Source organism: Oreochromis aureus, linkage group 10 (assembly GCF_013358895.1).
Source record: "Oreochromis aureus strain Israel breed Guangdong linkage group 10, ZZ_aureus, whole genome shotgun sequence".
Classification (NCBI taxonomy): Eukaryota; Metazoa; Chordata; class Actinopteri; order Cichliformes; family Cichlidae; genus Oreochromis; species Oreochromis aureus.
In genome coordinates, this window is record NC_052951.1 from 17,419,649 (window position 1) to 17,708,006 (window position 288,358).

At 40.4% G+C, this 288,358-nt stretch overlaps 8 protein-coding genes across 17 annotated transcripts; 2 read left to right on the forward strand and 6 right to left on the reverse strand.

Moving 5' to 3' along the window:
* Nucleotides 1–13,411: 13,411 nt before the first annotated feature.
* On the reverse strand, nt 13,412–70,080 carry stard13a (StAR-related lipid transfer (START) domain containing 13a). Of its 6 annotated transcripts, XM_039618568.1 has the most exons (19): nt 69,888–70,080; nt 69,604–69,787; nt 64,447–65,394; nt 60,097–60,231; nt 54,613–54,789; nt 51,444–51,474; nt 25,579–25,650; nt 24,497–24,578; nt 23,156–23,219; nt 21,561–22,876; nt 20,328–20,498; nt 19,580–19,739; nt 19,254–19,452; nt 18,692–18,905; nt 17,651–17,765; nt 16,879–17,130; nt 16,041–16,258; nt 15,393–15,569; nt 13,412–15,310 (listed from the first exon to the last, which is right to left on the reverse strand). In XM_039618568.1, the coding sequence occupies exons 3-19, from the start codon at nt 65,173–65,175 to the stop codon at nt 15,193–15,195; spliced, it is 4,230 nt and encodes a 1,409-aa protein (XP_039474502.1). In that variant the 5' UTR covers nt 65,176–65,394; nt 69,604–69,787; nt 69,888–70,080; the 3' UTR covers nt 13,412–15,192. The 6 variants fall into 6 exon arrangements, with proteins under 6 accessions (XP_039474502.1, XP_039474500.1, XP_039474501.1 ...); XM_039618566.1 differs by lacking the exons at nt 69,604–69,787; nt 69,888–70,080 and adding an exon at nt 66,753–66,897; XM_039618567.1 differs by lacking the exons at nt 69,604–69,787; nt 69,888–70,080 and adding an exon at nt 66,753–66,872 and having other exon boundaries at nt 64,447–65,469.
* Nucleotides 70,081–70,215: 135 nt separating this feature from the next.
* rfc3 (replication factor C (activator 1) 3) lies at nt 70,216–74,211 on the forward strand. The gene is made up of 9 exons (XM_031729149.2): nt 70,216–70,352; nt 71,957–72,094; nt 72,265–72,332; nt 72,490–72,587; nt 72,784–72,965; nt 73,085–73,221; nt 73,310–73,408; nt 73,493–73,562; nt 73,659–74,211. The coding sequence occupies exons 1-9, from the start codon at nt 70,266–70,268 to the stop codon at nt 73,848–73,850; spliced, it is 1,071 nt and encodes a 356-aa protein (XP_031585009.2). The 5' UTR covers nt 70,216–70,265; the 3' UTR covers nt 73,851–74,211.
* A 1,513-nt stretch (nt 74,212–75,724) lies between these two features.
* kl (klotho) lies at nt 75,725–85,390 on the reverse strand. Of its 2 annotated transcripts, none has more exons than XM_039618573.1 (13): nt 84,542–85,390; nt 82,795–83,225; nt 82,632–82,711; nt 82,327–82,489; nt 81,930–82,035; nt 81,299–81,448; nt 80,952–81,175; nt 80,222–80,417; nt 79,953–80,131; nt 79,743–79,850; nt 79,509–79,614; nt 79,241–79,367; nt 75,725–76,246 (listed from the first exon to the last, which is right to left on the reverse strand). In XM_039618573.1, the coding sequence occupies exons 1-13, from the start codon at nt 85,259–85,261 to the stop codon at nt 75,912–75,914; spliced, it is 2,925 nt and encodes a 974-aa protein (XP_039474507.1). In that variant the 5' UTR covers nt 85,262–85,390; the 3' UTR covers nt 75,725–75,911. The 2 variants fall into 2 exon arrangements, with proteins under 2 accessions (XP_039474507.1, XP_031585001.2); XM_031729141.2 differs by having other exon boundaries at nt 80,940–81,175.
* A 4,665-nt stretch (nt 85,391–90,055) lies between these two features.
* pds5b (PDS5 cohesin associated factor B) lies at nt 90,056–120,468 on the reverse strand. Its single transcript, XM_031729136.2, has 35 exons — nt 120,370–120,468; nt 112,369–112,496; nt 111,915–112,118; nt 111,449–111,535; nt 107,644–107,741; nt 106,736–106,862; nt 106,277–106,357; nt 105,617–105,757; nt 104,722–104,837; nt 103,483–103,577; nt 103,164–103,309; nt 102,706–102,857; nt 100,931–101,044; nt 100,725–100,806; nt 100,589–100,637; nt 100,322–100,461; nt 98,067–98,182; nt 97,848–97,953; nt 97,192–97,352; nt 96,876–96,999; nt 95,878–96,036; nt 95,492–95,560; nt 95,178–95,314; nt 94,836–94,959; nt 94,463–94,667; nt 94,257–94,371; nt 93,981–94,113; nt 93,753–93,872; nt 93,401–93,463; nt 93,152–93,294; nt 92,746–92,818; nt 91,479–91,897; nt 91,292–91,372; nt 91,073–91,181; nt 90,056–90,958 (listed from the first exon to the last, which is right to left on the reverse strand). Exons 2-35 carry the CDS (start codon nt 112,474–112,476, stop codon nt 90,926–90,928), a joined length of 4,230 nt encoding a protein of 1,409 aa, XP_031584996.2. The 5' UTR covers nt 112,477–112,496; nt 120,370–120,468; the 3' UTR covers nt 90,056–90,925.
* Nucleotides 120,469–121,741: 1,273 nt separating this feature from the next.
* zar1l (zygote arrest 1-like) lies at nt 121,742–124,021 on the forward strand. Its single transcript, XM_031729142.2, has 4 exons — nt 121,742–122,397; nt 123,233–123,325; nt 123,400–123,474; nt 123,694–124,021. The coding sequence occupies exons 1-4, from the start codon at nt 121,816–121,818 to the stop codon at nt 123,835–123,837; spliced, it is 894 nt and encodes a 297-aa protein (XP_031585002.2). The 5' UTR covers nt 121,742–121,815; the 3' UTR covers nt 123,838–124,021.
* A 1,367-nt stretch (nt 124,022–125,388) lies between these two features.
* fryb (furry homolog b (Drosophila)) lies at nt 125,389–162,614 on the reverse strand. The gene is given in 66 exon segments (XM_039618766.1): nt 125,389–128,160; nt 129,240–129,475; nt 129,969–130,079; nt 130,653–130,736; nt 130,867–130,965; nt 131,101–131,250; nt 131,426–131,630; nt 132,401–132,533; nt 132,536–132,614; nt 132,700–132,837; nt 132,943–133,137; nt 133,787–133,957; nt 134,127–134,201; nt 134,480–134,644; nt 134,815–135,000; nt 135,109–135,249; nt 135,526–135,696; nt 135,942–136,039; nt 136,148–136,346; nt 136,696–136,917; nt 137,001–137,199; nt 137,294–137,388; nt 137,489–137,676; nt 137,789–137,910; nt 138,087–138,306; nt 138,512–138,605; nt 138,736–138,827; nt 139,673–139,776; nt 140,234–140,384; nt 141,460–141,533; nt 141,762–141,852; nt 141,989–142,157; nt 142,290–142,436; nt 142,519–142,775; nt 142,983–143,154; nt 143,238–143,337; nt 143,505–143,659; nt 143,778–143,888; nt 143,985–144,145; nt 144,335–144,507; nt 144,675–144,766; nt 145,443–145,500; nt 146,176–146,300; nt 146,514–146,703; nt 146,830–147,089; nt 147,195–147,281; nt 147,565–147,729; nt 147,942–148,055; nt 148,352–148,478; nt 148,856–148,963; nt 149,060–149,192; nt 149,289–149,460; nt 149,950–150,036; nt 150,896–151,004; nt 151,249–151,352; nt 151,821–151,922; nt 153,253–153,351; nt 153,578–153,670; nt 153,974–154,142; nt 155,618–155,698; nt 155,828–155,907; nt 156,064–156,154; nt 156,557–156,696; nt 156,823–156,876; nt 157,682–157,875; nt 162,154–162,614. Coding segments are annotated over 66 exon segments (9,099 nt in total). The 5' UTR covers nt 162,227–162,614; the 3' UTR covers nt 125,389–127,901.
* Nucleotides 162,615–180,077: 17,463 nt separating this feature from the next.
* Nucleotides 180,078–223,742, reverse strand: rxfp2a (relaxin family peptide receptor 2a). Its single transcript, XM_031729131.2, has 21 exons — nt 223,631–223,742; nt 223,414–223,536; nt 213,558–213,701; nt 206,282–206,365; nt 205,789–205,894; nt 203,518–203,589; nt 202,997–203,068; nt 202,417–202,488; nt 201,822–201,893; nt 195,549–195,623; nt 195,120–195,191; nt 192,229–192,300; nt 191,759–191,833; nt 186,674–186,745; nt 186,316–186,387; nt 185,973–186,202; nt 183,473–183,618; nt 182,798–182,893; nt 181,497–181,665; nt 180,798–181,016; nt 180,078–180,629 (listed from the first exon to the last, which is right to left on the reverse strand). The coding sequence occupies exons 2-21, from the start codon at nt 223,466–223,468 to the stop codon at nt 180,364–180,366; spliced, it is 2,241 nt and encodes a 746-aa protein (XP_031584991.2). The 5' UTR covers nt 223,469–223,536; nt 223,631–223,742; the 3' UTR covers nt 180,078–180,363.
* Nucleotides 223,743–254,628: 30,886 nt separating this feature from the next.
* On the reverse strand, nt 254,629–280,732 carry b3glctb (beta 3-glucosyltransferase b). 4 transcript variants are annotated; one of them, XM_039618575.1, is made up of 17 exons: nt 280,577–280,695; nt 278,970–279,081; nt 278,841–278,878; nt 278,722–278,749; nt 278,316–278,425; nt 269,336–269,412; nt 269,116–269,227; nt 268,758–268,894; nt 268,080–268,143; nt 267,290–267,406; nt 266,512–266,581; nt 263,229–263,342; nt 259,511–259,610; nt 257,294–257,413; nt 256,362–256,506; nt 255,304–255,454; nt 254,629–254,986 (listed from the first exon to the last, which is right to left on the reverse strand). In XM_039618575.1, the coding sequence occupies exons 2-16, from the start codon at nt 278,989–278,991 to the stop codon at nt 255,320–255,322; spliced, it is 1,389 nt and encodes a 462-aa protein (XP_039474509.1). In that variant the 5' UTR covers nt 278,992–279,081; nt 280,577–280,695; the 3' UTR covers nt 254,629–254,986; nt 255,304–255,319. The 4 variants fall into 4 exon arrangements, with proteins under 4 accessions (XP_039474509.1, XP_039474508.1, XP_039474511.1 ...); XM_039618574.1 differs by lacking the exon at nt 278,970–279,081 and having other exon boundaries at nt 280,577–280,732; XM_039618577.1 differs by lacking the exons at nt 263,229–263,342; nt 278,970–279,081 and having other exon boundaries at nt 280,577–280,732.
* Between the last annotated feature and the right edge of the window lie 7,626 nt (nt 280,733–288,358).

Below are 288,358 nucleotides of genomic sequence, written 5' to 3' on the forward strand. Positions count from 1 at the left end.
TTATCTTAAAATAATATGACATAATGTGTGTGTGTGTGGGGGGGGGGGCATTGAATTATGCATTAAATTAACATATATGACGGGTATTGCATACAATAGTACACTAATTCAGCTGTCACATGGCCCATGTGTTGGTAATCTACTCAGGTTCAGGTGTGTTTATGAGAGAGGGACTAAAAACCTGAGCAGTAATAGAAGTGAATGTGTTTTGTGTTAAATCCAAAATGTTATATATATATATATCTTCCATGGCTTCATTATGTTTATGGCTCCTTCAGAAAGCTAGGGTCATGACTTGATCCTTTATGAATCTTACCCTATATGATCGTAGTGTATATCTGTATTTCTGTAACTCCTCCTAAACACGTCTGGATGAAACGTAATACTTAAGCTGCCTAGAGTACCGGGTAGTGCCGTGTAATACTGCATTCTTTTGTATCCATCGTATACTGAGTAAATACAGAGCCAGCATTGTGAATGCCAACACTTTTAATTTATAAAGCCAGCTTATGTGGGGAAGAGCAGTGTGGTGTGACTTATGCAAATTATGAACACATTTTAATGACCAGTAAGTTACTGTGATTTTTACGTTCCATAAAAATTGGTCAACACAACAAAGCACTCCTTTCAGCTTACATAAAAATACATGAAAAGCTGAAAGGTAAATGTGCCTGTCCCTGAAGCTCTTTGGGTTGTGGTTTAAATGTGCTATAACTAAAATAGACATGACAGTCAACACAAAAAAAAGGTTATAGATGCATACTTTTACATTTCTGGAAAACAAAATTTAACACAGTTCGGTGGGCTACATATTGTATTGACTGTATACAGTGGTATAATGAAGATAAAAAGAAAAACATGATAAATTAACATACATGTCTGTGTTTTACACAGCAGCCGCAGGCCTGGAAAAACCTCCCGCAGGGCAATTTTTTGCTAGTGTTTATGATTAACAAATGATTAATGGTACATAAAGCTAAATGCACTCAGGATTAATAGGATGGGTTGGCAATACTAAACACATACACTCACCAGCCGCTTCATTAGGTACAGCTGTTCAGCTGCTCGGTCTAATCAGCCAGTCACATGGCAGCGAATCAATGCATTTGGGCATGTAGACATGGTCAGGATAACCTGCTGCAGTTCAAATGATAGAAAGGTGATTTAAGTCACTTTGAATGTGGCATGGTTGGTGGTGCCAAAAGGACTGGTTTGAGTATTTCAGAAAGCACCCATCTACTGGGATTTTCCCCCCAACATTTACTGAGAACAGTCCGAAAAAGAGGAATTATCTAGTGAGCAGCAGCTCTCTGGGTTTAAATGCCTTGTTGATGCCAGAAGTCAGAGGAGAATGGTCAGACTGCTTTGAGCTGATAGGAAAGCAGTAACAGTAACTCAAAAAGAAAATGCTTGTTATACCAAGGCATGCAGAAGAGTACAACATGAAGAACCGTGAAGCAGAGGGCTACAACAGCACCAGGTGACATTTATGTAGCTAAGAAGAGGAAAACTGGACCAAAACTGGACAACAGAAGATTGAAAAAAAATATTGTCTGCTCTGATGAATTTTCATTTCTGATGCCGATGGTACAGCCAGAATTTGGTATAAACTACATAAAAGCATGGATCCATCCTGCCTTTGTCAGCAGTTCATGCTGCTGGTGGTTTAATAATGTGGGGGACATTTCTTGTGACACTTTGGACCCCTTTGAACAACTTGAGCATTCTTAAAACCCCACAGCCTAGCTGACTATTGTAGCACACCATGTCCATCCTTTTATGACAACGGTGTACCCATCTACTGTTGGCTGCTTTCAGCAGGATATTACACCGTGTCACAAAGGTCAAATTAACTGGTTTCCAGAACATGAAAATGGTTCAAGAAACCATCTCCACTGTCACCAGATCTCAACTGAATAGTGCATCTATGGATGTGGTGGAAGAGGAGAATTAGAGAATTAGTACTCATCCTTTGCTTTGTTGACAGTGCTAAAAAAAAAACCTTGGCCTTCTCTCAATGAGCTTCATGATGTAGTCACCTGTAATGGTTTTCACTTCACAGGTTCATTTGTGGAATTTCTTCCTTCTTAATGGGGTTGGGACCATCAGTTGTGTTGTGCAGAAACCAGGTTGGTACACAGCTGACAGCCCTATTTGACAGCTGTTAGAATTCATATTATGGTAAGAACCAATCAGCTGAGTAAAGAGAAATGGCATCAGGTTTTTACGATCAAATAGCTGCTAAGAAACCACTACTAAGGAAAAGCAACAAGCAAAAGAGATATGTTTTGGCCAACAAACACAAGGAATGGACATTAGACCAGTGGAAGTCTGTGCTTTGGTCCAATGAGTCCAAATTTGAGATTTTTGGTTCCACCCACCGTATCTTTGTGCAACGCAGAAAAGGTGACCGGATGGTCTCTACATGCATGAAGGAGGAGGTGTGATGGTGTGGGGGTGGTTTGCTGGTGATACTGTTGGGGATTGGTTCAAAATTGAAAGTACACTAAGCCGTTTCAGGTAACTACCTCATGAAGCTCATCGAGGGAATGCCAAGAGTGTGGAAAGCAGTAATCAAAGCAAAGGGTGGCTATTCAAAGAATATAAAATATAAAACATGTTTTGAGTTATTTCACATTTTTTGTTTACTATATATAATACCATATTTGTTCATTCATAGTTTTGATGCCTTCAATGAGAATCTACAATGTAAATTACAGTAAAAATCAAAATTATCATTAGAATGATTAGAAAAGACTACCTTAGCCAAAGAAAATGAAAATGCATCCACTGCTTTTACTGTTCAGTTTTTTAGAAAATCTAATGAGGCTTGATGTCAGGGCAAGCTGGAGATGCTATCAGCTCAAGTAAATTCATGACAGTTCATGACGTTTTACATGACTGGATGGCTTTTAATGCATGAATTCAAGTGTCAGTTTATGTACCCTTCTTGCAAATTGTTACCATTCCCATCAATTCAGTCAATGTCTCGGCTGCTTAACCGCATCTGGATTTTATTCCTTTCAGGTTTTTTAGGTCATGCACTCATTTGAGTCTCTTTGAGCAGTGACTCACAGGTCCAGCCACAGCGTCTCACAAACACATAACTCACACACCTACAGTATCCTCTGGTGGCTGAACAGACCGTGGCTACTGGCACCTGTGTGTGCGCACATAAGCCTGTTTTACACTCCACGTGTTCTTCCAGAAGGCCACATCTGCCGGGTTGGATTTCCATTAACAAGGCAGCTATAGAGGCTGATTCATTACTCTTCTAGAGCATGTCTGAGTGTGTTTTCACAGAGGCCGCGATGTCTCTTGGATGTCTTGCTTCATATCTTGAGATGCTGACCGTTGACAGGAGTGGGAGCTGGGGGTGACTGGGAGGGGCATTTTGTAATGGAGTGTGTGTGTGTGTGCACGCGAGTGTATTTCACACTGTGTGAAATCATTAAAGAATGTTACAGATGAACAGAGGCCATCATACACACCCCTTCCCCTCCCCCAACCCAATCTTCAGCAAAAAGGAGACAAGCGCACACACACACTCCAACAAATGCACACTGCGTACAATAGTTGTATCTGTTACTCACTTCCCCACACTCAAGAGAAGCAATTTCTCAAACTAATACATGTGATTTTGCTCTTGGATGTGAACACACTTGGGTGCCCCCCCCCACACACACACACACACACACAGATATACAACTACAATAGCAAGCTCTCTTTCTTTCTCTCTCACACACACGCGCACACACTTCCCTTTGTTTTCAGACAAAGGCTTGCTTTTTCAGCTTTGTCATGATTCCACAAAAGACTTCTTTGGGAGAAAGAGAGGTCTTAACCGGGATCTGGCTGGCGATTGGGTAAAAGCATTAACATTGTTCCCCTCTTTCGTTCTTTCTCTCAGTCTCTCTCTCCCTCATCTGTCCTCCACCTCATGCCTTTCCTTCCCTCACCTCCAGCAGAGCTGCAGTACTTGCGGGCGGGCAGTTATTATCCTCTCTGTTCCGGTGTACCTTTGTAGAGATGTGTGGAGGTAGTGCCAGCGTCCTGTGTGGGCTGATGATCAGAGAGCTCGAGCTTCAGAGGGGACTGGGACTCAGTGAGGATCAGGCAGAGAGAGTGCAGAAGAGGTGATGTCTGTCAGGGAAGGTTTGATCAGCACATACAGGAGACAATACAGTTTGATTGTTAGGTTTAATTAATTCTTAGATTGGTAATAGTTGTAGCTAGATTTGGTTTGGCAGGAAACTACTATCAGCTGTTTGTCTTTAAAATCAGTGATTATTTATACAAAGTTGCATGAAAGTAATGCCACATTTTCAGTTTTTACTGGCTGTATGAGCCACTGCTTGTTGCCAGACTCAGCGTTATCTGTTCTATATGTAAAAGCCTCTAAAGTCCACTTGGGCAAAAAATGAAAGAGAAAAATAAAATAGAGTAATTAAATAACTTTGCAAAAAAATGTAACCTAAAATTTTCAAAACAAAAAAATGTGAAAAATTAATTAAATATAAATGAAAAATAAGTTAGAAAATGAAATGAAATGAAATCTCTCAGCGTGGCGCGCAATACAATCTAATACTTTCACTTCAAACTTTGCTAAATGCACTGAGTGTCTTCCAAAATGTGATTTGTTTTTTTTTTTCAAGATTCAAGATTCAAAGTGTTTATGAAGTGTTTAGATTCTCATGTGTCACAAGAGAAAAATTTCTCTGTGCAATGAAATTCTTTCTTTGCTGTCCACCCACAGATGCCCATTAATATATACAATAGAAATAGAACATATAAACACAAATAGTACAAATAAATAAATGAAGACAGAAAGGGAGACAAAATATGGAGATTTGAAACAGAGATGTGTGCAAAAGAGCTATAGCTTAATATGCTGGCTTAATATGTAGGATGACCTGATGTGCAAAAAAATTATTATTACTGTCGAAAATAGGTCAGCTGTTCAAGAGTCTGATGGCACAAATGTCCAAATGCCACTTCCTGTTTGTCAGGAGAAGCCACTCAATCCACAGCACCACCAGTCAGAAGATACAATCCATGTCAGGTAACATTCAAATAGACCAAGTCTCATTAATTAATAAGGTTTCCCAACGTCCTTCACCACTTTGTCTTTTAACTTACTTGACACGACAACAGTCCTTCCTTCTTTTTTCATTACTTATGTTTTTAAAATGTATTTTCTGATAAAACTACTTTCAATGGTAGGGTATCAGAAGGAGTCACATAAACAGGGAACTCCACATGTTTGCTTTACACCAGATGTTCTTCCTGACACAACCTTAAAAGTAATTTGTATCTCCAGCTGAAAACAAACCAGCAACCTTCCACTTGCCAAGCAATCGTGGTAACCAGTACACCATGGAGTCACTATATCACTTTTTGATGGGTCATGTTAATTACATTTTGATTACAGATCAAATGTTAGATGATGAAGATATTTATATGCAATGCTAAATAAGAGATGCACAGGCAAACGCCCCCTTTTGCAAGTTTAGTGTATTTACAGATAAAGCCTCTGCTGCATACTTCTGGACAAACTATAAGAAATTGAGTACATGGAAACTTCAGGCAGCTTATAATGATGCTGAGATGGTTCAGTAGCTGCTGAATTCAGTACATATAAGACTCTATTAAAAACTTTTATGTACCGATTAATCAGACAGGATCAGTGCTTCTGTAAATTAAGTTCACGTGAGTATAAGATTTAGTGACATGCATTACCGATCCAGGCTGTGTAGACCCCAGTACAGCGATCTTTTTGTAGAAATTTTTTTTTGTGTTTTTATTTTGTTCTCTTTTCATGTTTTATTTTATGCGATGTTCCAGTTCTATTCAGATCATTGAGTCTATATTAAAGATTGAGTCAGTGTTCAAACAGCAGGACAGATTGAATTACTTAGATGTTACTTCTGTCTGTTCTGCTCTCTCTCTCTCTCTCTCTCTCTGCTATTAGGACAATCGAAAAGCAGACTTGCTGATGTGCACAGGAATGACCTCAGACAGCGACATAGTTACAGGTAATAACTTCCTGTTTCCATAGACATAGATATGAGTCACTGTCAAGATAGCCTTGCACATTTGCGTGTTAGTACATGTCCATAAATATGTGTGTGCGTGTGTGTAAAGGAGACCATGACAGAGGTGGGAAATGAAAAAAACTGATTGCAGAGGTGGCACAACACTGCAACTCTGAGATTTTCAATTAGATTTCTGTGAATCGGCCAACTATCTTTTTCTCCCACGTGAAGGAAAAATGTTCACAAGCATTACAAACTTTCCTCTTCTGATTTAAAAAAAAAAAAAAATCTTTTATTTTTTTAAATTTTTTTAGAAATGCTTTTTAAGAATAGGCAGTACTACAATGATAATCGTGAAAGATTTCCTTACAAAGTACAGTCTTCCTTACACTGGTCCCCTCATAGTGCAATGCAGAAATTACTGTCCATTTGTCATGCCTATTTTTCTCAAACTTATTGTGCACATGAAAGAATAGATGAACAAATCATTAAATCTAGGTGAAGGAAATTTCTCTGCAATGCGAGGACCTTGGAACTAACAAAGCAGTTAGTGTGCAGTTATTTTTGATGTTATCAATAATACCTGTGCTTTTCCTGCTATAACAAGTCAAATTATGTGCAATAAAATCAAGTCTGTAGGCTAAAACACATTCTGATATTAAATGAGATTTTCTGATCAGCTCCTTTACTTGGATACACTGCAATCTTGAGGATAAATACTTTCAGAATTGAGAAGGCGATTCACAAAGGACACCACAGGGTAGCTTATCAAAGGTTAAGCATTTTTTTTAAAATCGCTTTTATATTGGGCTGAAGGAAAAAGCACATATAGGGGCAAAAAGCCAGCCTGCTAAAATCTAATAACTGGAATACTGGTCATTGTATTGTTTTAAGGATTACATGCTCCTCTGTGGGTTAAGAAGATAAGACCATCTTTGCTCTTATGATTCCCTTCCTGCCTGGATGAACTCATACGTGTGCAGTGTGACAATGTTTTAGCTCAAGAAAATTTTAAATACAAAGAACACCTAATGGAGAGTAACACAATATTCCAATATCATATATTTTTAACTGTCAGCTATGGCATGATTTCTTATTTTCATGATCTGGTGACAGGCCGGAGTTTACAAAACCACTTATTTTCTTGTTTGCAAAAGAGAGGTAGCTCTTTGGCAAACCTACTGGGACATGGAGCTCCTCAGCTATTGCTTAAGACAAAAAAAAAAAACTCTTCAATTTTTATCGAAAAGCTTAGGTACACAGATCATCAAAAACATTAAAAAAAATGTATTCAATATTGCATAACTCTTCATCATAGTCTTAACAAGAATTCATCAAAGGATTAAATTCAATTAAATTTCTTTTTTTAATCTACTGCCAATTCACAGCCAATAGTTGTTTCAAGACCCTTTATATTATAAGATAAAGATCCTACAATATCAGAAAAATACAACAATCAAGCAACCTTAAAGAGCTAGCACTTGGTGACAGTGGGAAGAACAACCTCCCTTTTGACAGGAAGAAACAGGAAATGATGGGAAATGAAGAGAGCAAAGTGAGATGGGATGAAAGGCAAACTATGGAAGAGAGAGAGCCATAGCTTTATAGTTGCAAATTAGTAAATACAGTCATTGGTGGAAACACACGAGGAGTGGAATAAGATGAGTGAAGAAGAAAGAGTCAGTGCATCATTGGAGGCCTTCCCAGCAGTTTGATCCTATAGCATTGTAACCAAGGGTTCGGAGTCATAATATCCAGCCTTAACTATAAGCGTTGTCAAAAAGGAAAGTTTTGAGTCTAATCTTAAAAGTAAATCCAAGCTGGGAGCTGGCTCCACAGAAGAGGGACGTGAAAAATGAAGGCTCTGCCTGCTATTCTACTTTTAAATACTCTAGGAACCACAAATAACCCCTCAGTCTGAGAGTGAAGTGCTCTGTTAGGATAAAAGGACACTGTGAGGTCTTTAAGATATGATGGGACCTGATTATTCATGTGAGGAGAAGGATTTTAAATTCACTTGTGAATTTCTGGAGCCAATGAAGTGAAACCAATATGGGAGAAGTGGTCTCCCAGCCACTGTCCGTACTCTCACTGCAGCACTGTGGACCAACTGATGACTTTTCAGGAAGCTTTTTAGCAACCTGATTAATGATTTGCAGTAGTCTGGCCTATAAAAATAAATGCATAAACTACCTTTTCAGCATCACTTTGAAACAGGGTGTTTCTAATTTTTGTGATATTTTGCAAATGAATGAAGGCAATCCTACATTTTTGCTGAGTATGAAATGTACAATGTATACACTAAAGGACAGTTCCTGATTAAAAATTCCTCCAAGATTTCTTGTCACTGGAGGTCAAGGTGATGCCATCTAAATTTCTTAGGCTTTTGGGATCGAGTACAATAATCAAGAGTGCAGAGACACTTTAGTGATGGGGTCTTCATGGCTAATGCTTCCACAGGGCGTTTGCAGGCAATATGAACACCTAGGGTCCTTTTTTTGTTCCTCAGGTCCCTTCTTCAATGGTTTGTGGAATGTTACAGGGTTTAATATAAAAAATAAATAACAATAATAATAATAATAATAATAATAATAATCCCCTTCAGCAGTTCGGTGTGTGGTGGTTGAGATCTTATTGTCTTATTGTCAGAAGCATCTGCACTTGTGTCGTCAGTACACAAGACTGTGATCAAGTATGGCTTGTCTCTCTTCATCCCCATGAAGCCCAACTCAACGATGAGTTGGTTATTATGCTGCAAAGCATGGCTCACATCCTCAGAACTTTAAAAAAAAAATTATTCTCCAGATCTCAAGATTTCAGTAGAAATCACAGTGAATTAATGGTGAAGCAGAACACCAGGATTTACTGTGGGATAATTAACTCTTAACCTAAAAGAATATTGAGTTTTTACTCCACGCTGGTGTGAGCTTTAGAGGCAGTGGGATATTGGGAATTCTACTTAAGAGCTTAACTTGTTGAACAGTGGGTTCACTTTTCTTAGTGACTGTACTGGAAATTAGGCAGATGGAAATATTTAAGAAAGCCGGATGTACTCCCTCGTCGATAGAAACGAAAATCAGAGTTGCATTTATTTTGTGCAAACGGAGCCAAAATTCTTATTGATCAGTGTTAAGTGTGAGAGTTAGTTGTGTTCACAGGTTGTGCTGCACCAACAACCTTTTACTGGCAGCTTAGTGAAGGTTCAGCCTACAATTACCAATGCAATATAAAAACACTTCAAAGACATGCAGGCACGCCTTTGCATATAACAAAAACTAGGCCTGGATTGCAACTGCAAGTGTAGCAAAACCTGACTGTGTTTCACACTTGGCACCAGTTTGTTTCTCTCATGTAATCAAACAAGAGGTTTTTGGATTACACAAACCGCTGCTCTGAGAACATCTCCCACAGACTCCTGCCATGCAGAAACACACATTTAACCACATTCTGCAGAAGATGTGACTCATTTTCTAAATTCAAAGATGTTAGTTGTAAATGTCAGTGTTTTTAAGTTTAAATGTAAGTGTTTATCATTTATAACAGTGTATATATAGATGCTGGTTTTGAATGTAAACAGAGTTAATCATTTTTGGAGGGTCATATAACGGATTCTCATGCAAAGTAGTCAGCCAAAACTTTGCTTCTGGCTGTGCATAAATTTTTGTGCAGATGCAGAAGAAAGTCAAACTTGTTTTGCCTTGCCTTTTTTGCTTTTGTGTGTATGAGAATATTCATTGAGGATTCTGGACATTTTCACATAAACCATAATCCCTCAAACGACCTTTACTTTATTCACAAGTAATGGCTGCCCCTGTGAAAGATGCACAGTGGGACTAAATCTTGGTGAGGTTTGACTTTTACAGTGTAACACCCATTAGACTTATTTTAATAACATACTAAGTTGCCAGAAACAGATGTTATTAATGACTGGATTTCTATTAGCTGTTCCTGTACCTGATTTCCTGAAATTGCGCTTGCTTGGATGACTCGTATGGTTCTCTGGCATGCGTAAATGGAGTGGAGCCATCATTTGAGCTATTAGTTGCACTTTCACTCCTATAACAACTCGAAATGTCAGCCATTACTTCAATGAAAAGGAGCTGACTTCAGCTAGATCATTCTAAATGGTTCTTCTGGCATGCGTCAGGCAATGGAGTGGAGCATTGGCTCATCTGAGCTATTAGCTTGCACTTTCACACAAAAACCTATAACAACTCGAAATGTCAGCCATTACTTCAATGAAAAGGAGCTCTATCAGGTGCCATTACAGTTCAGCTAGATCATTCTAAATGTTGTAGTATGCCAATTTGAACATATAATTCATTCACTCAGATTTCACTTGTTGGGCAACTTATCGGATAAAACATGCACTGCTCAGATAGCATTGTCTGCTAAAATGTATATGGTTATCTATTTTGCTTTTCTTTTCTGTGTAAGTCACAAAAAAACACTGATATTTCATTTGTACATTAGATGTACAGGTAAGCGACACGCACAGTTAATCTGGAAATGCAGATAAACACTTTCTCATATGGCACAATGCCTCCCTTGTATGTATTACTTACAGCACACTTTATTTCATTCACTTGTTTAAATGAAGCTTTAGTAGTAGTATGGAACAATTTGAACATATAATTGAGGATACTACACAGAACTGCCAACATGGTCTCATTAATGATTCATTTGTTGGATAATTTATTCATTAATGACCTTATCGTGGATGTCTGGAAAGAGACATTGGATTAGCCGGTCTCAGAGGACATGCATATGTTTGTCTTGCATTTTTCATAATGTGAACATGGTGCAGATAAGGAGCAACAAAGTCCTAAAAGTTCATCCCTGCAAACTGAGTTCTTCAGTGTGAAAAATATTTTATGATACCAGATTTGAATTCAGTTCAATTTAGGTTTATTTATATTGCACCAAATCACAATAACAGTTGCCTCAAGGCTCAAGGCCCCATCTTATCTGATCTAAATTCAATCTAGAATCTGGAATGGAAGAAGAATATAGATCCTCCGGGATTCTGGAGAACATCCCAACAATCAGATGGCCCCATATGAGCCAGCACTTTGGAACAGTGGAAAGCAAAAACTGCCCTACAACAGGAAGAAACCTCCAATAGAACCATGGGTCAATGGAAGGGAAAAGTTCAAGGGGCCGAATACTTTTTGCAAGCCACTGTATATAGCACCAAATCTGAGGTGATATATGTACTAAGAAACCTGAGAACCAGGGTCAGGAAGGGGGGAAAGTAAACTGAGGTGATATGGTACTATGAGGTCTTTAAGATAAGATGGGGCCTGATTATTCAAGACCTTGTATGTAAGGGGAAGAGGCTTAAATTTGGTTATGGATATAACAGGGAGCCCCTAATATGGAATAATCTCCTGTCAGTACTCTCTCTGCAGCATTTTGTATCAACTGACAGCTTTTCTGGGAACTTTTAGAAGAGCATGATAATAATGAATTAAAATAATCCAACCTAGAAAAAACAAATGCATAAACAATTAGTTTTTCAGCATCCCTCTGAGACAGGATGCTTCTTTATAGATATTGTAAGAAAGCAGTCCTGCATATTTATTTAATATGCTCGTATTTTATCATATCCTGGTTAAAAATGACTCCAAGATTCCTCACAGTGCTGCTGGAGACCAAGTAATTGCCATCCAGAGAACATATCTGGTTTCTAAGATTTTTAGGCCCAAATATAGTAACCTCAATTTTATCTCATCTTTTGAAAATTATGGTACATCCAGGCCTTCTCCAGTCTTCTCATCACCTCAGTCTTGTCTATAACTGATTTATTTTTGTCACCTGACTTAAGATGTAACTTCATATATAACTTGACAGTTATATAAGAAAGATTGAGTTACAACTGGCCAACTGCAGTAACTCTTGTATTTGTGACAGAGGCCAGAACACAAAGTGAGTAAAAGCAAAGAAGAAAAGCCCCAGTTGGCTTTGAAGGGTATCTATCACAAATACGTCTGTCAACAACTCTGGAACTCTATTATATATCGTCAAGTTTTCAAAAAGTCTTGAGAAGAATTCTAGTAAGTACAATAAAAAACATAAGGACTTGTGTGCTTTTAGACATCACAAAAACAAATACTATTAAACTGAATACTCTCCATACTGAAACATGTTAGATAACTAAACTATATAAAGTCAATAAATAATGAGCTGAATTTTAAATAAATGAACAAAGACTTTTTAAGCATGCCTTTATTGATTTAGACTGATTGTTACTGTCTCATACAGACACACATAAATGACTCACAAAGTAGAAATGCAGAATGTGGAAAGATGACATGGGCAATTGCATTAAAAAGTAATTTGACATAATAAAATAAGCCTGCAGCTCACGGTGCTTGTAGTGCTGCGTGATGCTGCTCGTCTACTTCAGCCTCACGAGCTCCTCATGTTTAAAACCTCTGGAAATGAACACAAAGTAAATGTTAACATGACAAAACGGTGCCCTACATACAAGATTATTTAGAGTGATGGTGCAGCAGCTGGACTTCCTGTTCCCTCCAGAAGAGGTCCCCCCCTCTCAAATCATTTTGCAGGGTCATCCTGTGTGAGAAAAATATTGATGCTGTTTTAAATCCCTCTGTATTTTTCTGCACATATTAAAGGCCATCATGTCACATCAGTTTTCTGTTACACAGACCATGGCTTCATTTATTGCTTAGACCTCTGCGGCTCCAAGAAAAAAACAAAAGAAACATGTCTGGTTCCAAGTGGATTCATGGGAAAATTATTGATTCAGTAACATTTTTTTTTTCATAGTGTAATTTGCAACATGGTGTTTCTCATTTGTCAGCGCCCATGGAGTAGTGTAGCTGGAGCACACCCACAGTGCAGAGGATCATTGACATGCAGGGGATGTTACTGCATGCCCTACTTTCCTGATAAAACCACTGACATGTTAAATGAGGTAGAAGTTAAAGTAGTGTTTCTGTGTTGTCACAAGAATAACAGACATGGAGGCTGAGGGGAGCAGCAGTCTGTGTTCAAACACCTTCGCTGCCCTCTGCGAGGGTCCCCATCTAACACGGCTAAGTAGGTAAATGTGATGGAGTATTGATCTGAGCATCGGAGTTTTAGTTCCCATCCATTAGTTAAAAGGACTCAAGGAGAGAAGAGTGAAAAAGTCCTCAGGGATGCCCCCCCGATGCTGTGATGACTCTTCATTAACTCAGTTATCTAAAAATACTTTCCATGGCATACTTTCCAGATTCATTCAGACTCCTGAGGGGCAACAGCACCCCTCAGTGGACATGAGGATATATAACACCTGATATTCTTGAATTTACTGAATAATATACACGAGTCAGAGACATAAAACTGAAGACGACGTTTCATTTTTGTTGACATTTGATATTTTTATTCTCATGTTCAGTAACCACGGTTCTGTTTTCTGTCACTTTATCAGAAATAGTCAAGCATAAATCAACCAGGCCTCTCTACCCAGCTAGGTTTGGAGCCTCATCACACACGGCTGAGGGTTCACGTCAAAGACTCTCACTCATTGTCTGTCTTATTATCGCTCACATCCACACACACACACACACACACCCAGCGAAAGGCATCCGCGCGGGATTATGCCAGCACTGTAAAAATATTATAGCCTATCATAGTAACACCATAGCAGCGCCGCCTACAGCTGAAACAATAAGAGTCACAAAGCTTTAGTCTGCTATTGCTTTAGTAGGATAATATATGGAAGGTTCACATTTCAGCATATATCAATATGATAGGAAGACCCTGAAAAACTATGGTGTTTGATCTGCTGGCACAGAAAGCATTGCAGATATTTACAGTACAGCCTGTACATATATTCAAAATGCAGATACACAGGCATCACCGTGCACACTCGCAAACATTTCAAACATGCTTCCCAGAAGCAGAGCAATGGTCACATGTCTTAGACATTGTATAATATGAGAGCAAAAAAACAAAACAAAACAAGCAACAGTGACACAATATACAGAAAGGTAATGACAACAATAACTTTAAAATGGCATTTCATTTAGATAACACTGTAAATAGTGACAATAGAGAACAAAATAAACAGTAATCTCCACAAAATGTATGCTGAGCACGTTCATGGACCCGATGAGTGTTTTCCCTTTATGTGATTCAGATCCCTGTGAAAGTCATTTCACCTGAAACTAGTGCAGCTTTCACAACACAGTGCTGACACATAACTATGTGCTGGTCTTGGTATTTTTAGAGCACAGATGTTTTCTTTGCATTTTACAGTATGTGTAGTTTTTCATTTAACAACTACACATGTATTCATTGATAAAGGAGCAAACCTGCATGTCATGGAGGTTTGCAGTAGTGTATTATTAGTTTAGATTTGAAGATCATCACATACTATCAATGCTGTGTGATTGTTTTTTTATATAAATACTCTACAATGGACTTAGAACAGAAGTAACATTATCTATTTTTCTATTAATAGAAAAAATTTTGTGAAATGTTTTGATCAAATTTGTCATGTATATTCGTCAGGCAGGTAATGTAAAATTAGTTAAGATAATTAATATCTGTTGTATTTATATTCATATAATTTATATTATATGTTATAATATAACTTATATTTAACTTTTCTGTTAGGTACTCTGTTACAGTAACCATGAAAGTGATCGGGTGAAGGTTTGCATATTAAACACTAACCCAACCACTACAGCAGCATCGTCATGATCATACCTGCTGGTGCTGGCTTCCTTACCTCGTCATTGGAAGATTTGGAAGATTAAATCAGAGAAATATAATAATATAATAATGTACTTCCAATAATCTACATGGATACATGAGACCTGGTGTCAAATCACTAAATTACTTTACTGGAAACAAACACTGAATCTGTGTTTTTTAAAGGCTTGGAAAATAATGATTTATGATAAAAATAAGCAGTGATATGTTGTTTAAAGACACCTGATAAAATGACACAAATACTCTTTCCTTCAGTGTGTGTGTCTGTGTGTGTGACATGTACGGTATGGTACAGTAAAGCTTCCTATGGCTCAGCACCGTGAAAAGGCTAAAGTCCATTGCCTGGGTGATTATCCTCCTGGGTCACTGGTTCTCATGCTCAGCTGCTTTGGCAGTGTGACCCAAGACAAAGCTTAATTTCTGGGGTTCAGAGCTTGGCCTCGGGGCTCGTCTGGTCTAAGGGGAGAAAAGAGGAGCGGATCCTCTGGGCTTCATTAACACATAGGTGACCAAATGCCTTGTTGTACCATTCTGGAGATCTTCCCCTGTAACAAGAAACACACTCATTAACGACTGCAGACGCGGTTCAAACATAAGACTTTAAAAACCCTGGAGGTGCATCCACACCTGAGGTCCACTCTGGAGATATGGGTGAGTCTGGTCCTCCCAGTCCCACAGGGCTCTAAGAGGTACTGTGACTCCAGCACAACCCCCCTCACTGATCCTATCGGTGGGCTGTCTTCATGATCGACAGACACACTAACAAGCGCAGAGGAGCCTTTACAGAGGTCTGTACGCCATGATCTAAAGGACACAAGCAGGGAGTTCAGTCAATTTGAGATATTCTTTCTTATTAGGGCTTTGAATATCAATGGTTTATTTTCAGGAACAATTTCATATACTTTCTCGATCGATTGTCGGGCAATTACATTTTTGAAACAGGCAATCAAAATGTTCATATTATTAAATAATAAATGTCTCGTCTTGCCAAGAATAAAAGCTGCAAACTGTCACATATGAAAAACCTGCCTTCATTACATTTGTAGGAGTTGGAGAACATATCAATTTTCTTTCCAACAACTAATCAGCCGCTTGTCACAGCTCTACTTTTTACCCAGTGTGGTATTTTAAAAATTCTCCTGTATGTAAAGCCCTGTTTAAACAGACATACTGTTGCTATTTCTGCTTAATCTTTTCATTCAACACGTCAGTCTTTATGAGAGGGAGAACACCGATTGCAAAAAGAAACTGCAAATGAAATTTAGTTTCCCTGACCTTAGTACCACATATTCACAGGTGGGTTGAGGTGGCATGTTGCAGCAGGAGTACAGGTACACGTCCGTCTGTTTGTCCAGCGTCTCCAGAATCTTCTCCTGCTGTAATTCAGTCTCCCACAGCGGGCGTTCTCTCAGCAGCCGATGCAGCACCTCAGCGGGAGCTGCCGACACCTCGACACACACTCTCCACCTCCTTAGAGGGTTACCGTCTCCTACCTTAGAGAGAAACACATTGGGAGAGTGAAATTATGTAAAGGTGTATCTCAAGGGCAACACCAGAAACAGATTAGAGATTTGACTTTCCTAGACCAGACTAAGTGGTTAGATGTGGATGTAATCAGTATATGTTTCTGACATGAATAAGAACAATATTTCTTATTCATGTCCACTTTAAGCCGTTCTGATATTTTTCTAAAGAAAAATATGCATTTTCCAATTAGTTGGCAAGTGTTTGCTGGCTGTAGCTAGGTTAAAATCAGATGCAAATATAGAGATGCTAAAAAAAAAAAACCTTCAGTTACTAGCAAACTGCAGTGATCGGTATTTGCATGGAAGATGCTGATGGAGGTCTCATGGAGGTTTTGGATGTAGTATTGTGTACCTCTTTGCAACAAATTTCACTGTTGCAATTGCCAGGACCCTCTCACAGTCACAACCACTAGCCAACTGGTTGTGCAACATACTTTTATATAGCACTTTTCCCCAGCAATCGATTGTTACTGGGCGTTACTGACAGCTTCTATGCCTGTATGACTGTGGTCCTAGCTCTGCATCCAGTTTCTTCCAAACCCTCCCAATATCCTCCATTATTCCAGAGATTCAGTAACCACACACACCTTTTTAAATGACAGTTCTGTATGGTCAGTAGTTGAGCGAGACACCCAGCCTTTGCTCTTATCTTTGGCCTCTTTCAGCAGGTTCTGGATTAGTCGTTCTAGGTGTGCATGATAGGATCCTTCCTCATCTTCTTCTTCCTCGTCCACATCCACTTCCTCCTCATGAGCTTTGCAAAGCTCGTCCAGCGGGGGCACCATCAGCTCAGCTTCCATGTAGGAGTTGTGGGACTGGGTCACCATTTCCTCTGGGATCTGTGGAACAGCCAGAGAAAGTGAATCACACTGCACCACTTCAGCTAAATACAAAAACTTTTACAGAGGAAAATGAACTGAGTTAGAAGTTTAAAAGTGTATTACAGCAGCTCCTGTCAGCGCCAACACTTCAGTGACTACATTTTAGTAAAACATTTTAATATCCATTATCTTCTAAACCTATAACCTCACTGGTCATTTGCCTGTGTTGGATGAATTCTGCAGTCCTCTGTGGGTTAAGAAGAGCTAATCATTCAGTCCTGGATGAAAACTCTTCAAACCGCATCGTCTGTTTGTCTTTCTCCCTGAAAGAAGCAGTATACTGTACACGCTCACAGCCTCAAAGTAATGATGAGCTACGGTTTTAGAAATGAGCTCATTAAAGGCAATTATAACGTGGCCTTGACTACTAACCACACAGCAGGGCAAACATCAGTCAGCTTCATGTTTGTTAGTCAGTGTCTTATATAGAGTCGTGTATTATTTCTTTGTGAACAGAAATATTGTATTTGATCCTGACCTGAAACAGACGTTGGCACTCGGTGATCATGTGTGCCAGGCCCTGAGTGGCAGCCAGGTTCTCACTGAGGTCTTTCTGATCGGGTTGGCCTGTAGTGTACTTCCTCTGAATTGACCTTGAGGAATACAAATTATTACTGAATATACAGAACTGTACAGCAGGTGATATATACGGAGTGATTTAATGGACAGAATTATGTGCAGATCCCTAACATGCAAATGATCTTCATGCAAAGTATAGCAAACATTACAACAAGGAAGGGGAATGAGTCAGAGTGGTAGCACTACAAACAGTCATTATAGAGGTGGTTACACCATTTGATTAGCAGAACCTTGCTGCTACTTACCCCATTATTTTCTATGGAAGAAGAAATAAATGTGTACTTCTCTTTTCACAGTGTGTCTGCACTTTTGCTTCGATTTTATTAAATAAATAATGACACATCCGAGGCTTTAAACATCTACTTTTAACACCTGGTAAGGACCAAGTAATATTGAATTTTATCCTCAAATGTAAAACCTTATAACTGAAATGGGATGTATCTTCTTTTTTACCATGATTGTTGATTTTCTAAACGAACTGACATATAATTACAATCTTCATTTATACTGACATTTTTACACTGCTCAGAATAATCGATAAGTGTGAACAAAACTGAGAACCAACTAAATCCTTCTTTTGTTAACTGACTCTAATAGTCGAATGTTTAGTAGTACTTAGATTTGCTCAATTAATAAAATCAGTTACCAATATGAGTAAAAATCAGTTTTCCGGTATCCAAAAGTTATTTAAAAGAGAAATTTGAGAGATATGTTTACATGCAAAAAAATATTTATAAAGACTTGTGTTGTGTGGCATCAGATTTTAGCAAAAGGAGTAAATTTGTGGAATTTATAGAGAACTAAAAATAATTAAAACAGTTTAATTAAATTTAATCAAATGTTTAAGGCAAATATGAGTTTTGAGTCTTATCAAGTTCACTTTCATCAGCTTCTATGTTTTTTATGCAAGAATCAGCGTGTTCATCATCCCATCCCGCACCTTGGTGATAAGGCTTCGCTCTTCAGTATGCTGAGGTGGAAGAGCGACGGCCCCAGACAAACAGCCAGGTTCATGGGCGTCATCTGGTTCTCCTCCACCATCGATGTAACGTCACGCAGGAAGTAGAGCAGCGTCTGCAGAACCTCCCTGTTTTCATCTGGCATTAACAAGATGGCCGCTCGGACGGCCTGCAGTCTCTGCTCCTTTGGGACATCTGAAGAAAAGTATGGACGTGAGGAGCGAGGGGTCAAATAAACAATGTGGTTGTTTTAAACAATAGAAATTCTTCATTATATAGCAAATACTGTTTTTCAGATTTGACTGAAATGTTTACCACATTTTATGATTTTGAATACAATTAACAATGTTGTTTTATAAAATATTGTTGATTAAAGATTGAAGCTGTTTTTTACTGGTTCAGAAATTAAAATGTGATGATCTGATTAGAAGAACAAACAGATCACATATACTGTGTTTGCCTGTTTACTAAGAGCAACTAAACCATTAAAGCTAATCACAGTCTCATGCAAATGACTGCAGGTGTGCCTCTGAGGTGGCTTACACTGGTAAATATGCAGGAAGGTTTCTCCTAGCTTGCTTGTGAGGAGAGGTTCAGGCAGGTCTCTGAAGAACTGTTTGACCATGTCGGCAACATCGTAAGCTGATTGGTCTTCATAGTTCACACAGTCAGGAGACAACTCACACTGCTGCCTCAACGCCTGAATACGAGACTTCACGCCGGACTTCCTGAACAATCCAACCTAAGAGAAGAAGACCAGAAGGGAAGGGGAAGTCACGGGAAAGAGACAGGCAGGGCATTAACTGTTTATCGGCTTATTCACGCCTTCAGTAGCGCTTTGAGAAGGAGAAAGTTTTATTGATTCTAACCTGGTCCAGACAATGTGTTCTGAGGTGGCTGAGGGCTTGCTGTAAACACAGGGGGAGTGGAAAACCACAGCGCTGGACATGGACAATGAGGGGAACCCCGAACACACTCTTCTCTTTGTAGTCTGGCACCTTCATGCGCTTCATAAACTTTGGCACAGACCTAAAAGCAATAGAGAGAATTAGGTGTGTGGCCGAAAAAGTGGTGCATACTTTGATTATCTTCTCTTTATTTAAATGCTGGCTGACAGGAGTAAACAAAGGTCACCGTAAACAAGTCAAAGCTTGCGTTTGGAGAGCATAATCAACTGATGGAGGTGTGTGGGGGCGACAACCTAAAGCCAGTTTGTTCAAACACTGCGGCATGCACGAGCCCAACTGCATGCATGTTTTTAAAAAAATGAAGTTGATGGTTGGCCATATGGTCCTGCTGTTTCAGCTCTTCTGCAGAGTTAATGGAAGCAGTAAAAATAACCACTGCAAAAAGTGTCACACATATAGAACATACTGTACCTTGCTAAGCTGGACCACATAAGGAAAAACAAAAAAGGTTGTTTATATTTTTTATATTTGAGGAAAAAAGACGGGGAGATGAAGAAAGAGGTTTGATAAAGAAATGTATAAAATAGTTTGAGATACTTTGCATGTATGTTTGACAGGCTGTGACTTTCTAGTTTTATAATTAATGAATGACATTCTGGCAGAGAAGAAAAGAAAAACATTTTTTGCAGTGATTGTAATGCACGCCCACCACGTCCAGCCGTGTTTGTTGGACATCGAGTATTTCTCCATGATGGCGGTGAGGCGGAGCAGGGAAAACTTTTGCAGCAGGCTGAGCTGGCCCGCTGATTGGCTGCTGATCTGCAGAGAAGATGCCGGCTGGTTGAGGTGATCTGAAGTTCTGAAACTGGGCCATCGTAGACTGGGATGGGAAGAAAATACCAGCAAACAATCAGACACTGTGATTCAGTCACTGTAAATATGAGTCTAGTTTATTTTGAGTCTTGTTATTATAGTTTTGTGGAACTAGCGTTTATGGAAGAATATAATTGTACTGGTTTAAAACAAAACTTCAGGTTAGACAGATTTGATTTGCTGAAGGCAGCCAGTAGAAACATTACCCAACCTGTTCAATGTTAAAGAGGTCCTCGATTAAAAATCAACCATTCAACCATCAGGGGCTCTTATGATTCTCCAGCAGATAGTAGGAGAAGCATATATTACTTTTGTAATGAACCTAATAAGAACTGTTCACAAAAATGTCAGCATGGATAAATCTGTAGGACGTCTTACGTCTGTTTAGTATTTTATGTCTGCATACTTCTATCCCTCCACTGCAGCTGAACAACTGTTTAGGTGGAGGACAAAGTGAGAAGACTTCAGCTTTGAAAGGCACCCACTTGATTCATCAAGCACAGGCTGCTGGAGCCCGATTTTAACTTCAGAGGAACCATGCAATATATTTGGACTCCCAACATTTATAGTACATGTCCAGAGAGGCATATTTGGACAACACAAAGGGCATCGCACCAATTTTCCAGTACTGGATACTTGACAGAGGTGTTACTAGGCAGCAGTTAAGACTGATCTTTATCTATTAGCTATTTACTCTTACGCAGGCAAGAGAAGGTGAAACATACAAGCTGTAACTGACCCTTTTTTATGGTTTATCATTTAGAATCTATACCACCAATGAAAGTGAGCAACGAGCTGTAAATATAAACACAATTTAACCCAGGATCACCACCCTTTTTACTGTGCACTGCTTCATTAACACTTTGGTTGTGCTCTTTTGGTTTTTCCTCCAAATAAACTCTTGCTTACATACATCATGAGTACTTTGGCGTGCTTCAAGATCTCAGCCATGATGGTAGTGATTACACTGTTAATGTAATCAATAAAATGTAGGGCCAAAACTATAAAAACACAACTCAAGTAGTAATAAAACCATAATTATCCTTTAAAAACCTGAAGGGCTGCTCACCGTGGTCTTGTGAGGGAGGCCCCAACTCCAGAGTCTCTCCTCTCCCGGCTGGTCCCTGTTGAATCTGTGTCATTTAAGGAGACCCCGTCTCTCTCACCTTCGCTGGGAGTGGTCTGGCCCTCCCCTTCCTCCTCCCCCTCCCCCGTCTCCCCTTCGGGCAGCACGCTACGGCTCCAGTGGTTCACAATTTGCTGCAGACCGCTGACATGCTGGATAATGTCATCCAGGTGAGGGAACAGATTGTCCTCTTTCTCCAAGTCCAGCAGGTCTCCTGTGCTGGCATACAAATGGGAGCCTGGCACGTTGTCATAAACACTCACTCTGCTGCCCCGTGGAGCTCCAGGACAGGGTTTAGACAAAGGTTTACCAGACCAGGGTTCACCCAGGCCATTGTCACGGGGAGAAGTTTGGGCATGTACTTGAGGGTCATTGTTTCTGTCACCAGGGGAAGGCGCCAGGCTTTCTATGGAGAGGGCTTTTGGAAAGGTGCCTGGTTTATGGTCTTTGGGGATGTGAATGAGGAGGTTTTCATATGAGTGAAACTGGTTTCTGCCAAACTGGCTCTGACCTTCGGTCCTTTTACCCTGAGAAGGCAACACCATATCCTCCAGATACATGCTGCTTCTCTTGCTGGCAGTGCGGGGCTTTATGCACACAGGCTCCTTCACAGTGAGCTCCACAGTCTCATTGCTGGGGCTTACACTCACTGTGACCTGGTCTTTACAATCCTTGCTAAGACAGTCTTGGGAAATGTCACCATCAGTTTGGTGGTTGTGTTTAGGGCTCTGCTCTAATTGGCTGATAGGCGTACACTGGAGTATCTGCAGCGCCTGAGGTTCCTCCCCCTGTAACACCGGCCCGCTGATGACCAGCGGCGGCCTGCGGTTTGAGCCCTTGCGCCTCGTCGATGGACCCCAAGTACGCATTATTTCCATTCGCCGCAAAAACTCTTTGGCTTTATTCCGCCTCCCTTGCCCATGGCGGCTGCTTTTGATTGGCAGGGAGTTGTAGTGTGGAAGCTCCCGTGGCGGTTGATAGGAAGCAGAGAGGGAGGCCATCGATATAGAGTCGGGCATGGCAGAGGCGGAGTCCTCGCTGTGTAGCGAGGAGATTTCCGTGATCTCCTGCTCACTCAGGTCTGTCAGCACGCTCTCGCTGCTCACTGTGCTGTGCAGACCCTCCCCCTGACCTGTCGGGCTGCTTTCATTGGTGCTGTCAGACAGGAAGTCTTGTAGGCGAGACCAGCGTCGGCTGCTCCACTCGAACGTCCACCTTTTACTGATAGCCAATGGATCATCTTCATCGGAGTCATCACCCTGTGGAAGGAAAAAGGAAGTATGAGCTTTTACTGTCTTAAGTTTAGGATACTAGAAAATAAAAATAGCTTAAATTTATTGAAAGATTTGGGATCCATTGTTGAACAAGCTAACAATTTCACAGTATGAATCAAAATACATTTCATCATGGTGACTGACAGTACACCACACCATAATTTTCAGGCAAGCAAGTACTGTAGCTGTGTATAGAAACTGAGGAACAACAATCAAGCTGCAAAAACTCGTTGTTGTAATTCACTGGAAAAATTTTTGACTTACTTTCTTCTTGGGTTGACTGACGTCCAGTTTCATGGAGGCGCACTTGTTCAGAGTATTCAGACGCCTGCAACAGACAAGCGCACAGTCACATGCTGCATCTAAAGCTGCTGCACTGGATGCAATTTGTCTGTTGTGTGTCTGTTTCCATCTGCACTCTAACGCCGCTCCCTTTCAGTCTCTTTTCTCGCCTTTCACTACCACCTTCTCACATCCCTGCTGGGTCTATTAGTCACTTTCAGATATGCTTCTTCACTGCCTGCTTTAAACTTCTTCTCGGACACTATCTTCGTTGTAGTCTGTCTACACACATGTTCCACGCTGATTTTCTCCTTCTCTTCTTCTACTTTTCTCTGCTGGCATCGCTCCCCTGAAATTGATTTTCAGTCCCGAACACGGCCAGCTCCTTCCCTTCACTTTTCTCCCTTCACCCTGAGGAAAGCTTCCACTGTCTCCACCTTCGGCATTTAGGATGTGATGAGTGGCTCTTTAGCGGGGTGGTGTCTGTGTCCGTGCCTTTAAGACGGGATTGTTAAAAACACGTTTCAGGGCTCATGACCTCTGTCATTTGAAAGGATTTCAGCCCTCTAACAACACAGTAGGAAATCCTCCTTTGTTCACTGTAAACCTCTCTGTCCTCTCATACAAATGGCCAGACAAGAATTGCTCTGCACAACTTGTGTCATTGTGAAAATGACTATATAATTTAACATTTAAACAACACATTATGAGCATGTTTTATAGCTCTTGAGACACTTTCAGGGGATCTGATGTGTGTTCTCTCATGGTATAGCTGTCAGGAGTCACTAACGCTATAATTACCACACCCTCCTCTGCCATAGACACTGGGGAGATGGGGGGTAAGCAGGAGAGAGAAAAGAAGCAGATAAGGAGCAGGATAAGCTGGTGCAACCATGTAAAGCTTTAATAAAATGAAAACAGGAGATCTGAAGAAGAAAGTTCAAACATGTGGAAAGAAACACCACAAAGTTGGGAAGTGTTGGGAAGTACGAGCATCCCCTCACTCCTTCCCCACTACTCTCACCCATTCCTCACCCCCTGCTTTTCCCCCCGAGGGTCTCTCCTCTTTGAATGGGAGATCAGAGTTCGACAGAGGGGAGGGGAAGTGACCAGATCAAAGCTTCAAAGTATATGGGTGGGAGACGTGGATGGGGAGTTCATTAAGGAGAGGGGGGTCAGACATCTAATGAGTAGCAGTTAGCATGAGGCCGCAGGACAAGCCAGAGAACTGAAAAGGAAGCTAGAATTTTTCTGGTCTTAAGTGTGTACGGATGGGGGCATAAGTGTAAACACTGAAATGCGTCGACGCGCCGGCGTCCTTACCGACACAGAGGCTCCACCAGATCCCGGTCCAAGAAGTCGTGGTCCCTTTTAACAGACGAAATGTCAAGCGGAAACTGGGAATCTGGATGAAAGAGACAGAGAAAATGAGTTTTTTAGTTAATGACTAACAGATAACACGAGTCTGCATATTCCTCTTTGAGTTAACTGTTAAAGAAGTCTGCTGCCGCCACTGTTAACACTCCTCATCTGCATCTGAAGTTTTCTGAATGCACACACATACGCACACGCTTTCAAATCTCAAAATAGCTCAAATCCCACAGAGCGCTAAGGCTAAAATGACTCAAGCTTTTTTTTATTTTGGTGATTCTCAGTGTGTGGTTGCAGGCTGCAGGCTTCATGTGTGCCTGGGGAGCAGCCACAGAGTCCCAGAGCCCGGCATCCACAACCCAACATTACTGAAGCTCTCAAGATTTCTCAGAGAAGCTGTGTGTGTGCATGTGTGTGTGTGTGTGTATGTGTGTGCTGCTAAAGATGGACTGTTGTGCTTTAAGAGCTACTTCTTAGATTAGGCCATTTCCTGTTTATGTTTGAAACATATAAAAGATCCAATGATCATCACATGAATAATCGCTATTGGGAAGGGAGGAAGGGAAAAGAAAGAAAGAAAGAAAGAAAGAAAGAAAGAAAGAAAGAAAGAAAGAAAGAAAGAAAGAAAGAAAGAAAGAAAGAAAGAAAGAAAGAAAGAAAGAATTCCTTTGATGGGTAGATGACTGTAAGAAAAGTGGTGGGTGAGGCAGGGTACAAGGAGAAAGGTGGGAGAAAGAAGACAGAAGTAGAAGCTATGAGAGTCCCAGCAGTGATAACAAGGCCTTTCCCATGACCCCTCCCTCCAGACAGGAACTAAAGCCTGGAAATAGAACGCAGTGGCCCAGAAGACGAGGATACAAGGATGGAGAGATGGCAGAAAGAGAGAGAGAAGCACAGATGGTGGAAAAATAAAACAGAGAAAGGACATAGAACGCAGAGAATAAACAAAAGGAGAGATTTGAAAGAGGAGGTCCTTGTGTGAAACAAGGCAGCTGGGTAAAAGCTGGACTTTGGCTCTTCTGTGTGCGTGATACCTTCATACAGCTGGGCGTACTGTGGAAATCCCGCTGCTCGAAGCCAGTCACAAGCCTCCTTAGCCTCAATCTCTGAAAAGCAAAGAAAGCAGTAGAGGCATGTTGAGCGCAAACATCAACATATGTATGTTTTTGATTTGATTTTATCATGTAGGATCTCTACTGTTCAACTATATTTTTAGTGCGATGTATTTTTACAAATTTACAGCTTCTAGTTTGCATTATATATCACCACAACCAATTTTTATGGAGGAAAGTCCCTAAATGATTTCCCTTCTGAGAATCGCAGCCGAACAAGGTCGACATTTTGAAAGTCTTAATTAATAAATTGAAAAACATGATAAATCAAATTAAAAGACAGACTCGCAGTGACTCATTTTCCATGATCCGTCTCTGAGCGTGTTACGGAAACAGAGGAGGAACATCTCAGAAAACGAGACTTCCCTCTGGGAATTAAGAGGAATGATGAGACTGGAAAAGCTGGAAATTTGCCAGAGAAGGATGCACATTATTTTGAGTGGACAAAGGAAGCAGTTTACATTGTCTAACATTACATATGTACTACAGAGAGAAATATCCAATCAGATACACCAGTATAAATGTATAAAGAATAAAACAGGTCTCTCAGGCGCAGCACGGTGCCGCCAACACCTTGAGACATTTTACAGGCATTTGTTTTACTACTTTTTTCCACAAGCCTATGTACTGCACACACCTCTAAACTGGCAGCCCTGAAATGCACAAGTGTGTGGGTATGTGTGTGTACAGTACGCTCACTTTATGAGCAGACACTTATTAAACCGCTCTGCAGCGCCTCTTTGTGCTGACAAAGACATCTTAATAATCTGGTGACAGCAATCATGTGTTTTAAGTGCAATATGACTTAAAATACACACTGAGACATGCTAGGAAAATAAAAATCATAAATAATAAGGAAGTGAAGGAATGGGAAGGCATTTACATGACAAAATAAAAGGTTAAATGATAAGTATTAAAGGTCAAATAAGAGCGATTGTAACTTCATCATTTTACTTTCATGGCTCTTATCTGATATCTCTGTCAAAGCCACACTCATTCACTCTCACAGAGGTGCTGGCACTGCCTGAGAAAGTCACCGCAGAAACACAGAGGACAAAGTTCAGCAGGGAAATAAAAAAAATCTCAGACTTCACCCTCAGAGATGAGAATGGCCAGAGGAAATGATCCCATTACCACAATCCAGCAATTACAACCCTCTTCCAGCATTCTCAGCATAACTCCTCTCTCTAAGTCACATATGAAGCAGCGCTCGGGGTAAAAATATTTCCAGTTCTCTGAAAAAATAGACTGCAGAGACCGAGAGATCCCAGAGAAAAGCATTTCACGGGAGAGAGGCTTTCAAGAGAAACGTGAAAACTTACTGGGAGCTCTCATGGTGTAGGTGATGACATGCTTCTATGCCTTTGTCCTTTGCTCAGACTGACGTTTCCTCTCCATCCCGTTGCACGTCCATTCGCTGCTATAGAGCTTTCCGTCAAGTGGCATTGATTCTGCGCCTTCTTCCCCGCTGCCTTTCCAGCCCGTGTGTTTACAACTCTGCCTCCCTCTTCCAGCCTGCCCCATGCAGGTTTTCTCTTCCCTCTAATTTTCTCCTCAGCCTCCTCTCTCGCACTTTCATCTTAGTTAGGATCTACATACAATATCTCTCTATTTTTACAGACTTTCTGCTTTAGGCTGAATTGAACTCTGCTCTTCTTGTCATGCTTTAATTTCTTACTAATTCCTCAGATTTTTATGTGCTCATTTAAACTTATTTACTTACTTTTGCCCTCACTGCACTCTTTCTACATCCTTATTCCTATCAACCTTTCCTACCATATCCTCCTCTGAATCCTTCTCTCAACAAAAACACCTCCCTCGCATGCTTTCCATTATTCAGCCGCCCCGTTTGCTTCTTCCACTAAATCTACTCATCCTTATTCCCGTCAACTGCACATCTTCGCGTCACATCATGATTGTCATTACCAGCAGTGATGTTGCCCCATAAATTCCATGAAGAAATAATTTCAGTTGACGTTTGCATCTGCCAGACCCCGAGGTCGCAGCCTGACAAGTGGTAGATGCCAGCTTCACATGTCAGCTGGACCTACTGGCTGGTTAGCAAGGACGCTCGAACCTTCCGTCTCTGGGTTTATAGCACAACCCTACACACACTCTGAGCAACAAATGTGTACGTACACACATGCATTAGACACACTAGACATTTAGAAGAGTCCAGATGTTGCCTCCAGTGAGTCAGAGAATGCAACAAGGGTGAGACAGACAGCTGGGGTGGGGAGTGGCAGCTGAGATGGAGGGACCCTGTGGGAACACCACAAGGAGGAAGCCATACCACACCAGCTGTCTGCTTAGTGTATGTTGAGATTTTAAACACTAAAATGCATGCATGCACAGGTTTAAAAATATGCACCACAAAGAGATTGCACCATTTGAATGTGAGGATGGTGATCTGGCTTGATGATCTTCTTTAAGTATGGTTTCTTGACAGCCACCCTTTCACTGAGATCATTTCTGATGAGGCTTCAGTGAACAGTAGATGGATCAACTGAAGGGTCAGATGCATCTCACAGGTCGGTGTCAGGTCTTTGCTTTAACTAAAGAAGTGAGAACAAATTCTGTGTTTTTCTGACAGGATGCTAGTAACAAGGTGCCTAAGCATAACATTTAAAATGGGTTCTTTGCTAAGTTTTCTGTTATGTGTAGACACAACACTGGCTCGTTCCTTGAGTTAGGTGTCGTTTTATGCTTGAATTATTTACAAGTTAACACAAAATGTGCCTCTGAAAATGGTCAGGTACAAGCACTGGACCGAAAATGAGTGAAAAAGCAGCCAATGTCAAAAGAAAAAAGTTGAAAAGCCTAAAATGCAAACACACACACAATGGCATACATCATTGCTATGTTTGTGCATGTGTAATTGGCAACGACAAAGCTGCTCTCAGCACAGGAACAAAGCACTGCCATTCATCTGTGCAGAATTTAATCAAGAGATTAATTAGTACACAAACATATTATTAGCAGGCCACAAAACACCCCAGTGCACGCAGTCAGACGGAGCTAATCCGAGCTGCCCGCCATGCTTTCTTTCAGCATATCTCACTGCACTGGTGCTGAGGAGAATATACGACAACAGGCGGAAAGCCAACAACAGCCAGACAGATGGTATGTGTACGAGTGCGCTCGACTGGGTGTTGGTGTGTGAGTTATGGCGTTCATGTGTGGGACAAAGAGGCTGTAATTTAAAGTGAAGTAATTTCTTACATAACAAGGGTGCCAGCAATCTGACGTAACGCATATAATTCAAACACCCAAATCTCCTCACAGCTTTTTTTAATGAAACTTTGCCTTTCTTTTCTCTACCTTTCATTTCCTGCTTTTCATCCCACACCAGCAACCCCGACTTTTCTGGCAGCCTTTTATCTGTGTTATGTCTGCCTCGTACTGGGTCCCAAGGACCCCAAAGTCCCCTGGATTACATCATTTCCTGTTCTAAATTTCCCATGCGTTCAAAGTGGCATGTGAGCTAAGAACAGCAGCAGGAAGTTCCTGGGCTGAGCATGTCAGTGGGACTCAGATGGAATATTTGCTAAAGTGAACCCCACAAGAGAGCTTTTTTTTTTAGTTTAATTGAATAGATTTTTTTTTACAAGATCTGTCCCTTTAGTCTAAATCACACTGACAATTAGCAGAGACAAATAGCAGAAGCAGAGAACACTATGAGCAGTCACAGACTACATGCACACACACACACACACACAGGATGCCTGGAAAGCTGCCATATTCCTACATACGCTAAAGCACTTAGTCCTTTACTCTTAAAGGTTTTTTTTTTAAGGCAGTGAAGAAAATGAAGAAGGAAGTAAGGGACATTAAAGAGGAATATGTCTGTTCTATCTCATGAAGTGCATCTGTGACAAATACTAAGCTTTGGAAATATACTGTGACACAGAATCAGTGGTAGCATGCACGCATGAAGGACTGCAGAGTTTACACAGCCCTGCATGTATGCGATATGGCACAAATGCAAGGACTGCTGTAATTAAGCAGTTGACCATAATTAATAAAGGCACAGGGCAATACTGAGTGTTACCAGATTAGATTAATAGGATGAGTGAAGAAAAGTGAAGGTCAAGCTGTATGTTTGGTTATGCCATTTTTTCTCCAACAGAGGGTGCTAAAGCATTTTTTTAGAGAAATCAAAAGTAAACCATTATGGTGCTGGGCTAAGTGTCACATATTAGCCCCTTTGCTATTTAGTGATTAGGCTGTTAATTTAAACAGGAAGGATAACATCAGAGCAGAAATGCAGGAGTTGCACTGATTTTATGAATTAAAAATCATGTTAGCATTACATACATGCGCCTCACAATTACCATATTTCAAGCCTTAAACTAAAGAGATGGACTCAATCAACAGTCGGGAGCAGTGAGTCAAATAGTTAAGTGGCTGTCCATAAATCAGATTCAAATTCACAGATTTAGGTAATAATGTCATGTGACTGCTGTGTAGCCATTTGAGTCAATTCAATGAAATTCATTTTTATTTATATAGCGCCAAATCACAACAACAGGAGCTTATATTTTAAAGTATAATACAGAGAAAACCCAGTGATCAAAGGACCCCTTTTGAACAAGCACTTAGCAAAAGTGGGAAGGAAAAGCCTACTTTTAACAGGAAGAAACCACCAGCAGAACCAGGCTCAGAGAGTTGCAATCTGCCGTAAGACACTGATTAGATCCACTATGAAAGCCTTTAACACATCTGTATGTCACCCATACACATTTATAAATCAGTGCAGCAGTTTGCACATTTGCCTAATGCATGAAAAGCCAATGGTTTGGGAACAGGAGGAGACACAAATCCCTTTGTGTCAGGAAGGGCATCCAATATAAAAATAAGTAATCAAATATAGGGGGTTACCTGCTGTGGTAACAACTTGTGAGCAAGGAAGAAGCTCAAAGTAGCTTCATTGTACCTGGAGACATGAATTAAGCACTACTGCTGTTAAAAAGCCTCTGATTTCGGTGACCGGCTGTTTAGGTCACTGAGTTGTGTTGTTTTAAAGGCTGCCTCACACTCGACCAGCTGCTGAGGAGTGGAATGCAACAGAAGTGGGTGAAGGAGACAGTGTGTTTGTGTGGGGGCTGAGAAGAGCGAAGTGCATGTAAGAGTGCAAAAATAGGAATGAGTGAAAGTTATAAAGTCATACCATCACCCAGCACAGGCATAAACTTGCTTCCCCGTCTACATTCCTGTTCATCTCTCTCCTCCGGCATATCACTGTTTTTTTTAGTTACTTCATACATCATCTGGATCTTTGAGACCCATTCATCATCAAGCAGGGATAACACGTAGCACAAGACTTAACACGCTTCTGCTCCTAATTATGTGGCATGGCATTTTGGAGCAGAAAAAAAATTGACCACTAACTGCCTGATGTGTTGCAAGAGCACCAACAAAGCAGCCTTACAGAGAAAGAGCATGCCGTCTTTTTCAATGAACACAGGCGGCCTTTGCGGTGACAGTGTTGCTCTGTTATATTTACTCCTTGGGAAGCTTGAGTCACGTGATAGGAAGTGCAGGAAGTAACCAGTTGGGTAGGGGGAAGAGACAAAAACAAGAACACTACAGCCCTCAAGCATTTGTTATGGCTTCTTTCAGATTTATGAAAGACATCTTTGGAGTGGAAGTGGCTCCACATGTCTGACTAGAAGATGTTTCTTGGAATTTAGAAGTGGGAGAACCACTTTAGGTGGTTACTCTTTCATAGATTTCCCACTGAAGCATAATTAAGGCATCAGGTGGGAACCGCTGTGGAATAGGCCCAATTCCAAACAGGGAAGACGCAATCTAACATTAAAGTCCTGCAATCAGAATCTTCCTTCCCCTGTTTAACAGCTGGAACACTTATCAAAGCACTTTGTGTAAATGTGCACCCAGCACTTTCCTCTCTCTTTCAACAGACAGAACAAGTGATGAGTGATATTTACACTTGGTAGGCTTCAAAGATCTAATGAGAGGTTTTTCAGTTTACCTATCGACCTATTTTCACCCCCTTTTTTTAAGAAGGACGTACACGTGAGAAAAACTAGATACGTTGAAAACTGCATTGACTGCTTAAGTTTTACTGAGACATGAGATTGAATTTAAATCAAATGCATTAAAACATAAAAAAGTCTGACAGGCACATTTCAACTTTGGCAAAACTTTCTCCGTAGCTACCTTGTGCCAGCCTCCGCAGAAGCTGCTTGCGGGCAATGATGCGCGAGAGGCGCAGGGCAGAGCGCCGTCGAGGGGTGTCGCCCAGCCTCAGGTAGTAGTCCTGCCCATCGGGCGTCATGGCCTCCAGGCAGGTACTCTCACCGCTGCTCTCACAGTCACTCTCACTGTCATTACTGGCGCCCTTGGAACTGTGATCCCCGCAGTCTGTACTGTCACCGATTTCCATGTTCCTACTATTTGTGACATCAGCACAGTCTGCACTGTCCTCTGTGCACATGCTGTCAGCGCTCTCATCCCTCGTATTGTCCACACTGTCAGCAGCGGTTAAACTCCTCGTGTCCTCATTCGCATGTTTGGCAGTTTCTGTTACGTTTGCTGTCTCTTCATTCCTTGTAGAATCTGCTCTGTCTGCATCTTCACAGTGCACTAAGGCAGCCCCGTGGACTGTACTCACTGCAGCTTCCACGTCATCCATAAGGGCCATACTGATGTCTACAGTCTCCATAACATAACGTTTAATCTACACTCCAAGTCTCAGGGTGGTGGATTGTTGAGTGAGCACTCCTTGTAAATTCCTGCCTTTAACATGTCCTTACTGGAAGCTAAATCAGCTCCTCTCCCTCCTGCCTCCTCCTTCCGAATCATCACAGTCTAACAAACATGCAGGTTTCATCACACCACCTGACTCAGATGGCAAACACAGGCTGACTGCTCAGCTGAGTTTGAGATGGGAGGAAGACCGACTTTCACAAGGTCCTTCCTTTGGTCACATGACCAGCAACCAATGCCCTGAGCGCTCAGGGAACGCTGCACCGCTTCCTGAGGATCTGCCAAAGAAACAATTTTGGTACGCGCCCCAGGCATTAGTGGGCATATCTGTGAGGGGACACGTAATCAGGACAGGGAAGGGGATAGGCCTGGAAAAATATACAATGCCAGCAGCCATATCCCAGTGCGAAATGGGAAGGAACAAACAGAACAATAGAGCATGTGGATTTGTGAGACGGTGCAGAGGAATGTAAGTAGGAGTAAGATGTTTGCTGCTTATGCTGAGTAGGACTGCAATGCCATTGAAGAATAAACCCACACCATCACATTTAGACCACATGACAGATATACATCACCCACTTTCCCTGCTAGCCCTCCCTTCACAAACCAATACATCTAAATAAATCTGCCTAGTAGCAGATATAGTAAGCTTAAGTCTGTAATATGTGACTGAAAGTTACCACAGAGTAACAAAACTAGGGGATAAATGTGTGGAAAGAAGTGAGTGGAAGAAGAGAAGCCATAGTTTGACCCAGATTTGCAGAATAATGGTTTACCAGGACCTGAGGACACAAGCTGTCACCTGAATTTATTTTAGGGAGGTAATAATAGGCAGGTGAGGTAAGAGAGGGTGTGAAAAAAGCACCATAGCAAAGTCACTTACAGGTCAGCAGTTACAGGACAGTTTTTTTTAGCCTGCAGGCCATATACTGTGAGAAAGCTGGAAGTTACAAGTCCGAAATCCCAGAAATGCCTTTAAACAAATTACTCCCAGTCAAACAAGTGAAACTGTGAAACACAAAATCTGTGATTAGGTTTGATTACACCGCCCTCTTGAGGAAATCAAAATCATGATCTGCACAATTTCTCTGCAAAAGTGGAAGTTTGGACTATCTCTGTTTTCACTCAAGATAAACCAACAAAAGAAAATAAATCTGAAACACTAAGCAGGGCACTGAGTAAACTTCCCATGTGATCTTTGGCACAGACGGCTGGCATAATAATGTAATGGAGAGCTAAGTAATGGAGATGTGTGCAACCAAAGCGGCAAAGGGCAGGGCTGTAGTAAGCAGTGAGTAATATAATATTCATCGCTTTCAGTTACAGCAGGCCACGACAAGACAGAAGCTACATCGACTAGAGATGAGCCTGAAAAATCAGCTACAGCTAAAGTTTGATTAAATACGCAGCTGGAGGACACAAGAAGACATAAAAGGACAGTACGAGGAAATGTGAAGAACCTGCTTGTTGTGAGACCTGAAATTATTGTTGAAATTATGTCAGCATGACAGCTGATTTATGCATTATTCCAAACCTCTTCTTCTCATTAAAATATAAAGCATTATTGATATAAGAGCTCCTACTATGTCTAACCGCTGAAAATGTTGTTTTGGTCTGTTAGTTTCATTGATTTTGAGCAAGCTGTGTTTATGACATTACTTCCATTTCTTTGTTAAGTCATCTGATGTGTCATTATCCCATTTACAGTCACGCTTGGACAAATCCTGGAGGATGTATTTAGGTCTTAAAGCAAATGAGATATTGATCAAAAAGCAGTAGCAACACTTATTACAGTTAACATTATGAAGCCTTTAAGTGCAAGATATCTTTGTTACAAAATAAATGGGATCACCAGATGCTCATAAATCAGCTATTTGTGTAAGAGCATTAAGAAAGAAAAAGAGTTAATATTAGGAAAGAAAGCTGGAGTTCTTATTTTGGACCTTTGATAAGGTTTTAAAGTCATTTTTAAGGACAGTACTAAAGTAAACACTCTGACCTTCACAGCCAGGGCAGACTCACGATTCTGAACATCAAAGCTTGGTCACCTCTAACCTACAGACCAAAAACTAAGAGCTTCATGCCCAAATATCCAAGGCTCTATTAGCTCTTTGAGATGATCTAAAAAGCAGTCAGGACCATTACAGAGAAATGGACTTTAAACAGCAGGAAGCCCTGAGCCATCCAGCGGCAGATAAAATGCAGCTGGGTTTTACTTAAAGCTGGCTGAGTATTTTCAGCGCAGAAGTCAAAGGTCATCCTGAGTACGAGGCAAACTAAGCACCACGTCCAGTTTACAGAGAAATGAAAATAAATCCTAGTAGGAAAGAGATGATTCAAGATGATTTCACACAGGGCCGTGCACAAGTCTTGAGCTACCCCTCATTTTATTGTATTTCCCAAGGAAAATGGCAAATGGGTGCATACGTGTGCAAATGGACATACCGTATATATGTTTTTTTAATTAAATGTGGAAATACAAACACAGCGGCGTGAACGCCTACCATCTCATATACTCACAGCAGTGAGCGTCATTATTTAGTTCACTTAATTGTTGCCAACTTGCCAAATTTGCCGCAGGATTAAGCAACAGTATTCTCAAAAAATACTTTCTAGTGAAATACTGTATTATGCAAGTGTCTCATGCCACCCCTTATTTCATTCTATTTTCCGGGGAAAATAAGAAATAAGCACAGTGATTTATGCTCAAACATAAATGCAAATACAGTATATAAGACAAAAACAGAGTCTGTACAGCTCTGATGAGCGATTTGGCATGACTGCCTGTGTTCTTCAGCAGCATCTGAACTCTGTTAGACAAGCTTTTTGTAATATCTTTAAGTAGATTTTTTTTAAAAAAAGATGATCCCACACTGCTTCAGTTGGGATCATTTTCATGATGAAAGTGGAGCTGTTGCTGATCAGATACATTTTAGATGGTATTGCATGGTGAATCGAACTCTGATGGTGCTTTTCTGTATTTGTAATTCCATCAGTTTTGACCACATCTCCAAAACGCAGCTCCAAATCACAACAGAGCCTCAACTGTGTTTTACTTATCTCTGTAGATACTCCTCCTGACATCCTGAAACAGTTCAAACTTATGGTAAATTTAGATTCCATATGACCTGTTGCCACCGATTTTTAGTCCAGTTCTTGTGTAATTTGGCATTACTCACCCTTTATTCTGTTCTCTACCTTTAAAAATGGCTTCCTGACAACCACCCCATCCACTGAGAGCATTTCTGATGAGGCTTGAACAGTAGATGGATCAACTGACATGTCAGACCCATCTCTGAGGTCATGTGTCAGGATTTTTTTTCCATACTCCTTAAGGACGCGACTTTCAGATACTGGTCATCTCCTGTAATCTTTAGGATTACAGCAAATGAACCAAAAAGATCTTCCCAAAGGTGTTTGGGATCATTTAGAATCACACTGGTTGAAACTATAACTACTATCAAACTATGTTATCTTTGGTGTTTTTCATAGATTAACTAAAGAAACGGGAACAAATTATGTATTTTTCCAACAAGCAGCTAGTACGAAAGTGAATCAGTTATTTGCTAAATTGTTATGTATAGACACAAACACAAGTAATGTGTCTTTTTATGTTTAATAGTCAGGTACAAGGACTGGACTGAAAAGACCTTCAGAAAATCTGGAGAACTATTACTCGACCAATTTAAATTGACAACAAAGTTTGACTCCTGGAAGCAAAATATGAAAAAATGCAGGATGGTTCAAGACTTTTGCACAGTCCTGTGTGTTTGTGTAAATTCTTTCTTCTGCATCGGTGTTTTCTAACAAACTGACACGCACACGAATACATAAACTCCCACAGCAAAGAAACTCAGGCTCGCAAAAGCCACATTCAAAGGAAGACCCACACTTACTACTAACTCAAAAATCTGTGGAATTACAACTAAATCCAGGTGTTATGTACTCTCAGTTCTCTCTCACACACACAAAGATACACACACTCTCTGCTTTTTTGCATCTGCTTCTTGACTTTTGCTTAATATGCACAATCTTTGAATTACATCTGGTAATCAGTGTAGGGTTTCTTTTTTTTTTTTTAAAGATGCTCACATTATTTGCCATGACTACATGTCAGTGAATTTAATCCTGTGCCTTTTATCATCGTCAGAATAAAATCAGCCTCGTCTGGAAAATCACTTACAGTTTTTCTTTTCTGTTGTGAAACAACAACAACAACAAAAAAAAAACCCAAACAAAAATACAAAACAGGTTTAAATTCATAACATTTGACTAGCATGGATTCTCCAGATATTCCACTTTCCTGACTAATTCATAGGGTGGAAAATGCACTGCTGAATACCAGCATAACTGTAAGGCCAGATGTGCACATTTTTAAGGATTCCCCATCCCCGTATCGGATCCAGACAGATATGAACTGTGTGCCTTTGAGCTGATGTGTTCAGCAGTAGGATGAAGGAGGGGTGCTGGATGAGGGGCTGTGGGTTTGGGGCTCTGAAAGGAGGATGGAAGGGCTAGAAATAAGGAAAAAGAGGATTACTCAGCCAGCAGGTGTTCTCTGATGCTTCCTTAGGCAGATACTCTCTTACTAATTGTGCACAAAGATTCACTAAAGCAACAAACACTGTAGTAGCTGTCCTTCATGCAACACTGAAAAAAAGGGATTGGCCAACTCTTGGATTTACGTAAGCATCTTGCGTGTATTTAACATAAGTGCATCATGCTTTAAAGTTAAGTGTAACTATATAGTCTAGAAACTACATGATATGCAGAGAGGCTAGATTAAATTGTTCATATCATGTTCGAGTGAAGTAAGTCAATAACTTTCAGTCTCGTACACTTTGGATCGTGGTTTCAGGAAGGCTTCGATCTCAGTCAAATCGAGCAGCCGCTTCTACTTTTTTTTGGTATACCGAAAAAAGTAAATTGGGTGGTTGTTACATTAAAAAGTCTAACTTGTAATTTAAACACAATAATTTCATGTTTCTATGAACATAATTAAATCATGAAGGATGTGTACGAAATTCAACAACTTAATTTGTCCTTGTTGAGATGACATGATACAATCTAGTAAGAGTGGTTAGTTGCTGAACTCATGAAATTCACAAGATCGCATTTAGATGTCAAACTGCAGGAAAATCACTGGAGTTACAAGAGGCAGACAACTACACACACACACGCAATGTATGCTATTGCTATTTATTGTGGATTAACCTGTCAAGGACAAAACGCATAAAAAAAACTTCTGCATCAAGCCTTGAAATCATAGCTTTCCTGCTTTTGTTAAGTCTGGATTGGTGGCATGGTGGTTAGTGCTGTTGCTTCACAGTAAGAAGATCCTGGGTTCAAATCCACAATCTGGCTAGTTTGCACTGGTTTCTCTCTGGGTATTCTGGTTTCTTCCCACAGTTAAAAGCCATGCAGTTGTTGGAGTTAGGTTAATTGGCTCTGTCAATGTAAGTGCAAATGGTTGTTTGTGACTGACTGGTGAGCTGTCCAGGGTGTACCCTACCTTGAAACCTATCACTTCAGCGTTATTTCCCAGCCCCTGCAACCAGGATAAAGATAGGAGGATGGTAGTTGTTGTAGATCCATTGAATTCTTATGGTAACCAGGATCTAGACTTTGTTGAATATTATGTAATATGAAGACAACATGTAGTATTTAAGTGACCAAGTAGTATTGGGGTAAAAGTTATTGAATAGTGTTGTTAAATAAAATGACAAAATTGTGAAGGATTAAAATATTCCAAGAGCTCAACTTACTTCATCTAAACATGTTTCAATTGTGTTTTATGAACACAAAATGCACAGGTTTATTGAATATGAACAAGTTGTGTTGATTGAACTCAATTGTTTAAGTTTCTGCCAAAGCAAAACATTTGTGTGCAACCAATGTCCACTATTGAATCAAGTAAATCCAACATGGCCTTTTTTTCAGTGAATGCTGAAAACAATCTTTAGCAGTGCTCCAGCATCATTTTGCTGGCCGTGCATGCAATCTATCACTGCTAAGCACTGTAATACACCATGAATAGGCACACTGACTTTGACCGACATCCTGGTCTGTGGTGGTTTGTGTTGTCGTGAATGTGGGAATGTTCATCGTTTAATTTGCTTAAGAGGCGCACATCTCGGTAATTACATTAAACCGAGGGGACAGCTGCAGCTCTCTGACGCACAGTTTAGAGAGGGAGAGAGAGAGAGATGGTAAACTCTGCGCATCCAGGCCACTGTAAATACAGAGCAAACCCAGCGACCCTTCCAAAAAAAAGGGGGGTAGGGAAAAACCTGCTGCATTGTGAGAATATTTCACTCCTTCTCCGGACGAGATAATCCGAAATAATAAACAGCGAGAATAAAATAAGTGAAAGTAAACCAGAGTCCGGACTAGAACAACAGATAGTGAATGATTGGCATCTGGACCCCCCCCTTCTTTGGACTCCTGTCCACAGCACATGCCTGGGTGCTGTTTTGAGGACTAAATTTGACAATGACCTTCCCAAAATACCAGGGTGCGCGCTGCTGTGACGCTACAGGCACACAGCTCTATATGCAGCACATAGGCTGAAGATAAACTTCTGTCTTCTAACAATATTATAAGGTCTAAAGGAATAAATACGATGGTGCGTAAAATCATACAACCAAAGAGTGAGGGAAAAATAAGGCAAATGTTCAACCACTTAGAAAGAAATCGGAATAAAATCTGAATTTTCAAACCAGGATTTAAGAAAAAAAAAGTAAGTGGTGGTTTAATGTAGCCTAGCACGTCATTATTCTTACTGTGGTTACAGTGAGGCTGTTGAGTTGATCTGTGAGGACATGCTGCATCCCGCATATTTGTATTTGGCTCTCTGACCTGCTAACCGTCTCTCCCGGACATTTCTCCACAGCAGATCCCAAGCCTTGGACGTTGAGTCCCGCAGCTGCTCGCTGATCGACCGCCGCAGCTGCAGCTTGGCAGACTTTCGCTGGGTTGTCATTGCGGTGCAGCCGGACGCATATTCCCCCGACTATTAAAAAAACGAAACCCCTGCTCTTGTCAACCGCACGCTTATTCCTCAGCTCCTTTATTCCGCTATGCAAACAGCCCGGGATGAGGCAGTGCGCCCCGGCTTCTGCGTCTGGCTGCCGCAATAGTCGTCACTGCTACACCTGGTATACAGCTCCTCTAGCGCTGCGTCACCTTCCTGCACCAGCGGAGGCGGATGAGGTCCTACCGGCAGGATCCTGACCCCCTCTAAAAAATGATGTACTGATTTAACAAATTCTGCATTTCTGCCCTACTCGTCCACGTCTGTAGGGCGAAGATGCAGAAATGTTACAACATTACTTCTGCATGTGAGGCGAGAACTCTGACAAGGCGAGCCAGATGTGAGAGGCGGCCCCCCGCCACAAGGGTTGGACTCGCTCTCTCTCAAACACACACAAACACACACACAAGAACCAAACCTAGGCTACACGTTCTCCACGCCACAAACCCACCCACTCACCCAAACAAGGATCTCTTTCAATCCCAGTAGGCTACTGGTAACACAGCCAGGGCCGACGAGCCTAAAATAAAAACACACCGGCATGCTGTGCTGAATCTAAAAGTTTAAAAATGATTTAACTAGTGTAAAAGTGCAGGATGTGATTTGCATCTTAAATTGCATAAATAATTATTGAAATTGCTTGATCAATTCAGCAGGAATCTCAAACTCAGTGGAAAGACTTCTGCAAATAGCAGCAAGCAGCAACCACAGATTATCTCCAGGTAAAAAGTAGCTTTTCCTTCGTGTTAACCATTAACTTGTGAGTGGAAGTTAAAGGGGTAGAGAATATGGATAATTGAAGTCTGTTTGTGCTTAGAATTGTGGTATTGTAAAAATAGAAAAATAAAAATTGTCTTTCTGTTGCTGGCTGCGGTGTCCCCCCTGATATTTTGGGACTGAATCTGCGCTACGTCACAGGTTAGAGACAAACTGCAGCCTAAGTTTGGTTCCTGGAATGACTCTTCTTAGCATTTCTGCTCATTTAGTCACAGGTCTGACCTTAGAGAGCAGCTGAGAGGGCTTTGGTACTCAGGAACTTAATTTTTTGTCCTCCACTTTCTGTTGGAAATTATGACAAATAGCTAAGACAATCTATGGTGACGTTTCCAAGACGTTTCCAATTACCAGCGTCAGAGATAGAAAGCATCAGCAAATTCTCAAATTTAAAATGCTGAATCATGATGTGGCTGCTTTAAAAATGTCCGTCTGTGATCTTAACACCATACAAGCTGCCAGTTTTGTACAAGACAAAGAAAAACTGCAATAAAGCACTCACAGATGTGTTTTTCTGCTTCAGGGAGTTTCTAACTTTACCTGTAACTGCACTAACTGGTGATTGAGTAACTGGCTTTTTCTTGACTAACTGAGAAAAAGTTGCGTACTGCTGCTGCCAGCAGCCTAAAGTGAAAGTGCTCGAGCATGTGAGCTGCCTCTCTTTCAGAGCCACATTCACCCCTCTGACAGGTTAAGAGGTGGGAATTTCAGAGTTATTCCCATGTCATTCCAGGAATGCCAGACTGAGCGATCAGACCGACCAGGACGCTCCTCGGTTGCCGTCTGCCTGACACCATCGGATGTCCTGTTTGTGGTGTTAAATTGCAGGTCAGCAGGGATCCAATGAGTAAAGACCTGATTCAACAGTTCAGCTTGTCGAAACACGCTAGACACCCTGTGCGGTCATCAGAATCCTGAGGTTATCTGGCTGCCAAATGCTGCTTTACTGACACGGCTCACCATCTTAGTCGAAGCACTGAGCAAATATTTGGCTACATAATTCCACCCAGAATGTGACTTGTGCAGCTGAAATTGCTCCACATCAAAGACGGTGAAGGTGAAGGTGATGGAGGCTGGAGTCTGGTCTAACTTTCCCTGCTTTGCCCGACATGACACAGAGTAAGTTGACAGTTTAGCTGCAGAGTGCCCCACTGATTCATATTCTTTCACTTCTGGACTGGAGTATGAACCTGTAGCCGAACAGCTGGAAGGATAAAGGAGGGGAAAACATCTGCATGGGAGGAAAAAAAAAGAAGAGGGGCAGAACTACTTAAAGATGAGAGAATGCAGAGATAACATTAAATCATTTGCTTTATAATTCCTGTTTTCATTACTTTAATCAAACAAGCAAGTGATATCGAAAAGAGGATAAGACAAATGCCGATCTGTCTTTTACATTTAAACATACTCAAAACAGAAAAAGAAAAATGAAAGAGGAGAAGGGGGAAGAATGCCAGGTGTGTACTAATGATGCTGAGAATGCTGGGAGGCTATGTGGAGGCAGTGCACCTGTGTGTCATCCGAGGAATTGTGAATTAAATAAAATATATGATGATAATGATGACAGCATGCAAGAGGAATAAGGCAGTGCAGAAGTGAAGCATGTATGTGCTTTTAAAACAAGTAACACATGTCTTGAAGGGAGCCATGAAAAGCACAAACAAGGTTCTTATTTCCAGCTGCAGGCATCTGGTTCAGTAAACATTAACTCTTTCCATTCACAGCCAGATTCCGTGCTGTGGGTCACTATTTGGTTCAAAACTGGTTGAAAAAATATAACAAAAAAAGACATTAACTCTTTTGTCATTCACACAAAAATCAAAAAGCTGCCACGGGACCTCAGAGGTGTATCTCTGGATGTTCTGCTGATCCTACTGTCTAGTGTACATGTGTGCTGAACAAAAATAGTTGAGATTATATATGTAACTACAAAGCACGGGTAAAGGTGAGACGTATGCAAAATTACAGAAGAACTGGACTAAAAATCAGTGACAAAAATGAAAGAGACGCTGGGTGACAGTGGAGGCTCTGTCATGGCTTGGGGAACTAATAAATTAAATTTAAAACCTTTACCTCACTTTAGAGTGGCCCAGTGTTGCAGGTACATCTATTAAAACTACTAATACTAATACTAATAATAACAGGTAAGAATACTAATAATAATTAACCAAGAAACATGAAATAATTACATACTGTGTTTACAAAAAACCCACATAATAACACACTTATGAGGTTCTTCTGTGTTGTTTGTATATATCAGTACAATGAGAGTGAAAAACTGGACTCTGACTGCACTTCTCTGAAAACTGCTTCCCGGGAGTTTGATCCACAGTCAGTCAGTTTTGGGTTTCACCCCTGTGATGTCGAAGGCTGTGATATGTGGATGCTAAGCTGGTCCCTGAGGTCAACCTCTGCTTTGGGCAGAGAGAACGAGCACCACAGGATCACCGTCTCTCACAGCAGCAGCCAATCAAAACATCAAACCCAACACATTCCAGCTCTCAAACAGCCAATCAAAGCAGCACAATTGATATTTTCTGGACAGACCCTGTATCTGAATTTCTGAACAAATACACAGCAGAGCATGGGCGTCTCCACCAGGGGAGCAATCAGATCTTGCAGTGGTTACAAAAAAAAATGGACAGGGGTGGTTTGGGGAAGGCTGCTGTCTTCCAGGGGCAGAAGAGGAGGAGGAAGAAGAGGAAGAGAAATCAAGTTTCTCCTGCTTTTTTCCTATCAGGTCATTTAAGGTTGCAAAGATCGTGCAGCCAGTGCCCGTGCATGTACTGATCACAAAGACCATTACATGCACTGCCTTTTTTTCCATGCATATGCTTATGTACATAGTCATCTTCTAAGGCCTGCACATTCTTTCCCAGAAACATTTTATCCCTGTCGTAGGCTTCGCTCATTCACCGCAATAAAATTACTGTAAAAAGTCAATAGCTGCACACAGAGACTGGGTTAGCGAGTTCAGTCTAATCAATGATTTAACAGATCACGTGACCAATGGCCGTGACAAAACCATCTCACCAAACTACTCCGCTTAAATGCTCCATGTCCTCTCAGCTAACATGTACCCTCTATCCATTTCTCCTCCTGCTGCACGAGCTCATTTTTCTCTTCCTCATCCCTGCTACTCTCTCCCCGGTCCCTGTCTTCTATTTTCAGCAACACTCAGTCATTCAGGCCAAGCAGCAAAGCTCAACCCAACAGTTTGAGCTTGAAGAGCACGCATATAACCTTATTTTTTCCCCCTGTGTCACTTACAAAGGCTTACCTCATCTGTGTGTGGCAAAAAAAACTCATTTCAGTCAGTAAATTTAATTGTCATCGTGTCACCTGCAGTGAGCACCAGCAGCCCGCTTGAGTGGAAAACCTTCAGATTAAATGAAACCATTGAACAGATGGCACTGTGTGACCTCGACCTAAATTCCTACCTCATACTATGTGTTTTAGTTATCCATGAGATCACACACACACACTTACACGCCCACACACAGACACACACACGTAATCATCTTACAGTGAATCACAGTTATTCCATATGCTCACATCCTCAGAAAGTATTATGAAGGCTAACTCTCTAGGATTCAGATCACATCTGTTAATGTGTTCAATCTTGGTTGTGTACTTTACCTTTAGCACCCTAACATGAAATAAAAATACTGCCCTGTACAAGTAACCCAGCCACAGAAAAGGGCGGGTCACAAGCCAGGGTACTCTTAGTACTGGTCACAAGGCAGAAAAAATAAGAAGGGTTGCGTCAGGAAGGGCACTCAAGGCATGAAATCTTTGATCAAGATTGAGATTCATTCTCAATGGAAACTATGTGACTGCCGGAGGAAGACACAGAAAGGAGAGACAGAAAGGGAAGAGTGTCAGGGTGAGAGTAGAGACATTAAATGTAGGTACTAAATGTAGGAAGAGGGCTGGCTGATGTGATGGAGAGAATCAAGCTGGATATACCTGTGAGTGCAGGAAACAAGAGGAATGAAAGTCGGTATAAGCAAGACAGAATACATGTGTGTGAATGAGCAGGAGGTGTAGATAGGAAAGGTGGATGAGTTTAAATACGTGGGGTTAACCACCCACAACAGACACTGCAAAAGAGAGGTGAAGAAAAGAGTGCAGGCAGACAGAATGATAGCAAGAGTGAAAGGGCAGGTTTAGATGGTAGTGAGACCTGATATGATGTATGGTTTGGAGACGGTGGCACTGATGAGGTGGCAGAGTTTAAGGATGAGATTAGAAATGAGTTCTTTTTTAGATGGTTTAGACATGTGCAGGGAAGAAATAGTGGAAACAGTAGGCAAAGGATGTTGAAGATGGATCTGCCAGGCAGGAGGAAAAGAGGAAGAGTACAGGAAAAATATTTGGATGTAGTGAAGGAGGACATGCAGAGGGTTGGTGTGACAGAAGAGGAAACTAGGGATGGATGCAGATGAGCTGCTGTGGAGAGTCCTACAGGGAGCAGCCAAAAGAATAAGACAACACTATCCTGTACACATCACTGTTGCTTCTATTTAAGCATACAAGTTTCCACAGAGGTAAATAAAAAAAAACATGAAACATCCTCAAAGAAAAGTAGCCCTTTCTCTTAGTGCTAGCTTTTATGACTGGCAAAAGCTGCAGTGTTTAGTATTCAGAACTGATATTGCTGTTTTGACCTTTGACTTTGAAACATCAGAGCGATGCTGTGATTGGCAGGTGCTTCCAGCAACAGCAGACAGTGAACACTCAGCATGAGTGGAAAGAAGTGGTGGGGACAGACAGACAATGGTGGCACTCAGACGAGAACAGAGTTAAACCCAAATAAGACAAAAAAGTCAAATGAGATGTAAAATCTGTTTACCAAAAATCTTGAAGATGTTAAATTTTCGAGAGAGAAAAAAAAGCCTGAGTGAAAATGATTCTTTGATGTTTCTGCATCAGTCATTGAGGAATGCTATACTCCGGTCACCTCCCTCAGAAAAAGGGGCCGGAGGAGGGGAAAGTGGGTCAGGAGCTCATTCAGAGTGTCTATCCGCACACTCTCCAGTAACAACAACAACAACTTCACTTGTCCAGCCTGTGAAGATAAGTCTGTTGACACTGTCCACCTCCTATTCTGGGGACTGCATCACCTACAGGATATGGCTATTACTGTGGCCCACCCGAGGGGTGAGACACAAAGCGAGGGTCTTGGCATGTGGACCAAAGGGGAGAGACGATGCAGATGGGAAAAAGAGGAAAGCAGGCTCCAAGGAGACAGAGGAGGAGACAGACGAGGGGGCTTGCAAGCTAAGTGGAGAAGACCGTGGGGTGCAGACTGCGGCATGGGAGAAGAAGGACCTGGGGCATGACCGGGAGGGGGAACTATAGGGAAACTCCCCAGGTCATTGCAGTGCAGATCATATGCTGATAAGACCTCCTTATTGCCGTCTGTCTCATTTTAAAGACAATTAGTGGGTGTACACACATAGTGAGGGGTTTTTTAGGTGTTAAAATAAGCATTTTTTACCTGGAAAATCCTCAAGGACTAACTTCCTTCCTGGAGCCCTCAGCAATGGAATAGGGTTTCAAGACCACACACAGTAAACACATAAGTTTGCATAAGATGAACATAAAAATATGCATCAAAATATACACAGAAATACACAAGTAGTACAGTTGAATGTTTGAAGCGTTTGTTACAATTAACTACAAGTGTATGATTATGTGAAACATTTAGACTAATCAGACTGAAACTCGAGTCACCGTGTCTTCTTCGCGTTTGCTATATTTAGTCAGTCTGTTTGTCTAAGACTGGCTGAATGTTTACATAACAGCAGCTGTTATTAATATTTTCAGATTATTAATAAATCAAATGGTGTTGTGTGTGTTAAAGGATGTGACAAGCTCACAGAGAGTTATCGTCCATCTCAGTTCTGCTCAGCTCTGAGCACTTGTGGAGCTTTTTACGCCTTGACCTGCTCGTTGTTTTTTGGTGATTGATTATGACCTGTGGCACAGCTCTGAGGCCTGTGCTATGAAGCAAGTTCAACATACAGAGGATGTCATGTCATCGATTCACGTTATCTCGATTCACATGAAGGAGAGCCGTTGGCAGCATCTGACCAATCACAATTACCTGTAAACCCAGCTGATTTTACCATGTGTGAAACGATATGATTCAAATGAAGGAGATATAGCCGTTGGTCCCTAGGACATCTGACAAATCACACCCATTACCTGTAAGGTGTACTGGCAACAGAGTGGCTGATTTTGACACCAAGGAAGATGAAACAACGATCGAGACTGTCCGAGCATGATAGGACAATGTTAATCAATGTTATAGGTGTTAATCAATGTTAAGGTTAATCACATAGAAAGAAAAACACATCAGAGTGTGTGAGAAGAGAAACACTGTAATGTAAAAGTGTGCGCTTTATCTTCTTTGGTCATTCACACTGGGAAAGAGATGATATATTAATAAAGTTTAGCCTATTTGAAGCCAGGAAAGAAAGTTGGTAAAAATGTCTAATGCCAAAAACTGATCATATATCACAGCTCTGTCAGTGAGACACAGAATAATCTGAGAATCTGAGAGAATTACTAGGGAATTTTGGTTTTATATCTATACCCTGGGGTATATTATGCTACTGGTTCTTGTGCCTGAGTTTCAGTTTTGTACTTTCAGTAATTATTCCTGTTTGGGGTCTTGGTTTCTGTGTTTTTATTCTCAGGCCTTAGCTTGAACATAGCTATCTGGATTCTGCTCACGTTTAGAGTTTTCAGTTTATTTTACATTCTCTGTGTTTCCTGAATCCAAATGTCAAGTATGTGTGGTGGCTGTTTTATGTCTTATTTCCTGTTTTATTTTGATAGTTTCTTTTCCCGTGTGTATTCTATTTAGTTTTGTTACCCTGTCTTGATTTCCCTGATTAGTGTCCGCTGTGTCTCCCAGGCGTCTCCACTCTGCCCCAGTCAATTCTTTTTTTTTTATCTGTCTTTCCAGTTTGTATGGTTCTCACTGTTTTTTCTGTTTTCTGTTGTTGTTTTGGATACCTTTTAATTTAATAAATAAAACTAACTGTAAGACTCTAAAGTCAGTACTGATGTTCATTGGGGAAACACAAATAATTTATGTCATTAAAGGTTATTTTTGCAGCATAAGTAACCATCTTTGTAGCACTGACAACCCAGGGCTAACTGTGAACTTGCCTGGATAAGACAAAATCTTACTTTGTAGTGCAGAGGTCTGTATTATAAAGAGAGAAAATAAGAGTATGATAGTATTATAAGAAGAGCACGTCAATTTTAGCTTTATTTTATATTTTAATTTTTTGTAATATGGGAATATTTATATATTAGAGCTATTATGCAATATTTGGGAATATATTGTATTATTTAATATTAGTGCTTTAACTTGTTAGCTGCTGTTCTTACTGTATTGGGTCAACTGTGATTTCTTCTGGGATTAATAAAGTATTCTGATTGTGAAACAGCAAGAATACCTGTTCACTGAATCAAATGAATTTCACTTTAATCTGTAACAAACTGAAACAATGTCCATGTCTTCTTGATTAATCTGTAGGAAAGCTTTAATGTGGATACACTTGGATACACTATATAGACACTTTAAAATTTCAGCTGTGACCTTAGAAATAAACAGAAGAACTGAGAGCGCAATCAGTGATAAAATAATTAATTGGAATTAAAATCTTTATTTTACCAATCTCTGTGCTTAATTACCAGGTTAACGATTTGCAGCAGCATTCCTCTCTGGTTCTTTTGGCAACAGTAGGTGGCACTCATAGGGATCATTTTCTGTACAAGAAGAGTCATATGACACGTGTAATACCCTTTTTAGATTGATCAGATGCTGTCAAGACCACCCTTTCATGTGAATATGCAGGGTAAACCCTGGGTTAACTTAACAAGTTGATAACGAGCTTTGTGTGACTGCTTATCCTGATCACCAATGTTAGGAATTCAGGAATGCAACTGAATCCAGATAATGGAAAGATACCCTGGGTATGTGGAAGTCACTTCATAGCACAGGGTTCAGGCCTTTGATCATTAGTAGGCATCTTCCTGAACTCTGCTACTCTAACTGTACACTAACTGCTGTGCAGCAAAGAGCCATCAGCAACCAACTACCTGGTGAACATAGCATTGCTGCCAAGTAGCGGCTGTGGACAAAGTGGCAACACGGAAATGCCAAAAACTAAAGTGGCCACTTGAGCGTGGCTCCGAAGGGTGGATTCAATCCCCTTCAAGACAACAGGGAGTATATTTTTATATAAAGGCTGAAAGTCGTGCATTATACGGTTCAAACACAAGTGCCATTAACTGGAAGCTGTCTGCTACGCTTCACCTCAGCTAATTCAAGAACACTGAACTGGACCTCTCAATGACGGGCGTGGTAGCGGTGCCTCTGGGAGTGTTTTAATGCAATTACCTGGTAAATAATATGGCTTGCTGTGTGGTTAATTGAACTACATCCTGCCCAAGTCTCCAAGTCTGAGCTTTTAGGGTGAGGGAGAGTCTTTTATTTTATATTAAAACATTAAAACAAACTAACAAAGAAAAAAAGAAATTCACAATGGGAGTTTAGAAATTCAACAGAGACAGCAGAGGGCAGAAGGACAGCAGAAAAATGAAAAGGGAGGTGAAGGAGGAAACGGCAGGAGAGAGCTGGACTACAGCCAAATCCACTTCCAGACTTGTTAAAGCACTGCTGCATATTGCAGCAATATTTACACACACACAAACACACACTGTAGCACACATGCCAAGCAAAAGCTTTATACGGGACCTCCTACATCAGACTACAAACCTTTAATGTTTGCTGTCGGGTGGGTCTGCACATCACATTAAGTTATAAAGGTTTATTGCAACTTAATTGCTGAGCCAACTTTTACTCATCCAAAACACACAGCAGCAGAATTTTACAGTCAAACTGAAACGTGTTTTATGTTAAATGGGATGATATTTGTCACTTTAACAATAACTACAATTATGTTTTTTAAACATTTGGGCTAAATGTCAGCAGAAAATGTGAGCGGGAAGCCTGCAGGAGCTGCTGGTTATCCAGACATATTTAAAACATATCACAGACCGACAAAAGGGCAGCGGCCCATAGGCTACTCACATCCTCCCTAAGCACCTTTCAATCACAAAAAACTACTGATGGATTATTATGTATAATCCTGGGCTGCGGTGAAAATGGGGAGAATGTGTGTCAGTGTGCATTTTTTAAACCAAGGTCATCTGTAGCTTATCGGCTGCTCTAAAATAGCAGCGCTCTACTTAAATACCTTTGCCAGAGAAGTGACAGCGTGTGGCCTGTCTGAAAAAATGCAAAACCTGAAAAGGGTAATTTCATGAAGTGGACTTTCAAGACATTAGATTTACTGTTATTGATACTAGGTAGAATGAGGTCACTGCTTTGCTTAATAAAGTCCCAGGTCTGCACCTTTCTGTCTGTTTTAAGGAGATTAGCTGCTGCAACATGACTTTGTTTGGAATCTAACATCCATTCTCTTCCATTTATCCAATGGAATCCAATTTATTACGGTTGTGGGGGAGCCTATCCCAGCTGTCATAGTGCGAGAGGCAGGGTGTACCCTGGAGAGGTCACTACTCTGTCGCAGGACTAACACAGAGAAAAACCATTCACACCTACAATTTAGAATCACCAGTTAACCTAACCTAACCTAATTAGGACATTTTAATCAGGATAACGCGGTTGATTGACAGATCACCCCGGGAAAAGACACTTCAGTTAAACAAAATTATCACAGTTGTCCTCATTTTAAGTTTCTAAGTGGGTTAAGGTGCAGAAAAGTGAGCATTGTGCAACATTCAGCGAGGCTGATGTAAGACGCCACAGGCACTACGAAGGGAATCTTCAAATGCAAATTAATTTAAGATCAAAAGTGCTTAAACGCCTGTTACTGCATATTCATGTTGAAAGCTTAACCTTTGCAGGGATTAAGTTTTTTTTTCTTCCACAGGCTTGAAAAATGCATGAGCTGAAAATGCATACCATTCCCTGTGATACGCGGCCAGAGATATTCAATAAACCTGTCACAGTGAATAAATACACACTGAGGAAAATTACAATAATCTGCAAACAGATAAGGAGAGATCCCTCACAGAACGCAGTGTGGGTGCCATTAGTTGTGTTTAAAACAAATGCAAAAAATTCTCTGTTTATCTCTCAAACAGAGCACAGGGTGAATGTCAGCAATGGGAGCAGAGATATGACTGTAACACATGTATGCTGCCGCTTCGCAGCTCTGACGCGGACCACACCGGCAGACAAATGCTGATTGATTCGACAGGATGTCTTCTGTCAAAAAGCCAAAGCGTTTCCTGATATCACAGGAGAAAATAAACACTCTCGAGTGAGAGAGCGAATGAAGGATGGAAAGCGAAAGAACGAATCTAATCTGGACTCCTCCCTCGGCGCGCCGCGTCTGTATAAAATTTTTCTTACTTATAAATACACAAACATCCCCATCACACGCCGCTGACAGCATCACCTCTGACAGCGCCACCTCTGACCTCCCTGCGGCCTCCAAGGATTCATGGCGCACACCAGACGTCTGACTGGATGTAACGCCACATCTGAGACACACATATATACAGGTACACACACACGCAGACAAAACACACAAAAGCAAACAATTCCACAGTGCAGCGAATGTGATCCTGTCACCGAGACATCTCCCTAGGTTGCACTTAACTATAGTAGCTGTGACGCCTGTGCATGTCAATCAAAGGACACACACTGTGAGGATAAGAGATACAGACGGGGGCAGAGCTGTGCTCATTAATCATCTACCCAGACCTTTGTATCACAGTTTGTGGGAATGCGATGACCAGAGAGAAACAAAAGAAAAGATATTTTTGATTAAAGACCTTTTTGTTGTGTGTTTTGGTGACTGAGATGTTAAACCTCTGTTTGTTATCACATGAAAAATTCCACTAAACCACAGCTTCAAAGCAGAGATGGCTTGTGCATTTTACTATCTATGGCTTTGCACCTAAATATACATGTGTATGTGTGTGTGCGTGTGCATTTTCAGCAGAAACAGTATATCATTACGTCTGAGTGGCTGACCTACTGGCTGGAAATCCTGAGGGAGATATTCCCAGAAGCCAGCTTTATCCCAAAGTGGGAATGCAAACAATCCAAGAGAAAGGACAGTGAAAGTATACAGCCGCCAACTCACACACACAAGAACACACACTCTTGTTGTAAAAGGCATCGTACCTGCCGATTCGCTGGTCATCTTTGCAGTAGCCTGGCGTGGAAAAAGAGAAGAGGAAAAAATAGAAGTTAAGTACAAAAGCAGTGTAATGCAGAAACACGTAAGCAGTGCAGAGTAATCTCATTGTTTCCCTGATACACGCTTTTCGTACAGCAGCAGTAGCTACACTGGGAATATGACTCAAATTCCAAATCTGGCTCAAATAAGAGAAACATATTTCATGACTGTTTATGCCATACGATCTCATGAAAACCCACAAAGCCCCGACAGCTTATTTACTAGTATTACCAAAGATTTATTGGGAATTAAAAGAAAAAGTGTCACATGTGAAGGATATGTGGTACACTCGCTGACATGCTTTTGGTGATTGAGGCAGAGAGCTGTCCGAGAAAAAGCTACTTAAATCATCGTAAATCATTCCATTAAACTTGAGTACAGTGGACAGATTTTACAGCTGGAAGTCCCTGTGTGATTTTCTGACAGCACAAGTCAGAACAAAAGGTTAGACTCGGACGAGGAGATGAACATTACACATGCAGTTAGCATCCTTGTTCACAAAAATTGATAAACTGAAAGATTTGGGATCCCAAGAGGCCAATTTCCTAGTGTGGGAAACGTCATCCTGACACAGACAGTGTGCAACGAACGGAAAACCCCACATCCATGCAAAAAGCTGAGATTCACTGAACTTCAGTGTGATCATCCTGGGTTTTCCTGAGGTCATACTATACTGTGTATAACTCAAATCGTTATCTCTACTGTCAGTTCACGATTAAAAAAGACAGATGCAAAGTAAAAGTGAAGTTTCACATGAAAGCAGTTATTTATATTGTCAGTTATGCTTTCAAAGTAAAAGCGGTTCATTGCTCATTTTAACAAAACAGTCTTGTTTGATGACAATCATATTATAGATGACTGTCAGCAATGTCTGCTATATATGTAATAATGTAAAAAAAAAAATCAAATTGATCCACAAAGCCAGAAGGTGAGAGTAGCAGTAGATTTTTGTTTAATGTTTCATGCTCGGTGCTGAAACAGTAGTGTATAGCATCCCCTCAATCAGCTCCTACAAGCTTTTTATTTGAATGCTGCTGTTTTTTAGTTCACAGCTGAAAAGTGAACAAAGGAAGGGTGGATCAGCTTATTTTCAGAAAAGCTTTTACAAATAGCTTTGATGCAAATGTGCCTTTGATCTGATCTTGATCTCTCTCGTGCTCGAGTGTGTGTGTGTGTGTGTGTGTGTGTGTGTGTGTGTGTGTGTGTGTGTGTGTGTGTGTGTGAGAAAGAGAGAGAGAAAGTTTAGACAGCTGTGCTTTATCAGTCATGGTTAGAAGAAAATAAATCCACGCCTTTGCATCAGTCTGATCCCATGGTTCCTGCAGCTCCCTCTACCTCCATCCAAACACACACACACACACACACACCTTAACCCTAACCATCAAAAATGAATGCCTAAACGTAACCATAACCTAACTGTAACCCTGACACTAAAACCGCATTTTGAGCCTCAAAAATGGCTTCAAACTTGTTGGGATGGGCATTTTGTCCCCATAAGGGACTGTTGGTCCCCACAAGTATAGTAACATTCCAATTTTTGGTCCCCACAAACACATGTGCAGACAAACATATACACAACTAAAAATTGACCTGTATACAGACCAAAGAGTTGTATCAGGGCTAGATGCATCTCTTAAGTCCTGCATCAGGTATTTGCTGGATGGTTTTCTGTTTCTTCTTCTCCTTTTGTCCAGTTTCTCAGTTTTTTAAGATCACACTGCACTCCATTGCTGAGATACGTTAAGTTTTCAACTAATGTCTATTTGGGATTCACCTCGTTAATAACAAAATACTATTTTATGTCTGTCAGACTGTGCAATCCTTGGTATTTTTTTGTACAGTCAACTAAAGAAACTGGAACAAAAACATGTTTTTGCAACAGGCTGCTAGTAACAAAGCGCCTAAACATATAATTTCCAATAGATTCTTTGCTGAGTTGTAAGGAGACACTGACGACACTGGCTCATCTCTTGAGTTAGAAGCCTTATTTATGCTTGAACGGTTCGTATCATTTCTCTGAACATGCTCAGGCAGAAGGACTGGACTGAAAATGAGTGAAAAACATCCAAAGAAAACCTTTGAAAGACCTTCAGTAAGACTGGAAAACAATTTATCAAGTCCTCTTTAAAAAACTACAGGAAAGTGTGTCTCCTTGGAAGCAAAATATAAAGAAACATGGAGAGCCTCAAGACTTTTTCATAGTACTGCAGACATCATTCTTTAAAAAAAACTATATTTCAATAACAGAAATGTATGGAGAGCTTGTGGACTCTATAACTCCCCCTTTCCTTATTTCTGGCCTCCACTCATTGGTGGATGAGCAGTGGTGTATTTGTGATAGTTTGTGTTGCTGCTGCAGTGCTGACAGAGAAAACAGTGACCTTGCATACTGCCGGATGGAGCGGAGCTGTCTCCTCATTTGACTTTCACCTTATTTACACAACAGCAGGGGTAATGCAGACTAGACAGAGGCCCAGAAAAAGGCAGGGGATAAATCCTGACTAGTAGTCAAAACACTAAACAAGCAGAGGCATTCCTTAAAAGCTCTGGCTAGAAATTCCCAATATTAGAGATAAAATACAACAGGAAGTGCAAAGATTGTTCACAATTACACATCGCAGCCTCAAGGTTTTACTCAGTTGGTGTTACAAATTGAAAGCATTTCCCTAAATAACTGACCTCAGCTGAATCAGACAGAGTATATCTGCAGAGCCGGTCTCCAGGATCATCTTTTGTGTGTTTATCAAAAAAAGTAACTCAGGTGTAACTGCTGGAAAGATTCTAGGTTTGCATTAATTTAATCAAAGTGAGACATCATATCACCTTGTGTCTGAGGATGTAATGTATTAATCTGTAATCAAACTGGGCAAAATGGGCTTTTTCATGTTGAAGACTGCAGCTTTGACAACATTATGAAAAATGAAAGCTCACCGATTTTCCTCGTATCCTTCCAAACACCTTCCTGTTACCTTGTCTACAGTATTAATGATTATCAGGAACACTGCACTCATTTTAATCCACTGACTTCACAGCAAAGACGCATTCAGTTAGATAAGTCAGATGTGTCACTCTCACCTCACAAACTCACACACATAGAAACACAGCCTAACTCACCCTAGCCCGGCGGGCCTGGAGGTGTATAGGGGATGAGAGGGATGAGCGCGTCAGTGGTCTGCTGCGGGTCAAAGGCCGTGAGCGGCGCCTGGACAGTGGCTCAGATTTGTCTGGAAACCTGGAGGTTCCCTGATCCTGATTTACTCGGCTTACCATCCTGTCTACAGCCACAGAACCCTGGGAGGACCAAAGGGAAGAAAAACAGTGAGATGGAGCAGCATGAGATGTAAAGCCAGATGAAGGTTCAGTGTCACTTTTAAAAGCTGCTGAAGAAAAATCTAACCACAAATTTAGTTTACTCATCACCAGAATACAGGCATCAAAATGTTTTCAAAGCTTTTAAAGGACATACATGATTCTCTTTAGCATTATATTTATATATTATTTTGACAATAAGAGCTCATAAAAATAAATAAATGTTAACAATCAAGAATTAAAATTATAAGGAAGAACAGAAATAATTAACTCAAAAGGTGTAGGCTGTACAGTTTTAAGAATAAACACTGAACTAGGACAAAGACAGATGTTTCATAACCAATGGTAATCATCCCTGATATTTGAACATTTTTTATTACATAGCGAACAACGAAATCTTAATTCCTCATCAAAAATGCCAGTGTAACTCTAATTTTCTTTATAGAAAGTTTAGTTTAGTTGTGTCCCCTTCAGTTTCTTACCCCAGTCCCTGTCCTCATGTCACCTGTCTCTTCAGCAGCTCTCTGGTTTCTGTGGAGTATTTCGTGGAGCTGGTGTTGGTGGTGTGTGATGAAAGACATAAGACACTGGTAATGATATATCTGCCCTTCTCTTATTCTGAAAAATCCCCATTTATACCGTAAGTATCTCTGCTCAGTGACAACACTGGAAAGTCCAGCTTGACCTGATTGCTCAACTACTGTACCCAGCAGCGGGAAGACCCGCCGTCATGCTTCCCGCTCTTCCCTCCTGTCCGTCGCTGAGCTGATAACAGGGATGTGTGTGCAAATGTGAGCGTGTGTAACTGAAGCAGGGATGGCATTCATGTCTGTAAACGGCATGCTGTTTTCCCCACCAAGATTTCCATCTACAAGTGCATGGATAGAGAGCCACATTTTCTCTTTATTACAGCACACAAGGCCTGTCTGTGCAGAAAATTCCCCCTCTGACCTTGCACAGCATTGCCATCATAGAGATGGCATGATGCTGTTGCTAATTTTATATAACTGTGTGGTCAAAGTTACATAAAAACATCAGGGACACCGTGTCCCCAAAACTAATCTTTAATTTTAATTGTGTTACTCTTACGTAAAAAGGTTTGTTTGATTTGCATTTTTCGGTTCTTTCTATGAACTAGCCGGGCACCTAGGCTATTACCACAGTGCACACCTCTTCATTACACAAAAGCAGCTCTAGCAGCTCTGTACAGTGCAGCATGAAGCATGAAAATTAGTTCACTGGAAGATTTCTGTCACATTTCCTCCTGAGATGCACTTAAATGTGCCCCGAGATTCACTGTAATTCATTCATTTCACTAAAAGGCAGAAATATGAACCTCATGGCTGCATTAGATGAAAGTCACTCAGTCATGTTAACCATGTGGGAACCCAACAACATCCCTAACCGCCCTATCAAAATGTCACAGTGATCAATTTAATAGTTGAGATATTGCAGTCGGGATCCAAATGCTTGACTGGGACCATCACCCGTATGAGCTGTGATTCTATGACTATCATGACAAAAGGAAGTACACAAATAACAACTTTTTACAGCGACATAACTAACGCAATTCTGGAAAGTGTAATGAGCATGTAGGGTACTTCATGATTGCAGGATAGTGTCTGAGGAAAGAATGAAAGAGAATATTGTTTGGAGCACTGAACTCACTAGTTTTTCTATATTAAGCACATGACCTTAAACTTTGGGCCAACTCAAAGGCAAGACTGATGAAGAGTATTGTTTAGAGGAATAACGTGGCAGTATATAAGAGGAACCTCTGATATTTAGCTGGATATTGCATATTTTTAACTCATATAAATACCTCTGCTGTGCTCCAAAACAAGGATGACCTTTTTGCTATAAAAAAGAGAAGAAGAAAGAAATAGATTGCAAGCGATTGGGTTTAGTGACTCTATAAATGAGATTCTGGGAATAAATGGGCAACATCTGTGTTTCTCCCACCATAAGACGGGTGGCTAAATTCACCACTTGTACTGAAAATGCTGCTGTCACTGAAAATAAAAGTGTGTTTAAGTGTTACACACAAGTGCTCCACAGAGAATGTGGCACATAAAGCTAAAAACAGAGAGATACTGTAAATGTACTTTATTGCTGTTTCCAGACAGTTTGGATGAGATTAGCGCGATTAAATACCACCATTTTATTACATTCCTGCAGTTCTGTGCTGCTGGTTAAAGAGCTTTTGAGGTTACCAGATTTACACTTGGTAAGCGTAATGAGGCAGCTGGAATGCTGTGTGAGAGCAGAGCAGCAGAGCACAGCACAGGAGCCATCCGCAGACCGTGTTCCTCTTCCAAAAACTATGTTAAATACACCTGTAAAATAACAGCAAGCCGAAATGACGAGCTCAGCTCCTGTAATCCGCTTTCTGGAGACATGGCGCTTTATCCAGGTGGATGCCAAATGAGTCAAGATCTGTTTGATTTGTGAAATGCCTTAATGATGGAAAAACAACAGGCTTGGAGAACGTCCAAACTAATATTCTTAGCTATGCTGCCTTGTTAAATGAAAGGTGGGTAGCTTAACAGGGGGGAGGAGATAGAAAACTGAGGCCTGTCTAACATGTGTGGTGTGATGCTTAATGAGTTAATGGTACATTCTGTGTGTGTAGCCACGGATGATGAATATGTACAGTGGGTAAAATGCCACTAAAGCTTTGTTTAAAAAAAACAATCATAGCTATAACCGAAGCAGCGGCCGACACAGTACTCCAATTTAATATTTCACTTAGAATTCAAACTTCACATCACATCAACCAGTGAAAAAAATCAGCTTATCTGATACAACAAATTCATCTTGAATGGTCATCACTGAGTTTTATCATTGATTTACCCGCTGACTTTGAGTGAGAGGCAGTTTCCAACCTGGATGATGTTGGCAGCTCAACAAAGGGCTGACAGAGATATCCGTTCATAGCCTTCACACTCACATCCATTTATAATTAAAAATCACTGGTAAACACTAGAGATGGACCGATCCGATATTACGTATTGGTATCGGTCCGATACTGACGTAAATTACTGGATCATATCGGTGAGAAATTAAAACATCCGATACATTAAATATAAAAAAAAACACCTCACAAAACTTGCGACACGGCGTAACTCGGCTCATAACCGTAGCACGTTGGAGCAGTGTGCATCACGTGATAGAGCGATGTGTGTATTTGTAGCCTCGCTACCAAACCAGATCTCCGAGAAGTTATCCCAGAGAGAAGTAAAGCAAGTGTGTAAGTTCATCTCTGAATGTTTGTAAAGCGTTCCCATGTTAAGCTTAACAACCGATATATGGAGCGACTGCCTCTCTCTCCTCACCTTCCTGCGGCTACTTCAATCGTGAAACTGCTTAATGATCAGCTGATCGGCTTTTCTGTCGCGAGTCCTCTCTTCTTTGTTTTGGCCCACTTTGCACCAGAAAGAGGAAACCAGCGGCTGAACAACAGCAGCACTTTAACCTTGATAAGCTGTTGTTAGAATTTATTTAATATTACTTTCACACCAGGATCCTTTTCTAGTAGCTGACGGCTGGTAACTGTGCAGGGGCGGATCTAGCAAAGTGCAGCCAGGGGCCGATAGGGCATTAACAGGGAAAAGGGGCACAAAGACATACTTTTCTTTCTTATTCTCATTTAAAATGTCTAGCTTTTAATAAATAATTATCTGAATCTTACACCCAAAGTTTAAATCTGATGTAAAATGTATAGAAGTCCATTACTGTATATAGTCTAATATACCCTAGTAAGCTATAGTACTTTTTCCTTTGGGAAGATACCATCTGTGCAGTCTGCAATTCTGTTGAAGAAAGATGTTGAATCTATTTAATTATTCTTGAAAAATAATTTAATTCTGTGCATTTTTTTCACACTGCATCAAATTAAAGTTGATTACATCGATTAAGCATCATGACGTGAGGGTGGGGGGGTTCCCTCCTTTTTTTTTTTTGTTGGGAGTTTGCAACCCTATTAGTTAGGTTGCTTAATATTTCTGCTAAGTACTCTTTAAAATACCAGAATAGGGAGGATGGAGTAGGTTTAAGTTTATTAGATTGATCAGTGTTGCTGAACTATAAAATATTTTGGGTGCTATTTTTTACACAGGTATAACAGAATAGCTTTAGTGTTGTTGTTTATTTAAACTTGAGTATGAACTTATACAAAATGCAGCAAGATATTAAAAACAGTTTTATTGATTAAAAACGCACTATATTGGATCATATCGGTATCGGCAGATATCCAAATTTATGATATCGGTATCGACATAAAAAGTGGTATCGTGCCATCTCTAGTAAACACATACATGTGCTCAGACTGTGAGGAGGAAACCAAAACGAGAGAAGATGTGAATGCCACACAGAATGCCTCCGTCACCACGCTGCACAAACTGTGCTACAAAAACTAACTCATGCCTGTGATGTTAAACCTCGTCTTGGTGACTGCACCACAGTATTGTGCAAAAGCACCTAACTCAGTTTAAATTTTATCCTTTGGCACTCTGTTACTAGCAGCCTGTTGCAAAAACACAATATTATGCCTAAGAGACTACAGATGTCTGTAGACACAGCAAGTGTCTACAGACATCTGTAAAACACGGTGGAGGCTCTGTCATGCATTTCAGTTTGTGGCTGCATTTCAGTTGATGAATCAGGAATAGTTCTCCAGGAAGACCATTTAAATAAATTACAGGAAAGCTGCCTGAGAGACTTCAGGCTATATTGAGGAATAAGGGTTCATACAAATCCTGACTCTCAAACTTGTTAGAATTGTACAGTTACCTTATATACTGTATTTCTGTGTTTCTATGCACATGTTTCAGTAAATCACCTGTTTCCCATTTTCATAGCAAAACATAGAAATGAAGGGTGACTCATGACTTTTGCATATACTGTAGTTTTAATATTGATAAATTCTCTCATTTAATACCTCCTGAACAGAGAATCTCTCCAGGTTTAATGTCTTCTCTTCATCAGCAGAATGCATTCAGTTGCAAACTCAACTTGAATGCGTGCATAAAAAACCTCCTGCGTAAATCAGTGAAATTCTACATTTTACAAGCCTCACTGTTTAAGTTTCTCTAAGTGATGCACAGCATACTAGCTACATGTGAATGTGTATTAAGAAATGTCTCACTTCACCTTTTTATTCCTTTAGCTTTAAGTCTGTGAGTTTATTTTTAATCACCACGTATAATTTTCATTCATTCAAAGCACTCTGAGATGTTACTTTTTCAAGCCTCGTGTGAATAAACATAACATTACTAGTACTTGACTCACTGTGGTGCTCTGCTGCTCCTCATCAGCACTGGCCTCATTTGAGTAGGAGGAAATTGCGCCTTGGACTTCTTGGATGCCCTCATTGAGGTGGTCCAACTTTATCATCAGCAGGGTCATGGAGTCACACGCAGCAGCCTGAACATACAGGTAAAAAAAACAAATACAGGAAAATATTTCTCAAGGGCAAGCTCTGGGGATAATCTTACACTAAGGCCTTTCGTGTATGCTGAACCTAACACCACACACTCCTCTTCCTCATTCTTCTACTCCACCTTTCACTGCCTATAGGGCTCCTTAGAGATGAACATGGGGCTTTTTCAGCCTAACTAAGACTTTGCAGTCTAATCATGTCTCAGTGTGATTTTTGTAGAGCAAATACATTTTTGTCATGTCAATGTCAAAGATTGTCGCCTGTAAGGAGTACGCTTTGCTTCATATCACAACAGCACTGCATGTTATGTAAATGTGTAGTATCTCTCCAGGCCAATAGTCATGCACTACACCCTCATGTTCCCTCGCTTTCCTTCTACACCCATTGGTCACGGGCTCTGACTGAGACACTTGTTCACTCGACTTCCAGGAAATGAACAAACTGCTTTGTTTCGGGGCTCTGCTGCCAACCCCAGAGTCCCAGGGGCTGATAGTAGCACATAGGGCCCCTTTGAGGAGCTCGAAATCCAAAAACAGCCCCCTCACTCACACACACACATGCATAGCTATACACAAGCATGCACTCACCCACCCACCCACTTACCCACTCACGGACACAAACACACCCTTCTGTCCACTCCCTTTCCCAAAGCCATCATGTTGACCAGTTTGAAAAATATCAGCAATAAGGGCTTTGGCAGCAAAGTCATTTCCTGCACGTTACGGCCCCCACATCTCCAGATTCCTACACACGGGAACACAGAAGGGTTTCTATCACCGGGGTGCTATTTTTACCCTCACTGTGGGTGACAGAGCCGGAGTGACGGGAGAACACATCTAGTGGAGGCTTTTCAATGGCACGAGTGACTGCAGACACGAGCATGTGAATGTAAATGTGCCAACACGAACACAAATGCAGACCATAGCAGACACAGGCACAGACACAGAGTGCTCTCAGAGCTCATGAAATGTTAATATACTTCTCTCTGAGGGATCAGAGAAGATAGAGCTTTTAATGCATCCTGACATATTTGCTAAAAGACCTTTTCATTATATGGAGAGGCTAAGATGCCTGTTATTTTGATATAGTTTTTTCCTGCAGCTTTATCATTGATAAATATTTTCATATACAGTCTGTTTGCCTGTTGTACTGACATATTTTAGATCATCAAACAAATTTTTATATCAGATAAAGTAACCCAAGGAAATACAAAATGATTATTTAATTTATTAAGGGAAAAGGTTATCACAGCCTTGCGCCCTCTTGTTAAATCATCATTTAACTGTGATTAACCACATTTTTTTTGGCAAGCTGAGTTCGATTTCAGTAGACGCACCCAAGCCCGATTACTGCCAGACCTGCTGAATCAAGGAATCACTTAAATAGACTCCATCTGACAATGTGAGGTAGACTAACAGATAAAGAAAAATCAACACATCATGCCACAATCTAAAGAAACAGCTGAGAAACAAAGTCGACATCTGTCAGTTTGATAAGGGTTACAGAGACACTTCAAAGGCTTTGGGTATCCACTCAACCACAGTGAGCCATTATCCACAAATGGAGGAAACCTGGAACAGTGGTGAACCTCCCCAGGAGTGGCCGACCTGCCAAAATTACTTCAACAGGGCACTGACGACTCATCCAGGAAGTTGCGAGAGAACCCAGAACAAGATCTAAAGAACTGCAGGCATCACTTGCCTCAGTTAAAGTCAGAGTTCACGATTCAACAATAATGTTGAATGTCAACGTAGACACAAGTCAAAAGACTGGGACTGGGTAGAAGACTGATTTCACATTTGCCAAAAAAAACCTCTCAATGATCCTCAAAACTTTTGAGAAAATATTCTGTGGACTGATGAGACAAACCTCAAACTTTTGGAGGGTTTGTGTCCTGTGACATCTGCATAAAACTAACACAGGAGTCAAACATGGTGACGGTAGTCTGATGGTCTGGGCCTGCTTTGCTGGACCTGGAAGACTTCCTGTAATTGTTGGATCCATGAATTCTGCTCTCTAACATTAGTAGAGAGCATAAGTTTGTGCCTTCAAGCTGAAGCACACTCCAGTTCTGAAGCAGGACAATAATCCAAAACACACCAGCAAGTCCACCTCTGAATGGCTCACAAAAAAATCTAAAATGAATGTTTACGGGGTGACCTCATAAAGGTCCGGACTCATATTAGTTGAGGTGCTTTGCTATGAGCTTAAACTGGTCATTCACGCTGGAAAACCCTCTAATGTGGCTGAAATAAAAGAATTCTGCAAAGAAGAGTGGGCCAAAATTCCCCCGCAGTGATGGGAAAGACTCATTTCCACTTATGACAAACAGTTTTAACATTTCAGTTCTTGATGCCAAGGGTGGCACAAACAGTAACTGCTTTTTCACAAAATGGCCAGATAGCGTTGGGTAGCTTTTTTCCCCTTAATAAATGAAATCAAATAGCAAATACATTTTTTCTCTTTTTACTTCACGCAGCTGAATATTATCTTCTAAGTGAAGCTAATAAAAACATGGCTTAAGTCTTGTCCAATACTCTTTAAAGGTTATCTAGACTTGGTCCAAATGTCAGCCCAGATAAAGGGTAAAGTACTAGCTGGCCTAACTGTAATTCCCTTATAGTACTTTATCTTCTTTCATTATCCGAAACACAAGAATTAACCAGATTGTAACTTGAATTAGAGATAGGAAGTCTCCAATAATGCTTTTGATTACTTAAGTATTAGGTGTACATTGAAATTTGTAAGCATTGGTAGTAGAGGTGCAAACTAATTCTACAATATTCATCCAAATTCAGAAAACTACAGATATTAACGGTTATCTCAGGCTAAATAATACTCACACAGACACAAATCTTCAAGAAAGTGAAGTCATACCTTTATCTGTAAAAATACAGATTCATTTTTCTCAGATGTCGAGGCATGACAGCAGGCTGCAAGAGACTAGCGACAAATCTGTGGCAACGATTAATACACCTTCACATCTGAGCTATTAATAAGGCAGAAGACACATGTTGTTCCAAGCGAAGTTTAATTACTTGCTTTTAGACATTTAATTTGGCAAAAATGTCGTCCATATTTGGGGGATGTGTCCAAACTGCTCACACCAAAATATTCCAGGAATGTGTGAAACAGCAATGGGGGCCCCTTCAATTAAACAGGTATTCAAATGAGCCCCGGCCACAGCCTGTCAATAAGTAACTCGAAAAGCTACTCGGTCAAAATCCTTTTATTTCAGGCCAAGGCGGGAAAGCTGCGTACAGCAAGCCAGAGGACTGTGGTGGAAACGTGCCAGCAGCTGAGGGCTGCTCTGACAGGTGTGAGAACACAGTCAGGGGCACTGTCACACTATGGGAAGCCTGCTGGTGTGTTGCATGCTGGGAGGATAGGAGATGCTGGGCCAGACCAGGCCAGGCCAGGCCAGGCCAAGAGAAATATGGGAGGAATTTCTAACAGGGGGCAAACTGCTGAATGATTCCTATTTACTTAGACTCTCTTTTTTTAATTGAGTTGAAAAAATAATCCAAAGATTTAGTAGCACACAAAAATGGCAGCTTTTTAAAAAAGTTTTATGCATTTAATAAAAACAAAGAACAAAACAGGCTACTTTAAAAAAAAAAAAAAAAATCAAATACATTGTGGAGACCCCCTGCTGTCCCTGCACCTATAGCCTAAATACAGCACTGGATCAGCACATGACAACTTGCTGTGCACTATAAATTGACGCAGGACACGAATGCAATAAATATTTTCCTCAAAGATAAAAGTATCTAGGAAATTCACTCTTGGCCCACAAATGAAATCGAGTTCAAAATGTTGTGACGTTGCTGCCCTCTGGTGGCGCCTGTAGGGATCGCAGTTGCAAAAAAAAAATTAAGCTGAAGGCATTCTGGCAGGTCTCTTTAGGAAACTAGAGGGGGGACATAATAAGATTAATTGTGGCTAAAATCGGCGTTACAGTTCAGTCTGCCTTGGCTCACTTGAATACTTGAATGGAGCAGTTGTTAATTTCATGAGTAAAACTTGTGCTTTTCCTGCTATGACCGGACCCCTCTGCTGTGGAAAAAGGATCAGGCTTTCCGCAGTGCAATTTAACACAGGATAAAGGCTTTTCAAGTACTTTCTCTGGCTGTTCTACTGAGTGAACAAGACTTCTTTGTTTTTTATTATTGCCCAAGCCCCCCTCTTATTTTCCTTACCTGTTTTCCATTCTTCTCCCATGTGTCCTCCTCCTCTTGGCTACCTGTAAACCCAGGTTTGCCCTTGTTGGTGGGTTTTTGCCAGTCAGATGGTGTGCTGTTAGGCTGGGCATCCTGTCTCCTCCTTAAGCACTTCCTGTTCCTGCTCAAGTTTCTACGACGACGGCTGACCAGGAATTCCTTATATTGTAACGTCTCAGGAAAGTCATCATCATCACCGTCCTCGCCCTCCGCCTCTTTAGAAGTGGATGACGAGGACTCTCCGCCATCAGAGCTCTCGTTGATGACCTGATTGCCAGTCCCACAGTCGTAATCACAGAACACAATGGCGCTCGGCTGGTGTTTTACTACTCTTAGCACGTCCTCTGGTGTATTCATAGATGCAGGCAGATGTTTATGACAACATTTGTCCAGGACTGTTGGGGTCTCTGCAGGGCTCTCGTCTTTCTGCTGAGGTATTTTAGCTCCACAGTCTTTTATATTCTCTGCCTCCATCTGAGAATCACTGTGAACAGCTGCTCTGCGATCCAGGGATGACACCTCCATGTCCTGACCTGCTCCAGGAGACATGTCTGAACTCTGTCTGCATTCACAATGTCCATTCTGCCTGAAATCAGACACTGGAGAGTCATGCAGGGAGCTCTTGTCCATTTTCAGCTCCTTCCATTTTGTGGTACGACTGGTCACAGGATCCAGAGCACAAAGCAGCAAAGGAACAGACTCAGACATGCTTCTTAGCTGACCGATGGAGGCTTGAGGCAGGAAAGTAGCTCGACCTTGAAGGTCACCCAACAGAAGATCGACACCCTGGTGGTAAGTATGCCTGTTTTGCTACTCCTGCAGAGGCAATGCAGCTGATGGACCTTCATACATCTCTACTGAACCATCAGTAAGTTCTTCTGTGATGACCTCGCTCATTTGAACAGAGCTGAACTGGACCAGGTGCAGCTGATAAACAGAAAGTACGCATGGATGATATTTACAGTTTGAACCAAATTTAAATGGCGCAAAGTTCTTTGATGCCTGAGTTACAGAGAAGAGGAAAGAAAAACAGAAATCGGTTAATCAAGAATACATTTAAAAATCCATCCATTCAATAACCCCTTAATATATAAATCGCAAAAAATGCTGGATGTAGCACATAATATACAAATTAAAACTCACATATGCAAATTAATCAATTTTTTTTTTATCTGTCAGAAGGTTCAATAAGCACTCAGTTGTCAAAAACTTTGAATTTTCTGCCAATTACTTCATGAGCCAGCAGGGTCAAACCAGGAGCCCCTTTGTTTTTAAGCAAAAGTACAAACCACCGCATCGCCATGTGCTCTTTTAAAATAAAACAGAAACCACACAATGTCAACTGAGTATAAATCATTCTCCTACGAAGATAAAGCTCCTCCAGTGTTCCTCAGGTGAAACAGAGCGTGCATATTTGGGTAAACTGATTGATGTTCACATGTACGCGGGATGAAAAATATATATGAATGTGTAATAGAGTGCTATTTGTTTTGTAAATGGATGTAGAGGAACTTACGTGAAGCGCTCATGAAACTGCTGCTTGGACAGTTTTCAGAGGCCCATTCAGTGAATTCGTTAGTTTTGTTTTAATGAATAACTCTCGGGGTAACGAGCAGCGGCGAGTGCTCCATTATAATCTGCTGTCGATTCAACACTACATACAGGACACTTAAAAGGAATAAAAATAGCTCAGCAGCAGTATGCTTTTACAAGATTACTTTAATATGTAGAAAAATATTTTTCCATTTTTAGTGAAATTATGTGACTCATATCAGCCACATCACGAATGTGATTGTTGGCTGATTCCACCTCTCTGTAACTCTCTGACATTTCATTATTTTTCTTTTCTTTTCTTGCATTTTTCCTAAACGCATTGTTTTTTCCTGCAACATAGCTATTTTTGTCTGGAGCCAACACACCCTTTCCTACCCTGGTCCTCAATGTTGTCGTTGCCTTTCAGACACACACACAGACACACACATGTTTAGCCCTCAAATTACATAGAAATACTTAACACTCTTTCACTGTAGAGCACAGAGAGTGTTTACATGCAAAAATGCTTTCCAACATAGATGATTAATACAGCAATCTTGCAAATGTGATTATTTCCCACATGAGATGTGAAAATTAAAACTGTAGAGAAAGTTCATAACATCATTTCAATCCTCTCTAACTGCCAAAATATGGAGGAATATGGGATTCTGACCTACTTCTTAAAAAACACACACACATAAATGAAAGCACGCTGCATTGTAAACAAACACGGATTCGTATTTACAACATACCAGACATTTTAGCCCAAAGGTTGTGTCACTCAGGAAGTCTTCCCTCAGAGCAGGCTGAAGATCAGGGGGTAGCAGATCTAACAAAGTGACCGGTGCGTTTATGCAGCATGAAACCGACGGAGTTTATGTGGGGAAAGACGTGAAATGCTGAGAGGGGAGGAGAGTGAAAGAAAGGGCTGAGGAATGCTTTTCCCTCCTACATTACCTCACCGAGAACACATAGGGAGCTCCACGGGCAGGTGTTTAGATTATTTGTGTAAGCGTGCCTGTCTGAAGCGCGGCTGTTATTTATTATTTTTCATGTGAATGCAAGTTTGTGCAAGGCAAAAAAAAAAAAAAGAAAAAGGGTAAATGATTCACTCCAGGCAAAGTAAATCAAATCTTTTTGTTGGTCGATCGAACAGATTAAATATCTGCACGAAGACAAACCAGACTCCCTCCCTCCCCTGTTCACTCATTGCTATACAAAAGATTTTTCACCTCAGAAGCACATTCCTCAACAACACATGAGGTAATGCTTCGAACTCTTCTTATCTTCTGTAAATATCTCGCCTTCCAGACTATTTCTAACAGCCTGTGCGCTTTCATCAACAACCAAAAGACCCGTGATATTTACAGAGAAGTGGATGGACTAAAAGGTTTTCAAGATTGATTGAAAACACTGATTTTCCCATTTTGGAGGGAACCTCTGTGGTCTGGGTGAAGCTCTGCTATCTGTAGGTTAACCTTGAAAATGATCCCGCCTGTTGAGGCCTGTTCTTTGGGAGAAGAGGTCTGGACAAGGGGGGAGACTGTAGAAGTCTCTTTGCTTACTATGACATCTACTTCTCAGGGTATTATCTAATTACTTAGAAAGCCGTTACATTAGGCATCAGCAATGTAATAAAATCCTAATCAGAATAACTTCAAAGTTTCACATCCATATCTTTGGTTCATCAGGAACATCGTGACATATTTAAATGTAGAGATTAACATTGACTTTAAATCGTGATGATCGCGATGAATGTTTTACTGTTTTGAAGAACTTCACATTCATGAGAGCGATCCCGTTTGAAGGATCTTGATAAACCTGCCCCAGATGTTTCACGGCTCCACTTTGCTGTGATGATTTATCTCCAGTCTATTAATAAAACATGCATGCATTTCAATACAAGCTACGCTAACCTGCTGAGACACGCTTCGTGTAGCATTCCTGTGAAAAAGAGGTATAGTCGCCTGGATCAGGTTGAAGGAAAGCAGAGTAAAAAGAAAAGAATAAAAACAAAATGGAGAAAAACAGACATCAAGGTCATGTTTAATGGGTAAAGTTTGAATGGTTAGAGGAATAAAAAAAACATGTTTCTGGTATTTTAAGGGTACAAATCAATTCCACGGAGGGGCCACACCAAACATTTATGAGGAGTAGCTGCAGAAATAAAAACGACAACCACGTTCGTAAATAACTGTGTTATCTTGACAGTGTTGAATGTATATACTGTTTGAAATGCAAAAGAGAATAAGTCCTCATTTTGACAGCAAACATTCAGTCAGATCAGAGAAGAAAAACGACCTTCTGAACTCTACTGTTGCAGAAAACAAGGTATTAAAATTCTGAACCTGCTCTTCTGATAAAGGAGGGAAATATAATGACTTCTAGAGAAACACGCTTCTGTTCTGTGGATGTGAGCCAGAGTGTACACTCACAGCCACATCATTAATAAAACATGCATGCATTTTTTGTTCATTTAAATCAGCCAGTCACATGGTAGCAGCTCACTGAGTAGACATGGTCCAGACGAAATGCTGGAGTTCAAACTGAGCATCAGAACGGGGAAGAGAGGTGATTTTGAACGTGGCGTGGTTGTCGATGCCAGACAGGCTGCTCTGAGTATTTCAGAAAATCCTGATCAACTGGGATTTTCCCAAACAACCATCTCTAGAGTTCATGAAAACAAATGCCCTGAAAAAGAAAACACATCCGGTGAGCAGCAGTTCTCAGGGTGAAAATGTCTTATAAGTATCGAGAGATCAGAAAAGAGTGGTTAGACTGCAGTACTCAATAAAATCATTAGAATCAGGGTGTGTGGACGAGCATTTCTGATTAAATAACAAGACAAACTCTGAAGCAGATGAGCAGCAGCAGCTAAGAACATGAAACTGGGGTAACATTTCACACAGGTTCATCAAAATTGGACAAAAGTTTGGAAAACTGTCACCTGTCTGATAAGTATTGATTTTTGCTAGTAGGGTCAGATTTTGGTGTAAACAACATGAAACCATGGATCCACCCTGCCTTGTATAAGCAGCTCAGGCTGCTGGTGGTGGAGTAATGGTGTCAAGGGTATTTTCTTGGCACACTTTAGGTCCCTTAGTACCAGCTGAGCATGGTTTAAATGCTACAGACTACTGATCATGTCCATCCCTTTATGATCATAGTGTATGTATCTTCTGATAGCTGCTTCCAGCTGGATAACACACCATGTCACAAAGCTCATATCATCTCAAACTGGTTTCTTGAGCATGAGAAAAAGTTGACTGTACTCAAATGACCTCCAGAGGCATCTCTGATATGTTACCAATGTAAACATATGGACCCATACCACAAAGAACAAAGGCAGTTCTGAAAGCAAAAGGGATCCAAACCCAGTACTTGCAATGCTTTCCTAATAAAGTATATATAGTGTATATTTTCTTCTGCTTTTCTTTTCTTTTTTACTTTTTCACTTTTATGAATGAGTCAAAAGCAGACTCGTGGGTTTAAAAAAAGGTGTCCTTGACCAGATAATGATCACAGAGATAGAAAACGCAAATAATTGTACAGTCAGCTCCTCCAGAAAAAAACCCTCAAAAACTAAAAACTACGCACTCATACCTTTTCATTGTGAAATGACAGCTTTGTTTTTGCAGCATGGGATTAACTGTCGCACATTCCTCTGTGATATTAGTCTGTTTTCCTTGAACAAATCCTTCATATCGCTTCCTCCCTTTGGCTTTCACCCAGTACAGCATGTCTCCTCAGCTTCTGTATAGACGATGACATGGATGTCTGTTTCCACCTGGACACAGAGATGTCACGCATGAGTGGCACAAGCAAAGGTCATCTTGTATAGCCTGTTTAGAGGAATTATACAAAGTTTTAAAGACAAATGTGCTGACTGCGAATGTGTGGCTCCACAGAACTCTCAGTAGTAGTAGCTAAAAAGCTAAATAAATCACAGATAAAGTGTATTTTAGAATGTGGAGGAATAAAAAAGACAGTTTAGCGCATTCACAGATTGAATGCGTAATTTTACTGAGTCCTATATATATAAAAAAATTGTCTGTTCTGTTTTGGTCTGGTTTGTTTTTTGCACAATGAAAATTCCGGTTTACCTACGCGCCTGTAGCAAATTTGTCCTCTCCGTCTCTCCGTAGCCGAGCAGGAAACAGTCGCGCGGGTTGCTGTGTGAATAACATTTCGCGGGAGATTAGCAAGCGGCAGTGTGTCTGCTGTCAACACGGACGACTGTAACGTTTTACTGAATCCAAAACAGAATGAGTTTGTGGGTGGACAAATATCGTCCGTCGTCCCTCGGGAAACTGGACTTTCATAAAGAGCAGGCGGCTCAGCTCAAAAACCTGGTAAGAGAAATAAGCTCCTCCATGCTAACTGTTTATTCAGATTGGCGGTAGCGTCGTAAATAATGCTGCATATGAGCTGGCATGGTCGTCAAGTTTAGCTTTGCAAGACAAGAGTGGAGAGATTTACTGAGCTGGTTGAGATGTTTTTGTGTCCAGCTTGCAAAACAACCCCATTCATGCTAACGTGTGCGTTACTAGCTGTGTGTAACTTGTTCCACTTTGACACTATAATGGAGCCAGCACCTGAAAGTATTGACCAAGAAGGAAAAGAGATCCCTGTATCTGATGGAGCAAATTACATTTTAATAAGGCTCCACATCCACTTAAAGATGATCTCATCCTCTCACACTTTCTGTATACACATCACATCACACACACCATCCTTTCCTAGACAGAGTATTGTGCACACACAACTTGTGTTTTTGAAGTGCTTGTTCACATATGTTCATCGTTTAGGAGGTAATATTCATACTTTTTGTGTTTCTTATTCTATTCATGTGAATACTTGAAAATGGTGTGTGCAAACATACAGTTTTCGTGAGAAAATTTAATCCACTGACGTCTTGGTCATGAGTGTAATGGTAATATTGAGCTTTTAATCATTCCATCCATCCATCCATCTATCCATCCAAACTATTGTTCTTCCAAGTTGGAGTGATTGCATGGTGCATATCTTTTATGACTTTAAAAATAATTAGGTGCACAAGTTTGAATTTATTTTAGATTTTCTCTCATCTCTGAAGAGTTCATTTAAATTGGTTGATTCTTAGCATGAACCCGGCTTTTGAGCATAGTCCACAAAAGGGTTGAGTTTAGCCAGAAGCTTTTAGCAGTTTAGCCTGTTTAGTAGTTTTAGCAGTTTAGCCTGCTTTCCCAAACCAGCTTTGGTTTATTTTTGGGATGATTGTCCTGTTACAGCACCCAGTTTTGTCCAAGTTTCAACCATCTAGATTTTGGATGTAGTCCCCCTTCTTCATTATTCCATCCACTTGTGCAGTGTACCGCTACCACTGGCAGATCTTTAATTACTGACTTCTTTGGCGTTTTCCATTGTTCTAAGTATTGGTCAGTCCAATGAGTGTTGTCAAACAAATCCTTTCTATGCTGGCAAAGAGGAACTACCAGTTGTAGTCGATCGTGATAACTAATGAGAAGTTAATAGGCCTGAAGTTAACATTCAGCACCATAAATAAAATACATTTAAACTTGTTCACCCAATTCTTGTTTTTTGCGTTGTTGTTTTGTGTTTTGGTAATTTAAGACGTATACTGCACAACTTTTTTACGCTGGAGAAACAAAATCCCAAAATAACCATGACACTCCTGACCTTGATAATTCATGAGTTGATGTAAACTCCTGAACAAGAACAGCTAAGAAAAAGTAATATAAAAAGGTATATAATATACTGTAGATCATGTAAAGTTTTAATAACATTTGTGACGTTTTCTTTGCATGCAGAGCAGTGTTGCTCTCATTAGCAACATAACGCAATGTTGGTAATATTTAAAAGCAAAGATATAATGACAGATGGCTGATTCTTAAAAAAAACTTCACACACAAGGAAAAAAGAAAGAAAAACTACAAATTTTGTGTTAATGTTTCAGGTTCAGTGTGGTGACTTCCCACACTTGTTGGTGTACGGTCCATCGGGTGCAGGCAAGAAGACTCGCATCATGTGTCTGCTGAGGGAGCTCTACGGTCCTGGGGTGGAAAAGCTTCGCATTGAGCACCAGACCATTGTGGTATGAGAGAAAATAATTAAACAATCGCTTTCCCCAAGTGAATAACTTCCGTAAAATACACCTTTCACATGCTGTATTTAGAGTCACATCTCTGATCAATCTTCAACTTAAATTTAGACTTACAACTTAAAGATTTAGTTGCATTCTCAGTTTGTGGTTTTTGTCTGCAGGCTCCCTCAAAGAAGAAAATTGAGATTAACACCATAGCCAGCAACTATCACTTGGAAGTAAATCCAAGGTGAGGAGATTTTCTTACTTGATAGTTACACTCCTATATCTCAGGGAACTGCTTTACTTTTTCCCTCCAGTACATGTGACAACTATAGTTGCTATAAAAGGCCTTTTTGCTTCAGCTATAATGTTTCTTTATTGTATTTCTGTTCTGTGCTGTACAGTGATGCAGGGAACCAGGACCGTGTGGTGATTCAAGAGCTGATCAAAACTGTGGCACAGTCTCAGCAAATCCAGTCGAGCACACAGAGAGACTTTAAAGGTAGAAGTGTGCTAATTTAGCCTGTAGTGAAATATATGAAGACTTAACTGTTAAGACTAAAAATGTAGACTTGTGGGATTATGTTTTATCTGTTATCTGTGAACTTATTTCACCTATTTACCATTTCGCTCTGTGAAGTCAAAGCATCTACCTGTCACATATTTAGCAATTGGCACCCTTATTTTCTTTTTCTCAGTGGTGTTGCTAACAGAGGTGGACAGACTGACGAAGGATGCCCAGCACGCTTTGCGTCGGACGATGGAAAAGTACATGGCCACCTGCAGACTCATTCTCTGCTCCACCTCTACTTCCAAAGTCATCGGGCCAATTAGGAGCCGTTGTCTGGCGATTAGAGTTCCTCTGCCGAGCACAGAAGAGGTGAGACGGACATGGCGTATTGTGGCGTGCTCTTACTAATGAACATTATTTGGAACTTGTGTTTTTCTTCATTGAGGTAACTTTTTCCCTTTTTCTCTGCCGTCTTCTTGTTTTTTAAGGTTTGTAGTGTTCTTACATCCGTCTGTAAAAAGGAGGGTCTCGTCCTCCCACCTGAGCTGGCCAAACAAATCAGCGAAAAATCTGGTCGCAACCTCCGTAAAGCGCTTTTGATGTGCGAGGCCTGCCGAGTGCAGCAGTAAGTTGTGGCAAAACTTACCATTTTCTTTCTTACGTTGCAATTAAAGCTAAACACCTACTTATTTAGCATATCTTATTATTCACAGGTATCCATTCTCAGTGGACCAAGACGTCCCGGAGACAGACTGGGAGGTTTATCTTAGAGAAACGGCTAATGCCATCGTCAGCCAGCAGACTCCTCAAAGGTACATGTGACAGAGATTTGGTTCTGTTAGAGATCAAACTTGTGGAGATACTTTGATGAAAATTCCCACCCGTGTTTGTTCCAGGTTGTTGGAGGTCCGAGCCAGACTGTATGAGCTCCTGACCCACTGCATCCCTCCTGAGATTATCATGAAGGTATCGTTTACTTCACCTTATCTCCTGTAAAAGTGCAGTTTGTGGTTGTCTTTAATGTAAAGGCTGTAAAAATTTCCTTGTCCATTCCTCTAACAGTGTCTCGTGAAAGAGTTGCTTAATAACTGTGATGGGCAGCTGAAGACGGAGGTGGCTCACATTGCAGCCTACTATGAGCACAGACTACAGCTGGGGAACAAAGCCATCTACCACCTGGAGGCATTCACTGCCAAGTTCATGGCCATCTACAAGAAGTTCATGGAAGATGGTCTGGATGCGATGATGTTTTGACTTTAAATGGACTTTAAATAGATCGATATTTTTCTGGTCAGGAGTTTAACAGCTGCGTTTTTGTTTGTTTGTTTTTTTCACAATACTTTTCTTTGTTGCCTCCACAACTTTCACTGGACTTGAGACAGGCTTCTTTTTAGGCATTGTGGTGACGCTGACACAGTTTACCCCACAATAAGTCTTACAGTTTCTGGCTTTATGGACAGTTGCCCAAAACCCTCAGCACTAAAAGCTGTTAGTAAACTTTGATCTCTCGGTGTAGTCGTGTAAACCACTGATAGGGTGGTGTGACGACCCCCCCGGAAAAAAAAAGTTTTCACATTGTACTGAACAAAACAATAAATTGCTTTGATTACAGAAATTCTGATCTGTATGCTGTATGGATGTGACCAAATCTATAATTATTATCGTAAACACTGAGCCTTTTTTTAACATGAAATCGAGATATTGATGCATGGTACGTATGGGCAAAGGGGGATGTAACGCATCATATTTCAGGATGAGTCAGCCTGTAGTAAATGGATAACAAGATTGCCCAAACTAGGGTGAATAAAATTACAGATGGATGATAAATTCATTCATGTATGCACAGCTTGCTGAAGGTCCCTCCACACCATTTCCATCGGGCCTCAGTCTGGACTTTGGGTCATTGGAGCACTTTCTTTTCTTTTTTCAGCCTCTCTGATGTAAATTTGTTGCTGTGTTTGGGATCGTTGTCCTATTGCATGTCCTAATTTCACCAGAATACTTTGGCATACAGAGGAGTTTGTGGCCACTTCACGGTCCCGTGATCATCAGCCCTCCACTAGTTGGTATGAGGTGTTTGTGCTGATATGCTATTTGGCTTTTGTTAAAAGTAATGCTGTGCATTATGGCCAACATCTGCATTTTGGTTTTTCCTGTCGAAAGAAAATTGTTCCAGAAGTCTTGTGGTTTGTTCAGATGCATCTTTGAAAACATGAGCTGTGCTGCCATGTTCTTTTTAGAGAGAAGAGGCTTTCTCCTGGCAGTCCTTCCAAAGATGCTGCATGTGTTCAGCCTTTTTCTAATTGTACTGTCATGAACTCTAACATTTAACATGCTAACTGAGGCCTATAGAGTCTGAGCTGAAAACTGTATACGTGTAAACGCACAGCTGAGTGCTCCAGAGCAGCAAACTGTCAACATTTCTGCTTTTACAGAGGAGTTACTCTTGCAACCTACTTTATTCCTGTGGAAGTAGTAAGAGTGTACTTAGTTTTTCACAGGACTGCATAGATTCCTGTGAAAACTTTCTTTTTCACAGCTGTACGTACTGTATGTAAAGGCAGCTGGAACATGGGCAAACAAAGACGTAATGCAACATGTTTCCAGGGTGAGCCAAACCACGTGTGCTGCAGGTATGTAATTATATAACTGTGGGATGTAACCACATGAGTTCAGGACACACAAACAGAGATTCACTTGCACTAACAAAAATGGCCAAACTAATGCAAATAATCCAAAAAAGCTGAATTATAGAGCTTAATTTACACTTTTTGTTAAGTGTCCAAATAAATAATTACATGTCTTTTAAAAGCTGACTGTCCTGTAATCTTTCTTGTTAAACTCAAAGTAACTTAGAGGTGGAATGAATTTGGTTTGTGTCCTGCGTATCAAAATTAATTTTGTGACTGTCAGACCTTTTGATCCCAAATCTGACATGTCTGTGCAGCTTCATTTGTGATTCTCTTTCAGCAACTTCTTAGTTCTTGTAGCATTTACTTAATTTTGTTTATTTACTACTTGTCTTGGAGAAAGAATGTGTCACCCTGGACAGACCATTATTTATGGACTTGTTAATCCTCTGCACTCTCTCCACATTATGAAAACAAATAGACGTATTGGAGACGTGAGATTATCTAAAATATAGATGTTTATTAACACCAGCATTACTTAGTGACATATAAAGCCTAAAATGTGAGGCTGATTGCAGCATGTCTTTAATCAGACCTCCTTTAGCATCAAATCCAAACTATTACAGTCTGAACAGACTGCACTGCTGAACAGCAAGCACACTTTGGGTCAAAGCAGCTCCTGACATCAGTAACGTTCCTTGTGTCTCTTGGCTGTATAGTAAATGATGAGGCCCAGGGTGATCAGCACCCCTGAACCTACCAGAGTCAAGAAGCCCACCACAGGACTCTTGCCCAGGACGTGGCAGCTACGGCAGGGCGGTGCCAAACTGGGACACAGCTGTGGCTCTGCTCCTTGAATTGGGAAGCCGTTATGCTTGATGATGTTCCGATAGTTGGAAAGAGAGGCTTTGACAATGACTTCCTCGTGGACTTGGCCATACAAGCCGAACCCCGGGTCTCTCTGATCGTTCAGGGCATAGGCAAAGTAACCCTTCAGGTTTACACCATCCAGAGTGTATGCTGTGGAGGACAGAGGAGAAAAGGCAGCATGTTAGATACTGAGTCTTCGTTTGGCTGCTTCCTTTAACGGTCACCACAACAGATCATCTGATTCTATCTCAAACTCTTACAAGTAGAGATGGCACGATACCACTTTTTTATGTCCGATACCGATATCATAAATTTGGATATCTGCCGATACCGATATGAATCCGATATAGTGTGTTTTTAATCAATAAAACTGTTTTTTAATATCTTGCTGCATTTTGTATAAGTTCATACTCAAGTTTAAATAAACAACAACACTAAAGCTATTCTGTTATACCTGTATGTAAAAAATACACTGCGCCCAAAATATTTCATAGTTCAGCAATACTGATCAATCTAATAAACTTAAACCTACTCCATCCTCCCTATTCTGGTATTTTAAAGAGTACTTAGCAGAAATATTAACCAACCTAACTAATAGGGTTGCAAACTCCCAGCAAAAAAAAAAAAAATATGGAACCACCCCCACCCTCCACCTCATGATGCTTAATCGATGTAATCAACTTTAATTTGATGCAGTGTGAAAAAAATGAACAGAAATAAATTATTTTTCAAGAATAATTAAATAGATTCAACATCTTTCTTCAACAGAATTGCAGACTGCACAGATGGTACCTCCCAAAGGAAAAAGTACTATAGCTTACTAGGGTATATTAGACTTAACAGTTACTATATACAGTAATGGACTTCTATACATTTTACATCAGATTAAAACTTTGGGTGTAAGATTCAGATAATTATTTATTAAAAGCGAGACATTTTAAATGAGAATAAGAAAGAAAAGTATGTCTTTGTGCCCCTTTTCCTGTTCATGCCCTATCGGCCCCTGGCTGCACTTTGCTAGATCCGCCTCTGCACAGTTACCAGCCGTCAGCTACGTAGAAAAGGATCCTGGTGTAGAAAGTAATATTAAATAAATTCTAACAACAGCTTATCAAGCTTAAACGTGCTGCTGTTGTTCAGCCGCTGGTTTCCTCTTTCTGGTGCAAAGTGGGCCAAAAACAAAGAAGAGAGAGGGACTCGTGACAGAAAAGCCGATCAGCTGATCATTGATCAGTTTCAGGATTGAAGTACTGGCAGGAGAGGGAGAGAGAGAGAGAGAGAGAGAGAGGCAGTCGCTCCATATATCGGTTGTTAAGCTTAATGCGGGAACGCTTTACAAACATTCAGAGATGAACTTACACACTTGCTTTACTTCTCTCTGGGATAACTTCCTCGGAGATGAAATGCTGGTTTGGTAGCGAGGCTACAAATACACACAGCCTCTATCACATGACGCGCACTGCTCCGACGTGCTACGGTTATGAGCCGAGTTACACCGTGTCGCAAGTTTTGTGAGGTGCTTTTTTGATATTTAATGGATCGGATTACATTTTTTATTTCTTGCCGATATCCGATCCAGTAATTTACGTCAGTATCGGACCGATACCGATACCTAATATCGGATCGGTCCATCTCTACTTACAAGCCTCCATAAATCTTCTCCAAGGTCTTTGTCTTTTCCTCTTGAGTGACAGGAGAAAAGAAAAAACGTAGTCAGTCTCTGACCTAATCCCACCCCCACCTTAAACCCATCTGTCTCGCTGTCCTCGTACATGTCCTGCACCTCGCTCACATACTTCTCTGCTGCTCCTGACTTTCTTGTTGAGTACCACAGTTCCTCTCTTGGCACCCTATCCAAGAGAGGAACCTCAGCACCTTAGCTGTACTTTCCTGGTCATCTTCCTCTACCTCCCAGTCTTCTGCAACCTTAGATATTCACTATACGAATAAATGTAAATAAAACATTAATGCCTTAACAGCCAACAACACATAAATATATTGGTTATTCTATAATTCATTAACTCAAACATATACAGCTAGATATTGCACTACATTTGAGCTTCATGAGCTTAATAAAAACTGCTATAATCTGTGTATATAAACTGCTGCTTTTTTATGAAAAAGACCAAATAAGCATAGATGCTGTCGCCGTATTAAGAATAAGTTACCCACAGACGCTCTCCTTACAGCCTGTGATAACAGCTGTCCTACCAAGTGAAGTAAAAAAAAAAATTTCTAGCTATAACCTCCAGCCTAGGTTGGCTAAGCAATTGACCTTGACCTTCACTATTGACGCCCAAGGTCAAATGAACTTGAAAAATAATTTCGACAAACCCTCTTGAGCAATATATCATATGAAACGGCATAGTGAGAGCAGCACAGCACACTGTTTTTATGTCACAAGGACTCCATAAGGTTTTGCAAAATCACACCCTGCATGAATATATCTTATAAAAGTTTTTACATCTTATAGAAGCCAAAGATTTTAGCCAGTTCTGCTCCAGTCATAAGGGTAAAGATAATTAAATACACCATTTTAGTATATAATTCTTCAAGGTCATAGGTCAAATCAGGGTCACAAAAATTAGGAAAAACCCTTAGTTTCCACTGGTCATCTCCAAACTTTAAACCAGTATATTAGTGATTGGAGGACATATTTTCAGTACAACATTATATGACACAAATAACTTAATATACTATATTTTCATATTACCAATGCTTACATCAGCATAAAACAAAGTTTAAGTATAGCTCTTTCTCTTCGGGGGGGCTGCGCTGTCTGAGTGCTCTTGTTATTTCCTGTACTTTGCCAAAAGTCAAAGTGCATGTGAAAATATCTCTCCAGTCACTTTTCTTAAAAAAAAAAAGTGGCTCCAGCAACACCACAAGATATCATCCTTTGGTGTAACAGTAAGCTTTACAAGGGCAGGGACCTGACTCAAAAGTTCAGCGTGGACTGTGCGTCCATCTCTGTTGATATTTGTGTTTGCAGTTACGTGGGTCCAAGTCAGCTGACTGACCTGGGATCAGTGACCTAAATAGCTGTCTAATAATTAAACTGTATTGAGGCCACAGAGGGGAGAAGACTTCATCTCTACAGGATTGTAAACAAGTTGCATGACATTAATCACAAAATAGTCTCACCTTTAAGTGCCTCGTTGATATAGTTGTACAGGTAGTAAACTCTCAGGCTGTCCTTGAAGCGGGCTGGATCTTCCTGGACCCCGTTAGCCATCACATAGACGGGTACGTCGCTGTAGTGCTCTTTCACCTTACAGAGCAAAAAAAAAAAACAGAGCCTCTTATGCTGCTATTACACTGAAACAACATCTGACCTGAAAGTTTTAATCCACTCAGTATAAAAACACATAACTGCAAGAGTTGCACACCACAACCATCACAACAGTCTTACCCAGTTAAGGGCTTTCCTCAGTCCCCAGGGCACCACAGGTCTTGGGGACATGATCCACGTGGTGTCTATCATGTGTTGGACTTCAAGCATTGCTGTGTAGGTGTATCTGCAGATGTAGAAAATAAAAAGTGACTAAACAACTTCCTATTAGTTAATAAATAAGTTCTGATGAGCCTGGATAGTGTTGAAGTCATATTAAAACAGAGTGGAGTGTCCACAGGAGTGAGGTCGTACGAGTCTTCCTTGGCGTGAGTCACAAGCTTGGTACTGAAGTGGCTGATGGCAAAGAAGTCGTAAGTCCCTTTAACCAGCTGTCTGACCTCCTTATTGAAAACCGGCAGTCTGTGGGAGCACATAAAATATAACTAAAACTTAACTGCGTACACTTAAGTATTTCTCACGAGGCTTTAAAACTGTACCACACTGTGAATGAAGGATTTGTACTCGAGTGAGTTCAGCTGCCGCAGCCAGCTCCTCATCCCCACAGGATAGTCCCCACTGCCAAAGATTGGCTCTGCGAACCAGCCGATGCAGAAGTCTAAAACCCTTTTAGCCGGCTCCACGTCTTTTCGGCTGAATGAAAATGCCGGCTCCACCCAGTCCATATGCAAAGCCAGAGACACCTGATATTACACAAAGCATGCCAAGTCCAGGTGAGCATTTGAGACTATTTCTTTCTCCTGGTGTCCACACAGAACCAGCACTTCACTGACCTTTCCTCCCTGTGCATATCTGAACTCGCTGTCATAAGCACGCCAGGCCAGCGCGTGAGCCCGCAGCATCTCGTGGCCCTCCTGGTAGCTCACCATCTCATCGTTTGGTTCGTTCAGGGTGATCCATATCTTCACATAGGCCCCTAGCTCTCTGTAGCAAAGCCTGGCATAGTCTGCAAAGGCCTCTGGCGTCTTACTGTTACAAGGGAAAACAATATCTACATTAAGAAACTGAAATGGAAGTAATCTTGCTGCTCTGATATATCTAATAACAATAAGTATATACACAGTATAAGTATATACTGTGGCTCAAGACTTTTGCACAGTGCCGTATTTGAAAACATTCAGGCACTTACATGTGATTTCAAAAAATAATAATAAATAATGGTGGATATCAATCCACTGTAAAAACAACGTCAGATGTCACTAATGGAGTTAAAAATGCCAGCACATCAGACTTTCAAATATTGGGATTGCTGGTTTTAGTATCTCTTTATTACAGGAAGAGAAAACACGGAGCAGTCAGCGATCACGCAGGTGAAAACATGGACAAACTGTTCCTGGAAACATCGCCGCATGTTTGCTTTTATATCACACCACTCTGCCGATTACTGTAAGCTGTAATAAACCATGACTCATAGAAATTAACGTGTATTTGTTCTTTATTCGGAACAAATTTTCAAGCTCAAACAGTGTTTATACAAGCGCTCTGTCTGACCTGTTCAGCCACCTGTTTGCAGTATCCAGCGGGGCCGGCAGGCTGCTGCGCTGGCGGGTGTGGTGCCAAAGAGTGACCACAGGTGTGACATTAGCCTGGAGCAGCTGACGTGCGAAACAGCGATAGTACCCCAGCAGGGTGGTGTTAGGATGAGCCACATCCCCTGTAGGCACCAGAGCTGACCAGTTGAGGGAGAAGTGGAAGTGGTTTACTCCAATCTGCCTGATTTCTTCCACCTAGGAGAGAGAAGGAGGAGGGATACACACTGAAACCAAGAAACCTCCCTCGAACCTTTACACCTTTACAAGCTGTAACCAAAAAAGAGCCCAAACAGGTGGCAGGTGGGTAAAACGGCCAACCTGCTGGCGGATGGTGGCATAATCGGCACAGTGTGGGGTTCGATGAAGAGGCGGCGCGCTGAAGCCCTCCAGCTTCAGCAGCTCTCCGTTGTTGGAGATGTTCCAGAGGTAAACGTTTGGGTCTGCAAACTGGGTGGGCGTGGTCTCCACCTGTGCGAATAACGATGTAAACGATCACAGCAGGATGACTCCGTGGGTTTATGTGGTTTATGATTAAGAGAGGATTCATTGCTGTCCCTGTTTCTAAGCTGGACTTTTTCTCCATAAAAAACACAGGCTCGAAGTAATGTAACCCACATGATGCAAGTTCGACCTCGGCAAGAGAAATACTTTTAAAAAAGATATTATAATCACTGCATAAATCTTTAAAATGTCCAACAGAGCCGTGATATGTTAGACATGAGCCCCACAGATGGTAAAATGATAAACAGGTCCATTATCAGGTCTATTCTGAATCCCTGAATCAAAGCTGAGACAGTTAAGCTTTGATTTTCTTGAGTTGACATCTCCAAAGAAGCGTTCTAATCGGCTTTCATTCATTATCCAACCTCTGTCCTTTGGCCCGCCACGACTTCCGCATCCACCTGCAAAACCACCTGCAGTGCCTGCATGCACAAACACCCACACACACCTGGATTGAGTTGGCCGACACACCCCAGGCAAAATCACAGGGGAAGGCTCCTTGTACTGGTCTGTTCTCGGGAAGTTCTGGGAAACCATTGCTCTGGATGACGTTTCTGTAGGAATGATGACAGCAGCACAAACTCTCTTCCTTTATTGTGTCTCTTTACTGTGCTTGTAAGACATAACTGTGATTTTATCAAAAGAAAAGGAACTTTTCCACTACATGAAGGAAGTGGAAAAGAGTTGTTGGTGTGGCTCATCAGGTTTATCTCTCTGTAGTGACCTGCTGTGCTGCTGTACGGCATTTTATTATCATAATAACTTGTTCTGCAGTTGGAGGAATTCAGCAGATACCTGCACAAACCGTGCTCCCTTGTCTAAAACGATAAGAACTGAACACGTGCCTGTAAAAGGTGGCAGATGTCTTTGGCTCCCTCTTCATGTCAGGAGTGTTGAAGTCCACATAGTAAAGCCCCCGTCGTATCCCGTATTCTCTGTGCCACTCAAAGCCGTCTATCAGAGACCAGGCAGTGTATCCAATCACGTTCACTCCATCTATGATGATTGCTGGATTACAAACACAACAGCGCAGATGGCCCATATTTAGCTTCAGTGTGAAGATATCAGATCGCCATTGTTTTTTTGACCACTTATGCTGATATGAGAAATGTTATGATATGAGAATGTCAATGCACGACACTGGACTTACACTTTAGCGCCTCGGCGATGAACCTCTTGAGGTAGTACATGTGTTTTGGGTCTTTTGTCTTGGTGTTGCCGAGGACGTACCTGCGTGGAAACCAAGACGTTCAACAGAGACATGAAGTGGCATCAAAGAGGTGCAGTGCAATCAGCAGAGCGTCTACACCTACCAACCACTCTGCACCACAAAGATGGGGGGGTTGTCATACTCCGCGTTGACCCAGTAGAGCAGCATCCTCAGGTCCAGATCCTCCTGCTGCCCAAACTTGAGGCTGTCGTTGATCAGATGGAAGCTCAGCGCCGCTCCGTGAGAGAGGGCAAAAAAGTCAGCTGTTCCTTTCACCTGTTCACTTTCTTCCGGTGTGAAGGAGGGCAGACGTGAGCCCAGCCTTGACTTCATGCAGGGGGGGTAGTCCCCATCTGTGAACAGCGGCCGGGCGAACCAACCCAGAACGTGGTCTAGGGAGCACTGACATTCCCTTAGGCTTTCCAGGCGAGTGCGGCTGGGCTTGATCCAGTGAGAGGCCAGCGCCATGGACAGTTTGCCATGCTGTCGTGGACGGTAGTGGCGGTTGTAGAGATGCCAAGCAGCTGCGTGAGCCTGGAGGAGGGAGAAGGACAGAAAAAGAGGGGAGATGGGTGGATGGGATGTAGGCATAAATGCTGGGAAGGATGACACAAAACAAATATAACATTAATAATATTAAATATTATAAGGACTTGAGATTTATTATTTTCACAGCAGCCCAGAAACAAAACATTGTTACTCATGAGAGCAGCTCGATCAAATATTCGTTCCCACACAATCAGGTTATCCACGATGATGGATTTTATAGATTAACAGTTTAAAACAAAAAAAACTTGTTATTGCTCCACCAGCTTCGTCTTCATGTAGGTCGTACATTTCAAGCATCTACACTCCAGTAAACAAGACCATAAAAACAAGATATACATAATTTTTAAGAGAGTCCAAATCCAAATAAGCACGGCAAGCCAAAGCCACGAGTTTCACTGTCAGCAGGTCGGTAAAGATCCTCAGGCAGAAAATGATGAGGAGTTACTCATGGAGCTGACAAAAATTAAGAAAACAATCAACATAGTAAGATGTTTGTTTCTGTGAGGTTTCTGTCTGCGATAGTTTTGCTTATTTGTCAACTAACGTGTAGTCAGCAGGATTTACAAAGACGTTATATATCAAATAATTACATGTTTTGCAAGTATATTTATGACTCTGTGTGATTGTACCTGCAATAATCAATCCAGTCCTTTTTGGCAATTTAAATTTCTTTATAGTACTGTGATGTTATATTGTTGTTGCAATTTCTTGGCTAGATCTTGCTTGAAAAAGAGTTTTGTAACCCTTTAAAGACTAAACTGTGAAATAATGGCATACATGAGTTTTAATCTGTATCAAATTTGCTACATCTAGCTTTTTGTTTTGTTTTTTGTTTTGTTTTGTTCAAATTTTTCCATTAACAGAAATACTCTTTATGTCCCAAAACAGATTGGATGGATCTCCCAGGCAATCTTAGTTTAAGTGTTAATGTTATCAAAATATCTCCCCTGAATGATATCAAGTGATTTTGAGAAAGAACATTCCCATCACAAGGCATAAGCTCAAGTCAGTTTTTGGTAAAGTGACTGTTATATCACTTTATATCTTCCTAAAATGTCTCATTGACATTAAAAATGTCCTTTTTATGGGAGAGCTGTAACAAATATAACATCAAACTTCCATAAAGATACTTTAAGTATTGGATTGGTTACAGAGTCATAAGGATACTTACAAAACAGGTAATTTCTTTTTTTTTTTTTCCTTTTTTAAAGTTGTTTTCAAATCCTATTTTAGAAATAAACACACACACACACACACATTTTACATATTAACACACACACAGAGGAACAACATAGAATCACCTTGAGCAGGTTGTGTCCAACCCGGAATGGAAGATCAGGGTCGTTCTTTATCCCGGGAGCCACCACTCCGGTGCCATATCCGTGTCTCGCCACCACAAACGGGTTATCGATGGTGATCCAGTACTTTACGTCATCCCCGAAAGCCTGGAAACAGAAATCGGCGTAGTCTTTGAAAATTCCCACGACCTCTGGGTTGCTCCATCCGCCGAGGGTCTGCTGCAGGTGGTCTGGCAGGTCCCAGTGGTAGAGAGTGACCACCGGCTCCACGCGGATCTCCTTCAGCTTCTTAATGAGCGTCCGGTAGTAGTTGGTGCCGATTTCGTTGTAACTGCCACGGGTACCGTTTGGAAAAATCCTGGACCAGGAGAGGGAGAATCTGTAGTGGCTGACCCCGAGCTGTTTAATGGCTCGGATGTCAGCGTTGATGTTGTGGTAGCTGTCGCTGCCCACGTCTCCGGTGATCATTCGGGTGCCGCCGCGCGTAAAAGTGTCCCAAATGGAGAGCCCCTTCCCGTCCTTTTCGAACGCGCCCTCCACCTGGTACGCGGCCGTGCCCACCGCCCATATGAAGTCCTTGGGGAAGGTGTCATAGAGGAAAGCCTTGTCTCCCGGATAGGGCAGCCTATTGAAGCGACCCCAGGTTTTCAAGCCAGCGTTAGGCTTTGCGGTCACGGGGGTGAAGAAGCCAAGAAATGTCACGAAGGTGAGCAAAGCCTTCATGGTGGCCGTCAATACTGGCTTTGGATGTCCAGTTTTGTCCCTTAAAGGGGTTCTTATTTAATCATGCTTGGAGCTTTTCAGTGACTAAACACGGGACTGTGGAGCGCAGTCAGCCAGCTGTGAACCCACCACACGCCGCCTCTCCAAATCTATCAATTATTAGCCAAAGCACCTGACGCAACGAGCTCTCCAGGCACAACATGATGTTAAGAGCCCTAAATGGCCAATCCTTTGCTTAGCCGCATTATTTTTAGCAACAACTGATGGGACATGGATACATTAAATATGCTTGTTTTGTCTGTTCAAGCAAGGCCGCAGTTTGGCTTTTTTTTTAAAGTCTAGATGTGATAAAGTATTCACAGCACAGGAAAGGAGAGTGACCCAGGTGTAACACCCCTAATACAATCCCTATTATTATGCATCCTCAGCTGGCACATAACCTCATAACTGTATCCCAGTGTCACACATCAAGCGCAATAAAAGCCCATCTACATTTCTCACCGGATCCGGTTCACTCAGGACCCCACACAGAAAGAGGACGATGGAGAGGGGGTGAAGAGGAGATATATGCAAACAGCAGAGTGAGTGTACCCTGCAGCACATCACTTCCTTATCTTCCCGCTCTCAGCTGGGTTGCTTGGAAACTCAGGCCTCTCTTGCTGTCGGCTATTTTGGTCCATATAGCTGCTGCATAAATATGTGAAGAGACACGAGTCTGTTGGTGCTGCTGGCAGCTTCCAGCCTGACACTCCAAATCTAACCTGACCTCGTTAACCTACACCAGTCTCTGTATACAGTATTAATGCCACAATCACATTTCAATGCAGATAGTTTAAAGAATATAAAGACAGCAAACAAATATGTCAAAAATAATTTAAAAAAGCATTTCTAATCATACTTGTTTTCTTTAGAAAGCATGCATTATTTATTATTCCTATTTGCACACAATAAGAACGTTTTATTGAGCCATTGCACAAACCACCACTGTGCAGTGATGTGCTTTATCTTATGTAATCCTCACAGCTTGTAAAATCAAGATAAAATTGAGGGTTGTCTTTGGACCTTGGTCTGCAGTGCTAATAATTCTGTCCTCATCTGTACAAATGTAAACAAATATGAAAATGAGTCATAAACCATATCTCGTAAGGAAATGTATAACTCGATCAAAGAAAGGCTCTATAAAGATGGTATGAGAAGAGTTTGTATAGAGACAGTTTGTCTCATGTTGACTCTCCTGACACGCGAGTGTTCAAACGACCGTCTGGACCAGTTAATCAAAATTTTAACAAGTGACAGATTTAGTGTCTGATACAGTTTGTTAAGCTCAGAGTTCACATGCTGAAATCCAGATTAGTGACATCAAATGAAGCCGGATCCATACTGTGAGAATGATTTTCAGTTTCAGCTTTTTCCTTCTTTGCTTCCTTCCAACCCTCAATTGTTCATCCAGCTAAGGTCATGTGGAGGCTGGTGCATACTCGATCTAAGACTGGGCCAGTGAGGTCTTTATGGAGTAAAGCAACCATTATCCTCATTACTGGTTAATCTAATGGGAGGTAAGAAATGTGTGCACACCTTTAACAAACTGTTTTCCTCATTCAGCTCTGTGCATTTGGTCAGGGACGTTGGAGATGACAGTGTAAACGCTGCTCGTCGGTGCTGCTCAGCTCAGCGGGGGACAGAAGTGCATGCTCTTGTCATTTATTGAATTTGCCTTGAAAGGCAGGTGGTTTATCTAATGCAGGGAAACAGACTCAGCCGGCAGTCGAACAGTATGTGATTAAGGCCTGGCACGGACCATAACCCGAAGGCAGATTGTGGTGTGTGGGTGTTTTTCCACTGAGCTGGACTACGCTGCAAAAGTTCAAAACTCAAGTACATGTGCATAAGCAACGAGGAGCACAGCTTGCCTCATAAACAACACGGGAAAAGGAGCAACACTGGACGCTTAGCAGCCTGAGAGTGCACAAACACTGGACTGGACAGTGTGAGTGTGCTTTGACTCTCTGCAAATAAATCATTTAAATACACAGACAATCCACATCTGATGCTGCTTGATGTCCACTCCGACAGCAGTTTAAAGTGCAATCTTCATGATGGGTTAAAATTTAGTTAAGAAGGACACTGACTTATCTGTTTGCATCACCTTAAAAACCTGAAATCTGCTGACGTCAGTCCATGGATCCTGAAACTAGCCGTGTTACAAATCCTTAGCAGACACCACCTGCACATGTCTGAGTGTGCAAGGCGTTAATACATAAACTACACAGTTTTTTTTTTAAAGCATCACCTCACAGGGTGTTTACTGTAAGATGCATTAGATTACTTTGCTCAAAGAAATGAAGAGAAGATTTTATACAAACATCAGATCTAAACAAAATCATCAGCCCTTTGAGGGCTGGATTCATAATCTACAAAAATCAGAATTACTAGCTGAAATTACAGGCTCATCCAGCTTGCATTATACTGTGGCTCAGTTGTGTATGTGGCTGCATTGCAAACCCAATAAGGATTCTGATGAGACAGCAGATGGTGTCCCGGGGGACCCTCCCCCCCAGACCTGGATCAGAGTACCAGTGAGCTCTATTTGGTGACGTCAGTCACTGATTCATAACATCCCAGAGGTTCTTAATTGGATTCAAGTCTGGGAAACGTGTGTCAGTCAGTGGCTTCAGTGTCTACATCATCCAGGAATTGAGTAAACTCTGGCAACATGGGCTGGACAGTCTCTTTCACCAGCAGAAGGTCTGACGCTGGGTCTTAGGATATCATCCCAGCGCCTATGAACAGTCACAGCAGTCTGTGTGACCCTCCCAGGAAATCCCTCCTCCTCCCCAGTGCAGACATCCTGGATAATGTTTCATGGGGTGAAACATTTCATGTGCTCAGTGTGAACCTGCTGTCCTCTGTGAAGGGGATGGGTCCAGTTCTGGTGTCTTCGAGCAAATGCCAGCTGAGCTTTGAGGACAGGTCCAGATAAAAAAATTTGAGGCCCTCTAACTGAGCGTGTTTGTGACAGTGTGCTCAGATATATGCACGAGTAACCTGCTGGAGGTCATGATATAGAGTTTACGCCTTTCTCCGGCTCTGTGCAGTTCTCCTTGTGTAAGCGCTCATCTCCTAGCATCTTCTCCACACTGTGCTGGGAGGCAGAACATATGGATGTGTGATCCTGAAGGATCTGGACTACCTGTGCACCCTGAATATGCAGCAGGTACTCATAACAAGGACACTAACAAAAAAGCAAGACTGGAGAAAAATCAGTCAGGAAGGATACAGCAGTGATCTGTGGAACCACCTGTAAAAACCATTTTCTTTTGAGGGTTTTCACCTGCTGTCACTTTGTATCGAAACAGATGAAGTAGATTTCTGCTCTCTGACTGGACTGATTAAAATCCCTGACGTTTAACTGACTACTTGTTATACTATACTGTGATAATCGAATGTTCCCTTTTGAGACTCATCCGTGACCCATATTTAGTGTTCTGGCTGAGGTAGGAGGTTCTCGTCCAAGATTTTACACTACATGCCCCCATGGATGAGTCGTTCTGTACCTTTAGCAAAAAAACAGTCCCAAAGAGTAACGGTTCCACCTCTGTGCTTGACGGAGGAGATGGCGATCTTCGGGTCACACTCCACATTTCTCCCCCACAGCACTTTCTCCCAATCCTTCTTTAAATTGTTTAGATGTTCACTGACAAACTTGAGTTGGACCTGTACATACGCCCTCTTAAACAGGGGGACTTTGCAACATTTCAATCCATTACAGCTTAACATGTTACCAGTGGTGTTCTTGGTGGTTGTGGTCTCAACTGCCTTCAGATCATTAAGCTTGTAGTTTGGGCTGACCCACCACATTTTCTATAATCATCCTCACCCCATGAGGCAAGGCCTTGCATTGGATCCCCAGACTGAGGGCGGCTGATAGCCATTTCATACTTCTTTCATTTCCAAAGAATAACACCAACAGTCACCAAGCTTCGTGATGATGGTCTTCTAGTCTATCCCAGTCTTGTCCCTGAAGTCCTTTGACAGCTATTTGTCCTTCCCCATGATGGGGGAGAGGTTGGAAGATATTGATGCTGTGAACAGGTGTGATTTACACACATATGCTGAGATCAGGAGTATCTGTAGTGGACTGATTGGGACACAGACATCTGTGGGAGCCAGAATTCGGGCTCGGTTGCAGAGGATCAAATAGTTATTTCACTCCATTTAGAATTTTTGTGTTTTTTCTGGATTTATGGTTGATATGCTGCTGCTCGAACAACTAGAGACTGTTCATTTCTTTGAGGAAACTGACAAATATATCATTTCCCTCACTGTATGCACAACTGGCATTTAGAACATGACGTCCATGAGCACAGGGAACAGCTGGTAAATTTGTCAGTACTTCCTAAATTTTAGGATTTTAAAACCCTTCTACAACCACCTGCCTAACAATGAGGCCCCCCTCACTTTGCCATAAAAGCTCCGACCCGGTACCTTTGGGGCGGTCTTATGGTGTCATGCATAATCTGATGGATTTGATGTCAGGTGTCTGAGCAGAGACACACCTTAGTTATTTTTCCACCAGCAGTTTTAAAGTTATGGTTAAACAGTGCAGTTGTTTGTTACTGACATTAAATGTGTTTACATAACTGTTTTGATTACAACTGGATATTATACAATCCCTGGCTCGACCTTTTCAAACATCCTTAATAGCTAAAATATCTCTATTCACGATCCCATCTGGCATCAGAGCTAATCATACCGATAAAGCACAAACCACGTCAAAGTAAAAGAAAGAGAAAATGAACATGTCAGGTTTTTATAGAGAATTATATTGATACAATGGAGGGTCTGACTGGGTGGATGTGAAGCCAAGTTAATCAGCAGTGACAAAAAACCCCCCCAAAAAACAAAAAACTACAACACAGCTGCTCATGACTTCCTTCTATCAGCAAGTACAAACCTAAAAATGAGACGCACACTACAATCGTTTCCAGAAGCAACTCTACAGTCGGACATCGTTCTGACATTTTCTTTTTCAATATATGGTTTAAAAAAAAGTTTTTAATATACAGAGCTGTAAACAAAAGAGCATGTTTTATTTCTTTTTTTAAAAGTAAATTCACACAATTAACGTTACATTTAAAAAAAAAAAAAAAAAAAAAAAAAAAAAAAAAAAAAAAAAGGTAATGGTTAATCTCTTTCAGTTTTTCAAAGTGGGACACGGAGGGAGGTTTGATAAGCAACACTGCTTTTTGGGAGCACTTTTAATAATATGAGCGGGTAAAGGCTTTACAGCATCCTCCCAGTCAGCGTCAAACACAACAACAGAACATGAAACAGACATAAGAGACTATTTACAAGAGCGATCTATTTTTTTTTCCTTTGTTTTTCCTCGTTAAAATCATTTCTACTTAATGTGGCTTAACGTCATCACAATGCAGCACAAAGCAACAACCCACAGCTGACGATGCGGATGTATTGATGTAGTGTGCACGTGGAATATGCAAGTGTGTAAAGTCGGTGTAACAGTAGGAGCGTCGGCTTATGAAAAGTTTTAAAAAGTTCAATGTCCATTTATTTTGTTTCGTTCTTGCGTCATTCCTCCGTGACTATAGAGGAGACGTGCCGTCTTCTTTTGTCCTCTGTTTTTGTTTTAAAGTTTTTTTTAGCTCATCTTCTTCGCCCAGCTGCCTTCTTGCGACCCTGAAATGAAAAAGGATGAAAACTGAACAAATAACCAAGCATATAAACTCCTTTAAAATACTTGAATTGTTTTAAAAGACACTAAAATGGATGTGACAACACTTGACCCAGTACCTTCGGTGTTGGCTCGTCCTCCTCTTCCTCCTCTTCTTCCTCCTCCTCCTCTTCATCTTCTTCCTCAGACTCATCCTTAGTGGCAGCTGCCTTCCATCGGCCACCGCGCCTGTATCCGCGGACAGAACAGGAACAGCTTAGCGTGCAAATATTACATTTTGTGCCCTTGGAGGAGCAGTCGCAGTCGCTGATGTGCAGTTTTGCAAAAGCGAATCTTACGTTGGCTTCTTGGCCGCCGGCTGAGCCGATTTAGGCGGACGTCCTCTCCTTTTCTGCGGCGTGGACTCTGCTGAGTCAGATCTGTCGAATGAAGACAAAAACAAAACGACTTCCATCAAAAACGAAGCTTGCTGACAGAACTGTGAAGCACATCTCGCCTTTCTGCGTGCGCCGGCTGTTTTCGTACCCCTGTGATCGTCGTGGCGCCCTAGCTTGCCTTCCTCCCCTGGTCTTCACCTCCATGTTTTCACTGCTCCTGTCGTCGTCCTCGTCTTCATCCTCTACTTCCTCCTCACCCCTCTCCTCGTCCTCCTCCTCTTCCTCCTCATCCTCCTCGGGTGGAGGAGCTGCCTTCTTTCGCCCCCTCCTCCCTTTGGCAGGCGTGTCCTGACTGGGCGTAGCAGACTTTGGAGGCCGGCCCCTGCGGCCTTTCTTGGGCGGACTGTTCTGTTCGTCCTCCGGCCGGTTGTCTTCGTCCCACGGGTCCTCAGAGTCAGCCGCCGCGGTGGTGTTGGCGGTTGCCTTCTTACGTCCACGCTTCGGCTTGCTCTCCTGGTCATCGCCGGAGGTTACGCCCCGTTTACGACCCCGGGGCTTTTCGATATCCTGCACACAAACACGTTGTTCACCATTTCTTTGTTTCACAGTAAAAGACAAACTGAAATTCAGTTTTTACAGCAGCACAAAGGAAAGGAAGAAGAAAAATGGTGTACAAAGTAGAGAGATTTGAGATCTTTGGAGTGGTTTCTCACACGTGATTGGTGAATAGATCTGTAAGCAATAACACACAGAGCCCTTCTGTGACCTTACCGAAGGCTGAAAAATTACGCAAGTCGTCTCAATTCCTGAAGTTAACCCTTCTAAAACTCAAACTCAGTGAGAAACTCATGCGAAATGCTGATTTTTGCATAAAAAGATACCATTACTTTTTTCTGTTGTTTGTTTTGAAAGGAAGAATTTCTGAGTCAGATGAAATCATGCGTGCAAGTCAATAATGATGGTTTACACAATTTGTACACGTTAATCTAGTCTCGACTTCAATCCAGCTGGTGTTTGCACAGTCGAATCATAAAGCAGAGACACAGGGATTTACGACAGGCAGCACTCTGCCGAATCACGGCAACGCTCCCTTCACTACTTTCCATCAGCTTCAGTATAATCTTTTATCACGCTTTTGCTTATTTGCTTTTGTTTTACTTAAAACAAAACAAAACAAAACAAAAAAAAAAAAAACCTCACACTATAAAGAATAACTTATAATCTTTGCATTTAGATTACAGTCGTTTCAATTTCAATCAAGGTTGTAACAATAACTACTCCAATAGACTTTTCCAACACATATTTTTAAACAATACATCCTGTTAAGATCTCATCAGAAATGAAGACGTGATCGCCACATCAACGTTTATCTTCTAAACAATCAGTCTCGCACCGCCTAAAGGAGATTTGAATACCTTGTCGACACTGTCTGCTCTCTTTAGGCTGATGTCCTCGTTTTCACTGTGATCCATCTCTGTGCTGTCATGCCTGAAAAATAACATCAATCATTACTTGTTACTATTTTAGTTACAAGCAACAAAGGGTGCAACAAGTGACAGTCTCCTGAATTTTCAACATTTCAAAATGATCCATAGACACTACAATATTAGAATGAAACACCAACAGTTATATGACCCCCTATGAGCAAGTGCTTGGCAACAGTGGGAAGGAAAAACTCACTTTTAACAGGAAAAAGCCTACGGCAGAACGGTTAAATATGGAAACACTTACATCCTACATGCAAATGAGTCTTTCATCAGACTAAAATATTACTGATATTAAGTTTTCTGAGTGTGGGAGTCTTGCTTTTATATCTCCTACCTGCTTTTGCTGCGCTGTGGAGAGCCCGGGTTGGACGAGGAGTCGTTACTGGTGGTCTCCATACGAGAAGCTTTACTCTGGAGCTGTTTGCCCGCTGATGACAAGGGCTTGTTTACCGCCCCCAAAACGTTAGCTGACTTGGGCTTAAAGAGGAAGGAGAGGTGGTCAGAGTGGAGCAGTGAGCTGGATGTGTGATCCAATCAACAAAACTAGTGAGCCCACATTATCATTTAAAAAGCTCGAGCTTACCTTTCCTGGTGTGAAGAATGCCTTCATCTCTGCTGGGAGATAATTTTTTGTGTTGCTGAAGTTCTGAAAGAGAGACGCAGAGAGAACAGCAGCAATTAAAACAAAGCAGAAACACAAGCTGAAGGCTCATAGCAGACGATCTCATTAGACAAAACATACCTGCTTTTTTTGTTTTTTCCCCTTTTTGATAATTTCTCTTCAAACAAGGACATGTTTATACAAAACTTAAGGCAGCTACTTTCTCATAACTCTTCAGAAGTATCTGCTAAGACTAGCAATGCTGTCGTTTACTCATTTTAACAAAGTGAAAAATGTTTTGGATGTCTAAACTCTTTAGAGTGCAGACACCGACCTTGTCTGGTTTGGTAAAGAAGCGTGATGGCAGCACGGGGTCTTTTGGAGACTCCAGGCTGTAGGTGGTGCTCTTCGACATGATAATGTGCATGGCAACGTCACACACTGTGTAGAGTTTCTGCACAAGGATGAAACAACAAACACACGTCAGGGCAGCACTGACGACGGCAGCTGAAACACTGGCTGGATATCTACTGTCCATATTAGCAGCACGTTAAATGAGCACCTCATTAGTTTTGGGATCGGTGGCGGCCTGGGCGTCTTTCGTCTGCTTGATGTTTTCCACCATTTTTCTTATGAAGGCGTGGCTGTTGTTCTCATTCTTGGCCATGATAATCTCAAGGACAAACCACAGAGCCCTAACCAGGACGGCAAGTTTGACATTAAAAGGTACAAGTCATGAATAACCATCATAAAAACAGACTAAACCAGGTTGGAATGTTAAAAACCGATTTAAGAGATCATTTAATTTTTTTCAATGACTTTATGATACACCGCTTACTCTTTAATTTCCTTTAGCTGCTCGATGTCTTGTACTTTGACATAGTCTGGGTCGTGTGCCAGAAGGTGGATGGTGTAGGGCACCACATACTCTGGCAGCAGAGAGAACAGCTTGTCTGCGGGTACACACACAGTGAATATAACACCGATAACACCACCACCCTCAAATGTCATCCGAAATCATCAGTTATCGTTCGGTTTCTTTACCGCTGAGGGCAGCGTGCTGTTTGAGGTACTCGCGGCGTATGTTGACGTTTTTCACCAGGCACTGGCGAGCGTGAGCCCGCCTCTCCTTAACGGGGTCCTTGGCGCACAGAGCAAACACTGCCATGTATTCTAGCGGTAGCCGCAGACGGCACAGGCCCCGGTGAAGCTTCTGGGCAAAACACTGTCGCACCTGGTAGCACTCATCCTATAGCACAAAGAAGAGGACACGGAGAACAGGACACGCGATGATGAGGAGGATGAAATGGGACAAAATGTCAGGGAGAAGAGGCAGAGGTGGAGTAAAGATGAGCTGAACAGAAAAGGACTTAAACTGAAAATGCAGAGCCGGCAAATTAAATATGGCAGTTCTTACGTTAATGACGAGCGCGCACAGCTGATATTGCTCCAATGTGATGATTTCGTGATAGCAGGGCTCCTGTGCCAGCTTCAGCAGGGCGCACGCCGCCGCCAGCCGCAGCCTCGACATGTCTGGTTTGCTAGAGAGAAACAAGAGGAAACAGATTTCTTTATTTATCTACAAACGTTCTTATCATCAAAGCCCCCAAAGGTCCAGAGCACCCATTAAAAGTGAGCGCTTCACTGAAAATTACACGATCTTAATCTGAGGACAAAGCTTTCTTTGAGCTGCTCAAGGGGCTGACACACACAGGACCTTAGGTTTGTCTGAGAAGCACCGTTTATTTATTTTATTTACCCCATCTTGCCCTGTTCTGTTAGGTCTCCATCGCTGTGTAAGATAGCAGTCAGCATCCTCAGGGTGGAGTTGCCCGATTTGCTCTGGTTGTTCTTCACGCCTAGTAACCACCTCACCATCAGCTTGATGCCCTGGATCTGAATGAGGAAGATGAAAGAGTGAAAGATTAAGTGTTTTGCATTAATACATCAAGAGTGTGACAAAATAATTAGGAGAATTCTGGCACAGAGTAATCTTCAGATTAAACTACTTAAAAAACAAAAACAGCAGCCAGATGGAGCTTTTGAAGAGACAAACAAACGTTCACTGCTGACCTTGGCCATGGTCTCTGGGGACACTTCATCATCGGGAACCCAAAGTTTGGTTGTTTTCTTTCCTGGGATCTACAAATAACACAAACAATTGTAATAATTCACATAAACGGAGACTTTAGGTCAACACAGCTGGGAATATTTATACAGCACATTTAAGCCAAAGTGTAATCAGAAGAAAAAACCCACTAATAATAATTAAATGAGTAAAATAAGACTAATTACATCAAAATGAAAAGTAATTAAAAAAAAGTTACAAATAATAATAGTGAAGGAGATGCACCAATCTGAAGCTGAAAAGGCTAAAGAGAAGAGGCATGCTTAAACACTGCAGAACAGCAAGAGGTATATGTGGATGCGTGGGTGTGTATACTCATGCGAGCGTATACCCTGTCGTTCATGAGCAGATCCTTCACAATGAAGTTGGCGACTAGAGATTTGAGAGGTGCGGCAAACTGTTCTGGGGCCAGCTGGGCCAGGTGACCCAGGGTGGTCAAAGGAGTGATGAGCTGCTCCAGGTTAGCAGTGTCCAGACTTTTATGAAGAGGCTGAAGAAACACACAACATGTCACTGACACAGTTTTAGGAGCACATAAAAATAAATAAATCGTGGTTTAAATCTCAGGATCAATTTGATGTAAAGTTCAGTTCATTATTATTTCAAACATATACATTGACCAACATTTCATAATATCATTCCATGCAGTTGTTTGAAAAGGAGTAGGCAGAAGTATATACTTATTTAGCCCTACCCCATTAGGTTTACATCTTAATCATTTCCTCATCATCTAAATTTGAACAACAAAAACTTATACAATGGTTTCAACTTAGAACAAAACGTCAAAAAAAAATTTTTTCTCATATTCAACTAAAACTATGTTTAGATTTACTAATTTGCAAAAGAAAATAAACATCACTTTGACTCTTGTCTTGAGTTAATTGCATTTTCTTCATTCTTATACTTATTAAAATTTCTTTTTTGAGTCTTATTTTAAACTGGTTTATATCACTACTGACCTTTATTTCTTCTTTTAACTCATTCCAGAATTTAACTCCCGCTATTGAAATAGACATCCTTTTCAAAGTTGTTCTTACTCTTTGTATTTTTAAATTCCACTTCCCTCTAAAATTATACCTCCCTTCTCTCTCTAAGAACCATTTACTTATTTCGATTGGCAGCATCCCTTTCCTTGCCTTATATATTATTTGCACTGTTTTAAACTTCACCAGATCCTGGAATTTCATGGCTTGCGTCTTAATAATAAGAGTGCATTTGTGTGAGCCCTATACCCCTCCTGATTTATTAATCTAATAGCCCTTTTTAGCCCTCTCTCATTGACCACATAGATAAAAACCTGGCACCAACGTGACTGACTGGCTGACTGACCTCAAAGATTTGGGCAAAGTGTGTGTCTCTGTTGCTGAACATGGCATTGATGCAGTGGATGGCATATTTAGCCTGGCGGGGAGGGCCTCTCTTGGCTTTGGCCTGTAGTACCGGCAGTAGAACACTTGGGGGAGCAGACGGGAGAACACCATTAACAACAAAAATACAGCAGAAAGTTGTGTCACAGGTCATGCACAGAGCAGCGTATCCTTAGTCAGTGTATAAATAATGCATCCCTGCATTCCAGGAGTGTCACTGCACATTACACAGCACTGCAAGGCAAACAAATCAGCCAAATTTGGTTCATGAAACTCACGATTTGATGTGAGGAAAACTCTCCTCCATCTTGCTGCCTGTATTCTTGAAGATCTGCAGCGCTGCCTCTGCCACCTTCTCGTCATCCATTTTCAAACAGCCCAGCAGAGACTCAAACGTCTCTGCAGAGTGGAATGACACTGGATGTGTGAATGACAGCACCTGCGAGTGATGAAAGATGAGTCAAACAGCTGCACCGAGTACAATCAACGCCTTTTCCACCTTACTGACATTTAAAACAAGAAGAAAGAAAAGAAAGAAGGATGAGTGATATTTTAAGCAAACCGTAAAGGGTGGAAAAGATGTGCAATGTGTTTCAGTCATCATTAATTATCTGTTGTGTTTGTGTCACTATAAAAAGGCAGGAGAGATATCATCCATCACCGAGTGCTTCTTTTTTTTCTCGTCACTCCACAATTTCAACCAACAACAATTTATTTATCACTGATTACTAGACTGCAGGTAGCAATTGACACGACAGCAGCAGAAGTTACTGAGTGACTGCAGAGCCTATAATTTAGATTCATTCCTGCAGGTATTCTATTTTTGTTAAATGGTGCACTCACACACGATAATGAGAAGGCTTACAACAGAGTATCCATCGTGTGAATCTGCAGATAAACACCACAGGCGTTTGTGTTTATTACTGATTTTTACCTTCAGCAGTTCCAGCCCTGCTCTGATGGCCTCTTCAGTAGGAACACCTTCCTCTTCATCATCAGCTGTTCCATCTATGGATTTGTTTACCTGTTTTATCAGAGCACTGATAGATGATGGTAGAGATTAATTTTCTGCACGCTGGACTCAGATATGGCTGTTATTTGCATTCTTTTTATTTATTGGATGAGCTAAAATTTGCATCCTGACACACAGTACCTGATGGACTCTGTGTCGATGTGCACAGGAGCAATCCTCTCCAATAGGAACTTCACCATTTCCAGGAATGGATTGCTGGGTTGTTTGGGGCTTCCAAGTTTTTTAGTGATGTCTCTCTGAAAGGATGACAATGAAAGACGTCAATTTATTTATGTAGCACCAAATCACAACAATGCGAAGACCCTAACAGAGAGAAAACTCCACCAATCAGACGACTCCCTATGAGCAGGCACTTTGTGGCAACACTTACAGCACCAGCTCAGGATTTTATGACCGTAAGTCTACAAAATAAAAATGTCTAAAACACACAACTGTAATATTCTCTGGGTCTTTTCAGTATTGCCAAACCAAAGCCACCTGGAGTGATATTTCACAGCTGGACTAAAATCTAATGCTGCTTTTTCCTCATTTTTTTTAAAATGTGGAAATACAAACACAGCAGCATGAACGCCTAACATCTCATATACTCACAGCAGTGAGCATCATCATTTAATTCACTTAATTGTTGCCAACTTAGCAAATCTGCTGCAGGATTAAGCAACAAGAAAAAAAATACCAAAAATACTTTCTAGTGAAATACAGTATTGTGCAAGTGTCTCATGCCTCCCCTCATTTCTTTCCATTTTCCTAGGAAAATGGGAAATAAGCACAGTGCATATAAAGCAAAAACAGAGTCTGTGCAGTTCTAACAGGCTTGAAAGTCAATATTTGGTATGACCACCTTTATTCATCATTACAGACTGAACTCTCTTAGTTGATTTTTCCTGTAATTTCTTTAAGTAATCTTCAGGAGTACTTCTCCAGACGTCTTGAAGGACATGGCTGCCTTTCGTTCTGTTCTCTGTCAACATGAAAGCACACTGCTTCAATGATATTGAGGTCCGGGCTCTTGGAAAGCCAATCCTTGACAGATAGTGTTTCACTGTGTGCTTTTCTATCCAGGTATGCTTTTACTGCACTGGCAGTGTATTTGTGATCATTGTCATCCTGAAGCTGCTGCCAATCAGATGCTCTCCAGAAGGTACTGCATGTTGGATCAAAATCTGATGGTACTTTTCTGCATTTGTGCTATTCATTTTCAGTCCAGGTCCTGTATAACTTGGCATACCTGAGCCTTTTCTGTTTCCTTTCTTTAAGAATGGCTTCTTCACAGCCACTCTTCCACTGAGATCATTTCTGATGAGGCTTCAGTGAGTAGCAGATGGATCAACTGAAGGTCTCTAGGCATTTCTGAGGTCCTCTGTCAGGGCTTTGATATATTTTCCTCCCCTAATTCTTAAGATGGATCTTTAGGTCTGACACTTTTTTTTGTCCTTGACTTGTCTAGTTTCCTCAAATTTTAAAGGACACACTGCACCTCATGCTGAGATATGACAAGTTTTTGGCCAGTAGCTCTTTTCGAATCACCGTCATGTTGCAAAAACAGACTGTTATCCTTGGCAATGTTCACAGATTCAACTAACGAAACAGGAAAACGTTTGTTTATGCATCAGGCTGCTACTAACAAAGTGTCTGAGGACACAATGTAAAATTGTATCTTTGCTAAGTTGTTTGTGCAGACAACGCTAGCGCACAGGTGCCTTTTTTGTGCTTGAATGATTCATAGGTCAATGTTTTACAAACAAAAAGAAATCCTCTGTATATGATTAGGTACCATAAATAGATTAAAAATGAGTGAAAAAGCAGCCGATGTCCAAAGAAAAACTTTGAAGGATCTTCAGAAAGCCGGGAGAATTACTGCTCAAGACAGCTACAGTCACACGTCTCAGTCTGTCTTCTGTGTTCAGCGAGTGACAGAGAGAGAAAAATTATGGCGGGCAGCCCTAATAAAATCCTCCTTACAGCGGAGCGGGGGTGGATTGTTTCAATACATTTTCCCACTGTGACAACGATCGGTCACTGAAACTGTCATGAAACCAAGCTGCCATCATGCTTCATGAAAACTAAAACTATAAAACATTTTAAACACACCTTTGAAATGTACTAAAGTCAAGTAACTGCTTATTTAAAGGTTATTACAGATTATATATAATACAGAAAAGGATACTTTGGACTCAAAATACTGACATATGTGTATAAAAGTGTCGTCTTATGCACAAAAATTGGAAGATGTGAACTCTATGAACAAATAAGTACATTTACGACTACAGTACCTATATGAAGAATCGGGTCAAATAACACAAAGCTAGTGGAGGGATGAAAGCATTTCGCTTAAAGGAAACCACATCGTTATCTCTAAGAAACTCAACACTCACCACACAGACTTCAGCTTGCTTGCAAGAGCACGCGGGGCTGACCAAGGTTTCTAACTGATCTCTGATTCGCTCATCATCATCCAGGACCTGAGCCAGCTTCTTCACAAAGTCCTGAGCCTTGCCAGGGTCTGGCAGGTTCCCTGTTCACACAGAAATTTCAGCATGTCACAGTGAAATGGATGTGAAATAAGAGAAGGTCACCCTGAGATCGCTTTTGTTCATTTTTCCTGTTTGAAAGGACGTGCTGAATTCAGAGAGATGCCTTACTTGTGATCACCATGACTTTGGCAAACACAGCCTTGTTGGATGCTTCAGACTGAAAACAAACAAACATACAGTTACAAAAAACCTTTTAGAGACAAGTATAGTGCAGTTATTAAAGTGTGTGGTGTGCGTTAGTTACCTTGGGTTTTTTGATCAGGTCCAGCAGGTCTTTGACATGGTGTCTCAACAGATTCTGGCACTTCCACATCTCATTCAAAGCTCTGCAGGTAAAAAAAAGCGAGGGAGTGGTGGTAAAAAAAACAAACAAAAAAAAAACACAATGATGCGTTTGTCAGGCCTCCTTTAATACACATGTTGTTGCATAACAATTAAAAACAGACTTACTTAACAGCATTTGTGTCCAGGGTGGCATACAGGTAGTACAGACACTTCATTCTTTCAGTGGTTTCCAGGTTGTGAGGAACCATGTACTGGGCAAAAACCCGCTCCACCAGCAACCTGTATGCACCGAGGGCAGATTTTAAGGAGAAAATTAAATAATTAATGATAAAATAATAAAAATGTTTGGGTGCGAGTGGTTAGTAATAGTTAATAGATCATAGCTGGCATAGAAAGCAGCAGCTGAACCTTTAACTAAAACCAGAAGAGAGATATGACATCACTCTTGAGCATCTCTACACTGGTTGCTGATTCGATTTAGTACTCTTACTAATGGCTCCTGGGAGCTTTACTTTACTGCAGACATTACTTCATTACTTATTTAAATTAGCCCATTAGCCTGTGGGCAGCCAGAAACCCTCGACAAAACCGTGCTGGCAGCTCCTGGGTCTAAATTCAAGTCTAGACGGGACTGCGCCTTTAACGTCAGGGCACCTCGGCTCTCGAAGGGCCTGCATTCAGAGCTCAGACTCAAACTGCCATCAGCGCACCGACTGATCCCGTAAATATTCTCTTTCACTCTTGCTGCTGTCCTTCTGTAACAAATCACCTCTGAATCTCCACCCACTCCACCCTGCCTGGACTGTCTTCTTCACCTCTCTCGTGCACCACCTGCTGCTTTGGATGGCTGACCGCACATATTTAAACTCATCTACCTTCACTGTCTCTACTCCTTGCATCTTCCTGCCTCCCTCTCATTCAAACGCACACACACACACACACACACACACACACACACACACTTCCTTCTATTGACTTTCATTCCTCTTTACTCCACATCATACTTCCATTGACTTCTTCATTCCTCTTTACTCCAGTCATCTGTCACCTCCACCTCTCCAGGGTGTCTTCCACCTGATATGTAAATTAATTAATTCAAACATAAGCTCAAATGTCAACACTCGTCACAACAACAAAAAACCCTTTTCAGCCTTTATGCGCTGAAGTTTTAGTTTTTCAAGGGGAAACTGCTGAACCAACACAAGTAAGGCTACCCTGTGTGACGTTCACACAACACACATTCATACACTCCGACAACATTGCGCACTTTTCCTGTCGGCAGCTGAGTGGCTCCACTGCAGCAGAGGACACCTACACCCACAGAAAGTCCACTGAGATTTGAGCCCGACGCCTCGTTCTCTTCCTCTCTCTTTTCTTTTACTCAATTTAGGCTTTAAAAAAACCAATCTCAGTTTGCCTCGTATCAGCTAATCTACTTCTAATTCAGCTGGTGACATTTTGCAGAATGATGCTGTCCATGTTGAGTAAGTGTAGGTGGAGAGATGGAGAAACAATCACACACCATCAAAGTGATGCTGCTCAAAGAATAATAAAAAGTCCCACGCACACAACTCGCTTACAAAAATATTTGGGACTGCTTTACATTATGAGCCTCAGCAGGGTGACAGAACCAGTCTCTCTTCCTCCATACAGCTATGACACCGCACTGATAAATACAGTGCAGAGAAAGGTGGATATTAAAGGCTGATTTTAATGTTTCTTCTGGGAATAAACTTGTTAGAGGTCATTTTCTACATTCAGTTAGTTACCCACAGAGCAGGAATTGTTCATCACAGTAAATTAAGACTCTGAAATGCACCACTACAAACACTTTTTCCACTGCAATCACACAAAAAGTTAAAAACTCCCAGGTACAAAATGAATATGTTTTGAACTTGTCATGAATTTACTGTAGCCGACAGAAAAACATGCACACAAACCTGTCATCAATGCTGTTCTGGTAGTAGATGTGCAGCAGCTTGTCTTTGATCCAGGAAATCTGTTTTGAGGCCTCCCTCCCGCCTTCTCCCTGCAGCGAGTACTTCCTGTAGATCGATGCAAGGCCCATCATGGCCTCCTTACGCACGCGCCACTGACGGCAGATTAAAAAGAAAACGTTTCAATGCAACAACTAGTTAGAAAATAAAATTTTCAACGGGCAGGTGCAGTGGCTGATGTGATTGTTTACTGCCATTTAAGCCAAACATGTACCAAAAAAACATCAATAATCAAATTATAAATATCACCATTAGATCAATAAACCCAGAACAAACAACAACAACAGTGTAACTATATCTGAAACAATCTGATACACCATCATCATCAATAATAAAATAATACTAATAATAACAACATCATCATCATTATCGACCAGGATTAAAAAACAACCATGACTTACTCTCTTGTCCAAAGTCCTCTCCTTTACATAATTGAGCAGTGCATCGTTGACTAGAGATAAATCCTTCTTGGCAGCCGTTACTATAGAGACAATGACATCATGGCGAATAGCCTCCTCTGGGTCATGTGATCTGACCCTCAAGTATTCTGGGAAAGGAAACAGGAACAAATGAGTGGGACGTGAGAGGACTGCCTACCTCGAACGCAAAGAAAGCACCAGGCAGCCGCTTCTCATTTCATGTCGAGCACACACTCGAGCGGCCTTCACGCTGATGCAGTTCTCAGCACACAAAAGCATGAACGTGTCTGTGTGTTTTTACCTGTGAGGTCTTTGGCCAGGTCTGGGTGGTTCATGAGACAGTGACTGGCGAATTTGACACACTCCAATCTGATAGGCACGTGGATGTCATTAAACCTTTTTTGAGAAAAGAAACTGACGTTAATGTCGGCGACTTTAAAAGGTGGCTCGTACATGAACACAGATCTAAGAAGACGGCGTCTCATGTGGGTAACACAACATACATCAACAAGCTCACGTTATATTACACTCTCAGTCACATGACTCCCACCAAACCCTCCCACATATTTTGGACACACAGTAAAATTCAGGTATATTGGGGCCGAATATGTCTAACTAAGTCAGATAAGCTAGCTAAGCTGCATTGTATTGACAGGGTCGAACACTGTAAAACTAATGAGATACAAATTACAGCCCAGACTCTCTTTGTGGATTAACAGCAGCATGTAATCTGTTTAACTGTCTACAGACAGGCTTCACCAGACTCTCCCAATGGGTTTAAGAGATATATTAAGGTGAAAAAACTCACACTTCTGGTGTGTGACGTGCTCAGTGTCACACACATCCTGATATAAGAGAACCCAGTAGATTCAATTTTATTTCTCATGGTAAGAGCAGGAAACTGTAGATATGCTGCATGTAAGCAGTCTACTGCTAACGTTGGCATCTGTTTGTTTCTGTTCTACTCTGTGCTCTCACCTACTCTACTTTAATACATAGTATTATCTATGAGCCACTAAAGGGTCAGTCCACCCACACTTCCACACCTGAAAACTGCTTGATCAGCTGCAGGAAGTACTCTCAACTCTTCCCTTTGTTCTCTGCAAGACTTGATTTTATAATACAACTGTACGACTGTTCAATGCAACACCATGACACGTGTACATTAACGACAAGCACAGTTCTATTTTTCTCATTTATTTAAATGAGTGTTCACACTCGATTCTCCATCTGTCTTTGTTTTGATCATCTCTCCAGCCTATGGCCCACAGATCGCTGTGTTTTATCACACAGGATTTGTGTGGAATTCATGTAGTAATGATCAGAAAGTGAAGAATCCAGTGTAACCACAAAAAAAGAAAATATATTTAGTTTTAATATGGTTTAAAATATAGTATTAATCCAAAAGTGAACCAACAAGCTAAAAAACAAAAGATGATTTTTTTGTCTCTTTGAAAGCACCTAAAGGGCAAAGTTATCAATCAAAATGATCCATCGCGATTATAGAGACATTTGTCAGATCCACAACACTGAATCCCACCTGCCCAGGTAACACTGCCAGAGTGGTTTGTTCTGCGCAGCCAACTCAGAGTCCTTGGCTCCAAACATCTTAGCCAGCAGCTTCACCACCTGCAGCCTCTCATCATTATCATTACTCTGCAGAGACGAGTGGGGAAAGAGAAAGAGACGGGGAGAGAAATGATGCACCAAAATTGGCTGCGTCGATTGGAACGAGGTGCCAAGTCATTTACATTAACTACACAGGAAACATTACCATTTTCATAACAGACAATGGCAGTACTTTCTTTGGTATCAATCTTGTTTGCGAATCAGCAGCAAGACAAAGGCAGACGAGGAAGGAAGAGGGAAGGGGTGAGCGTGAAAGAAAGACAAAAGCGCAATAGGGGGAGGAAAGAGGAAAGAAAGAGTGAGAGATAAAAAGATGAAAAGAGCGCGAGTGAGAGAAAGGCAAAGGGGGAGCGAGCATCAGAAAGAGAGAGAGAGCGAGAGCGAGAGGTTCTAGTCTAAAGCAGAGAGATTTTATCACAGCTATTATTTTGAGGAGACAGCAGTGATCCTCACTCCCTATGAACAGTTAATGAGCGTTATCCATCAGCGGGATGCCTTTATGAGACACTGCAGAGGCAACATTATGCTGACTGGCTGACTGCTTTATCTTTCTAATATGAATCAACAAACCTGCAGAGAAAGTGAAAATGTGCAGTTCTGTGTGTAATGGCTCCAAGAATTAAGGCTTTTGCAGTTTGACTGTACTTATAATATCAATACTTATTGAAGCATTTCTGCTTAATCTTAAACTACTACTAATATCACAATGCAACTGCTTTAAAAATATTCAATTCTGATAAATGTCATAATATTACACACAAAGATTTTAAAAAAAATTGATAAATGTGTGTGTTTTTTCCCAATACCTTGAGCTTGAACTCCAGCTGCGGCAGCACTGAGAGCAGCAGGTGGCTGTCTATGTTGTAAAGCTCCAAGATGAGGTCAAAAACGTGCTCAGACAGATCGCTGACTGAGGTCTTTCCCAGCATCAGCACCTGGTTGAAAAACTGATGCAGACGACAGAGCAGGAGGAGTAAAGATTACTGATGAAACTCTTACATGATCGCACGACTCAAACTGGGACTGCGTTAGTGGAGAGAGGGGTAAGTACACATGTGCAAGACCACAAATCATCGTACGTATCTGAGATCCATCACAGAACAGCTATTGAATGTGGGAGGGATTCAGTATTTTAACCAAGGACGTGTAAACCAGGTGGATTAGGAGGCATTAGAAGTTTGGCGTAATGTTAACCATATCTCTTAGCTTCATTAGCACAAATATGAAACTCCTACAGCACAGAAACATTTCAAGCATGGCAGGCTGTGCTTTAAGTAGAGTTAATATCACATTCCTCATATCACACTACACGCCACCAACTTCAGAGCCACAGTTACACCTCTGAAAGTATCACTTTTGAGTGTTATGACTGTTAACAGGTTTAAATATGACTATGTCTCCTGTGTTAAATGAAGTAAAGGATTAAAACAGCTCTATAAATAAGAGTGTCAAAGATTTTATCTTACATTGGTGATGTAGGGTTCAATAGCCTGGGCAGTCCTCTTCAGCAAAGCTTTGGCCAGGTCATAGGCTTGTTTATTCAAATTCTGGATAACAACAACAACAACAAAAACAAATTGGTGAATAAAACAGCAAATCACAGCAATATTCAGAGATGTGACTGTGAAAAATGAGGGTGTAGTCCATCATCTCTTGTCTGAATGCCATTTGGATAGTTCGGGAGCAGATGTCCACACATTCTTGTGGACCAGTGCTTAAGCTGCTTTACCTCTTCCCACCTGCAGGGGTCTCACTGAATTAGAGAGTATGGAAAATCATATTGGCCTCAGTCTAGTGAACATTTCAATTCATTTAAGGCTTTCCTTTACCGAGCTGGTTCTACCTGGATCATCTTTTGTGGCGGTACTACGAGCGCGTTACTGAGACAGTTAAACGGATGCGCGTTTGCACTTCACCCGACGTACCTTGTGCGCTGGCACTAGATTGACCAACACGGTGTCCAGCAGCTCCTGCGACACGGTGTCTCCCTCACAGATGATGGAGCTCATCAGATCCACCATATGCATGTGCACTTTCTGGTTGTGCCCGTTGCTAGGGAAACAATGCACAAAAGGTCAAAGATTAAGGAAGGACTCTTTGTATAACTGATGTGACTTGTTGTTTTTCTGACAGGACCTCTCATTTCAAAAAGTAACCTTCCTCACAAACAAAACACTTTGTGTCTTTAAAGATGCACAGCTCACACAAAGGGTGGGTAAACCTGCTCATAATGATCTGCACTACAGTAGGGCAGCAAAGCTTATTAGCTAAATTTAAATCTGATTGACTGTCTTCCTTAACAGTACCAAGCATTACCAGTTTCATTATGTCGCACTCTCTGGAAACCACTTCCACACATATTGACACCATCTCACCAACACCTGCTGGATCACTGAGAATATTTTAAATGGAAAGCAGGCTTCTTTAGATTCTTTCAATGCAGTAAAAAAAGCACTGTGTTGGCACAACCTTGACACAGACAACCACAATTTCTTTCCAGTGGCAAAGAGCCAGATTCTGTACTGCAGAATTTAGCCCTGGAGGTTGTTTTCAGCACAGTAAAATTGAGAGGTGGTGGGGGGGTTAGAAGAAAAAAGAAGAGAGGCGAGAGGGCAATCACTTAGAAACAACTGTACCGCTACTGTGCATTTTTACGATGCAGCAGCAAAGACAATTTTCAGGTGTTTGAATCACAGCAGCTTAGCGCTGTCAGGACTGCAGCAAGGCAAAAAAAATAAAGGAAGGAATAAAAATACAAATCTGGGCACAGACACACATGCAATACACCATGAAAAACAAGGTGGTTGGTTGTGACTTATAAATAGGGACTCACTTGATGACCTGGAAGAGAGTTCTGTAGAGCTGGGTGAAAATCTCATTGCTGTCTTCAAGCTCAAAGCAAATATTGTAGGATTTCACCCATGCGATGTTCTGGGATTAAAAAAAAAAAAAAAGAAAAAGAGGTGACAAGATATATATGAAAACATTCATGCAGTACAGCTGTGTTTTCTTGTCAAGTGGTTAAAACACTTATAGCTTTCAAAGTTGATATGGTGACAAAATTCAGCTCTTATGAATGAGCATCAGCTCAGTGAAGTGTGCATGCGTCCATCTGCTGAATGCTCCTTCCCCCTTTAATTTAATTTTCAATTCAATTTTATTTATCTAGCACCAAATCACAGCAGCGGTCTTCTCAAGATGCTTTAAATTGTATCACAGAGATAAAGCCCAACAATCAAAGAGCACCCTTTGAGCAAGCACTTGGCAACAGTGGGAAGGAAAAAAAAAATCCTTTTAACAGGAAGAAACCTCTGAGAGAACCAGGCTCAAGGAGGAGCAGCAATCCGCCGTGACTGGTTTACCTTCGTTTCTGGTCTCTACCAACCTCTGAAACCCTTTAACAGTTAAACACTCCAATAAGTGTCTCCCATTAAGTTCACTGCCCATTTTCAAACTGGTTTGAGCTGGAGTCCGGTGCTAAATGGGTGCTAGGGTTGGGTACTAAAATACTATGCACGATCCAAAACCTAATAGGCTGTACAAACAAACAAAATATTGACAAGTGGTCCGACAAAATTTCTTACTATCACTATTTACGTACTATTAATCCATAAATATACACTATATGGACAAAAGTACTGGGTCACCTGTATATAACATCTACAGGAGCTTCATAGATTAATATCATGTAGCTGGTAGAATCTTCCTCTATGGAAGGCTACTGCTACTGTCAATCCAACACATTTGCAGTTGTTGTTTGGTTACAGTCTGTGCTCTCCATCACTGCAGACTTTTCAAAACTCAGATTGCTTTACAACATTTAATGGAAATGCATCTTGATGCAATACATGCAAAATGGTAGCTTAACATAAGCAGGCTAACACCAACAAGTGCGAGAGACTTACAAGTAAAGCACTCTTGAAACAATAAGTGCAGCAAGTCTGACTGCTCTAGAAGTGCCTACTGTACCAGGTACAGTACTATGTGCAATCTTATACTAATGGGACTTGCTAAACAAGAGGGAAAAAACAAACAAACAAAAAACCAGCAGCTATAAATGTAATCATTTCCACCTCAAGCTGAGGTAACATTCACTCTTGTTTTTAAAATAAGCCTGAGGGTATTCAGCTGTGACACCGCGCACAGGCAGCAGCCACCTCTTCAGAGGACTGAAATCGGACACTAAAATAAAACTCGCACTCAGTCCCAACAGATAAGGAGAAATGACACCAGAGGAAACAGTATTTCAGGGCAGTGACCAAGTTTAATGATAAAGCATATCAATACTGGCCAGTGCAAGGGCTTCAGTGTATTAGGGCTGCATGGCTCTGCATCTGGCTTGCTCTGATACACACAGCAGAAAGCACTGAGATAGCACGACAGTGGAGAAAGCAAACGTTGAGAAAGAGTGAGAAATTGTTCTTCCAAAGCCAACAACTACTCCATGTGCTGTTAGCACAATTAAAACCTTTGCAGTTCAAAAGCAATTCAAGTACTTCATTTAGCCACCCACTTAACATGCTTAAACATGTAGAAGAGCGACCTTTTCCACTACTCCCACTCTCCACTGATATGTTTTACATATCCACAGCATGTTCTGTAAGGATAACATATATTCTTTAAAGCTAGTTAATATGAACTTGGCCTGCTTTGAAGTTAGTGTGAGCTGAGCTGACTGCAGTAGAGGAAGATTACTAGTCTTCATCAGAACTGCTTAATATGAGGCTGAGACGAGCTCACAGTGATCTTGACCATCAAATTTTAATCAGTTTATACATTAGGGCTGTGCCATATCATACCATCTGCTATAGTAAGGTACAGATATTTGAAGTGATATAAAAATGTCAAATCATTGCCGTGTGTTTATGTTTCCTAGCGCATTTTACAACACAATAAGCCCAGGCATGTCTGAAAGTGAGAGTTGTGGGTCAGCCTCTGATCCAGTACCTAAAAAAAAGCTCAACAATGCACAATACTTTGTAAAATATGCAAGAATACTGTTCCCTCTGAAGGTGGAACATTGAACTTGTTTCACTGCTTGAGGCTAAAACACACCACGGAGTACCACCAGGCTACGGAGGAGGAGATACTAACAGCTGGTGACGTGTGACCCAAAGGTAAACAGACAACTCCACCGAGCTTCACTGGAGCACCGTATGACAGGAAGAGCAAACAGTGGATGGAAATTGCTGATGCAGCTACATGGTGGCAAAGCAGGGCTTTAAGTATTTGGTTAAAAAGACTGAGCCAAGTCTCAACATCTCAGGAAGATAATATTTTCCGGTTTTATCACATGACAGTATTGTGCAGGTTGTTGAAGTGCTTCAAGGCTAAATTACTTTAATTATTGTTAAACTGAAGTGTTAAGGGTACTTTCAAAATTTCCGGTGAAAACATTACCTAGGTAAACTATCTCTCTCACGACCATCATGAACACTTGTGCTTAGTTTAAGCATGTACAACCCTTTCTGCCCCCCCCCTCCAAAATACAATAGGTGTAGTTCCAGCTATTAAAACTTTGTATTATATGCTTCCAAAACAGATCATTTGGATTTCGCTGTTGCTGTGTTAACAGTAATCATTAAAAAAAGAGAAAAAACAACTCATTAAACTGGCAAGATTTCCCCCATCTTCAAACGGCCCATTTATGCCCCAGTTATAACTGCAGCTTTAATTACAATCCTAATAATCATTAAGTTGCAGACAAAAGACAATGACTTGCAATTAAAAGCAGTTTGTCTCTTTCATTTTGTGGGGAAATTGCTTCTTGGCACAAACTCATAATTTAATGAAAACACACACACACACAGCAAATTGAACCACACAAGCAGGAAGAACGAAAAACAAAACAAACCATTAATGAGGGAAAAATCAAATCAAATCAAATCAAATCAGAATGAGATTCTTCAAAGAGCTTCCAAAAATGCTAAAGGCTAATTTAGTTTAAATAAATAATTTTCTGAAGGCACAGTACATTTTTTAATCCTTTAAATGGAGTTCAGATACAGTTAGCTGCAGTCATTTATTATGCAACCAGGAGTGCACACATGCATTAGGCCTCAGTCACACAAAGTTGGAAGGAAAAGATGTATTCTCCGACCAAACAGAGTGGTTGCTAGGAGTTGTTGAGTGAAATCTATTGCAAAGAGGAAGCCATCCTTTCTCAGTGCACGGCTGACCTTTTACCTGCACAATGCAACGCATGCTGAATGCAAGACTTTACGGTGGCACTTTACCATGCCTTTCAGAGACATCACAAATGCTACAGCCTACTTTATTGTAAAAAAGCATCCCTGCTGCTATTTAGAGATGGTGTCCACACACAGAGCAAAGCCTGCAGCAAAACAAGTAACCAGTATCCATGTGGCTATTCCTGACAGTTCTGTGATGCACAAGCCTCCATTGTAGCAACCAGGTGTACACCTCTTGGTATTTAATGTCACAACAAACAACTCCACACACTCTACTGTTGCAATTAAAAAGCCAGGACAGCACAACCACACCGCAAATTTTGTAAAAGCTAAAATGAAACTTTGATCAAAATACAGCGAGGAGTTCCAAACTACTTGGGATCAAATTCAAATTACTGTGACCAAACCCCAGTGCTACATGTTAGCCATAAAAGCTCAGTCACGCACCTCCAGCAGGTAGAAGTATCTGTTGAACTGTGCGCTTTTAGTGTCCTCCAGGCCTTTCAGTTGTCTGGTGATGAACATGAAAATGTCCTATACAAAACAAAAACACACATACAGTGAATCCTTCATGTGAGCAGCTGTAGTAAGCAGCAAAATTCAGCCATGATCAAAAAATTACACTAAAGTAAATATAAATACATTGAAAATGTTCAAACTGTTAACAAAGGACACCCACTGAGATTTCCATATAACACACACTGAAATTAAGAGAAGTCACATCTCCACCTGAATGAATTTCAAAGTACACCTGTTGACTGAATATATCAATTTGTCCAATTAGCATTAAATGAACCCTCTAGAGAAGCAGTAGCAGGGTTGTCTAATTAGAAACAGTAACTCTAACAAGACAGAGTGAAGTAATTTCGATAGGTTTAGTTTAAGCTACCGAAGAAAATATGAATCACCCTACCTTAAGTTTGTCTGGGGAAGTGTAAGGGGCCTCTGGGGCATAAATCCTGAATATGTCTGCCAGACAGCAGGCCACCAACAGACGCACATCTTTATCTGGGTGTTTGAGAAAGAAGTCTGAGGCCAGGTGGAGGGCCAGGTTCAGGTAGAGCTCCTTCTCTTCCTCAGAGTCCTGGTCCATGTCCATGAAGGTCTTGACAACCATCTAGAAAAGAGATGGGGTATTTTAAATGTGGGAAGGCAAGTCCCTGTGGTTAATGGCCGAGCAAGGGGTAAAACAATCATCACTCCAAGACAATGAGGTTTAAAATGGGTTTATTCAGTTACACCAAGAAAAGTGAAACTTTTTTTTTTTAAAAATGATTATTCTTTCACTGATATATCAGCAATATTCCTCAATATAAGACCACTCCAAAAACTACTACTGAAGCAGTAATGACCAATCTGACACTGACCTTGAGCCTTCGGACCATTTCCTCCTTGGAGATTTTGTCAGAGATCTCCTTGACCCCCGGGGGGTAGGTCACCTTCCCGTCTGTGGCTCGAGCTTTAGAGTGAGCCATCCTCTTTAGCTCTTCACTGCCTGCAGAGAGACACAAGAGCATTAATTACAAACACAAGAGCAGCAATACTAGTTTGACAGAGAGCAAAGGAAGAGAGTCAAACCCCAGAACCTTGAAAACTTGCTGAATCTTGATTTGAGGGGAAAAAAAAAAAAAAAAAGCATGAAAAGGCACAATGTTAACTTCTTGAGACCCTCAGGAAATCTTTTTAATACTTTAAAGCTTCTAAAGCAGCCTGAAAGAGAGCAACCTCTGAAATATTCAGCGAGATAGTCACAGCACTGCAATAGCTTCCTACAAGCTGTGTCCAGGATGAAATTGCTGTATTCAGAGAGCATGGCTGATTTTTTTTTTTCCTTCCTTGCGAGCTTCTGCTACCATTGTGCTCCACATTTCATTACCGCAGCCACAAGCATTTCAAGGATTTACACCCAGTTTGTGTTTTAGGGCATTCACATGATACAAAATGTGCTTTGACGTCCAATTTAGCTGCTCTTAACCAGATAATACATGCTGCACCTTACAAACAACTAAATAAACCATTCCCACTATGGCTTTTTCCCCATTAATGACATTAAAAGCAACAGAAATGTGTGCACCCAGTAAGAAGAATTTACTCTTCACCTAAAGCCTGAATTGTCAGACAAACTAAAGCCTGGCGTACAGTTTATGACTATACCAAGAGCTTGAATGAGCTGAGGGGTGCACTATGAAATCATTTTGACATAGCTAGGCTTTCTTTGTGTTAGCTGGCTTAACAAAATCCCAGTCAGAGATAACAGGTATCACAGCAGCAGTTATCGGCTTTCTTTGTTAACCCGGGATTTCTGCTTCAGGCTCCGTGTGCGCTCAGTCAAAAAGAGGCATAATTTAACTCTTCTTCTGCACAAAATGGATTAACTGAGTGCAGCCTACTTCAGTCAGAGACATTATCAGAGGAACATGTGATAGAGATCTACGAAAAAAATGTTACTGCAGAAGTCAACAGTGGCATATATAGAAAGAGAGCAAAGCTGCAGAAAATAGTTAATCTTTTAAGCAGAGATCTGTATTTTTCCCCCCCCACTCGGTGCACTCTGAGTGCTCTCAGGCTTTAAAATGAATGCATTTAAACATCAGTGCATTCAGTTCTGACACGGTACCACAGTCTAATAACAGAGAAGATTGAAATCAAATTAGTTTTTAGTCAGATCAAAGTAAAATTAATTTTACAGACTGAATATTCTTGGTGATTCAAATGAACTGATTAATTTTCTCATTTGTGGGCATTACAGCAGTTTAGAAACAGACTTGACAGCTCTTTAGGATCACGAACAACCAACTGAATGCATGTACACCGCTGTGAATAAGAGGTGCATTTTGATCACTTGTGACATAACCTCTGCAGCATTAGTGCGACATGGCCCAACAGTTTGCATATCTAAAATGTTGTTTAACAGTGAATGGCATTTAAGATTTTAGCTCACAGGTTGAGCAGGTGACCACATAGTGCAAGGCTATACAGCATACAGCAGCCTGGGCTTAACACCGACCTGATGGCCCTCGCTGCCCCTTTTCTGCCTCATCTTCACTGCCCTGTCTAATAAAGTCAGAAGCCTGTGACACAATTACTTAAAAATGGTACTCCAGATTATTTCAACTCTTAACGTAACCTGCTTTGGGCCAGGTTTTTCTAGCTAGGCAAAAAGCGAGTCATCTGTAATGCTGAGAACTCAAACTTTAAGCTCGACATACCTCGCTGACTCATTAATTTAGCTTTGCAGTGCTCCCCTCTGGGCACTTCATGACACTCAGTTCTTGTTGTTCTACCCTCCACTACAACACTAATAGCTATAGAGAAAAAAGTGTAGATATGAGAGTACATTGGCATGATTTAGCCAACCCTAATTAGTGGTAATAAGGGTAATAAGTCATAACATCTGCCTTGTTCTTTATAATCTTTGCAGGCTGTTGTTTTAAAAACATGTTTTGGCTTAAAGGGAACAGCAGGCTGACATTAACTAACAAAATGTCTGCAGCTCTTGTAGCTTTTGCACAATGTTTAGGCCCAGTGAGCTGCTTGGTTTAAATATATCAAAACCCTGATATTAGAAACTAGAATCCAAGACATGGCAGCGTTCCTCGGTTACAGCTCAGAAATGCTGCTATTAACCAAAACAGTAATTTTCTCCAGACTCACGTCTTGGTCTATTTTCATGTCAGTTTTCTAGCCGTTAACATAACCTCACAAAAACAGCTAACAACGCAGACATGTAAAAATATTTAATAGATGAAGCAGATTAATGTGAATGTAGGTACTTAGCCGAAGATCGTGAGTGCACAGACTCATTTTGCAGTCGTTTACTTTTCCCAATTCAATTCAATTTCCAGAGAACCATCAGAACATAAAGTCCCCTCAGGATAGCAAGATGGTAAATTGTTGCATCACATGTAATAGGAAGCAATTTATAATTTGCTATGCTGTCCAAAGAAACATTGACTAAAGGAGCCAGTATTCAAAGAGTCATATTGGGTTTCTCAACAACAAACAAGCAATCTGAAGACGCTTCCTTTGACTCTATGTAACTCTGGTGGGCCATCTTTTATATACAATTATAATTTATATACATCTCGTTATTTCCTCATAATTTTAGTTATTTAAAATAAAATGAATAAAAATCAAACTTGCACATAGTCAGTCATACATCAGTAATGAAATCAGATCAGATGGCTGTTTAAATAATGCAATCAAGTTTCAGAGCGAGTGATAATGATTACCTTTGTGAGTCATATACAAAAACCACACCGCAAAAGCATCAGTGTTAACACACACAGGTTAGATGTTCTAGCTTGATATTTCTCTGCGACTTTAGTGGCGGCTATGATAACCAGCAGAGGTGTTAGCTGTTCGCTGTTGTGTACTGAGTCTCTGTGGAGGAGTTTGTTTGTTAATTTTCTCAGACTTTCCCACATCTCATAATGAAATTTAGCTCCCTACTTGGGGATGTGATTACTTTGTGTCATGCCCAAATATCCGCCCCTTTCCGACTTGCCTGCTGGCATGCACTCACACTGTGCTTAATGATCTGGGTACGCTTCAGTTTGTCTTGGCACCTAAACTCCTCACACAAAGTCACTGTCGCTTTCAGTCCTAGACAATGACATTCATGATTTTCTGCATTTTCAGGTATAATGGGGCACTTTTGAATGTGATGACAGACCGTCCTCTCACATGGTTTATAGATTTGTCAAACTGGCAAGGCAGCTGTCCCTGAGGAAGCTTTGGAGTTCCATACTTTGGAGCAGTTAGGGCATCACACCGCACTACTATGCAGATGTACAACCTCTTCAGGCAGGCCAAAGCATGCTGGTCAAAAATATCTGAGAGCATCACCGAAACGTCACATGCCATGGAGCAAGCAGCCCTCATGCATGTCATGGGGCTTTCAGTTTTTTGCAACCTTGCATCTGTGGCATCACCAGACTGAAGGAATGAGTGTATGATTGTCAGTTTTTAAGAACCATGTTAATGATTCATCAGAGCAAAAGATTTCCAGATTATACCAAGGGAGATGTTGGAAAGAAAAAAAAACCCAAAAGACTTTTGTACTCCAGTAGTAACACTGATGTGGAGGTTTTCTCTGAGTGGTGACACCTCTACCATTTAGGAGAATACTGCAGCCAGCCCAGTGTGCCCTCACTGGCGGTATAAATGATGATGTCACTTCTTGTGTGCACAATGACCACTGCAGCGACCATAATGAGCCCTTAAGCAGTCACACAAAAGTAGTCATTAACTTAATAAGTCAAACAACAGGTAAGCAGGTTAGATCTCCAGCATAACTTACCATTGCAATGCACCCCACTAACAATAAGACTCTTAATCACCTAATCACACTAAAAACACAGGGTCAAACCCTGACGGTGCTTGGATAAGTCCAAATCTTGCTTCATAGCAAAGGCCTCTGGTGTAGTCAGGATACGTTAACATAGCAAAAAACCCATGTGCACTTAGTAGTCGTTAAAATGTTACCTGATTTAATGAGTACTCAGACCACACCAATAATTTTGGCCTTCACTTTGCTCACTGTCACTTCAGTCTGCAATCCACCTGGCATACCACTGATCATGGACACCAGGAACATGAAAAAACCCACTGTGAGTTCATTCCGCAAATCACTGGTGAAAGGATATGCAGTCACATGCTGCTTTGGTTCCTAGCTGATTGCTGCTCACGTCAGACCAGTCTGCAACCACCTGGCAACCACTGATCATGAAGGAAAGAAAAATTGAGTATTCCACAACTGGTGAAAACCACCTTGCTGCTTTGGTTCAGTAGCAGTGATAATGTGCAAAACACGCCAGCTTGCCAAAACATTCACCAGCTACTCCTCCAGTAGCAGACAGTTTGCAGTTTGCTTCAAAGTAAAAACCAGGCCTTTTAAAACTTGCTGACTGCCGTGCTGAAACAAGTTTTACTCTGAAGGCAAATGCCGTTTTCGTCACACTAGCACATTTGCAGAGATTTTTGGTGCAGCAAAAATCTCTTCTTTGTAACCAACTTCACCCAATGACCGCCAGCAACATCCAGGAATTACTCACCAAGCGCCAATATGACAGACGGCTCTCAAGCAATGTGCATGACATCATGTGACAAACTGCTATATGACTGCAGAAACTCAGGCTACGGTTGGGTATTCTGGAAAAAGGAATCATATCCCAATCTTAGTTTCTGCAATCCTGTGGTTATGTGTGCATACCCTCTATTCAATTCAATTTATAGCACCAAATTACAACAACAGGTACTTTAAATTGTAAGGTAAAGACCCTACAATAATATCTATTAATATCTCTACAATATCTCTCTGTAAAAAGGCATCACATCTGCTCAAAAATAAAAACTCAACTCACAAACCCCAGTATCCTACTTGGAGCTTTCAAAATATAACATTTCAATATAATTGGAAGTTTGGTGATTTGATCCCTGGCTGCTCCAGCCTGCGTGCCAAAGTATCCTTGGGCAAGCTACTGAACCCCAAGTTGCTCTCTCATGCGTTCATTGGAGTGTAAATGTGTGAAAGTGTTAGACAGAAAGCACTTAAGCTCAGTTAAAAAAAAAAAAAAAAAGTGCTCATATAAATGAGTGTGAATGGGTGAATGAGGAAAGTTGTATAAAGTACTTTAAGTGCTCAAGTAGAAAAGAAAAGCGCTATAGAAGAACCAGTCCATTTACCATAACAGATAAGTACCTTTTAGTGGGGAAATCTGTACGATTCCTTAGGAAAGTGCACAAAATGCCAAACTGAGATCATCCTCATCCATCTGCTCACTTCAACTTCCCTGATAGTCATATGTTAGGCTGCCTGATCCACAGTTCAGACCAGGCAGCATGAAATTTAGTCAAATGTTTTTTGTTTTACTTGGCTGTAATATTATCTCCTTTTGAGCGTTAAGAAAAAAAAATGATGTAATTGTTTTATTTAATACAACTACATAACAAATACAATTAAAAAACAACAACACTGCACATATGCAGCTATAAGAAGCACTGAAAAATGAACAGATGATTTTCTTCTCTCACGACTGAGCCGCTTGTTCCTTCAATTTCAGCTACTTTTAACCCCGAAAGAAAAACTGATTTATGAAGCGGTCCCGGTCAGTGGGTCTGCCGTCTGACAAAAGCGCTTGATTTAGAGACCAGACTCCAAAACCTAGTTATGAATCACAACCAAACAATTTTCTGTAGCTGAGCTTTTACAAAAACACACACAGACACACACACGGGACATTGGCAAGCTGCCAAATTGTTTGATTCTGACCTTCTTTTCCACCCACAGCTGCTGCCAAATTTGAGTCCATCCCTCTCTCATTCTGCCACACTGATACACAGTTGAGCTCTGGCAGCCAATCACAGCAGATTATTTCTCAACCTAGGGAGGCTGCGTGGGTACCATCCACCAGGGAACCAGCACTAAATAATCACAAAGGGGCAAGCTGTCCCATACACAACCTCCTGAACATGAACTACTTTCAGCTTATTACTGGTTTATCACAGTCAAAACACATTTATCCCCCCACCGAGAGCCTTTCCTACCCCCCATTAGTTGCTTATGCTCTTCCCACTTTTGCCTTTTAAAGGCAGCTGCCAGCAGAAATGTGAGAACTTTCCTTTCTTCGAACCTAATTCGAACTCTGACAGAGACATCCTTGATTTTAACCCCCCTCTCATATGGGTGATCACAGGGATGAGGGTGAATGTCAGCAAACAGAGAGGGAACCGGACACCGGCCAGCTTTAAGGGCGAACTTGTCGACCTCCGCGCGGGCGCTCTCACAAAAACAAAGCGATGGAAACTGGCTGAAGAAGGGAAACGCTGTCAAAGAGTTGAGCTTTTCCTCAGATGAAATGAAATGGACAAGTGAAGGCTGAATCACATCTCTATGGGCATTAGGCAGCACACACATCATTACTCCTCTGTATCCATTCACCACAAGGCAACCATCAAAGAGAAACAAACTGAAAATCTTGGTTTTGAAGAGGAAGAGCTTGACTAAACATAATTCAGCTCAGTTTACAATTCAGTGAATGCTTAAAAGGAGCACAGCCTGCATTTGATTTTTTAAATAGGGCCAAATTATCTCTTGAAGAAGTGCAAAGTGGCTCCTGATAAATTAGTTTTGCCTGAAGCATTATTTTATTTGCAATTCGCACCAAGAATGAATACATTAAAATCCAATTTGGGATTTTAAATTGTGTTATTTTTAAGAGGATTTTTTTATTTATTTATTTTGTGTCTGTGTGTGTGTGTGTGTGTGTGTACATGGAGAGAAATCCAAATGAAACAAATATCTAACCCAGCGTTACATGGCATATTTAGACTTCTTACAATCTTTAATCCGCTCACCAAAACGCAATGCTGATGATGAAGCGATTTAAAAACAATAGCAATAATAAAATTCAAAACATATACAAAGATTATATTTTTCATATACATATATAGACTGATAGCTGTCACATCAAATGCCCTATAGCTCTCTGCAAGCGACTTGGCTGCAAAATTAATGTCCTATCTGATCACACGCTACTTTTTCACCTCCAAAGCTTCTATTTGTGTTCATGTTTTCATTGTTGCGCAAACTCGTTAAGTAAAAGTCTTTAAAATCTCGAGAAGCCTTAAATACACAATTACCGCTACAGGATCAGGTCTCTGCAATTAAAGAAAAAAAAAAAAAAAGGAATGCGCCTTGCACTAAAAGCCCGCAATCGTCACAACGAAAATACTACGACCAGAGTTGGGCTAATAATTTATTCTCGAGGCCGATTTCACGTGGGTGAGTTATTACACAGTCAGGAAACTGTTCGTGAATAGAGGGTATTGTTATTGGTACAGCAGCGTGTTCAGGCCAGGCTGCCTTATTGCTGTTATGATGACTGTGGCTAATCCATCTAGCTGCTGTTAGCTCGCTAGTATCCACGCTAGCGACTAGCGTGCCGAGCTAGCGTTAGCAGCAGAGCAATCTCAGTGACAGAGGGCGGACTGAGAGTAACGCTGCACCGAACAAAACACACCGGCTAACTACCGTTATATTCATATCAATATCCCGAGCCCGCTCACACAACCAAGCCGACCCCCACTGTCTGTTCGTGCTGCGGGGAGCCCAGTCAGCAGACTACTATTTTACTAGCTAACCATTTTTTTGTTCCGCCGCAGGACCAGGTCAACCAGCGCTGTGAATCGGACAAGGCTGCCGAGAACACAGGCGAGCGAGGCGGGCTCTGCTCCGCCTTTTTTAGCGCTGGAAACCCGGGAGCTCCGCGGATACATCCCGGATCACACCGACTCTGTGGCAACGACGTCCGAAAATATCGCTGCTTTTCAATCAAAACGATTCGCTTCTTTGTGCATTTTCTTACCTGTTACGGTGAATTGTGATAAATCGTGTCCTCCTCTGCAGCTCTCTTCCCCCTCCTAGCTCCAAAATGGCGCCAATATGTATAGATTCAGTGCCCGTGGGTAAAAACCATCGATGGGTGCGTAGCGCCACCTATAGGACAAGTTCGGGTACTTCTGCTGAGCCCTTCACTTGACGCGCGGAGCGTCTTTTTCAGTTTTTGTTTGTAAAAATTTTCCAAAAGATTTCGAGTATTCAAACGCATATAACAGAAAGTTCCTGCAATATATTTAACAGTCCTCGTGAAGCGCTCTGTAAAGATAAAAGCAGGTAATTTGCATTAAAAAAAACACAATGAATTAATTTAGAGCGGATTTTATTTAGCACAGGCCTATAAAATACACGAACCCTGCCAAATAAGACATTAGTCTTCTTATACGGAGTTTACATTTAATCCCACCGTTTAAAAAATACCGTTTTAAATATCCAAACGATAATGTTTTGACATTATTCTTTAAGGCATTGTTGTCTATTTTGCACATCAAACGGAATACCCAAGATTCCGACAGAGCCTGAACTCACCACCAAACCATGATTCAACTAAAGGGGTTTGTGCGTGAAAATGATCGCATAAATATGACAGTAACGGTGCATTAACGTTAATCCTGTGTAAACTGGAATTAAAAATATAAATAGTTGCTGCTGAATGGCGCTTCTGGCGTTTTAAGTGCGCCCCTACTGTTAGAATATACCATATAAAGTCATTTATTCATACAGACATTTTAAAAATAAAAATCACATTTATGGGACAATGCCCATGGGTATTTATTTCTCAGTTTCCTTTGTCTGCTAACCTACTCATTCACATTTTTAATACTTCTAACACATGTTTGGCTTTTAAATTATATATTTTCTGACTTCAGTGGCTTTACTAAAAAAGCAATATTACTGAAGTTATACAACCTTCTTGCCAAGCTGGTTCACATAACGTCCAACTAAAAATAAATAAATAAAGGTGTAACTGCATGCCTCATTAATCTCCTGCTTGCTTTGTCTTTCTCCGATGGGTCTCTGGCCAACATGAACCAGCCCATAGGGGGAGCTCCAATATAACATTTCGGATTTGGATCGTTCAAATAAAGCAGTGCACTTGCTGCAAAGGTGGATTTTGCACAGTCTTGTTTCAGCAGAGATTTTCTGCAGTTTTTTGATAAAAACAATTTTAATTTAACTTAATTTTTAAAGATCGCCCCCAAAAATGTATCACTACACATTCAAAGGCATAGCCAGCCATTCTTGCTGTAGTCAACAGAGTCTTATTATTAATAAATAATAGAGGGCACAGTATCTCTACCGATATTCGAGCCTGCACACCGCTGTTCTCAATTAACCAATCAATGCCGAGAGAAGGTAAGCGTAGGCTAAAAATCTCACGAGGACGGAGTTGGACTGGTTTCATGGCTCCAGGATGGAGGGGTTCCTGTCCACGTTTCCACCATACAGTGTATATGGTAACGCTGTCTGCGCGCCCCCGGCTCAGGTCGGCAACTGGGGCAAAAGAGATGGTCGCTTCATGAACCCCCAGGGCCTCAACTACCTGGAGCTCTACAAGACCCTCCTGTCCCAGGTCAACCCGAGTTTACCCCCTCCGCTCAAGAAGGCGAACACCAAAGAGTGCGGCGTGCAAGTGAACGCCAAGGTGGATAAAATTGTCCAGTGCTCTCTGGGCCCCAAAACGCTGTCCTGCGACGAACTCCCCACTCCCTGCAAGCCCCCCAGGAGCCCCGATGCGTCCACACCGGAGGGGAAGGCGCAGTTCCACACGCCGCCAATGAGCAACCTGCGCTTCCTGAGGCCCGTGTCCATCTATTCGCCGGTGTTTGACCGCAGGCTCTTCCTAAAGAAACTCGAAGATTGCGCTGGTGAAGGAGAAGGTGAACCCGCCGCCGAGCAGGCCACGTCCGAGGCCGACGGGGATCAAAGTGGCGAGGAAGCCCCAGAAGCCTCCAAGACAGCTTTCCACCGGTCTCCAAAGGGAGCCAACTTTCAGGTGGATGCGTGTGGAAATGGCAATGAGCAGTCTTTAGTTTTCCCATCCACGATGTAACTCAGAAAACCCCTCAGTCATCTGTGGTTTAAGCCCTCAACCTATAGCCTAATTAGTATGACTGTCATTTAAAACCTATTATCCATCCGGAAATATAGATTCTTTTATTTAGCAAATGTCACCGTAGGCTCATTTAAATGTCTTCTGATTTCAACTCGGTACTTTTTCTACACTGAAAAACACCTAACGAAACTTGATTTATTTAAGATTTAAGAAGTGTAAAAGATCATAACTGGTTCAAAAACACAAAGAAATAAAGGGCAGTATAAGAAACTAATTGTCTTAAAATTAGTTTTATTAAACAAAAAGCACTTAAAGCAGGGATGTCAAACTCCTTGTGGGCCACATAAAGCCCACTTTGATCTTAATGGGTTGGACCAATGAAACACTCCCTTCTGTCAGTGTAAAGAAGTTTAAACTTAAAAGCAGTTTAAATGCAGTTTTTCACACTACGTCTCACTTTCTCTACATGACAGATGTATAAAATGAGAGACATTTCTGATAACTCACTGCCCAGACTGTTCTGGATTTATAAAAGATAAACATAAATGTTTTTAAATTGAAAAACTATCTTGTTTATTAACTACTTTGTAGTATGAATGGTAATGGGGGTAGAGCCATTATTATTGGGAAATTCTAAACTTATGATAGTTAAGTTTAAAATCTATGCACTTCCTCACATTCTCCATAAAAGTATCACCAGAATGTTTTCAGTCAGTGGAGCCCACAGGGAAAAAAAGATTTTGTATACATTTTATTTATTTTTGTTTTTTTCCAGTTCCTGGAGCAGAGGTATGGGTTTTTCCACTGCAAAAAGTGCAACATCCGGTGGGAGAGTGCTTATGTATGGTGCATCTCTGGAACCAGTAAGGTTAGTGGCAACCTGCTTGCACAAACAAATACCTGCATTCTTGCTGAGCTAATACAGAGCGACTGCTTTGGCAGGTATACTACAAGCAGCTCTGCCGGAAGTGTCAAGTGGGGTTTAACCCCTACAGAGTGGAATCTATCCTGTGCAAGGTACGTGAACTTGTTTTTGAGGAACTCTCGCAAGATGATTTGATCACTTGGACTTTAAGTGGAATCGCAGGGTCAGTCAGATTCTGTGTGAGGCATTTAAATAAACTGGATCACATTTCTAAGGTACTTTCAGTCTCAGTAAGGCATTCCTTCTGTAGGGATGAGAAAAGCCTGTGCTCTTTCTTACGCTGATGTTGTTCTTATGCCCCCCTCTGTCAGGGTTGCTCTCAGACTTGCTGTAACTGTGAGAAGAAGCAGAGACACATTAACATGAAGAAGCCTCACCGTCAGGACCTGTGCTGTCGCTGCAAGGGAATGAAGCTGTCCTGTGACGCCACCTACAGCTTCAAATACATCGTCTGAGTTGCCCGCCGCGAAGGCCTGAGGTTACACCAATAAGACTGACGTGTAAAGTCGTGCCACAAAGAGAAGCTGCCACCGCCTCCAGTAGCAAACTTGAAGTCACTCCAACCAGCAAAAGAGCTGAATCGCTGCCTTGGTTTGAGCCAACTTTAAAAATTCTTTCCCCCTCACTGATCCTGGTACCTAACATGAAAACTATTTTTGTATGAAGAAATAAACACTGCACCTTAAAAGTTGAGATTCCTGAATGTATACATACACTATGAAGTCATAATGAAAATGGAAATGATGGGGTGCTTGCCTATTATACCCAGTAGACGGAGTATAATGTTACTCTACTGCAGTAATACAAACAATAATGTTCTCCCAGACAAACTGATGGCACAATTTCTGAATTACTCCAAGCTTCTATTTTTAACAAGCCAGCACAATCTTGTGGTTCAGAAACTGATGTACAGATTAAGTGAAAAGTGAAACCATGGTGATTTTCTTTCTTTAAAAAATTGGCTGATAAAAATATTTAAAATTCCATTTTGTCAGTTGTAGCACAAATCCTTGGGAAAAAGTTGATGATCAAAAGCAGTAGTTGGGCTTTATGCTGAGAGCATGAGAAATGTGATGTTTGCTTTGAGAGTGTTGATACTCAGAAGCAGTTGCACTTTGTAGATCTAGTTGTCCACGAGGGCGGTGTCCCTGCAGGTTTTAGATCTCACCCTGGGTCAACACATGATTAGTTCATGGCTCTGGAGAACTTCAAGACATGTTGAAACCATTTAAATCAGCTGCTGGATCAAGGAGGCATCTAAAACCTGTGGGGACATCATGGACTGAGATTGGGGACCCCTGATCTAGAGGCATGTGATGGCTCACCAAGAGAAACCGTGCTGCTGCATGAGAAGTAAGTATCAGAAGTATGTGAGGGACATGCAGGGTAAGTGTGGAGTGACAGAGGGGTTCATCAGGGATCAGAGTCCCTTCTCGTTTGCAGTGGTGATGGAAAAGTTGAGAGGTCGGGCACGAGTATCTGTGGACTGATGTTTGCAGATGACATTGCGATCTGTAGTGGAGAGGTGGAGGTATCCTCTGGAGAGAAAAGGAATGAAAATCAGAAGCAAGAATGACTACATGTGAGTGAATGAGAGGGAGACAGGTTTAAATACTTGGGGTCAGGCAAGATGAGTGTCGGGTTATTAGTGACACAAAGATGGCAAGAGAGTAAAATGAAATGTTTAGGGACAGTAGTGAGACTTGCTCTGATGCATGGTTTAAAGGCTGGCAGAGCTAAAGATGTTCAGACTTCAAGCTGTTAAGATCAGGAGAGAGGGGGTTAGAAATGAATACATGCGAAGGACTGTTCAGGTTGAGCATTTTGGAGACACGGTTAGAGAAGCAAGGCTGAGAGGGTTTGGACATGTGCAGAGGAGGGATGTTAGAGATGGAGCTGCCAGGAAGGAGGAAGACTGTAGAGAACATTGACAGATGTAGGGATAGGGCAGAGCACCTTGAATACAATTAGTTTTTCAGTCATTTATAAAGCACCAAAAGACAACACAAGTTATAGGTCTTTACTTTGACAACTTTTACAGAGCTTCAACTCAAAACAACTTCACAAAGGCTGTGAAAATATTTACAAGGTGAAAAAACAACTACTGTCTTCATCTAAAAAGCTTTAAAAATGTGCAACTTCTTGTTTGGCATGCAAACACATTCTCCCACACACAGGAAAAAGAAAACAAACATACCCGCGTGAGCTTGTGGCTCCCTTTTGTACCTCATACAAACGTATCTTTCAGATAAAATTATCTTGTTAATAAATATTTCAAACACTCCATACAGTAAACAGAAAATGCATGCATGGCAGTTTGATTTGAGAGAACAAACATCATTATAAAACCTAAGTCAAATAAGTGTTGTTTCATATCTGATCAGATATAAATAGGAAAAGAAGACATTTGTACAGCAACAGCAAAACGACTGCTAGATCCGAACCAAGGGAGAGTCACACACACACACACACAAAAAAAAAAGGCTGACGACGACGAGTTCAGATTCAGTAGTGTGTAGCGTGGGTTTCATTTCGCACATCTACAATGAGTGCAGAATGTCAGCATTTCCCTTACGTGTAAGGTAACTACAAACCACACAAACATATCCTACTATGGTTGTGTGACAGTAACGATTAGCAGTATACAGACGGGCAAATACTTGACTGTGTACATGCGCCATCTTCTCTGCATGTGAACACCAAGTCGACAGAAATATAGTGTTTACGCTCACTAAAGATGCTACAGCTAGCCACGGAGGGGTGCACGCCACGCACGGATAATGGCATGATTACTCTACCAATGTTTACAACAGTAATCAGAGGACAATTTGATTCACTGATACAGAATATAAACAGGCCAAAGAGCAGTGTAAAGAAATGCACTTGAATATTCTGCATCTGCTCTGTCAGCAAGTCTTTCAATCAGTCTGAGGTCAGACGTCTGGGCTAGGCGAAAAGGACGGGAGCTTACAGTAGAAAGCATTCAACTGGGTCATGCATTGCACAGTTTCCTCCAGAGGAGGCCTCAGAACAGTAGAGACAAAATCACTCCAGCATTTGGCTTTTCCTTCTTAATAAAAGTGACAGCCTTTTTCTCTCACAGTAACAAAACATACATGATCTCCTTTCTACAACATTTAGAAAAAAAAAAAAAAGGAAAACAAAACTCCACAGAGGAAACTTCTTCCAGTGATGCTACGTAGTGTCATGGCTCATTTCCTCACTGTCTCTTTCATCTTTCCTGAAAGAGGCAGCAAGTGTCAAGCATGTCTCAAAGTTCCTCCGGGAAGCCAGTTTAAGTCCAAGCTAAAAGCCTTCACAGGTCCTCGGAGTGCAGCACAGATTAGATGCTGAATTATGACCGTCAAGCGGGACTTAAACAAGGAGGTACATTATTTTTCACGACATCTAGCTTTTGAAGCAAAGCCTGCGCTTGTATATAATCACATCAGGTCATTCTTATCAGCAGGCAGCAATCTGTAGTATCCAGAGATAAATCCCATTATACATGGGATATGATTCCCTGTCCTTAAACATTTAAAGTGTCCAGGTATTTCTGGCATGTCATTGTCTACTTTTCAGATGCAAAGATCTGATGTTCGGTTCGTTAGGTCCTCTGGCGTGGTAACTTTAAAGTCTCAGGTTTGGACGTCTGACGGTTCAGTATTCAGGAGCCCCCCTACTGTCAGTAGGGGCAGGGCAGCTTGTCCCACCTTCCCCAGGTAGCGAGTCAAAGGCGTAGCAGCACCGCCGAAGGAGCAACAACAACCCCATGCTGCAGCCTCTCCTGGGCCGGTGGGACAGGGAGGGGGTGGTGGGGGAGGGGGAAGAGATGAACTTGGTGCAGGGCCGTGAGTTAAGACCGTGTCACGGCCCGGGTGCAGAATCGAGGACGGGCTCGAGTGTTTGTACGGAGAGCGTGGGAAATGGGGAAGATGAGAGCCCCGGGAAGAAATGGGCGATGGGTTCGTGTAAGAGTGTGTGAGCAAGGTGGGCGCTGAGGCCACAGTTGGGAGAGAGCTGGATGTGAGAGATGATATCAGGTGTTTGCTGCAGTGGAAATGTGATTGCGGTGAATTGCATGATGGATGTACTCTGATAGGATAATAAAGGCTCGTGTTCTCATCTAGATAACGTCTCTTTGGCTCTTGTGTGAGCGGCAGTGTAAAATGCGATTGGCCTGGCGTGTTGGAGCTATCTGCAGAGAACAGGTCGGGGGGTTTGGGAAAATCAAGCAAAAAGGTCTCAGAGTTTGCAGTGGATGAGGATGAAGAGTGGAGTGAAAGGTTTACTTCAGGTTCTAGTGCTGGGCAGGGTGGTAAGTGGGCATCTGCCTGGAGCTGTGAATCTGGGGCAGCAGACACATAGGAGGCGGCAGGGGCCAGGTATGTGGGTGCTGGGCCCCCTCTGTAAGAGCAGGCTGAGAGGGATGCGAAGGTTGTCTTGGAAGGGTCAATGGCTGCAGTGATGGAGGGGGTAAAGGTGGAGAAGGAGGGGGTGGGGGGCTCCTGAAGTCCTGTCAGAGACTGGTCGCGGAGGCACTTGAATCGGGGAGGTAAGTTGTGACGACCCGGTAACCCTGGGCGTGGCGGATCATGTCGCGGATCTCCCCGTTGAGCTCCAGCAGCTTGGAGCAGATCAGACTGAGGTCCTGCCGGGAACCGACCAGGGCGATTGTGCCCGTCTGGCCCAACGTTTGGTGACGGAAGTAGACGTTGAGCAGCGTCTGGACCTCACTCTCTGAGCTGCCGCCAAACACTCCGTTGGGCCACTGCCTCCTGAAAAGGACAAAAAAATTATTCAGTCTCATTAGAACAAGGTACAAAGTATGTATAAGCAATTATTATAGTCAACTCCATAAAATTTGTCCATAAGTACACGAATGCCACTAGACCCACATCTCTACTTTGCCAAATAACACCAAATAGAATAAACTATACAAGTAATTTTTCAGTTTGAACTCTTGCCTAAATATACTGTAATTTATTCAGATGCTATTGTTAAACATCAGTTCTATCAATTTTCCCTCAGGATTGGATAATCTCATTTTAACAGCTAGTAATCTAAACCTAAAACCAATCATCCTACATTTAACTTCATCTTCATCGACTTAAATCTACCCTCTTCTTGATCTCAATAAGTCAAATGACAGGGTGAGGCAAGGTCTAACAATGGTTTCACCCGAAGCCTCTGCTGAGAACAAACCAGACCCTTTTTTTCACACCTTGGATCATGTGATGAGCCACATGAGCAATAGTGGGTCAACGACCCTCTTGCGGGGCAATCCCCTCTAGGGCTTAAAATCTGGGAGTCTCCATCATTTGGTCTTAGAACTGAAGAAGCTTCTTGGATGAGAGGTGAAACATCTTCAAAGACACTTAAAGATGTTCAGTCGCTTTTCATTCCAAGCTCCTTAGATCCTCCTCTACTTGTATTACAGGATATCCAAATTTAACTGTCCTACTTTACCTCATGCAAAAATTACAATTTCACTTTCATTAGGATTTACACTTTCCTGTCTACACAACATCTTTCTACTCCATCTAAAGCCATCTGTAGTTCTGATTCTGTTAATACTACAATATCATCTGCGTACAGAAGCACAAAGAGTCTTCAGATAGACCTCAACATCACCCACACTTAAGTTTCTCAGCCAGGAATGACAGCCCTTTATAATGTCTACTTATTATATACTTTAAAATCATTTGTAAAGATTGGAGAAAGTGATGGGGATATGATGATCCAAAAAAGTGACCATTTTTTTTGGGATCATTTGTTCATTTACGTTGAGACAAAATAATAAAATCATTAAATCCCAGGATACACTCATGTATGCTGATGACCTCATGCTGCTCACCTGCATTCCTGGATGTAGCGCACGGCTTTGGTGAACTCATGGTTCCTAAGGCACTCCAGTATAGCCTGCACCGCTGCCTCTGAGGTGGGGAAGCTGGGCACAACCATGGCTGCCACCTGGGTGGCGTGTGAGTGAGTGTGGGCCAAGTGTTTGTGTTCCAAGTCGCTGGCTACGGCTGCCTCTGCTGCCTGCAGGCTGCTCTTCAGATCAGTAAGCTCTCGAGACATGTTCAGCAGCTAAGAGGTGGAGGGACAACAGATGGTGGTGGGTGAGTGTGTATGTGAAGTTTATGTCATCACAGAGGAAATGTCTATATTAAAAGATCGAATGCTCAAGATTAAGTTTGCAGTGTAGCAGGGTTTTCTAAGGGTCAACAACATTTTAATTTAACTAGTAAACCATACATATACTTATAAAAGCATATGTCTATTTAAATAAAATAATGTGGCTCTATATATCGTAGACATTTTTATTAGAATGTTCCTTATCATACAGCTGGATGATACAAGGAAAGACCAAGTCACAAGGGGAAATTGGCCTGGTTGATATCAATCACACTGACCTAGAAAACCTCAAATTTGATGGACAACAACAGTCATGCAGATCTTGGTATTTAATGTGTTTAATTGTGAGATTACTTAATTGAATCCTCTCATGTAGACATAAGGGAACCAGCATGCTCCTCCGTTAGGCTGCAAGTCACACTTAATGAAGTATGATTTGACTCACCTCAGGCACGGAGCTTATTGCATGAACTTGACCAATGAGCGAGCAGTAGGACTGGAACAGAAGGAGGAGCTGGAAGTGAAGCTTGTAAAGCCTCTGACAAAGCTCCAGTTGCTAGAAGACACAAATGACAAAAAAAAGCTTAGATTTATCAGAAGCGGAGATCACAAACAATCACAATCACAAATTGTTGTAAACACATGCAAAGGAATACAAACATGTGACAACAAAACTGACTGATTGAGTTGTGCAAAGTTAATTAAGCAGTTCAAGGGGAATCTAGAGTGAAGTGAAGAGAACTTACTGCAAGAGACTCCATTTGCTAGACAGCGAGAGAGCATGTTAGGGCATCAAGAGTGAAGTGAGAGGAAGACAAAGCATCAATCAAACACATGCACAGCAAGTTAAACATCCTGACTATTTACGGTCAGGCTGCCAAGAATTAATCAACACTGTAGAGAAAAAACAGCAACTTTAAATTCAACGACTCCGGCTGGGAGAAGAAATTTCAGGGGGATATAACGTTATAGAGACAGAGCCAGCGTGCAAAGAGGGCAAACATTTCAATCCACAGAGAAAGAAAGCCATTAATACAACACAAAGATTAAGCCACATAGACTGAATCAATTTGCCAGTAAAAATTGCACTTTTATTGGTACAGTAAATAATAAATATAGTTGTTTGTACCTTCTCCTCTGAATCTCCAGGTTGGCAGGTAACCACACTGTCACCAGGACATCTGGGAAATGTGTCCTTACAGTTCCTGAGCCACTGAAAGGCAAAAAAATGGAAAAGTTGGAGAGGAAAGAGCTCATTGGAAAGAGAAGTGGACAGAAGAAAAGGTGGTAAATATTTTATCTGGCACACATTTGAAGGAGGAGATAAGTAAACGTGCACTTACCGATACAGCAGCCTCCTCTTTGGTGTTGTAAGTATCCAGGTACTCTTGCAGCTCCAGTGCACTGAACTTCATCTTTTCAAGGAGGCCATAGGACATGATCTATACAGACCAACAAGAAGAAAGGAGCAGTAAAAAGGAGCTCAGTATTAGACTTGTCTTTGGGTTTTTTAGACTCCCATAGACTGAAGCAGCTACAATACTGTGATCAGCAAGAAGCCTGCCAGCTGTACTCACCGTGTCAGCATCAATGTAAATGGTAGGACAATCTGAGCATGTGGTGAGCATCTGTGAGGACCTGAGAAACTTTGATCCAATGCCTCTTAATCCCTCGCCAAGATAAGTGGCAACATCTTTTGTTAAGGTGCAGAATTTTCCCTGGATGTTCTGGAAAAGGAATGTCTGTACTGTAACTCATGCTAATTGGAGAGATATAATATATAACTATATATAATATGAGCGATAGCTTGAAAAAAATGGGGGTACAAACAAAACAAGAAACGCAAACATCAAAAATAAACAAACAAAAAAACCCCTAAAGGTAATCCTTCATGTGATGTACCTTAAAGAGTGATGAGAAGACTTGAAATGTGTAGACAGCACAAGACCCATCTGAGTCTGTTACAAGCTGGTTGATGTGGCAGCGCCATGCCTCCTCGGCATCGTCACACACCGTGGGTTGGAACGCTGCCAAGATAGCGGAAAAAAATGGAGAGGGGGGAGGAGGAAACCCAAGGTCCTCCAAATCATCAACATCATCACGCAAGCTGTAACAACAGAGATGAGAAAGAACTGAGTCTGTGCTGTTTGCACCTGGTACGATAAGTATTTGAAAAATGTATCTAACAGGATCAAATAATATCTCAAAAATGCTAAAAATAGGACAATATAGGCAAAACATCCATGAAAAATGTCCCGTTAGGTTTTTCCTGGCTTAGTATTTACGCTTTGGGGGTCATTTTCTGTTGCACTATTAAACAAAATCTACATTTTCTGTCATTTTTGGTCATTATCACAGTTACTATTGTTGATCAAACACAACAAAACTGGTGATTTTCCTTTGGCTTGAGTTAAAACTTCTTTCAGTGTGCCACCAAAACTTTTTACGGTAGGAAAAACCCTGACAGAGACTCAGGCAACAATCCAGCAGTGTATTTTGTTGTTGGGGCGATCGTGGCTGAAGAGTTGGGAGTTCGCCTGGTAATCGGAAGGTTGCCGGTTCGAGCCCCGGCTTGGGACAGTCTCGGTCGTTGTGTCCTTGGGCAAGACACTTCACCCGTTGCCTACTGGTGGTGGTCAGAGGGCCCGGTTACGCCAGTGTTCGGCAGCCTCGCCTCTGTCAGTGCGCCCCAGGGTGGCTGTGGCTACAATGTAGCTTGCCATCACCAGTGTGTGAATGTGTGTGTGGATGACTGGATGTAAAGCGCTTTGGGGTCCTTAGGGACTAGAAAAGCGCTATACAAATACAGGCCATTTACCATTTACCATTTATTCAGCATGCAGGGATTAATATTTAAATCCTGTCTTTCAAACTTACCTGGGCAGACAGCTTGGGTCTAGAAAGTCCAGTGGAGGCTGGCAGTAGTCTGGGTTAAGACCACGGTCCAGATTTGGCAGCTGATTTTGAGGTTGCCCCGGCAAATCCAGAGTGAAGCTCTCTCCACAGTCGGAGCTGGGGGGAGCTCGTTGACACTCAGCGACAGTTCATCATCCTGGGCCTGAGTGTCCTCGTCCTCACCACACACCCTCACCTGAGAAAACAAAAACATTATATTTGTGATGATCCAAAATGTATCTAAGCAAACAACACATATGTCCAAGTCTATTATTTCTCACATGTAGACCAATGTGATCGTCATGGAGAACTCCCTGGCTTGGGGTGGTGGCGTTGAGGGACTGGGGGTCAGCAGATGTGTCGTACGATGTAGACAGAGAATCGGTGTGATTGGTTTCCTCTGATGGAGACGGGTTAGTCTGGAACAGGGAGGCAAATCATGAATGTTGACTCAGGAAAAATAATAAGCCTTTTAAGGCTTCAGAGATTTTTAATGTGTTGATTCAGCAGCTAAGGCTACGCACAAGCTGAGAATGGGAGAGGCTCTGGCTAGTTGAAGACTCCTCTTCCTCTGATGACTCGTCTGAATCGTGAGGGTCTTCGTGACCCAGACTGGGGGTACTGCCTGAGTGCTGGCTCTCCTCCAGCAGGTCGCCCAGCTCTGTGCTGTCCAGAGATCGGCGCCGCACACCCCAGTTAAAGTTATCGACAGTCTCACCCTAGATTTAAAAAACAAAACAACAACAAACACACACATACATGTTGGAGAACATGGACACAATGAATGGTAGAAGTAAAATCCCTGATATGAAGGGAACATTTTTACTTTAATCTCTCAAAACACAAAATAATAGCTTTAGTTACAAGCACAAGATGCAAGATGGACTGTTATTCGTGGCATGAATATATGCTGGAAAGGCTGTTTTCAGCCTGTAAAATTATCTTTGCACCATTAAGACTTTATAATAACTATAATATATTTATCTCTATTTAAAAAATACCAGTGCTGTCATAAATGTAGTTCTGCAATCAAGCCGTGAGAGCAAAATGAAGCACAAAGATGATTTTGTTTTTACGTTCCAGAGCAAAACAAAAGAGGCAGGAACACCAAAGAGCTGATAAAGGCTAATGTTAAGTACTCTGTGTGAGGGACCTTACCTGGAGCTCCTAGGCAGCGAGGGGAAGAAAGAGAGACACAGAGTTAGAGAGAAAGAGATGAGGCGGGAGGACAGAGAAATACTTTTCAAATATGTTGAAGACAGGTGGATAAGTTGAAAGACACAGTAAAGGTAAAATGAAAGAAAGGACCATTGTGTCAGCATAAATCAAATGACCACAGGTGAAATACAGTATTATTGTGACTCTCACCTCTCCATCCTCCAGCTCCACATCCAGGAAGTCAAAGTCTCTGAAAACCCTGAACTGCTGCTCACTGGCGGTGTCATCTAATGTGTCCTCTCTGGTACCACCGTCCTCAGATGACACGCCGCTCTCCCGCACCTCCATCATGTCCAAGTCACCACAGGATGAGAAGATCACCTGACAAGAAGACACAGAAACAGGTTTTTAGACTTGTCAGAGACAATTAGTGAAGCTATCTTCATTTGAGGTTTCACTCCCTCTACAAAATAGAAAAAAAAAGAAATACAAGCTTGAATTTTGTTGACTGTGTACATGAAGAACAAGTACAACAAGGATGTCAGCTTACAGATGGGTTCTTGGTAAGTCCAACTTCTTGTCCACATAGAGACAAAACGCTCACCAGCTTCTCTCTGGTTCTTTTCTGCATGTAGGAGAAAAACGTCAAGAAGTGAAACACTCATCAGTAAAGTGATGGATTTTCTTCTCCACTTCACATGCCTCATGCTTTGATGATCACAGCTTAATGATCAAGGCATAATTTTTAAGCACTTTATAGACAAAAAACTTTAAATCAGTTTTTCTTGGTCTATTTGAGGTCAATATGACTTGATCAAGAAATTTTAATATAATATTCTTTTACAAGTCTTACAAAACCAAGCAGCACTGATGTGAAACATGCATTTTGGGTATTGATGCTACCTGAGATAACTGTGGTCGCCTCCAGCTGACAGGCACCAGAATGGTGTTGGAATTGGATCCAGAAGAAGTGGAGGAAGTACTGCGGGTCACAGCCATGGCTCTGGCTTTCCCCTCTCTACCCCCTGATCCTTGGAGCTCATCAAAACGACGCCCGATCACCGGTGTCTAGGAAGATAACAAACAGACAGACATGCAAATTTTTTGATGCTTTGCATATTGCATGTGTTGAGGAAATCCTTTTTTATTTATGACCTAGCAAAACATGGGGGTGTACTGTAACTGTAAGTCAATGATGGGCATTTACAAAAAAAGCTCAGTAGCAGCAGCTTTCTTACCTCAGAGATGTCAAATGTGAAATCTAGAGTTTTCCCAGGGAGGGCTTTAGCGGAGCCGTCCCACACTCTGCTGACCTCTAGGTTGGAAAGATCACCCTGTGTGTGGCCGTACACTGGATGAACAAGGCTGGCAGAGCGTGATACCACCAGCTTCAAGATGTTTAAGGCATCCTTCCAATGTACTGTCTATAAGGTCACATGTCAAACAGTATAACAGAAAGACAGAGTAAGAGAAACAGCAGTGCATGCAGTGCATTTCTCTAATATGAAGACCAAGTACTGTGCGACACTCACCTGGACAAACTTCTCAATGGTCTTCAGGACATCAGCGTTGAACTGTTTGACCTGCACAGCAGTCAGGTCCATGTGGCTAAGCAGACAGTAGATGATTTGGAGGAGAGACTGTTGCATACTGGGAAGTCCCTTATCCAGCAGCTGTGAGAGGGAGAGTAACATTCAGTACGCACGCAATCACAAACCCAATCTTGCTTAAGGGCAATGTCAATATGTGTATAACCAACTTGACTGTAAATTATTGGATTGTCCTTTAACAACTGGCTGAACAGTGAACAGGACAGGCTTCCAACAAATAATCAGCACAAACCACTTACTGAACATTCTTGCACCAGCTTCCATAGAAACATCCAATAAATGTGCAATCCTAAAAAATAGAGAAAGATAAGACACATTTTCATATATAGAAGCACTGACCTCAGCCATATAGGTGACCATGTTGAGCGTTATGTCAGAGAAAGCCTCGTGAAGGTAGCGGCAAACCACGCTGACCCAGGAGAAAGGGTCCCTCGTGTAGGAACGTGTCTTATAGAGCGTCATCACATGTGCCAGATGGGACAGCTTTGTGTTCTTTTCCACCAAACATACCTGAGAAAGTAAACAAAAAAGCAGACAGACACTTTATGTGAGAAATATTGTCTTTTTTGATATTTTAGTTGTTCTTCTGTGTTTTGAAATGTCAGGTTTTTCCAACCCACTCTAGCGTTTCATCTTTCTCCAAATGTACATCTTTACTGTTTGTCTAACAAACCTAAAAAAGTAAAAGGGAGTAAAGCAAAAGCAAACTAAAGTCTAGACTCCGCCCACTTGAAGAATTCATAGTATTGCAGTACCTGTGCAATCCTCTCAGCACTTTCCTTACAAAACTGAGTTGGGTGGCTAAAGTGCTGGACCAGGTGAGGAAGCAGACACAGCACATTCAGAGGAAAGCCTACACAGGGAGAAGAGTTTGAACTTCAGATACACCCAGTATAAATAAAAATAAACACTTTGTCGTACGACTACTGAAATGATTTAATATAAAATCCTCAGTACCTACCTATAGACTGTGAGCTGTCAACAACAGGCACGCGGGAGACTGGAGTGAGCTGGCAGAAGAGCTGTAAGGTCAGGTCAGATGTAGCCTGGGAGGTAAATCCCTTCAACAAAAGCTGTTGAATCCCAGAGAACCCGCTCCACCTCAGCTGAGCCTGCAGCTTCTCCAGGCGCTCACGGTTCTCTGCTCTGTCTAAGGGCACCTGGGAAATGAGAGATTTTGGCTTAAGTGAGGCTGAAAGTTGCTTGTGGTACTTATTGTCTTCCACCTGCAAACTGAATATCTGAGACGCTAAAACAATGAATGAATCAATAGCCAGTTGCTAGGTTTGTGTTGGCCTTGAGTTAATAGGTTCAACAGTTTGCTTTCATTTTAAAATAGCAGCAGTGTGAGCTTCTTAGGATGACGTAGTCTTCCTGGTTTTAAGCGAAAACACAGGTTACAGGGAATGTTTGCTTTCTTCTGCTTAATCTTATCTTTAAGTTAACTGTTGTTTTTACAGATACATAAATTTTCCTCTGTAATCAGCTATTTTTTTTTATCTCATCTACCTTTGACAGCAGCTTGTGAACAAGGCGAAGTGACATCTGGTATTCAAACTCGAAGTCTGACTCCATGAGCGACACCGCCACCCAGAAGACTGTGGCCAGTATTGACGAAGGATGGGACACATGCGCGGGATCCGACAGAACGCTGGGATCAATGCGGTTGGTCGATGATGTGCAGGAGCCTGAACTTCTTCCTGTTCGTGCAAGGCCGTGACTGTTGCAAGCCTGCAGATCGAAAGAGAGTACAAAATTAGCATTAAGGATTCAGCATTAAGGTGTCAGATTACACAGCAATCTTCTTTTCTTGCCTGTATGCGATCCAGAGTTGCACTGCGAGGGGGATCACTCGACTGGTTGCTACACTCGCCGAACTTCTTGGGGACAGAATAGGAGCGCTGGTGGCGCTGCGATGACAGACCGACAAATCCTGGGCCAGGGAAGTTCAGCTGACCCGTGCTCTTTCTATTCATCAGTTTGTCACTTGTCACAAAGTCTGGTGAGGATGTCCTACAAATCAAACAATCAAACAATCCTTACATATGTTGTAATCTTCAAATTATCTGCATTACTTCCAAAGATTCAACATTTAGAGCAGACTGACCTGGTAAGAGCTGCCATAAGGTCACTGTTTTTCAGACACTCTGCTAGATTCACCACTACTGACTCCAGAGTTAACAGCACCTCCATCACATAGCCCTGAAACAGGTACAGTTATGAACATCAGCAATAATGTGAATCTTTACCAAATACAACAGTTTGAAAGCACTACATCTCTATTATATGTTTCTTCTCTCACCTGCACCTCGTCTCCATGTTCTCCCACCACCTCAACGAGGCGTGAGACCAGATCAGAGACAGCATGGTTGTTGATTGGCTGTTTGAGAGCTCTAAATATCTGGAAAGACCTGCCGGCATAGTGACGCGAGGAGCTGCACAGAGCCGTCTGTAAGGCCACGTCACTAAGCTGCTGCTCCAGGTGGAAGTCTGTGAAGACAGACATATTTCACCCCTTGTGCAGGTCTAAAATGAATCAACTATTGCTCCATTTGTGAAGATGAGTGAGGTCTGCTGTAGCTGTTATTCAGTGGTTTCTCACCTGACTTGGACTCCTTGAAGACAGAGACAACATGGCGCAGGAAGTTGCTGAGCTGCTCTGTGCTTTTGGAGTTGGGATTCTTTGGTGTGATGTCCTCATGCACCCACAGTGGCCCAAGTGATCTGTGCAATAACAACACAGTACTCCAAGCACTGTATACCCACCACCAGTACCACCACATAAAAGTTACACGAGCAGCTCACACAGTGTGCACTACAGTGAAATTTAAGCGCACGTCACAACCACACGCAGTGCCCACCTCGAGAACAGCACAAAAGATGACCAGAGTTGTGTTTACCTGGTGGAGAGAAACTCAATGAGTTTGTTCGTCTTCTCATCCGTCTCATTGGGCGCATCTTCAAGATCCTCCAGGTCATCAGGAGTTACAAGGGGCAGATTTCCAACACTGCCGGCTGTGCTGCCACCACCCAGGCTAGCAGAGGATGAGTTGGAGGTGGAGCTGAGACCAGAGTCCACCACAGGAGATGCCTGCCACTCCCGCAAAAAGTCTGGTGCGTCTATGGGAATATTATGACATATGCTATAGAGAAGTGCACTACTACACAGTAATATAATTACTTGAGTCTTTTATCAGATTTTTGTGTACTACACTGTTTAGTTTCTTAGTTTTCCAATGAAAAGTGGTCCATCAGGTCATATCTTACTAGTAAATGTCAGAGGACTGATAAATGCTTGTATACACACTCAATATTTTCTACTTACGTGACTGCTGGTACTCTGTGTGGTAGCTGGACTTGATTGTGAGGGTCTTGTTGTCACTGATCTCTCTCGTCAGCATCAGTACTGAGGCTATTACCTGGACGCCCAAAAAGAGGTGTTGCTCAGTGAATATGTAAAGCTTTGCAGAACTTGGTAAAGTAAGTTTCAGTCCCACTTCATGTAATAAACTGGCCTAATAATAACAAATATTAAAATGGAGATCTGACCTGAAAGTTGTTGTTGCAGGAGAGTGCAATGAGGAGGTGAAGAAGGAGACGTTTGCTGTGTTCATAGACCTCTGACCTGTAGTGGTCCAGACCTAGAAAATGAAGTACACACCGAGTAAGACAACAACAGGTTTTTGGTGGTTGACAAAATATTGCAGAATTTCTTGTACTGATGCAGAGAAATTTGTAAAAATTTATGAAGGGCAAAACACATTTCAATCAAAATCCATTCATTTCCCGGCTGCAGTAATAAATATGTTTGTAGTACTTCTGAACTAATCCCCACATGTACAAAGGCTTGTTGTGCCTCAGTTTGTGCAACAGTGAATGAAAAAAAACTAAAAAAAAAAACCCTAAACAATCAAAATGGTTTCCTGGATAACTTCATGCAAAAAGACCAGATGATGCTGAATCTCCTGAACTTGCAAGTTAGTATGTAGAATATGCTGAGTGCACAATTAATACAGCTGGCATCTGGGTGGGGGTAGGTATGTGTCTACATGTTAGTTTGAAAATGAGTCACTGTGATGCTTGAGAACAGCCTGTCCACGTCCACGTCTCTGTTTGATGACGATGAAACACATCGTCACGCTATGAGCTCAGTGGACGTCACAGAAAATACCTTCAACATCTCAAGGCTATTTTTGTGTGTTTGTTGTGGTGGGAAACACACTGACTGAAAGGAGAATGAATTGCACTTTTTGATCTTATCTTTTTTTGGTTCAAGTTCTTTTCGATCTACCTCATGTTTCATTCGCTTTATCAGTGTGAGACTGAGGAATTTCTTATATAAGTATCAAGTATTTCCACATTCTCCAAAATGCATGTAGTACATTCTATTATTTTGGCTTATTTTTCTTCTTACCCCATTTTCCCCAAAATTAATCCATAAAGGGTTTAACCGATTCAAGGGTGACATGAGTTGAGTTATGCTTACCTAAGAAGAGGGCATGTAGTAGCAGGGGCAGGTGTAAAGCCCAGTCTTCTCTCACACTGTGGTCCACTACCATCTCAGTCATAAAGATCACTGCAATGTTACACCTTAGGAACACACAAATATTAGGTAAGTACAATAAAATCTTGGAATGTTTGATGGAAACATTTGATGTTTTCATGAGTTATAAGTTGGTGCACTGAGCAGCACAAGTATTTTCCTGTAATCTGTGCTGGTGCATGAACTCTACATGGACCATAGATTTCAAAGCTCTCTACAACAGAGTCTTCATTTTATTTATTTAAAGTATTGATCTCTGAAGTGTCAGGAGAGGCAGAGAAGATCAAGTGGAAAAGCTCTTTTAATATGAACTATTTTCCTAGTAGACCCTGAGCAAGCTGGCTTGGCTTCATTCTGTGCTTGAGTTTATCAGGCAATCTGAAAGTAGGCGTAACATGTCTGTGAAACGCTGTCTGGCCCTGCTGATCGTAACATCACTGTTCTAACTAAGATCCTGTTTTTTCAGAAGTTTACTAAAGGTCATCTGTGTTTGTTTGTGTGCACCTGTGCAGTGGTCCTCTAGGTGTGATAGTTTCTGGAAGGTAGTCAACCAGTGGTGCCCAACAGCCTCCATTAACAGGCATGGGTAACGGCTGAGGACGGTTGGTCTCGAGAATACTCAGCAGCCATCCAGCGTAAGGTGGAAGTGGGTCATCTATGAGCACAGAAAGATTTGGTTAGTAAAATCTGAAACATATGTAATATGTACATATTACAAAGCGCTTTACAATTCCACTATTCATTCACTCTCACATTCACACACTGGTGGAGGCAAACCACAGCTGTAGCCACAGCTGCCCTGGGGCAGACTGACAGAAGCGAGGCTGTTATATCGTGCCATCAGCCCCTCTGGCCATCACCAGTAGGTGGTAGGGTAGAGTGTCTTGCCCAAGGACACAACGACCAGGACAGAGAGCCCGGGGATCGAACCAGCGATCTTCCGGTTACAGATGCGCTTCCCAACCCCCTGAGCCACGGTCGCCCAAATATCCCACCAAAGCCATCATTCTGAATTAAAAGTAGTGCACAATTAACCAATTCACTTTGAGAATCCTCAAAGCACAGGCCGAGGAGGGGGAGTGGCAGCAATCTTCCACTAGAGTTTTAATTCAATTGAAAGCTTAACTTTTTGCCTTGTCCACCATAACTGGAAAACTGTTGTTATCTGTATTATTGTAGGGACCTTTACCTTTCCTTAATACTGTAGTTGTGACTTCATTTTATTGTGTTTGAAAAATACTACCAACTGTAGCGGAAATGAGGTTGTCATTTTTACACTTTGTTTTTTTGCATGAATGAAACAAAGAGTAAGCTTGAAAGATGGCGTTTGGAGTCAATGTCCGGTCTGTAGCTGTATAGTAGATGGTTGATGAATTGGCCTGTGTGACTGGGGCCTTAGCTAGCTGTTTAAATTATAGGAATCATCTAACCTACTTTGACAAGAATGTCAATGGCCGCTATTACAAGGTGCATGACAACACATTTAAAACATTTGCTTTGGGTCTCTATATATAAAAAAGAAAATATGTGGGATGAGAAGTTATAGCACAAGCACTGTCAGTAACAATTACCATTAAAGTCTAAAGTTAAAATGGTGAAGATTTATCACTGAGAAGTCCACATCCTCAGAGTCTCTCCAAATAACAGCTGTCAGCTGTGAAAACCCCTGGGCTCTGTGTGTGAGTCAAAGATTGTGGTTTATTCCTCATGAGAACCAAGTCAGGGCTTACTTTTTTCATCCTCATAGGAGCCTCCGGAGCTGTTGCTGTAACGAGACTCCAGTCTGTTGTGAGCCCTCGCCCGGCTGTGAAAAATCCACCACATTTAAAGTCAAACTCAGCATTTCCAGATTTGATTGACAATATCCTCACGGTATTATCATTGCTACATACAGTAGCTGATATGATGCTGACATTTTTTAGCTATCTTTATGACAGCCTCTTGAGAGACTGTCTCACCCAATAAAACACTGTATCACCATGACAACCCATGCTGCAGCTATAAGTATGTAAGGTATAAAAAAATTACTTACCGTTCTTCACTCTCTCTGACCATCTTGGTCTCATCTGTCTCTGGCAGGTTTTCCTGACCAGCTACTACGGTGTTACTACTGGAGGTGGTGCCTACACATTAAACAGAAACACAGCAGAGTCATCCATCTGTCACATGAAAAAAGCTGTCAAGTTCAAACCAAAGGTAAGTGTTGAGATGAAAATCTAATTTGACTCCACAGACTGTGACAGGAACACATCCCCTCACCTGTCTGGGATGTGGGGGCTTTGTTGCTGGCAGCAAAGCGATAAAATGGAGGATTATCACAGTGCAAAACCACAGGGTTGACAGGGTCGGTCTGCTGCAGCTCAAACAGGAGCTCCTCCATGGTCTGGATGGTGTTATTGCGACACATGTAAATCACCACCTTCTTAATCTACAACAGATGAGCAAGCATTAGTTAGAACTTCTGGGTTATTTGCATTACTTCTGCATATTTGTTATGATATCTTTGTGAGAATTGCTGTATTTAACTTTTTGGATTTTTTTAACTAACAAATGCTCTTACATAAGGCAGTAATGTGGTATCACTGCTAACTCCGCACAGGCTGATGAGGAACTGCAGGGTGACTCGCAAGTTGTTGCTCCACCTCTCATTCGACACTAGAGCGTTCCAGGCATTCTCAATCTCCGGTCCGGGAACCTCATCTCCATACTGTAAAGGAAAAAAAATCCAATTAGAAAGCTCGAGGTGTGTGTGGGAGTTTTCACAAGTAAGAACTAACTCGGCTTCCCACCTTAGCAGTCATGAACATGAGGTTGTTGAGCACCAATGATGTCGCCTGCAAGGAACCCCAGCCGTTGCCTCTCAGGCTGGGGGATGCACCCAGGCCCCGAGCCTGACCTCGAGGTTCTTCCTCTGGTGTGCAGGGACTTGAAGCAGGAGGTAAGAGACCTGTGTCCACTAGCTCAATGTTACTAAGCCAGGGTAGCAGGTAGGATAGCATGATCTGTCTGCCATTAGGATGGGTGGTTGGGAAACGTTGGCTCACCTCTGCAAATACCAGGCGAATTCACTTATTCATTTTTTTTAATTTATGCTGCTTCCTTATTAACTTCTCTTCCACATTAAAGTGTAAGGAGATACCATTTTCTAAAAATGCATATAGATATATTAGTTAGTTTATATTTAACTGTTCTTTTTTGTTGCATTTGTACCATTTGGAAGAATTCCACAGAAGAACAGATGAGAAGAATTTACCTGAGAAAAGAGGCAGCGTGAGCTCTGGGTACATGCTGGCAAGCTGGATGGAGAGCTGCGCAAGGCTGACACTGTACAGAGGAGGGAGGGGGCCGTGCGTCCCATACAAAATATTACCAGGCTTCTGCTCCACCATCCGCTTGGAGTATGCACACAGCTTAGATTCCAGCACCTGCAGGAAACATTTATTTTTAAATCTTTGCCAGGTTTTGGCTTTATGACTTTGTTTAATATGTGCCATGAAAGTGAGCATACCTGCATCAGCTGCATGGAGATTTCATATATTTCTCTGCTGGTGTCTGAGGCTTTGAACAGCACGAGGTTGAGCAAAGTCACAAGGTCACATGGATAATTCCTGGCATAATAAATAGAAACAGCTATTGGTTACTGTAAGAACTCAACCAATGAGTATTAACAAGCAAGTGGGCATCGTGGTAAACAAAGTAAGCTTTATATCTGCATCTGTTCCCTGATAGTAAAAACATCAGGAGTTCAGATTAGAACCAGGGTGTGACTCCCGACCTGTTGCCGCACACTGTGGCGATGGCCTTGAAGCAGCCAGATGCAAGCTGGTAAGACCCGGTGAAGCAGCGGTCCACGGCCCAGTTGAACAGGTTGATCTGATCTGGATTCAGTTCTAAAAGCAGAATGACCACCTCACACCCCAGACGGTGCACCTAAAGGAAGACTGATTTGTAACTTCTTAGATTAAACTAAAATGCTGAAATTCAAATACATGTCATAGAGAGCTAACCGTACAACAAGTTAAACCATCAAATCCCTGAGTCCACCTACCCGTAAGTCATGACAGGCCAAGATGTTGTCAAGCCATTTGTAGAGATAACCATCAGTAGAGAGACCCACGTTGTCAAAAACTGGACCACAGCACAGAACTGCTGACATGGCCTGGGAGACGAAAGCAAAGCTGACTACAATGCTTATATTTCTGTAAAATATCCTGAATCACTGCAAAAAGGAGTTTGGTGATTTTGTACTGCTTACCTTGAGAGCACTATACTGGTAACGAGTGATCTGGTGGTTGCGGTCACTGTACCGGTCAAGAGGCGTAAACATAACACTGAAGGGCCCAGCCCACTGGCTGAAGAGAATGAAGAGATGGTGCCTCAGGGACTGCTGAGGGAAGAGGAAGCGCCTGTGGTGGACTGCACAGACATGAGAGAAAGAAAGAGAGACACTGAGGGTGAGAACAAGAGACAGAATGACTCCGAAAACCAAGGCCAGTACGTTGCCTGCTACTGAAAAATGAACGTGTAGTATTAAGTCAAACTATAAAATTACTATAAAATTAAGCTATAAAATTAAAAAGGTAAGAACTCAAATAATAATCTTACCAGGCACACACTGGATGAGATTGGCTACCATCCCACTGAAATGAGCTCGTATGTCTTTGAGCACGTCCAGTTCTTTCTCATTCTCAGCCTCTAGAAGCATCCGGGTTAAGTCCACGTACTCGAGGAATAAAGCACCCAAGGCCAGGGAATCACGCTCCAGAGCTCCATTAGTGCTACAGGAAAACCAGGAGGAAAATATGACCTTAGTAAACTAAACGAGACTAGAGTTACAGACAGGAGAAGATGAGAGATGAGTGTATTCTAACTTTTAGTGTGCATAAGGATCAAAGCCCAGTAAACAACACGAGATGACTCAGTGCATGATACACGTATGTGCTACCTGTCACTGATGACTCCTGCGTTAGCCAGTAGTTCAAATATCCTCAGCAGCTGCAGCCTGAGAAGATCCCTCCTCTCTCTACGCTTCTTGTTCTGGAAGCACAGACAGGTTGTTAGTTTCCTGCCACAAAGCAGATCCAGGATGTCAAAGTCATTTTACTTCCTGGGCCACATTCAACCCACTCTGACCTTAAGTAGGTCAGACAAGTGAATCTCCCCTTTTTGTCAGTGTAAAAAACCTGAACTACACGCTGAATCCCTCAGATATCTTCATCTAAGAAAAAAGAAGTGCAGTATATCTGTTTTTCTACAGGATAATGGAATACTGCTGTAGTAAATGGAAGGAATGAGCAATTAATTCTTTCTTTCTTGGAGTCGTTATAAAAAAAATAAAATTTCTATTGTAGATTTTGGAAAAAATTGAACTTTTCTGTCATTTAAATGTTCATCTATTACTTCTTTACTTTGCTGTAGTATATATGGCCATGGGGAAAGCCTCTGTCAGTAGGAAAAGCTGTAAAATGTTAAGGAAAAAAAAATTACAGTGAAAGTCCAAAATCGTGATTAACACACAGTTGCCCCAGGTACCAGTATAGCATGCAGTACTTCTGATTGTAGTGGACTGTGGACAAAACTTATAATCCATTTTCATAAACAAAACATTATTAATCTATGGAAGACATCAGCTACAACCCTGATTTTATACTTAATCTAGAAAATATTCTCAATTTTGCACAGTCAGTTTTCACAGCCTCTGTGTGTGTTTTACCTCAGGCCTACGTTCCAGTGCTTCTTTCATCAATGGATGGAGTTCTTCGACGAGCTCCCTGTTTGATCAAAGACAGAAAAAAAAAATCAATCAATCAATGACCTGATAGCCAAAATGCTAAATGAGACGTCCTTCCTTGTATAGAAATAGGTTTTATTCATGGGAACAATGAAGATGTGTGACATAAATCTATGCAGTGCAACCCAAATGTCATGTTCCCTAAAACCACTAATCCTCAGACGCCGTAATGACGGAACAAATTTGTCTGGGCAGACCTTAATCTTTTTAATAACAATGAGAGCCTTTTCAGAAAATACTCTAGGTTAAAAATAGATGATCTCCTTTAGAATGAAAATGCCACCGTGTCACAATGGAACCTCTGTCCTTTGAAAAAATGTGATATGTCTCTGCCCCTCCAAGAATTTCTCTTCTACATCACTGACTCATTTTCTTCTCTCAGTGTCAGGTATGCAGCTCATAAACAGACAGGTGGGAGTAGGTAAAACATGAATGGAAGATAAAAACCACTGAAGAATCGTGTCTTTCTCATGGCAGAGATTCAGATCAAATCTGGCATATCATCCACTTAGAACTGTATTTGTTCTGTCTATTTAGTCTTTTTGAGTTCATTCTCTGCCAAAGGCAAGAATAACATTAGCACTGAAACCAAGGCTAACATCATCAAAGCAGGATGTGTATTTTATTACTGTTGTGTACGTTATTGTTCCAGTACCTGAAGACCAGAGCGTTTGTGCATCCGAATCCCAACACTAGGGACTCTGTGATTTCCAGACTTTCAGCTCTCATCAGCGGGACGAGCTGCTTTAAAAGCCAGGCCACAGAGGGCGTGCCTATAACCTATGAAACATAAATAAATAAGTAAAACACACGGACACAGAGATCAATCTTTACATTTTAAAATATCACACTTTAAGTCCATTTTCCTCTTTGTTTCCAGATCCAATCATTTAAGGAGACCCAAAAAGCTTTTCATTAGGTGGAAATCAACAAATAATAGTGCACATTTCTAAACTCTACGTCTCTGCTATCAACTGAAGCACAAATATGCACCTTGTTGTCGTAGGTGACGCTGCCATCAGGTGTGGTGGCAGTGATCTCAGGTGTAGACGCTCTGAGATGGCCAGGTGACATGATGCTTGGCTTAGCCACTCCGAGACAGAGGATTAAGTAATTGCGCCACAGTGAGATGTAGCTGTCGCTGGCGCCTGCCGTGCTCGTCTTCTTAGCGTTCACTGGGCTGCTGCATGAAGACAGGTGGAAATGCATTAGTTTAATCTTTCATACAAAAGTTGCTATCATTGCATGTCATTTTATTTAGAGTGAAAATGCTTAAAGTGAACAATATAATAAATGTGAGTTCATGTACTTGGGATCAACCAGAGGCAGCAGCAGCTGTAGCCGTGTGAAAACATAGGGCCAGGCGTATCCTAGAGCAATGGGGCAGTGCTTAGGCAGATGCTCTTGCCGCAAAAAGATGTGCAAACAGAGCACCCATGGGTCCTTCACACACTGGGCAAAAATCCAGACATGGCTGGGGCTCTTCACGTCGTACGAACTGCTCACCAGTCGAGCCGTCCACTCCACTAGCCACTGGAGGTCAACGTGGTGGCTGAGAGGCAAGGTGGACTGAGAGAGGCAACAGGAGCAAATAAGTAATTTGTGAAATCAGTAATCACGTCGATACACTTTTGTTAGTGATTACTCTCACATTCTAAGCACAAATATACATACTGAGTCAGAAACAGCCACGTGAACAAAGCTGTCCATTACAGCAGGGCTCAGCTGGTCCATGACCTCTATCATGGGTTTGTCATCGTCCTTTAGGGAAAGACATTTATAGAATCAGCTATTTTTATAACAGCGTCACACAATGCATGTCTAATCACAGCAAGTCAGATGGCTCTCCTTCCATCCTATTTCCATGCCCTTTCTCCCTCTTTAATCACAGTTTGCCACAAGATTGCTGTTGTATTTGTTACCGAACTGTTTTTGTATTTTTCTTCACTGCTTTGTCATCATCTATAAAGTGAGACAAGCTGGTGAGCTGTTATATCCCCCCTACATGATTGGATGGAGAAGATGTGAGCTTTCTGTACTTTACCTCAGCATGTCCCAGTGCCGTGAAGAGACAGCGTATTTCTCTTAACACGCCGACTGCCAGCTTCCTTGTGCTGATCTGACACGAGCAGAGGAGCAGCAGAGCCAGGCCCTCCACCGCATGGAGTACTGAACAATGAGGGCTTCGCTCTGGTAGTCTAGGGCTGGCCTGATGGAAAGTTAGGAGGGTTAGTAAAAAAGTAATTAAGCATGTATTTACAGACTGACCAACCCAGAAGACCTCAACAACCTTTCAAGCTCAATGGTTTCTCTAAATGTTTTTAATATGATTTTAAATCCACTGAACATCATGTCTCCTAAAGGAGAGGAAATAGTTGGCTTAAGTGTGACTGTCATAATGATAAAGTACTCTATACAAACCTCAACTCCCCCTCGCATCTTCCCCTGGAGCTGCAGAGCTAACCTCCACTGTGTGAGCAGCTGGAGAAGAAGCTTGACGGATGCATCCTGCAGACACTGATGGGTGTCTTGGACCTGGAAGTATTTAGCATACGACACTCCTGTTGTGAAGTGAACCCCCTTCGGTCATAACTGGCAACAATGTTTTATGGCTAACACTTTGAAATTATGAATAAGCATATAATAAAGAGGTCCTATTGTAAGAAGCTACTATGTTGGTTCTAAATTGTCACCTTCAGTTTAAGGACCACATCACTCTGTGAGAATCTAAATTAGTTCTGGGGAAATGTTTCTAATATGTCACTATGTAGGTAGTATGATTTTAACACTTTAGAAGAGCAGCATGAAAACATCTGAAGGTTGTGCTATACCTCACGTAAAAGGAAATGTGTGTAACCAAAAAGGACGTCTTCCCTCCAGTCTGAGAAATCAAGTAACAGGCTCTGCAGGGAATTCTGGGAAATAAGACGAAGCTCATCGTCCATGTGCACTGTGAGTCTGAGGGACAGACAGACAATAAATAAGCAAGATTTGGGTTACAAAGCTTATATTTAACTATAATTAAACTAAAATTGCAACCGAGTGAAAATAAATTTGAATCAAAAGGAAAAAAAACATAATGAAAAGGAAGGAAATCTGCTTAGTTTTTGTGTATTGTTTGCACTGAATGCCTGTTCTGAACTTCCTACATGTTTCCCCTGAAAATATGCAACCACATTAAAACAAAAAAGGCTTAAAGTAACACAGAAACTAATAAAAACTAAACTGAAACCAAAAACTTGTATTGATAAGGTTTAACTTATTTACTTATAATGTATTCTAATCTCAATTTTTTTATTGTATTTTGAGGAACTTGAACTAGACCTGAAACTTACCTTGATAGCAAGTCTATGAGTTCAGGCTTGGACATGCCATCAGGAAGGATACGAGGAATGGCAGCCACACATGTCCTGAACAGGTCGATTTTAGGCTTCCTTTCACCGCTAAAGATGGAAGATGGAGGGGTACATTGGACACTTATTTTAGATCATGTTTGCAAAATTTCAAACGGAATGAAACTCCACTTTGCAGTTACATACGTAATCATATCCTCTGGCTCTTTGTTGAGCATCTGGACGCTTGTGAGCATCATGCAACGACCCACCTCCTTGTCCAAGTGCCTCAGGATGTTGTCCAGAGCTTTTCGCACCTGGGAGTAGTACAAGGACATGCCTGTGGGGGACCAGCCAGAAACAGAGACGATGAAGGGGGAGACATTCAAATTACAGCAGCCTCCAGACACCCACACACACAAACACACACACAGACCTATTAGCTTGGCTTCCTCTTCAGTGAGTGTCTTGCTGAGATATGTTTTCTTCTTCTTCAGAGAGTTTCCAGAGGGCAGAGTGGCTCCTGTGTTGGGCATAGGAGGCTCTCCATCCTTCTGTTGGAGAGCATCTGCTATGACCAGGAACGCCCGCAGACCAATGTTCATACGCTGGAAGACAGATACAGCGCCAGTTTTTATGCCAGTTTTTCAAGAGCAATGGAAGATTTAAAGCAGAATTCGAATAAATGTAGATCAACATCACTACATTGTTTCCCAGTAAGACACAGATCCTGCAGTGAGTGTAGCTGAGCGGGATCTATTTATATAACTGCTGATATAATGTCAAAAAGCCTCACTGTGACTGTAAAAACTGTGCAAAGCATACTGCACTGTCAGATTACACCAATCGATAGTTTAGCACATAATGTCCAACACAGGATACGCTCACTGCCAAGTCCATCTCGTCTAACTATTATTAGGTAGAGTGAATATCCACCGTTTCAGGCTAATTACGTTGAAGCTTCCAGCAGACCACATACTGTTCTTTACATTCCTTTGATAGAAATCAAAAGTGGAATGCTTAGATCTATAAAATGTCCCGTGGAGATCCACTGTTGATCTTTGTGCAACTGAATGCCTGCGTCCGCTCCTTTTTACCTCTGGGTTGAGACTGAAGGCTTTGGCGGGCTTCCCAACACTCAGCAGGTCAAATATGATCTCCTTCATAGCGAAATCGAGTCTCTCCTGAAGAAAGGACAAACATGCTGGAGTTACCGGATTTTAGAGGTAACGTGGTGTGAGGCAGCAGGTGTATCTGCTGTCAGCAGTGGGACATTTTTAATAAAAACTATTTATAAAAAATCAAAGAAGAAACCAAACAAAACAGAACACTGAAGGTCTTATTTATACTTCTTATTTTGTCGGAGTCACAAAAACTCATGTCATGTAGCAACTGGGGTTTCACACAGTTGCTACATGACAGCAGCAAATGCAAGAGCAAAGAGTGCGCTGCACTTAAACAGCATTAGAGCAGGTTTCAAAACCCTCTGCCGCTAATTCAGACATCAAATATAATGTAATCAATTTTGATAATGGATTCTAGTGAAATGTAAAAAAAACATCTCATGTCCTACATTGTTGGTCAGCCTCTACTTTTCATTACTGTTTAGCTTTTGAGTAGTTACTGGAACCGTGCCATCTCAGAATTTTGGATTAACCATTGTATTAGTCTGTTTTTCAGTAGCAGTACAGAAAAAAACACTATGCTATGCACACAAATGTGACTTTATTTCTCTGACCAAGAACAACACTTTATGTGGTTTGGTCACTCATACCATTTATCAAGGTATTCATTTTTTACTGATAATGAAGGTTATAATCTTGGTTGTTTCTGTGTTTTATTTTTTTTACTCTTTGACTGTATTTAACTGGTGTATGGATTTTTATGTGTGTGGTATTAATTTATGCAACTTATGAGCGTACCACTTTTCTTCTTGGCCCTGGACACTCTTGAAAAAGAGATTTTTAATCTTAAGAGTTTATTTTTTTCATGGTTAAATAATAATAATAATAATACTACTACTACTAATAATAATGATAATACCTGGGCAATAAACTGGATAATCTTGACAAAAATATTCAGGGGCATGTCTCTGGGAACGACGCTACGACTCCCTTTGGGGAAGAGAGTGGTGGTGATGGACGTCAGTCGACTGAGGGACAAAGAGATATTAGTATTGTAATTCCTGATGCATTTGACTATATTTACAACTGTACCATGTTTAAAGGAAATTCCACTAAATAACTTAATCATACAAGTAACAGCACAATTAAAAAAAAGAAGAAGAAGAAGATTATTTCTGGAAAGATAACTGATGATTGTTTAACATGCTGTTACCGAGCTTCCAATTACATCTTACATGCTATTTTATAGAAAAGTAATAGATGTAGCATTACCTTTGTGTAGCAGTGTTGCTTTCACACTTTATCCGGATCATGTACACCCACAGCAGGCGGTAGAGTGATTCCAGAGCCACTCGTGCCATCTTGGGGTCTTTATTCTGCATTCACACGCATGCAGACAAAAAACAATTAGACTTAAAATAGGTAGAGTTTGTTACACATTGGTAACAGAAATGTTTCCTCTCATCAAAACAAGTTTCTGAAATTAAAAAAAAAAACCCTAAGGGGCATTTCTTTCTGTTATTGTACAGGCACAGTATAAATTGCTGTGTGCCCAACATACACTGGATTCTAAAGATTTAAAGTGTAATCATAAACTTTATGAGGCTTTATGAGCCCCGGTCAGTCAGTTTCTAAGCTGCAGTGCTTCACTTGAAGCAATAAACACTGACGGGTGATTTTAAAGCTGAAGGGCTAGGGGGTAGAGCAAATATTTTGTAGTGTTTTTTGCATGTACAGTTCACTTTTCACACATAATTTATATTTATGAGTATACTGTTTTGGGAAACAAACAGTCCTTCCTACAGTAATTTGTGTATTTGCATCATACAGACGAAGCAGCTGACCTTGAGGTTCGAGAGGCAGTTGTTGAGAAAAATGTGCCAGCGGCTGAGGAAGAACTGCTTCTGACTGACACACAGCAGGCAGGTCACCAGAGGATACAGGGCCTGGTGCAGAGAGGAAAGACAGATGGGAGAAAATTAAATGAGGCGCATGACAAATTTGGGGGGATGAACCGACCTGTCAGCCAAACACTGATGTTGAGAAACAGCACTTCTCCGATTTGTTACAATTTAACACTGGATGAAAGTTCAAAGGTAGTGCGACGATGGCACATCCCTGCAATTTTCATTACTTATTCTTTCTCCCCAACTAGTGAAACAGAGACAGTCTGACTAGCTGCAAACTTTAACCCAGGTACTGACATCCATCTTTGTCCTTTAAAAACAAAAATGTATATACATGAAATCCCATGAAGAAAATCAAACCATCAACAGTGTGAGTTTTTAGAAGTGACTCATATTTACAGATTTTTAACAGAAATTTCATGTCCAGCAGGCTCAGACCTGACGTCTCCTCTGTACACTCATTCTTAAAGGTTATGTAAGTCAGCATGCAGATCATTCTTTAAAACAAATTCTTTGCTAATGATCAGCGTGGGTCGAGGGAGGCGTCGCGACTGGGTTTTGGAAACTCTAACCTTGAGAAGCGCACCTGTCACTCCTTATCAAAGTGAGCACTCTTTATCTGATTCTCGTGATTTCCTTCTTTCACTCAGACACCCAGAATGCAAATGAATAGCAATTATGGAAAAGCGCCACATTGCTATCATTCCTGTCATATTTGTCAATTATGATCTCCCTGACATGGCAGATGACTGCTTGTTAGTGTGCGTGCCTCTGTGCTATTCACTTGGAAAAAGTGAAAAAAAAAAAAACAAGAACTTTTGTTTGGAGAGAGGTGTGTCAGGTCTAGGCTGCATGGGTGGCTTGGAGTATGCGGAGAATCTGCAAAAATAATGCAGCACAGCGGACTGATGGCATGTCTTGTTATCAAATGTGCCCATCAAATAACTCCAGGACACATCCCAAAGGTGGGGCTACATCTTAGAGAATGTACCACCTCAGCGAGCGTTGTCGTGCATCTGAGAAATTTCTAAGAAGTTGTGTCTATATTTTAAGGAGGTTATAGCACTGAAAATCACGTACAGTTCAGTAGCCTTGTAATCAAAGCCTAGCCTTAGTGCACTGTTTTAATGAGTCAGATGAACTGCTGATTTCCCTGCCTACCTCCATGCTGTAGGCAAACAATGCCCATCTGGCGCAGCTTCAAAAAATAGCCAGTGCGCTGCACACTACACTCTTATCTCGTTCCCACGAAGAGATAAAAGCCCACATGTTGGGAGAGTTACAGTAAGTGCTTTCACCAACTGCTAGTAATGGAGAGGAAATGAAGAGAGATTACCAGTGGTGAAACCGAATACGGGGAAAAAGTTACCAGAGAGTGTTTCTTCCTAGAGGACAGGTCCAGTGTGGTGTCGTACAAACTTTCGACAAAATTTCGTAGACATGGCACGTTCACCTCATTCTTCACGGTCTGGAGGAGAAGAGATAATGCAGAAGTTATGTCGATATACATTGGATTTCCTTTCCCCCCCCCACCAGAACAATGTCTGTTAACCTGATCGAGACAAACAGGGCATTATATACTGATGATCCTAAGACATCAGACTTATCATATAAATGGAGAGCAGTAATTTCAATCTGGGCCTGTCCTAATGTCTACTCTTTTTGCTCTGAGGAGTAAGATTAAATGCACTTACAGCAGCTACAGGTACGAGTATTTCCACAAAGAGTCCAGCTAATGAGTGCTTAATGTCTTTATCTTTCACTTCCAGGAAATACTGTGCACACTCCTGCAGACAGAGAGAAGGAAAGAAAGAAAGAGAGTCAGAGAAAGTGATAAAAAAACCCCATCTCTGTATATGTCCATAGCTTTGTTTTGCAATGGATCATGGGAATTCTTGCAACTACGACTCACATCAATGGCGCGATAAACAAGGCAATTAGATTAATTTGTAGAACTTGGGTAGAAAGCTCTATGATGACAGGTACAAATATTCCAACAAAAAACCTAAAAAATCTACATCATTCCTTTAAGCTTCCTAAACACAGCCCCTCTTTGGCAAGGTAGCTATTACAGTAGTAGCTCAGTCTACCTGCATGAACTGGAAGGAAGCTTCGAAGTCTTCCACCGGGTACATTTTGATGCGGAAAAACTTGAGTCCCATGATGAGGCTGATGGTGGACTGGATGACGTACGGGCTCTGCTCTTTCTGCCTCAGCTCCTTGAGCTCAGAGATGAACTTCTTCCTCACTGCTGGGAACCTGCCGAGGAAATGGTGACCAGATGTGAGCAATTCTTGTGAGTTTTAGTAAATACCATTATATCTATGTCTAAGTGGGGGGGATTACATTTGAAGAATAACTAAAACAAATCATCAAGAGTCTTCTAATCTCTGTTTATTTGCTTAGATTGAGCACATTTAGTCTGCCCCCCCCTCCTTTTAAAACACATGCACATGGGTATATGCTTTTTTCCGTATGTACCAACCAGCCAGATAGATTCTACCAACAGTACAACAGTGCTCTGCAAGCCTATATTTAGAAAGGCATCTGGAGGGGCAATGTGCAGGGAATATGTATGTGTGTGTGATTTTTGCACATGGTCTAGCATGTTACTGCAGCAGTTTAGTAAGTGAAATAGTTATTAGTCTTGTTCTACGTGCAGAGAGTTTAAATAAAGCACATATAAACACTATTATCATTAACTAAACTGAAAATATGCAGATAATGGCAAGAATAATAAAGCATAGCCTCAGGTTGTTTATGAGTGTGTACTCAAATTTGTAGTAGTCCTGTGTGTGCAGAATGCAGTGCAAATAAATAACACAGAAAGGTGATTTAGAATGCTACTTGATTAGTGTAAAAAACACAAGACAGTTTTTCTCCCTTTGCTCAATTAGATCTCATACTTGGTCGATAGCTGTGTTCCATTAAGTATGTGGATTTTGGGGTTATTATCTTTGTGTGTGTGTCTGTGTGTTTGTGTGTGACAGTTTTTGAGCTACCATGTGTAACTGCATAGTAATAACCCAGTAAAATTAGATTTTTTTATTTCTTTTTTTATCCTTCATTGCACATGACATTACGTGACACAGTTGGAGGACCCTTATCATTACCCTTATGCACACAAACACACATTCAGACTAGAGGAACACAGCTATTACTACACTAGGTTCTTCACTTGTGCTGAAGTTGGAGAGACGACATTTGTAATCTCTGATTTCACTGAAAATTGGGTCAAAAAGAGGGCAGATAGCAACTGTTGCCACATATTAAATTTTTAACCCAGACAAACAGGCCCACAGCTGTAACACGACCTGGATTCTACTTCAAATTAAAGACAAAATTTTTTCTTTCTGTTATATTTCTACTCTATGACCACACATCCTTAGTCAGCAGTTTTTAAAGACTGACGAGACAAGCTGGACTTTCTTTTTATTGTGATTTCCACAAACCCACTCACTGTAGACATCTGGGAAAACAATAACACTGTGAAATATTAAGACTTCTCGTACCCACTTCAGCTATTACATTTCGAAAACACTGGCCTCAGTATCAAGTACTCGCTTTCAGTTTTTATTGAGCTTTGGCTCTGTACGTGTTGGGTCTTCAGGGAGATTTATTTTTGAAAAAAAAAGTACTGAGAACATGTACAATTACATGAGAGACACAAACATTTATTGCGTGCAGCTACACAAATATGCATACAGTGTAAGCAGTAATTAATTCAACAGTACCTCGACTGAGCTACGACTCCCACTACTTCAGCATAGAGGTCAGCTACTATGTGCATGTTGCCTGTGTTGGGCCCCAGATACCTAAAAATTAAACATTAACATGAATATTATCAATCAAGTGCACTGGTTAGTTTTTACAAATTTGAAAACTAAAATGCATTTAATTCATTCTATTGCATTAATATAATTTTTATAGGTCATCTGTCTTACCCTTCCTTGTATTTGAAGTGCTTGAAGGCCAGGTTAACGACCTCTTGGATGAGTCCATCCAAAAGAGGATGAAGGGGGATCTGCAGTAAAATGTAATTTTATTACAATTACTTTGTCACTTAAACACATACGAGCTATTCTGGAAGGACGTTTAATATGCATTATTATCAGTGCTTCTCCTTTAAACATTTAAAAGACATTATGACAAACAGATCAGACTGCAAAATGTGCCCCACCTGCTTTAAAACTTCAATAAGCACCAGTGAAAAGATGAAATCTATCGCCAGATCCCTCCGCTCCAATAAGTAGTCCTTCTGTTGCTCATCACTGAGAAAGACAGACATAAGACGATATTAGCACACTTACAATAACAGTGTCTGTTCTGTTAGGCCCGGGTGCACAGAGCTGTGAAGGTCATTTTTGACTGTTTTAGCACATTTCCTTATCTACGGCGCTATGTAATGGATTAATGTTGCCGGGTCTTCAAAGTTGTCATTTTTTGGTTTGTACCTCAAATTCTATGTCTATGGTATATTAATGAGTAAGCGCGACATTCACACCTATGTTTGGACCGACCATCACCCTAATCATCCTCATCTGATTTCAGGCTGGTTTGGGAATATTTGAGCCCACATTGATTGGAATAAATCGTTTTAAAGGAATGTATTTCATGATCCAGTTCATGTGTTAATGTGCACAAACAGCTCCAATATTTTAATCTTCTCTCACTTTTTTGACTTGGTGTTGGCCCTGGGTCGATATTCATGGGACTCGTCCTCCAGGCCATTTTGCCTCTTGTACCAGTCGAACAGAGTCTTCAGGATGGATGGCAGGCAGTACTCAGCAAGAGAACTCATAGAGCTGATCAGCTGGACAGATGACAGGAAGAAGAGAGGGAGCCAAGAGACAAAGAGAAAGGATGACAAAAAAGGTTAGTCTTGTTCAAAATATGTGACAGTGTATAGTAAGTATGTGTCCACATGAGGCACACACACCTGGTCAAACTGTGGGTCTTCTCCTCTCTGCAGAGATTTGTTTAGTGGCTTCTCCTGCCGGATAAGAACAGACAGAGGTGGAAAACACTCATGTTAGTCTACTAGCATTAGTAAATATTTTGTTTTGAAATTCAGGGAAAAGAAATTCAGTTCAGACTCCTGACAGAACAAAATGGTCATTGTGTCCAAAAAGAGAGCGAGTGAGACTCATAAATCACTGAGTCAGAAGGTCAAAGCTAATAGTCGCATTTATTAAATGTAACAAAAAGTGAAGAAGTTTACTTTGTCAAACAGACAAAAAATGAGATGAGAGGGTCAATATTCTGGCTCAGATATATTAGGGTTATTTGTTGTTCAAAAAACTGCAAACACAGTGTGTCTCATTGTGAACCATAAACTGAAAATTGTCATATAGAGACAAGCAAAGGTGTAAACATGCACAGTTCAAGTACACTAACAGGTACATCTGAGCCTGTATTATTTACGACTGCCTGCTTTTTCAAATGATAACAATACAGAGGAAAAACACCTTGGGTTAAATGTGTATTTGATCGCTGAGTGTAGAGTGTGCGTGGGTTTCCAAGGTAAAATACAATCCACTAAACACAGCGATAAAGAGAAGGCATTCCCTGATTTACTGCTTTTTCCATTTATTGCTCGGCTGGATAGTTAAAAAAGGTTGGAAACTGTGGATTGCATAAAAAAGTCGAGCGAATATACACTGTCATCAAAAGTTACTATGACTAACAAAATGAAATTAGATGGCCAAAATGCGTGTTTATGATGCTGTAACACAGACAGAAGTGGACTAAGCGTCATGGAGAGAAAAAAAAGACAGAATCAAAGCTCGGTCACTCACCAGTGGTTCAGCCATGATGATACGGATCTTGCGTTCAGAGAGCAAGGTGAAGTTGGCAAATAAGCTTTTTAGGACAAACTCGCCCGGCTTGCTCTCTGGGTCCACGTTGACAGGCGCCATGACGACGGGGCCCTTCCTCTCACCCAAGGGACCGCTGGCTGGTGGGATGGATGGCTTCAGTCCCACTGGAGAAGCTGATGACATATAAGACAGGCCAGTTAGTCTGAAGTACTCTGACTCTGTGGGTCACTCCTGAGTTACAGTAAATACTTTTGTGCCCCAAACGATTATTTTGATAGTCATGTCACATTATTTTTTTATCACTAATCGATCATACTTGCTAACTGGAGCATATTTTAACGCTAAAATAATAAGGTTTTTAAACTACAGATCTCATCATTTTTGGGCCTTCAGCCTGGTTTTGCTTTCTGAACCATGACAAATACAGCCGAATATGCATTAGAAGTTCATATTTGCAATGCTCTCATGGTTGATGATTCTCACTTGTAGAGTCATGAGGAATGGGGAATTGTTAAAGATCATCTTCTTGAGCATAAACTGCATTCAAACTAATAAAAACCACATCTGTGTGTTCAAATTTTGACTGAGTTATGGCTCGGCGAAGGACACCGACTCTGGCAATCCTTACACGATCCTCCCTGCTTTGCATTCAGGCAGCTGAGGTGCAGACTCGTGCTATCTCCTGTGGTAATAAATCTCATACTCGGATAAATAAACAGAATGAAACATTTGCAGGTTTGATTCCCAGAAAATGCCGGAGGAAAAAACATGTGTTAAGTACTTCCCACACCCCCCAAATAAAACAAAGCAACAATTACCACAACATTTCCCAGATGTGTCTAGTGTGTTTGCATTAAGAACGATGCCAGATCAAACTGACCTTTCATGACCATGTGACCTGACCTCACTGGAGAGGTGAGATGTAAATACTAACTCATGGACATGACAGGCCCCTTGGCCTGCAAAGCAGTCTATCTGAGTTAAACCTGAGCACTCAGGCTTTGCAAACAGGTGTCCATATGAATGCGCAAGCCTTTACGCTTACCAAGGCCCTTGATGAAGCTGATCACACTAGCCCTGCTCCATTTCGTTGGCACCTCCATGGTGCAGACAGCCTTACAAGGACACAGTGGGTGAAATGGGAAAAAAACGGTGGGATTTTACAGGCTGTGAAGTACAGCGTCCATGATTTATAACAAAAGCAATTCCTTTCAAAAAGGTTAAAGTCACAGAGGACGTTTGTCTACTCCACCATTGTGAAAAATACTACAGAAGTCCCTTTGATGTCCAGCTTTGGCACCAGGTCGGTTTAACCAAAGCTAAAAGTGTAAATCTCCATCCTTAAGAAAATGAACGACAGAAAAAGCGAAACACACGAGCCTGAGGTCAAAAAGAAAACTGTCATGACAGCAGCATTACAGCTCTATCCCACATTCAGTCCAAATCAAACAGGGTGATGAGCTGCATCCACACACTGGAGGAGCCATAGCCAGAGCAAACCCGCCCAAGTGAAGATGCCTCGATGCTTCAGAGCCAAGAGAGCTCCAGCTGAAAGTTGAAGAGCAGGTGCAGAAGTGTCTTCTTAAAATAAAAGTAGAGACAACCAACAACCATTTATTCTGTCATAAGGGCAATCTACCAACAGGGATCAAAAAACCTTTCCAGTGTCCTGCTCCAGGAGAGGTTTGAGTAGATTAGAGGCTGCGTAGGGCCTCGTGCTCGAGAGCTATATGAGCCTACAGGCCAGCTATCAGTTTCTACTTTTGCTTCTGCTCCGCCTCCGACCTGCCAACACTCTGCACAACAATTCCTGTGACCTTGAATTCCTTGAAGCCCTTTGGAAAGAAGTATTGAAATTAAGTGCTTCTTTGAAAATGGTTAAGGGCTGTCCTTAAGTAGCCAATAGCAGTTAAGTAAAGTCTGCTCTTTGTGGAGATCTGACCAGAAGAGTTAGGCTGGAATTTCAACACTGCTCCGAGAGCGAGCCGAGGGGCGGAGGGAGGTGCTATATATAGACTGCTGGCGGTCACTCTCTTACATACCCACCACTCCCACTGACCCCTACTCATACACAATTGCAGACACATGAGCACAAAGACATAATCAAATACACAGAAACACACACACTCATACACAACACAATAGAAGGTGGTCTCAAACTGAGATAATCTATTACAACTGCTCAGTGAAACACAGTGGTGTACAAGCTTGTGCTTGATCAGATGAGAGTCGAAAGTCGTGGCGGCCCAGGAAAGCTGCGGTGGAGCACTTCCTGTGACCGTTTGTAGACCATTTGCATGACTCAGCAATAAAGGGGGTAATTCAGCAGAATTCTACCATGTCCAGTCAATACAAGTCTGCCTTGGTTTAATTACACTATACAATAAATTCCAAATTTTAATTGAGAAAAATGTATTTAAAAATGTGCGAGCAAGAACGAGACAAAGGAAGAAAGGGACTGAAATGGCAAAGAGATGAAGAGGAGAGGAATAAAAAGCAGAATTGACAATAACAACATTGTTTTTCCTTGAGCCAAAATTCCATTGAAGGAAATTTCACTGCCGTTTTGATGCTGGATGGAGACAGCAACACATTTTAAAACCCTGACTTGGACTGTGGGAATCAAGTCTTAAAATAATCAGCAGATTATCTGATAAAAATAGACCAAGTGGAGAGAATTTACATCTGGTGTTTACCTCCAACCATCATGTCATACTAGCAGACAAGCACCCTGGCGGGATGAGTCATGAATAACACGCATTATGAGACAGGGTGACTGCATACACATCTTAATGCATCAACAATGCAGCTGTCACACAGAAATCCTAATAGGGACGTTTAAATTAAGGTTAGTATTTAATACCTTTAAGTTTTTCTGGGGTTGTGAACAGACATATCAGTTCTGCACATGCTTGCACAGTCTGAGGCCAGTTTAATATGGGCTGTGATGAGTCACTTGTAAAAGCACAGACATTAACACAAACACACACTGACTGGCCTCACCAAGACCAAGAAGAGCTAAACCTGTATGCTGGTAGAGACGGACCTGTGAGATAAAGGTATTCTGGAGTTTTTATTGTGTTATTCTTGGTCATTTTTTAACTAACCCTTAGTTGTGTAGTTATGAGAGGTTTAAGTTTGAATGAATGTCAACAGCAGTGCAATTCTTAGCCACTGTAATTCAAAATACTGCCGTGTTGTGAACATTACAGGTGAAAGGATGTAATTAAAAAAAACAAAAAAAAGGATTAAAACTAAAGTCTTAAAAATCTAAGTAGTTGACATTACGCGCATGAATATTTCAAAGCGATGGCAGGAGATGATGAGGTCAGCTATTTGTCTAGTGATTTCACTCCACAGCAACTTAAAAGTTAAAACACCAATCTAAGTTGGAGTTAAAAGCCTGATTCTTGGCTTTTAAGTCTTCTGACTGCTATCGATATCATGACCTTGAGCCAAACAAAACCAACATGTCTGCGTCTGGTCTACAGCTGTGACAAGTGAGGAAACACGTCTGTTTCTGCAGTGATTTCATTTTTTATTACATCACCAATAGCCCAAGGGGAACCATCAACACGGCCCATGAAATTCCTCCTTAACCACTGCACCGACGTAACCCCTGCTGTCAGTAACCTTCAAAGCACACCTGACACATGAGCTGTGCGAAAGGCAAGAAATTCACATGGAATCTAGTGACTTCTCAAAGAGGCACACATAAACAAACTGAAGACTACCACAAGAGGTGATCAGCCAGTACAGGAAAATCACTGCAGCACAACAACGACAACAACAACAAAGCCTTCTCGCTTATCTTTGCATCCTCTACAAGGTAAACTACAGGTTGCACACCGATGAGTCCAAATGGGGCGATAATACAGCGATGTGTTCTGATTACTGTAATGTCTCAGATTCGTAAAGTACAGTATGTCCCAGTGAAAACAGTCGAGAGAGATGCTGCTGGTGACGGACTGCCTCACAGCGACCTACAGTGGCTTTACCTTCTGTTTTGTAAACAGATATTTTGAGTCTTCTGGACCGCACATATTAATATCACATGTAAACAGACAGCTTTGTTTTGTTTTTATTTATTGACAAATTCTGATTGACTTTATAATTTCTGTACCAGGCTCAAAGTCAAATAGTGACACTTTTTTTCTGTTAAGTAATGTTATATATAGAAAACTGCTGAGAAGCCAGATTTACCCTCATTCTCTGGAGCTCTTGCTCAACTACTTGTCTTCCATTATTACGTTACGCAATATTGCCAAATGTTGACAGTGTCGATCACACTGTGTGCCGTCCGTTTGTCCCTGAACTTCAAACGTAAACACAAATAAGCATAGTCTGCACACTGCAGGATCCATTAATGATGAGTTGTGGGCAGACTGTATCACACATTTGCTGGGCACAGCAGCAAGCAACAACAACAGTGATCTGTTAGCTGTACTCACTGCCTCCAAAGGACTTCAGCAGAGACTTGAGGCTGATGTCAAAGAAGCCCGAATCCTGCTGGCTGGTCGCCATGGCTGCAGAGGCTATGTCGCCACGGTGACAGACAGCAGAGGGGGGACAGGACGGCAGGATGAGGCGTTGCAGACGGAGCAAGTAAGAGAAAGAGGAGAGCGCTCCGACAGGAAAAAGGCTCGGAGAAAGGGGGAGTAGGATGCGGGTGGGCAGCGAGCGATGCGGATGTTGCGGCTGTCTACTGCTGAGTGTGTGTGTTTGTTTGCGTGTGTGCACGAGGAAGAGTGTGTGTATGCCAGAGAGAAAGAGAAATAGTGTCTCTCAGGCTTGCCTGAGCTCTATGTTGCTATCTTGCTGGCTAACACCCCCCCCCATCCCCTCTCTGTTTTGCTCTCTCAGGACAGTGATACACAGATGTTGGTAGACGCAAGCAGCCAATCCTCTTAGACGCAAGCAGCCAATCCTCTTAGAGGAAAGACAGAGAACAGAGTGCACACACACACACACACACACACACACACACACACACACACACCAGCTAGTGCTACATAGGGGGTATGCTGAAAATAGAGGATGATAAACTGGGAAGGTGAAAACTAGTGAGTGAGTGACAATGAAAAGGCAGTTTTCATACCGCTGTAGCTATAAGGAGCAGACTAACAGCACTAATGTTTCTATTGTTGTCCTCTTCTGTTTCATATTGTGCTGAGTGAGCATGCCGTCAGCCTGCACTGACCAATAAGAGCCAAGAGTAGCAGTGATAGGCAGGCTGAACCAGCAAATAGCCAGGAACAACTGGTTAGTGCAGCACTGCCTCAGGTACCACATATAGACTTTAACTGGCTTCTGACTTTGTGTGGTGTGGAGTATGCTAGATTTTATATAAATATGGATGGAGATCAGCTAGGGATGAACAAAATCTCCTTCAGCAACTATTCTTCATTTAAGAATAATTCATCTTAAGTATAAAAACAAGAAATGGGTAAAAGTGTGTTTTTCTGTAAAATATGCATACTTTACTTGTTGTATCCAAATCCCAGAAGGAAGAAGAAGACAAATAAAAAAATAAACAAAAATAAAACATAAATCTATTTCTCTTTCTTTAATGGATAGTTTTAACACCATTCAATACATGTGCAAGTTACATCGGGTGCAGACATTCATGTTCCCTCCATGATTTATCATCATCTTTGTCACTAGTTTGCTTGCAGTGATTTTTATTCATTAAATCAAGCAAAAAAAGTTGTTTTTTAACCTTTTTGTTACACCCTTTAGATGAATAGAGATTTTTTAAATTAAATGTGTTGTTGTTGTCACCCAGCCTAGGCACTGACACTGATAATGAAGTCTGACTTATTCCTGACTTATCAGCTGGTACAACTGCTTCACACCTCTGGCAGAATTGAAATGATTCATGTGGCACATGGGAAATTAACCTGTCAATAATTTAGATGCAATGTTCATGCTTTACAAATTTGATCATGTAATTAACAGCGAGACATTTCAGTGAATGTTTTGTGATCATTTCAGGTGCCTTGGTGCTGCTGGATATCATTTCCAGACGATAAATATTTAATGTGGCGAATGTGAGCTTGATTCTTTGCTTTTTTTTCTGCAAACGAGGTATCTCTGCTGTTTTGAGTGTGTAATGAGAAGATACAGAGTCATGGTGTGAAAAGTCAAATCGAAGCAAAGCAGTCAGCTCCCTTTGCTTATCCCAGCTTAAGAGATTTTAGTCTGCTTTGCTTGATGAAGCATCCCTTACCTAAACTTTAGCAGTGCAGCTGGTATTTAATTTTGTCTTCCTTTAAGTAGATACACAGGCCAATACCAACATACTGTATGTCATGACTCTGCTAGCATCTGATAATAACCTCCCACATCTCATAGCTTTAGTTCAACTCCTGAGTCTTTAGTGTACCTAAGTACAAACTAAATTATCTCTACCTTAAAAAGCCTTTGAAAATGTCTGCTTAAGCATAAAGTTATGGCAGCGATGTTACGGTTGGCTGAAAAAGCTTGGAAGTACAAGTGGATAATTAGGGTCATTGTGCAATTCCCTGGATGAACAGCGGAAGTGCCACAGGACATGTGAGCGGCCGAGGGAGGGAGAGCAAAAAAATGAGAGTGAGAGGAAGAGTAAAGAGTGCATAGGATACAGTATTATGCAAAGCTTGGCAGCTCAGAGGAGAGCTGCCAAGCATGGATGGCCTGGTTCATATTAACAGACAATTACAGTTTAATCTCAAAGGAGGAGAAATATATCAAAGAAGCGCTGAAAGCCTATTCCTGTCTGCAACTTCTGCTTGTCCCATCACAGTGCTGGGCCTTACAGAATAAGCAGGCCCAACAATTTTGGCTGTTAACCTGCTTGCAAGCCAATCAAGCTCAGCTGACAATCATTAGATATTAAACAACTTTCAAAATGTTCTCCTGAAACTGTCAAAACATCCTGTGTATAACAACCACTTGACTGCTGGTGCACCAAGTGCTGAACTGATGAGATGACAGCTAAATCATATTTAAAAGTCTGCACTCTGATCTTACTGATCCACTCTTACTTGTGAGACTGCATAAAAATGTTTGCATTTTTGCTTGTTGACCCACATTAGGTTAAACAGTTAGTTACATGTGCCAGCTGGTGGTGGTGGGGAGGGCTATCTATGGGAAATTTGAATTGTTATGTACTGGCAAACTAAACACGACACGCTTGTGACAGAGTGTGGACGAAGCTCAACATTGAAAACAGACCTTTCTAATTAAGATGCCGTTTGACTCTTTCTGCTCTGACTGATGCAAATGAAGCCTGCAGAGTGTTCGCTGGAGCACAGCGCAGATCCACAATAAGAAAAATCAATCAAATTTCAGGACTTACAATGGGGAAAGGGGGCATATTTCCCATTGGGTTACAATGACACACATTTATGGAGCCTATAAGAAAGAGAGAGAAAAAAATCATGGACATGGAGATGAACACACCCCTATGGAGGGGCTGAGATTCCTCACATTCTGAGCAGGGGCCTGGGCATGCCAGCTGTTGGAATGTGACTCCTTTACACACACAGACAAACACACATGAACACACACATATATACAGGGTACTTATACATGTAAAGCGTATATTAAGATTTCATTTATGCTTGGTCTACAAGTATAATGTGGTCACCAATTCATTTTTATTGTAATTCCACTATTTTTAGTGACAGTGAGTAACTAAGTAAAAAACCCAATTAAAGTTAACTCAAATTAAAACAGTTTAAACTGGGTTAGCACTCACTGTTTTACACTCTCTCTCTCTCTCTCACACACACACACATATATATATACAAAAAGGATTCCTTCTATTTCCTGTTTATACGTCTAATGAATGAGTGATACAATCAATAAGCATTAGGCTGCTCAGCATCAGATAATGCAAACCTGTTGTCCTGAAAATGTGGCAGTTATAAGATGGTTATAAAACAATACATTAGCGAGGAGGTGTGAGGATCAAACATCGAGCCACTGCGCACTTCTACAAAGCTTAGCCCAAAAGACTCCACTGCTAACAATGGCGGCTAACTAATGGGCCACTCCATCTAAACAATCAAAGCTGGAGCTTAAATCATGTGCAGTGTGTAAACCAGCAACACTAAACAGACTATCTGCAAGGTCAGTAGCTGAGTCATCTCCATTAATGGTACTCACTGTAAATCAAAACCGTTTACAGGCTTCAGATTGAACTAATGCTATCAACAGAATGTGAAGAAACAACACCACCCTTTCAGCTTTTGAAAGTACGAAGGGGCCTTTTGTGTAAAACCAATCTGTATCATGAGATGGTGGAGCATGTCAATGTATCCCCAACCCTGCCCTGAGTAGAAGAGAAGAAGAAAACCATATGTGGAATTACATATATTCTAGTCAGACAGCAAACAGTGGCTAATGAGAGACAGAAGCCAAGCTCAGATGTGATAAGAGAAGGGAAGCAAACAAGAGTAAACTCCAGCTTTCACTGCTGGGGCTTTTATTTTTTTATATTTTTATTGTTTTGCTTTTAAAGTAAAGGAATAAATGCTGATGCTGATGATGAGCTGACATCATCTCTTCTAGACTGGAAAGATCAGAGTTGTTCATGCCAATATTTGCCATGTGCTAATTTTCTAAAATACTGACAGTGAAAATGTTTCAACCAGAAAAGTTGTTAACTCAGTGGCTGTCACAGGGAGGGTGGAGACAGTCTTACACTACATGAATATAACACTTTCCACTTGCTGTGTGATACGAAATGGGTACAGAGGTGTAAACAGCTGCTCTCCACATCAGCACAAACACAGAGAGTGACACAGAAAGAGAGGCAATTTCTCACTTCCAGCATGAGGAGAAAGTTTATAACAGAGTCACAGTTATAGTTAACCATGTGATTGTCAAGGTACCTGGCCTCAACCACAAAAACCGAATTACTTTTTTAAAAACTTTTTTAGTATCACACTAATTTGTCAACTTTTGAGATATATCAAGTATTTATTTTTTCTCTTAAATTAAAATTAACCGTTGTAACTTTAACAATTTACAATAACAATAGAAGGAGCGAATGGTATGTCCTTTAAAGAACATCTTTGAATCAAAGACACAGAGATTACACAATTTCATCAGTCAAACAGAGACTGTTTGATACATTGTGTCTAGCACAGACAGACATTGTTTGACTGGAGCATTATCATTCATTGCCTAATGATGGAGACGTTGGAGCTGTGCATGTTTAATATTACATTTCAATCAAGGAATGAACTTCTAGCATAAATGTCTATTCATCTGTCATTGTATTAATCATTTCAGCTTCATAAATCAAATTGACTCAATCACAAAAACCATAGTAAACAAGTCAACATGTGTCAGACATCTGTTAATGTGATGTGTTTTTGTCATGCTAACCGAACCATCATAACACAGCACATGAGCACACTCTCACGCATAAACACAGAGTGCAAACAGATTGCTTCAAACGACCACAGAGGGGCTGTTTGAGGCTTGGGGCTCACACAGTAGTGCGTCCTTGACACAGCTGGGTCAGATAACTCTAGTGAGAACGCGTTTGTGTACCATCAAAGACTAACACATGTACATTATCTCAGCAGCAGAGGCTTCTATAATCTTACATTTCACGGCATTTCTTTGACATTTGCACTCTACAAGCTCATTTATTGAGAAGTCTCAATAAAGGCATGTTTGTGCAGGTGCTGCTTTGTTGCACAGACACTACCTCACACCAAAATTCCCCCTTTTCACTCTTCACCATGCACCTATGTCTCCATCTTTTTTCAAGTTCAATCAGAGACACAAAATAAGCATTCTGCTTTTCTTATCCTAAAGCACCTTCAATTGCATCTTCCTTCAAATGCCATTCAGTATTACTTGACTTAATAAATCTAAAAACTGATACATTATTACTAAATTTAAACAATACTCTGATCCCAAGTATACCTGTAAAGACTCCCTAAAATGTTGGAAGTGTTTAGACATAAAATTCACAGAGGTTAAGGTAAGGTGAGAGAGAACAAGTGGTTTGGGGAAAACAACAATCCTGAGGCCAGAAATGCAAAAGCATGTCTTTTTCTGGATTCATGATCAGTGGAGTAACCTTGTGGTATTTTCTAAAGACACAGAGGGTATCAGTTTTCACAGGGTCTTCAAAACCCACAACAAATACACCTGTCGAGTCTAGTTTCCAAGTGACAACAAAGACAAACTTTGCAGTGGTGTACATAAAGAGGCAGACGGGGTCTAAACAGGTAGCAGAAGGTCTGAGCCATTTCAAATCTCAAAGCGGTTAAAAACCGCACACACCCACATTCCAGCTGGCGAGCGGAGGATCATTTTTTCAGCTGGATGTTCGACCTGTCTTTCTGCCATTTCCACCCTTAAACTTAACTCCTCAGGTCATGACAAATAAGCAATCACATTCAAACTTCCTGGGAATATTACAAAACATGTATCTCATTGCCTCTTGTGTTCATTCGCATTTGTGCTCTTCAGAAGAAAACAAAAACACACAAAATTTTTAGAGCCAGTCTCCACATACCTCTATTAATGATCCCTCTCCTCTTTTTGGACCTCAACTGGATCTTTGAAAACCTCCCAGTGAAGTCACTGGGATCAAACTTATCCACTGACAGAGAGGCAATACGGTCCAGAACGATCCCATCCTGGCCATCACTCTGGTTCACCCCCTGGTCCTGATTTTGGTTCAGACAGTGGCCATTGCAATGATCTGAAGCACTGCTTTCAGCCCCAAGGCTGGTGGTGCTTTTGACATCTTCTAGAGACATGTCTCCACTATTTGCTCATTAGCCAGTCTCCACAGGAGCTCACCGACACCTCGTAGAATATTGTCAAAATGTGGCCCTCCTCAGAGGAAGAAAGACAACCTTACATTGTTCCACAGAAGACTCAAAAGAAAAAAATCCTTGTTCCAGACAGGTAAAACTTGAAAAAGAGGAAGGAAACATACTTAAAAAGGCCATTTTGTCCATTTTCATTTTCTTCATCACCTTTTTTCCCACATTTTGGTATCCAGTTTCCTTTCAGGGTTTACTCTCTTTATGTTGTGTTCATTCAATCCCGAGACAGTGAGCTCATCGCTTTGTTGTTACACAGTTCTCCTGAGAGTTCAGGTCTTCCTCACGAGCCTTTCTCACAGTTGTTTAAGATTTTTAAAACATTTTTTAAAAAGTTTCTTATTTTATTTGAAAGCAGACTTCAGTTTTCTGTAAAACCCTTCTTCTCTTTGCGTGCCCCGCTTCAACTCTCACCTGCTCTCAGATCGTTTCTCCTTCTGTCTTTTTCAGCCCTCTGAGGCACAGCTGTGTTTCTTCACTCTCAGGTGGTGAAAAAAGGGGAGGGAGCCAATTCCAAGAACGCAGCTTGATTGGGTGGTTTGTTAAATCTGGGTGGTTCTTCTACCCCCTCCACTCCCTCGCATTTTCTTCCTCTCTTTTCCCTCTCTCCTACTCACCTTACCTCACAGAGGCATTTTTGGCAATGAGAAAAATGATTTCTTTCTTGCGTCCTCTCTCACACACCTGTTTCCTGACTCTTGTTTCAGCCTTTTTCCCTCTCACGTAGCAGTAGAGCATTAAAGAATGTCATCTGTTTACTGCTTTGGATAGCCGGAACACTGCGTGATGGTGTAAGTGTCAGATACCCTGCGCTCACTGGTCGAAGCTGTTTAGCCAGTTACAGTAACCTCAATTGTTAATGGTGTAGGATTCCTGAGGACAGACACACCCATTAACAAAGCTTGGAGGGGTGGGGGGGTAGGGTGTTTGGGTGGGTGAAAACACAAACAGGAAGCCCAGTAGCCTAAAATTATTTTTGTAACAATCAGCTGCTGATTAGTACATACATTTCAGAGACAACTGTGGGGTGCGATTGTCATGTGGTTTTAAATCTGTCAAATAAAGCCTGGCAAATGCATATTTATGTACACACAAGAAAAAAAAAGAAAACAATGGCAGCTATACACGGAAATGTTACAACATTATGATATAAGTAGGCTACTGTTACTGTTGAAGGTAAAACTTCCTTGATCTAATCCTGGAAAGGGACCAGGAATTAAGCCAAATGTCAAAATGCAAATGCCATCCCAGCCCCTTATCCAAAAACAAATCTTACAGGGAATACACTGCACTGTTTTAGTTTAACCCTAATTATGTGGTTCTTTAATGCTGCAATCCAGCAATCCTAAATCACATTACTAAAAGTCTTCCTCAACATGTAAATGGAAATTTTTAAAGTCAAAGCCTCGCAACTAATGTGCAGGGTTTTTTCTAAACCCTTACACTACATGAATTATTCAAGTAAATGTTCTTTATTAAAAAAGTGTAATCTTTCTTTACTCCTCACTCAATTTTCTCTCTGCAGCTAAGGTGGTAAACATCTCTTGGGAGCTCCATATCCTCCGGTGACTTCCTGCTGTGTACGCCATCGTCATGACATCAGCTTCACTTGGTGAATCATCCCGAGATTTCGTGCATGTAGGTGTGAAAACAAAACTTCACGTCCTCCATGTAAAGACTGCAACACAGGTTTAATTAGGATGATTAAAACTCTCTCTTATGGGAAAAGACTAAACCCACTTTACACATTAAACACTGTTTGCAGGTTCGGTGGAGTATGAAAACGCATTGTGAAAAATGCTGGATAAAGCGAGATGGTGCTGTGCAGAGGGTGATGCTTTTTATACACAGGAAGTGATGTCTTTGTTGAAAATGAAAAATTATATACGTAAGGCATATGGCTTTAGAAAGAAGTGACGTTACCACAACTCTGTAGCCCTCTTCTCATCCCTGCTTCAGGCCGTCTGCTTGAAGCTACACCGGCCACAGGCTGCTAACAGGAAATGAGAATTTTCCTTCCTTGAATTTTGTAATCTGTCTTTCTTGAATCTCCACAATCACCACAAACAAAGGAGACTTCAATTGCCATCAAGGTCAAAGGTCAAATAAATACATCACACAAGCTAGTGTCTGGAGACAAAACAAAGAGCAAGGAAATAGTTAACGGCTGGCAAACAGGCACAGTGAGGCTCAGTGCCAAAGTCAGTTAGAGAGGCGTGCTGTCCCCTAGGGCAGTACAACAGCCAACTATTAAAAACAGACTCATTCACTCTTCCTCACATGAACACACACATGCACAAACAGGAGACTTTTCTTCTTTATTTAATCTTTAATTTTGACCAACCAATCAAAGAAAACCCACAGATAAAACTATCTGTCCTTTCTGCATTTTCATTTTACCTGCATTAAGATATGTATTAGAAACAACCTGACTGGCTCTGGTTTCACTTTAGTTATAATGGATTTTACTGGTAGGCTACTCAGCTTTGTCACTCTCTATTGTTTGCTTTACCTGATTACCTGTGCATATATTCAGTAGGTCCAATACTGCCAATCTCATTATTCACATTTGTGCAAAGAACAACCTCATCTGTTTCTGCTTCCTCTCACACCCCTAATCTAAAATAGTCTCTTAACTCTTTATAATACTAATTCAAAGTTTGTGCTGAACACCAGATTGATTTTTCCAGCACTCAAAATCATGTTTTCACTTGCATATACAAATACAAGAAGTCTAATACTATTAGTATAATATTAGTTTTCAAAGTCACAATTTCTGAGTTACTTAACAAGCTTGCATATAAATCAGCCTGAATATGAATTATGAGATAAGCACCAGCTTCTACCCGCAGTACAGACATGCTTTGGTGTTATGGGACAACCAAATAGACCCAAAGAGACACACACACAAACCACAGGGTCATAGGCTAAAATAAACAGCTGCCATTCCTTAACTGTGATTCCTCCCCTGAGCGTCCCTCTGTTTTTGTCCAGTTTTATGTAGACTATACAGCTTTACAACTTTAGTTATCAGCCACAACACTGCCAACAAAGAAAGAAATGTGTCCCTGCAAGTCAGAGGTGAAAGTTGAGCTGAGAAGACAAAGCGGTGCCATCCAGTCTCACATTCAACATTCAGTCTGAAATGTAGAAACTACTTCCTCCCACACAGTCTAAGTCAAAGGAGACTGTGCCACGATCATGTTTTTTGTGGGATCTTTTATTTTAAAAATCAAAAATTGCATGTTTGCTGCTTTTTCCATCTGTTCACATCCCAGATTAACAATTAATCTGAGAATGACGGACATTTTAAACCCTATTTTTTTCACCCATTTCTGCTGTGTACCTCTTACTTTAACCTCAGCAGCCGAAGCAACCCCTTGTATTTCTTCTCTGATCATCCCTCCACTTACTATTTAAATTGCACCATCTGGGACCTCTGTGACAGGGGACTTTTATCTCTCTTGTCAGTCAAATACGTTGTCTTGTTAACAGTTTCCCAGACTCCCCCGTACACTCAGCAAGCCGGTCAAACAAGAGAAGATAAACAAGTTTACTTTTGGCCTTAAGCAACAAATCAAGGCTCTAGTTTAGTTCACAGTTAATGACACCCACGCCTCACCACAAGCATCAGTCCAGATCACAGGGGACATTTGCTCCCGCAAGAATAAAGGAGAGTGATTTTACTTTGTAGTTAAATCAAGCATCAAATACCTTTCAGTCTTACTAAATCATTATCATCATTGATGCTTATGACATTAAAATAATTTCCATCCAACTGAAGGTTAGTTGGTTGTTTTTGTTTAAGTAAAAGTTACATGTAAGAATCCTACATTCAAATTTTCCTTATGAACAGTACAAAGGAATTAGCATTAAATTAAAAGTAAGGGAATCCTTCATGCAGTCACTAAATGTTAGAATTGGCTGGTTGTTGTGTGCTGAACAAAGCTGATTAAGTACAATACCTACTTTATACATGCATGCCTTCATAAAACTGGTTTAAACAGGCAAAGTAACTGACATGTCTGTTTATATTTACTGCATGTTTGGGCAGGGTTTAAACTGAAAGTGACTTCTCAGAGTGAAAATGAAACTTTCACTTTTAGCGGCTTCATTTTCCGCATGCTTTCAAAACTACTTAGATTTTTGTTTTGTAATGTAAAAGTATGAACACCACATTGTACACCACATACAAGGTTGTACGCAAAAGAATTGCATTCCATAAAGGTGTGCAATTATTTTTAGCCAGTGCTGGGGAAGAATAGAAGGCTTGATTATCAGACTAATAATTTATTTTTGTTAACTTAAAGTAAAACATCAAACAGATTCAATTGATTAAAACAGCCTATACAAGTGAAAAGATGTGTAGTGAGTTTAAAATTGATCACGTTTAAAAGTTTGCAATGCACCACCGCAATTACCGTATTGTCTGCCAAACCCTCACAACCGCCACCACCCTATTGTGATATTTTACCTCAGGCTTTCTGAGGGTCTTTTGAAATACCTTTTTCACTCATTTTCAGTCCAGTCCTTGTCTCTGACCATTTTCAGAGGATTGTCTTTTAATTGTTAAGCCACTTAACACTAAACTAAGAACCATTCAAGCATAACATAAGTCACCTAACTCAAGGGATGAACTGGTGTTATGTCAACTTGCTAAAAAGAACTTTTGTTGTTAGCAGCCTAACAAAACATAATTTGACCCCATTTCTTTAGTTGAATCAATGAAAATTACCGACATGAAGGCAGATGTGAAGGAACTATTATCTGAAAATGTGTCATATCTTACAAAAAGAAGTGGCAGTATATAAAGATGTATTTATAGCAGATGAACAGTATCTGAAAGTCATGTCTTTAAGCAACAGAAAACAAGCCAGATCTGAGGTCCAGATCCAGACAGGACCTGAGAGATGCATCTGGCCTGTCCCTGATGAGACTACAGCAAACAGTAGATGGGTACATCTACTGTTTGCTGTAGTCTCATCAGAAATGATCTCAGTGGAAGTAATTGTCTACAGGTATCAGTAAAAAATAGTGGAGTCTTCTTTTTTTACCATGACAATGATTTCAAACACACTTCTAATGCAGTAAAGGCATACCTGGACAGAAAAACACACAAAGCAACACTATCAGTCATGGATTCGCCTCTACAGAGTCCGGACCTCAACATTACTGAAGCAGTGTGGGATCTTGGCAGAGAGCAGAATAAAAGGCAGCAACATCCAAAGAAGAGCTTTGAATGTCCTTCAAGAAGCCCCGAGAACTATTCCTGAAGACTGCTTAGAGATATAACAAGAAAGCTTGTCAAAGAGATTTCAGGCTGTGTTGAATAATAAAGGTGGTCACACCAAATATTGACTTTCAAGCTTGTTAGAAGTGTAAAAACTCTGTTTTTGCATTATATAATGTATTTGCATTATTTTTGCATGCTTCAACAAATCACTGAACCTATTTTTTCATTTTCCTGATAAAATATAAAGAAATGAGGGGTGACTCAGGACTTTTTCACAGTATTGTAGCTGTATTGTCCACAGCGGTAGTTTAACAGCTGATTATCTTCCATCTGCCATTATCAAGCCCAAACACCGGCTCTACAATGGTGCCCTCTTGAGCCCATTACAGAAACAAAAGCTCTGCTTACAAATAGCGTTTCTTTCTCTGAGGAGGTCAGGTTTGTTAGTTTGTACGTTGACAAGATTGTTTTAGACACAATTAGCTTTGCCTGCAGCTCAGAAACAATAAAAACAAGGACTGAGGGCGTGATTTTAAAAACAAAATGAGACATTAAAACATCGATTACAAAAAAATGCATCACAGCATTCCATCACACTAGCCACTGAAGTGTACATGTAAACACACCTACACACTCACACACATACACACACCAATATGTCTTTCCATATAGAGCTGTGTTATATAGCAGTATCTCTGGGGTCTCCAATGTGCGGACTAATACATAATCAAACAGCCTCAGAGCTCCATTAAATCTAACAGGCGTGAAACAACGCTCCCTCAACAATTTTCTAAAATCTTAAAACAAACACACACACACACACACACACACACACACACACACACACACACAAAAAACCCACAAAAAGCAAATTCAATTAATTCTCTGTTAAATCAATACATCAACACGCCGCTCAAACAGGCTTAACAGGCCATGTAAGACAAAAACTATTTAGCTGCTCTCTGAACAACATTCGGAGAACAGCACACCCATAAAATGAGCACCTGGGGCAAAACAAACAGGGAGCGTGATGGTAAGGACTGTTTGATGATGTCTTCTGTATATGAGTCAACTGGTGTGTCTCTGGAGAAGAACCACGTTATGTAAGGCAGTGGGAGTGAGGTGTCTAGCGGTATCTATGGGAACAAAGAGGGTGAGGAAAGACAGAAAGCTCACCAGCTGACTGAGGTTCACCAGTCCAGAGTGTGAGGTCACACTTTCTGCTGTTCACACATACGCGCGCGTGTGTGTGTGGAGATGACCGAGCAGTTACTGGCAGATTTACTTAAACAAAGGAAGGGTGGCCATGCTCATCCACACCATACAACCTTAATTAAGCTTCCAAAAATATATTTTGGAAACTTACAGCAACATTATACCGGATTAGTCTCTGCCACTCATGTTAAAAGTTGTCTGATCCACTTATCATGAGCTCCTTAGATCTGATCTCTGTGACCTGTGAGTGGGATTGAAGGGCCTGTTGACAAATAGACAGTAAAGCTTAAAAGAGCTCAGCCATTTACACTAACATGGCAAAAAACAGAGTCTCAAGTATCATAAAAGGGGTGAAAGAAGGCTTCTCTACAAAACTCGGGAAACTCTTGATCATAGAGGGCCAAAAATTTTTAAATGATGCCCTCACATGGATAGTGGCTGATAGCAAACTCTTTGTCTGAATAGTCAATGTTCTTTACAACTAAATGCACAGAAACAAATAACAATTCTAATTTTAAATAATACATTTCTCTCAAAATGAATTTTTAATGTGGTTTGACGATGCTAAAAGGTAATAAATGCAGGGTTTTTGTATGTATATCCTGAAATCCAGACTGGGAACAAATTTAAAGTGTACTCTGACACACATGTCAAACTGTCTGTGTGTGTGTGTGTGTGTGTGTGTTACTTGTAGCGTAAGTCCATACCCAGAACAATAGAGTTAACTGGGTCGCTCCTACTGCTGCTGCTGACTGGCTGTTCCAAAAAAGCTGGAGTGATGAAGAGGAGTATGATTCATGAGAAAGAAAGGGAGGGAGGGTAAAGGGTGGAATAAAGCGGAGTAAGCCTGAGACACAAGTGTGAACAGCACACTTCACCACAGCACAGTACAACACAACAGAAGAGCACAAACCCCTATTAAATATCAATCAGATTTCAAAACATTTAAAACAGTCAGCAGAGTACTGCTGCCTGCTGTGATATATCCTCAAACACTGGCTTCCTCTCACAAAACATCCAAGCTGACTGCTTCTAGACATCTCAGCAATGGGATAATAACAACGGGAGACCACCGGACCTAGACTACACATTGATCCACAGCCCACAACTCTACACGTCCTCTCAATGAGGCAAAACACCTCATCAGTGAGGGGTCCAAAAGGCCCAGACAGGGTATCAGACGGGCACCGGAACTGAGAGACGTGCGTGTTTTCTCTTCCAGACGTGACACACTTTTTTTTAATATTCCCAGAATGTAATCACTGGCAAGTAGCACTGCTGCTATTTACATTAGCTCCCTCGCTGATAGCTAAAGTGTAGCGTAGCCATCATAAAGTGTGATTTACTATGATAGCCGCTGTTTTAGATAAAGACTGTTGCTTTAGCTAACCTGCCTCACAAAGCCGCTCGGCATTGTTCGCTGGGTTGGTGGCACCGAGGCAACTAAAGAAGCGAGTTTAGGTTAAGTCACATTCTCTTTTTCTTTCTTTTAATGGCCGACCACTGTAACCGGCTAAGCCTATGGCTAACTCAGCTGCTAAAGAGCTAGTAGAAGCCCCCCGTGGTAGTTAGAGCTATCGATGTTGTATTAAGAAATTGCTCGGCTGCCTTTGTGGTTGACACAGAGCCGTTAAACAGCACCGGGCATAGCACTGGAGAATCATTTAGCTTAACTGTACCTTTTCTGCGTCGACCTCAGCCACTACAGGATCATTTCCTAGCACCAGTTCTTTGTTTATGTGATTCGGTGGCTTGTTTTCATCAATCCTCCTCGTCTCTCTCCTCCAGGAGTCGTGCCGCCTCAGCTGACAGCGCTACTGCTCGGGATGTGAGTGCCCCGCCCTTAGCAACCAATCGAACGCCAAGAAGCCGGTAACTGAGGCAAGACAAGCTTCCTATTGGTTATCAGCTGTGTCCATAAACGTGTCGCTAGGGGCGCACCTTGGACCAAGGGCAGGACACCTGCTATGAAAGGATGCTGAGAACCGCAGGTGAGGCTTAATCAAGAGAAGAAAAAGCCGTGGAAAACAAGTCCAAAGACACGTTGTAGCGGGATAACAGGAACCTTTATGATACGTAGCTGCACAAACTAATATAGAGGTGAAACAGCTTCTTTTTGTATTATGATTATTATTACCTTTTTTTCACCAAGAACTCCCATTGAGAACAGTCTCTTTTACAAAAGAAACCTGGCTAAACTAGCAACCATACAACCTAAAACATCTAAAACAAAAAAGAAGCTAGAAATACAAAATAATATGCAAAATCCTACATAAAATAATATGAATATAAAAAGTGAGTGCTATTGTTATGGCTAAAAATAGTCATAACATAGAAGATTAAAACATTAAATGACTTCTCAAAAGAAACACCCACAAATGTCCTTCACTACATTACTTATTATGCTTTTAAATTGAATATATAAATATTACTAATCTTTACTTAAATTGATTTGAATTTTTTTCAAATATCTTTATTATTTTTGTATTAAAACTGTATAATCTTTTATTAATATTTTTTAATACAAAAAATCAGCAAGGAGGACAATTTGTATTACCCATAGCAAGTACCAATTCAGTTATAAGAACTCTTTTATATGGTGCTATTAAGGAATAGAATTTGGTGCCACTACAGATACAGAGAAACACTTTTGACCACATTTAAAAACTGTTAACATGAGCCTGGATCTGTAAAAGTTATATGAGGATTAATTTGTGCTGTGAGGAGCTGTTTTTTGTTGTCTGTGTGTGTGTGTGTGTATGTTTTATAGCAAACCATCAAAATGTAAGGATTTGTGACCCCAGGAATAAAGGTGCTGCACTGCTTCAGCTAATAGGGATCTTGATAAAATAAACTGAAGATAGAAGGATGTTTAAATGTAGGTCTTTTTTGTAAATTATCCCAAGGCAACTAAAAATAAAGTTAAAAGTAACCATTTAGCGAAGTGTAGCTGGTAGCTATTAGTATGTGGACAGAGAGGGATACAGAGCTAAACTGGAAGTTTACCTAGAATGGCTTTATAGAGGAAAACATGGCAGTGCTGTTTTTTGGTAATCATGGTTTTCAGTCATGTTTATTTTATAGTAGGGAAATATTTGTCTCTGTGTGCATGTAAATAAACATACATAAAATACACCACTGCTTATTTTTGCTTGCGCTGACTTCCTTTCAGGTTACAGAAAGCCTTAAAGAATGACCTACTACTGCTCATACAAAAAAGCCAAAAATATTTGAATGTGCTTCATGTTCGTTCGTGTCTTTTTATTGTTGCTATTTCAGTTAAAAAGAAAAAACTTTCGGGAAACCAATATAGAGCCTGACACCAACAAACACAATCAAAAAGCACACAACTCACACCAAGAGGATCCGTACCGAATTTTATACACTAAACATAAACATATGCACATCAATACAGCATAACAGGAAATAAGGGCCTTGTTGGGATCCCATTGCTTGGCATATTAATGAGAAATGTATGCAAGCATTAGACAACCATTTTTATTCATCTGTCCAGCTTTCCTTTTCATGTCCTCAGTGTCTAAACTCCTCCACGTTTAATGATTGTCACTAAGTTAAAGCAGCTATTTAAAGGTACATTGGTGCACTGGTATAGAAAAAAATCTGAGTCATCAAAACATGAAAGAAAGCTGGAAAAGTCCAGCTCCAACATCTCATGTGCAGATGTTCAGAGTGTCACAATTCAGTCTCCTCATTTGTCAGTTCGTTAATTACATGTAATATGACATGCATGTACAAAATGCTTTCATCCAGTTGTAGTCAGTCAAATGAGGAGCTCAGAGCAGTCTTCTTAAACAGCATGACTATGGCACAAAGAGCCTGCAGCATATTGGTTCAGTTTAAACATTAGTAAAGTCAAAGCAGATACAGTACATGTAAATGGAAGAATATGACATGAAAGCAAGAATTATGAGGAAAGTTAAACAAGCTGATAAACACCCTGATGGGGATGGAGGGATGGAGGAATTAAAGGGCAAACTGCTTGGGCAAGGGCAAGAAGAAAACGAAACCAGTAGGTAAGGAGAGATTAACTGAATAGCTCTGTATATAAAAATATGTTATTCATTAATATTGTGCCACTGGTATTTGTCAGTCTCTCTGTGTTTGTCCCACAGCTTCTAAACTTCATAAAAAGTTCACCACAGTGATGGATTAGGATCTATGTGTGTATTTTACAGGACTCAAAGAACACTTTTCTTGATAGACTTAAGGCAGAGATGTCAAACTCATTTTACATCATGGGCTACATATAACTCACTTTCATCTTAACTGAAACTCGCTTTTCTATTGGTTTAAAGAAGTTAACTGCACATTTAATCCCTCCTATATCTTAACAGATTAATAAGAAGTGCCATTTAAATTGGACATCTCTTTCTACGTGATAAAGAAATGCTGCTCTAAATAAATAAAAGAAATATGTCAGAATGACTTTTTGGGCTTCGATAGTCAGAAATAAATGTGTAAAATTACATAAAAAGTTTTGGTAGCTTATTGCCCAGACTGTCCTATCATTAAAAAAAGATTAATGTTAATTTCCAGGAAATTTCCAGGAAAAGTTCTGTTTTCACTGGGAGGAGGTGGGGAGTGGGGTCTTTATCAGTAGAAAAAAGCTGTAAAACTTACAAAAGTACAGTAAGAAGTCCAAGATTTATGATCTCCTTCAATTTTCCCAAAGCAGTCCAATGGGATTGGAGTTTTTGCCTGGCCAATTCTAGCCCCTGGGCCCTATGTTTGACACCCGTTTTAAGGCCTGTGTCATCCTCAGGATGGCTTGACAAACAGCAAATTATGATCACAATGGGACACTGGTGATGGCAAGCTACGCTGTAGCCACAGCCACCCTGGGGCGCACTGACAGAGGCGAGGCTGGCTGGTAAAGTGCTACAGTGGTTAGGTCTTTTGCCTCAAAGCAAAAAGGTCTGGCCTGCATGGGCTCTCTTTGGGTTCTATTTGTATTTATGTCCAAATATATTCATGTTAGGATATTTGGTGATTCTACCCTGGATGTGGGTGTGAAGGTCTGCCTCTACATGACTGTGTACATCCACCTCAGGATGAAGGAAGGAAGTGAGTGAATAAATGGAAATGGTTTCATTTCAAATTTCATTGCACATATAAAGTCAACAAGTAGCTTGAATGGGATGATGAGAAAGTCATCTGTTGAGGGGGGTTGGCGTGTGTTTCTGGGGTTGTCATCACAGTTTATAAATGTCACAGCATGATGAGACAGCACAGTGACTGCTAATTATTTCCAAGCAAATGTCTGTTGAAGCACGCTTTGTTCTTAAAGATGGAGTAAAACAATAAAAAAGGACTAGTAGCTTACAAAATGCGGTATCTCTACAAATACACCATCAGGCATAGCGAGGATCTGCGCTTATAAGTGACACCTTCTTGAGGTAAACGGGTGGCTGGTAGCACAGACCCCGTGACGTCTCCATAAAGATTGTGGACGAGGTAAGGCTTTTGCGGTCTTTCTTCAATGTATGTCTCCTCTGCCAGTGACAGAGTAAAACTTCCACCTGCTCTCGGAAGAAGCTGGTGGTCAAGGTGTACAGGATGGGGTTCAAGGCACTGTTGATGGGAAGGATGAAGATGACAACCCAGCTGGAGATAGTGCCTAAAGAAGGAAACATTTCACAAGTGATTGAAATTTAGAGAAATATAACTGTGTTGATGCTTTTTAGCAAACAATTCTATAAAGTAACACCGTGACCTATATTAAAAAATTACATGTAAAACCTCTAAGATACTATAAGTACTATAAGGCAGCTGTTTCATTTCTTACCTGGTATCTCCACCTCCAGCAGCGAGAGGACTTTCACCAAAAATATAGGAATCCAGCAGAGGGCATCAGAGAACACTATGAAGAAAAACCTGTTGGCCACAGCCACATCTCTGTGCAGCCTGCTCCTCAGGTCGGTGGCATTGATGCCGGTTTTATAGATGGAGCAGAACATACTGGAGTAGGAGAATACAATCACCAGGAAAGCCACCAGGTTTAGACCTAAAGAGATGCAAATGCTTTTCATTCTGGCTGGGACTATATCAAACAGCGTTATGCAGTTCATACAGTATTAAATGCAGTATTTAAGTGGTTTTGAACTCAGGAAAAGTGTGCAACCTGACAGTTCTGCTTCACAGATTTGTACTGCCTAGTTTTTGTACTTTACACTTTGTATATTTTGTGATAATGAACAATTTTGCATTTCTCTGGGTGTTTAAAGTTTAAATGGAAGATTGTCTTTTTTTTCTGGAAAAGCTAATTTAAAAAAAAAAAAAAAAGATTTTACTGAACTCCAATTCAATTCAGTTTCATTTTTACATCACCAAATCACAGCAACAGCTGCCTCAAGGCGTTTTATGTTGTAAGGTAAAGACCCTACAATAATACAAAGAATTATTCCTACTTCTGAATGTTGTCTCTTACTTATGTAAGTATAAAATATGGAATGAAAATTCATTAAAAAAATAATCTTCTATTTACCCAGAAAAATCCCTGTGGAATATCCTTTGGCAGTAGGTTTTTCTTGCCTGTCAGAGTGCAGGGGAAAGCAGACCCCATTACGTCCGTAGTAGTTCCCAAAGACGTCCTCATTCATTAGGGGCACGGCTGCAATAATAAACCCCAGCAACCAGATCGAAGCCAGGACCACCTTAAAGCAGGACAACATACATGCTGTCAGGACTTCACACAAAGTACTCTTCAAATTCCCCAAATAAGAAAAGTTGTGACTGCCTGGGTTTCCAAACTCTAGTTGACATTTATTTAATCAGACTCCAAACATTTGGTTCAATCAAGTTGCCTCCTGCTGACTGACGAGTCACTTCATGTTCTGCCCCTGTGTGGAGAACAAGCAGTAGGTCTTTTAATTCTTTACTGGTGGATGTGAGGTGGGTGGAGGCGTATTTATAGTAAATGGCTGACTCTTAGACTTGGTTCAAAGCAGTAAAATGAATATTAGACTGTAGTAAATCTGTAAATGTTTAATATTTTTGGGACTTCTGGTGATATTCAGGGGTTACTTTATACTTCATACCATACCAATAGAACAAAGGATATCCCTCTTTTGTTCTCCACACAAACTGTTTCCCCTTACAGCTCAGATTACTAGTGGACTAAAATGAGCTACCTGTACTTTACACCTACTGAAGGCATGAAGCTCCCAGCAAACAGTTTTTGTGCTGATGAGTCAGTGAGCGTTGAGGACTTTTGTGCAGTGTGTTCTTCAGCATTCATCAACCCTGCTCGCTCTGCAACTCTGGATAAGTTGATGTGGTTCCATTTTACAATAATATTACTTACAGTTGATTGTGAAATACGTAGAAGGGAAGAAATTTTACAAACTGACAGTGTATACTAATATAGTATCAGCTCAAATTCAGTGTCTACTTCTTGCACAGATGTTTGTAAAGACAGACTACATGGCTAGGTGCTTTGTGGCCCGGTGCTTTCAGCCATATAGTGCACATTTTTAATTCATACAGATGACATAGATAAGCTATATAAACAATAAAAAAACAGTGGCACATCAACCCAAAAGTTGGGTTGATGACACTTGAATATGTGTTGTTGTTTGTGCTTTAAAAACAAATTCTCTGACTGAAGGCTTAAAGGTTGTTTCACACTTTCTGATCCACTTAAACACCAACCTAAAGATGATATTACAGCAGCACAAACCCAGTTTTTCTTCAAAATAAGAGGGACAATTACTTTGTAGATAAAGACAACAGTTGGATGACGATTCATCAGGCACATTGTTCCCCATTATGAAAAGTGCAACTTACCCCTGTCTGAAATTTGCCTGGGCGCAAATTGCTAAAAGGGAAAACAATGACAAGGAACTTCTCCAGAGTCAGGTAGGTCAGGAGGAGAACAGACACCTGAGGAGAAACATGCACCGCAAATAAAAACAACATGTTTTTAACTTATAAATTGTAACACTGCTTTGAATATTGGCTGCACTGTTATTAGTAGAACCTCTATTATGACAGAGGAATCAACATTTGGGTTCACATCATTTATAAAGTCAATTTTCTGAATTGCTGCGAATGCAGTCTAATGATGATTTATCCTGGAAAGTGCATAAAGTTCTGAGACGGGTTGTTAAACTCCAGCTGAGGCTTGTTATGTCTCCATCTACAACAACTAAATGCAACGAGTGAGAGTGAATTATAAACACGTTTTTAAAGTAAAAGAGGGCATAATTTGAGTACTTTAAAACATGATATTTATATAATGCAGAGCCGAAACAAGCTGATACGGCCAGTGAGCGGAACAAAGGATGATTTTAATCTTGAAGCTACTTTAGCTGAAAACAGCAGGGCAAAAGTACAAGCAAAAAGCGAAGGATGTGTAAGTGCAACTCTTTGTGCTGTGTCCATTTTACGGTACAGATCAGTTTGTCTCAATCTGCATGCATATTTGCGTGTGTTGAAGTGCGATATATACGTGCGCAGTACCTCTGAGGAGAGCATGGCCAGGAATCCGATGGTCCGACACTCCGCACTTTCCATCCACAGCAGGGCGTAACGGTTGTACTGACCACGGAATTTTACATCAGATACGCCAACGAAAAACAGGTACACGCCCATGAGGCAGTCAGCACCTGGATGATACGGATGACATCTATGAGTCTATTTACTGGCAGATGTGCCCTGTGTGATTATAAGCCCATCTGTCAGCTACAGCCTTCCCCAAAACAGCATCATAATATTTTTTAAGTCACCACAACAGGCAAGAGTAAGCAAGCATGGATGGATCTTGCTATATGCAGATGGGTGGGTTAAACTAAAACTAAAAACATGATCCCTGTAACCAAAGACACCCCTGGATTAAAAATGCAATTTTAGTGAGATGGTAAATGCATTATAGCTGCTAAAGTTTCACAACTAGCTACAAATTTGGATATATTTATTGTTAAACCGCTCAACCCGAAGTTTGGGGGGTGGGGGTCTGCTCAAACAATCTCTGAGTGACTGTGAATTTCTTTAATGATCTGACAGGACCTCGACTGCATTTTAAGAGGCATTTCTCACAGACTCAAAATTTACCTCCGTTTATTAATTAAGGATCTGAACTCAAGCCCACTTGCTTCTCACCGTCTAATGTATTATATCAAATTTTCAATGTTCCTAGAAAGCCCGTCCTTGAGTTGGATGATTATGTTTCTTTACTTATTCATTAATGACAGAGTAAACAAACAAAAAAATACAAAAGAACAATCTGCTCGTCACATTAAAGACGCAGCTATCTGCAATCTCCAAAGAAGTGAGAAGTGAGTTAGTCTCTTGTTTTTGTTTTCTCTAACACAATGCTGTTAGCTTTCTGACATTACATTTAAAGAAAAAAAATTAAACATGTTTTTACTTCTGGAAACAAACCAAGTGGACACAGCTTTGCTTCCAGACAGTTTTGTTCATATTGTGACAGTCTAATATAGCCACAATCCCATGGTTTGATTGGACAATCCCATATGAGCGAGCAATAGACAACAGAGTGGTGAAAGAACTCCCTCTAAAGAGGAAGCAACCTCAAGTAGAAACAGACTCAGGGAGGGAAGCTTTTTACCATGAGGGGAGACACAAACTACAATCCCAAATCCAGAAAATGTTGGGATCCTGTGTAAACACAAATACCAATCTCATAAACCCATAGTCACGTGTTATTCACAACAGAACACAGAAAACAAAAGTAACTGATACTAAAAAGAAACAGCTGCAGAGACTTTTTGCAACTGATTGGCTTCACTGGCAACAAATCAGAAACACGAGTGGGTATAAAAAGAACATCTCTGAGAGGCAGAGTTTCTAAGAAGTAAAGATGAGCAGAGCTTCACAAATCTGTAAAAAAAAAAAAAAAAGTACAAATACACAAATTGAAGAATTTTAGAACAGTTTTCCTCACTGCAAATTTATGAAGACTTTGAATACCTCACCAGTTACAGTACATAATATCATCAAAAGATGCATCACATCTGGAGAAAAATATCAGTACTGGATGCCCATGATCTGAAGGGCCTTAGACTTCACTGCATTAAAAACAGACTTGATTTTGTCATGGAAATTCCCTCATGGACTCAGTAACACTTCCAGATATCACTGTCTATGAACACAGTTCATTGTGCCATCCAAGAAGGTGTAAAGCTCTATGCAAAGAACAAGCTATATGTGAACATGATCCAGAAATGCTACCATCTTCTCTGGGCCAAAGGTCATTTAAAATGGACTGAGGCAAAGTGGAAAACTATTGTGTGGTCAGACAAATTGAAATTTAAAATTCCTTTTGGAAAACATGGATGCCTGGCTCTCTGATGGTATGAGGGTACATTAGAGAGCCAGGACTGCTGAGCAGCTAGAGTCCTCTGTCAGACAAGAATGGGAAAAGGCTACACCTCCAGAGGTCCAGCTGCTGATTTCCTCAGGTCCCAGACTTTTATGGACTGATGTTAAATGAAGGCAGGATGCTACACACTGGTAAATGTGACCCTGTCACAACTTCGTTGTGAAATTTTGCTATCATCAATTTCAAAATGAGCTGATTGTTTATCTGGAACATTTTCTTAGCTGTAAAACTTTATGAGATTTCTAAATTACTGCATTCTGTTTTTATTTCCACTTTACAGTAGTATTTACTAGTGTCCCAGTTTTTGCATTTTTGGAGTAGGCTTTGCAACAGTGGCATAGAAAGGCACAGGGAGTGTGAAAGAGGAGAATGAAGGAGAAGTGTGTAGATTGGGAAGTCTCCAAGCAGTTCGATCCCATCCCAGCATAACAAACTTTTATTAGTCTGCCAGCATGATCAGACATAACATTTTCTTCATCCCATTTCATTGGATAGAAGCAAGGCTAAGCTGACTTATTCACTTTCCAAAAGAACAGCTTGACATTTAGATTTATCGCCGCTTTTACAAGTACTTTTATTTTGCGAGACTGGCTCACGCGGTGCTACGTTGTTACTCACAGCAGAGAACTTTGATGCAGGCAGCATGCAGGTTGTTCTCAGCACGAATCAGCGACCTCATGCCGATGACAAACAGGTTACCGAAGCAGGTGATGAAGGCCATGACCCAGACAGACACCCGCAGCACCATGTTAGCCAGGAGGTCCTCAAAAGAAGAGATGCCATCTGTGTTGGGTTTACAGGACCTCACATGAGGTGCATAGGAACAGTACTGAAACTTCTTGAAATAGCTTGTAGAGAAAAGAGAAAAATAGTAAAAAAAAAAAAAAAAAAAACAACCCACAAAGAAGAGATGACGAAACATGCTGGTTATTCTGAAGTGACGGCTGTGTGTTGCACATACATGTGGGAGAGGTTCTTCATGGGAAGAAACACCTTAGTCTGAATATCTGAGATCTCAATTCCCTCCAGCGCTCTGTAGGAAATAACAGATTTCACCACCGCACTAGACTACAGCAAACTCCGAAGACCAATTTCGGCATTAAGACATCAAAGTGAAGAAGCCATTAATGCATTAGAAAAATATTCTGGAGAGTCCCAGATGACTTCAAAGAAGTGTTTGAAGATTTAAACTAGTATTCACGATTGAGGTTAGAATAACGTTTAGAGGAAAGTTATTAAAATTAAGCATGTAGTTGTGATGTAATGAAGGTCCTCACATGTATAAAAAAAGGCAAACGTGTGTACGTCAGAGTACTTACAGAGACTGAAGATGTGTCAGGTGGTGGAAATGGCTTGGATGAATGCGGAGGAGAGGATTATGGGAGATATTTCTGAAACAAGAAACAGATGATAAACACAACAAAGCCTGTCAACATGAAATATAACAAATGGCCAAATGACAGTACATTCCTGACGTCTGTGTCTGTGTCCAATTACACCTGACATTAGATACAGAATGCTTTGTGCACTTTTCCCCCTGCTCAGATTACATGGTTTAGAGTAAGTTTAAAGTCTTCTTTAGAGGGCCTGAATAACTACAAGCCACAAATGTTGCAATGAACAATGGCAGGATAGATCTGTGCAAAAGCATATTTTGATACTTTGATATTTTTAATTAATTTCTTCCTGTTTTGTAAGTCACTTCATGATGGACAGCTTTTGAGTGATCTGTGAGATCAGCCTGCACTTCCCTCCACGATTACGTGCAGCTCAATAGATGACTCTGAGGGTGTTTTACAGGCTTTATCTCAGTGTTTGGCTCAACTATATATAGTGCTGTTTTTCAGACTGGTAACACGTGAAGGACAAAATAGTAAAAAATCAAAAATGTTTACAAGGGAACTTGAATGCACTGTTGTTTCAAATTAGGCTTCAGGGAAATTCAAACCAAAGGTCTGAAATGCTGGTGGTGCAAAAACGGCAACAACAGATTAAACAGATGTAGCGTTCATCTCACAATATGTAACTTTTAATACATACATCTCAGGTGACGTGAATAACACTGATTATCTCTTCAACATGGCACCTGTTAACAGTGTTGGTCAAGTTACTTGAAAAAAAAAAATCAGTTACTAATTACTGATTACTTCCCCAAAAAAATAATCCGTTACTTTACTGATTACTTATTTTCAAAAGTAATTAATTACTTAGTTACTTAGTTACTTTTTAAAAACACGATTTACAACCTGAATAGGTAATAAACTCGATAGATCTTTCAGCCCAATTCTACTTTTTCTGCATAATTCATCATACAAAATGTAATCAAATGGAAAAGTCTCTTTTTAAAACTTGTTTTATTAGTTTTAATCTTTTAACTTTATGCATCAAGCAAAAATTAAATTATATGCAACATTCTCTGACTGGAAGAAATTTGTTTAACATTTAAACCTATTTTCTGCACATTCCAGCACATAAAATAAAATATTTTTTTTGTGTTTACACTCACTCTTTCAAATAGATGCAAGTAAAACACAGCAGAAAATAAATAAAATCAAAGACTAGCGGTCCTGTTGCTCTATTTTCACCTGTAAAGCAGGACTGGGGTAAGCGGAGGTTTACCCTGGTGCAGGTGTGCAATTACAGCTGTCAGTGGAAGAATCCGCTGAGTGTTTCTCTGTGAATTTCACATTACATCGTAGCGCACTTTCGGTGCTTGCTTGAAGTTTAGGGTTTTTTGCTGTAAAAATGAAGTTTTCTTCCACGCACAACGGACACTAATGTTTTTGTTACTTTTATGGAATCAAACTCAAAATAAGGTCAGTACTTCCACGCTTTAAATCGCTGCATGCTACACTCTGTCCCGCACTCGATATATTATGATCTGCAGACAGCTGTTGTCACGAACGTCGCACTCGCTACGTCACTGTCATGAGACGTTCTCGCAAAAAAATCACGGTTTTAGTAACGCAGTAACGCAGCGTTCCTACGTGAAAGTAACGGTAATCTAATTACCGTTTTGCAATAGTAATCAGATTACATTACTCGTTACTTGAAAAAATAATCAGATTACAGTAACACGTTACTGCCCATCTCTGCCTGTTAGTGGGTGCAAAATCTTAAGAAAAATAAAAATGGGCAAGCGTAGGGATTTCAGCGAGTTTGACGAGGGCCAAACTGATGACTGGGTCAGAACAGCTTTTTTGAGGTGTGCCCAGTCTGTAGTAGTCACTATCTATCACAAGTGGCCCAAGGAAGGAACAGTGGTGAACCAGCGGCAGGGTCACTGATGCACGTGGGAATCGAAGGCTGGCTTGTGTGGTCCGATCCAACATATGAGCTGTTGTACTGCAAACTGATGAAAACATGTCAGAATATACAGTGCATCACAGTTTGTTGTGTATTGTGCTGCATATTCACAGATCATTCATGGTACCCATGTTGACCATGCTGCTTTTTGGACCCAGTGTGTCCATAGCAGGGGTCCAAAAAGGAAAAAGGAGCACAACAATGAGTTTGAGGTGTTCACATGGTCTCCAAATTCCTAAGATCTCAATCCAATCGAGCATCTGTAGGATGTGCTGGAGAAACAAGTCTGATCCATGGAAGCGCCACCTCACAGTTTACAGGATGGAAGGATCTGTTGCTAACAGTGCCAGATACCACAGCACACCTTCCGGGGTCTAGTCGAGTCCATGCCTTGATGGGCCAGGCCTGTTTTGTCACTAAAAGGGGAACACTCTTCATTGGATGTGTTACTGTATGTGCATTATGTGACATTGAATAAGGGCAGCAGATTGTCCCAATGGTCTCAATAAACAGCGATTCTTCTGTGATGCGAGTGATTCAAGAAGCAGACCCCTAATCAGCCTTTTCCGCCTGTCTCTTTCCTGTGAGGTGTGGGATCCACAAGACTCAAAAACATTTCCATGGATAGCTCGTGCTGTGGAAAATAGCCGAATCTCATTGTTCCAGTTAAGTCTTAGTCATGGAAATAATTTGTCCAAAAGAATCTCGTGACAGAAACGGGAGTGCTCCTCTCCTAGTCAGTAAAAGGTCAGTGTTTTTTATATCTTCCTGCATGTCTGTGCACACCTGTGTTTTAATGTGAGGGAAGAGGGATCACCATCATTTCTGCTGGAACACTCCATTCTCACGTAAACTATATGGCCTCTCTTTGGAGAAGAGTTATTATGGACACAGTATGTTAATGTTGGAGTCGTTACAAAGTATTGATAAAACAGCTTAATTCATGATGTGGCCAAGAAAAATAGCTGACCAATCTAAGACTCCGTCCTCAGAACACTGCAGTTTAAGTCAGTTTAAGTCTGCACTGAACCCGTGAGTTCAGTGCAGATTTTTGAGGTTGATGAGGCTACGTTAATATCAGATTTTATTGGCGGGAAATAGACTAGGCTGAGACAGAGAGCGGCAAAGTTGTGAATAATGGGCAGCATCCAAACAGAACTGCAGCCTCAGTTCGTGACTCACTCTTCGGCCTAACAAACCACACAAACATGACGGCTGCATGAGAAACCTTCAGTCAAGCTAGTTCAGACTTCAAGCCAAACTTATGCCAAATTTGATTTAAGTTCTGGGGACTGTCCCGTTTTAATGACAAACTAGTTTAACGCCATGTCCCTATTGATCTTTAGAGAGTTATTTTTTTCCACTTCTCACACACACACACACACACACACACACACACACACACACACACACACACACACACACGCCAGCGAACCAACTGGAGCGCAACAGTTTTATGAAAGCAATTATTCATGCGCTGTTACTCTGACTGACAGCATCTCCAGTCTTGGCCCCTCCTTTCCCAAAAAAAGGTCTTCAGCAGCTGCTCATAAACAGGTTTGTCTTAAGGTTCATTCATTTTGGTAATTTTTTCCCCTTCAGCACTAAGAGGCAAAAGTACAGAAATGTTGTTTTTACCTAATAAGTGGAAGATTTGAGTATGCATAGAAAAGGCTGAGACATTTTATACATGCGGTTAACACTACAAAATCCAAACAGTCCATATGCCTTGATGCACGACACAATGCATACGAGCAACATTTATGCCATATATATATATGTTTGTGAGATTTGAATGAAACTTGAATATATGGAATGAAACTTGAACATATGTAGAATGAAACTTGCATATATATAGAATGATCTTCTGAATATACTTAATGAAAAGTGACGTCAAATTTATGTCCATGTTTATCACTTATCTTGGCCTCCCTCTTTGAGATGTAAAATGGTATAATGACCCCATATCATGTGCTTCATCTTCTGCTTGAAGTGTTATCTCAGTTGACATCTCCATCAGTGATTGATAAATTCCCTCAAGAATTGTGCATAATCTTCTCCCAGAAACATTTTGTTGAACATTATTCATAAGCATTAGAAATGTTGCTAAATGAAAATATGATCTTCAAGTTGCCACAATATAGACGATTTGTAGTTTGAACAGCTGTCGTCAAAAAGTTGTCAAACTCAAAGTACTGAAATAGTTCAGCTTATGCCATTTTGAGGTTCATTCATTCTGTATATTCAGACCTTTATTGTAATATATATATATGTACATATATATATAATATTTTCCTAAATGGCATTCCTCTATCTATCTATCTATCTATCTATCTATCTATCTATCTATAGATATATGGTATTGGGTATCAGGAATTTGTAAAAGTGCTTAATAATAATTTATTTATCCTTCATTTGGAAAATAATTTTGTTACAGCACTTGAATTAATAATAAAAGTTTAGAAGAAAAGTGCTAGAAGAATTTAATGAGAGCCTTTATGAAAGAAAAAGCTAAAGTACTGTAAAAATTTGTATTTGAATAAAGTAATACTTCAATATTAATATCAAATATCAAAAAAACCTCTTTACATGAAACAAGTGTGGCACCATTACTGCAGTATGACACGGGATTTTACTGCTTGTCTTCACTTTGTAAATATTTCTTATACATTACATTATTATATATCATTTTCCTCTCACATAATGGAATAGAAGCTCAAAATACCACTAAATGATAATGAAGCAAGAGGATTAATGGAGGATTATATAGAATTGCCACATAAATAAACCCAGTTTACAAAACCCTAAATCTAAAAATGTGATGCTTGCACTTATTATTTTAACTCAATGTAACAGTTTCATGATTGATTTTTCTTTTACATTAATTATATAAATTCCTTCTTTCAAAGCTTCCAACAAAAATTGTTGTATTCTGCATCTGATTACAGTCGCCATGTATCCCACTAAGAATAAGTCACACTCTCAGAAACCTTCACAAGGTTATTTTTTCTTAATCCTACTTTAGACCTTGTCCTAGTTCACTCCTGTTACAAAACCCACATAATGAAGAATGATTTTCCACACTATCATTTACTCACAGTTTAAGGAGGGATTTGGAGAGACTCTTGAAGGTGTTTTTTGGCAGCTCCCTAATCCTGTTCCTAGACAGATCCCTAAAGAGGATGAAAGAGAAACAAGGGAACAATTAAACCTCCTGACTCATTTTAGAGCACATTTACATTTTTTCTCATTCAATTCCAAACATGGACAGTGTAAACATGCATAGACAACAGCAAAGGCTTTAAATAAATGCAGAGATACATAATGTTTGCATGAAATTCTACACAGGTTTCTTTTCTTACTCACTTTTTTCTGTGAGTGATTGCATAAAACCTAGTTCAAGCATTTCACTATTCATCCCTGACACTTCATATCTCATCAGAATAAAACTTCTCTGACTAACACCAGCCTCACCAGAATCTCTTTGAGTGAACTTGAAGACAGTGGTGTATATTTATTTATTTTGTACATGGTTTCACTGACTTTCTGTGAATATGCTCTTACTCACAGTTCAGCCACCTTCCACAGAGACTGGAAGGTGTTTTCGGGAATTGTCCTAATCCTGTTGTCCATCAGTAACCTGAAGAAGGCAGAGCTGCTGTCAGAAACCATGCAGAGAGCTGCAAAAGTGCTGCTCAGCTCCCTGTTGTTGGAAAACTGGTGTAAATGGATACAATCTCATTTACTTTACTCAGTCTTAACCATGTCCTCAAAGTTTGCATGACCCTGCTTAGGACTCCGTTCTCACTGAACATCATGTGAATCCTTTCCTCTAGTTCAGCTCATTTCACTGCCAAACCTCATGGCTCATCTCCTCCCAGTCCTATGTTGTCTTTTTATTTGAGGAGTTTAAAAATGCCGCACGTGCATTCATTTGAAACAAACCTTGATTACACTCCTGTCTAGATGTCAGTTTAACCTCCTCTGAGGCACATGAGCTGCTCTGGTAGGTCCTAAAAAGCAAAGGCTTTACTGTTGGGCTTTGTGAAACAGCGAGTCGGCAGCCTTGGTAAGGTCAGGGATGCAGCATCCACCGAGGAGATTGAGACTTGGCTCACCGAAGTGGAAGAGCATAAATTTAAGTGCATGGCATTTTTCTTGCCTCTGTTGGTGTATGGGGTGATCCTGTCGACAGTGGGAAGCGAAAGGTCCATACACACAATCCACTGACCCCATAGTTGAATCAACAGACATGGTGTTCTGGCAGATATGGTGACAAGTGAATGAATAGGTGCCATCCCACAAGCTCATTATCACATGGTAGGGATGGAGCTGGAGTAATAACCTGGCAGACTAAAACCCAGAGCATTAATTTCTGTTTATGTCCTATTTAACCCAATGAACCTCCACATCTGGGATAAAAGTAAATGAAGAGCACAATGTGCCCAGGAAAAGCTTTACTTAAGCATATCCTCAGGAGCTGCTGGCTCTAGTGACATGATTGCATGCCGAGGCCAACTCCAAAGCTGTGGCTAATTACAAGCATGTCTGCAGAAAAAGAGCTGGTGAGAAGCCTAATTAAGCCAAGATCAGCAGGCCTGCTTACCACAGTGTAATTGTTGACCTGAGCCAAGTTTCCAAGCAAGTTTAGGCCAGATCTGAACTTACATTTAGTTGCGACAATTTCCATTTCTATGCTTGTTTGACCAATTCCTTAGAAATCTGATTGCACAGCAGCATTTGTTCTTGTTAATTAATAAAACAAATAAAAAGAGAACAAGTGTGTCTGAGGGTGTGCGTCCAAAGCGGAGAGAATAAGAGATAAACTAGAAGAAAACATAATTAAAGGATTAAAATGCAAACTTTTCTAAACACTTAAGTTCAAGTGCCTTAAAGATGATTAACTAACTGCAGTGATATGTAAGAAAAGTCCATAATTTCTTATGTATTTCCTGTAAACACAACATTAATTGCATTTAGGCACAATTGAGACCCCAAAGATATGCTGAGCATGCACAAACACACCATCATTAGTACACTTAATTTAACTAAGCGTACTATAGACTAACAACGCAACAGCTGTAATATTGTATCTACATCACATTCTGTTATAGTTTAGACACGAGCAACATTTCAACAAGTGATTCTTTTTACTGTGGACACTTTGTAAAAAACAAAAACATATTTCTAAAGTAGAAAGACGAAAGACACAAACTTTTATGTCTTATGCATAGTCTCGTCTTTGCTGGGGCTTTGTGTTTGAAACATCTGCTCTACTGCTCTAAGAAACCAGTTCAAAGTGATCTGAGCCAAGAGAAAATGGGTGCACTGTGGTCATGGTCAGCAACAATACTCAGGTAGGCTGTGGTTTTTAAACAATGCTCAACTGGTCTGAAGGGATACAAAGTGTGCCAAGAAAATATCCTCCACACTATTCCACCACTAAAACCGAGCTTTGACACAAGGCAGGATGGATCCATGCTTTCATGTTGTTAACGCCAAATGCTACCATCCAGATGCTGCAAAAGCAATCGTGACTCATGAGACCAGACAACATCTTTACAGTCTTCTTTGGGCATCCCAAAAAATTTATTCTGTTCATCTGGACGTAGAGTTTTCAGTTGGAGGAACGTTTTGTCGCTCATTCAAGCAACTTCTTCAGTCTCGTCAGTCTTTGAATGAATGACAAAATGTTTCTCCCACTGAAAACGTTACGTCCAGATGAACAGAATCAACTTTATGGGATTTCCTTACCTGGATGATTGAGCATGCATCAAGACCTTCTATTGGACAGTTTTAGTGAGCCTGTGTAAATTGTAGCCTCAGTTTCTTGTAACTGACAGGAGTGACACCTGCTGTAGCCCATCTGCTTCAAATTTGACATGTCATGTGTCCAGAAATGCTCTTCTGTGTACCTTGGTTGTAAGTGATTAAGTGATTATTTGGGTTACAGTTACTTTCATATCAGCTTGAAGCAGTCTGATCATTCTCCTCTTATCTCTGACATCACCCAGAGAACCGCTGGTCATTGGGTATTTCTTCTTTTTTGGACCATTCTCTGTAAAAACGAGAGATGGTTGTGTTGGAAAATCCCAGTAGATCAGCAGTTTCTGAAATACTCACACCAACTCATGTGGCACCAGCAACCATACCACATTCAGAGTCACTTAAATCACTCTTCTTTCCCATTTAGATGCCTAGTTTGAATTTCAGCAGGTCGTCTCGACCATATCTTCATGCCTAAATGCACAGAGTTACTGCCGATTAGATATTCGTGTTAATGAGCAGTTAATAAGTGTACCTAACAAAGTAGCTGCTGAGTATATATGCAGCATCTGAAGATCAAAAAACACCTTCTTTACCTTATCTTTTGGAAAACCTTCTGTGTGGTGTGCAGATTTCTTTAAACACTGAGCTTTCAGCATTCTTAATGCATTTTTAATAAAGCAGGATACTCACAAAACTTCAAGCTTGCTGCATGTCTTTAAGATAGAGTAGTTAAGAGTTTGAATCTGGTTTCCCTCAAGATCCCTAAGAGTAGTGAAAACAGGAGGAGAGGGAAAAAAATACATTTACTAAACATACAAATATAAAGGTGTAATTTTCATAGGTTTTTTGGTAAAAGTTATGAAAGAAAAATTAAATGGGATATTTGTCTTTCACTTAATCTGCTAAAAAATAATAATAAAGCAAATCTGAGCAGCCCCAGAGATATCGGCTGACTCAAACTGTCATGCAACTCAGTATCACCTCTATAATACCAGTCTAATTTGTTATTTATATATGCAAACAAGGACAAACACTCATCAGCATAACTGCTACACTTTTTAGTGCACGAACATCACATGCACTACACACCTGCATGCACACAAGTACACTCTCACTCACAGCCAGTCCAAGGCAGGCATGTGTTGACAGAAGCTTGGATGAGGAAGCTGCTGCAGTGAAGTGTTCACCATGGACCTGAAGGGGGGAGGAAGACATTTAATCGCAAAACTAAATAGGACTGAACAGAGTTGTAGAGTGACTACTAAACAGATGTAGGGCTTAATCTGTGACTTTTAAGAGCCAAAATACTCCTGGACTTCTTGTCATGAACATATAAATGTGCTGATCCTCAGAGAGTAGGATCGGGGTTAGGTCAAGCAAAAGTGAGTCAAAAGTCAGACAACAGGAAGCAGCGACATGTTTTTAGTGGTATATATTTTATTTTCAATACCGAACTGTCATAAAACACATAAGTACATATAGAAATAATAATCTTTTCCTATTTCTTTTTATAGCATACACAAAACATAAATGAGACAGAATACCTAAATACATGAATACCCCCACTCCCTCCCAATAATGAAAAAATAAATATTTTGCAGAGAAAATGAGTTGACCCATCAAAAAAAAACAAAAAAACAAACAAAACCCATACAAAAAAATAAAAAAATAAAATAAAAATAATAATAATAAAAAAAATCAACAATAAAATATTAATGCATTTCCTTATAGTTTAATATTAACATTAACATCTGCTAGCCTCCTAAAATAAGGTCTTAACATTAATCAATATTGATATAAATCTTATCCAACAATAGTAACAATATTTGTGTTAATGATTACTTGCTCCTCGTCGAAACCAATTAATAATGCTGGAATATCTTTAAATAGAGTATTTTTATAAGGTAGATCAGCCACTGCCAGGAATAGCAGAAAAATTTGTACCATCATCATATGGTGGATTACAGAGAGATTTCTCGTGCTGGTACCTTTTCTAAGTATTTAAGTAATGGTTTCCAGTACGTAAAAAATCTATCCGATGAGCCTCTGATGGAGAATTTTATCTCCTCCAATTTTAAGAGTCCTAAGATATCCTGTACCCAGACTTTAATTAATGGTGGCTGAGATGATTTCCACAACAACAAAATTCTTTTTCTAGCAATGAGAGAAGCAAAAGGCAATAAGGTTATTTTGAATAGCTGTAGTTTGAAGGTTATTTGGTGGTTTGCCAAATATAGCGATATGTGGAGTCGGAGTCAATTTTATATTCAATATATCCGAGATTATTTTGAAGAATTGATGCCAAAATTCAGATAGCCTAGGACACGCCCAGAACATATGGGTAAGATTGCAAGGTATCTGTGAGCATCTGTTACACTTATCATCAAATTTATCTGGGTATAATTTTGACAATTTTTCTTTACTGTAATGTAATCTGTGGAAAACTTTAAATTGTATTAATGAAAGTCTGGCACAACTAGAAGATGAGTTAATGGCCCTTACCGCTCCCTCCCAGAACAACTCAGAAAAACTCGTATGAAGTTCTGACTCCCATTTCATCTTGGTCCTGTATAAAAGAGATTCACTAGGTGAAGAAGTTAGTTTATAAAGGTAAGAAATATGACCCTTTACCAAAGTTTTGGCTCTGAGAACCAAATCTATTCCACTGGAAGTTGGGATTTGTGGGAATAAAGTTGAACATTTCTTTGCAGTTTCGCAACTGGAAGTACCGAAACAAATCAGATTTATTAAAATTAAAGCGAGTAACTAGTTCATTAAAACTTGCAAAAACATCATTTACGTATAAGTCACCTAGAGTACCAAGTCCTTTATGTTCTAAAACAGAGAATCTTAAGTCCATCTTTGCTGGCACAAATAAGTGATTGTTGCAGATCGGGGTTGCAAGAGGGAGGGTAAGCCAACCAAAGTGGCGTCTTATTTGTGACCAAATTTTTAATGTTTCAGTGACAACTGGGTTGGAAGCCCGGCTTAGTAGGGATGATTGTGAGGTATCACATGCTAAAGCACGTAACGACGAGGAACAGGAGGCCGCTTCACTCTGGCACCAATTAGTATGGGGAGACGTACACCACAATAATATATTATACATATTAGATGCCCAATAATACCCAATTAAATTAGGCAGTCCTAATCCTCCAGCTGATCTATCCCTATAAAGAAGCGAGCGACTAGCCCTTGGACGTTTACCGGCCCAAATAAATGATGATATAGCGTCATTTATAGTTCTGAAAAATGATTTAGGCAGATAAATAGGCAAACTTTGAAATACATATAGATATCTAGGTAATACATTCATTTTAATAATTTGGATCCTGCCAGCTAAAGACAGCGGTAGGTAGTTCCATCTTTGAAGATCAGACTTAACTTTCATTGTAAGTAAAGTAATATTCTGTTCCCGCATTAATCTCAGAGATCGTGAAATTGCAATTCCGAGATATTTAAACCCCAAATTAGCCATTTTAAAGGGTATAGTTGATGTAGGTATGTCCGCAGCCATTTGATTAACTGGAAAGTATTCGCTTTTGGAGATGTTGAGCTTATATCCCGATAAATGTCCGAAAGAATCTAATACTGATAAAATGTGTGGGATATTTAGTAGAGGATCATTCACATAAAGAAGCAAATCATCTGCATAGAGCAACACTTTATGTTTTATACCCCATCTATCAATCCCTCCTAATCCTTTCACCATTTTTAAAGCTACTGAGAGTGGTTCAATCACTAATGCAAATAATAACGGGGAGAGTGGGCACCCCTGTCTTGTCCCCCGAAAAAGTGGAAATGGAGTGGAACATTGATTATTTGTACAGACAGAGGCGCAAGGAGAGGAGTAGAGTAATTTGACCCATGAAACAAAATTATTAGCGACATTGTTTGCATGGGAAACTGTTCACATGTCATATACTTGACACATATGACTTTATTATCTTTGTTTATGTAGAGGCTGTTATTTCGCCAGCAAGGCAGGCTGTAAATTCTGAAAAAAAGTTAGTGTATACACAACATTATCACACATTTTATATGACTTGAAGATTTTATGCGATGTTATTAAATTTTGTCCCAGGAACTTTTAAATACATTTTGAAAGGTAAGTATAATTGCATGTACAAAAGAATGTCCGCCCATGAACCTTTCAAAATAAAGTTACAGGTACATCTTTGCTGAGAAACTCAGAAATTCTGAGTATTTTTTTTCTCTCCATGAAATTGAAGCTTGATTTTTTTGCACTGACCTGTTTTATCCAAAAGCTCACAGTCTCTTGAGTTGTATCTTTTGTTCATATCACACAGGTGGATGTATTAGACTTATTAGAGGCTAATTAACTAAATGACCTTGCAGCCATTGTTCACCTGCTATAAAAACAAGGGGTTGAAAGTAGAGCATTTTCATCCATAGCATGGTCGGAGAGACCAAAATGCTACGACCTCAAAGAAGATACACATCAAGCTTCTGATTAGTGACAGAAAAGGTCTCTAGCAGATGAGCAGTGCTTCTAAATCACTTCTCGGAAAGGAAAACATGGCCAGATGCTTTGGATGGGCTTAGACATATCCGCATTTCACAGCGGATGACTGGAAAACTATTTTCTGATGAAACCAAGTTTGTGGTTTCTGCCAGTAATAGAAGTCTGAGATGTACAAGACAGAAAATGACATGGCAGCGCATAAAGCCCACACTGAAATGAGGTGGTAGGAATATTCAAGTGTAGGGAGATTTTGCCAGTTCTGGACTTGGACAGCTGTATCAAACTCACTTCCCTCTGACCAATGAGAAGCAGCGCTTCATTCCTCAAGAAATATGCTAGATCCATAAGTCCTTCCAAGGCAGGAATGACATATGCTTATAACTGCACTACCAAACAATAACAGAAGGGATGTACCAAACTGTTCACTGTAATTTTCTTTTTTCAAATCTCTGCTGATGCTGAGATGAACAAAAGAAAAAAAATCAGACATTGAGCCAACTACATAAATGGTAGCTGATGGGGCTTTTAACTATGTGGAGTAAAAAATATCACTATTTGCTTAAGAATTATGGCACAGGCAGACCTCAACTCTGAAACAGTTTCCATATCAAAACAATGTTTAATATTTTGAGTGGCAACACTTCAGCGGGCAGTAAGGACAAGGGACTCTGATTCCAAAGCTGAATGGGGAATCAAATGAGAGACATATGGTCATTCCCGTCTAACAATCCCACCGTGGAAGTGCAAACACTCTTTGAGGAGGCAGGCGGAGTGAGAACACTTATGTCTGAAACGTTAACATTAAAAGGGTTATTTCGTGAGACGGATACCTGTTGTGGATGGATTTAAGAAAACGTGTAGAGAATGAGTCAAGCAGAGACAGCTCAGGCTGACAGGTCTGAAGATGATTACATTTCCAAGAAATTGTATTGTGAGAACAAAATCACGTTTTCATGTCGTGGAAAGAGCAGCAGCTAGGGTTGATCTAGGCCAGGTCTATGAGTCAGAGTGGACAGAGGAGAAGAAACTAATCTCAAGGGAACAATGGGCGGAAAATAGGTAAACAGAGATGGAGCATTACCTAATGTAAATTAATCCAGTGCTTTAAGACCTGACCTCCTGAGACCCTGCGTCCTATGGTTACATTACATTTTGGCTTTTCTGCACCTTATACGTCATCCTGCTTAATAAAGTGTTTAATACTTTGTTGATATTAAGCCACTGTCCCCATAAGATGACTTAATATCTGTTAAAATATGATGATTTTTTTTTTTACATTATCTGATCTAACTAATCCCAAACAGCTGGGAGAAATTAAAAATCCTTCCCAAACGAGAGCTCAGGTTTCAGGTCTGGGTTAAATGGCTGGTTTCACAGCCTAAGCTCAAATTAAACCAGGCCTCAATGTGGATTAGTTAACCTACTATCAGCTGTCCTAAATTCAGCTGAGTTAATCAGAAGTGTGTCATGGCCCTGGATATTGGACTCAGTTCTTAGTTTGGTTATAGCGTATATTTTGTTTTGTTCTTAAGTCTCGTTTTGGTTTGTATTAGAGGTTGTTTTTTTAATCTTTAAGTGTTTCATGTCAGGTTTATTTATTTGTCTGCATTTCTCTGTTTAGTTATTGTTTCTAACTTTCCATTTTGGTTGTGCAGTTATTTGTCCCGTGTCTTGTGTTTAGTTTTACTTCCTTCCTCTTGTCTTGCTGACTTGATTGTCTTCAAGCTGTGTCTTGTTTACCTTCTGCTTTCACTTACCCTGATGACCTTAGAGTATGCGTATGTGTATAAATAGACTCGTCTTTCCTTGAAGTCTTTCTCACGGTGTCTGTTGAATCATCGCTGTGTGTCTCTGCTCATTTGAAGAATTTGGATTGCATTTTTTTCCCAATGTGCCCTGCCACCACCTTCAATAAAAAGTTTGCTTTTTGTTCGATGATTTTATCTCCCGAGTCTGCATTTAGATCCTTGAACCAGCATTATGTGACAAAATCAATGCCTGCTGTAAGACATTCATAAAAACCCAAAATAAAAGATGAAACATCATCGTCGGTACAAGTCTTGAGAGAAACCAGTGGCAGAGGCAAACATTCAAAAATATTTCAGTGAGTATGAAAAAATAAAAGGATAACAAAACAAATTCTGTTAATCCATGAAATTGTTGTCGATAATCATAAACATGTAACTGCTACCGAGTAAAATAAAAAGAGAGGCTGAATCCACTTTGCTGTGATTTCAGTGGAAATGTAACTACAAGAACAATAGTTATCTCATATTTCTTATATTCATATATTCATAACATCAGTTATTTTGAAAGTTCTCTACTCTTAGAGACAAACCTTGTTCTGTATCAGTTAAAACCAGGCCGATTTTTGACTAATGAATAAAATGAGTGGGTGTAGAAACCAACCATATGGAATATATTACACCAATATCAAAATGAAAGATTCCAGATGACGAAAACCTCAAAGTGATCTGAGGTGCACTGGAATTAGCGGCTTCATTTTGGTCCTTACAGGCCTCCGTACTGGATACTAACTCCCTCATAAGCAACAGTAATATGAAGTTGAACATGCATTAAACTTAATTCTTAAAATGAATCCTAGATTTACTCTCACCTTTCCTCTTGCAATTAGCCTGCATTGTAGCATATTTAAAGATAAGTCAAGTTCAGTGCAATGCACGATATTACTTTTGTAAGATGATAAACACTTTAAAGTATAAAAACACTTTTTTTTTTTTTTTTACATGTGCTACAAAATAAGGTTTATTTTCCTACTGAGTGCTTTAGGTTTGCAAGAGTTTAAGACTTTTGATTTTGCAAGTGAAGACCTCAGAGTAGACCTAGCCTAGAAACAAATCCAAGTCAAAATTATTACATAATATTAAAAGAAAAATGCAACTCACAAATACATGAGAGACTGGAGCCCAGTGAAGGTGTCCTGGGACAAGCTGCTTAGCGGGTTATGGTCCAACATCCTGACACACAAAACAAGATTACCCAGTTTGACTGCTTAATCGCATTAAATAAATCACTGGTGATTACGATTTCTTTAGATAAGTGTTACAAATTGGACCCAATATGATTTTTAAACAAATGTGTTTTGCAGTATTTCACAATAGCAGCATACAACATTAGCTCTTGTGTTTTACAGAAGAATTTAGAAAAAGGAAAAGAACTACTTGAGTCAAGTAAGATTTCAAGGAGAGAAAAAAGCTCAATCCACACATCTGTGCACCGTTTAAACTTGTTATTTTTGCCCCGCTTCCACTTCTCCACTCTGCTGCTTAAATAAATAATTTTATATCCATCTAGTGGATTTGTTTCCAACCTATGGATGAAATGGACAACTTTTGCATCTCAACCTTTAAAATTAAAAGCAAAATTAACAGAACGTTACAATCTTTGGATAACGTTTTTTAACACAGTCTCCTTGCTACCATGTAGTCATATATTTGTGACTATTGAAAGTGCACATCCGTATGCTTTTGAGTTACTTACAGCCACTCCAATTGATTTAGATCCCTGAACACACCAGGACTGAGGAAGGAGATTAAGTTCTCACTGAGAAACCTGAGAGAAAGCATGAAAAGCACAAGAAGTTTGGTCATAAAAAACACAACTATTATGACTACATTTGAAAGTAACAAAATACAGCAAAGGTATAATCATAGGACATACCCATAGCTTTGGGTATGATTTTTGGTCAGACAAAAATTGAAGTAATCTTTAGACAGTTTAAATAAATGATGGCATTTTTTCCACAGTTTTATTTGTTGACATTTCATACACTAAACACAGAAACAGAAATTCTGGCTTGCAAAAAGAAAAAAAAGCCACCTGGATTCTCTCTCTCTTTTTCTTTTTTCTTTTTTTTAATGCAACTGTGCAAACACAGTTTTGCTCATTCCCACAGACTCCACAGAAAAGCCTGGAGTCAAAACACAAATTACAACTGCTTTTCTCTATGTAAGAAATGAGTACCACTCAGGTTAAAAAAACGACTTGTAACACAAAAGAGAACTGAAGGAAAAACAAAATTAATACTCTTGCTTCAGGGGAAACGAGGCAGGATACTTACAACCTCTTTAGACTGTGCAGACCGCTGAATGCATGCTTAGATATGAAGTGGAGGCTGTTGTTCTGCAGAAACCTGAAAGCAGAACAGAATAAAAATAATAAATGCTCTTTTATTTCAAACTATGTTTGAGACAATAGGAAAACCAGAAAACTTTCATATGCTCTTATGTAAAATACTATTTTCAGCTGCTAGAGAAATATTATTGTTACACTTTATTACATGATTATTAAGAAATAACACAGAAAATGTCTCTTCTTGTCAATACACGAGTAGATGGAGCAGTCATCTACTGGAAAAACTGGATGCTCAGGTCCAGTATGTCACACTATAAGGCTGCTCTAACAAAAATCAATACACTCCTTGAGCCGTTGTCATTTCTGAGCTACTATTACAATAGATTCTACAGGAAGGATAAAATCAAATAAAAATGATTTGACATTTGCCGTTACTAAAAACTAAATTGCCCAGAAACAGACAGCGAAAAAACAAAAACACAAGGATGGCGGCATAAAAATACTCACAGTCTCTCCAGGGCAGAGTATTGTGAGAAAACAAAATCGGACAACACGCGGATCTCATTGCTCCTCAGGGACCTGTAACACAACCCATCAAATGCGGCTGTAAGAAAAACACAAACATACGTTTTGCACTAAGAGGAAAAAATGGAGAGAAAGCGACGAAAGGTCTGACACATTATGTGCAATAAACCATCACACAAACTACAACCAAGCTCTCTGAGTATTTTTGCACTTTAATAGCTACAGTAATAATACTACAAATTAAAAACATCTGTTTAAATGCATCTGAAAAGGTTACAATAAGGACAACATAAGGTTACAAAGGACCTAATTCTGTCAGTGCTAAAACCTATGAGATTTAAACACACACGTGCACGCCTGCCACCACGCTCTCAAGAGGGAGTAAAGTCTGCGCAGCTGAGCCCAAAACTGTAATTTAAAACTCAGACAAATTATTAAAGCTTTGATAAAATTTTGTTGGGTTTTGTACTTTAAAGTGGACATGAGGCTAAATCACACCGCCACAGCAGGTTCAATCGCTAGTAGAGCAAAAGGGGAAAAAATAGCACACACTCATTCAGCTAAAATGCTGAATAAAGGACATGAAAGACAGCAGTGATATTCTTTAGACATTACAATGATACTTAATATTTAGAAACAAAATATTAAGAGAAAACATCAGCTGCCGCTCTTTAATATGGTCATAACAGGCTCAGATTCATGTGGGAATTCCTCAAGTAACACTTACAAAGCCTAAATAAACATAGAAAAGGAGCCCATTAAAAAGAATTCCAAGAAACACAACCGGCCTATAAAATGCCATGTGAGTGCTTAATAACAGCTGGAGTTCGATAACTGTACTCTCGACTGTGTTTGCTCAATAAATCAAAGATTAGGCTGAAGGTTTTATTTTGTCAGCTTCATGAAGAGACTGAAAGTAGAGTCCTGTCAAAAGCTGAGTTTCAAAGCTCGAGTTCCTGAGGAGGTATTCACAGGAAGTCAAAGCTCAGACACAGTTCTGACAATTATTCAGTTTGTCTGAATATTACAAAAATGAATTGCTTGTCACTTTTCTGTGTGTACATATTCAAAATTTAACATCTGACAAAGATAACCTGAATAAATAACAAAAATTTAGTTGTTTAAATAATTTCATTTGATGAGGGGGAAAGTTATCCAAACCTGCCTGACCCTGTGTAAAAAAGTAATTACCCTCTTGTTAAATCATGACTTAACTGTGATTAGCACATTTTATGGAACCCTGTGTTCAGCTTTACTAGGCACATCCAGGCCTGATTACTGCCAGACCTGTTGACTCAAGAAATCACTTGAATAAAACCTGTCTGACAAAGTGGAGTAGGATAAAACACCTCAACACATTATGTCACGATTTGATTATGCCTGTGACTGTAAAGAGCAGAAAAACTAGGAACCCTGGTACAGAAGCAGGAACCAAAACAACGACTCATCCAGGAGGTCACAAAAGAACAAAACATGAATGCAGGCCTACAAGGGATGTGAAAGAAGGAAGAAATTACTCACATCTAATTTCAAAAGAGACATCTCAATTAAATTTAATTGCCGAAGGTAACCCTGACAGCACCTGAATTTCATATTTCTCTTTCAAGACTAAGACTACCAATATAAGGTAGAATCAGTGACTGCGATTTTTAAAAAAAGGTAGCTGCAATTCACACAAGGCTCAGTATACCTTTTGTAATTAGTCTGCTGAAAATCATACCCTGTTTTTTCCCCCAGGATATTAAACTGTGCTTCAATATTTTAATATAGATCTAAAATATAAAGAAAAATCTTTTCAACTTTTCAGTCTCAACTTTTTAAACTTTTATCTTCAGTATTCAAATCAATGAATTATTGCATAAAAAGCATTTCAGCTGATGGAATGAGAAAAGCAAGACTAAAGAAATTATTTATATATATTTTTCTTTAGAGACACGCAGAGAAGAGCATGTTTGTCTCCATTTAGTCAGTATCCATGGGCTCTCCAAACCTGTAAACCTTTGTGGCTGTACCATGTGTGGTTGTGGGACTGTGACAGACAGAGAAACACCTTTGAGTGCTCAAAACCACCTCTTTTGTTGTTCTTGGCATATAGCTGTCTTCAAGGCCATATTTTGCCATGGTGACACACACACACAGACATGGGCTGTTGTTACCTGCCAGACCGTTAGAGCTTCTAATAACCTAACCTACAAAATAACAAACCACTTGAAGAGGACTCTGACAGAGTGCTTGGAGTCAAAAGACACTTACAGCCAGGTAACATTTGGCGAGAGCGACGGAACATCCTGCAGGCTGACCTCCACGCACTCAACATCCGTCTGTATGCAGTCACAGCTCTCTGGAAACTCCTGCAATACTACACACACACACACACACACACACATTGTTTTTTATTTAGAGGCTCATTGAAAATTATTAGTCGAATGAAAACATGGCATTTGTTTTTCTCCAGAGCCCAACACAGTTCTCCCTCAGCATCAACATAACAGTCAATTCTGTGAGTCGTGTGCTGTCGTATCCAGCTGTCAGAATTTGCTAATTGCTGTGCATTAATCTTTGGTGGGGCACCTTCTTCTTTTCTAGATCACACCATCTGCATTATTTGCTAGCTGATGTCAAAAACTGATCATATTTTCCTTCTTTGATCATTTGTATCATATCTCTCTGTGGTCTAGCTGGTGCTAGCTGGCACACACACACAAGGTACGTTTTAACGTGTATTAATGTACACACACACACTTACAACACTCATTGAGGAAGTACTGGTCCACAGGGTTAGTCTTCTGTAGTGTGCGGGCAAATAAATCTGCCCATCCGATGTTGTCCCCTGCCAAAGCAAAGAAAAAAGAGTTAAATGTACTTGACTGGATGGTAATGATAGTTTACCAAGGTTTTTCTGCACTGGCATCACCAGCACATGAGCATTATGGGTACTTTCAGCTGCTCCTTTCTTTTCAAATGAATCACCACGGTACATGGATCCACATGTTAGATTTGGCACAGATTATAATCGGATGCCATTCCCGATGCAACTCTCCCATTTTCCCTGGCTTGGGAACAGCGCTAGGAGTGCATTAGCTCGTGAACCCCTGACGCTGGGTTTGTCTACTCCCGGTCCCAAACCAGGAATCTGTTGCATGTTAGGCGTATGTGTTGACCCACCTCACCGTGAAGTCACCACCAGAGTATACGCATTATACTGTGTCAAACGACCTGACAGATCCTTGGGCCATTAAAAGCATTTTAAACGCATCCCTGATGCTATACTGGGAGCTGTAAGTGCACACAAATCAGAAACAGCTTTGACAAGTCAGTGCTGATGAGGAGCAGAAGTGATGGAGCAATATTTTCTGTTTTATGGGACTGAGCTACTTTTTGGAACTATTTTATCCCAGTTTTTTCACAAGATGAACTCTAAAGCCTCATGTACCATAGCTACATCTGTATAAAGCTACTAACAAAACAACTTATCTGTTATCAAGCTTCTCTTTAAGATACAAAATATGCCAATCATTATCTAAGTGCTGGGTAAAAATGTTCCAAGGAGACAGATTTCTTGTAATGTTTTTATTTTCTAATGGTCTTTCAAAGGACATTGTCTGCTTTTTCAATTGTTTTCAGTCCAGTCCTTGTACACGATGTCCTGATTCGAGATATTGAGAACCAAACCAAAATACCAGAGGCCCAGAAGGATGCAATTAAACAGATGAGTTTATTGAACACACGCGTGGGAAGAAGCACACAGCATCACATCTGTGGGGTTCTTCTCCCAAAATACACAGAGAAAGGTTTTTATAACGTCGGGGTTTGACGCCCCCTCTTGCGTTCTATAACATATTTTTGTATTTCTAAGAACATCATTTGCATCTTGTACAGTCAATAATCAATTCTTAGAACTAAAGTCAGACACAGAAGTTCCTCTTTCTAGCATCTTCTTTCCAAATATGGTGATGATCTCAGACCCTGGAGATCCCCGTAGACTTGTCCTCCTGTTGACCCATCTCCTATCATCTGTTGCTAAGCAAACTCAAATGCAACAGATTGCATAAGAAGCTGAATACGTTCAGGCCTTTACTCAAGCCTATTTCTAGATTATATGTACTATATGTGTTCTGTAAGCGTGTATGCAGTTTTAACTTTAATGCAACGTGTGTATACAATTATTATGGCTGCTCCTGTAATAAAAGGTTAATGTGAGGCCAACAGATTTTAATGAACATCTTAATGCAGTATCAATGCTGTAGATTATATCGTTAATGATGCAGGATATATTATAGCAGTAAAATAATTTCTTCAATTCCACAACGACCATTTTAAGAGAAATGTTAAATCATTCAATCATAAAAAAAGCACCTAACTCAAGGGATGAACCACTGCTGTGTCTACAGGTAACATAGAACCTAGCACAAAAAGCTTGAATTGGATCTTCAGGTAATTTCTAACTAGAAGCCAGTCACAATGTGCATGAAACTCATTTGAGCCTAGTGTAAATAACGGGGAACAAAAACACAGAAATCTTGGTGCAATCATTACCAAGGATTATCTCATGAAAAGGAGATGAAAAAGAGATTCGTAGTACTCTGGTCATGGGGCAGAATGATCTGGAACTGGTGCAGATGTCCTTATGTTGTAGTTGCAGTCCTTTTTCAGTAATTACAGAAGAGGAACGAACAAAAAAAAGGGATAAACATTTTTTAACTGGCAGGTAATTCTTGAAGGTATTCTGAAACTATCTGTAAAACAAACTGAGTGCAGGATAAACTGGTTAGCTTTATGATGTCCTTCAACAAAGTACTTACTTTCTTTCTTTGAGTACATTTCAGAGCTGATTGAACTTGTATAAAGTAAAGAAGTAAAAGCACTTCAGTTCACTTCAGTACTTTTTCACTTCTACTTAAATAAATATACTTTTGTGCAAATTACACAAGAGCTGGACTGAAAATTAGGGATGCAACGATACCAATTTTTTCAAACCGATCCGATACCGATACTTAGATCTGAGTACTTGCCGATACCGAGTACAAAATCCGATACTTCTACCACACACAAGTTAAACTTAACCAGTAGTAAAGAAACGACCCCAGACAACTCTTTAACACAAACCGAAACGTTTACTGAACATAAGGGCAGAGACAAATACTGTACAACACATCCCTTTTTAAACTCAAATGATATTCCAATTCCTTAACCAAATGAAATACACTGTATAAATGAAATAATTCCCTTTCAAATTATATTAAACAACCCAACTTATGTTATCACCTTTTGGTAAGTGACTCACTAATATACACTCCAAAACACGTTATATAACTCCACTAAACATACAATATTCACACATGGGCCCCACACACACATTTCACACTTGTTGCAGGCCTGTTTGCTGCTCACGCCGACGATGGAGAAAAATCCTCTTCTCCCCAGTAAGAGCACAAAAGTCTGACTTACAGTTCCGTTGCTCGGTAGGTCGCCGTTCACCAGTCCCACACTAAATCCACTCCCTGCGGACCCGATGCTGTCTCTGCTACAGCGCGTTAGCCCGTCACTGTCCAGCTCTCCGACAGTCCATAGCGGCTGCTGCCGTGGCGCAGCCAAGCAGTCCGGCTAGCCTTTAGCCTCGACGGTCTTAGCTGGAAACACAGATTTCACGGTGGTGCTACCGTTGAAACAAAAAAGTCACTTCACCCACACTCTGTTGCGAAGCTCCCACACGTTAGCTTTCTAGTCACACACTCTTTTGTGCTAGTTAACCTCAGTAAAACTAGCGGAGTCTCTCACTTTGGCTCAGCTAACCTCGTGCATCTCTCCATGCCGTTCTCTTCTCCTCCTCCATTGCAACAGATACACAGGTCCCGTTATATGCTACCTTCACGGGCCTCCAGAAAATTAGAACTCTGAACAATATTTTAACTCCTTCAGAGTTACATACCATACAATAATACTTTTATGATTAACATAACAGTTTGATTGCTCTAATTAATTACCTGTATTTACCTTGTGACATATTACAGGGCAAATTAAATTCAGGGTACAGTTACATCACATAACTGTGAACACCTTATGTTACCGTGGCGTTCAAGTCCATGGGAATTATGAGTATCTACTCCCAAATTCCCATCCGGCTACATTAGTATCGGTTCATGGTATCGGTTAACTTTTACGAGTGCGAGTACGCCGCGCATTTTACAGTATCGGCCCCGATACCCGATACCAGTATCGGTATCGGTGCATCCCTACTGAAAATCAGTGGGAACAGGTCTTATGGAGTGATGAATAAGAATTTGATATCTTTAATTGGTCTTGTGTATGGAGGAGGTCAGGAGAGACATACAACTCCTGTCAAAATTGATGGAATTCACAGAGTATCATCAGTACCATCAGATTCTGATCCAGCCTGAATACCAACTAGTCTGTGTCAAGTGTCTGATTGGCAGTAGCTTCACTTTTGAGCATGATAATGGTAAAAACGCACCATGGAGCACGATTCCTGAAAAAATTACAACAGAGCTTGTCTAAGAGAGTTCAGGCTGTGTTGAAGAACAAAGGTGTTCATACCAAATATTCACTTCCAAGCTTGTTAACATTGTACAGACTCTATTTTTGGCTTATATACTGTACTTTTGCTCTTCCAATTTTCCTAGGAAAATTAAACAAAAGAAGATTGATAAAAAAAAGAAGTGCACAGAGTGAACCTCTTTACTGCAGTGCTTGTCATCATTATGGCAGTGTTGCATAGCGTGGTGGTGAGGCAGATGACGAGAATGGAGAAGTAATATAACACAGAGTGGGTTTCTGATAACTAGCATGCCCTCGCAGACAGACTGAAACTAATTTGCACTCCTTCTTGACCTGGGTGATGAGAAAAGTATGCTCAAATAGGGCTTAAATGATTAACGCTTAAAAAACCCAAATACTAACGCATGTTTACCGTGGGACTAATGCTATAATGAGCATCCCAGGGAGTGTTTACGAAATAGTTACAAACACATTGGCATTTTAATTGACAATGACTGATGAATATTTGCATGGCGTAACGACTCTCGACTGTTAATTAAAAGAAACAGATTATTCTCGGATGTTATGGTAACATTTATAGTATTCTTTTACACAATAGATGTAATATCCAACAGATGATGAGCCTGGTCTTGAATGGTAATTTGAAACAGATTGGTTCTCTAAAACTGGCAAAACAGGATGTTTCTTTTGGAAAATTACACTTGGCTCTTGTGTACTTCAGTCTTTTTCTGATGCTTTGGAGATTATCAGGGTTACCGTCTTCGTGCCCATGCTCAGCCGGTTGATTCGCAGTTGCAGAAAGACTGTCACGAGAAGGTTGATCCAGTGGCTAATACTCCCAGGCCCAAGAGAGGTTGTAGGAAAGCGAGGCTCGATTGGGTCTGGAGTCCCACCGAAGAAAAGAAGGGTTCTTTTGTTTAAGGCGCATGTCACTCTTAATTATCGATGTATAACGAACAGAAGTTCCTTTACTGCTTCATTTATGACACTCAATGGCAGGGGGTAAGTGAAGGTCTGGGGAGGAATAGCTCTAGTGAATGAGAACTGAAATGCATGATGCTGGGCTGCGGCCACAGGCCCGAATAAAGGAGGTCAGGACCTGTTGCCATCCTCATGGACTCTGTTTCTGACAGTTTAGTCAGAAATATGCATATGAGTATCCCATCTGAGGTCATTTTGTGTGACTCTGGCATTGGTAGTCCTTGTCCTCCTCCCACAAAGGAGTACACAACAGACCTGTTGCTTGGTCGATGCCCTTCTAAGCTCTTCTTGTGTAACAGCTTTTCTCCGGATAAGTCATCCACACTCTCAAGACTTTGCTGCAAGACTACTTGAAAATGTTTCAGTGACAAGGACACATACAAAAAGCAAAGTTAGAGAAAAATCAGTCAGGAAGATGAAAAGAGAGAGCAATGGTTGATGGCCACCAAAAAATATGTCATTTTAATTTGTGCCAAAGCAGGTGAAATGGATTCACATTGGTTTCTTCTTCCTGGCAGGACAGATTGAATTGACTTTGCGTTATACCGTGATGATCAAGTGTTCCCTTTGTGTTTTTAAACAGTGAACATGTTATATTTTTATTTGGTAGTGTTTGCGTGCATGCCATGCTGTCTGTACCTCAAAATTTTGAAAGAATTCTGATAAACCTTTGCAGGGGTGTAGAGGGGAGTCATGTTAACAATTCATTAAGTTTTGGCTTACATCAACCAAGGTATTCAAGGTCAGCTTTATTGATTAAAAATTCACCAAAAGCTTATAACCTAGAAACTATTCTCAACAATAATATAGTATGAAGTTTTAAAATATTTCATATTTGATCACTGATTCTCCTTTTAGGGGCAATAGATTGATCTGAACCATATAAGGGTTTGCACTCTTGTAGTGCTTCTTCTTAGTGTTAAGAAGAAGCACTACAAGGTTCTCAGTGCAAACCCCAACCATATAAGGGTTTGCACTCTTGTGAGAGGTGCTTCTTCTTAACAAGTCCAGACGCTTTTTTGCCAACTCCTTTGAAGCAGTATTTACCTTAAAGGGAATCTGCCTGTTAAATATGACATCATTAGCCATTTCCAGGTCCAAAAGCCCCTTCAGTTCTCAAACAAACGCTACGGCATGACTGAGAGTTAAAAGCTGTCAAACTTCTTTCATCTTTAATAAAATGATCAGCATGTCTACCTAACCAGGTGTAACTATCAAGTTTAACATCCAGGCATCCATGAAAAACAGGATTGTGAAGTTTAACGGAGTTAGAAGTTAGTGGGGAGTTAGCTTGCTAGTTTTTATTTAAGATGATATACCATGTTCTGACTGAGAAAAATTAAAACATAGACTCTGCTTTCACTTCTGACATAAATGAAGAAGGAAAACTAAACAGCAGTGACATTTTTAGGTTCACTGAAGTTGGGCTAGCTAGCATATGATGCGCTAGCTACACAGCTATGGTTAGGATAATATAAACACATTAGCACAATGAAGCTGGAGTATAAATGCTAACTGTTTCCCATAGATTTTATTTCCAATAAAAGTTAGAGTCCCTGATAGGTGGAGACAAATGCAATCGCACGCCAGGAAGAAGATGTTGAAAACAGACCAAACTTCAGTCAGGTGAACATCTGAGCTACATCGACAGCACAGGGTTAGTCATTAATATACTGCTGCAGGTTTTAGATTACTCACTATGAAAAAGTCCTGATCCTCACATTCATATACTCATTCAAATCTTTGTTAGCCTCAAAGTGATTCTTTTCTGAACCATTCAAATATTTGGTGTCAGGCAAACTGTGAGCAGCTGTAGTTACATTGTTAGGTTTTAAAAACTAAGCTTTAAAATGCGCTGCAGATGAATAGGGGTAATAAAAACCCAGAGAGGACCATGGTGATCACTGACTATTTTAGACAGTTGTTTATGTTAAATAGAACAAGATCCAACGCATTAAAACACAAAACAGAAGACAATATCCTTAATGAACGCAGTGTAGTTTCGACCAGGAAGCGCGGATTGTACATGATCACTAAACAACCTGCTAGTCGTTAATGCTAGTATTGAATGCGGTATATATTATTTTTGTCCTTTGTTTTTAAACATACAAAAAATTAAGTAGGAGTAGTTAATGGACAACAGGTACTGATTTATAAATAACTAAACATGAATACCTTAAGCTTATTGTATAATATTATACTACAGGATATTTCTGACTAAGCAGGTCGTTCTCTTTCTCTTGCTAAAACTTTTAGTGTCACCTTGAAAGAAAGACAGATATGAAGTGAAATCACAGGTCAAAACCTGAATTGTCGACTCATTTAAGGTCAAATAAGGCCAAACTTTCATTTCATTAGGTCAATGTTTCATAAAATGCGAACTACAAACATCTAAAGTTTATTCAAAAATTCTAAAGTATATTTAAAAATAAGAAAATATAATAAAATAAACAACATACTATTCCCTTAAAAGTAAATACCGCCTTTGGTCATTTATAACCACTGTTACACTGGCTCACACTTACCACACTGTCTCTCATCAGCTCCATTGGGACAGTCTTTGTGTCCATTACACTGCAAAACTTGAGGGAGGCACTCACTCATGTTTCCACATGGGAATTGGCCAAGAGGGCATCTAACCCCTCCTTCCACCCCGCTGGTCTCCAGAGCTGAGAAAGAGAGAGGAAGAAGGTGCAAATCCATCCAGATAAGAATTAAAATACACAACAAAAAGGAAAATAATGCAAAAACACATTTAAAAGACATGAAAATTGGTTGATATTATTACACTGATCCCTGTGAGTTTGGAGAGATCAACTCGTGTAGCTCTAGGCAATAAAACCGTCAGGTGCAGACCAAAGTTACTCATAAAATCCATAAAGAATTCATCAATCTGAGGGTTTTCTGTGTATTTTTAAAAACAATTTCAAAAACACCCCTAATGAATCCATCAAAGGTATCATTAAATCTGTGACTAGACTGCTTTTTTTCTTTTGCATCTGTGTCCCACGCATAACGACTTATAAACCATCGTGTCTGATCAGAGAATTCATTTATTTTAAGGTCTTCCACAGTGAGTCAGACACATGACTCTTTAGTTAGCATGACGTACTTTAAAACAAACCAGAAAGAAATTCCTCATTATTTTTATTTATTTTTTGCCAGTTGTAAAGAAACATGAATTACTGAATGCAGACCTTTTCCTCACATAAAAACATCACAAAATGTTCCGTCTTTTACGTGTTTTTTTTTTTTTTTGTCCATTAGTTTTACCAGTAATCAAACCTAAATATACATTGGCTTTTTAGTGGTTTTTTCCATCTTCTGTCTTGAAGTATTTTTTTGTCAGAGGGGGTTATTAGCTGCAGATTTTTTGGCTGCACATTCTTGATGCTCTGTTGAGCTGAGATCTGGGGGCTGTGGAGGTCATTTGAGTAGAGTGAACTCATCGCCATGTTCAAGAAACCCGTCTGAGATGATTTGACATGGTGGGTTATCCTGCTGCCATCAGCCGATGGATACACATGAAGGGACAGCAACAACACTCAGGAGCTGTTGAGTTTAAACAATGCTCAGTTGGCACTGATGGGCCCAAAGTGTGCCAAGAAAATAACCATCAAACCATTATACCATCAGCAGCAGCCTGGAGCATGGATACACGCTTTCCTGTTGTTAATGCCAATTTCTGACCGTACATCTGAATGTTTCAGCAGAAATTGAGACTTATCATACTAGGAAACAGTTTTTGAGTCTCCTGTCCAATTTTGGTGAGCCCGTGCAAATTAGAGCCTAATTTCCTGTTCTTAGCCATGTAGTCCCTTTTTTCTTTTCAAAAATTCTTGGTTGTAACCAATTTGTATTACATTTGCTTTCCTATCAGCTCGCAGCAGTCTAGCCATTCTCCTCTGACCTCTGACATTTACAAAACCCCAGAGCACTGCCGCTCACTGGATTTTTTTTAACCCTCTTTTTTGGAACATCCTCTGTAAACCCTAGAGATGGTTGTGTGGGAAAATTCCAGCAGATCGGCCGTTTCTGAAATTCTCAGACCAACACGAACAACTGTGCCACATTCAAAGTCCCTTAAATCACCTTTACTCCAACATTCTGCTGCTCAGTTTGAGCTTCAGCAGTTTGTATTTATTTATTTTTTTCATACCAAAGAGGTATACTACAAACCAAGAGTGACAAATCCACAGGCTTTCTTAGCGTGAGCTGGTTCAGCAAACACAGAAATCTCTCTGGGCTATCCCAGCAACAGATATCAGCTTTTTCTGCATTTGTCACTTTGTCTCTTCTTCTACACAAAATAGATCAAGTGTTACCTGCTTTCATTAAGAGGAACAGAGATGGGGAAAATAAAGCAAGACAGCACTGCTGGGGCTTAACTTACCATTTATCATTACTTATTATCTGTTATTACCATTATTTAATCATGGCAGCTGCTCACTAGAGCCTCACAAGCTGTTTGCTTGATCATGATACCGAAGAAAAATATTAAGGTCGGAAACTCACTCTGTTAAAATGCTTAACCAATATTAACAGCAGGGCAGAAATGAATCAATCTGCAGAAACATGTAAAATAGATTTTATCTAATGAACAATGAGCCTGATGGTCTGTGGGCTTGTGAAACAATTACTGGGATTATTCAAACAGGCCAAAGTCTCATCTTGTTCATGCTGATGATAAACAGGAGTCAGAGTGCGGAGATAAAGCGTTAAAGCCCTAAAACCCAGAGTGTTCTTGTCTCCTAATGTAATTTCCAAACATAGCATTATTACCTCATAAAACATGTGCAGCATTTCAACCTTAAGATACATGATTTTATTGGCTGTTTTGGATGTAAAACACAGTCCTGAGAAACACATTTGGCTCCTTAAGCTGTTCAGTGCTCCAGTATGTACACACATTATACTAAAACGCTAAAGGAATATCAGTGAGAGCTGCTTTAGCATGAACTCTGTGTAAAAACAGACTCGTGAACATTTCAAAATATTATTTTTTGTTAATCAAAGCAGTTCTCTCAAAGTTTCAGCAATAAAACAGGCACATTTGTGACTCATCTTTCTCTCCTCAGAAACTCCCCATCAATTATCTACAATTTTGTATTGTTCTTGTCATATTCACTTCTCTATAGATGAACACAGTGGGAGTAAATAATAACCATCTACACTGTCATGGCACAGTGATCACAGATGTGAAGCGATCCGTGCCATGCATGAAAATGAACACGCTGAGTCATCGAGAGAGGGAAGCAGCGAGTTAGTCGGCCAAAGTGTTTCCGTCATCTGAAACATGAAAGGTAACCAAATAAAAGAAAACAAAAAGCAAACAACTGTATCATTTGCTGCTATTTGAAGTGGACAGGTGATTATGTCTAAGATAAGGTGGTAATAGAGCTCACAAACAGTTGGGATCTGCACGAATCCATTTGTAATCTTACGAGTTACGAAATTATTCTTGAAAACTGACAAGGTATTTTTATTTTTTATTTTTTGCTGATCCCTTATTTCTCAACGGGTCACCACAGCAGATGTATCTGCATGTTTGAATTGGCACTGAGTTTACACTCCTGAAGCAACTCTCCCATTTTTCTAGGCTTGAGCCCAGCACTAGGAGTTCTCTAAGTCATGACCCCTGAGGTTGGGTTTGTCTCTGTAAGTTTGTGTGCCTCAGTTTCAGTTTCTGTCTGTTGTCCTGTGCGCATCATGTTCTGTTTTGTGACATTAAGTGTATTGAGTTTAGCTGTGTGCCCATGTGTCTCCTCTTCCCCTAATCACCCGCCTCTGTATTTATTGTCTGAGTCTCCCTTTGTCCCTTGACAGAGCATTAGTTACCATCCCCTCCTAGTGTTTCTAGTTTCCCAGAGTTTGTTGCCTTTTATTAGAGATGGCACGATACCACTTTTTTTATGTACGATACCGATATCATAAATTTGGATATCTGCTGATACAGATATGAATCCGATATAGTGTATTTTATAATCAATACAACTGTTTATTTTAAAAAAAATCTTGCTGCATTTTGTATAACTTCATACTCAAGTTTAAATAAACAACAACACTAAAGCTATTCTGTTATTCCTGTATGCAAAAAATACACTGCACCCAAAATATTTCATAGTTCAGCAACACTGATCAATCTATTAAACTTAAACCTACACCATCCTCCCTATTCTGGTATTTTAAAGAGTACTTAGGGGAAATATTAAACAACCTAACTAATAGGGTTGCCAACTTCCAGCAAAAAAACATAGGGAACCACCCCCCACCCTCCACCTCACGATGCTTAATCGACGTAATCGACTTTGATTTCTGTGCATTTGTTTTACACATGCATTAAATTAATTATATTTCTACAATAATTAAATAGATTCAACATCTTTCTTCAACAGAATTGCAGACTGCACAAATGGTACCTTCCCAAAGGAAAAAAGTACTATAGCCTACTAACTATTAGACGTAATAGTTCCTATATACAATAATGGACTTCTATGCATTTTACATCACATGAAAACTTTGGTTGTAAGATTCAGATAATAATTTATTAAAAGCTACATATTTTAAATGAGAATAAGAAAGAAAAGTATTTATTTGTGCCCCCTTTCCCTGTTAATGCCCTATCGGCCCCCCTGGCTAAACTTTGCTAGACCCGCCCCTGCACAGTTACCAGCTGTCAGCTACGTAGAAAAGGATCCTGGTGTAGAAAGTAATATTAAAAAAATTCTAACAACAGTTTATCAAGCTTAAACATGCTGCTGTTGTTCAGCCGCTGGTTTCCTCTTTCTGGCGTAAAGTGGGCCAAAAACAAAGAAGAGAGGGACTCACGACAGAAAAGCCGATCAGCTGATCATTGATCAATGTCATGATTTCAAGTAGCAACAGGAGAGGGAGGGAGGGAGAAGAGGCAGTCGCTCTATATATCGGTTGTTAAGCTTAACGTGGGAATGCTTTACAAACATTGAGAGATGAACTTACACACTTGCTTTACTTCTCTGGGACACTTTTCTCGGAGATGAAATGCCGGTTTGGAAGCACATAGCCAGGCTCCGAATGCTCAACCAGACCCCCGACAGGTCTCGCACACCACAGCCCCTCTATCACGTGACGCATACCGCTCCGACGTGCTCATGAGTTGGGTTACACCATGTCGCAAGTTTTGTGAGATGCTTTTGTGATATTTAATGGATCGAATTACATTTTTTATTTCTCTCCGATCCAGTAATTTAGGTCAGTATCGGACCGATACGTAATATCGGATCGGTCCATCCCTACCTTTTATATTTTGTTGTATTTTTGTATTTACTTGTGAGTCTGCATTTTGGGTCCAAACTCATCTCTTCGCATCATGACACAGTGAGGTAAAATGCTGACATTCACTTTGAATGTCCTCGCTCTCATCAGAATACAGATGTAAACAACGAGTCAGGGTTTTACTTCAAACCCACTGTGCCAGAGAACAGGGCCAGTGCACACATGGTTTATTAATCATTTATTATTAATGTGTAATGATAAGCTAGATCCACCAGCTTTTATTGTTGTTTTTTGCACATAAAGCATAAAAAAAGAAAACACACTCAATGGAAGGCATAAATCCTAAGTGAATGTGACTGACCAGGGAATAAAGAAAAGACTTCACAGTTTTTAAAGCCCTCTGCCGATCAAATCCACAATATGTTACGGATATTTTAATTCCCTAATTTTCTTTCAGTTCATTGAGGTCATCCTCCCAAAAATTTCTCTCAGTGGTCTCTAATTTATTTTTTATTTAAGCCCTTTTATAAATTTAACCCAGGGCGTTTATACAATTTTATTTTGTTATTTCATTTGAATGGTTACTGTCATTTTAAAAAAAATCTTTGTTTATGTGAGCTTGTTGCTATGTACACCTACAGTGTAAGTAAATTTACCTGACTTGATGAATGAGCTCTCCAAATAGGAGTTTTTCCTTAGGGCTCATATTTTAAACCGAATCCCCGTTTTCTTTGTGTCATGTCAGAAAATGTGGGCCCTGATCCACAGAGTTTTAATAACAGTGCTTAACAGTACTGTAAGAATTTGCGATAGAAAACATGCAATTTAAACAATGCAACAATTGATTTTCAACATAAATATTAAGAAGAACAATGCACTCAAAGCTCTTTGCATGCCTTATGTAATATGTAGAACAGGGATGCTGAACTCATCTTAAATCGAGTGCCACATACAGCTCACATTGATCCCATTTTCTAAATGGGCCAGATTTGAGTCTCTGAGGGTCAATTCTGGCCCCTGAACCTTATGATTGACACCACTCATGTACAAACAACAAAAAGAAACAAATTACAAGAAAACTTCATGTTTGACATCCCCACTCATCTGATTTTGGCTAAAATGCACAACATGTAAGGCTCCAGTCATCGTGGTTACTAGGAAAAAATTGGCTTTCCTGTATACCCTGACCACTTGTATGTGGTTTTTCGGGTTCCTGGCAGTCGCTGTGAAATCAGTTTCTAAAGACCCGGTCAGTCAGTAACTTCCTAGTAACCACTGGTTGCTAAAGAAAAGAGATAATTCTCCATTCAGTTGACAAGAATAAAAAATAATAGAAAAAAAATAGTCCAATCTACAATAAATAAACAATATAGTTAAAATAAAAGTGTGACAGGCACATAGTGAGGGCTTATGGAAAGTTTCAGGCTTTTTTAGATTTACTACTGCTCGCTGGTGTTTAGTCAGTGGGTGTTTGGAGGCAAATTGCCATCTTCAATGCAAACTACAGGCAGCCCTAGCAATCTGACACCAACCAAAGCAGTCTCAGGGAAGTTTGTAGCGTAGAACCCTCTTTGACGCCAGTCGAGGAATACTCACTTTTCCCTAGTGGCCGGAGGTCCTGTAGGCTGCCAGGACTGTGACACTGAGGCTAAAAGCAGCAACTAATAAAAGAGAAAGTGAAATGTAGCTGTGACATCTTCTTTTTGTGAATGCCTGTTTCAGTACTTCGATACCAGAGGTGTCAGTCATTTTATATCACGGGCCACATACAGCCTGCTTTGATCTTAAGTGGCCGAACCAGTGAAACTCTCCTTCCTGTGTAAAGAAGTCACATATTTAACTGTTTTTCTAAACATTAAAGAAAAAGCTGCTGTTACAAAAAAGAAATCTGTCAGCATGACTCTTTGGACTTAAACTGTAAGAAATAAATGTGCAAAATTACAGAATAAGTTCTGGCAGCTAATTTCTCAGACTGTCCAGTTTTCTATTTTTATTTTTGTTTTGTTTTTTAACAGTAGTCATAAAACAGGCTTGGAGAAGTTTGAAACCTTTTGTCCTCCACAATGGAAAATAGCTGAAAATAAAAACAGGTATCACTGTAGCCAGCTCCTAATTCTATAAATTCTGCACTCAGCTTTGCATTGAAATGCAGCCAGACACTGCTCAGTTTGCATTTTGCTTCACTTTTTCCCGACACGCTTACATTTGAATCCAGTGTTGTGCCAAAAATTGATTGTCCGCAAAAAATCGATTGTCCATATTTAAAAAGCTGTAAATCACTCGTTGGACCATAATATGTGAAATTATGGTCCCAATCCCGTGAACTGTCTCAGTCTCGCCTGAAGTCCTTAAAGGGGAAAACATACAACCTGAAAACAAAATTCTATTTCACTTCATTTCAGCACATTTTAAAAAATAAACTACAACACCTCTTTGCATTTTTCCCCTTTCTTTCTTATATTTTGCATATTTCTCCCAATTACGTGTTTCACATTATCAAAAATTTTAATATTAGACAAACTAACCCATGTAGGTATAAAGTGCAGGTTTTATTAAATTATTATTTCATTTAATAAGGGAAAATAATTGATTCAAACTTAACTGACCCTGTGTGAAAAAGAAATTTCTCCCTAAGCCAGAGAACTGGTTGTGTCATCCTTGGCAGCAAGAACTGCAACTGGATAACTGGCAATGAGTCTTTCACATCACTGTAGAGGAATTTTGGGCCACTCTTTTTGGAGGATTGTTTTAATTTGGACACATTAGTTGGTTTTTGAACATGAACGACCTGTTTAAGGTCATGCCAAAGGATCTGAATTTGATTTAAGTGCAGACTTTGATTGTTTGTTTCTTTTGGGGGCATTCAGAAGTGAATTTGCTGTTTAGGCTAGTTCACCGGCTGTATAACCCAAGTGCTCTCGAGCTTCTGGACACTCTTCTTCAGGGTTTTCTGGTAGAGAGATGAATTCATGGTTCCATCAATTACGGCAAGACGTCCAGCAGCAAAGCAACCCCAGACCATCACACTACCACCACCATGTTTGACTGTTGGTATCACATGCCATGTAATGACTTTTTCACACACGGTCAGATTAACTTTTTTCCCTTAATAAATAAAATCAGCATTTGAACACTGCATTTTGTATTTGTGCTGCACGTTTTTGTCCAATATTAAAATTTGTTTGATAATCTGAAAAACCTAAGTGTAATAAATATTTTAAAAAAGATGAAATCAGGATCATGGAAAATTTATTTTCACAGCATGATTCTTTTAAGTTTGTGATCTCATTCTTTGATTTTAAAACCAGAACTTACTCGCTCAAAATTCATGTAGTTTAGTATAATCCCGACTGAGTTGTTTGGTGGATGAATTACAGGCCACTTCCATCAATGGATCCACACTCTGTTCTGTTTTTGTGTATGATGAACATAGAATGACAGATACAGCCTGCTTTACGTGAAATATGACTACAGTTGAGAGAACCGTCTGTCAAATTTTCCACCTCCACTCAGGCAGTCATGGAAAAGAACAGTGTATGCCGATGTCTCGAGAGTCTTCCAGTAACCATAAAGAAAGACTTAATTTCACACCTCTGTCTGAGGCGGAGGGAACATTCACAGATAAAGAGAGCAGTGGAGAAAGAACACAAAGTGACATCATGTCTGCCTCTGTGCTGTCTGTTCACCTCGAGTGTTTCTATTCAGTCACCAACGGGTCAAATATCAGGTGATCAACACCGATACGCACTCAAATGATAATTTTATTCAGATCTGTAAATATATTAAAGATATTAATAAAATCAAAACTGCTTTAATTTGCAGCTTTTCTCTCCAAATCTTAAAAATAAGCATGATTTTGAGATAAGCTGAGGAGCCTCTGATTCACATCACTGTAAATTCTGTCAGCGTACACTGACAAAACATAAATTAACCCAAAATACTGAATTGTAAAAACTGTAAAGGGTTTCACGACTGGCTGAATTATTGCTTCTGCTTCACTGTATTTTCTGCAGTTGAACCTCCCCGATCGCACAACTGGAAACATCTGTAGTGCAGGTGAGCCGTCTAACACAAAAATATGCTTGACCAGACAGAGGGAAGGACTCGTGCAACCTGTGCTGTCAGCTGCTTGTTGATCCATGACTCATACTGATTCAGTCAGTAAACTCAAGAGCGTCATGGACATTGAATTAAAATGTAAAAAATGTGGTCCGTTCTGTAAATATGTATTAAATAAACTCTTGTAAGTGAAATATTGAGATGCAGCTGATACTTTCCTGCAGTGTGGATGTTGTGTGGTCTCTTGTTTGCCGCCTACTGACTCACACATGCCTCCGTCATGATGTTATCGCTGCTCATTATTAATTTCCCCCTTTTATTTAAAAAACACAAAACCTACAGTATAAAATACATATAATTTCTTGATCTTCATATTAGTAAGTGGTGATTATTCTAACAGTTAATTAGGCGCTTAGGCTTGCACTTATAAGTATATAACATCATACAGTCAAACTTTTCTATAGGAGACGCGAAGATGAGTCTCAGGGTGGGAAGTTGTGGAGTAAATGTAATGGGACGTGCGTGAGTGCAATTTTATATTTCATTTCCAGCACTAACATCAGATTAAAGCATAGCACGAACTGTTATAATTTGTCAGAGAATAAAAATAATATAATTCATACTTTAATATTTCCCACTGGTTCATACAGTTTCGTCCCATTGAGCAATTTAGCGCTTACACAGATTATTACTATCAGTAATGCAAATTCAAGCCTATCACTGCCTCCGAAGCGCATCCTGAATTTTAGGGTCTATGTTTGTTTCTCTCAGATCATTCTGCTCACACTGAAATGAACACTCGCAGTCTGTTTTAGGTTTTTTCACCCTCTGCGGCAGTAATAACACCTCAGTCCGTCTCAGTTCACAGCAGGACAGACGAGACTCTTTGAAACGGAAGCGCGTGGATTCAGTCCTGCAGTTAACAGTGTAAATAATGCTGTGCAGATTTTTTCCTCCCTCCTGTTCGTCACACATGCTGGCACATGAACAAAAAATAAAAAGTTTGAATCTGTTTAGAGCACGAAGAATAATTGAAATAACCTATTGAATGCATTAAAGGGTCTTTACCTTTCAAATGACTGTGGGTCAAGTGGATGAGCAACATGACAGCAGGTACATTCATCCTGAGGCTGTGAGGCTGTCCTGCTCCCGCTGCGCTCCGGCGGCGATGCTCAGACCAAATAAAATAACCTGCAGGTCGCCAAATACAACACAGGAGTAAAGTCCGAGTCCGACCAGTGTCTCAGAGCATGTCCGACATGTGGAATTTAGAAAAAATACAAACCCCTCAAAATGTTGGATTACTATCGGGTTAAGCATGTACCGCGCAAAGTTAAACCGAGATGGTGCTTAAATACATCCCGACACCACTGTGGACTTCCCGGAGCTCAGTGGAGATCTCTCTCTCCCTCTCTCTCTCTCGCTCTCAGTGGGTTGGCTTTATTGGGATGAAGGTTAAGAGCCTCCCCTGAAATTAACATATTCATTGACCTCTTGCCACCTTTGCCTTATTTTTTATGCACGGCTGCAAATGAACCCCACCACATCATGAAGCTTTCCCCCACCTAGTCTTACCTGGACCATGCTCATGATCCATGTGCATGATCTTCTAATGTTAAATACACACACACACACACACACACACACACACACACATCACATATATATATAGCATATACTATATATATATATATATATATATATATATATATATATATATATATATATGCACTAATCATGGCACCATCATGGCAGCACAAGAACAAGCTCTGAGTACAAGATCCATAGAGGCTGGGGTCTATCACACCAGGCAAGACCCCAGGTGCAGGCTGTATCAGATGCCCTGAGACAATCCAGCACATAACAGGGGTGCAAGATGCTTTCAGGCAAGGCATACATGGAACGCCATGAACACAAGTGGTCCGGCATAGGTGTTTCACCCATCTGCGCCGAGTATAACCTGGAAGTCCGTCTCAGGTCAAAATGGGAGATGCCCCAAGGGTGATGGAGAATGACCGAGCTAAGATCCTGTGGGACTTCCAGATACAGACGGACAAAATGGTGGTGGCTAACCAACCGGACATAGTGGTGGTAGACAAACAGGAAAAAGACGGCCGTTTGATCGATGTAGAGGACGAAGAATGACAGCAATATCCTATTGAAGGAACACGAGTCTTTAGCTGGAGAAATACCAAGGGGTCAGAGAAGAGCTCGAGAGGATGTGGAGGGTGAAGGTGATCGGTGCTGTCCCTGTGGTAATCGGAGCACTAGGTGCGGTGACTCTCAAGCCAAATAGTGGCTCCAGCAGATCCACAGGAACAACATCGGAGATCTCTGTCTCAGAAGAGCGCAGTCCTGGGAACAGCTAAGATACTGCCCAGGACCCTGTTGGATTACAGGCCTCTGGTAGAGGACCCGCAGCTTGAAGAGATGGTGCCCGTCCCGACACGTGCTGGGTGTTATATATATATATATATATATATATATATATATATATATATATATATATCAGTGTGTGTGTGTGTATTGGGATATGTTAAGTGTACATATATATATATATATATATATATATATATATATATATATATGCACACACACACACACACACACACACATCATATATATATATATATATATATATATATATATATATATATATATATATATATATATATATATCTTGTATATATATATATGTGTGTATATATATATATATATATATATAAAATGTATTACAGAACTCAATTTGATAAATGAATGCTCCCCACTACTAAATTCACAGAGTAGGTGTATTTCTGCCATAGCCTCACCTGCTGACCAGGTTATAACATAAGATAAGATTTTTATTCTCATTGTGCAGATACTGTATGATGAGCAGAGTGTTACATCTGATGGTGCATTAATATGGGACAAAAAACACGATGAAACACAGACATATGAAACGGAAAAGTCATAAAAACAGACATCAAAAAGTAATAAACATCAATAAACAGACATGTTGCTTAAATCACACACAACCAAATTATTGGATCTGAGAGTTATACCATGTGTTATCAGTGTTAGGAGTGTGCATTTAGTGTCTTTACTGCCCATGTGAAGAAGCTATTTCTTAATTGTTCTACTTTTGATGCTTCTGCACTTTCTTCTTGAGGGCGGTATGGCTGAACGAGTGGTGGCCAGGATGAGGCAGTCTCAGATTCTTATTGCTCTGGTGAGACATCGAGAGCTAGCAGTCTCATCCAGAGAGGGTAAAGGACATCCTATAGTTCTTTTTTTTTTTACACTGACCTTAACACCATTTGCAGTCTTTTCTTGTCAGCCACACTACAGCTGACGTACCACACAGTAATCTCAAATGACTGCACACTCCCAACCATAGGGCGGCAGAAGCTCACCAGTAGCCTCACCTTCAGTTAACTCATCCGTTGAACCCTTAAGAGCTTTCTCCATCACAGATGTTCTGTTAGCTGACCATGAAAGATCCTCAGAGATATGAGTTCCCAGGAATTTAAAGGTGGGGACGGGGACATCTGCACATTTTAGTACTGCATTGGTGGGGTGGGTGGGAGTACAGTCGCGTGTGTATATGGCAAAAGGGAGAAGCAACCCACCTTATTCACTAAAATGTCAGGGATGATGGTATTAAAAGTCGAGGTATAGTTGACAAAGAGCATTCTTACAGCAGATCCAAGGCATTCCAGGTGACTAAGAGCAATATGGAGAGCAGTGAAGATGGCATCACTGGTGGATCTGCTTGCTTTACAGCAGACTGATGGGGGTTATTCTTTGATCTGTTGAAGCACCAGCCTTTAAAGCATTTTGTTCCCACAGGTGTAAGAGTGATGGGTCTGAAGTCACTGAGGCTGCTAATGGTCGAATTCTTGGGGTCAGGGGTTATGGTAGCAGATTTAAGACAGGGCGGGACAGCAGCGAGGGTGACGGGGAGAGATCGATCTTTTCATGTCTGCCCTTTTCACGTTGTTCACAGTGAGTCTCTCCTTGATTAAGTTTTTTTTTATTCTGGCTCAAAATAGAGAGATATTATGCTTATTTATCTCTTTTCAGGTCCAAATAACCAGTTTTTTAGTTTAGTCTTTTCAGTGGCTGTGCTTTGTTTTTCCTTTCGTGTGACGAGACTGTGTCCTGGTACAGAAAGCAGGTGGTTGGTCTCATCACCCAGTGGCATACGTTGTACTTTTCTGGCCTCAACTCTGGTGTTTGGAGGGCATCACTGGCATCACAGCTGCTGTGGTCCCATCAAGATGTTTAAATGTTGATTGATAGTTCGATGATGTCAAGATCAAAGAGCTTATTGCAATTAAGAGACAACAGTCTGTGACACAAAGATGGTTTCTTGCTGAATAATAGCAAATAAATATTCCTGGAAGCAAGTCTCGGAGGTGGTGAAATCTGTTTTGTGTATGTCCGTGTGCTGTGCATCTATAGTCACGAGGAGCCATTGGAGTTTCAGACTTCGAGGAAAAATTTTGGAAGTGAAGATATTTTATGTGCTGTGCTGAGTGTTCCCTGTATGACGCTGAGGGACGGGAATACTCAATACAGCTGAAATGAGTTGGCACAGTGCAACTTTTCTCTGGATGTTCCTCGTGAGATGACAGGGTTGAATAACAGCTGTTCTTATTCTCATGCTTTTCTCTCGGTCTCACTGAAGAGCCTGGGGACGCACTTGGTAACATCTTTGTTTTCCCACTGATTTCTCAGAAAACACAATTTGATATAGTTCAGACAGTACGTGTTCATTTATCATCAAATTCAAAAGATGGAGCTGTTATTTCACACTTGCAGAAGTAACGTGAGCTTTGGGAACAACAGTCACGTTGTTTTCGTTTTTCCATTTCTGTTTTCGTTTTTCCTATTTCCGTTGTGTTTTGTGTGCTTTTACAGCGTTTTTGTTATTGCTGGTGTTGCAGTCCGTTTGGCCTCTCAGGGCCACGGTATGAAACGGCAGATCAACAATTTGAATCACTTGGGAGTAAACACATTAAAATTATAAGCAGTGTATCATTTCACATGACAGTGGTTGTTCTAACTGGGCACCACCACATACATAAATATGTGATATTCTGACAATGACCCATAACAAACCTCTTGTAAACAACAATTCCTTCAATTGCAACTATTTCTGCAGTGTTGGCCAAACCTGTTTGACAATGCACTGTAACCGCCATAATAATAATGTTAATAATAATAATAATAGTAATAATAATAACATTACAGCACAAGTAAATCAGTAAAGCACACACATGAACCCAGTTCATTCATTTCTACCTGCGTTTAAAAACTCTGGCAAAAACAAAATATTTTTATGTTTTAATATTTTTCTTCCCTCAGAAATTTAATTAATTTGATTTAATTACTTCTTGCTCATTTTTGGATAATTTATAGTCGTCATCTTGTCGCCTGGTAGTCTGTTCGTGTCTGTCTGCACTGAAAATTAAATTTTTAATGGAAAAATTAAGTTAGTCTTTATGAGATAAATATTTCTGATGAATACAAGTAATGAATACAGTATTTGTGTTTTATAGGAGATGATGTTTTTTCTGTACTTTTACTAGAGAGAAATTTATTTGTGCCACATTTACACACTCAGTCAGTTGTAGACAGTCACATATCATAACTGGACTACATATACATCACATTTTGCATTTTTTTCTCTCCATATTTTCACTTTAGAAATATCACCTCCCTTCTTAACCACTAATTTGGTGCCATCTTTCATCTGAGATCATTTAATAAGATTATAACCAAGAGCTTGATGTTCTCGCATGATCAAATCAATGACAGTGTCACGTTTTAGTTAATGGACTCAGGCGCAGACCGGGAATCCTTAGCAGAGTTGACAGTTTATTAGTACAAACGACACCAGGTGATACTATTTACAATGTGCTGGAGGGAGGGGAGGGGGGTCCAGGGGTCCAGGGCATGTGAAGGGAAGGACGGGAATCAGACACACTCCAATGGCTCTCTCTTCTCTCTCCACAACGGGGCAACACAAATCCACTCACTCGTCCACACGATAACAGGCAGGCAGGGAAAGGTCCGGGGTAGATCTGCACACAGAAACTGGAGTTAACGGCAAACAGACGGAAGTAACTTTACAGAGTTTAACTCACAAACAGTAGAGTGACTGACGCTGATAGCTCAACAATCCAGCGACGAGTGGCACAGCGCTACTGTCTTAAATAAGCCTTGCAATCACCCCGATAGGCAGCAGGTGCGTGGGCCAGGGGCGGGAGCCCATAATGAGCACCGCCCCGGCAGGTGAGAGAGAGAGAGAGAGAGAGAAAAAAACAACAAAACACATGTTGCCTAAAACAGGATCAGCTGGTGAGGCACAGGGACCATGACAGACAGTTGCGTTGTTTTTTTTGTGTTTTTCTCTCTCTCTCTATGCTGGCATCTGTCTGTGCTGTTCTACTGTCTATACATCACAGAAATACATCACATGACTCACACAAGCTAAAACATGGGCTTGGATAATAACTAATTCTCTGTGTTTTTTTTTGTTTGTTTAGAGAGGAGGCTCCTCCTGGCATTGCCACCATTCAACTTGTGACCGGATCTGCTGATTAACTCACTGGTTATGCCTCACTCTCCTGGTAATGTCTTACTTCTTATCTGCGCCAGTCTCTGTTTTGGATTTTAGCCTGTTTCTGTGCGGACGTCCCAGGGTTTGCAGAAGTCCTCATGCTTTCTTGGTGATGGTGTGTGTGTTTGTGCGCCCACATACCGCCAGCAATATCTCTGCCATCTTCTCTATAATTCACAGACAGCAACTTCCTCTGTCTCTAATAATTTGTGAATAAGCTTTTTGAAGTTTTGACAGTGTTCTGTGTGGGTCTATCATTCTGTTGGTCTTATGACAGAACGATCTGACCACCATGGAGCCATCGCCTCAGGACACAATCACGTCCCTAGGAGAAAAGCTGAATGAACACGAACATGTCTTTTATCGCGTTACTTTGAATCGAGAGATCCTGCTCCAAAACGTAGGAGAATTTGGTGGAATGATGCAATTCACATGTGCACAAACCCAACCCTTACATCTGCAGCCCTTCACACCTCTGCTCCGTCTCCTCCATCTGCTCTACTGGAGCCTTCTAAGAAAGCACTGCACTCACCTGAACCCTTCGCCCATGAATTGTAAAAAGCCACTGATTTCACTAAATAGGGATGGGTGGTCATTAATCCAAATGACGTGGCGTCATATGCTGAATTTGTTAACAATTTTAAAAGTGTGTTTATTAAAGGAACTAGTTTGGATGCGATACTGGCTAAAAGACCAAATGGGAGGAAAAAGCATTTCACGGTGCTTTCTTTCATGACCTGATAAACCTGACGAAATGTGAGTTGGTTGCAAAAGACTTGCCAGTCACCTTTGACCAACTTGTGTCTATAACCTGAGTCACCATCCTCTCAAAGTTAGATCTCCAGAACGTACGTGATGTGTTAAATTCACCTGTCACCCTGGAGTTCAAAGAACAGTAAGCTTTCTTCAAAGACTGTGCATCAGGTATTGTTTTGAATTTTAACCTGTGTTTCTGTGCAAACCCAGTGACAATTCCCTGTGTGTGTGCTCAATGACCGCCAGAATGATCTACACCACCTTCTACAGAGCACCTTCCTCTGTTTCGAACAATCTGTAAATAAACCTCCTGAACTTTTCAGTGTTCTGCACGCGGGTTTATCATTCTCTTGGTCTCATGACAAGGACACTAACTGTGCACTCTTCTGTGATTAATTTCAAAACCATTTAATTTACCAAAGGGGTTTTCTACGGTGGCCCTGGGAGGCCAAACGGACTGCAACTTAAGAAAACACCAGCAATAACAAAAACATGGCAAAAGCACACAAAACACAACAGAAATAGGAAAAAACAGATTTCCAAAAGCACAAGGGAAGTGTTTCCGGGGAGACAATAACCCAACGGACCAGTTGCAAGTAACCAAAATATGCTAAAAAATTGTGCTGGGAGACACTTAAAAGAAGTGGAGGATCTATCGGTTTTGTGAGGAAAGAAAAGATGAGAGGTAAGCGTGTTAGCGTAACTATTAGCCTAAAAATCCGTCATCAGTATTATACAAATCATGATAAAACACGCCTACCATGTTTTGGGTTCCTGCAACTGGTCCGTCAGGTTATTGTCACAGGACAGAGCACAGTGTGCTTTGAGGTAGGAGCCAAACAGGGTGTAGTTTGTGTGTGTTATCACCCGTGTGTACACCTGTGAGCATGGACGCGCTTGTTTTTAAAAGGTTCCTTCATGTAATGATCTGCTAGAGGGTGTGGGGGGCCACAGCCCCGTCCTCCAGGGCATGAAGCAGGTATGGAGGAGATCAAAACTCCAGACATCCAGAGGCCCCAGAACACAAGAGACCAAGGAAGACCAACAGAGGGGCAGCCAGCGTCACTATCCCAGAAAGAGCTGAGGAGAGTCCCAGATGAGGGGTCACTCAGCAGCCGCGGAGCAGAAGCCAGGGGGGGTTGCAGTGACGTGTCCGTGAGCGCCGCCGGCAGCCAGCTGTGCCTGAGTGACCGAGCCCCAGGCCGAGAGGCCGAGGGCACCCCACCCCCGAAGTGGCCCGAGCGAGCCCCAGGCTCCAGGCCCCGGCAAGCAGCTACCAAGGAGTGAGCCGGTGTGTACCTGGACGCCCATCCCCGGACACAAAGAACCACCAACGCACCGATGTCTGAGGGCATCTGCCACCGGCAGGGGAAGTGGTGGGGGGAGATAGGCCTCCACACCTTGGAGGGCCTGAGATGTCCCCAGAGAGGTGGCGTCTGATACCCAACCTGACATATAGACACAGACATACAGGCACACACAGATACAAACATCCATTCCCACCCTCATGCTCTCATAAGCAATTACTCCACACTCAACCAACGTGGAGACAGACATAAAGAGACACTGTACACACAATCACACTCCTCAAGCGTACTCTAAGAACCGGGTCTAGGTACCCTTGCCCCTGGAGGGGGAAACTGCAACCAGACCCAGGTGGTGTTACCCTTTTCCCTGCGGTGGGGAGAAGCAGACCGCCCCGACTCCGCAGCAGCAGGGAGGCCCCACATTCCAGACCCCAGTCGGACGGCCAACTCCTCCTCCTAGCCCCCCCGCTCCAGCAGGCCGCAGAGAACGGGGGTGTGAGAAGACTCCAAACCTGGTGCTGGACCATCTAATGGCACGGAATGGCCTGGCTATGTGGACAACAGGCGTATTTCATATGCCCCCAGGCTGGACAGGAACATGTGCTCCCATATTCCTGTCAGACCACACTTTCAGGATGACCGCAGTAAACACCACTTCTACAGCACGCCGGAAAAGAAGATCAACGCTCCCCGAAATTCAACCACATGACCCAATATGGGGAAGCGACGTACCCGAGGAACTCAAATTATGGACTACTGGACAGAAAGTACTTCATGCATTGTTCCCCTGGGTGGGAACCGGAAAAAACATGCTGAGGATTGAAACTCTGGACTACCGTTTTGGACTTTTCCTGAACGCTTCGTGCAAGATCAACGAACAGCAGAAACAGGAAATCAATGCATTACGGATCGCAGTGATGCAACATCGAGTACTCTGGACATGATATTAGCAGAGAAAGGGGGACTTTGCATCCTCTTCAACAACACCTGCTGCACTTACATACCAGACAATGTACACTCATCAAACATGTGTTGGGATTTAGAGATTCTTTTATTGCTACCATATAATCTGCCTTATGATAAATGCATTAAGAACATGTTTTACAGCATTATTTTATCAGTAATATTTCTTACAGGGTTCATATTGCATTGAATATGTTTGTCATCACATTCATTCTATTCACAGGTAGAGTTCATTTTATACACATTGCATAACTGTGCTTGTTTAGAGTTGATGTTCCATCCAAGAGGGTTTTAAGCTTCACTGGTGAGAGTGTCCAGGTGATACATGTTGAGGGAAGATGAGAACATAGCAGGTTAATTGCATGCATGCTTACAATACACATATTAATCTAGTAGCAGGCCTGACCGAAGGCCCAAGTGTCTTCTGCTTTTCTTTGAGACCTGCGCCAATTCTGTCTACTTAGTGATTGGTGACGAGGGTCAATTATTAGCCCTTAGAGACCCTGAAGCTTGAAGTTTATTACCTTAAAAGGCAGGTGTTATAGAAAAGAGAAGTTACATGTCTGTTTATAGTTATTAGAGATGTACAAGATGTACCCTTGTCTGTAAACAATGACTGCACACAATGTATTTTTGACCTGTATTGACGTGTATGTGGAGGCGTGATCCTCACTGCTATAAAACCCTCATCCATTGTATTTTTGTCAGAGGAAGCCATATGCTGATGTTTCCTCTCCGGTGTTAATAAACTCATCGTTTGATTGCACTTGTCTGGTGCCTCCGTCGTTTGTTGTCTGGTCTGCAGTTGATCGATCTCGCTTCACATGACTGACGCCCTGAACGCCTTGAGACAGATCCAGCAGGCCCAAAATCAGGACTATGTGAGAAACACAAGTGACTGGTTTTCTTGGCTTTACACTGGCTCCTGGCTACAGGTGCTAAAAAGACTACTCATTGGAGTTGGAATATTTTTACTTTTATTTTGTGTTTTTGTAACATGTATACTGCCATGTCTAAAACTCATGATTAACCGCATAATTGTTTCCACTTGTTAGGGTTCAAATATTAAGGAGGGATACAGGAGGAATTCCAAATAACAACACTGGTCCGGCCGGATTAAGTCAAACGATGATTTTAATGAACACGCGTGGGGAGATGTACACTGCAAAACATCAGCTGTAGATCTCCGCCCAAAAATACACAAGACAATCGTTTTATAGCATCAGGGTATGTTTACTGACGCCCCCTCTTGCGTCATCCGATACAATACATGCAAGTTAAAACCACAAATGTTCTGTTGACAACTTTTAACACAGTTAGAAAAGAACATTTTCTCCGTCTCCACGCCAGATGCTTCCTGTCGAACTTCCCACTTTCGCTTATGTCTGGAACAGCAGACGCACATTCTGCAACAAACTGTAACCTATGCAAGCACAAAATGCAGTTTGCAAGCAAAATATGTCTAACCTCTTACCTACAAATGAGTCTATCTGCTAAGTGTGTGTGTGTGTGTATGTCACGGCCTCAGCTGCACTTTGTCTCACCTCGCACCTCTGCTCATAACCTTTTACCAGACAGAAGGCCAGCACGTACACAGCTGAAATTATATGTGTAATATATTGTATAAATGTTTTAATCAAGAACCACTACTAAAAGCTTAATCAAAAGATATAAATGAATAAAAGATAATAATGAATAACCTGGTTATTCAAATAGCATCATCCAAACAGCTCCTCAAAATAACAACCAAAAAATGCACCCTTTACAGAGGAACCAAGACATTTTAAAAGTCTACTTCCTGACGTATTCTGAGCCATCTGTTACCAAGCAAACTGAATAGATTCAGGCCCTTTGCTCAGGTCCCAAGTCACTTCCCCTCTGCTTAGTTTCATTTTTGCAAGCACGCTTGCAAAAAGCCTCATGCTTCCTGTCAGGACTTTAGCATAGGCTATACTCAGAGGTGAGCCTTTCATATAATGCAATGTAATCTGCATATAAACATTTAAGATTATAAAAAGCATTCAAAAGCATTTAAGATTATAGATTCAACTCAACAGTTTAAAGTGGTTATCACTGCACCTGTAATAAAGGTTAATATGATGCCAGTATGTTTAAACATCTGAATACAATATCAATATTAATTATTAATGCAATGGTAATGATGATGATTTTAAACAATAGCAGCAAAATATTTCCCTGATCTCCACACACTGTTGCTGCATACATAGCCGTGATGAATGATGATGAAGACTCCGACCTGTTGGAACATGAAGACTTTGTGTGATTAATGATGATGTGACAGAAAATGTACAACAAGATGTTACATACTGATATCTCACTTAAAGGTTATACGTATACAACAGGAGGGAATGTCAATAGAAAATTGTACTTAGTAGTCAGTATAATCTTTTAATAATATAAGTTTGCATATGATAGAATACTGCATGATGACCTCTTTATAACTCAGACTGTTTTGATTCACTGTGACCCGTTATCATGCAGGGAAGGAGCAGTACCTGCTAGATAAGAGCTTAATAAGCAGTTTCACTTTGTACCAGGTAGAGGAGCCTCTCCTCTACCTCTACACGCGCGCGCACACACACACACATCCGCACATGCTCACGCATCAACATTCCACTGAACAAACGTATTCACTGTTGTATTACTCTTCTTGTGTATAAATAAAGACCAGGGCAGTGGCAGAGTGCGAGTCCCGGAGCCCTCACTCCAGGTGCAGGTGCTCTGTGGCTGCCCTTGAATGCAAGTAAAACTGTGTGTTTCTCCTCTCTGATCTCTCAGCTGAAGAAGTGTCTTAGAATACATCTCTTGACACAGGGCCACCGTAGTTTTCAGCTAACGGACATTTCTACAGAATGAAGACCATGGTTCTTGTTGGCTGCTCCTCTGCACATTCAAGCGAGGTCGAAATTACAGTGAGAATTATTATTACTGCAAACACGCATGAGGAGCAACAGTTGAAGCCATACATCGCAACCACAACCATTAATTCATATTATTTTAATTTGTTAAGGCACTGCATAAGCACCAAAAAACATTTTTTCATAGATGCATTAAAAGCAGCTTTTTTAGGATTTAGGAAATGGTCCATGACCAGAACTACAACCGGCTTACTCGATGAAGTCCATTTCTCATGACATACAGCTGCATGTTTAATCTTTAAACTCCCTCTGGAACCCCAGAAGCAAGATGTCCTCCCTCCTCCTCCTCCTCCTACGTACCTCGTAGCTCTGTTTACTAATTCAAAACAGCAAATAAGCCTCGAGACAAATGTTAAAAACATGTCACAGTGATCTTCATTCTAACATTTGTACTTCCTGTCATTCACTCTCGCATTGCTTAACATCACTCTTCCCTAGTGAAAATATTTAATGGTTTCTGTGGTTATGTTGAAGCATGCGGTCGCTGTTTTCAATCAAAGGTGGCAGCAGTGGCTTTTTTCTTTTAGGGTTTTGGCATTTTAATAATGTCAGAATTGATGAAGATGCAATCCAGAGACAATGTACATTTCCTCTGAACCATATCTGGCAAACCAAAATGCCAGACTACTTAACATTACAGTTATGCAACAAGGCAGCCTCTGTTAACAGCAAATGGGACACAAATGGTGATTAAAGGCAAGCAAAATTAAACCTATTAACTGTTTTTTTGTAAACTTCAGTTGTACATCTTTTGTTTAATTTACAGCTTCTGTTTCTTTTTAATGTGTTATAGTTGAAACCTTCAAAACTGGAGCTTATTTTCTGGAGCATGGAGGTCTGCGTGTCATTTTCTCTTTTGACAGTGAGGGATGAGAGAAGCAAATTTAAAAGTATCAATATGTAATATGACTGGAGGAAGGTTTTGAAGAGTTAAGAAAGTAAGGCACATCTTATAAATATTGAATTCATGCAGTTATCAGTTAAGAGTAACCAGGTAATTGTTAATCCAGACTTTTAATGTTTGTCTGAATATTCATAAAGCACTAAGCAGGGGTTTGGAGTGGTGAATAAATAGTAGGTTTCAAAACATCTACTAATATTCAGCCTGCTGAAGAGCCTTCAGGCATTTTTAGAAACCATTCATTTCATGTGGTCCTCTGCACTAAATTAGCCTTTGTTCCAGGTAGAGATGGACCGATCTGATATTACGTATCGGTATCGGTCCGATACTGACGTAAATTACTGGATCGGATATCGGAGAGAAATAAAAAATGTAATCCGATCCATTAAATATCAAAAAGCACCTCACAAAACTTGCGACACGGCGTAACTCGGCGTAGCACATTGGAGCAGTATGCTCACGTGATAGAGCGGCTGTGTGTATTTGTAGCCTCGCTAGCAATCCAGCATTTCATCTCTGAGGAAGTTATCCCAGAGAGAAGTAAAGCAAGTGTGTAAGTTCATCTCTGAATGTTCAGAGAAAGTTCATCTCTTTCTGGTCCACTTTGCACCAGAAAGAGGAAACCAGCGGCTGAACAACAGCAGCACGTTTAACCTTGATAAGCTGTCATTAGAATTTTTTAAATATTACTTTCTACACCAGGATCCTTTTCTACGTAGCTGACGGCTGGTAACTGTGCAGGGGCGGATCTAGCAAAGTTTAGCCAGGGGGCGATAGGGCATTAACAGGAAAAAGGGCACAAAGACATACTTTTCTTTCTTATTCTCATTTAAAATATCTAGCTTTTAATAAATAATTATCTGAATCTTACACCCAAAGTTTTAATCTGATGTAAAATGTATAGAAGTCCATTACTGTATATAGTAACTGTTAAGTCTAATATATAGTAAGCTATAGTACTTTTTCCTTTGGGAAGGTACCATCTGTGCAGTCTGCAATTCTGTAGAAGAAAGATGTTGAATCTATTTAATTATTCTTGAAAAATAATTGATTTCTGTGCATTTTTTTTCACACTGCAACAAATTAAAGTTGATTACATCGATTAAGCATCATCAGGTGGAGGGTGGGGGGTGGTTCCCTATTTTTTTTTGCTGGCAGTTTGCAACCCTATTAATTAGGTTGCTTAATATTTCTGCTAAGTACTCTTTAAAATACCAGAATAGGGAGGATGGAGCAGGTTTAAGTTTATTAGATTGATCAGTGTTGCTGAACTATGAAATATTTTGGGTGCAGTGTATTTTTTACATACAAGTATAACAGAATAGCTTTAGTGTTGTTGTTTATTTAAACTTGAGTATGAACTTATACAAAATGCAGCAAGATATTAAAAAAACAGTTTTATTGATTAAAAAACACACTATATCGGATTCATATCGGTATCGGCAGATATCCAAATTTATGATATCGGTATCGGACATAAAAAAGTGGTATTGTGCCATCTCTAGTTCCAGGGTGTGAACAACTCAATTAAACAGAAACAGAAGCAGGGCCAGCTCATCCTAGCTGAAACCATAAAAAAAAAAAAAAAAAATAAATAAAAATCACTAAAAACAAACAAACAGATGAAACCGTCATGGTCTTGCAGGCCTGATCGCTCTGCCTCCTCTCTCCCTTCTCTTACTTTTTCTCCTGCTATCTCTTTGCTCTCAGGTGAAGCAGGGGCATCCTTTGGTTCCTGCCTTGTTCCCTGGGCTTCAGTCCAGCCAGCAAGCCCATCTATCATTAGTTCAGTTTGCAGCCCTGTGGCTAAAAAGGACTGCTGAAGACGTTTTTCTTTGTGGTGTTCTCCTCTGGTGCGTGTCTTGGCTGGACTTGAGTGACCTGCAAAGGAAGGATTTATTGCAAACCTAAGCTGCTCTTCTCTGATTCACACTCTCCTGCCCGCCCACTCACCACTGACAGTGCTTTATGGAACGAAAAACAGTATAAATCGCCTATAGATCATGAAGGAAACTCGAGTAAGGATTCAGTTTAAGTTTGATAACAATTCTGGCAAAATACTCAGCTGCAGCAGTGCTTACCTGTCTTCTTCTTTCTAGTGGTTCCCTGCTGATTTCCCCCCTTTGTCCCTGTGCTGAAAGACAACTTAGCTGAGTTAAATTTACCTGTTTCTTTGGAATGAAACGAGATCCTGTCAAGACAAAAGCTTTGGTCTTTGGGGTTCTCATCTCGTGGGCATTGATTCCTGTAATAATGGCAGAGATACATGTACAGAGACCCACCTGAGCAGCACCAATTAGATCATGATGAGGCAGAAATGAGCGTGAACCACATATTAATACTATCATGGTATCGCCCACCCAAGGTTTTGGCTGCTAGGATATGAAGGGTGTGGGTCTATGTTTCACAAAATGAAGCATATCATCTCTCACTGTAATTTGCTGTTAGATTTTTTTTGTGGTGTACATAATCTCATACAATAACACTTCTGATTTCTGCAGTACTAGTAAAACTTGTACAATTTTACTACTGAAAAAATGAAAGCAGCTTTCATGCTTATTCCTCGTGCCACTGACTGTGGTTCATGTGGACCCCAGAGGTGTGTTTTTGTTACATCGCACAGCATTTTTTTTTTTTCATCATTACAATTTTTTATGACCTAATGATGTCACTACATTAGTGCTTTTTAAAAATACAAATGTTTTGGGGTCGCAGTCAAAATCTGCAAATTCACCTTTACGTTTTCAAACATTTAAACTTTTTGTTCACTTAATATTTCCCAATCAGCCTAATTCAAAGTCTCATAGAGTTTCAAAAGGGGGTAAGGGCATGCAAGACATTGCTATATGTACCTGAGACTGATACATGCTGTGGTCATGCAACACATGAAAAGGAAAAATGATGACGCTACACAGCACTAATCCGAACAGCAATTAGTGACGGAAAATTTCATCTGCTGATGTGGCAGTTTAAGGCTCGGCTGGAAAATGAATTTGAAAAAGGTCCCGGAAGGCAGACGGGAAGGAAACGGCAGCTACTTGTTTCTCCGGTAAGATGCCAGCATGTCCTGAGCAAAGCATGAGGGAAACTGTGTGCTTAAACTGCATGGTGTGTGTGTGTGTGTGTGTGTGTGTGTGTGTGTGTGTGTGTGGGTTGTTTCCAGTCCCTGTGCAGCCATAGTAAGAGCCTGTTTCCCATTGCCAGGATTAAGTTACCCAGCATCCTGGGCTCCACCAGCGCTGCCTTTTGTCACTGGTTTTGTTCACAATACTTTTTGACAGAATTTGGCAGCACAGCCTAAGGCTGAAGGGAAGAGGGTGTTGGGTTTGGTGAACTCAGAATCTCATCTCTGCTTTTTGAAGATGATGTGATTCTTTTAGCTTCATCAGTCAGTGATGTCCCAATTGCACTGTGGAAGTTTGCAGCTGAATGTGAAGTGATTGACACTCCAAGTCTGCAGCAATTGTTCTCAGCCAGAAAGGAATGCAGTGCCCACTCTGGGATGGGAAGGATTGCTGCCCAAAAAAGAGGTGTATATATATCTCTGGGTTCACAAGGGACGGGAGAGTGCAGCAGGAGACTTACAGATGGATTGGTCCAGTGATGTGGACACTGTACCAGTTAGTTGTGGTGAAGAGAGAGCTGAGCATGTAAGAGAGGCCCCAGGGCAGACCCAGGACACGCTGGGTGGCTGGTTGTGTGTTAATTTCAGCTCTTTTATACTGGGGTTAAAATGATCCCAATTGTTTTTTATCATGTAACTATAACACAAATAATGTTTACTTGAAGCTAAGTGATAACTGAATCAAAAGTTAGTAAATAGGTTTTTGAGTAATAATCTGAATTATACTTTGGATAAAAGTTGAATGCTAAATTGTAATGTGGTGGTGATGGAGGCGATAGACAGAAAAATAGGTAGGTGACACGACAATACATAGATGATTACCACATGCAGAGCATGTAACAAATATTATAGATGAACATCTGTTATACTTGAATTTCGTTCTTCTTGACTGACAGTACAAACCACCATCATCCCCCCTGCTCAGGAGTTGTAGCGTGGAATTCATTTGGGCCTGGTATTCATAATAGATAGTTATTATCATTCGTTATCCCTATGAGAAGCCAGAGCACTAAGCCATGGAATAAATAAATGGCCACAGAGAAGTGATTGTAGTCTATAATCAAAATCAGAATCATCATTATTTGGCCAAGTTTGTGCACACGAACAAGGGCAGCCCCGCGGCACTCTTAACATTAAAGCAGAAAAACACTGAGTAAAACTACAAACATACAGTATACAAAGCTTCTTACAAACATGTACAGGAACCACTCATAACAGCTCACTGTGAAATTGCAGTGATTAGTCTGCAAAAAGCAGAGTTTTGAACATTTATTGACTCCAAATATCATCATAAATGCAAAAGAATTTGATGCTTTGTATCTTTGGACGTAAATGACACCTAAGTTTGCAGAAGCCAAGTAAGCAGACACCATCTGAGGGATAAAAGCTCTCCAGTGTGTCCTGGGTCTTCCTTGTCAGATGTCCCAACCACCTCAACTGGCTCCTTTCGATATAGAGGAGTAGCGGCGCTACTCTGAGCTCCTTCCAGATGGCCTAACTCCTCACCCTATCTCTGAGGGAGAGGCCAGCCACCCTTCAGTGAATGCTCATTTCCACCGCTTGTATTAGCAATTTTTTTTCCCCCGTCACTACCCACCGCTTGTGACCGTAGGTGAGGGTAGGGAAGTAAATCAACTGGCAAATTTACAGGTTTGCTTTTAGGCTCAGCTCTCCTTTCATTACGACAGACTGGTACAGCAATCCGCATCACTGCAGTGCAGCACAATCCATTTGATGACCCCACGCCCAACTCTCCCCTTACACGTGAACAAGACCTTGAGATACTTAGACTCTTCCACTTGGAGCAGCAACCAGATTGTGGACAGCAGTGGAAAAAACCCCACAGGTTTAGTTTAGAAACAGATACATCCATGCAGCAGATTGACATTTTATCAGGAACTCTTGGGTCTCTCTTCAGCTCACAGCATCATGGATGATTAACTCTGCTAATGTATCCTATTTAAAATGTCACGGGTCAAAAGCTTGGGAGAATCTGTGGGACACATTGGCACAGACATTTTCACCTTGAAACCTCTCATTAATTTCCAGCTTTAATGCCTTTGTGAATGCTACATCTTGACACGATATTTGTTTCATGATTGGAGTTATTCTGGTTTTATTCGATTCTCTGGTGCACACTCGTTCAGTACTGCAGCAGGATAAGGGACTCTTCACCTCGAATCTGCTCACCACTGAAGAAAAGCTTTCCTTTCAAACTTCTTTCATACTTTGAAGAAGATTTTTTTAGAATTAATTAGATTTCATTTATTTATTTTTAAAAAGTTATCTTGGAGATAGTGGGATGACTGAAGAACATTAAAGCAGAAAAACTACAAACATACTGTATACCAAGCTTCTTACAACATGCACAGGAACCAACATTTTAAAAAGAAACAATACACAAATTGGACCAGCACTATGAAACTGCAGTGATTAACCTGTTAATGCTCCGATATTAATTTTATTAACTATTAAGTAATAATCCCGAATGCAAAAGGATTTGATGCTTTGTATGTTAGAATTTCGGACGGTGGAAAATTGTAACAGGCATATCTCAGAGTTTTTAATATTTAATATTTCTGTTATTTTATTGACATAGTGATTTATCAAGGGTCTCATAGACAGATAGGTAATGAAAATTATTAATGCTTGTGCTTTAATAAAGGTCTGTTATTAGTTTGGTTTAGTAGTTTCTCCCTGGTACGTGCTCTATGCTCTTCCATTTCATTTCATAATTATCTACTCTACTTAGCAACATGTACTAAAGACATTAATTACATATACAATATTCTAACAATGATGGATGTGTTGAGATTTTCTAGATTTTTCTGGTATTTCCCAGTGATGCTTCTGAATGTCTTGAGAGTATTGGTGAAACTGTAGCCCTCCTACTATCCATGCCCAGAGATCTTCCAGGAATGGTGACTCTATTTTTTGGTGAATTGAATAGTCAGTAGATAGTGATTTCATACCTGCTGAACCATACCAACATGGAAGGACAACATAATAAAGACTCAAAGACACAAAACAGGATATGACAAAGATGAAGAGGTGAAAAAGACAAATAAAAAAACTCAGATGGGAAGAGCAGATATCACCTCCGATATCCCCAGCACTCAACACACAGTGACCAGCTGTATTTGCGCACACATATCTTAAAAAACAGGGGAAACAAACCCACTCATCACTCTGCAGCTACAAAAATACAAGACAGAGGGAGAAACAGAGCAATGCTAAAACAACTAAAGCTGCTACTTGACACATAAATCACAAGACATGATTACAAAAGTGAAACTCAGCACTAGAATAACAATAAAGCAGAAAAGGGAATCAAATACTCTGTGCTCAAATCACCAGAAATAAAACTGACACGCTACTAAAATAATAAAACCCAAACCCCAAAATATTCACTGAGAATCCTGGTGTCTTTATTCTCACCTCTTCATGCAGTATCTATCAGAAATAACTAACTTGTATTTGTACAAACCTTGAATAACTTTGACAAAGTCAGTGTGAAATGCTATGAAATCAGTTTTGCAGCATTATCGTGCTCCAAAAACGGAGCTGCTGTGACATCATGGTGGCTTTATATTTTAGCAATTTTCAGCCAGAGGTGCAAGCTTTAAAATCAAATTCCCCCTGAAGGGGAATTAATCAAATAAACATTGCAGAACATCGCATTAACATCGCATTAACATTAACATTGCATCATGACATTGCTCTGACCACAGACATCCCATCATGCTTGCATCATGCCTGCGACTCCAAAATAGACTGTTTAGATAGTGGCCATGTGTTTTCGGTAAACTAAACCATTACAGGGACATTTTGCCAGAATTTCCAGGAATGTGATAAATTATTTTGTTAATCATTAACTCAACTTTAAATAGTGCACACACGGTGGAAAATGACGAGAAGAGTGGGAGGGTGAGGATCACAAATAAGGAATGTGGGACATGCTGCTCTGATGCTGTGATAATGAGTCTCTGTGGTAGGCTCCATAAGAGCAGATCCAAGCCAGCTTCTTGATGAAGAATAACACCCCGTCCCATGATGGCAATTCATGCAACACTGCACTTGGGAACAGTCGGTATGACAGATGCTAAGACACAGCATACTATGTACCTCCTTATCTTAAAATGCCATACAATCTTCTCTCCCTCTTCTGAAAATCTTAATCCTTAACAGACCTATAATTTACTCTGTGAAGCGTTTTTACTTCTTATGCTAATTTTCCCTTCAGTTTTCATATCTGTGTAAAGTCATATTGACTACAGCGACTGATGTATGTGTGGAAACAGTCTGAGCTTTATTCCTCTGGATCGATGTTTCACTTGGCAGCAGCTAAATGACATCTCAATGCTGCGCTTTCAATATCTGCAGCGTGAAACTCACTGGAGCGTGTCAGCCTACATGTTCAGCCTCTGAATGTTAATAAAAGACTACCCGCCCCCTTTTCAGCCCACTCGTCTTATTTGTACAGCATAGCATTCGAAAAGACATGCGTTGCACAGTTTGTGTTTCACACTGATGAAATGATGTGCATATTCAGAGAGATCTGCTAGATCAGTTCAAGCCAGAATGAACGATTTGGAGTTTCATGTCTCTACTGATAAGTCACAGTTCATATCCATGTCTTCCATAAAAGATTGGTGTCATCCAATTAGTATCTGGAAAATTACAAAAATAAAAATTGTTTGTTGTGACTTCACCACTTCTTCATCTTATTCTGTTAGACTGACTCATGAGTAAAAACGATGGAGAGGAGGAAATGAACAACTTCCCTGTGTAGAGATTTGACACTGCTGTGAATGACCCAGAGCTCAGTATTCACCATCTGTGCTTATTAGAAACAGTAGCTCAAAGCATCCATGGCTGCTATCAGGATAACCCAATCCTATATGCAAACTATGCAAATTGATCACGCCATTATGACAGGACGTATTATCGGTTAAAGAAAATCTGTACTGAATTGAATTTAAAATATCAATCGAATTCACTGCAGCGAATGTGTTTTTTTGTTTTTTTTACTTTAAATCCTTCATAAACACAAACATGTTTTCTCACCTTTGTCCTTTTACGCTTTTATGCTCCTCTCCCCCTCGGTCTCACACTTTTTTCTGTTCTTTCTACACTTTGAATTTATGTAATATCCTTCTTTTGTTCTCATCTTTTCTTCTCTTACTGCTTTCATGGAGTAAAGGCACCAGGCCCCAAATCTTACTTAGTAAATTGTTTGCTAGTAAATATAATCAAAACAAATATGGTAAATTATACATGTTTTTTCATTTAATTATTACATATTTGAAGATATGGAATTGGGTAAATGTTGCTGAAATTAAAATGTTTCGTTTAAGAAAAGTATTATGCAATATACCAGATTCATAAACACAAACATGTTTTCTCACCTTTTATCTGTTCTATTAAATTCATAGCTCCATTCGCTTTTTGCTGATGTTCCTATCCCAGGAGGGCTCGGTCTATTCAACATCCTTTTCCAGCCATACTTCTGTTCTTTCTACACTTTGAATTTTATGTAAAATATCCTTCTTTCTGTTCTCCCATCTTTGTCTTCTCTTACTCTAATGATAATAGGCAGCAGATGGAGTATTAAGGTTCACCAGGCCCCAAATCTTACTGAGTAATTGTTATAAAAAAGTTGTAATAAAAAAACTCCAACAACCCCCCACCCCCACCCCAAATACAGACATGGAAACACTGAAATCACACATTGTACACAAAGTTAATTTATTGCAAAAGGCAAAACCCCTTATAGCAGTAAACCCCTTATTCAAACTATCTATCAATAATTCCATTTGTCAGAATAATTGTACAAATCAAATATGTTTGGCCTACCTTCCTTGTCTGTCTAATCCCTTCCTGTTTTGCATTGGTAACATAAGACTAACACTACTATGTCCACTCATCCCGATTTCACAGCAGCAGGGTGGGGACACAGATGTTGAGAGAAGGTAAAGCGCCAAGCTGATGTCAGCAATAAACGTGCTGATCTATTCTGACAGTAAGCATCAAGCAACAAAAGTACATGATGAGTTTGGGATTTTACACAAATGCAGGTTAATGAAAAAATAGCCTAGCGTTGAAGAGCTTGAGTGGCCCACTCGAAGCCCAATCACAACCCACAGCTGGGAACATCTGGAACATCACTTCACTTCACTGTCTGACCTCAGTAATCTCTTTTGACTTAATGGGAGCAAATCCTAATAGACAGGTTTCGAAACCTTGTAGAAAATCTTGTAGAAAAAGTTTATTACACGCCAATTTTTGGGGGGTCAGTGACAAAAAATGAAAAAATGAAATCCGCTCCAACAAAAAAAGGCTGATAAAGTTGCAGCAACGCTATACGCTCGAAGTCTTTCTGTGAAGATTTAACATCGAGGGTCGAAAAAAATGTCAGCATGATCTTATGTGACAAAAACAATGTCTCTAATAAAGTCTTTAGTATGGTTCAGCCACAAAAGAGTAAACACAGGATAGCAACCTAATTGTGATTAGGAAAAATTTGTGAGTTTTGCATTGCAGTGATTGCACTGAATTTGTTCGCAATCTGTGATCGGACTGCAAGTAGTTGCAGCAACCAACTGGTCGGTCAACAAATCCACTTTAACTGCAAGGTAGCCTGGTGGGAGGTGATTATAATCCACACTAGTGCCTTTACTATTTTGTAGTATCAATGTCACTACTGGCACGAGAAGTTTAGAATTACTTGTTCAGATCTGTGAGGTTGTGGCTAGATTACTGTGAAAGTAGATGTGTAGGTAGATGGCAACAGATGTGCTATTTTGAAGATTTATCACATTTAATCACTGTATTATCAGAAAAAGATTTCACGCAATTTCCAGCTTGACCCGATTCAATCATAAACCAGCTGCAGACTGATAGGAGACTGGCTCAGTTTTATTGCATTAAATCGCCGTCTTGGAGCACCAAAGTTGCGCTGAAGACAGCAATTAACTGCAAGTTGTTGCACACCCGTTCCCCGTCTTCAAAGCGACCCTTTCAAAGTCAACAAGACAGCAAGATGATTGTAATTATCTCGCTGTAAATCGTTTTGGTCATGCTGTGTTTCCCAGCCACTCTTGTGTGACTGTAGCATTAGTGTAACCATGTGAAAAGAGGCAATGCGCAGGGATGCCCTGTTCTGAAGCACATCAATAGGAAATTCCAAAACAGTGACAACAACTTGCAAGAAAATAACCAAAAAGTTGGTACGCTTTGTAGAATGAAAATAAAAACAGAATGCAATGATTTTCAAAACTCAATAAACTCATATCTTAAACTCAAATCCCATTAAAATGTTTAAACTGAGAAAATGTAGCACTGTGAGAAAAAGATGGTAGCAAAGCGCCTCCAAAAAGTTTACGTCTCTGCAGCATCCTCTCCTCTTTTAACTACAGTCTGTAGTCCCCATGCCATCAGAGATGTTTTAGAACTGAGCGCTGACAACAAGCTGGATGGTCCCTCTCCTCTCCTTTGTCCATCTTTTCTAATTCCAATTTCAAATGTTCGAACCAGAGAACAGCTTTTTCCATATTGCCTAAGCCCATTTTAAATGAACTCTGGCCCAGAGAAGAGGGGACGTTTGTGGATCATGTTCACATGTGGCATGATAGAGAGGGTGATTTCTGGGAGCCTTCCTGAGCCCACGCAGTGATTTCCATCACAGAATCATGTTTTTAATGCAGTACTAACTGAGGGCCTGAACATCATAGGCATCCAATACTGAGTTTTGGCCTTGTTCCTTGCAGGCAGAGATTTCTGCAGATTCTCTGAAACTTTTGATGATATTATGTTTTGCAGATAATGAGATATTCAAAATCTTTGCAATGTTGAAACTGTTCCACAATTTGCAGACGTGTTTTCTGCAGATTGGCGAACCTCTTCCCATCGTCACTTCTGGGAAACTCTGCCTCTCCAAATTGCTCTTGTTATACCCAATCATGTTACCGACCCTTTGCAAATAAATGTAATTACATACAAAACGTTTCTGCAGCTGTCTCTTTTTTGTGCAACTTACTTTTCTGGCTTTTTTCCCAGCATCCCAACTTTTTTGAGACAAGTTGCAGTTATCAAATTTAAAATAACTTAAAATGTTTCATTTTCTCAGTTTAAACATTTGATGTTTTCTATCATCTACATTTTACACAGCACTCCAGCTTTATGAAACTGGGGTTTATATTTAATTAGTTTGTAATTCACTGGCACAAAACACTCAAAATACACAAGCCAAATGACAGACAAAGCTAATTGTCAATAGCAAGGCAAATATTCCTCAGAGAGATGACACCACCCCAAAAGAACACATGTAACACAACAACGTAAAATAGCTCGCAGTGTCTGCAGATCTTAAAGCAAACACAGAATGGCAAAATCCACATGCAGTAAAAGCAAAGTTTGTCATCAAGACTTGATTAGTTTTTGAATAGTATGAGAGATGACTGTCTGGCAGGCAAGCGCGGAGAAAAAATGAGTCTTTTAAGCTTTCTGAAAGCAGTTGTTGGCAGAAGAAGCACAACATGAGCATGATAACAGTGTTACAGCTTCTAAATAAATCAGAAACCGCACGGAAACATTTTGCAACCCTGAATAGGACGATGTGCAGAAACTGTTTTGTAAAAACTATGATGACAAACTTGTGCACCATTAGCTCCTGATATTCCTGGGAATCGGCTATTTGGGGGGAAAAAATGCCTTATAAGAGTTTAAATGTTCTGGTTTTTGGGTGCAATTTGTTTAAGTGTAGACATTTTAGGCAGAAAGATTCCAGATGTGTAGTTGAAGAAAATCATAGCATAGAGAATCATATCTGGTGTTTTAAGATTTCATGGTGATACAGCTCGACGTCCCCATTTATGATGACTTCCTCGTGAAAGAAAAGAAGGGGAGCCAAATATTGAATCTTGGATGTGTGTGCATTGCATTATGCTACACTACATTAAAGGCCTATACTGGTTAATAAAAAGCAGGATGCAGAAAATGACGTGCTTTGAAATTCAGATGGCCCCCTTAATACGTCCTAACAAATGCTCACATTAAACTGACATCCATGAGTGCTGAGGTTCTCTCAGTGCAAACACCCACCTCTGTCCCACCATCAGGACAATTACCTGCATAATTTTGATGATTCTATTTGGTGTTATTTGGCAAAGTTTAGATGTGGGGCAGGCAGATTTTCTTTTCTTTTATGCATACTCTGAACCTTGAAGAGAAGTATTGTTATTTATCTGGATGGAGTTAGCTTACATTGCAAAGACAGAAATATCTGTCTGTATATTTCAGGTTGAGTCCAAAAATGCATGTAAGATGGAGACGTTGTTTAACTTGAAAGATGTTATTATGAAGTGTAAACTTGCAAAGGTTTACACTTTAATTTCATCTACATTTGGACTTTGGGTAACTTTTTGATACATGGATTTACTTCTTTTCCTTTCTTTTTGTTCTTTTGAAAAAAAAAAGTTGTTTATTAACTGACCCTGCGCTTTATTTTACCTCAGGAGGGTCTAATGAGAATAAATAAAGTAGAAGCTACTGGCACAAGCATGAGCAGTGTTCATAGGGCTTTCTTTTTTCCCCTCTCTGCTACTTTCTCTCTACGATGCCAGGTAAGACTGATACCTACTCTTTTTGTTGGGGTCTGTTGGGATCCTCAGCTCATATTGGCATGTGTTTTACTTGGCACACTAAGTGCAAAAAACACTAAGTGCAAAAAATTGTTCAAAAACAGTGAAAAGTCATAGATGGCTGGGCTGCAGGCATTGCTTTAGGGGAGCTTCTGGTGATATCTGTAAGTAACTGAATTCAAACTTTATGGATAAAGCTAAACTTTATTATTATTCAGTTTGGTTCAACACATTGTAGCCAGTGCTATCAATTACGCCCCAGATTATACAACTCTACATCAGGAAAGACTGAAACACTGCATTTAAACTATTATATGGAAAGAAGAAAAATACTGCCAGTTCCCATATTTTTGTTCATATTAGATCACAGAAAACATATCAAATGTTTATACAGAAAGATTTTACTATTTCATGAAAATATGAGCTCATTTTGAATTTGATGAAAGCAAATCATCTCAGAGAAGTTGAGACAGGCAACAAAAGGCTGGAAAAGTAAGTGGTGCTAAAAAGAAACAGCTGCTGGGACATTTTGTAACTAATTAGGTTACCTGGCAACAACTCAGCAAGATAGTTGGGTATAAGTTTCACCAAGCTGGAAAAATAATGTCTACAAATTGTAGATTTGTCTTGAAATAGTAAAATGAGTTCAAAGATGTTAGGAAGCCTTCTGTTTTTACATTTTTCACAGCATCCTAACTATATTGATATGGGGATGTAAAATACCATAAATACAAGAGGGAGAGGGAAAGAGCTATACTAAAGCTTTTTATATGATGTTTTTAATACAACATGCTGACATCTGACCTTTGACTTATGACACTGAAACATTGCACATTAACATTGTCTGTTTTATTATCTTTAACCATATGATTGGACTAGAATTGGCTTACATTATTTTTGGCTTGCAAAACCTTAAGATTTTAAGATATATTTATGCAGCGTGTGATTTGTGTCTTTATGGTGTCACTGTGACGTCGTAGGGCATCGCATTAAAAAAATAAAAGTGCGTTGTACAACTCTCTCCATGCCAGTGGCAGATCTAGAACATTTTAATAGGGGAGGGGGGCATATACCTCTTCAGTGAAATAGTTGAAAATCCCCTTTATGTAATTGGAGTCAAAAAAATATCCAGAAAAAACACTTTAAAACTATTTATTGTACCATTAAAGCCAATTTTTAGGTATAATTTATACCTAAATGTGTCTGTTGTCGGTAGACGACGTTTGATATAGGGGGAACCTAAGATTATTATAAATTTTATATGGTAAGTTAATATTTAATTTGAAGGCTATAAAAGGCTTTTGGACGTGTTTTAAGGACATAAAAGTTGGGGGGCAGCTACGGGGGCAAGCCTCTACAGCAAGAACCCTTCATATGCTATATTACTCAATATGGTTTCTTGACCTTTGTCCAAGGGTCAACTTGGACAAAGGTCAAGGTCAGCGCTAAAAGCTGTTCTCTGGGGTCATAAAATTGACTTGGGGAGTAACTGCCTCACTGCTTCAGCTACCTTGTAAATAATCTGTTTGCGCTTGCAGTGTGGTAGAACATACTCAGTAATTGTGGACAAACCTGATTTATCAACCACTTAAAACAATGATAATCAGTGCTTGCTTAATGAAAGTAATTTACTGTTTATTGGTGGAAATTCAAAAATAAAATAAAATAATGAACCACTGGACTTAGACTACGTCCCCACATGCTTTTCTTTTTGAGCTGCCGAGCAGGCCTTGTCTCATCTGCACCACTGAACGTACCCAAGGGTTTATGAAATCTGCATCAGTGTCTGCATGTGTGAAAGTGGAACAGGAACACAGTGATCCATTTGTGAAGTTTGCCACGTGACACCTAGAAGTCAAAGACAAACATAATGACAGGAAATGAGCTGTGTGACATCGTCGCAGCCGAATCCGGATATTAACGCTGGAAATGGAACTTCTGGGAGTCAAGGAGAGCAAAGGACTCTGAAAAAGTGTCTAAATCAACCAATTTTCCCCGGATGAATAAAGTCACTGTGATGAATTCATTATTTCTGCAAGAATTCATGCTGAATGTAAGTGCTTACCATGATACACAGCCCCCACTGTGGCCGTTCAATACCCCTGTTCCAAAAAATTACTGTCACAGTGACATGACGCCAGGCTGCCTCTCAGGGGATTTTGGCCTCAAGGATGTGATGAGCCAGGAAAAACATAAACGGCACACAGCCCCAGGCAGAGAAAATGATGAGTTTGCTGTAATACCATCCAAGAGCGGTGCCCCCAGCATGATACTCAAATACTTATATATGGCGAGACAGACAAAAGAAACAAGAATTTCAGATGAGCTACGAATTTGACACCGAACAAAAGTCACAAAAAGCCGGCGTCTCACTTGGATATTTTATTAGTGCCTAACCAACAAGCTTTGAAGGAATTTTCTCCTCAGGCTGTGCGTCTACTGAATCCGCCTCCACACTATGAATAATAGCTTTGTTTGCACGACTGCATTATTTATTCATTCATTCATGTATTATTTACACCTTTAGTTTCATTATATGACCTTGTGAGGAATAATTACTTCGAATCCTAAAACCAAATCTAGTTTTCCAGCAAATCTTACCAGCAGAAAAAAGAACTGTTCAATTCTGCACTTATCATAATGCCAGGTTTGGACTCTGTGGTTTGAGTTCAACATTTTATTTCTGCTTATTGTTATATGTTGTTTTTCCTTCTTGTTGGTTAGTTTCATATTCTGGTTTATATTTTGTTTTCCATGATTTTCCTCTCTGGTTTGGTTATTTTATTGATAATTTGTCATGACAGCTGATGCCAATTCCCTGAGTTTCAGATTTCCTGCCCTTCTGTGTTCCCAGTGTCTGTTTCTCTGTTAGATGTTAGTTACTGTTTTATTTTGATAGTCCCTCCTTTTTTCGTTTCTCCTGTTTTTTCTCATCTCCAATTAGTCTTGTGTTTTTAAATCCTCCATCTGTTGTGTTCTTTGTCGTGTTGTATTGTTGGTACTCAGTTCTTCTTCTCTCGTGTGTCTTCATGTTTGGATTTTTTTTAATAGCTTTCAAAGATAAAGATCTGTTTATTTCACGAGTCTACGTCTGGATCCGCCGCCACACATAATACAACAATTCTTAATGTACGTCAGTAACTCAGCAAAAAATAAAAAGGTTTTGTTAAATGTTCCCGAATATTTATTTCAACATTACCAAAAAACCTCAAAAGTTCATTTAAATACATGGCAGATTTTCAGTTAACACACCAACATTTCCACAAAATGGATGAAAGATTACATTTGAATTCCTCTCGTCACCTCTGACGGCAATTCTTTAACTGACCCACATTCGCACAGTGCTGCCGTTCACACATCAAAAATAAATAGTCTTCACAGTGTGCATTTCAGAGTCTGTCTGTATAGCGATTAATGAGATATTTATCAGACTGGTCTCAAAATGTCTTTTTTCAGGTTTCAGACCGAAGAAAAAACAAAAGAGTAAAAATAAATAAATAATCTCATTTTACAACACAAAGTTACCAATTTTTCACAATCCAGGCAACAGCTAATCTTTAGCCAAGAAACAGGAAAAAGTTATCATGTCCTCCAACTTCTGTCTATACTGACCAGAAAATACATCAAAACTGGACAAATTCACACAAATCACTGTCCAATTTTGTGTTACAGTCTGTGGGATTTGTGGCTTTAATTTTGCCCTTTTGGAAAGGTTTTCAGCTGTTCTGTGTTTGATTCCAGTTTTTCTTTGCTTTATTATTCCAAGTATATTAGTTTGACTTCTTGGTCCTTAAGCAGAAAAAGCTGATGACTGCTGTCGTCAGGCATTCTTTGGCTCTGTTGAACTTCCTCTGTTGACATCCTTTTGTTTGTTACCTGGAGTTCTTAGATGCCGAGTGTGTTTTGGACTTTTGCTTGTGACCAGAGATTGGGCAGTAACATATTTTGCAAGTAACGAGTAAAGTAAGGGATTAATATTGCAAAATACTTTCCCCACCCCCCGTTATGCCCCACTCCTGCTAAACAGGTGACAATAGAGTTGAGAGCGACAGGACTTAGTGCTGCTGAATCTTTCATTTTTTGCTGTGTTTTACTTGCATCTATTTGAAAAAGCAAGTGTGAACACAAAACATTATTTTTATTTTATATGCTGGAATATGCAGAAAATAGGTTTAAATGTGCAACATTATTAGGCAAGTTGTATTTTGAGGAATAATTTTATTATTGAACATGCAATGTTCTCAATGAACCCAAAAATTAATATCAAAACTAATGAATGTTTTTAAAAGTAGTTTTTTTCTTTGTTTTAGTTTTAGCTATTTTAGGGGATATCTGGGTGTCCAGGTGACTATTACTGTGCATTTTTAATTGGCCCTCAAGTAACATAAATAAATATAATATGGCCCATTTCAATTATTTATTTTGCTGGAGTGAAACCAATATAACATTTCCACATTCACAAATATACATTTCTGACATTCAAAACAAAACCAAAACAAATCAGCGACCAATATAGCCACCTTTCTTTGGAAGGACACTCAAAACCTGCCATCCATGGATTCTGTCAGTGTTGATCTGTTCACCATCAACAGTGGGCAGCAGTGACCATTTCCTCCCAGACACTGTTCAGGGAGGTGTGTCTGTTTTCCTGCACTGAAACTCTCACATTTGATGATGGACCAAACATCAGGTTCATCAATGGTGCTGTTCGAGATCAGAAATGAACAAGGAGCTCCATGTCATTCAGTTTTTCTTTTTTTTATACTCAAATTGTCCAGGAAAAGGCTAGTACTTGGAGCAGCTGTGATGGAGTCATTGTCCTCATGAAACATCATGTTTTTTCAGATGGATGCAGACTTCTTCCTGTACCACTGCTTGAAGAAGGTGTCTTCCAGAAACTAATGTGGACTGGGAGTTGAGCTTGACTCCATCCTCAACCAGAAATACAGCCCCACAAGCTCATCTTTGATGACTGTCAGCCAACACCAAACTCCAACTGTCTTGCTAAAGCGTGCTGAGTGGGACTGGAGCTCTCTGCCCTTTACCATCGCATGCATCCAGCACTGATCCATCTGACCCATCAAGACTGCTAATTTTTTCATCAGTCCATAAAACCTTAGAAAAATCAGTCTTGAGATATTCCTTGGCCCAGTCTTGACATTTCAGCTTGTGTGTGCAGGTACAGTGGTGGTCGTCTATCAGCCTTTCTTACCTTGGCCATGTCTCTGAGTATTGCACACCTTGTGCTTTTATGCACTTTTTCTGATGTTGCAGCTCTGAGAGTATGGCAAACTGGTGGCACAGTGGCATCTTGGCAGCTGCAGTTGATCTCATCTGATGGGCAGATTATTTTGCGCCTTGATTTTCCACACGACATTTGTCCCTGTTGACTATTTTGAATGAAACGTGATTGTTCGATGATCACGCTTCAGCTGGATGGCAATTTACAAGACTGCTGCATCCTCTGCAAGATATTCACTATTTTATGACTTGTTATGAGTCCAGTTCAGTCCTTCTGTTGACCCATTTCAAACAAACGTTAAAGGAAGTTGCCTAAGAACTTATGCACACCTGATATGTAGGGTGTTTTTGTTTTATTGTTTTTTTCTCATTACAGAGATGCACATCACCTGTCCAATATGCTTAATTGGTAGTAGGCTTTGAGAATGAGCTACAAAGCTTTTTCTGAATAGACAACATGCATCCAAAGGATGATGTGATGAAATAGTCATTTGTCTTTAATTATTCTGCAACAATATAACAAATGTTAAACTAAATTTCTTCAAGTCAAAGATTTTTGCATATAATTTTAATTTTTGTCTGATGCAATGTATACATAATTCAAAGATTAAAAGCCCTAAAAAGATTTTTAAACAGACTTTTTCATTTGATTACATTTGATATGATGGATTATGCAGAATAAATAGAATTGGGCTGAAAGATCTATTACTTTATTACGGGGTTTTTTAAAGTAACTAAGTAGCAAAGTAACTAATTACTTTTGAAAATAAGTAATCAGTAAAGTAACAGGATTACATTCTTGGAGAAGTTTTTTTTTTATAACTAATTACTATTTTCAAGTAACTTGACCAACACTGCTTGTGACCTATTAATATTTTGTTTGTTTACTTTGTCTTACTCTGAGTCCTAATTCTGCAAAATATCACATTTTGGGCAAATTCCTCCTATAAAAAAAACGTACAGTGAAAAACAGAAGTCAACATCAAGCAATGATGAGCCGGCCCTTTTCTAAAGAAGAAAAGGAAGAGACTCAGAATTTGGTTCAATCCACGTCTTACAAGAAGGCAGCAGCAGGGAGAATTTCATGGTTTGATCCAGGAGTTGAAGCTGTATCATCACCACTTTCGTACATTTCGAGCTCTTTTTGGCAGAGTTGAGACTGCGGAGGCAGAGAAATCATTTCAATGAGCTGAATGACCCAGAGCAGTGACGAGCTTTGTGTCTGAGGTAAAATAGTATTATTTTACTCCTTGTGTATTCAGGACCAGTGTGTGTAATGAGCTACGGAGCGTTTGTCGCCAAATGCAGCGGTGTAATTTTTCAGATCTGTTTATTCAGATCTGACAAATCTACACACTAATGTCAAAACAAATGTGGCAAATTCCCCACATTATCTGGATGTTACAGCAACCTTAACAGTGGTTACTGTTTTTTTTTCTTTGAAAAGTTGAATTCTTGTCCGCGATATATACTTACTGCATAAACACAATTTCTACAGTTCATCTCGTGGTCGTGTGTCCTGCAGCCAGTATCTGTAGACAGCCACGGGATCTACATTCCAGTGCTTGTGGAAGGAGATGGCGTGCTGCGTGGAGATCATTTCCTCGGAGTAGTCATCTGGTCGGGCCTGGAATATCAAGGACAAGCGGTTTGTCTGTCTGTGCGTGTGCCCCGCCCGCCTATCCACAGAACAAGGATATCTGTATTATCTCAAAGAGCCAGCAGTAAACACATATTCATAAGATAAACTAGAATTAACAGGCAGAAAACACAAGAATAAAATTGAAAAAGCCCCACCAGGTTAATTACAAAGCTGCAAGCTTCTGGGACAAAATGATTAATGTCTCAATTATTTTTCTATGTGGCAAACAGATTGTTTCTCTCGAGTTGCGAGGTTCAGCACTCTGTTAGGAAAGCAGAAACACATGGCATTCTCTGTGTCTCTCTAACTGACCTTCATTTAAACAAGGCAAACAGGAAGCGAGCATCACGCAGAGCATCATCTGGTCCTAAGTTTAATGTCTCCGTTAACACTTGGGGCAATTTGGTCTCATTTAAGTGGCGTCTCTGTGCATTTAATCAAGGTGTGAGTGGCTTCGCAAAAGCAAGAAAACAAAGACAGAAATGGTTTGAAAGGCTTTTCTTCTATTCCCCTACCCACACGTCTTAAACTATAGCACTTTGGATTTATTTTTACTAAACAGCCTAATTTTAAATCCCTTGGTGCTACAGTAAATGAAAACATTACAAGAAATTTTAAGTTCATAAGCAGCTGATAGTTTCTATGAGAAAGCTCTTAAAAGAACGATTCCTATTTAATTCAAGCAAATATTTAGTGTTTAATTAAAACTTCATGCTTTACATCTGTCACACGTTTTCTGTGTTCAGCTGACCTGCTTAAACAGACCAAATTAATTTATGCATTGTTTGTTTCCCAGGAAGTTTTACAACTCTCATAAATACAATAAAAACAACGTCATCTAGAGAGCTGTTCACCGTGACAAGAACACGTGCATGTGTGCGTTGCTCTCTACCTGGTGGAATAGTGGACTGTGTGTAATGGGAACACCGAGGGTAGTGAAGCACCTGCCCAGCACCATGTCATCAGGAGCATCATCGCTGTAGCAACCACAACTACTGGAAAGCAGCCTGGACACCGCCGTCCTGCTGAGCACCATCCTTCACACACACACACACACACACACACACACACACACACACACACACACACACACACACACACACACACACACACACACACACACACACACACACACACACACACACACACACACACACACACACACACACGGTGTTCAGTGTGTAAAAACAAGGAAACTAAATGCACGAGTTACTGTTAGATTCCTGTAGCGCTCCCTCTGTTGTATGTATACATTAACCCCTCCAAAAACTATTTTTATTTTAGACATCAGTTAAAGATTTTCAACAAGAACACATGTGCGAAAAACCTTTGACTGGATTACATGATGCACTGAAGAACGTGGTTGTATTATTATCAGTTTTTAATTCAAAGCTGGCATGAAATCTGCAAGGAAAGCTGAAGGTTTTGGGACAAACCCCGTGTAAGAAGCATAGAGTTTGTATTGCAACATTTATTTTTGCTTTATTGCAACACTGCTAAATCCTCACACAGCCTAACAGCTTTAACTCCCCTTTACTATGGTCTGGCTCTTTTAATGCAAACTGAGCCGAAAGTTAATGGAGACCTACAATGTAACAGAAAGAAATTACTGGTTCCAGCTAATATGGGCCTTGATGTCTGTATTGCCATGCCTTGCTTGTATCTGATGCTAGCTATGTAATAGCTAAGGTACAACTATTGCCTCTAAGGTTAAATAAAGATAAATCATTAATGTTCAAATTTTCACACAAGGTTTTGCATGTTTTGGCTCAACAATCATTAGCACCGACAACCCAAAAATATCATCTGACCCAACAGCCTCACCCTCCTCCTCCGGTGGTGTAGCTGTATCCCTTCTGGATCAAGCCATAGCCATATCTTTCCCCCAGGCTCACTGCTTCCTTTGGGTTATAGCAACGCAGCAACTGTCTCAACCGGGGTAAACTGTTGGTGGACCAAGAGACAGAAAGTTTGCATAGCATGCATAGTACCTACAGGCCTACAATAGACCAGTAAGTAAAGTAAAAACATCGGGATGAGTGAGTATAGAGTTATTCAGTTCAAGTCACTTCAGGGCACTTTATTGCTGTAAAATAAAGATCCTAAAATAATACAAAAGTATTGTATTATACAATATTAATTTTTAAATAAATAATATTATTTAAAAAATGTAACATTACACAAAAACCCAACTGTCTAATTGTTGAGGCAGTCATGGTTAGGTCAAAGTGTGACTTTTAAAACCTGGTGCTCCACATAAGACACCAGAATCTGCAGTATTTCAAAACACAGATTTAAATATATTGTTAAAAAAAAGTTTCATTTTGTCCAATTAAAATATTGCATTGTTGCATATAAGCCAAATAATGTAACCCAGTGCAGTCAGTGAGTATAACTATGAAAGTAATTTATAGGAGTTACAAATAATCTAGTTTATTTTAATTTACTGGTAACAGTGTGTCACGGTCCTGGGTCGTTTGACCCTGTGTTTTGAGTTTATATATATTTTGATGGTTTCTGGTTTATGTTTGAGTTCATTTAGTTATCTTAAGCTCCTAGGTTGCCCAGTTATAGTTCGTTGTTTATTAGATTCCCCTTGTCTTCCCCCCTCGCCCTTCATGTGTTTCAGTAATGTTGTTGTCTCTCGTCTCCTCCTCTTGTTTACATGTTTCCCCCTTGTGACCCGTTCCATCTGTCACATGTTTCCCCCCAGCCATTACGTTCTGTTTGTGCTTAGTTATGTCCATGTCTCATCTCCAGTCCCTTTTTCCCTCTGTATGTTTTTACGGTGTCCGTGTTCCTCGTCAGTCCGTCACGTTAAGTCCATATCTTAGTCTGTCATGTGTTTCATGTCTGCGTGTTCTATGTCGTCAGGCTCGCATTGCCATTTCTGCGTCCTGTTATGTTTCCTGTTTTATTTTGAAGAGGTCAGCTGTGTTCCACGTGTGTTTCCTTTCTCCTCATCTGCCTCGTATGTGTTTATGTAGTCTCCTGTCATGCATTCATTGTCAGGTTGTTTCAAGCCATGTTTCCAGGTTTCATGTATTCATGTCCTGGTTTGTTCATGTCAGAGTTTTTCATGTCCTATTTTAGTTTACCCAGTTTAGGTTAATGTTTAGTTTTGCATCGGTTTGCCTTGCCCTTTGTCTGTACCTTTTCATCAGCCTTATTAAACAGCTCGCCTTCTGTTAAATCAAATTACATTCCACGCTCCATTGTGTCTGCGTTTGGGTCCACTATTCAAACTCCACACAGTCTGTTTCAGCCAGATTGTGACATCGTGGAAGTTTAATCTTTGCAAAGTAACAACATTATGATATAAGGATAGATTGAAAAGCAGCAACCCAAACAGAAACGTTTTCTACGATACAGTCTACATATACACTATAAACAGAAAAAAGTACTGGGCCAGTTTTTTGCTCATGCCAGAGGATGTTTGGAGCTCTGCAGTTATTGAGTCAGCAGAGTGCTGGAGACCGCAGCGTTCGATGAGTCTGCGCTGTAACTTTACGTGGTTTCTGCTACTTCACGGCTGAGCTGCTGTGGTTCCTGATTACTCCCATTTAGCAATAATAGTATTTACAGTTCATTGTGGATTACCTAAGAGGCAAGAAATGTTCCACATTGACTTCTTTCAACGCTGGCATCCTATTTTAAGGCGTGATGCTCAAATCCAGTGGGCATGGCTACGTGCTTCAGTTTATACACCAGTGTAAATGATACTAAAAACAGTTGAATTGAAACATTAAAAAGTGTGGCCATTTGTTCAGGATAGAAGGATAGACAGGAGTAGCATTGGGGACTTTTTTGCAAAACTTCACTACAATACTTCCTTTTTTTTGCATTTCATATTTAATGTGCAGATTAGAATGAAAAAGTACATTATAAACCTTTTTATAAACAACTTTCATGATTACAGTTACTGGATGACTGGCTGTAGCTTTATTTTATTTATAACATTGTATTGTGTTACATCAATGTGTGGTTAAACTATTCATTTTTGTGTGTGTTAAATAAAGAGAAAAACATTTTCCAGCTTACCTGATGAGAGTATCATCATCAACGATGAGCAGCCAGTCGGCTTTCGGCACAGCTTTGCTTAAAAACCGCCTCAAGATGGCAAACGTCTTCCCACAGTGTCCTTTAGGGGAATAAAATATACAGAAGAAAATGTGAAAAAGATTAAAAATCACATTCAATAACAGCTCGAGCTGATTTAATTTTGTTGATAATCACGTCAAGGTCACGACATTTTGGGGAGCTGTCCTCTCTTAGTGCACTTGTTAATGTTGTGTTTCAGTAAAATGGAAGAAAATGTTTACAAAATGATAAACAATGGGGAGAACAACACTTTACTAGAAGAGAAAAAGGAAGAATGAGCAAAAGCAACTGCATGTGTGAAATGACAAAGTAGAGCCAAGAAAAGGTTGTGGACAAAGTGTAAGAGGAGAAAGCATAAATATGAGGAATAGATGGATGTGCAACTCCCTTCCATGTGAATGGACTTCAAGTAAAGCACAAAGGGGCATCTCAGACAAGAGTGATATCATTAGAGAGATAAAACTGGCGTCTGTGCCTTTTTCACAGAAGCTCTGTTTAGTATTTTTTGCTCGAGCGCCTATTATGACAAAGATTAGGTGACATACACACTTCTTTTCACCGCTAACAGGCAGTTAACTGATTAAATCAGACTGTCTTTTGATTTGTCTGTTCATACACTGACTGTGGTGCACTTCAAACGTGTGAGGACAGGAAATATGGAGCTCGACACTTCAGTCCTCAGGAAAGGAGCTATTATATCCTGTGATTAGCCAGCTGTACAGAGGTGAGTCAAGGACCAAGAGCTTTAAATTCTCCTTCTAGTTCTTCTTCATTAACTTTAACACTTGCAGCTTTTATGCCAGCAGCTCAGGGCAACATTGTGCTCCATTATTCCCAAATGTGTTCCGTTTTTCAGTGAGCATGATCAAACGACACTTGCATAAATGCTGATATAAAGGAGGCACAATGTTAGCCAGATTTCTCAGCATAAATAATCCTAAACATAAAGTGCATTTTGGGCTTATCGCCAACTCAGCCTTTCTTATAGTCATGTAGCTAGTTTGGTGATGACTTTAATAATGCATATTTTGGAGTGTCTCCACAATCTGACAACTCTTCCCTCCAATTTTAAGCTACAAATGATCTTCATCTGACCTCTGACAGTGGACACATCTCTGTGCTTTTGCTGTTAGACCTCAGTGCAGCATTCAATACCAATGACCACAATATGTGACTACAGAGATTAGAACACAACACAGATTCATAGCTATCTGATAGATTCCAATGTGTCCATGTAAACAGGGAGTTTACCTAAAACCCAAAAGCCAGATCCGTACACTATATTGCTATTATATTTGCTTGTCTGCTGTCACATGCATATGAACTTGACATCCCATTCTTAATCCATAGGGTTTACTATGATGCCGGCTCACCCTTTGCAGATATAACCGCTTTAACTCTACTGGGAAGGCTTTTTGCAAAGTTTAAGAGTTTGTTTATTGGACTTTTAGTGATCTACAGTTGTGTTCAGCAGTCCAACATGACTAACCAGATTAATCAGTGTTTTTGGTATAAATCATATTATTACATGTCAAATAATTTACCAGTAGATGTAGTAGAGTCAGAGAGACCAACAGACCCAACATTCATGACATGAATGCACCTGAGTCTGTGTAATTGAATAATTAAGTGAAAGGGGCGTGTTCAAAATAATAGCAGTGTGGAGTCCAATCAGTGAGGTCATTCATTATGTGAAGAAACAGGTGTCATTCACGTGGAACTTATTTAAGGATGAAGCCAGCACGTGTTGTACATGCAATTCTCTCTGAAAACCTGAGAAAGATGGGTTGTGCCAAAATGATAGGCTGCTCAGCTAAAATGATCTCCAATGCTTTAAATGGAAAGCCAAACCAGAGAGACGTGGAAGAAAACGGAAGACTACAATTCGAATGGATCGAACAATAGCCAGAATGGTAAAGACTCAGCCAGTGATCAGCTCTAGGAAGATCAGAGACGGTCTGAAGTTACCTGTGAATACTGTGGCAATTAGAAGATGCTTGTGTGAGGCTAATCTATCGGCAAGAAGCCCCCGCAAAGTCCCACTGATAAAAAAAAAGATGTGCTGAAGAGGAAACATTTTGCCAAAGAACATATCGACTGGCCTAAAGAGAAATGGGGAAACATTTTGTGGACTGATGAAAGTAAGATTTTTGATATAAAGGAGGCACAGACAGTTTGTCAGCATAAATAGTCCTAAACACTGAATTTTGGGCAAGCCACAGTACTTTCTTATAGACTGTTTGGTGATGACATTAATGGTGCATAGCATCATAATCTGGGTTGTTTCTCTTTTACTATGGCGTCATCTGGCCTCTGACAGTGGATCTCTGTGCATACCAGGGATCATGGATCAATTTGCTTATATCAAAATAGTTGAAGAGGTAGATGCTGCCTTCATGCTGAAGATTCCATGTCCATGAAATGGGTGTTTCAACAAGACAACAACCCCAAACACGCCAGTAAGCGGGAGTGCAGCATCTTAGTTCAAAAATTTTGTCCACAGGTTCTTCATGGAGTGTCCAGCCCAATCCCGGACCTTAATCCAATACTAGAAAACTTAATGGTGATGTGACATCAAAAATGCTGTGTGGTCTGAGGCAAAACACCAAGAAATGCAGAGGAACTGTGGCAGGTTCTCAAATCATCCTGGGTCTGGCTTACCTCTTTAAAGGTGCCAGAAGATGAATATCTTGCAGAGGGATGCAGCAGTCTGTGAAATTGCAGTTCTTCATCGAAAATCAGTGATTATACAACTAAATCAACAATGATTCACAGGAAACCAAGCTAAATCTTAATGTTTTTTCAGTTTATTGAGCTGCCAATTTGCCACTTGTACCAGTAAAAATATTTCAGACACTGCTATTTTTTAAACAGCCCAATATCATGTTTTCCTTTATTTTGTGTAAAGTAATTGAAATATTGATACTTTTTTCTTCATGTTTTGATGTAAAATATAATGTGCTCCCAATGAATGGAAATAAAAAATATTTTACGGATTTTGAGCTTCAGTCATATTTTAAAACATACTGCTATTACTTTGAACACAACTGTAAGGCTTGGATGCAGCTGCCATGGAAACCCATGCTATAAAGCTCTCTATGCACTGTTCTTGAGTTAATCTGAAGTTTGGAGGTCTGGGGTGATTGACTCTGCAGAAAGTTGGTGACCTCAGCTCACTATGCGCCTCAGCATCCACTGACCCCGCTCTGTGGCTTTACACAGTCTAACACTTCATGGCTGAGTTGTTGTTCCCAGTCACTTCCACTTTGTTATTATACCACTAACAGTAGACTGTGGCCATGGAAGAGACTGGATCACCTGAATTCAGTCATTTGGATGGGTGAATGAAAAGATGGCATAAGCTTGGCCTTCATTAACACTTTGAAGTTCTTGGGAGTAACTTTTGACCAGGAAATGCCCTTCAGTGAGCACACTGTATAAATGTGTTTTTCCTTCCTGCCCTTACCAAGTGCTTGCTCTCATAGGGCATCACCTGATTGTTGGGGTTTCGTTCTAATATTATAAGCTCTTTACCTTACAATATAAACCTCCTTGAGGTGACTGTTTTGAATTGATGCTGTATGAATAAAATGTAATTGAATATTCTGGTCTGTATCCAGCAGTTATCAGTAAAAATTGCTGCTGCTGATGAACTTACCCCTCTCAGTATTGGGCACTCCCAAACTGATGGTTGGTATGGAAGCATCAGTAACATCGCTATAATACTCTAAAAACCCAGCATCTTTCTCCCAGGTTGCCTTCACCACTGGTACTGTGGAAATGAATGGGGAAAGATAACTGAACCTGCAGCAACATTAAGCCTTCACCACTGAGCTGTAGACACATACATACATATATATACAGTAGCTATGACTAGTGAAGCACTGATTGATGGCAGGCAAAGCTTCTATTTAATTAATAATCTATAAATTAAAGTCTTTAGTCTTTAGTCATGACACATAAAAGGTACAAAGTGATAACTACAAATTAAAGCATAAACTTAAAAGTGATCCATGGTAAGTGGGACTCATCTTACCTTAATTTATTCTGAAACACATCCACTAATTATTTACTTGTACAGAGCACACTCAACCTTAAAAACACACATCAGTGTTTTGGATAATTGCACAAATTATTACAAATCCAAAAATTGCATATTTTTAAATTGCATTAAACAGGATTCAGTGACAATCACATCAGACCTGTAAAGTGAAAAACCTCCATTTTAACTTCCATAAACCTTTCTCTTACTCTTGATCTAAAAAACATCTATATACTTAAAGGATCAATAAAACTTTAACACTAAAATACAAGTGCAAGTTACCTGACTTCAAACTTGCTTAAAGTTTAGAAATATATTGTTATATCTGAGTTGCATTGTTATTATTCCTGTATGTCGAAATCACTTGTTTTTAAAATGATCACAGTGGACAAAATGTTGTAAAAGTATAATTATTAAAGGCAATGAAGTACAGTCATTAATAAAAAAAAGTATTCCTTCTTTTAATTTTAATGTTTTACACCTCAGAACACGATGAAAAAAATAATCCGATCTCTGCCTGGTCTCAAAATTAATGAAAGAGAACCTCGGATGAATAAGACATAAACACAAAAACTAAACTAAAATGAAAACTATGCACAAATCGTGATTCTATGGCTTGTAGAACCACTTTTAGTAACTATCATTTAAATTTTGCTGTATGACTTTGCAAGATTCTTAGATCGTTGTGGGTGATTTTTGCTCCACTCTGTTCCCACTTATTTAATTTTCAGGCAGTTAAACTTTATTTGTTGGACAGAACATCTGACTCTAGAGTGTTTGGGTATACAGAGAAGTTCACTGTCAGCTGAATGGGCCTAATTTATAACCAGTGCATACACACAAACCTGTGCGTAAACCATGTGTGTAAACATTTCACACAAAAAAGATCAGTGATTCATCAATTTACTGGTTACCTGAAACTGTTCGTACTTTGACGAGCCACATATTACCACAGCGATATTCAGCCAGAGCAGGGGTTTTTTTTCCTCCTTTATTTACTTGTTTGTTTAAATTGGTCATAACTCCTGTGGAAATGCACCTATTCTGTGGATTCCTGCGCTTCATTCTCAGACACTATTATTTAAGTTTCCTCAGGAAACTTTCTCATGTTTTTTTTTACCTTAGTTTGGCAAGCCAGTCTCTTTACTTACACCTCAATCTCTATTGTCTTGATGCATGCTCAATCATCCAGGTGAGTAAATTCTAAAAGGTTGATTTGTAGTTGATGACGTAGCGTTTGAAGTGGGAGAAACGTTTCGTCACTCATCCAAGTGACTTCTTTTTTCATTCAGTGGGCTGGTTTCAGTTATTGTGCAAATGTACTGTTTATAAGATTGGGGAAACCTGCAGTCAGCTGAGACTGAAGAAGTCACTTGAACGAGTGACTAAACGTTTCTCCCACTGAAATCGCTACGTCCAGATGAACAGAATCAACCTTTTGGGACTCAATCTCTATTACATGGTGTTAAGCATACGATATGCAGATTGCGGGCGACAAACAGAAGCCTGTGGATTTAAAATAATCTGATTTGGTAACACGTGCAGTGCGGTAAGAACAAAATTAGCCATTGCATACATGTAATTAATCTGTTAGTGAATCTTCATGCAAACACATTTCTTGTGAACAACGTAAGAGTACGAACAACTCCATGCATATTAATGAATGAAGCCTACTGTTCTATAAGTCTTGTGGTCTGTTCACCTCCACGGGACAAGACCCAGCAGTTCATCTGCATCTAAAGGACAAAGGTCACTCTTTCGAGGATGCCAACGTTCACATTTTGGACAGAGAGGACAGATGGTTTGAAAGAGGAGTGAAAGAGGCCATCTATGTCCACTGTGAGCGACCATCTTTGAACAGAGGCGGTGGTTTACGACACCAACTGTCTGTCATCTATAATCCAGTTTTGAGATCCCTTCCCAGACGCCTTAACGCCCACTCACACCCTGGGCCATCTGACCTCAGGAAATCACATGATAGGGTGGGGCCAGGTTTCACAATGAGCTCACCCGAAACCCTGGCTGATTAGGACCCCCACCCGCTTTCACACCTTGGCTCATGTGATTAGGTAGAGGATCATCAGGGGGTCCTTTGTCCCTCTTTGGGGGAGGAACTCCCACTGGGTTAAAATCTGGGACTCCCCACCAATTGACCCTTAGAACTAAGGAAGCTTCTCGGATGAGAGGTGAAACGTCTTCAAGCAACTCAAAGAAGTCCAGACGCTTTTCTTTCCAAGCTCCTTAGTCTGTTCAGATGCCACTTTGCAACCCTAAGTCATAGCACCTTCATAGCACCATGTTCTTTTTAGAGAAAAAACAGCCTCCTCCTGGCAATTCCTCACAAGCCATACTTGTTAAATGATAAAGTTAAGAGCAGTACAATTATAAAAAGACTGAACATGTTAACTGAAGCCTGCCTCTGTTCTGCTTTTATAGAGTCGCTCATACTTCAGTTAATCAAGCGCATTTGATTATCAGCACTTTACCCTTTAAATTTGATGGAAGCATTAAATAAATAAAGGATAAATACATAAAGACACAGAGAGCGACATGTAAAACCAACAAAAGACCAGATGTTTTCTTTAGTTTCACTGATATGTAAATCCTTAAAATTGAAACACAATGTGCTTTTTTTACATGACAATTCGTTGACAGGCACATTTACGCCAGAGGTATATTTAAGTACACTTATACTTTAAGGTACTTTCTATTATTTGAGATAGCTAGAGCTGTAGCTAGAAGATATATTTTAGATAACCAAAGATATTGAATGTTAAATAATTAATTTAGATTAACAAATTTTGAGTTAGCATCGACTTACTGAAATGATGGATCTTGATACCTACTTACAGCGCTGCAGAACAAAGTATTTTTAATTTGTCCGAAATTGTACACACACCTCGATCTGAGTGGAACTTTTGGCAAGTTTTCACAGCAACAAATACATCATTCTTCGACACTGGATCCCCCTAAAATAAGAGAGAAAAAGTGTCTGCATTCATTGGAAGAAAAAAGCACTGTAGCCATCAATAGGTAGAAAAATGTGTTTCAGAATATGTGCTTCATATCAGCAATACATGTAATGTCTACATAGTATTGCATATGCTCGACTCGCCTTATGTTTCAGATGTATAAAAATCATCTAGCAGAGATTTATACTCGATCTGTTCAAATTGTTTTTAAAGCATTCAGTGCAGGTAGCTGTGCACTTGATTTCCATTGAACCTTCAGATTAAATCAGCTCACTTGCTCACAGAACTTCCCGTACAGCAGACTTTGGCAGTGGTATAAAGGGCTGACTTCAGTCTAACTAATATGGACAGTTCAGCTGTAATTTGTTGTGACTTAAAGTGATGGATTACTGCACACTGGAAAAAAGTCTAACACGTTTAGCCAGTTTTTCCTGTGCTCATGTTCGACAATTTAAACTAAATAAGAGGAATATCTCAAGATTTCATTGAGTTTGGTGAGTAAACAATGAACGTTACGTATTATTTCCAAGATGTTAGTGATAATAAAACACAGTCATGCCGCATACGTGAGTCAAAAATAACTATTGTTGACTTCAGGTAGCTGTCATAACAGATTTGGTTTTACACCAAAGTTCACACAAAATGAGAAGAACTGAAATGCAAGTTATATCTAGAATAACTAGACAGAGTGAAGCTGTTACATACGCAGTCGGGCAGGTAGGTTGTAAACGTGGTAGCACAGCCGTCTCTCGGCTCTGTGCAAAACTCTGGAACTGCTGTCAGCTTTGGGCCATGTCCTTCCTCCCAAATAAACAAAGCAATCTAGAAAAAGAGAACATGCATGAAGACAAATTCAAAGGTTAAAGCGTTTAGCCACTATATTCAAATTAGTAACGGTAAACTTGACAAAAAAGTAAAAAGGCGTGAAAAAAAATGTTAAATAAGGAAACAGTAAAGATAAATTCCAGTCTGGTCTCAGATATTAACAACAGCTAATCCAGGTCCTTTAAACTTTAAAAATGTTTTTACGTCCACTACTTTCTGTGTCAGCATTATTTGGTCTGACCTGGAAGATTGTGGCATTGTGTTAACACACACCTGAATGCTAAGAGTAGCAAACTACCAAAACTTCTGCTTTTTTAGAGGCGCTCAAACTTGCTGATGATTTTAAAATAAAGTGCATTTCATTAGCTGCACCTGGTTGCTACTTACCCTCTTAATTCCTATGGAAGCAGTAAGGGTGCACTTAAGTTTTTCACAGGACTGTAAATGCTAACTGCTCCAGTGATGCGTTGAAAAATAATGAACGATCTACCAAAGCTGCAGACTGAAAGCTACGGGGAGGAAATGCTGTTTTAATGTACTTTAGCTCAGCTTGTAGACTGAAAGACACTGATGTCATTTTTCACAGAAGTTGTAAAAACACAAAGTTGAACTGAACCAGTTTTTGTTTTGTTATAATTGATTTAAAAGCTCCAAGAAAGTGACAAAGTACCTCGTGCTTCAGGTCGATTGTAAAATCTGACTTAAGATTCTCAGACTGTATCCGCTCTGTGAGTCTGAAACACATGAAGGTTGAAGAAAGAAGGTGACAAAGCACAGATGAAACGGGCAGTTTCCCATATTGTATAATGAAATTAACAACAATGAGTGAAAGTTACTCAGTTATTATTTTGCAGGAAAGCAGCCAATCAGAAGTCAAGCTTGAAAGGTAGGTGGTTTTAAAGGTAGAAAGAGACAGTGGACAAAGTAAGGACCTGCACCAAGGCCTAATATAAAATATATAAGATTTATTTTAAACTGTGAGTGAAGCAACACTGCACTAGTAACACATTGGGCACTGCAAAGTTTATGTACAGGTAATGGTTAAGATTGCAGCTGATGACGATTTGCTCAGTGGGACAGAAATAAGTGCTGCATTAAAAGTTATTCTGGGAACATTTCTTTTTTAAAAGATTTATTTTTTGCATTTTTAGTGGCACCTTTTCTTTTCTGTTTTTTGTTACTGTAAACTGTCTCCCTCACTCTTGTAGGTCCTTATTTTTAATGGGCTGAATTTAGCTTAGTCTTAACAGTTAACAGATGTCTTATTAGAAAGCTTATAAAGGTCTGCTAAATGTGTAAAAGAAGAGAGGAGAGCAACACAGGGATTCACTTTAATCTTCATGCTCACCTCTTGAGCAGCGGCGCACTGAGAGCCCAGCCTGCTGCGGTGTCAGGGTAACCGAAGGAACTGGGGTCCTCAGAGAAGGCATAGTGGTGAATGATGGAGGCCTCGTTGTCACGGAGACGCTTACCCAAAAACCACTCCTGTATTGCAAAAAACTCACCATCTGGGCGCTGCTGTCTATAGCGCCACTGATCATCATTTTATGCATAGCAATCGAGTGCACAATCACTACGGTTATTGAGGTGCTTTTGTGTGTGTGTATGTGTGTGAGAGAGAGTGTGTGTGTGTGTGTGTGTGTGTGTGTGTGTGAGAGAGAGAGAGTGTGTGTGTGTGTGTGTGTGTGTGTGTGTGTGTGTCTCACCTCTTGAGCTGGATATCTGTTGAGGACCTCCAGCAGAGCAGACAGTGTGACTTCGGTTTCCTCCTCTATGAAGAACAACCAGGAAGCTGAATGTCCATATTTGGCAAAGAGCCTGAGAAGATCGACAACTTAACAACGCAAAACCATTAAGGTTAAATGAACTGGCACGTAACTTAATTTTAACAAGTTACTCATCTTCATTTGAGTGCTCAACACTCACCGAGGAAGTGCGGGGAGGATACTCCAGTCCCCTTCATACTGTGACAACTCATGGAGAAGAACAACCACTGGAACTCCCTGCATGATACAAAACAGCTGAATCATCCTGCAGTCACATGAAAAACACAGTGCTGATCCCCTACAGAAGCATTTTAATGATTCATTTATGATGATTTCAATTTCTCTGCATAAGCATCTGTGCATGTGTTTGCCTGAGTATTTGTTATGTCCCCACTATGTCCCATAGTTTACTAGTACAGACAGTACCAATACATCATTTAACATATTTCACATACATATGATGACCGTAGTCTTAAAACAGACAAACACACAAAACACCAGAACTACAAAGGTGTTAATAAATGTAAATGTGGACTAAATCTCTATTTTAAACAACTAAACTTTAATGAATGCAGATTTAAATCATTTGAGAACAATACGTTGAAGCCCATTGCTTTGTTATATTATCTATCATTATTCTTTAAAACATAGTGATTCATCAGTATTGTATGTCAACTTCAAACTTATGTTACAAAATGGATATTTCAACTTTTTATTTATTTATTGTAAAAGGTCTAGAGACCTACCCTGCAGTTCTGTTGGAGTCCACCAGGGGGATGAAGTCCACTATAAATTAAATTTGTTTTTGGATGTTTCTCTGATATATTTACCTTAAATGTTATTTTTTGAGTTTTTTACTGAGTTCATGATTTGGTTTTCTTTTGTGTCTCATTTGTTTCTTACTTTGGCTCTTTTGTAATGTTTTTAAGATTCCTATTTTTCCTTTGTCATCATCATATCCTCCAGCAGTCTGTTTGTATTCTACGTTCTTCTTCTCTGGTTGAGTCCATGTGTCTTATCTTTTGTTATCCCTTTCTGTTTCCAGAGCCGTGTCCTTGTGTCGGTCTGGTCTCTCTGCGTCCTGCGTCTGTATTTGTGTCAAGCTGGTGTTTCTGTTCCCACGTTCTGTTTCTTCTTCTTTTATTCTGGTGTCTGTTCTTCTTGTATCTTGTGCCTAATTCTACTTCCTCTGTCTTGTCATCTGTAATTAGTCCCAGCTGGGCTCTCGCCTGTTGCCACGCCTCTCATTATCCTGTGTTTATCTTGCTAATTTTGAGTTTTTTGCATTTTGCGCACAGTTTTCATAACCTCAGTAATAAAGCTGCCTTTTATTTTATCCCTCATTCCCGAGTCCTGCCTGCCAAAATGTTTCATGACATTAAAATACATCAGTGACCTCCTGACCCAGTATGAACCTTCCAGATCCCTCAGGTCATCTGGATCCGGTCTGTTATCAGTCCCCAGAGTCAGAACCAGACACGGAGAAGCTGCATTCAGCTTTTATGCTCCTTATATCTGGAACAAACTCCCAGAAAGCCTCAGATCAGCTGAAACACTCAGTTTATTTAAATCCAGGTTGAAGACTCACCTATTCTCAGCTGCATTTGAATAAAGCACCAAATCCACACTTAAGTTTAAATTTCAAAACCTACTTTTTAACTACTGATTTTATCTACTGTTTTGATATTTGATTTTATATACTGTTTTTTTTGTTTGTTTGTTTGCTTGTTTTAATCAAACTTAAATCATGCTTTTTATTTGTTTTCGTTTTTAATGTCTCTGTAAAGCACTTTGAATCACCTTGTTGCTGAATTGTGCTATATAAATAAACTTGCCTTGCCTTAAAATGTAACTCAAATTCCACCATCTGGGAACACAGACATCTGAAATATGACAAGAGGCACAACTTGACCTGAAGAGAGGTAACAGCAAGTTCCATTTATAGGTTTTGACAGGATTTCGAGTGTAATAAAATGGCTTTCCATAAGTGTTTAGGACATCCCAGTCACTTTATGGGATTTGCCATTTTTATTCCATGCTTCAAAAGAGCCATAGTAGAGAATTTGGGGGAGCTACCATGTGATATCAGTCAATTTCAACAACCAGAACAAGCTGCTTCTTATTCAAATTCATAAACTGGTTCTGGTTTTGATTTTACTGAACTCCCAACATCTGTTGTAGCTTTGGTAGAGTGCCATCAAGAGTACATTATGTAGTAAATCCTTAAGTATTTAATCTGCGTCCATTTTTCAAATAAAAAAAAAGTTAGTATGGTTTCAATTAAAATCAGACATATAATCAACACTTTATTTCTGATAATTAAAACAATTTTTAGACAAAAAATGCTTTTTTCTCCCTAAAAATCATTACTTCAGTAACTTTGTTTCCTGAACTCTTCTTCACTGAGAACTATCTTGCAGACACCCTCTAATTGAACTGCAGCAGGTTTCAGTATAATGGGATTTGTGCTACTTCATATAGAGCTAGAGCTGGGCGATAAAAACGATAACGATATGTATTATTCAAATAACTTTTTCTCGATAGAAAAATTAAACTATTGTGATAGGCCTCATCTCTCTTGTCCTCTTAAAAAAAAAAAAAAAAAACAGCCAATCCAAATTAAGTAGCGCAGAGCCGAACCAATCACAGAGCGTCCAACGTGACTTGTTACGACAGCACAAGCGCCAAAGGCGCACATGTGTATTGTTTTGCAGCTGTGCAGCCCAGGTAATGAAGGAAATGAGTTTGTCGACTAGAGAAAAATCAACCAAGAGCGTGAGCGAAGGTTACCGAAGAAAAAACAGATGATGGTTCCAATGCCGGAGAGCTTATCGAACGGAAGGGCCACAGAAGTTCCGTGGTGTGAAGTTATTTCGCTATTTCAAGTCTGACAAAAACAGAGTAGCGCGCACTGTAAATTGTGCCAAAAGCAAGTCTGGAAATACAATAAAGCGGTGCATGCTCAATCTCTGACTGAAAGCGCTAATTATTCATTCGGCTTTTGTCAGACTAAAGTCACTGTTAAAACTGTTTGAAAAGCTAAGCTATACAACAAGGAGAGATTGAGAATTTCCTTTTAGTTCTCAGTTTATTTGATATTGACAAAAGTTAGTCAATTTTGTCTGTTCTTCTGTAAAACAAACTAAGATTTATATATAGAATTAATATTTTGTTTCTAAGTGGAATTGACAATTTAGTAGTCTGTTTTGTTTGTTCTATTTTGAAACTTAAACGCTTTAGCGGCTGCCTTTTGTGTAGTTTGCAATATTTGCCTTTATTTATCTGAAACTGAAGTCTCATGTTCCTTAAGTACATCTGCCCTGTTGAACTTATTATGGGAAATAAATATTTTAATTAAAACAAGCTGCTAATTATTTCACATTTTACTTATGAAAACGGCACATTTAAATCTTACAAATATGGTTATTTGGCTTATATCGTGAAATATATCGTTATCGCCTGAAATGAAAAAAACATATCGTGATATGAAAAAATCTTATATCGCCCAGCTCTACACAGAGCCTATAGTCTGTGCGATTACAAGCTCAGAATGAGACTAGAAAATAGAGGACTCGTACAGTCATAAGTCTTTTCCATGTAGCTATTTAAATTGGTTGTAAAGAAGCAATTGGGAGGAATAACTGATGTATGGACCAATCAACTGAAGTGAAAGCCGGTGCAGAGATTAAGCCCCTCGTTACATTGCATATGTTGTTACAGAACCAGGAGACTAAAAGGCCTTTAACTGTCTGGCAGCAAGAGAGGTGTGCAAGCCTGAAATATTACAGTTACGTCAAGTGTGCAAATTGATTTATGCGAGTAGAACCGCTGCTACAAAACATGACCTATGACCAAAATAAAATGCTTCACTCTGGTGTAAATTTATGTTCGACCACACGGATGTTCTTTGCCAGTATATTGAATAAAGCCATTATCTGATGTTCCATTTACAAAGCTTGGTTTGATGATTCCCTCTCTCCTTTATTTTGTACAATCATACAATGCTGGCTTCAGACTGAAAGAGCATGTGACAGCGCTAACCACCTCCTCATTTCACTCTTGACTAAAAAAGGACACAACACTTTTCCAAAACTGTTATAAAGGTCACTCAGACATGTTGCTCTACGTACAAGCGGGCTGTGTGTTTTAGTAAAGAACTCTCTCACTCGTAAGTTGAAGCGCTGTTTTCTGGTGAATTAAAACCTGAGATGCTGTTGATGATATTTTAGTGACATTGTGACCACCGCCATTAATTACTGCAGGAAAAAAGCCTGCAAGAGAGTTAAACAACAAGCTGGCAGGACATCATAGTCAGCATTTAAACCATGCCGTCAGTGAAAATCAACATCAGCAGAAAAGTCACCTTAAACAAGGATTACGCAACCACTTTAATTTAAGGTCTTTATGCTGCAACAAGCATCAAATCAAAAGCTTTCAGTTCCAATCACACCCTTCCAGCTTTTGTGAAGAAATGACATTATATCCATGAAAATCCATCAGATTAACAAGATTCCTACAAGCATGGTGTTGCACCCATATCCGTCAAACAGGGAACCCAGACACAAGTCTCAATTCCAACACTTTCACTGAACCTTAGACGAAACATTATAGAAATGCACAAAGCTTGAAAAGCCTTTCTAAGGACCTGTGTGTTCTCCCACCTACGAAAAGAAACTGTCTACAAAAGGGAGACGTTTTGTAGACAGCACATGAAGACAAAGTTGGAGCGAATAGGTAGAGCTAGTTTGGACCTGTGCAGCTGAGGGATAGCGCATATATACTTGACAAACTCATTATAGATGGAGGTGCCAAGCAGGAGGAAAAGAGGAAAGCTAGAAAGAAGATTCACTGATGTAGTGAAGGAGGACAGAGATAGAGACTTTATTAATGCCACACTGAGAAAATTCACTCGTTACAGCAGCACAAAGGGCAAACGTCTTACAGCCAATTTAGAATCACCAATCAACCTGGGAGGAAACCAGAGTACCAGGAGCGAGGGAAAGGATAACATGTTTAAATGTTACATAGAACGGCTCCAGCCAATCACAATGCTGAAACTCAGAAGGCTCTTGCTCACAACTGCACCACTATTTTGTCAAAAACTAAAAGTAAAAGTAAAACATATTTTTCTGGGGGTTTTTAAACATTGATTTCATTAGTAGCTCACCAACACACCAACATTCATCGCCCTTTTCTATTTTATGCCTTCACTACAGTTTTCGATCACCACCTGCTCTTTAAAAAAAGGGTGAAAGTGACTCAAGATTTTACAATTTAGCTTTAGAAATCTTTTCAAAGAGCCCCTGCTGCTTGAATTTTTTGCCACTTCTTGCAATCAGGCAGTTTTTCCTCAATTTAAACTGCAGGTGAAGAGAAAACATCAGACTCATATTTCACAGTACCAATTCATCTCAAAGGAAAATAAACATCTACATCTACTGCACCCCATCACATCCATAAACCTGTCATCTCATTTCACTGGTAACAAATTACTTTTGAGACACCCTGCAGGCAGGTACTATTAAACACTTACTGCATGAAAACAGTGAGCCTGGCTTCCTTCAGAGGCTCTGTGGAAAGGAGGACATCTATTGGTGCCAGCTTAATACCACAACAAAGCATAAATCAGTTTTAAAATTTGTTGACACCTAATAAAAGCTAAAGTACTTAAAGGATTGCTGTTCTGTCCTGCTGACACAGTAAAGTGCAATCATAAAACAGGCATAAGAATCAGCCATAAAAATCCACCATAGAAACTAAAGTAGCTCACTTATGGGCTTTAAACTAAGCAAGCGTGGAGGTGGTTTTATGTTTTGTCCATTAACATCAGCGATGCTTATCGATACAAAAACAAACTGAGAAATAAATTGTATTCTAATTAGACAAAATTCACCCAGTAAAGCTTTAAAATTATGGTGTAAAGAGTAAATGAACCATTGGATTTAATGACCGCCTATGGCAGCAATAACCTCCAAATAGTGTTTCAATTATCTGCGGATTAGACCTGCACGATGCTCAGGAGGACTGTTGCGTGTTGCAGAACTGCTTAAGCTCAGCCATAATGGGATCAGTACATCAGCATCTGCAGTTGAATGAGGTCTGTGTGTGTGTTTAGGTTTACTTTGTTTGGAGTAATTGTCCACCTGAATCACCCAGGCCCAGAAACAGCAAAGCAGCCCTAAATGATGATGCTCTCTCCGCTGTACTGCATCAATGTGACAGTGTTTTCATGCTGGTATGCTGGCGTCTCTTTATGCCATATACAGTAATGTGTTTTTTCCACCTTATCTGCCTTTTTAGTTAAAATACACTATTGCAATTTTTAATTAGAGGTTGACCTGAAGAGTTTCAAGACAAGTTTATGTAAGAACCTGCCCCCAAATTTCAAAACAACCATCTAACTAGGAGGAAATTCTTGTAATCTTTTAAATTGACTTGAGTAATAGTTCTCCAGCTTTTCTTTCTTTGGACATGGCTGCTTTTTCACACATTTGTACCTGACCATTTTCACAGGACACATTCAAGCATAAAAAAGCACCCAAGTGAAGGGATGTAACAGTTTTGTGTCTATACATAACAAACAACTTAGCAAAACAATTTGATCCATCCACTGTTCACTGAAGCCTCTACAGAAATGGTCTGAGTGGAAGGGTGGCTGCCAAGAAGCCATTCTTAAAGAAGGGAAACAGGGAGAAAAGGCTGAGGTGTGCCAAATTACGCAAGAGCTGACCTGAAAATCAGTGGCAACAGATCTGATGGGGTGATGAATCCAAATTTGAAAATCCCTTAATTAATTAATTAGGTTAATGATTTAATGAATCACCAAACATCCAAAGAACAGCTTTCTATGTCCTTTAAGAAGCCTGGAGAACTATTCCTGTAGACCAGCGGTCCCCAACCTTTTTTGCGCCACGGACCGGTTTAATGTAAGACAATATTTTCACGGACCGGCCTTTAAGGTGTCGCGGATAAATACAACAAAATAAAATGATACGACCAAGACAAAAACTGTGGTATTTTGTAAATTTATCAATAATAAGCTAATTCACTGTGTAATTGTGTAACTCTATTAGCAGCGTCCTCCTGAAATGCACCAACAACATTGAGAGTAACATCCTCCTCTCTGCTTCTTAATTCTCTCTGGTTGCTATGGTAACGTGTAATATATCTTTCAAAATAAGACTACAAAATGGGAAAAGACCCAGGGAAACCGAGCTACCAATAAAAACCCTGAAAACGATAAATTTCACACCCGAGCCTCAACTCTCGCGGCCCGGTACCAAACGACCGGTCCGTGGCCCGGGGGTTGGGGACCGCTGCTGTAGACTACTTAAAGAAATTACAAGAAAGCTTGGCTAAGAGAGTTCAGGCTGGAGCTTTTTTAGCCTATCTTGATGTCTGGCAGCTTTTGCAATCAGAATCAGGATCTAAATGGACTGTTGTGCCAAACATATTTGCTTTTCCAAGATGAGCTCTGGAGTCTTTAGGCTCCTCTTGTTTGTGTTTGTGTTTTCTTTCTTTCTTTATTCATTTCTATTATTATTCACATGAGAACATGTCTAATACAGCATTGCCAGGGTTGACAGGCACAAGAAAAAGAGAAAGACAAAAAGGGAGGGGAAATACATGAAATGAAAAGGATAAGAGGACAGAGCACAAGTGAAAAAGCACGATGGGCCTCCAAGTGCTGCACCTGTAAGAAAAAACATACAAAAAAAGTAGCACCTGGATGGATGGATACACAAACCAACAATTTTGGTAATAACGGCCCCCTCAGACAGAAAAAGACCCAGGAGACCCAGGCATCTGCTGCTCCCCCAGAGTACTGAAGACCCGAGACCACATCTCGATGATAACTGTGTGCACATAGCAGCATAAGAAGGAAGTGGGCCCCATATGGAGCCCTTCGAACCAAAGAGCAAGACCCCCAGAGACCCAGAGACGACAGGCAGCCCACGCCACCAAAGACAAGAACAGGGCCTCAGATACCTGAGAACCGCCCAACTCCCAGCAGAGCCCCCAACTGCACTGAAGAGGCCACCCTGGACCACAACCTCCAAAGGAGCGGGCTAACAAGTACGCCAAAACATCAAGCCATGCACCCTGGAACCAAAAGTACCCACATCCCGGGGAGGGGCAAGGCCACCCTCCTCAACCATGTCCCACAGGGGCCAAGGGTCACCCAGGCTGAGCCATACATAAACACACCTACACATGTACACAGACACACACAGAACACTCACAAACACACGCACACTAATGACACAAGGACACACACCAATCACTATCAACCCCCCTGTGAACAGATGTGACCCCGAACCAATCAGGCTGTGTTAAAGAATAAAAATGGTCATACCAAATATTGACTTTCAAGCTCATTAGAATCATAAAAACTCTGTTTTTGACTTATCTACTGTATCTCCATGTATGCTTGCACATGTTTCAATAAATCACTTGTAGAGAAATGTAAGCATAAGAAAAAAACATCTTGGCTATCAAACTCATTCTGCACTGGGAAGATGGTTGATACAGGATGATGGCACAGAGATTCATTTCCCTCTGAAGTCGGCTGCTGTTGTTTTTCAGTAACACCAGGAAGTTAGTTCCTTTAGAATATGAGCCAAGAGCCCAAAAAACTGAAGAAAGCCACAACATCTGATACCAGCTCAAGATGGCTGATGGTTAATGAGACCTTTTGTAACGGCAGATAGCCTTTGTCTTCACTGCCCCTCTGAGACACTCATCCAAGAGGCTTCTTCTGTAGTTCTAAAACCTGCAGAAACCTCTTGGATGAGCAGTGACATCTTCAGAACTTAAAGAAGTCCAGTCGTCTTCTTTTTAATCTTCTAAGAGGTTCCAATCAAAGCGAGCACTCTGATCATCACACTGTCATGAGTAGAGCCTGCTTGTAGCTCCTCATTACTTCACCTTATGATTGCAAATAACTTCAAATGGTTACCTTCCTTTATTCATTACTACTGTAAATGAATTCATATAAACAATTATAGCAGATTTTTATAACATAAGAAGAATGTTGATATTTTCTCATGGAGACTATACTCAGCGTGTCTTCTGTACAATACATGTATGAGCGTGTGCAGGAAAATAGGAAGGTCATAACAAAGCATGGTAGATGTTACCTGCCCAAGTCGGGCTGCCTGCTGCAGAATCTCCACTTTCCTTTGACCACTGCGACGGGCGTGGTAGGAGTTCCTCTGGCTCTGGATCCCTATCACTACATCCTCCAGCTCTGTGAAAAGACATGCATGGAATATGTATCCTGATGAATGGTTAGGAAAACAAAGAGGAAGCGCTAATCTGATCCTTTCATGTTCGAATTTAAACTCATCTACAATATTTCAAAGTACGCTCTTAGCCCTCCTCAAATTAGATTTCATTATTTAATGAGTTTCTCATTCCTGTGAAGATTTCAGGCCACAAGTTAAAAAAAGAGTGATATGACAGACACATTATTATAACATGTGCTATAGAACGTGTTTATTTTCCAAATAGTTGTACAAAATGTTAGATCACCCCCTCGCTCACCGACAGAGTGTTTCCTGTGCTCTGCTGCCTGTGGACAGTCAGAGAGATTCACATGAACACACTGCTGAGGCATGTGGCGAAGCATTAATTACAACAAGAAACTAAAAAGCAGCACTTACATTATCAGGCCCTGTGTGTTTGTCTCCAGCAAAGACGTCTTGGTATGGAAAGAAAAGAAAACTGAGCAATTATTTGTGAGCAGACAAAAAATATCTTTTTTGATTTTTCAGTTTAAATCAAACCAGTACCTACACTCAATGGCCACTTCATTAGGTGCACCTGTTCAACTGTTTATCAGCATAAATATCCAGTCAGCAAGTGATGTCAGAGGTCAGAGGAGAAGGGCCAGACTGCTTTGAGCTGATAGAAAGGTAACAATAACTTACGTAACCTGTTACTATCGAGGTATGCACAAGAGCTTTTCTGAACACACAACATGTTGAACCTTGAAGCAGACGGGCGGCAGCAGCAGAAGACCGCACCGGGTGACACTATTGTCAGCTAAGAACAAGAAACTGAGGCTCCAATTAAACACAGGGTCACTAAAACTAGACAAGAGAAGATTAGAAAACTGTTGCCTAGTTTGACAGGTCTTGATTTTTACTGTGACATTTGGATGGTAGGGGCAGAATTTGTCACAAACGTACAAGAAAGCATGGATCCATTCTGTTTTCAATACTGTCGTTGAAGTGGGTTGACGCTTTGAGCTCTTTCTCGTGACATTGTGCACTGCCGCCACTCAAAAAAATCCTGTACAATATCACAAGGACTGTGCGATGGATGTGTGTATATAATCTAATTTCTGTGTGTGCAACTTCTAATATACTTTAACTTAGATTTTAAATTTAATTATAATATTCTTTTATTTATTTTTTGTTTCATGAAGAAATTTTTTTATGGAACTTGATTAAGTTTTTGCTTGATATATCTCAACTGCATGCGCCACAAAAAATAAAGATAAGATAAGATAAGATAACCTTTATTAGTCCCACACGTGGGAAATTTGTTAAAGGCATTCTACTTTACTCTATTCTATATTTTTTAACAAGAGGAAGTCCCAAATCATCTCTCTTCTGACTCTTAACTTAACAAAACTTTCAAATATCTTGAAGATTATTACACCATCCAACCCATCACAGGTATATTGCTATGTATACCAGAGGTATGCAACATTTGCTGACCCAAAAAGACCCATTTTGAGTCATAATAAAACAAATCTGAGCCCATTAATAAAGGTGTTGGGCAATATTAAGTATAAATTAGTATATCAACATTGTAAATGATTAAACTCTAGTACTCACTAAATGCAGTGTTTGTTTTGTTTTGTTTTTTTGGCTCTTTAACTGTGCACTTTCTTTTCAATAGTTGTATACAACTAAACTAAAACGACTTATTTATTTATTTATCTGATAACAAAAGAGAACAATTATAAAGTGTAGAAATTATCAGCATGTATCAGCCTAATTTTTTTAAGACACCTTCAGCTACATTTGCAGCCCCCCACGCTTCAGCACACCTGTCAGCAACCACAGCGGACGATAACGATAGCTGCGCATTAGTACCATTTCCTCTTTTGATTTTAAAAATAAAACCACGCACTATATCGCTCACTTTCTTTAGAAAGAAAAAAACAGAACAAATGTCATTATGACTTTACGTTAAAATGTGACAAGGTTAAAAAAAAATGACATTGGTTCATAATTTTTAATGCAGAGTTAAATAACGTTATATTTCACTAACTTCAAAGAACAACTTAAAGTCACTTCCGGCTGCTGACGCAGTGTGTCCAGCTTTGTGTAGCGGGTAAGCTAACTGCACCCCTGCCTCGGATCTGCAGACATTTTACTTCACTTACCGAGACAAATGAGAAGCACAGCGACCAGTCTGCATCCGTAAAACACATCACGGTTTGACATGACTCCTAGTGCTACTGGTTCAATCACCGTGTTTCCATGGCGAACTGGAGAAATCGGTTTGCTACATCTCTCTACCGGAGGCGTGAGCTTTCATGTAGTGCGAGTTAGTGCGGAGCTGTAGCGACCTCTAGCGGACAGCAAATGAGTAGTTTGGTTTGTTACAGAAACGGGATATAAATCATATAAATCATTTTCTCTGGTCACAGTAAATAGGAATTCAACCCAAATTTTTGTACTATTTATGACATTAAAGGTATCTTCTAGATTCACGAAAAAAAGTTATGCCCTCCTTCAATCTAAGATTTATTTAAGAAAAAAAAATCAGCAGGTTTTAAAATTAGGTAAATACACATTCAGATTAACAACTCCAGATGTTATATTACACTGTATTATTATTGTTGTTGTTGTTGTTATTATTATCATTCATGTGGAAAATATTCAAGAAATTTAGCAGTCTTCTCAGGAGTAGACAACCCAGCCAATTCCCCCCAAGGTGAATGAAAGGAAAGGAAACTGCAAGGAAACCATGATATACACCTCTGACTCTACAGGCCTCAGTTAGCATGTTAAATATTAAAGTTCATGACAGTACAGTTAAGAAAAGACTGAACAGGTATGGCTTGTTTGGAAGTGCTATCAGGAAAAAGTGTCTTATCTCGCTCTAAAAAAAAGAACATGGCAGCACAGCTTAGATTTGCAAAGATGCATCTGAACAATTCACAGGATCTCTGGAATAATGTTAGACAAGCCAAAGTGGAGATGTGTGGCCATAATGGACAGCACCTCGTTTGGAAAAAACAAACAAACACAGCATATCAGCACAAACCTCATACCAACTGTGAGCACGTTGGTGGAGGGGTGATGATTTTGGCTTGTTTTACAGCCGCGGGACCTGGATACCCTGTAGTCATTGTGTCGACCATGCACTCCTCTGTGTACCAAAGAATCCTTGAGCTAAATGTGAGGCTGTCAGTCTGAGAGTGCAAGGTTTTCTAAAACTGCTTCTTATGGCAGGACAATGATCCCAAACACAGCAGCAAATCTAAAACAGAATGACTGAAAAAGTGTACCGAATCAGTTTACTTTTAATTTTAATTAATGCCATTGCCATTATGGCTTCTTGTGTTTGTAAATGAGTAGATCGTCCCTGTTTGCTTTTGTTTTTTTTACCGTTAGCAAAGTTTTTTTTATTACTCTGAGTCAGAGGAAGATAAAATAGGATAAGGTGCACAACAAATGCCTCTGCACTGAGTTTGTTGACAATATTTTGCAACCACCAACTGTCAAAAAAACATGCCAGCACTGATGGTAAAAAGTGATAAGCTTCAAGGTATTTATGATGGGCAATTATGAACAGTTTCTGCACTGGGGCTGTAAATCCTGTCCCGTTTAGTAATGCCAGTGTAGTTTTGCTTGAATTGAGTTTCTATGTCTCATCAACAGTAGATGAGCGAGACATATGAGCTGGATGATTAAATTATATAAAAAGATTACACCACAATCTTTCTATTACTTGCTGTATGTCACAAAAGTATGCACTCAAAAAATGCTCATAGAGGAAGTCATACCTTCTGTTTTTCAGAGTTGTACCTGCTGCACATTGATGATCAACAACTGCTTCTTATTTCTCTGCTAATGTCAGAACCACCACATGTTAAAACAATTATATTAAAAATCACGTTTTATATTCACTCACTGACCATTTTGTTAAATACAGCACCGCCACTGGCCTGAACTGTTAATGCAAGGTAGGATGGATCCATGATCTGATTTCTCACAGCAGAAATTGAGACTAATCACTTATTTTGGGTAAGCCTATATGACTTAAAGCCTTTGTTTCATATTCTTAGCTGGCAGGAGTGACACTGGTGTGGTCTTCTGCTGGTGTAGCTCACATCTTTTTCAAGGTTCCACATTCAGAGATGCTTATCTGCATACCTTCGTTGTAATGAGTGGTCATTTGAGTTACTGTTGCCTTCCTATGAGCTCAAAGCCATTCTCCTCTGACCTCTGACATCAACAAGGCATTCTCTGCCGCTGGCTGGGTATTTCCCCCTTTTTAGATCATTCTCTGTAAACCCTGGAGATTGTTGTGTGGGGAAATCCCAGCAGATCAGCGGTTTCTGAAATCCTCAGACCAACCCGTCATGGCATAGCATGGCACCAAAAACCATGCCACATTCAAAGTCACTTAAATCAGCTTTCTTCAACTTCAGCAGGCCTTCTTGACCATTTCTACATGCCTAAATAAGTTGCTGACACGTGATAGGCTGATTAGATATCTGCCATTATTATAAGAATGAAGTATGAATAAGTGAGACTGAAGCTTCCACACTTGGAATGGGCAATGCCTCTACCTGTCCTACACAGGGAAGACAAAGTTTAGCTGCACCTAGATAATAAACAGATAAAAATCTAAAACAAAAGGAAGGGTCGGTGAGCGTTACAACTGGAATGTAGGTCAAACCACTTTTATTTTCCAGAGTATGATAGGATTGGTTAAAGTCTCGTCTGAGGACGTGTGGAGAAAACAGGCTGACAGTACTTTTTCTGTGGAAGCACACGCAGACTGGTGGAGACATCCAGAACAAATGAGTCAACGGGCTCCTGACCACAGAGGCTAAAAGTGAACTGCTGGGCCACAAACATTAAAGTAGGCTGGTGCTGTTGTGAAACAGCACTTCAGAGTGCTCACATTGTTTTGCAGATGGAGTGAAAAAAAAAAGAAATCCAAAGTGGGAGAAAGCTTTAAAGAATCCAGGAACTGCAGGCCTAAGTATTGTTTATTCATAGGGATAGGCTGTATAATGTGTCACATTGTTACTCACAGACAGCAATAAAGCATGAACTATGTCACGTGTGAGTGTGTTTGAAGTTAGATAAAGTAATACTAAGCCCTTTTATTCGCAAAGTACACCACGGTTAGAGCACACATTAGGCCTGTTGATGAGAAAACATGGCAATGTGACCAGAAATTCCTGTAAGAGGAACAGAAATGCTGCACAGTAATGGTGTTAGTGTGCAGCAAAGGCTTGTACGTGACTAGCTTCAAGTGTTTATAGCTTCTTTCTCAGTTCAATAGTCCATCTGGGGTTAATTTCAAACAGAACAAATGCTGTTTTACATGCCTTCATGCACTTAAAGATGTCACCATAAGTAGCAGCTCTGTGACATCCCTCATTCTCACCTGTATTTATTATGTACAGTATTGTGAGAAGGTTTTGGGCCACTGTCTCTTTTTTTTTTGCAAAGAAAATGGGAAAATAGCGCAGCAGTTTATTGAAACGTGCCAGCATACATCGAAATAAGATGCTATATGAACCAAAAACAGGCCTTGAAACACAATATTTTGTATGGTCACCTTTATTCTTCAGCACAGCCTGAACTCTCTTAGCCAAGCTTTCTTGTAATTTCTTTAATTAGCTGTCAGGAATAGTTCTGCAGGTTTCTTAAAGTACATTCAAAACTCTACTACGAATTTTGGATGCCTTTTGTTGTGTTGTCTGTCCAGATGATCCCACACTGCTTCAGTAATGTTGAGGTCCGGGCTCTGGGGAGGCCAATCCATGACACAGTGCCGTGACATGGCACTGTTAAATTGTGTTTCTCTATCCTTGTATGCTTTTACTGCATTGGCAGTCTGTTTGGGATCATTGTCATGGTGGAAAAATGACCTTGTTGCCATTCAGATGCTTCCCAGTTGGTACTGCCTGGTGGATCAAAATCTGATGACACAGAGCAAAGGGCCCAGATCAGCCCCAAACCATGACAGAGCCTCCACTGTGTTTTACAGATGATTGTAGAGTCTTACAGTTTACCTCTCTCCTGATCTCTTCCAATACGTGTTGATGACAATTTGATCCAAAAATGTTAAATGTCAAGTTCAATCACTTCATAAGACCTTTTGCCTCTGGTTTGCAGTCTAGTTCTTGTGTAATTAGCCATACCTTAGCCTTTTCTCACTGTTTCACTTCCTTAAGAATGGCTTTTTGACAGGACACCAAACTGAGACATGCCAAGTTTTCAGCGAATAGCTCTTTAGCAGTCACATTGTCAAACTATGTTATGTTTGGAATTTTTCATACATTCAACTAAATACATTGGGAATAGACACCTGAGACAAAGTGTCAAAAGATACCAATTAAAAGTTGCCATTTTTTGTGCTTGAACGATCTCCTTACAACCATAAAGCCCAGAGAAGGACTGCTCAAGACGACTTTAATAAAATGACATTAAAAAATAAAGAGTTAAAATAAAATAAATTAACGAACGCCTGGCTCCTTGGAAGCAAATTAAAAGTAAATGATGAGTGGCTCCAGAGTGTTGCACAGTACTTTAGATAGGAAGATTAGATCTGTGTCACCGTCAGATGGTCACCGCCACCTTTTCTGGGAAGACGAGCTTTTATCTAATGTCTGCTTGTGACTCACAATGTCAGACGCTTTAGTCTCTTTTATGGGTGTCAGCAGGTCAGCTGATAAAGTTTGGCTTTGAAATGATCTCATATCAAGCAAAATTAAAGAGAAGAGGCGTTCCTTCAAAATAATAGCATGATTACCTTTGAAAGAGGGAAGTTTCTGCTGTTTTCTTGTTCTTTATGTATTTATTTACATAAATGTAATATGATATAATATATAAATTAATTACATTTGCATAATCTTACGTTTTAATTTAATTTAGGTTTTAATATTATTGACTTGTGTATGCTCAAATGGATTATGACGACGACATACATGAGGAAAAAGTGGTTCTTTCCTTTTGACAAGGTAGCACAATTTGAGGGTTTTTTAAAAAAAATTACTTTTGCATTTCTTAATTCTCCATTTCATCAACTAACAGCTGCAGCTATGAATCACCACCATAGCACGGTAGCTAAAGGCTTTTATTTTGGCTCAAAGTGGGCGGAAATCATATCAGTTCATCTCTTCAGACTTGGCGGTCGGTGGGCGTTACTAAAGGCTCAGAAGTCCATCAACTAGACCACATACACGTCGGCAGGAGGTGAGAGAAGAAAACGTGACAACATGCCGGTAAACAAGCAGTCGGGCAGCAGGATGAGAGTGACAGAAGTGGAGGAGTTTGTGAGAAATCCACCGCCAGGTTTCTCAGTGGAGACTCTGGGATCGGGTTACCGAGTCCGCTGCAACGAGGAGAAGAGGCTGGTGCTCATCGACGACTTCCAGTCCTGCGGGAAGAAGATCGTTTTCCACAACTCGCTGGGAAGGTGAGAAAGACAGAAATGCACACCCAAATGTATATTTATTTATTTATACGTTCATATGCACAAGCAATGAATATGAAACTCTTTCTGTTTTGCTTTTGGCCACAGAAAAGTCAAAATGCACAACTTGTGGGAATACAGCAGCATGAGGAAGAGTCTGCTGTCCAAGGAGATCTATCTGCTGATTTCAGCCTGCGAAGAACAATCCTCAGTGAGCAACAAAAAGGCAGCCAGAGAACTCAGCGGTAAGTGTCTCCCTGCACACAAGCTGTCATCTAACAGTAATTACACACAGTACAAAGAGCTGACAGTGGTGAAAACACCGCTTGTGTTGTCAGCGTGCATAAAGTTATAGAGCCAGTCAGTGTGTTACAGCTGTGGGCTGCTCGCTGGCACAGCTGACTCATGCAGGCCTCCAGATTTGGGTGGAGTTCACATTACAGTGAAAACATACTTCTTACACCATGTTTCTGCGCAAACTCTCTCCTTTTCTGACCTTTTTACTGTTTTTCTCATGAACTTCTCCCAACTGCGTTTCAGTGGTGAAGCGGTATGTGGTGTGCATCGACGGAAACGAGCCGTTCATCAAGTGGCAGCTGGAGAGAGGCATGGATGGGACCATCTCTTCTGTTGCTGGAGAAAGCTACAGAGTGGATGTGAGCAGGACTTCATGGTGCTTCTGTTGCATGAGCCTCTTTTATTCAGAATCACTCAAATGTTACCTTTCCTTCATTTCAGATTGACCTGACTGAAGAAATGGAGAGCTGGGCAGCAAAAACCTCATATCTGATGACCTCATGAAGGTCAAGCCCGTGGAGGAGAGCGCCTCCTTCACCCTCAAATATTATTCTGATGCTCTGTTTGACTTTCCACACTGGCTTGGCTTCAGCAAAAGAACATTTAAGGTGTGTCTCTAATTGTTCCTATCAGATCCTAAACTAAATTCATGTTTTTGAGTCTCTTTAGTTGCAGGTTTTTGTCTAACTTGTGCTTTTCTTGCATCTCTTCCCATTACAGTTGAGAATGACATGAGCCAGCTGAGGATGAAGAACGATGCGAAGTTGAGTTTAACTGTTCACTTTAACTGGAGTTTGTTTTTGCTTCTTCAGTAAAATAGATGAATGGTTGAAATATTATCCTGCCAGGCTGCAGGCTCTCCTACCTCTGGAGATTTTAGGATCTGAGTCCAGATTTTCTGTCTGTTCAGTGGGTGGAAGCTACTGACAAGGACTGAAAAAGACTTTCTGAATGTCATAAAGATTGTTTTAAGACAATATGTGTATAAAACTTATTTTGTGTGCGTGTAAATATTAATTTTTTACATGATTTTTAACTACTGTATGTACTGTAAGAGGAGTTTAAAGTAGTCAAATCTGTGCTGCTGCAAAATGAAATGCTTGTACTTTTGCACTAAGAAAAGGTATTTGTTCATGACAATTGTTTGTTTGTTTTTCTAAAAAAAAAAAAAAAAGCAATAAATGCTTTAAAAACAAAGAGTCTCGTGTTTCAGTGCATTATGAAGAATTCACTTTGGGTCTGTATTTTATGGTTCGGGTCTATGAACAATGATGGTGTGCTTCTTGTGACAATGGGAGCCAAACAGAATGTAGTTGTATTTTACATTTTCTTGGCAGAGAGTTGACGTAAACACGAATGTGTTTGCTGTGCTATTTTAATGTTGTAAGACTCAGAGTTATTGCTTTGTCTCTAAAGCTCTCTGGTGACAGTCAGTTCCTTTTTCCACCGCAAAAGTTGGAGCTGCTAAAAAATTAGCATTTCGATCTCTAAAAACACAAATTCTTTCTCCAGCGGGAAAACATTTTCTAATCACCCCCTCTAATATCAGTACAGCATGTCTACAAAAATTTAGATTGCATTTATTTTGACCTTAATCCAATGCAATAGTAAGTGTTGCAGCTTTACATTAGTAAATTCTTCCGACATCCACCTGAACTTATTGTTCTGCCATGTTGGACCTGCGATATCAACATTATAGGAGGGGCTCAAGTTTTTGCTGTAGACTGTGTACAACTAATTTCACCTAAAGCGCTATAAGGTACCAACAGGATGAGTGAGAGGTCCAGGTCAGAGGGGCTAGTTTGTGAAAGTGAGGCCTAGGACGCACCGATCAGCTACAGCAGCTTATGAAACAAAGCTACGGTTAAGGCTTCAATTGATCTCCACCCATAATTCCTAAATAGGGGTAAACTATCCTTAGAGACAAAACTCTTTGTATCAGGTTGTAAACATGTGCGATAAGGTTGTTTAGTTCAATGCAATTTTAATTATGTCACTAAATCACAACAACAGTCGTAGATATATTGGTTTACAGACTCTCTTGCATTGGGAAATGAATCCAGTGTAAAGTATCTGCCAAATTAAAGATGTGGATCTACCCGATGTGGTGACCCCTGGTGAATAAAGGAGCAGCCAAAAATAGCCAATTAAGGCTTTTAAGATGGGAGCCTATGGGTATTGACTCAAGTTTAGATCCAGCCTC

Bases quoted from the DNA above. Each gene is read 5' to 3' on its own strand.
- stard13a (XM_039618568.1), bottom strand. From the start codon at position 65,175: ATGTCTGAGTCTGTTCCTTTGCTGCTTTGTGCTCTGGATCCTGTGACC. The intron at 60,232-64,446 runs GTAAGGAAAATA...CTGTATGTTCAG, and splicing joins GGGAGAAGAATGGAAAACAG to GCTGCTGCGTGTGACTCCAT. The intron at 15,570-16,040 runs GTCAGGGAAACT...TGTGTCCTTTAG, and splicing joins TGTGAATATGTGGTACTAAG to ATCATGGCGTACAGACCTCT.
- rfc3 (XM_031729149.2), top strand. From the start codon at position 70,266: ATGAGTTTGTGGGTGGACAAATATCGTCCGTCGTCCCTCGGGAAACTG. The intron at 72,333-72,489 runs GTGAGGAGATTT...TGTGCTGTACAG, and splicing joins CACTTGGAAGTAAATCCAAG to TGATGCAGGGAACCAGGACC. The intron at 73,222-73,309 runs GTAAGTTGTGGC...TATTATTCACAG, and splicing joins GAGGCCTGCCGAGTGCAGCA to GTATCCATTCTCAGTGGACC.
- kl (XM_031729141.2), bottom strand. From the start codon at position 85,261: ATGAAGGCTTTGCTCACCTTCGTGACATTTCTTGGCTTCTTCACCCCC. The intron at 82,490-82,631 runs GTAAGTCCAGTG...TTTGTAATCCAG, and splicing joins CATCGCCGAGGCGCTAAAGT to CAATCATCATAGATGGAGTG. The intron at 79,368-79,508 runs GTAAGACTGTTG...TTGCTCTGTAAG, and splicing joins TGAGGAAAGCCCTTAACTGG to GTGAAAGAGCACTACAGCGA.
- pds5b (XM_031729136.2), bottom strand. From the start codon at position 112,476: ATGGCTCACTCTAAAGCTCGAGCCACAGACGGGAAGGTGACCTACCCC. The intron at 104,838-105,616 runs GTATTGGGAAAA...TCGTCTCTGCAG, and splicing joins AGCTGGAGTTCAAGCTCAAG to AGTAATGATAATGATGAGAG. The intron at 92,819-93,151 runs GTAGGAGATATA...GTTATTTTTCAG, and splicing joins CCACAGCGCAGCAAAAGCAG to GCATGACAGCACAGAGATGG.
- zar1l (XM_031729142.2), top strand. From the start codon at position 121,816: ATGGAGGGGTTCCTGTCCACGTTTCCACCATACAGTGTATATGGTAAC. The intron at 122,398-123,232 runs GTGGATGCGTGT...GTTTTTTTCCAG, and splicing joins CAAAGGGAGCCAACTTTCAG to TTCCTGGAGCAGAGGTATGG. The intron at 123,475-123,693 runs GTACGTGAACTT...CCCCTCTGTCAG, and splicing joins TGGAATCTATCCTGTGCAAG to GGTTGCTCTCAGACTTGCTG.
- rxfp2a (XM_031729131.2), bottom strand. From the start codon at position 223,468: ATGAATGTACCTGCTGTCATGTTGCTCATCCACTTGACCCACAGTCAT. The intron at 195,192-195,548 runs GTGAGTGAGAGT...CACTACTCTTAG, and splicing joins ATGCCTGCCTTGGACTGGCT to GGATCTTGAGGGAAACCAGA. The intron at 181,017-181,496 runs GTAAATAGAAGA...GCATCTCTTTAG, and splicing joins TTCCACAGGGATTTTTCTGG to GTCTAAACCTGGTGGCTTTC.
- b3glctb (XM_039618574.1), bottom strand. From the start codon at position 280,637: ATGTCAAACCGTGATGTGTTTTACGGATGCAGACTGGTCGCTGTGCTT. The intron at 278,426-278,721 runs GTGAGCGAGGGG...GTCTTTTCACAG, and splicing joins GCACAGGAAACACTCTGTCG to AGCTGGAGGATGTAGTGATA. The intron at 269,413-278,315 runs GTAACATCTACC...TGTATCATGCAG, and splicing joins AGGCAGCCCGACTTGGGCAG to GGAGTTCCAGTGGTTGTTCT.